Source organism: Pezoporus wallicus, unplaced genomic scaffold (assembly GCF_028554395.1).
Source record: "Pezoporus wallicus isolate ANWC-B61680 ecotype Strahan unplaced genomic scaffold, APGP_CSIRO_Pwel_v1 contig_593, whole genome shotgun sequence".
Lineage (NCBI taxonomy): Eukaryota > Metazoa > Chordata > Aves > Psittaciformes > Psittacidae > Pezoporus > Pezoporus wallicus.
Genome location: NW_026642342.1, coordinates 3,638,402 through 3,866,969, shown reverse-complemented (window position 1 = coordinate 3,866,969; position 228,568 = coordinate 3,638,402). Strand labels below are relative to the sequence as shown.

At 39.2% G+C, this 228,568-nt stretch overlaps 1 protein-coding gene across 7 annotated transcripts; it reads right to left on the bottom strand.

The window, feature by feature from the left end:
- Positions 1–29,367: 29,367 nt before the first annotated feature.
- NTNG1 (netrin G1) lies at positions 29,368–199,443 on the bottom strand. Of its 7 annotated transcripts, XM_057429119.1 has the most exons (10): positions 199,013–199,443; positions 193,208–193,915; positions 131,733–132,373; positions 91,321–91,493; positions 80,920–80,946; positions 70,837–70,902; positions 68,910–68,969; positions 63,036–63,203; positions 57,379–57,516; positions 29,368–30,596 (listed from the first exon to the last, which is right to left on the bottom strand). In XM_057429119.1, exons 2-10 carry the CDS (start codon positions 193,451–193,453, stop codon positions 30,370–30,372), a joined length of 1,746 nt encoding a protein of 581 aa, XP_057285102.1. In that variant the 5' UTR covers positions 193,454–193,915; positions 199,013–199,443; the 3' UTR covers positions 29,368–30,369. The 7 variants fall into 7 exon arrangements, with proteins under 7 accessions (XP_057285102.1, XP_057285096.1, XP_057285099.1 ...); XM_057429113.1 differs by lacking the exons at positions 68,910–68,969; positions 70,837–70,902 and having other exon boundaries at positions 199,013–199,442; XM_057429116.1 differs by lacking the exons at positions 57,379–57,516; positions 63,036–63,203 and having other exon boundaries at positions 199,013–199,441.
- Positions 199,444–228,568: the final 29,125 nt, after the last annotated feature.

Genomic DNA, 228,568 nt, shown 5'->3' with positions numbered 1-228,568 from the left:
CTTGAAACATCAAACTACTTATCATCTTACAAACAGTTTTACACTCACAAAAACGTTCTGAAGGAAATACGTAGTAAACATGAATAGTATTAATGCATATATAATTAGTTGACTGACTACTTTGAGGTCCTGCCTAAATCTTCTACTAAATTGTTTAAAGACGACATCTTAAAAATATGTGGTGATGATGTAGTATTGCTTAAAAAAGCATCCACAAAGTGGAACTATAGGATCCTTTCTTTGTTATCCCAAGTCCTTTTGTGTGAGTGTTTTTTTCATTTAAGCAGCTGACCCTAGAAGTACAACTGAGGACTTTAAAACTCATGACAAGATCAGTTTTAAAATTTTCAATGCTAATATTAAATACCATAAACCTGTTCTGTAAGAGAACATACTAGTGCAAGATGTCACTTCTCATGAACAGAACTGTTTATCTTAACCTCTTGATTGATTCAGATAAACTTTGATGCTTTCAACTGCAAGCTGTCTTTTCATAGTTAGAAAGGAGTTTCTATCACCATCTTTGCTCTTACAAGGTAATGCAAAGGGAACTTTCAGACTTCTTTTTGCCCTTTTGTCTCTTGTTCCCTGCAATGTTAACAGCATTTCAGTGACTGAGTGATCTTGTTACATTCTTAAGAACATCACCAAGGAAAAATATGTCTAGGTTAGCTAGCTTGAAATACCAGGCCTTGTAAAGTAGTGTCTACCCCTTTGGGAGATAGCGTTTTGACATATTTATGCTGAGTCAGGTGCTGTAGTTATAAGCTAAAATAAACACAGGTGAGGTCTTCAGATGTGCAGTTTTGAATATTTGGATAATGTCTGACCTGAATTGAAAAATTCTAAGAAAAATGAAGGTCTTAAATGCATTTAATTTCTAGGGTGTTGACCAATGAAGAATTCATCCTGTCTCACATCCTCTCTTTTGCCTTTCCCCACCGTCTTTTCACATAGGCATCTTGCAATTAGTGTGCATAGACACTGCACAATTTAACACTTGCAATTTTTCCCACTCTACAAGGAACATAATATCCACTATTTGGCCAACAGAGCAGAATCTGCCAGTACATATTTCAGATTCTTATTGTCTGTCCCCTGTGTTCTTTGCTTCTTTCTGGCCTCCGGGCCAACAGGAGGAGCCAAGCACAGCACAAGAATCCCGTTAATTTCTGCCGCCATTTTACCCATTTTCTACACCTAGCATACACTGCTGAGTGACCAGGTGAAGAGAGGATCTTCTAATTACAAATCCTCCGCTTGTGAGATTTAGCTTTGCAGATGAAACTCTGCTGGTGTTCTAACTTTTCAAAGATTTACCTCAAATTTTTGTAAACTGTGAGTGTGTTGAGTACATTACTTGATGGAATAATTGAGAGCATTTGTAAATATGTAGATTATGCATAAAACATATTTTGTAAATTATGTGTATAGCAGTGTAGACTATGGTATACTGTCTTTGATCATGTTTTGCCATGCAGGCTTATTGTCTCTTGCGAGCTTGACCCTAAATTCCTTGAGTAGACAAAGTTGCTTCTTTCTCAGTTTTGCCTGCTCAAGGAGTAGAGGAATAGGCTCTAGGCCTGTGAAGTGTTTAGTGCTTTGTTGTCGTATAGTTCTGGGAAGAGGCAGCTTAATTGAATATGAGCTGAGAAATATATCAGTCATTTTCAACAGCTTGGTTTTGGAATAATTTTGAGTAGTGTCTCCATCCTAAAGTTGCTGTAAAGCTTTTAAGCAGTTCCTGAGTCCAGTAATCAGCCTTTAGGAAGAATGAAAGCCATAGCTAAACTTATTTTCTGGCATAAATCTACATATCATTGTTTGTGTTTAATGCCCTGTATTGATTGAGTTAATGCTGCATCTTAAACTATGTTTTGAGTACCAAAGACTTCCTAAATATTCTGGAGTGTCTCTTTCATGTGCTGCTTTTGCCTGTATGGAGGTTTTGTTGTCATGCACTAATGGAATTACAGTAATTTGTAGTATTTTGTAAATATGTTAAATATAATAAACTGGCTAATTTTTTGTTTAATGATGTGTCAAAATGCGTAGTTGGCTAGTATGAAGTTCATTTGTCTAACCGTCTCATTGTGAGCACATGTTGATAATGTTCTGTTTTGGTTTCCCAGCTTTGTATAATCCTTGTTTAGCTTTAAAACTGAGCTGTCAATATAAATGGAAAGCATAGCTTTCCTTGAGAGCTTTTTATTGTTGGGATAACTTGCCTTCTGCTACATACAGGAAGGTGGTGGGGATTTTTATTGGGGGGGGGGGGGGGGGGGTGTTTTAGTTTGGTTTGGCTGCCTTTTCCTTTTTGTGGTTGGGTTGTTTCGATTCTTTTTGTTTTTTGTTTGTTCCTTTTGTTCTTTTTGGGGTTTGTATATATAGACAACATTGTGGAATCAGTCATATTCTATTGACTTTTGTCTGTCAAAGATGATACCTCTAGTTTTTTGATTTAAAAGTTGTTCTTAACTACTCTTTTATGCACCATGTTTCATAGCAATGTCCTTTCTCTTCCACATTCTGCTTTCTTCCTCTGTCATACGTGAATTAACTTACAAATTCAGGTTGAATTGAGGTCAGATCTGAAAATATACTGTGTCTTAATTTCATGGGCTACTTGATAACCTTTTCATGGTGTTACTCAGTCATGCATTTTTAACAATATTTCATTATTAATATGTTTATAAAAATATTGCTGAAGATTAATTAATTCAGCAAGGTCAGTGATGCTGCAATTGCAATGTGGTTTTATTGTGTTGCTTCTGTTTTTTCAGTAGGAGAGATTATCTTGTGGAACTGTCCTAACAGATAATTATTAACCTTAATGAGGCATTTACACATCTCTACAGATGTAAGGCATAATTCTGTCACCCATGAACATATCACATAGCTAAGTCACACCTAACGTGAGATGCAAAAGTGTGTCTCAGTTAAATTCTCCTGTTAATAATATCATACTCTGTCACAAATGCTCTCCTTCCCCTTATATGTGAGATGGAGATGTGTGTCCTCTGATGGGTTGGAAACTGAGAAAGCACTGTGATTAGGGCATCAGAACCACTTGTGACTGTGTTTTGAATATTTTTTTCAGTTGTAAGGCTTGGAAGCTTATTTGAAAATCTCAGCATGAAGAAAAAGGAAAAAGTCTTAAGTTGAACAATGAACATTATGTCGATGGGTACCTTCCTCCTTTGCCTCACAGGCAAATCCTGGGTGCTCTACAAAGGAGAAGAAAAGGTCAAATATCAATGTTTTAGCAGTTCATAAAGGTGAGAGAGGTGCTGCCTAGGAAAAAGCAGGGCTTGTTTATACAAAATACTCAGCCTCAGACCCAGGTTTTGGTCTGTTGACTTTGATGTTCAGTGCAAAAATATATGTTTCTCTTTCCTGATCAATATTGCAACACTTCAGAAAAAGAACTGCAGTGGCAGATATAATTTATGCACTAGCACTGTCATACAGTTTTACCAACTGTATTGACACAACAGTAAATTAACTCTTGTCTCTTTACTACGAACTGGGCTGCTGAGAGCCTTATATCAGTTTTATCTGAAATTCAAGTTGTTCTGTTCAGAGAGCACTGCTTATTCCATTTGAGTGACAGATGAAGCACTCCCTCCTCCCCATTTTATTGCTGAGCATGACATTATATGACGTGGAGTATTTTTTTGGTTAGTCTGGGGACCTGGTTGTGTCCCCTACCAACTTCTAACCTCTGGGGGGCAGAGCACAGAATGAGAAACGAGGCTAAAACATGAGGGTGTTTGTGTGGTTTTTGTCGCAGATGTAAAACACAGCATTGTAAGAGCTGGTGTGAAGGAAGTTTAACACCATTGTGACCAGGCCTAATACAGCAGGCGTAAAGGTAAAATGACAAGCAGAGATGCTGTGTGTGTATGTAATACATGGTGCTCTAGCAAGCCACAGCAGTATCTGTTCTCATCAAATTCAGGTACAGTCATCACTGGCACACAACTTTGATTCTTGGAATGTGTTAATTTAAGAGAAAGAAGTTAATACATTCCCTAGCCTTTCTTGAAATGTGCCATGCAATTTTAACTCTTACCTAGATGTCCACTATTTTGAGAAGGAGCAGTTTTGAGTAATTTAACTTCATAAAGCTGTGAGATGAGATGTTAATCATACCCTCTTTTTCATAAAATGCTAAAGCATATGATGCATGTATAATTAACTAATAGAAATATAGAAAGGATTAAGCATCAGAAATTGACTGCAGAAGGGTGATTCATTGCATTATCTTAGCAACTTCTTTTTCAAGAGCTAAGAGCCGTTTGTTTTTATAGCAAATGAGATTTGGGCTTCTAATTTAGTTTTATAATTCCTGATCTGCTGTAGTGTATTCTGCCCATTCATTATAAGGATCTCTGCTGCTTACATGACTGTGAAGTTAGATTTTACTTAATAAGCCTCCTGAAATGCTTGAGTGACTGCTGCCTTTGTCTGGGTTACACTGTTTTACCTGGTGGTGTGATTTTCAGAAAATACCTGAGTCAATCTTAAAATATTGCAATCTGACCTTAGGTAAACTCACAGTTACAAGCAGTGGCAGGTTTGGAGGTGGCAGTTTGCCAAGGGGCACGAGGCTGGTTTGCTCTTTCAAAACTATCGTTTTTTTTCATATTAATAGCATAATATGTGGCTTTAGATAGAACAGAAATATAGAAGATCAGAGAACAAGAAGTAAAATGTTGATACCGTACCATATGTGTTAGAAAAAACTGGTGTGTGATATCTTTTCTAAGTGATTGCCCAAAATACTAAATGTCTATTGATAGCATTGGATTGGAAACAGAAAATTCTCTAATGCTTCTGTATGGGAAGACTTTGTTAATGCAGTAGAGGGATCAAGGACCCTTGGACTTGGGCCCAGTTTTACCAGATAACTCTATAAGTCTGTCTTCAGTTAGCTGTAATTTTTCCCCAAAGCAATTAAAAGATTTCCTTAGGAGAAGCAATATTGTTTCTAGGATTCAAATCATTACTCATGCGTAAGGCTAACAGAAATATATATATTCTCTGGTAGTTTTACAGTGTTCCTGTAGATTGTAAGCCATTAATAATGTCAAATGTGCCAGGAGGCCCCCACCCTGCTGAGTTACTGGGTTATGTACAGATACCTTTGGTATCTCTTCTCCCAGATATACGTGCACTTTTTAATCCTGACTTTGTTTTCCCTTCCCCATCTTGTCAAGTGCTACTTAGCTGATACCTCAGAAAGGCCAGTTAGTTAAATACAGGGTGAATGCAGTGGCCTGGAGCTTTTTCTCCTTTGCTTCCATACTGCTTAAGGTAGATTCAGAATGGTGGTAAGGATGGTACAGAGAACTTGTTGATTTAATGCAGGAGAAGGGAATGCTTACCTTCAGAGGAAGTCATAGGCCAGTTTTACTGTCTCAACTTGATATACCTCTGAATATTGCTTCATTAAACTTGTATTGCCTTGTCTTTGTGACAGATGAAAATTAAATACCCTGGAACGTTGGGTTCTGTAACGTTTCGGGTGTGACTTTTTGGTGTCATCTGTTTTGGCTGAAAAACTTGAATGTACTATATGCTGACAGGGAAGCTTGTTTTCATTCATTCCCCCCCCCCCCCCCCCAATCATAAAGACACTTATAAAATTCAACTAAGGTGTGGTGCAACTCAACATGCTCAATCCCATAAGTATATAAATCATCAGGAATATTAATATGGAATGAGGAAAAATATGGGCAAAATATAAAAGCAATCATGCCTAATTTTTGTTTTGGTAATATTCATTTTTATTGTTGAAGTAAGTACAGAACAGGACTTTCATTATCCATTATATCAACTGCTGTGTTCCCAAGAAAAATTCCAAGTAGAGTACACAATAGCAGGTCTTCTAGTCAGTTTTTATTTTAAAAAGAGAGATCTACTGTTTCTACAATTGTGTAGGATTGTAAGCATATCCAGTTGGATTGGGTAAAAAATATTAATTAGAAGATTAAAAGGCAGTTTGCTCTCCAAATCATTATGTCACTGTGACTTTTTCCAGCTACTAAGTTGTGGAAAATCAAGACCCAGCAACCTGAACGAAACCTAGATGCAGCTTTTCAGTCTTTGCAACTTTGATTCACGCTTTGGGGAAACATACTTTCTGTTCTACATTCTCCTGCACATGGATGGGAATGCAGGCTTCATCTTCCTGACACCAAAGGTTGATTACAGTTGCTCAGGGCTCCTCGTCATTTATACAATAAGACCAGATGCACAAAATCCTTTTTATTTTATATCTTCTGGGACATGATAGTAAACATTCACATAAATACAGAAAAGATTTCTCTGGGAAAGTATATCTGATCACATTATTTCCTTTGGCTGCTACCCCAAATAGCTACATGGCTTTAGAATTAACAAGCTTACAAAAGCAATGATTCCCTGCTTGCACATTCTTCACTTGCAAACCTCTGAGGTTACAGTCTCTCTATAGGGAGTTAAGTTTTATACTGTGCTCAGCGATGTCCATTTCAAATATGACCATTCCCTAAGAAACATTATTGACAAACAGTACTTTTTCTTGTCTAGAAGATCTACTTAAAATATTTTCAGGTGATGTCATGCAAGCAGGGGTTGCAAGTGGGCTGGAGGATAGGATTTTACCTCATGCAATACTGACAAATTAGTGATTTAGAAAACAGAACAGAAATAAGAATATCAATGAAATTACATTTACAGGTGGAAAAATTGTCTACAGCAGTTAAGGCTAAGGCTAAGCAGCAGTACTGTATTAAAGGACTGAAGGAGAAAAGTAAAAGTGAATCATGGGCAGAACATAAGCTAACCAGATTTTACTGTGAAGAAGGTAAATACTGTCTTGGTGTATAGTAATGGGTACATGATCTATAACGTGAAGTAATCAGTTTGTTAATTTCTCGTAAGGCTTCAGCTGAAAACCTTTGTCCAGCTTTGGGCACTAAATTTTGTATAAGATACAGTCTCATTGAAAGCACTCTTGCAGAGACTAACAAAGAAGCGTGAAGGAACTGGAGTTGTTAGAACTGAAATACAGCTTAGGCTAAGGAGGGTGGTGGTAATAGTGTCCAAATAAGTGACAGGTTTTATGTAACTTTGAAAGTGACTGAACAGTTCTCTGTAGTCAGCGTAAATAATAGCAGAAAAAAGCAAGCTGGAACTGGAGTAAGGAGACTTAGTCTTTAGGGAATCTTTCTGAATATCAAGCTACCTAGACACAAAGTTGTCTGGGGAAATCGTGGAATCTCGAACACTGGAGGTTTTTAAGATATGGATAACAACGTAAGGATAGTTTATATATAGGTAAAGGTTCCCAAGATACATACCAGGTGTTCTTTTGGAGCTCCTGCTGTACTACATTTCTGTAATTGCTCTTCAGCTGTGTGGCATTTCAACCAACTGATGGTGTTTGCCAAAATCCCATAGAAATGTGAAGAGGAAAAGATACAGGAAAAGTAATAGGGTGAATGTCCGGCACAGAGCTAGCAGGGTGCTAAATACGCAGTTTGAATGTTTATGAATTGAAACAGTTTCTTCAGGAGATGGAGTTGGCTCATACTTAACTCACAGTCATGTAAAAATAAACCACAGTCTTAAGAGGTGGTTCACAATGGGAAGTATGAGCTAAACGGCATTATTACAGTTTCTAAGTTCTAACATATGTAATGTTGTCAAAATCAGAATTTTACTTAAATACACATTGATTTCAGGGAAGGTTGACAAGGAAGGCAGTTCCTTGTCAGATACCATGTTTTCTGCTCGGTTCCAAAGAGATGGCAAATGAAAGAGCTGAGAGAGATGACTTTGCTTCAAGTATCCTTCCCTGAAGTAATCAGAAATGACATTTTTATAAACCAAACCCAGTTCATTTAGTTCTCATGCAGAATTTTCAAAAATACTATAATAATAAAATTTGTCAATAAAAGAGAGTGGCAAACAAATTATCAGCTTGAGTGCAGTTTTTTAAAATGTCAAACGATTGAATACAAATGCTAAGATTAATTTTACCTGGTGTCAGAATGCTTCTTGTTTGACTTTTTTTTATATGAATAACAAATAGCAGTGTTAGCTTTTGGCATGGCATCCTTTCTCTCTGTTCTAATTGTGTATAAAGAGATGCAATGGTTTGTTCTACACAGAGCTGAATTTAGTCTCAATTTTTGTATTGTCATGAGTATTTTGTACTTACTGGTGAAATAACAAGCACAGAAAGCAGCTGTAGTCCAGATAAAAAGCATCTTGTGAGTAAGACTGATAAACAGGTATTTTCTCTTTCTGGCTCTTCATCGGGAATGCACTGTGAAGAGAAATGTTTTATTTGAATGTCACTGCATGAGCAGTTCTAATTACTAATAGAATTCATCAAATCATTTAGTAGTGTAGTGACATTAAGTAATAATTAATAGGCCGTGTGATGTGTGGCTGCATGAAGTGACAATGATTAACCTGTGACATAACAGAATGTGCCTGGAGAACAACTGGCATGAGATGTGATGTATTTGTTCTTCCCTCTGTCACTGGAGTTTGGCCTGTCTGCACTTGTAAAATTAAACTGGGTTCAGAATCCAGAACCTGTGAACATGACTGGTGTTTGGAGCCTATTCATGGTTCACTGCTCATCAGCCTGAGCTTTGATGTGGTGCTTGAACCTCTTGTCATTTTGGCTGCTTATTTTGGAGCTGATATTAACGGGGCCTTGTGTGGTTCCACCCTGCCTACAGAGAGCTGGCAAAATGTCAGGATTTGCTCTACTGATCTATTTGTTTTTTTATTTTTATTTGATTCTACAAACTGTGTTATCTGGATATTGAAGTTACAGCTCTATCTGTTTGATAAGATTGCATTACACAGTGTGCATTCACATGTGCCTGCAGAATAGTCTTCTCAGTCTGTGTCGTTAGCCGGTATTTAGAATCTTGCTGCTTTTAGAAAAAAAATTGAGGTGCAGCCAGTACACTTACAATGAGTATGCAAATTTTTCCATTTTTCAGACCAGGAATCAGGTTTTTTTTTTCCAGAGATTGAGGTTCCTGGTGAATACCTTGTTAAAAATGCTTAGTCAGGCATTAACTTCAGCTTGTTGAAGTATATATCCAAGTAGCTTGGAATACTTTGCATCACAGTAACACAGATGTATTTATATAAATATTAGAAACCCTATGGAATAGAGGTAGTAGCAAATTCAGTGCAAAACACAGACAATCAAGTATAATCAACATTTCCTCTTTATTTGAAAGTGAACATTTCTTGTAGATACTGTATATTTCATTTTTCTTTGGAAAAATATTGACATTGTATATTGAATGTTTTGGTAAGAACGGAATCCAAAATTGAATTGCTGTATCACCTATTTCGGTACATTTGGTGACAGCATTTTCTTAGGTAAGCCCCTATAATGCACTCTGGGTTTGACTTAATTTTAACAGCATTCTGTCAAGTAATAGAACTTTCCACAGATTTTATATTATTTCAAAGTATTTTGTACAGTTGTTCTACTTAAATGATCTGATATGATTGTGCAACAACATAGCTTATTATAATGAGGGGAAAGACTCTAAACTGAATCATCCTTTATATGTATCTGGTTACTCTTGAAGATCATAATTCACTTTTATACTTCCTAGTATAACACTGGAATCGTCTTTTCTTTAAAGCTCCTAAGACGAAAAACATGACTGAAGCACGGACCATGAGGGATGTAGAATATAACCAGCAACCTCAGAAACAGCTCAAGCTTGACCAGATAAGTTTAGTTGTGACTGCGGACCCTTCATTTGCAAAAGGACACAGACTGGTACAAACTGAAGGCATATGGATCAGTCAAGATGCATGTTCTTGAGAATTGTTCAGCTGCATGAGTTTGAGCAGTGATAGTGCCTGAGGCCATGTCTTAGAGTAAGTCTAAGACAGTTCTCTGCCAATCACATGAAATAACTGTCCAGAAAATTATATTCCAGCTGCATCTCAAGCAAAGTGATCTTCAGTGCATAGGGAGGAACATGTCAGATTTCTTGTATCACATGCATGAAAGCTGAGGTTAAAGACATAACCCCAAAGTTGCACAGAGACCTCAACTTCAATTACTGCAGTGGGAGCTAAGCATTCCTAAGCCTGAGCCTAAAAGCTACAGTAATCCTAGTGTCAGAAATAAAGTAGACCAAAAATCATCTATTGCTTTTACCCAGCTCTGACATCCATTAAAGGAAATCCTTTGAGAACAGCTTTTAGGAATTTGAATGCCTGATATTTGTGACAAAGCTCTCTAGGATAAAGAATCTACTAAAAAAAAGCTTGAGAAGCATTAACTGAGACTGCATCCCCCCACTGAGTATTACTTGCTTGGGGTTTCTGATTTCAAGAGTAAATGCAGAACAAACCCAAGTATTTCCACATTTGTTGGATTCAGTTGTGATTTACTCAAGGGGCAACAAAGGCCTATTAGCTGAAGAGCCTGCTCTGTCTCTCTGTTCTTGAATTATTGGGAAATTAATGTAATTCTTCCTAAACATGTTAACGTTATGAATGAAAAAAACAGCCAAACAAAGCAAAACAACAAAAAACCAAAACAACTAAACCATTCCCCAATCTATCTACTTTCATAATAATAGAAGGTGGTCAACAACTATCCTACATGCAGCCAAGTCGGGAGGTTCAAAGTAAGCTTATATCTCAATCCAAACATACTGAAATGAAATGCAGTTACCAGTACTAAAAAGCTGTAGGTCTAGTTGTTGAAATGTTATGCACTAACCAGGTGAACAGAAGTGTGAAACTTGATGATTTTAATCTACAGGTGCTCAGGCAGTTTGCTTACTTGAATGGAACTTGTTTTTTTTATGATACTGCAGTTACTGTAGTTTCGGACAAGATGATGTTCACTTTTAAAGACACAATATATATTGCTGGGAATTTGTAATTTATGGGTATTGCAGAAATGATCAGCAATGATTCTAGGACACTGTTTGAATCCCATAGAGAACAATTGTACTCTCCAGGGTAATTGACTGCGTTTCCTTCCTCTAGTATTAGCAGAAACGGTTAAAGGCAGACTATTATTCTTTCAGTGGCAAAAAACTTATGATTGTTGAGGGCTGCTCCTGGAGTGCCTTGGACCAGTGAGTGCTCATTGGTTAGTAGTTAGATAAGTGCTTTATATTTTTAGGATTCTGCATGTACCTAAGATTAATTTGATAAACATAATCACTTACCATCCAGACAGCTTTCTGTCAAGTTGCCGTTCCTCCATACCTACTATAAGTGCACCTCCTTCAACCTGCTTGTCATGCTTCTTTTGATGCAGCCCAGCACATGGTTCGTTTCTGGGCTGTGAGCACACACTGAAGCTGGCTCATGTGAAGTTTCTCATTGACCAACACCCTCAAGTCATTCTCCACAGAGCTGCTCTGAATCTCTTCTCTGCCCAACCTGTAGCTGTGCCTGGGATTGCTCTGACCCAGGTGTAGGACCTTGCACTTGGCATGGTTAAACTTCATGAGGTTGGCATCAGCCCACCTCACAAGTGTGTCAAGGTCCCTCTGGACGGCATTCCTTCCCTCCAGCGTATGAACCGAACCACACAGCTTGGTGTCATTGGCAAACTTGCTGAGGGTGCACTCAGTCCCACTGTTTGTGTCACCAACAAAGATGTTGAACAGAATGGGTCCTAACACTGAGGGACCCTGAGGGCTGCCACTTGTTACCAGTCTCCACTGGGGCATTGAGCTGTTGACCACAACTTTCTGCATGTGACCATCCAGCCAACTCTTTTTCCACCAGGTTGTTACTTGACAAAGTAGCTTAGTGGTTCCTATGTGCTGATTTGTTTAGCTTGCTTCCTTTGGGGCATGCTGACATGTTGCACTGGAGTCGGTGTCTGTTTACAGACACCATTTGCAGTAATTGAATCCCTTGTAAACAGGCAATACTTTTGCCTGGTTTTGCATACAAATCAATAGTCCTTTTGCAGTTGAGCAGATCATGTAATTTCTAATATACCTGAAAAAGCAGCAGCATGAGGATATTATTGCCTAAAAACAGGTGCTAGAATTAAACAAATGGTTTTACTGATTCTCTTAGGTTTAATTAAAATTTCAGAAAATCCCCATCCTGTCTCTTCCTTTGGCCCTGTGAATTATCAATACAGTGACAGGCATGGTTTCCTTACTAGTTTCTGGTACTTCTAGAATGAGTAACATCGTGCTTAGACTTAAGGGTATATTCTGCAATGTTTATACATGGGAAAAGTAGATACTTGTAGTGAAAAGGTTAGTATCTTAAGGCTTTTTTTTTTTTTTTAAAGGTCTTTCACTTCATAATAATATTGGAAATTGATTGATTTAGAGAATTCAAGAACTCTGTTGCTGAAAAAACCCATAATATTGTGAGGGATGGATTGTGAGGACTGTGTGTGAACAAGACAAATGATCTATGGGAGTAACAGCGGTAAAGCAATGGGCCTGAATGACAGAGTATTTTGATGGCTAGTTAAAATGGAAAGGGATATTTTAAGTTCACTTTTAGGAAATTGCCAAACTTTCCAACAAGAGTTGATCAGTAAGGTGATGTGTAGTCAATGGGCTCTGGAAAGCAGCTCAAATGATATATCCATCACCCATTTGTCCCACAGGCAGCATGAGGATCTTCTGGCTTGTTCAGCAGTGATTAAGTGGCCAGCATAAAAAGAATAGTCTCAAAGTCTGGATTGCCCAGTTCTATGGATACATGGGCAAAGTCTGCTCATGATTTATAGCCATTGTTCCTTAGAGGGAGGCTGGTGCATTTGAATGCAGAAAATCAGACGCTGCTGTGTTTTAAATGCATACTGGAAGATGTTTAAGACTGTTAATTTAATTGTTATGCTTAGTGCAGTCCTACAGAGATGGGATTCAGGGGAAGCTTTTGATCAATATTCTAATCATTGCTGTGGTGGAAAAACTGCTATCCAGAGAGGCAGAGATCTCTGCTAGGACTGGAGAGGGAAGAGATTAGTTCAGGGGCACCCTACAGGGTACAGCCTGAACTTGTACTGGAAGGAAAGAGACATTTTAAGAGAATGACATATAATTCTAGCACACACTGTCCCCATAGGAAACACAAGTCAAGTGCACCAATAAATGAAAGAGGAAAATGCCATGGAAGGCAGTAAATCAAAAAGTAATTGATTGGAATATTTAGAGACCTTAATTTCAATTACTGAAAGTGAAATGATGGCATACTGTAAAAGTCTGAGGTTCGGAAGGAGAGAATTGCAGTACTCGCTGTTCAGCCCTCTTCCTCTTCCCAGAAGGGGTGGGCTGGAGGAGCACAGCAGTTGACCCTGGGGGACATGGTCTTATTCCTCGTTTTGGTACACTGTATAGCTTCAGTTTTTCAATAGCATAACAATTTAAATTGGTTTATAGCTGAAGAATTAGGCCATTAAAGACTACATTTGGTGGGAATGGAAACTCCCTAGGAGGACTGCTGCTCTCTAGTTAGCATTGAAGCTCACTGGGCACCTAGGGTACCCTACGCTCAAAGTGCTGTAACTACCATTTCCATTTGCTTTTGTGGCTTGTACTGCAAGGCTTATTAGAACTAAATTAAGGTCAGTCAAGCTGCTGATAATTCCAGCAAAGTTATACACTTCTGTCAACTCCTACATTTTTCACTAATAATTTCATGTTTGATTTCAGTTATATTTCAACATTTTCACTGAATTGGCAATTACTCTGTCATAACCCAGCCATTACACTTGTCAAAAAGACATATGATGCATTAGCTTAAGGGCAATTGCTAATAACTATGTAGGTGACATTTGGTTACAGAGGATGGGCAAGCCTACATGTATCTTTGTCAAGTGGCCAGGGTTTTCACACCCTGTAGTTTACACTATTTAGGAGCACTGCCGAACTAATCGTGAAACCAAACCAAAGCAAATTTCACTTTGGGTTTGATACCATTTTGCTGTAATTAACATCTGCTCTTTCCTGGGTTCACTGAAGCCTTTTTATGTTGTGTTTTATAATTGCAACTGAAATGAGCTTGCTGAAGGGAGTGAAAAAAAGGGGAAGCATTTGGTTGCCATGTAGTCTCTGTAAGCCTCTGTGATGAGAAAGCTTTCTGCTTACTTGGAGGAAAGAAACAAATGATATTTTCTTACACTGTTTCAGCTTGTGCAAGATAGCCTTTGCTTTGCCCAAATGCTACTATCCTGCTCGCATTATGTTTGTTTCCACTTGCTACCTCTCAAGAATGCTTTGGAACATGATAAAACATTGTGTCGTGTTTCATTGCTTGTGGACCTGGGGCCAGATTTTAGAGTATTCAGGTGCACTTGGGAATCCCATGTCATATCTGCATCTTTGTAACTTTAAAAGTCAGGTTCCACTAATATACCTGAAAAAGGCCCAGGTGCTTTCTCTGTTGTAACAAGGAGAGTGGGAGTTTGCATCAGCTGTGCATGAGGGAGGGGAATAAGGTACTGCGCTGGTATGATGCAAATGTATTTTATTTCCCTAAGAAAAGAAAAATTCTCATGGCAAATATGTTTTATTTATGTATTTTAAGACTGAGAGTATGCGGTGTTCCACACATGCTAACACACTGCCAGGCCTCATCTTCCTCACAATCTGTTGTCAGCATTCACCCAGTCTTACTGTGTTGATATAGTGTAGTACCACATCTTGTCTCTTTAGGGATAGGTAAAGATCATGCCACCTTCTCAAATTGTGTATTTCTTATTGACCAGTTCCTGCAATTTCTTGCCTTCTAAAAGCTGTATTTGTCGTTTGTGCCCTTAGTTACCTAAGGTAATCTAGCTAATCTGGGACCTAGACATTCAAAATGTCCCTTTTGGGGAGTAGCAGCTTTCAGATGATAAGCAGAGCCCTTCAGCTGTCATCAACATTATTTTCCAAGTGATCATCCACATGGAAAAGGCTGGTCCTCAGATGCATACACTGAGAACCTAGTGGCGAAAAATCCTCGTGGACAGCACTGTGGGTATACAGGATGATTTTTTTCCCCAGCTGTTACTGCAGTGCTTCCACCAGCAGGTTTCCACCCCAGATCACCTTTAATTTGCGTCAAGAAAGCATAAATCCTTCATGAAGGAATCCTACATGTGTCTGTCTTTTGCAACAAGACAGTTGTGAACAGAAGTTTTGAAGACAAACTGGCTACAAAATTTGTGCAGGTACTGAGTTCCTATAAATGCAAAAGTACGTAACCTTATAATTTCCTTCTTAATCAGATACAAAGTGGTAGTAAACTTTTCCTTTCTGCATCTTATAGGAAACCTCTCACTTGCAAGCAGAGTAATTAGAACAGACCCCAAAGCTCCACGGCTATGGCAACATTTCTGTCACTATTAAGAGGCTGGGTTTTTTAAAATAAATTAACAGGAGATGATTTAGGAATTTTGGAGTTGTTGTAATGCAGCCATTTGAAAGCTGGGGGTCTGACTTTCCAGCCAGTCCTTGCCCTGGGGGAGTTTGTCTGAACTCATGACTTGTTTTTTCCTGGGAACACTCACGTCCATCTGACACCGTCTTTGAGGTTTATTCAGTCACCGGTACATTAATGAGATTCGTCTTTGTCATTGCCACTTCCTGAGATCTGTGGTCATTAAAACTTAATTAACAAATAAGTAACAGCTTTTAGCTGCTGCAATTCTTTATAAAATTATTTGTCATTCGAATCTGCTTGAAATCACAAAGAAAGAAAACCCAGAGTTAGTCAGTGAATGGCTGCAGTGCCTTATGGTGCCAGTGAGAAAATGAAATGAAAATCGTAGGCTGAAAGAGGTGAAAGTGCAAGTCTGTAACAGTAGTCAAAATTTTTCCAGCAACCTTTTCTGGCTCTCTTTGAAGACAATAAGCACGGTGATGCCTTAGCTTCAATGGGAACAGGCGCAGCCTCTCAAAGAAGGGTGATGAGACCCGTAATGTAAACCCCACTGCTAATAGCTCTGCTAAATGGCTTTGGTGTTGACTACAGATGTGCCAGCTGCGCACACTATTGGCTGGAGAAAGAGTCAGGGAGATGTGAATATATGTGGGAACATCTGGTGCGGAAACTAATCAAACTGCACAAATTATCTTCTCTGTGTTATTGTTTGATTATTCTTGTCTGTGCCAAAAAGGAGAACAGGAGGCGAGTGTTGGACTCTTCAGACACTGCAGCAAATCCTCCTTATGGGAAAAATCTTTTTATTCCTCTGAGATTCAAATTATTTTTCTTGAAAATGAATCAGTAGAACAACTTTTTTAGGAAAAGAAAAAACAGCTACTTTTCATAGGGTGGTTGCTTCCCTTCCCCCCCCCCCCCCCCCCCCCACCACATACATACCTGTGCTATGCCTGCATTTATAAGCAAAACACTCTTTTAGTCACTTATCTTCCTGTCCAAGAAGACATTTATTTTCCCCATGTAGTCTGCTGCACCAAAGTTCTGCTCTTGCAGCAGGAGTGGTTTGGTTACTGTGACCAAACCCAAAGTTATATTTAGCATAGCAATATCAGAACAAAAATTGCAGGTAGCCTGGAAGTTCTTATTTCAGAAGAGATAACAATGTGAAATACTACCTGCAAAATATTACCTGCCTTAGGCCAGTTGACCAAAGCTCTGCATTATTTGTAACTGTGGTTTGTCTTTACAATTCCATGCCAGCTGGTCTTATCAGAACATGATGCTGACAACACATCATATCTAATTAAGTGAAATAATTGTCCTGCATTGCTCAAGAGCTGTTTTGTATTTGCCTAAATTTTACAGGTACTAGTATGCTTATCCGGGTGGTATTCAGATGTTTGGTTAAACTGGGTGCAGCCACAAGATGTCAGGCTACTCTGAGTAAGGAGCAGTGCTTCGGCGTTAGGGCACGGTGTGCGCCTAAGCTTATATATTTATGGGTATCTGTGTGCGTGTATATAGAAGTAAAAGCAATGATCAAGATAATGATTAATATTTGATTTTTAAAGGTATATAAGGAAGCCAGACAATCAGTTCTTTCTAAAGCCCAAAGACTTGGATACTCACTTTCCTTAGAATGATTTAAAACTCTCAGCCCTTCCTCTTTTGTGCTAGGACACAACAGACAGAAAGCCTGCATAGTGCTGAGTTCTACACACTGAATGCAATGATTCTGAGTTTGGCCTGTTGTTCTTTGAGTCAGTGGCCCCAGTGACTTCAGTTGGGAGCGGAGGTATGTGAATAATGAGTCTGAAAATGTAATCAATGCTTGGTTCTAAGAAGGATTTTCAAACACACCCCACCCCTCCTTCATCCCCCACTTGCTCAGCACTGTTGTGAGAAGCTTAGAAAGTTTTAAGGTGTACTAGAAACAAGCTGTGGTTTTTCAATATTGTATGGGGGGAGAGGGGGGAGGGTGGCAGTTCTTTTTTTTTCTTTGTCTTTTTTTTTTTTTTTTTTTTTTTTTTTAGATTTCGTAAGACTTGCTCCATGGCCCTTCTAATTTAGCAGAGAAACATTAAGCAGTCAGGAATCACCAATCAGCACCTGACCTGCTCTCAGGCAGAATGAGTGCTGCAAAGATATTTAACTGGGGGCTAAACTAAGTATTTTTTAGATTAGTCGATGATGCTTGTGATGTTTTCAAAAAGTATAACTGTTCCCCCTAGACTGGCCAATAGCCATTATTTCTGCTGCCCACATTACAGACCCTTTTCGCTCGCTCCGCCTTGCTCCAGACTGCTGGCGGACATCCCTGTGGTCCGTGGCTGAAAGGTGGTGCAGTTGCTCCTCTGTACTATACAGGATTGGCCTCTGAGGATCGCAGCTTTGGTTGCACAGATCAGCACTCCTTTCTTTCTCTGTTTTAATTAACATGGGTAGATAGAGTCAAGGCACAGGCTCAGAGTGACAGAGACATCAGTTCATGAAGCTGTTAAAGACCATGGGTATACACTCAGGTTTTACATAGAATTTCATCTTATGCTTGCTGCCATCCTACCTTTATATGCTGCTGCTACCATTTTGTGTGAAAAAGGGTATTTGGTGACTCTTGTATTTAATATTCCCAGGGTGCATTGCTTTTTTGCTGCAAAGGGCAATACAGATGAAGCAGATTCTGTTGATGAGGGACTGTAGAAGGTGTCTCAATCTTCTATACCAAGAAGCAGATAGTGGGCAGGAAAACATCCTTTAGCTGAGAAAAAGTACAGCAGATAAGGTTATTTAAGTTAGAAAGCAATTTGCAAATGAGCAGGTGGGTAGATACTCAAACACAGTTATTACCTGTGAATGTTCACATAATTTGCAAATACTTTCCTATGTAACATAATTGAAATATTTGGAAAGCCCTGCAAAATCATTGGTTAGCAAATACTGTGAGCACGAATATTCAAGTATATTCACCTACATAATTCCAATGCATGTAAGCATGTATTACTTAAATAATGCACCTACAGTTGGGTCCATCTTTAAAGGTTGCCTTTGTCCTGCTGTGAAAAAGTCTATGCATTCCATTTTTTCCAGTTTTTGTCTTTTTTCTCCTTTGACTTGAGCCTTTTTGCAGAGACTACCCTTTCTGTAGCTGAAAACTTTGAGCCCAGTGTCAGAAGATTCAAGAATATGTCAGTTAACAATAAGAGATGATATGTGCAACGTCTTGAGCTGTGTCACATATTTTGAGGACATGTATGTGTAAAGAATCTTGCACTTTGGGACAAAGATCCTACCAAAATATTGGTAGAAAACCTACAGGTAGGCACACTAAAATTTTTATATATTGATAAAAATACAGACCCTGAATGGAACAGGGTCTTCAAAACTGGCTGCAGGAGTTTGCCTGTCTCAGTCTGGAGCAGAGTAGTGACTTAATGACCCATTGCAACTTTCAGCATCATTCATGAAACACACGGAGGCCTTCAAGTCCTTTTGTAAATGAATATGTGTTTCTGTCACCAAGGATCCAACATGTGGTACTAACTTGTGAAGAGGGAATTTGAGGGTATTTGCTTCTCTGACACTTAGGTAATTTTCATTCATACTATCTCTGTATGTTTGGGTATTGGTTTCCAAATAATACAGTAGCTAGTTTCTATGTAGGCAAAAATAGAGAGAACATATTTGAAAGCTGCCCTTGATTTGAGTCATTTTATGTTGGGTCCATTTTGTTCACTAAGTCAAGGAGTTGTGACAAATTGGGCTGGAAAGGAGAAAGCTTCATATAGCAGCCTAACAACCTGAAATGTCATTATTTTCCTCCTGCTCTCATGAACCCTTGCTGATTTTGTGCTGCTGCATGTGTCTGTCCCTGTTTCTTGTTCTCAGTGGATACCAAAGACATGCTAGGAAGCCTTTTAATAAGTTTTAGATGTTTCTGTGAGAAAAATGATGCAGGTTCAACAGCATGTGCAGGTATTTGTAGAAAAGCGAGTGTGTTTCCCTCTTGGATGTTTAGTTGTCCTTAACAATAATATCATAAATAAATAATGTTTCCGTGAGGGAAGAGAGAAGATGCTTATCAGATAGAATACATGCCAGTTAGGATAACTCTGAACAAAATGCTAACACGAATTAAACAGGAAAACATGCTGCTGGCAAACAAATTGTTGGTGAAAAGAGCTTCAGCTAGGGAGTTCCTTTCTTTGTTGGATAGAAATGGTGCCTGCCATGCAGACCAGCTTTTAAAATTAAGATATTTGTGACCGTAACTGCTGGGTCTGTGGAAACATTCAAATGAGAATAATTTAAGCTGAGATAGAATAATGCATGATAAATAGTACATGGAACTGTACAAATGTTGCAGATTATAGTAGGATCAGAGAGATAATGCCTAAGGGATTACTTTTTCCTTTCCTGAAATTAGTTTTCAATCAAATTTAAAATCTGATTCTATTTTGTTGAAATCAAGGTGAGGCTTTACTTTGCATTTGGTGGATTCTGGAGCAGGTCATTAACAAATGCAATGGAGAATGAATCCTTGTAGTCCACAGAATAGATAGCATCATGTACGCTGAAGTTCTATGTTTTCTAATACTGTTTTGTCAATCTATTTTCTCCTTCTCTGAGGCCTGGCTTTGAGAGATGCAAGGCTAGTTCAAATCCATTCCACTTCCATTTGGCTGTTTTTGCCAAGATTGACAGCTGGGGAAAAAACACTGATAGCTTTTTTGTGCACATCTCCATTAGCAGCTGTACTGAGACTGCCAACTAATTGCCGCACAAGAATTACCACTTGGGAACTTAAGTCAGCAGAAATAATGTCAAAACCATGACTGTCTTTGCTGGTTTGTTTGATTTTGTTGTTTTGGTTTTTCAAGTTGTAGAGGGCTGGATGGCTAGCATAAAAGTCAAGTGATACTGCCTCAGAACCGTCCTACCTCTTCTTAGCCATTGCAAGCCGTTTGAGGAAAATAAAGTAGGCTTTATATATTAGGGTGAAAAAATATTAGAAAGAGGTCTTCAGTGTTATTAAAGTACTTGCTTCAAGTTCAGCAAGTGCTTACACTTCTTTTTAATACGGCTGCCATCCTGAACTGACTTCTAATTTAGTCTTTGACATCTGTTACAGGAATTTTACATTTGTAGTTTTCCTCTCTTTTAGAGACAATTTTTGCTTGAGAATTGGCACATTTTAGATATCAGTAAATGGCCTTAATAAATAATGTGAAAATGGAAAGCATGTAAAAAATTCTTATGACAGAATCAAACTGATTAATCTGTGATTATCTGGTTATTGCTTATTTATGTACTTCACCAGCCCACTGCACTTGGTTCAAAACACAGGAAAAATCTAGTTTTTACTAGAAAGTATGCTTATTGGTTAGAGTGGGCATATTTGAAGGATGGGAAGAGAGGAAAAAGTGGCAAGACAGTGTCTGAAATCAGCAGAGGAAAATGCAAAGACATTAGTGATAGCTGGATTATGAAGGTAAATACATTCAATCAGTTGCTCTCTATTAGCTTGAGGGTAATCTCTGCCATATTACAGTGTACTGATTTATGGACTAATTAGTTGCACAAAACAAAAATATTTATAGAAAATACTTCTCTCAAGCAGCCACCAACCCAACCAAACAATACAAAAGTGGATTTTGTGTATTAAAAGATTAAATTCAATATATATTTATGAGCCCATTCAAAATGTAGAGTCTTTCTGCTGCCAGATTTCCAGTAAGCAGAAATATCTATCTATCAAAACCTAATTGTGTCAGTATCTAGACATTTATGGAAGAAATGAAGTTCCTAAGCTATATGTATTTCAAGCTATAAAAGATTTTATATATTAATTTATAAAGTCATATTATTATTATTATATGAGTTTTAATATATCTAATAAAGAAAAAAACAGACAAGGAGGGGGGAAAAAACTGCCATAGCCATCTCATTATTTTGGAAGAGTATTTTAGTGTTTTACTGTTTTCTTTTCTGTATGTATGTCTTTTAATTTCTTAAGCTGTTAAGATGCTTTCAGGCGAGGACAGTGTTTTGGGAGGTGCAATATAAAATAGATTTGGATAAGATAATTTGAAGTAAGTGGGTGGCAAATACATGCAGATGGAAGACTATGTAACTTCAGATTTGTATAATTTGGATGGAATAGGGAACTGTAGGTCTTAGTACTTAATGCAGTGGATGAGCTGTCAGAATTAATCTCTCTTTCTGTAATTGACTTTGTAAATCTCTCAACATCTTCAAGCTTCAGCCCCCATGAATAAAATGGAAACAGCATGCCTCGCTGCTTTGCAGTAGTGTCATGAGGTTGACCTCAGTAAAGGGTGATACTCAGATGCTAGATATTGTCAGTAAATGAGAAACCTGTCAAAAAAATTGTTCGCCACTAAATCTACATAGTTTAGTCATCGTTCCTTACATCCTACTCAATGAGAGATTGTAAAAGCAGTTGTGACACTCTACCAGTTCTAAGGAGGCAAAAGTGCACTGCCAAGACTAATTCATAGGTACCAGTCCACCTACTTTTTGTTCGTGGGAGATCTCTAAAGGAAATTAATAAATATATTTTATGAGGGCATAGAAAAAACTCTGACATGAAGGAAGAAAGCAAGCTGTAGCATGGCAAAAGAAAGCAGTATAATAAATGTAATTACCAGAGTGCTCTACATGCTGGTTCTCCCATCCTACCAAGCAACAGTAATTAGAGGTAAGAGGTGTTAACAAGAAATGCATTGAATGAGTCAGTGTAGCCATTTAGTCCTTTGCTGAATATGGTGACAAAAGATGCCAATAGAAGGCCTAGGGGGAAGATGTTCTCTTCTGAATAAATTGCATCTGCTATGTCCTTATAAGAATTACATTTAATGATTTATGAGGTGTGTGGTGAAGAGCAGATATAACTGCTGGCCCTACACAGATCTTGGCAGTGTGGTTCTTCCCACACTAAGCTTGCTGTGCTTTGGCCTGAGGGAAGCCTGTGAGGTGGTTTCTCAAAAGGTGTTGAAAAGCACTAGATCTGGACTAGATGGCCAGGCTGGTGCTGCTAAATTCACAGCTAGAGCCAAAGACAAAACAGAAGTGGTGCTGACAAAAGTAGGCTCTTTCAGCAGGTAAGTGAGGTGGATACTCAAGCAGAGAGTGTCCTGTCTGTGCGAGGCTCAAGTCCTGCAGTTTCCAAATCAGAGATTATAATGCCAAGTTCTGTGTCTATGCGTATAGTATCTAGATGGGCTTTTTCCCTGAGATCCTGGTGTATTTTTAGCCTGGCAGCGCCTTATGTCTTCTTTCGTTTCACTCTTACACTGCTGGGTTTTCCCCAAATATTATAACTCTTGAGAAAAGTGGATTTTTTCCTTTTTTTGCTTTGTATCCATTTGGATTCCAGTGCCTTTCATGTATATTTTTTGGGACTGAGGTAAAATTTGAGTCTGATTGGTAGTGAGAACAGAATTGTCAATTCCACTTTGTCTTGTTCTTGCTGGTCTATGTTTTCTGTTCTTACAAGGTGGACTCCAACCTTCATTTTTGTATTTAACCTTGAAGTTTCTACACTGTGAAGCTGAAGACTTTGTCTTGGTACTTGAATTCCATCCTGTGAATGCTTTTTAGCTTCATTAGGTGACCAAATCTCAACTTATAAATGTGATTGGTTTTATACATTAACTGACTGTTTTTTGGCATATGTGTCTGTTTTGAGATGGGCATGTATTTAGCAGGCCTATTTTGCAGGAAGAATTTAATAGACCTATTATCCATAAAGTCAGTAAAACTAGTAAAATGTAAATAATAAGTTAGTACTTGTGGTCCAAATTTATTAGTGCATTTTTGTAAATAGATTAAATTCTCCTGTCATTCAAATGCCTTCTGTTAATCCTTAGAAAATAATTTATGTGATACCATGATATTTAAAAACATGATTACTATCTTTAACTTAACATCTTCTATGTTAATAATTCTCATTTAAAAAAAATGTAGAAAAAAAAACTTCTTTATGACCTTGTTGTTCATAATCCTTGATGAAGTGTCATAGTTACCTATTCAGGCAAGGTATAATTAGACATCATTTCAGATACATGTATTTGTTCTGCATAACACTTGTAAGAACACATATTGGTTTGATTCCCATTCTAAAATAAGGAGGTGTGAAGTAGTATTTTGTAAATAGTTACATACATTCTGCATAATAATATTACATGTTATATAGTCCTGATACTATATACAGTACTATATATAGTACTATATATAGCACTTTTATAAATATTGTTCTGTTGGGATCACTTAGAAAACTCTTTGATTTTCATCCTCTGGTGATTGATTGTATGTCAGGTTTTATCACAAGTGGGTAAAAAACCCCTTTTTAACCTATTAAATACAAAAAATTTGCTGAGATGCTTTGTATAGTGATAGTAACATTATCCCAGCTGAAACCAGCAAAATTGTTTGAAGGGATTTTATACTAATTTTTGTCAATTTTGTTTTGAAGATATTAATGGAAATATTATATATATATATGAACATATATTAGTATTTATTTACTTGGTTTTGTGGTTTGTTAATGTTCCCTTCTGCGACATAGCTAAGAATATTTTGGTTTGGACAATACATCGAAGAACTTGAAAATACTAAAATTTCTGTAGAATAAATGAGGGATCTAGGTTTGAATGCCACTGAAAATGGAGGTGATGAAAGACAAAAGATATCACTTGTGTTAAGATTTGAGTTGTGGTTTACTTCTTCACTGAGGAAGAACAAAGATGTATAAGACAAGTAGACATGGCACTTAGGGACATGGTTTTAATGGTGAACCTAATCATGTTAGGTTAACGGTTGGACTCGATGATCTTAAACTGGTTTTTCAACGTACATGATTCTATGATTCTGTGTAGAGGACAATGTTAACCTTTCCTCTCCATTATCTAATCAATATTATAATCTAAAAACTCTTATGGCATTGTCATGAGGGTCTGATTATAGATTAAGTAAAAATCATGATTTTAAAGGTTATACAATGATTTCTGGAGTAACCAGTGCTCCCAGAAATGGTATTTTGGAATACACATTACTAGACAGCTAAAGACGACAATTTGAGAATTTAAAAAGCCTCACTGTAATTACAGAGACTCAGAGTTTGTTGACCAGTAATCAAAATTCTCAAAGCTTCTTGGATTTATAGAGGTTCTTGCCAACTTACAGTTAAGCATGCCTGTTAGATCAGGAGTAATCCTAGTACCTCCAGATGTAGGCTGCAGTGATGATGTTGGGATTCACTTCTTTATTAGATGTAACTTGTGAGCCTGCTATATTTCTTCTGGAGAACAAATTTAAACTTAAACTGCTTTCTGAGTTCTGACTTCAGGTTGCAGCTGTGGGCTCTGTAAATTACATCACTTGGATTAAGTTAGTAATGAAAAAAAACTTGTTATTTAATTATGAGTTTCCCAAAAAATAGAAGCAACTTTTTTTTTCATAACATGATGTTTGAAGAATATTACACTCGAGATTTCTACCATAAACTTTGCATAACTCTTCTATCCACTAATTTCATAGGTTATCACATACGTTGCTTTGCAAAATACAGTATGATGTAGAAAGACTTTTATTTCCTCTTCCACTAGGCCAGGCGAATCCACTTCACTGTATATTTGTTGTAATGGTAAGGCACAGCCTCTGGGAGTTGTGAACATGGAGTATTTGTGAAAATCGGGCAGTTTCTCTCAGAATGATAAGCATCCAAGTTAGAGATTTTGGCTTCAGTGTTGGGCTGTGTGTATATATATAAATTTAACTTTCTTACACTTATATGTAGGACTTCTAAAGTCCCTTTCACCCCTAGCAAGGCCTCTAATAGTTCTTCTGTTTGAGGAAGAGTATGCCATCCTGAGCCTATCTGGCTGTCTTGAACTGTAAAGACTGCTGGTATATAGGATTGAACTGGCATCATTATTCTTGAGAGGTCTTGTTCAGTCATATAAATGTCAGTTTAACTTATTAGTAATTGGTTTCTCAGGTGTCACAAAGACCTGCACAGAGTAATTGAGTGAGAATTGCTCTATGTGAGAGAAAGAAAATGCTCATTCAAAACTAGTCTTCTTTTCTCAAAACAAACAAGCAGTAGCTCCCAAACCCACTCCTGACCCTCTTCACCCATAGTATAGTGTTATTACTTCCAGTTCTCAACAGTGGTTCACTTCTAGTACAAAAGTTGTATTGCCAGTGACAACGGTACACTTGAACATGTGTACAGAAACTCCATTAAGCAGGATTGTGTATAGTCTTGTCAACTGTAACTAGAATGTGCACACAATAGTTTTGCTGGGGGAGTGATGCCTAGGAACGTCTCCAGGTGAGATGTGGTTACCCCTGCTGACAAGAGCAGGACTAACACTGTCCTGTTCTGCTTTCTGTAACTAGACAGTCACTTTTGGTTCTACTGACTGCTGTGAAAATGATTCAGTGCATCTCCATGACATGCACGATTATCAGAAACTAGTATTAGCTAGCAATCTATGCAGGAGTTTAACCCTGAAGCGTTTACGAGCTATTTAGGTCTACAGATTGCAAAAGTTAGTCTTCTCTGTTCCTTGAGGCTGTGAAATTTCATCATGTATATGTTTGGGTCTGTACAGATGATGGCCAGAAAAACGAGGAAGGGAAACATACGCTTTGTACTGGAATTATATCTACTGCATATTGTGGTAAAAATGGTGTGTTGGTGAACATACTGTACTGATGATGAGCTTTCATTTCATTAAATTAAATGCACCATATGGTGCAAAATGCTGCTGTTCTGCTTGTTTGTTATGCGTGTACTTCTTACATCCTTTTCTTTCTGATACTCCATGATGATGGGAAAGGTATTAAGTTAGCTGATATAAAATTTCTGATTTGTATCACCAGATCTGTGTTTGGTGGATAAATGCTTGCAACCATAAATGATTAAGCTTACAGTTTTTGTTAGGAATGAATTGATGATGTGTTAATATTTACATCTGTAACTTTGCATTTGCAAGTACAAACATGAAGGCTGGTCTGGAGGTTGGCTGAAAATCTGGTCTTGCATATTCTATGAAAAATATTATTCAAATTTCTCACAGGTGAATAAACCTCATGCATGGATGAATCTAGTTAATTCAATGGTTTAATAAATCTAGAATCCCAATGAGGCTATAACAAATCCCCCTGGTATCTTAGAGTTATTAGAGGGATGTATAAAATAATATGCAAGCATAAGAGCTCCTTCTAAATTTGAGTCGTCTTTTGCTCATTATTTTTTTGTTCTGTTCAGTACATGAAATAACTTATCTGTGTCTCAGTCATGATAAAGTATTAGATCAATTATTATTTGAGGGCAATATCTGGGGTCAATTTGTGTCTGACTAGATTTTTTTTCCTTTGGATAGTTTGTTTTTGAAACAGTTTTGCAGCGCTAAGACTGATGCCTTTCCATTAATGTTCCTTTGAAAAAGATGGATAGCTTGAAGTGGAAATTTCTGTAAACCCCTTGTCAGGGAGAAGCACCTTGTCATAAGGTGCTCCATTTTCAGACATTAAACACGTGAATCCTGGATCAGAACCAGTTCTCTATTTAGAAACATAGGAATTAGAAGCTGACAAGGACTGACTGAATTAGCAAAACAACTGGAACTAATAGGACTGCATAAGTTTAATTGAGTGCTAGGTTTAAGGTCATTGTACTCAGCTATAATTTGGACAACTAAGCAATGTAATGCCTGGTCAGATTTGGATGTTAAACCTTCCAGGAAAGAAATATCATACAGGAAATAATAATTCTGCAGTAGGTTCCTTTTGCGATGTTTTGATACAAACCAAAGTCCTAGGTTAGCAGTCGTGGTGCTTTTGTAAATTTTTCAGTATCACGTGTTACCTATTTTACAGGCATTCACAGGGACAGGATACCCACTCCAAGAGCCCTAGAATACATTGGAAGGGGTATATATTTTCAGGTGAAAAATAAAATAGATATTGCAACTATCTGTTATTATGGAAAGATCCTGCCATATCTTCAGGAAAAGGAATCTGTTGTTCTTCACAGCTCCTGAAATGGGGAACAGGATCTGCCTTCATTTTCCACTGAATTAAATAAGAAAGCACGTAAAGCAGTGCTGACTGATGTAAATCTCCTCACTCTAAGATGCACATATAATTTTACAAATATACTTGGAACAGAGTAACAGGAACTTATATTCAAAATTTTCAACTAGTGAAGTTATGTGGAGTTCAGAGGAAAAAATAATGAAGCTGAAGAAAAGGATGATAGATAAGAAAACTTTCCACTGAATGTACTCCGCTATAAAATTGTAATTTTATTAATAGGTGAGGGAGAATTAAAATGCATGAAATGGTAGCTAAATACAAGGAAAGTCATATACTCTGCCCTGGTTTAGAAGATCATAAGTTTATGAAATTGGAATGCAGCTGAATTGATTGAGATCTGATATTCATTATACTTCAGCACTGCTGGCAGAATCCCTTCTAACCAGACGTGCATGACATGTTTTCTTAGAACTTTCACAAAGCCCAGAGTTTATAATGACAATTAAATTGCATCTTTTCCCAATAATTCCACAATCTGAATTTGGTCTGTGCTAATAACTTTTAAAAAAACTTAAATACCACATTTTAATATTAGAAATCCATTTAATTATAGGAAATCTCTGGCTCTGCTTGTCACCTGTATTAACATTTATATTTCTTATTGAGTCTGCAATATAATTTCTGGGTTTTGTCATGGACATCCTTCTTATATATATCCAAAGCCTCATGTAGGACATGTCTGACAACCAAACTCCTAATTTATCTTTGCCTTATCTTATTTTGTCCACTGAGATTGGCAGTATGAGCAGCAAACATCCTATGTGAAGGGCCAAGATAACAACTTGAACAAGCACCAGCCTATTGTTCTCTTCAACACTGGATTCTTTTAGGAACGAAGACTTGATCTGCATACCTGTATCTGTAGGCTGGGTCCTGTCCTGCAAAACTTGCTTCCTCAGCAAAAAAAGCTTATCTGAAAAAGCAGTGCCCTAAATTCTGTTCACCATTTGGAAGAGGCAGCCAGGTGGGATTTATTTCTCCCAGGAACTTTTCTTTTGCTCATTAATTGTTTTCCACACCAGGCTATTATGTTGGTAAAATATTTATAACCATTATGATGAAAATTGCCAGAAAGTGAATTTACATTCTCTACCTTTTGACTTTATATTTTTTTCTCATGGCTTTGAAACATTGCTGTGGTTTTGGCTTGCCTCTCTGTTCTTGCTACCCCTTTCTGTCGCACTCAGTAATTGGCCTAAGAAAAGGCAGAAACAAGAATTTATTACACCTTGGGCAATACTTGAAACAAACTTTATTTGCTGGAGCAGCACTTTTTATCTACTTGCTGCTGTATATTTTGACATTCTTCTAAATATCAAATTTGACTTTTTAATAAAGTTAAATCTTGGCTTTTTTTTTTTTTGTAATTGCTGCTGGTTTTGCAGTTTCTTAGGCAGACTTGTACATATATAAACATATTTTAATGAAGCTTTGAAGCTTTTGGAAAAACAATATAAGCTGTGACTATATCTACTTCATTACTGCCAGAACCCACAAAAATGGAATGAATTAAAGACTAGCTTCTGTAATACACTGTAAATTAGACTTGGAATAATTTCTGCAATGAATTGAGAGAACAAAGGTGAGAACTATTCAACTTTTCATATGTTTTCCAAGCTTGGGACTTGACAAAATATTCCTCTAACAAATGACTCTCTTTACCTTTAAAATTGTTTGCAAAAATAATGACAGTAGTAAAAACGAAACCAGGTTAGAATGCTAAGATAGAATTTCCACTGTTGAATCTATTTTTTAGGTGGAAAAAGGATCAAAATGTTTTTGTTTGCTAAAAAGGCCTTAAGAAATAGCAATACATCATCCTGGAACTGTTTATGCAGGAATTTTTATTCTTTGAAATCTTCCAGTGTTAAAGCAACAAGAAAACATTTAGAATGTCCTTTGGTGGAATCTTATTACACTTGATATATATGTAAACTGATATTCTTTGATGCCAGCACGTTGCCCATACAGAGAAATCTCTGCGCAATTAAATGAAAGGAAAAAGAAAAGGACTAAATAAAAAGTAATATTTTTCTCTTATCTGAGTAGAATTAAATACATTAACAAATTGTCTGGTAACACAAATAGGCAATAATACAAAAAATCTACATTGTACATTATTTCAAGAAAAATAACTTCATTTGAATACAAAAGGATAAATACACTTTTTGTCCTATAGTCACTCTTGTACAGTATGTGAACACAGCATCTTACTGATGCAGTGCTGCTAAGGTATACAAGGATATGACTGGCTTGAATTTTATTGAGGGGGCTGTTACACATGTGCATCACTAACATCAGACAAAGAAATCTTTCAACCAACAAGGTTACAGAGCAACGTTCACTAAAGCACAGGTTGGAAAGGTTTCGGGGGTTGAAGCAGGCCAATATGGCAGCTTTTACAGATTTCCTTATACCCACAATGCACTGACAGCAAAGAATGCCTTTATTTGGTCGGTCCACACACTGGGCAGAGGTACAGTCGTGCACCATATAGGAGTAGCAAATGTTTTTTAGCTCCGATTCCCATCCTGGGGGCTGTCAAAGATGTCTCACTCCTGTGTAAGCTTTGCAGCTGGCATTGATTTGACAGAATAGGCAGCCACCAACTTGTCTCGAGTCAGAGGTGAACAGTCTTGACTCAGAGCCCTGTCTGTAACTGATTAATATGGCTTAGTTCAGTTAGGCCTTCTTAGTTTGTATGTGGTTGTTTTTTCCTCTTTTTTTTCCTTTTTAAATTTCAGTAGCAAACGCTTGGATTTTGTTTTGTTTTCATGTGGCACATTCATTTGGAGTAGTCTGAATGTGATGCCATCAACCACACGGAGTCTAGCATATGCAAAGCCCAGTTACACCTAGTAGAGCAGTCAGCAGTAATAGAGGCCTGTGTGATATTGCCTCCTGTCCGGAGTTTTGGCTGCAGCCTCCTGGATCCCTTTCGCACTTCAACTTCTCGCATAAAATGCCAGTGTAAGCTGGAGGGCACTGGCATCGCACATTGTTGATGCATGTTCCTCCGTTCTGGCAATGCAGTAGCTCATTGTCACATACATTTGCTGCAAAGATAGCAGGGGAGGGAGGGAAAGAAAAGTAGAATAAATATAAGTCCATCTGCAGGAGAGACACTGCACTAAAACCATGAAATCACTGCCGCTTCTTCTCATGCCGAGACGTGAAAACAAGGGATGTGTTTTTTTTTTTAAGCATTTCAAGTATGAATTTTTTTATTTTATATGCATTTTCTCATATCCCCACCCCCCCCCTTGTTTTTTTTTTTTTCCTTTAAGCTGTAGTATTGGAGAACCATATAATTGACTTTGGACCACTGACTATGATAATGAATTAATGTGAATTATGATTAATAATGAAAGAATATGAATATTAATACCTGCCTTGTGCCACTGTCTGCTTTTTTATAGGCATTACTGTACTTGAACTAAAGGTGGGTGTGTCATTATTTGAAGGGGGCAAGGTATCTAGAGCTTTTGAAAAGCATGAACGGTGGTTAAAAGTGCAATGTAATTTTGCTGAAGTGAAAAGATCTGTGTGAGGAAGTGGGTTTTATAATTGAGAACTGCATGTATTAATGATCTGAAAAAATTATGCAAAAAAGAAGGCAAGCACAGGCAGGAAATTCAGCATGCTATTTGATGGGGATTATATGTTATATACATATGAAAATAAAAGAGAATGTTATTTCCATTACAGATCAAATATTGCTTCTTAATTAGATTTGCTACTTTGGTAACTGTCACCTTAAACTATCTTATATTTTAACCTGATATAGCAACTTCAGAAGTCAGATTTGACAAAAGAGAAAACAAGGCAGGCAAAAGTTTTATTGTATTTGAAAAACTGGCAGCTGTACTTTGTATTACTTAGTATCAATTGAAATATTTCACTAGGTAAATATGTAGACATATGAGGAACATACTACTTAAATGTGTCAATCTGTGTTTTATTCCATACAATATCACTAGTAGAATATATGCTAGATTCCAGCCCTGTCTTCCATAGGAAAAGCAATCACCATAATGAACTAGCACCTACTATCTAGGCAGAATGTAACAGTAAAGATTTTCATGCAGAACATTAGGGAAATTTTATTTGGTTTAGAAGCAGACTCAACATTATATGCTGTTTATGCATACCTTAGCCTAGAAATACCCTAAATAATTCAGAATAGGGAAAATATTAATTTTGCTTTAAACATTGCTATTTATTGCTAAACAGAAGTACAATTTCATAAATCTTAATTTAATTATTTTTAAAAGCAACCCATATAATCTGAGAACTAAAATTGAAACAGTCCAAGTTCTGAAGTGACGTATTTCTATATAAATCTGTACAAATTTTTGCACCAGCAACCTTCCTGATTATCTTACCTGTTCTGGCTTGCTTTTAGAAAAATAATTTTCTCACTCTAGGATTCTCTAACAACTGCTTTCTAATGTTCTGTATGCACATGGGCCAAATAACAACTCGTACTAGAAACTGATAGGTGCAGTTGGGAGAAAACAGTTAAATGATCTTTTTCAGTGATTCCTTTAGCAATTGAAGGTTTTTACAAAGAGCTATGGATTTAACATTGTCCAGTTGCTGAATTGTAATATGAATGTTAAGGTACAATGAACCACATATTATTGATGACAGGCTCAATGTCTGAATTCTAAAGTTTCATAAGTTACAAAGCATAGTGTTTATATTATATACGAGGAATCGTAAATCACCATAAAAAAAAAAAGAAAAACGACCCAGAAAAATATAATGTTAACAGGCTGAAAAAAACCCCTCTATTTTTGAAGTCAATATTTGAGTTAGATCTCTTAATAACTGAAGCTATGTATCCTTGAAGCTGACTTTATTCATATTGTATATATTTAGCCCTATCAATGTGCAAAATCTGATGGTACAGCTACTGAATCTACTTGTCCTAGGCTGCTTATTGCTGGGATGCTTCCTGCAGTTCAGGCAATGAAAATGTGAAATATCTGTCCCATCAATACTGACTATTGTTTGCCTTGAATAATGGAGTGGAATTCAATGGCTAATTAAATACCACTTCTTAAACAGCAGATGGGATATTTCACTTCGTGTTTGTCCTGGAATACATTATCAAAATTTTCTCAAGTATTCAGCAAACCAATTTTATTTTCCAATAGCCTTCCCGTATTTAAAATTATTCTGAGAACTAAAGCCTGTTATTTTCAGAGGCCCTCAGCCCAGGCGCTGATCTGTAGTTACAGAGTGCTGGAGATGGGTGGCTGAGGTGGTGTTTCGCCACACGCTAGCTGTTCTGCCTGACACACTTATGCAGGTTGTTATCAAATACTTCCAATTATTTCTGTCTACAAAATTCTGGATACGGTGTTATAGATGCTGATTTTTAAATCAGTCCATTTATTTCTCATTAGAAAGCTTTGTAAATGTACTTGGAGAAGGGAATGATCAAAAGCTTCTCTCCTTCATTATTCTTGCATGATTTTAAAGGTTTGCCAAAGAAAGGCATTAAAGTAAAACCAGGTAGATCTTAATGTTCTCAGCAAACTACTATGCAGCTGAAAATTCTTGAATTTTCAATCTTGTATTTTCACAGCCTCCTTTTCCTTAGTTTCATCCTTGCACGCACACATGTACACACATATACTATCATGTTGATAGCAACTGCAGTGATTTGGATGTTAAATGAAACAATCCGAAAATGTTCTGAAATCCTATTATTTATTTTTGCCAATTTTGTTTTATTTTTATTCTGAGCAACTCTAAAACCATTTCCACCTTCCTGAAAGCATCATTAAGATTACTTTTAAAACTCGTATTAATTAATTATGTTTATTGAGTTTAGGAACTGGATTAGCTATATCTAACAAGTGTAGCACATCAGCAGCATAAAGAAAAGCACTTTGACTGGAATTTAAACCAAAGTTTATGCCTTAAACCAAAGTAGTGGACATGGTGCCAAGATCAAAGCAAGACAAGTATATTAAATGTTACAAAAATTAACAATGTTTCTAATGTTAACACAGTATTTTTTTGGGGTTATGTGGTATATTGTATTTCATAATTGGCTCTAGGCTTTACTCGGTGAAGGCAGTGACCTGGGAGCTGTTGAGCAGGGGACAAAGGGCAAAGACCTTGCCGACCCCTTGCTCTGCTTTGAAGCCCAAAGAGAGCTGCTGGTGCTGGTGGGTGCAGATGGGGCTGGTGGACCCCCAGCCTGTGCTTGGCCCTTGACCTTTTCATTTCCCCAAGGAGCAGGAGCAGTGAGGTTTACAAAACAGGGCTTTCTTAACCATTGCACCCCTCTTACCTTCTACTGCCTGACATGCCCTTACCCCTTCTTATACTCCAAGAAGTGAAGCGTTGCCTCCACTGCTGAGAGGTGTTAAACAAGGTCTGCTTTATCTTCATCATTAAAAGTAACAATAATGAAAAATTAGTTTGAATTAATCTGAAAGGCATCAGGTATCAAGATCTGATCAAAGAATGAAACAGAAGTAATGCAAGTGAAAGCACTAATTCTGAAGTAATCACACATGACTGTTAAGACTCGTGTGGATGAACTAGCTGTGAGTTTGGTGGTGAATCTTCATTATTAGAAGACAGGACATAAACCTGATCATTAAGAAGCAAAACAAGGATATCTGATTTGCCTTGGAGGACTTTGTAGGCCTTTTGGGGGGATGTTTTTTGGGCACAGTCTCCAGATCTGTGCTACTGTGGGAAATGAAAGATGAGTGAAAGTAAAATAAAGGAATTTTTTTAATGTTATTTTCATAATTCATCAATTTACAATCTAAGCTATGGTCTAATTATGGGATCCTTAAAACACTCTACAAAGGAGACAGGAAAAGCCACATGTCAAAATGGATAGCTATTTGAAGCTTTTCTGTCCTTGGGGTGACCACTGCTCCTCACCCTCAAACCAACAACCCTATGCAATTAGTAAGAGATACTATTATTTTTAATTAAAATGTAATCATCTTTTCCAAGGTAATTATTAATAAAATACTGAAGCCTTTTTCTTAGGGTAATACCATTATGAGTGATGAAAGATGTCTTGCCATAAGTAATAAAATATTCTTGATTTGTAATTCCAATGTTATTACATTTGGAAAAGGAATAAAAAAGGAAAATAAGAGAGAAATATCCACTTTTTCAACCAGCTCAAGCAGTTAAAGGGGTAAGTGATGTGCTAGTGTTTCATAGAATTTATATTGGATGTTAGATGAAATGTATTGAGACTAGCACAGTTGTCTGACAAATGCCTCCTTACCTCTTAAATGCTCAAACCTGAATAATACATGAAAATTTCTGAGGCTGATCAAAACTCAATTTTAATACCTTTGCAGCTTCTTGAAAGAAAAGAGATAGATAGCTGTGGTTGGTTTTATTCTAAAGCGGCAACATAGACACAGTAATGCAAGTGGAAGTCTCGTTCTCTTCGATCTGGTGGGCCACCTCAGGCACAGCATTGTGCTGCTGGCTTTTGTTCTTTCCTGTTACTGTGTCTGGGCAGCTTCAGAGCACATGCCCAGGGCTTTTGGTCTGCCTGGTGCTCAGACAGAAAAACAGTACTCTATCTGACTTAAATAAAATTTCTTTTGCCTTTGTCTTTCACAAAGCCGTCCAAGAGGGGCGAAACTAAATCCTGTACCATCCTTTGTGCTGCCTTAATTTTTGTGCAGCTTGCCTACAGTAGCATCTTATTCAGGTGGGTCAGCCGCATGAAGATGAGAAAGGACAGGCTATTGACTTAAGGAAAGAGAAATGAATGTATTCAAAAGGACATCTTTTTTGATCTGGGATAGATGGTGTTCTCTTTCTTCATCAAAACCTGGGTTTATTATGAAATTTTCATTGTTTGTGGGAACAGCATAAAGACCATTAATGATAAAGTCACAGAAAGAAAACTTTTTATTAGATGTCCTTGCTTGCTTTCTTAAATTCTGAAGTCTTTCATTTCAAGCAATGTTTTGTGTGATCTCTTCCATTGCTGTTTTTCTTCAGTGTGCTCTTTTTTGCAGGATCATTTGTTACAGCCTTCCCTCTCCCTCTCTCTCTTTTAAAAAACATTTCTTCACTTTTCTCCTTTTTGTCTCCCAGATCATGAGTATTATAGTCCCTGGACAGGTTGGTGAGTTGACAGCTCTGAATATATTATACAACATTTTGGTCTATTCTAAAGCACTGATGCAAGCTTTGACCCTACTTCTACTGCAGTGAATTTCCCATGCTGTTCATCAGTAGTTTGTAAGAATGGTACTACTGAAATCGTAAGAAGCTTTTGACCTTGGATTCCACCACTGTTCAGAACTTTGAAAAGATGCAGGTTTAGTGGCTAAAGAAATTATTCTTGACATTTTTTTTTGTCCCCTCTAATGCATCTGTTTCCTTGGTACTTTTTATTTTGTAAAATATTGTTATTTGAATTTACCTATGATTAAGTTTTCAACACACATGATAACAGAATATTCTGCCTTGGCATAATAAAAAGGTAAAAAAACAAGTTTAGTGAAACCTATGTTTTCAGTAATGATGTTTATAGGTAGCTTCAATATATGCAATGGTTGTCTATATATAGAGAGCTGCAAACAGCACTTTGAAATACCATGAAAAAATTAGGAAGTTTCATCTCACTACATAAATAAGCTCAGTAAATTGAGGCGGAGCACAAGTGATTTCTTGTCAAATACAGAATTAGTTCCTATGAATACTATAAAGATTCTGTAGCTAACATGCATTATTCTCTAAATATGTGATCATTTAATCAATAAATGGTAGGACTAATAAGAAAATATAAAGGATATTGGAACAAATGAGGAAGATAGTGTGTATGCCTAACAAGAATACAGACATTTACACATACATATAGCCAACATGCACAAGAAAAGCTCTGCAATCATGAAGGTATTTGTAATATTTTTCCCATGATTTTTCAGATAGACGCTAATGGAAGCGGGGAATGCAAACCACCTAGTCTGATTCAAATGCAAAGGTTTAAAATTGTTTCCAATTATACCAGAATATGAGTGACCACAATCAATATATTATTTTCAAATTGCCAGGTTTAACAACAAGAAATCATTTTCATTATTTGAAAACAATCCTAAAAATGCAATATTTACTTGCTATGTGTCAAAGATCTATATGTGGAGCTCCATTGACACATGAGATTTCAGCCACTAAATATTAGGAATAAGGATGTAAGGACATGGGAAAAGCTTATAAGTAGTCAGAGTTCTTCAGAAAGGTTCCAACTATTGCTGTTAAAAATTAGTGTTGCACAGCACATGACAAAGCCTCAAATTTTTATAACTTATCTTATTCATTTAAATAACCAGTGGTTAATAACTGAATTGGAAGCTTTGTTACTTAGATTTCTCCCCATGTTTGTCTTCCAACTAGATCTACGGTTAGACTATTATTAGAATTTCATTTATTCTTACAGTTACTGCCAAATGGTTTTTAAATGTTTCCCTGCCGTGAATACATGTGCCACTGTTGATCAGACTTTGGACGATTTAAGCCACAGACATATCTTATATGAAAAACAGCTATTGATCTTTTAAATAAGATATTCATAATGTTTTTTTTTTAAGTGACCCTAATTCAACATGTGCTGTAGTGAGTTCAGTAAAACTATCTTAAGATACTGTCAGATTGAGATAAGGTAGATGCTTTGATAGCATGAAAAGAAAACTGGTTTGTTCTTATCTATCAAGGCACATTCTGAAGTTAAGACAAAATAAATCAGTGTAGACAAGTTACAAGCCTAAAACATATCTTATTGTGTCAAAATTACAGTCATAAAATGACAAACGTTACTACAAAGGTCCCTGGTGCAAAGTTGAAACAATGTTGTGATTAATTATATTGCCAAGAATGCAAGGGAATAAACATCGACCAAGTGAGAGCAGTTTGTAAAGGCAGACATCTCCATCTTGACTTGTCTTAGAAATGCCTGTTAGAGGCACAATTGAAATGATGCTTGAGTTTTTAAAGTTTTTTTTTTTTATTTTTTATCAAACCAGTTTTATTAAGTCACCAGAGGGTAAATCCCTGGGTGGGCAATGGATGTGCTGTGCTGACAGTTTTTTGGTAGAATTTTTAGATTTTTTTTTTTGCCTGTTTTGTATTTTTTTTTTCTGCGCAATTCTCACTTCAAAACTAAGGCAGTTCTAATCAAAGTGCAGGAAAAGTCTTCAGTTTCTACAAGAAGATGTATCTACTATGCAGTTCTCCCCAGCACACAGCCACAGAATGTGTGGTGATTCTTCTCTCCTGTAAATAGGTACCAATTTATCCTAGCATCCACATGGGTGAGCTTAGGTGATTATGTTGTACTACTGAATGTGCAAAATCCTCTACAGAGCAGATTTTATTTTAACCATGGTGTAAGGATAGCAGAGATAGAAAGTTACTCAATTTCATGGGTTTTGTCTATGCTTTCTCATTTTCCTTTTCTATCCTTAATCTAAAATCCTTGGATTTGACTAATAAATGATAATGAGAAGCAATAAGTCTGTCAAAAAGACAAGGAGAACTGAATTTTGGAATTGATACTCTTGCATGATAGAGAAGCCACGGCAGCTTTGGTAGAAACGGCACAAGACTGCTTGTTAAAACGTCTGGAAACAAATCTAGGTTTAGTTATCTAAGATTTATGGTTGAGAGAATTACTTCCAATCTTTATGTGTTTCAGGAAGTGATTGATTAACCTTTCTGTTTTCTGATTTTGATGGTTCCATTTTGATACTTCTCCGAAAGAGGATGATTCCCAAAATGGGGGAAAAAAGATTCCCCATGCTCTACCACTTTGCTTTTGGAGGAACACCACTGAATTGGTATGACTCTTATCATATTTTAACATAATCTCAGGAGAGCAATAAACTACATGATAGCTTTAGTTGCTCAAAAGGGACTACATACCCCTATCATTCATATTCCACTTAGAAAGTTGTGAGCTGCAGTGCCATTATTCCTATCTTCTTAGAGATAAATGAACATTCTTATCTGATCTGTCATCTCTTTCCTTACCAAGGAAGAGAAGCAATTGAAACTACAGGGCTTTTTTTGTTTAATGCCAACAGCAAGGTCAGGGTTTGGATGTAACCACTATCAATAAAAACTGGCTAAGCACAAAAACTGCTCAGATGCAGAAGATGAAGTGGTCATTAAAAGGCCCTGTGAACACTTGGATGGTAGGATTTGGTTCCCTAAATACAAGCAGCTACTGCCATTACAGGTGCCAGAAGGCATTTCAGACATTTACATGAAACTGGCAGGCCTGTCTGAAGACCTATGAGAGATTTAGTCTTGTGGGACTGGTGGTAGGAGGCCTGCCGCGGGATGCCTCAGGCAGCTCCTGTTGCCCTGTGTGTGCTGGCAGTCTCTGGCTGCTGTGGCCAGTCTTCCTGCCTGCAGGCTCCCCACCCGGCACATATTGCCCCTGCCTGTGTTCGACACTGGCTCTCATCCAGTGGAGCTGTGCAACACTGGACATGGTTTTTGTGGAAAACCCTAAGCAAGGGCTGTGGAAAGCCTCACTGGAGGCTTCCACTCCAGCACCCTCTGCCCACCAGCCCAGGAGTGCATTTGGACTCTGTTTCCCGACTTGGTCCTTGCCTGAGTGACCTGGTGGGCTCAGCCCATCCTGGCCTTGCACCTTCTGGAGAGACTCCAGAGCTGCCTTGCTACTAGAGGTTGGTCTAGCACTCTGCAGGCTGTGACCGACCCTGTTACTGCTCTGCTCACCTGGCTGGGGAGCTCCCTGTTCTGCTACTCCCCATCCACTGCCCACCAGTTCTTTCCTGATCCTGTTCTGCTGTCTCCTCATGGAACCACCAACTTCCATTGTTCAGTGCACTAGACACTTATGGTTAAGCAGCTCAGTTCTATCCAAAAAGCTAGCAGGAGGTCCTTGCCTGAACAGCAATATTTTGAGCTTCATGCATGACAACGGTATTCTCCTTAAAGTTCTCAAGAACTATAACAGACCTACAGCAAGTATTGCTTTTACAGAGCAAAAAAAGGCAGACAAAAGCCTGCAGAGCAAACAGAAGCAGGAGCAAGCAATGGTCAGCAATTCAAATACCTGATTATGCATTACATAACAGGCTAAATGTTCCTGCATCCTTAGCTTCTAGGGTTTTGGACTTACAATAATGTTTTGGGCACAAAAGAACACAATTAATTTCTCTTTTTGTTTACAAAGGCAAAAGTTTCTCTTCCTGCCATTTTTCCCAATGAATGCTGCATTGAAGACTTTCAAAACCAATGAAATAGTTCCTCACGCTTATTACTTTATTGGGCAGCAAAACCAGAGAATATGATCACAATTAGAAATATTTCCTAATGACTTTCGGAATTATAATTATTCTAATAATTATATATATATATATTTTTTTTTTAGGAAGTGGAGAAAGAGGATGTATTGGTGGCTTCTGGTAACAATGACATTACTCCCACAATAGTACTAATCTGAGGACAAATATTGGATCATTGAGGTAACACCTGCATGGCCCTGGATCCTAGAGTTCTTTATAGGCAAAACTTACAATTCCTTCATAGAGCTGCTGAGTGAGAACCTTAAGATTGAATCGTAATCTCATGTTATTTAATGACAGTGTTTTTAAACAATCTCTCCTAAATTTGTGCTTCCAAAATACGATGCATCTGTGCACGTACGTACTCTGGCAATTTGTGCGAAAGCCTTCATACTGTGTTGTTAAAGAGGAGGAGTCTAATGAGCTAATGTGCTAGTTTAATGTATGACCTTATTTGGGTGTTAATAAAAGGCTAAATTTTTAATAATAATTTTAATTATTTTTAATAATCAGTTTACTATCACTCAGATGGAGTTAGGATTGTTTTGCAAATTTTATTTTACAATACTTACTTCTTATAACAAATACTGTGTTGAAAAATACTTTGAATTAAAAATAGCAGCTTTGTAATGGCTATGCAAACTTACTTGTATTTATTGTTTACACAGAATACGTTATATCCATGTCATGTTAGACTTTGAACACTGCTTTTCTAAAGTTATTTGTGATAATAATTTGAATGTTGCAAACTTTCTTCTTGCTACTTTGGCTTACAGCCAATTGCATGGAGCATTTTGAAAACTAGTAACAAAATCTACTGGAAATGTATGTTATGATCAAGTTCTAAATTACATAAAGTAGTGTTAGTAATGGAAACATCAGCAATCTTGAATTACGCTATGACAAATGTCAAAGATATTAAAATGGAATGGGTATGTAACTAGAAAAAGGGAGTCAGACTTATGTAAGTGTGACTCATAAATAGCTATGTTACAGTGACCATAGGTAAAGCCAAGTTTATATTTATCATTATGTTTTCCTCTTGTGTGCATTTTTCAAGATAGAGAGATTTAAAATACCAGGAGAATACTCCACTATAGGAGACCACAACACCAATATGCAAAATAAATGGCATAGCTTCCTCAGGAGATGCACATTCAGTTTGCGTGAACTTCAGTTACAATGCAAAGGTAAAGGTAAAACATTTATATAGTTCTTACAAAACATATGAAATGTGATATATATATATATATATATATATATATATATATATATATATATATATATATATATATAAGCAAAGCAACAGCGCTGGGAATCAGATCTTCTGAACCTAAATTGATTTATTGTTTTGAATGTGGAGGAAGTGCTTCAGAGTGCTTTTGTTTAGCTAGCTCTTGAATAGGGATAAAAACACTGCCCTGTCGGTGTCTCAAAGCTCTTGAGAGAAAAAATTGTTACTGCCAGTGAACAATGGAGAAGTTGATGCCAAGGAAAGTCAAATGCTCTGCCTACGCTAACTAAAGAAGGGAATTATCACAGGTCCTGTGAATTCCAGTTCTGTTTACTAGATTGTACTGTTAGATAAATGCAGCAGCAGAGTTAATTACTGTTTCCAAGGGAGTTTAGAGATTCTTAGCTACAAAAAGGCTTATAAACTATCAATTTTAAAAAAGGAATATGCATTCTTGTCCATTTATGTGTCATAAGCAATTGTATAACATATTTAAATATTCTGACAATTAGAAATACTGGTATCGTGTGGTACCTCCTTCTAACGTTACTTGTCAGAACTTTTGCAGCTTCATCTTCATATACTGGGAACATGGTAAAGATTTCAAATGTTTTTTTCCCCTGTTTTATCTTGGTCTTTAAAAATATGTCTGCTATTGTGTATTTGTAATTATAACAGTAAAAATAAAAGTTATGCTTAACAGCCAGATTCTTATCTCATCATTCCTTTCTGAGATACACTGGATGATAATAAGCTTTCCAGTAAGTAGGGTTTTAAATGGTGTAATGCTTTACTTTCCTACTCTTTTCATCGGAACGTCAATAAGATGACTCAAACAGCTGGCACGTAGCACTAAGCAAAAATGAGAACTAATAAATTCATGTATCAAATAATTATAATTAAAGTTACTAGCTGCTTCATGATAGTTTTCAACAATAATATTTATTGTTACACACAGACTTGCCCTAGGTGTCATTCTGCATTAATCTTTATGACAGAACAGCCCCTAGACGGAAAACACAGGTAATAGATGCTCGCTTTCCAGCAGAATTCTTTTCAAGCACTCTAGTTTTTCTGCAATGTGCTGCACAGGTTTAAGTAATGTGATAGACTTTGCCAGTGAAAACACATTTTAAACTGATTTGTAATACCACATCATTCAGCAAAAATACAAAATATGTTCACACCAAAATACAAAGTAACTCTCTTTATCTAATTATATTGCCCCTTAACAGCATTTCCAAGGCTCTGATTATTTATTTGTCTTTTCAGAAGGAATGCTTTGATAAGGACACAGTTAGAATTCATAATTCATTATTGTACATTGACCAATACAGATGAAAACTGCATATAGGCAACCTAAATATTTTTCACAATATTATTATTCAGACTACTACTAGAAAGTTATTGCAATGATAACAGGATTGCACTAATCTCATTTAATCAAATCTACAGTTTTGCTACAATGTCGAAAACATCTGAATAACAAAAGAACGGGCTTAGACTTAGAAAGAGAGCACTCAATGTGTTTATTTTGGTTAATGTCTGAAAAGTTCTTTCTACATGCATATGAACTAAAAATGATGCATCTAAACATGGTTGTTGATAGTACTTACTATGACAAAATGTTAATTAAATCAGGGTATTAAAAGTCCAGTATTAAAAGACTCTCATGAGTAAGTTTCCTTCTGTGCTTGATATGGTTCTTGCATTACTTTTGACATGCGGATTAACATATTTCTGTTTATCTATCCTAATGCACAAAGGTGTTAATGAAGACTGAAATAATCTGATATCCTCAAGGAATAGGTAATTACGAAGTATGATTACACTTCAATGTACTTATTTTATCTTGCTTAAAATGTTTTTCTTCAAGTTTTAGATTGCCAAGCCATGCCAGAGTTGAAAAATAACAAAGATATGGCCCTTAATGCAGAGAAAAAACCCTTTTAACCAGTGTGTTATATATTCCTAAAGATACTTTGTATAATACCCTTAAATTTCATGATGAAAAGAAGTAATTATATTACTCAAAAGTCTTCCACTTGCACTTAAGGCAGAAAAGCCAAGACCTTGGTAATTTTCTCATACTCCTGAGAAGTTGTTTATGTAACATTGTTACAAACTCATATACTCACCTTTAATTTAGAGAAGAATCACACAAGAAATGCTCAATTTTTATTAAAATGTACTTCTAGAATGCTGCGTATTCTTTTAAAACATAATCTCTGTCTATACTTTAAAACACAACGTCTGTTTCTTAGTAGCACTCTCAAGAGAAAATGGAAAGAGATTCCTGCTAAATGAAATTTAGATGAAGCTGTTCTTCCTGATAAGTTTATCTCCTTGGGTTCAGTCCTGTCTTCTGTTCCCAGCCATCCCCCATACTTATCCCTGCCTTAGATAACCTGAACCCCCACAACTCCAGTAACTTGCATGTCCTTCCCTTTCAGTGGCCTCAGTAACAATGGAAATGGAAATCTTACTCCTTTGACCACAACTCCTCCAAAACTGTTTGTGTTCCCTTACATTCCTCTTATGGTGGGAGCTAGTGTTCGCTGAATGTCTGTGTAGAGTGCCAGCTGATAGGTGCACTTGGTATTGGAGGATGAAAAAAAGCTGTAATTCCAGGTAGGACGACTTTATGTGGGATTGGTCTATGCCAGGACCTTTGAGGGGGGGTCAAACACTGAGACCAAGCACTAAGCCTTCTCCTGCTCTATAAGGTCACACAGCGAGCATGGCTAGGCAGCACGTAAGGCAAGTCCCCCGACAGATATGCCACCTTGGGCAGCAGTGGCTCCTGCTCAGGTTTGAAACACAGGCACAGTGAAATGAGAGCATGAGAGGAGTGTGAAATGCAAAGGTTTTATGTTGCCTGTGTGAGACAGCATTTTTAAAGTGGTAACATGGCAGATCTGAGTGGGATGATGGTTTTCTGAAGACTCTAAGAAAGCTACAGAATAAGTAGCTGTTAAGCTAAAAGAGAAAGATGAGTGCTAAAGGGAGGTGGTTGGAACTGGAACAGAGGGGTTTGGGCCAAAGCCAGGGTGAGTGGGAGGAGGTGAGGAGGTGCTTAACACATCTTAGCTGGCTCACTGTTTTGTATTTGCAAAACAGTCAAGGTCTTCTAGTGGTGTAGAGCAGCGTGGGCTGCAGCGTCATCATTGAGTTGTCATGTTGCCACTGAATAAGAGAGAAGATGTAACTGGAGTACACTAAGCATCTCATTGTGTTTTGAATCGGTAATGGTTTTGCATGAACTAGCAAGGCTCTAAGGTTGTTGCAGAAAAATTATAGCAGTATATGGCTTTATTTTGATATGTGGTGCGATCTTGACCCAAATTTTCAAACCTTTGTAGAAGGTATGCTGTGTACATGCAGCCTTTCATGCTTCTCCCCAGTTGTGTACCAAATGTTATGTGTGCATACGTAATTTGAGGCTATTCAAAACATCTGGCTCAATTTGTAATACACTATTGTAATCTGTCTGTAAATATATGCAGAATAGGATGCTTTTTTGAGAACTGAAGTCTCCTTGCAAAGAGCTGTGCTTTGCTGCATAATGTCAACATAATAGGGTTGATTTGAGGATGCTGTGTTTTGATTTCAGTATGAACATCCTTGCACTAACAGCCCCAGTTAAAATCTCATTGTCAGATAGTCTTGTTCTTGAAATCAGTAGGAAGTGAGCCAGGTTTTTGAACCTTGTGAAAGTAACTTGTTCTCCTTGGACACTAGTCAGTGCTTATTGCCTTGCTATCAAAATGCAGCTTCAGCTCTTTCTTTAAAGAGCTACATGTGGTGAAACTCTCTTTACTCTCCTTGGAAATTAAATTCTAAACTCTTCAAAGTAAGAGTCCTATTTCAAGTAGCTTCTGACTTAAAAGGGAAGTTTATTTCCCATTTAAAGAATGTGTAACATTCTTTAGTGATGCAGCATCTCATTAACAGAACACCCTGCTGAATTGTCTCCTGGGGACAGCTCTTTCTATACTGAGGATACTGGAGGTGTTTGTTCCTTCTGCACCTGTCAACGTAAATAGGCACAGGTTAGTGTATGTGGGTAACAAAGCTGCTAGCTCTTTTTGATTATAGCACTTGTGTATCCCTGACCTACAGCTGCTTGGTGCTATTTCTTAAGGCTAGCTTACATAATTATTCCAGGAGAATTCCTTCTCTAAAGAGATCATGTCTGAGCTCCTTATAACTTAGCAGTTTTGATGTATAAGAATAGATTCTTGGGTCCATTAGAAAAGCCTTAAAAATTAAGCAAGAAATACAGTAAGAACATAAGAGAGCACATCGGTGTCAGAGAAAGGTAAAGGTGTCTTTGGCTGTTCAGATAATCAATATATGGCTTGGCCATTGGCTTCATAAACTGGAGCAATATTTTGGTCTATCCACAGTGAGATTTTGTTACACTTAGTTCTACATACATCTAAAGAATACACATGGTTTCATAAATGTCTGAAAAGTGTGAAAGACTACAAAAGTTACTCGATCTCAAAAAAAAAAAAGAAGTAGGTAAATTGATCTGCTAACAGAAATACAAATTAGAACATTGTGTCTAGATTCAGCCAGTGGCATCAGTCTAATATCTATGACATGGTTTTCCACTTCCATCTGAACAAAGAGATACAGTCATTGGAAAGAAACAAAATACCATATAAAGAAGTACTTGGCCAAGCTGTGGCTATAAAAAACATAAAATAGTTTTGGGCATAATGCTTTAATCATTGTAAACCCCAGGTGTACATTGAAATCAGTGGTTAATGAACACAGTCTCTTTAATATAATTATTTCAAGTTGATGTCAGTTATAAGTAATCTTCTATAGAAATTAATTACCAACAACTACATTATAATCACTCTTTCTTTCCCCTTCCCTGTAGAAATCTTTAAACTTCCAGCACTGTCACATCTTTCTTTTCTTACCTGATGATTAAAGGTAAAAGTTTTATTAACAATTTAATTATTCTCTTTTAAAAGCCAAGATAATTATAATGGGCTTGACTTGGCTTCCATTAGAAGTCTCTTTTAATGATTTTGCCATTGACTGCAGTTCAATGTGAAAGAACACTAGTTGGTTATCAACAAAATAATTTCTTAAAATTGTGCAGGGATGAAAGAAATTGAAAGAACAGAACCATTAGTATTTTACAGAATATCAAGGTACTTTTGTATGAGCTATCACTCCCCTCTAAATATATACTGTCTGAATCCTGTAAAGCTGCATTCACTTTCCTAGTTGTTATTCGTATGAATAGCTTGACTAAAATTTGTGCCATAAAGGGTAGTAGTCAAAGGTCTGACAAAAAGCTGGATTGACACTTAGAAGATGAATCTTTAGTTCCTGATTTTGACACACCCATGTTCCTTGTAGAAATATTTACTTGCATGCTTAATTTTAAGATGAATTTGAAGTTCCTGGAAGGGTTAGTACATGTCTCAGGGGTATGGATCTAGAGGAAGAGATGATGATCATGTAAGCACTTACCAGAAAGAAATGCAAGGAGAAGCTAAAGAAGCAGATGATTTGTTGAGCTGGTCATATTAGAGATACAGAGTGAAGTGAGTATCAAAAAAAAAAAAAAAAAAAAGGAAAAAAGGACCACTATTTTAAAGGACTTTTATAAAAATTGCATTGTCAGCAGCAGAGCAAAAGAAAACTTTTATAAAGAAATACATTTAAAATAATAAATATATTGAGAAAAAAAGTTGAAATTATGGCAAAATGAAGGGAAAAAGCACACAGTTCCAAGAGTTTAGGTACAAGAACATGCTAAAGTTTCAGGAAGACCAGAAATGATTGAGTACTGTACTGAAGTCATAAATACTGTGTTTTTTGTTTTTGTTTTTTTTTTTTTTTGGTCTAAGCAGAAACTTTTGTCAGAAGCAGAAACTTTCTAAGAAGTTCTTAGAGCAAATGGATGGTGTGAAATGTAGAAGGGAAAAATTTATGCAGTATTAACTATGGGAGAGGTTTACGAGGTTACCAGGTGACTGTCTCTGTTGGTGGGGACAGATGTGTCTCAAAGTTTATACAAAGCAGTCTTTAGAAAATGGAACGTAGTTGTATCAGATCACCAGCAGTCAGTAATATTGATCCAAGAATTTTTAAAAAATACAGAAACTGATTTCTGTTACCTGTGACTTTACTAACTTAATTGCCAAGACAGGTTTGATTAACTACAAGCAGGGACTCTGGCAGATGGGATTTCTATAAAGAGCTCCAAGGAGACTGACAGTAACTAAAGGCTAGCAAGTAAAGCTTCTGCAGCAAGCAAGTTCATGGAAATTGTAACAAAGAATAGAATTAGCAGGTAGATGAATGAGCATGATAAGCACAGAACTTAATGTATCCGAACCTCCAAAAAGTATTTCACAAGATCCCACAGCAGGGGTTATCAAAGAAACCAAGAACAGAGGTTTTTTTTGGTAGTTCTCTCCTCCACCCCTTACACCCATGGAATAATCATGGATTCAATAGTAGGAAAAATGTTAAGAAACTGGTACTCAGTGCTGTAAGAACTGTGTTGGGACTTACGCAGAATTGTGATACAGAACTGAGTGAACAGTAGCGTAATAAAGTTTGCTTATGTTACAAAATTATTGTGGATGTAAAGGCCTTCAGAAGAATTTCTAGGGTGCTGGGTGACAGCACAGTAAATGGTAGATGAAATCCAGTGCACAAGAGTAATGTACCTCTAGATACTTGGCTTTTGCCACTTAGGAACGGGATCTTAAGGGTAGTTTGAGGGTTTTTTTGAAAATATTGACTTAATGATCATAATCTCTCAAAAAAGCAAATTGATTTTTTTTTTTAGAACAGGAAAAAAAGAATGAACTGGAAAACACCATAATGTTGCCATATAACTTCCTGATGTGCCCATCTCTTTAACACTGCATGAAGTCCTGTATGTTGAAAAGGTACTACCAAGAAAAATAGAATAGAGAGCAATCATAGACATAAGCAGTTCCTGTAAAAGTACAGATTAAACTGATTAGGCTTCTTCAGCACAAAGAAGAGAAGATAGACTGAAGGAAAATAAAATAGACTTTATAAAATCACAAATGTTACGGAAAAGGCGAACTGTAAATGATTATTCATTTATTTTTATTACCACTTTCAACTAAGAACTAGGAAGTACCAAATGAAATTGCCAGCCATCCCATTAAAAAAAATAAATTATTATAATAATAATTACTATTATCATCATCATAATTGTAAACTTGTGCTCAGGACATTTGGAAAACAAAAGTATAAATATCTCAAGAAGTGATTAGGCAAATCAGTGCACGAAAGGCTCATTGAGACCAACTAAATATGAACATACTGATGAACTCTTTAGCTAAGAATATCTGTAAGCTGTGGCTTCCTAGTGTTTGGATGCTTATGCCGAATAAAATACCACTCAAGCCCATTACTGTGAGACAGAGGACACTGGGGTAAATTGATCCCTGGTCAAATTCAGTAGAGGCTTTCTCATTTTCTATGTAAGATATTCTACTGTCTATAAGCATACAGTTATGAAGATAAATACATGACTCAGAGCAGTGATATACTTTGAAGACTACCTCTAAAACTGTCTAGGTAAGATAGTCAGAAAACAATAGGGTGAAATGGGAATTGAGAAATGTAAAAAGGCACTTCTAGTAAGTGTTTTAGTTAAGAGCTCAGATCTTGAAATGTCTTCATTGTTTTCAGAAATTCATTGCTGAAGTACTCAACTTAGTGATGCTAAGTAATAACTCCTTTACTTCAAGTAAATGTCTTTACAACCTTCAGTCTGAGATTTATTTTTTTTTCCACCTCTATATATTACTCATAACAAATACTCTCAATGAGGAAAGAATCATAAAATCACAGAATAGGGTTGGAAAGGACTTTAAGATCACCTAGTTCCAACCCTCCCTGGCATGAGAAGGGACACCACACACTAAACCATATCACCCAAGACTCCATCCAGCCTGGCCTTGAACACTGCCAGGGATTGAGCATTCACATCAGGACCTCGAATAGTAGTAGTAGTTAATTAAAAGCTTTAAGTTTATTAGCTGTTAGGTACTACAGTACTCAGCTGTGTAGAAATACAAACTTGAAGTTAGAAATGATGGTTACTTACGGATTATATCCTTTCAGCATGTTCAAATTCAGGGCAGAAACACACTTTTTACGTCAGATGTGCCCCAATGTACCTAGAATAACTCTGAAATCCATTAAAAGTGGAAGCTAGTCTTTTGTAATCTAAATTTACATGTACGCTGAATCTTGGCATACCTAGTTCCATGGTATCCACTTATTAACACATAATATTAAAAGGGTTGGTTTTTTTTTTTTTTTACTTTAAATAACATTGGCAAAGCTTACCTTCTGCTAGGGGAGGCAGTCAGCAACTTGCAAGTTAAAACCTATCAGCTCCTTCTAAACTAAACTTTAGGTTTCACATCTCTTGGGAGAGCTGTATTTGCACATGTGTAAAGAAGTTAATAACTACTAAAGTTTTAATAATCAGCATGTGCTGGTGTCAGCAGTGCCATCAGCTGCATTAGTGTCAAGATAGGAAGTGTTGACTCTTTAATTGCCTCAGGTCAGTAGTTTTCATCTGCAGTTAAATAGGATAAAGATTACTTATTTGTAAATGATCCTTTTAAGGTCCCTTCATAAAACCATCTCATCTAGGCCTGTCTGTGGTGCTACTGATCTCTTTATTTCTGTCCTCATAAAAGGCAGTAAGCAGGCAAATCACATAGAAGTTATGGCCACTGAGCAGGGTTGAAAGTGTGACAGAATTTTGAGAGGAAAAGCAGTCCTGCTCCTCATTGTTCAAATGAACATTTAATAATTTATAACAACTGAGTTATAAGTTTCCCCTTCAATACATTTACAAACATGAACAGATTAAATGGTAATTGCTATCAGGCTTTATGTTCTATTTCATGTACCTAATAAAAGTTTATCTAGTGGAACTAACTTGTATGTTTTTGATCTACTCCTAACTGACAGCAATATACTATATTAAAATATCATTGTGCTATCAAATATTAACCATTTTTAAATTATCTGACTGAAGAAAACAAATAATGTTACTTGTTTAACTTTTCATGAATTCCTTATATTTAGTTGTTCAGAACCCTCCTGTGATACAGCACCAAAAATACTGAAGACCCTGGAAATTGCATTCAGTCATTTTAAATTGGGCTGTTTTGAAATGCACTCTGCTCACATCCATCACCACTGTTCATTTTGGCTCTGCATGCAGAATTCTAGTTTTGCTGTCTGTAGAATTTTTGATTCTGCTTCAGTACAAGAGAATATTAGAGAGCTGATTCTTCTTCTGTAGGTTAGTGGGTTTTGTAACTATTTTTGGGAGAGTTTAGAACTCTTTTCCTTCCTACCCCCTGGAAAAAAGTTCTTAGGAAGTTTCCCTAATTATCCACTTGCTCATCCATCTGAAATTATGTGGCTTTGTCTGGTACTCAATACCAGCAACTTGCTAAACTAAAAAGTGAATGATCTAACAATGGAAAGGGGAGAATACTGATCCTACAGATGTGCTACAGCTGTATGGCAGCCTAGTCCAGCCTAAGTGCCGGCTACCAAGGGTTACGCTACTCCCCATCTGAGTGGCTTATGCTCTCCCAGGGTGCTCCTGCTTGCTCAACCCGTTGCTGATTCATATCACAGAACTAACACAACAGAAAACTAATCTATTTTTTTTTGTTAGTATCCTGCTGAGTTAGATCTGAAATGGTTCAATGAAAGGTCAAACAAGTGCCTGAGAGATTGCTAGGGGTGTGGGACTAAATAGCAGGGAATTGAGAGAAGAGGGATTGCAGCACTTACAGTTAGGGCAGTTTAGACAGCCATGGAATAGCAGCTTTGAAGTTGACACCTGGGCAAGATCAAGAGCAGAGCAACCTCTTTGCTCCAGTCCAATCCTTCACCTTGCTGGGGAAAAATTCTTCCATTAAAGGTCAGGTGTATAAATGTTGCTACTGAACCGTTTCTTTTCACTTTGGAGAAAGCAAGTCCGATTACCAGGTTATCAGAGTAAATCTTTCACAGAACTGCAGATCTTTTCACAGAACTGCAGATCTTTTAACTGCAGTTAAAAGCCTGGTGCCTCTTAATAAGATGTTAACTGTGCTAACTAGCCCCATTTTCTATGCCTCATTCTCTGGCTGTTTTATGATCTGTTATTTTCTTTGGCTTCTCCCACTTATCCCCCCAGGTGTTACCTGATTCACCATCTCCATCCTGTTCATACAAGCCTTCCATCATAGAGATGCTGCAACCTTGTCCTTAAGGTCTCACCAACACCCCTCTAGTCCTTTCCTTTTGCAGGTTCTTCCATTGCCCCAATATTCTACACATTTTGTAGGTAGCAGTACTAAAAGCAGCTTGAAACTTGATCCCCAACCTAGCATACTATAGCAACTATGTAAATCTGTGAATAACTATGCAGAGAAAGCATTCCATGTTTTTGTGTTCTCTGTGCTCTTTGCAGAGAAAAGATACTTCATTTAAAAATGGTATTTAACAAAAACTGTGTTCTGACATGTTTATTCTGACTAAAGTCTCTCCCCAGACAGGTATCAACCTTTTTCTCCTACTTTTCTCCAGTGTCTCCAGTATATAATTTTTGCATTATAAAATAATACCATTTCATCAGATGCATACTTTGTTGAACAATTTTCTAGGTATCCCTGTATCTGTATGGTTATTCTGTGGGTCATGTATTTTGTAAGAAATGCTTTAATATGCACGTTCATGTTGTCTTTTCTCAGTTTTAAAACTCATAGGATATCAATATGGCATTACACATGTAAGTAGTCAGCATGCTTCCCCTGAGGTGAGTGCAATGTGTCTTTTGCATTGTCTGAGAATCACGAACCCATAACACTGTAATTTTATTTGTCATCTTGCCTTACATCTGTAAAACATAATTTGCCTTGAGTTGCAGCAGTGGGATTCTGGATTAATTTAAGGACAATTATTCTGGATTTAAATTGGGAGTCATTAGAAGCAAAGTCTGTTCCTCTTCCATTCAAGCCCCTGTACACACACAATTTTTTTATTCTGCATAACAATCATGTGAGATAGGTACTGTGAAAGCAGTATTTCATGTATGAAGATCAGAGACAGATTGCTCCTTGTGGACAGCAATGTTCACACTTTATCCTTTTCAATAAATTCTATTTTTTACTTCCTCCAGCTCCGAGCATGGCAGTGCACTTACTAGCACCAGTCCTGATACCAAAACACACCAGAACTGAAAGCACATACACAGACACTGTAATCCTGACCAGGTGAAAGCATTAAAACTGCTACTGGTAGAAAGATTTTAATAATATAAAAAGCTATAGATGGATTGTCTGTGGCTCCCCACACAGGCAGTTGCAGAAGTGAACTGGAAGGCAGGGCACAACTTCAGTGTGTAGGTACTGAGGATTCGCAGGGTACATTTGTATATAAACATGCATTAAAGATCACTAACCTTCTGTGGGGGGGATTGTATTTAATATTTAAATAAATATTAAAAAATATTTAAATATTTATTCTCCTCCCCCCAAGGAAAGATTTATTTATTTATTTAATTTAGAAATGGATGGCAACACGTCTTTTCTTGCTGTACTGTAAACACAAACTTCCAAAAGCAAACGTTAATATAAGTTTCAGAGTTACAATTTCAGGTTTGATTTTCTTTGGCAATCCAACCTGCATGACGATTTTGATCAAATGCCTCAGCTTCTAACACTTGTAATAGATAATAAGATCCACGCAACCCCCCTTATATTTAAATAATCATATAAGAAATTGAATTTACAATGTGATGGAATATGAATTATCTAACAGGCTACAGAATAATACAAGTTCAGTCTGGTAGACAGATACCAGTACTGAGTGCAGCTTAAGCATTGAAGATAAGAGTGTAGTTATTTGCCTGCTTTAATAAAATCTATTTAAAATGAATGAACTAGGGTAAAAAAAAAGTAAACTATTCAGAGCTTGACTTAAGGCATCCGTCTGAAAACGAATTCACTAATTGTTTAAGATTTGCACCATTGAACAAAGATTATTTGATACAGTGATTCACAACAAATAACACGCTGAATTTAATTTGGGTACAAGCTACCGTTGGGAAGTCTTGTACTTGGTCTAGGCTTTTGTGCGGCTGCAGCTTCGATGTCTTTATTTGCTTATTGACAATATGAAGAGAGAGAGTGAATAATATTAAACATTGGACCTTCCCTCACCTTTCCTTCTGTGTGGGCTGATCATGCCTAATGAAAGTTCAAGCTGTGCTCATAAATGGAGACTGACAAAAGAGTCACTTTTTCTCTTCTTGACTGGATAAATTTGCAGCTGGTTTTGGAATTGATTCTTGCATGCATGAAATTAAAATGTGTTATTTTTAAATGCTCCAGAATATATGCAAAAGAATTTAGTCACCTGAAATGTCATGGCCCAGAAATAAGAAATATGCTAGGCTATGAGCAGTACACTTAGAAAATCAAATTACTGTTCCTCTTAATATCTTGCCTTCATTCAGTTTTTAGAAACTCTGGCAGTTCTTCTGTGTATAAATGTTTCTACCCTTTCTTACAGGTTCCTGTTATCACAAAGCACTGTCTTCAGTTTAAGACTGGCCCAAAACAGCTAGAGTTGCTGGTTAAATTTCTTGCCAGGTCTGGAGCTTTTTCTTCTGTTTTTATTTTCATTTTTAACAGAAATAATTTATAAATTATATTTTTTTCTATTTATAAAATAGAAAAATGGAACATATAGCTATGAATTTTCTCATGTTTTTGCAATTCTGCAGAATTCTCATGTTTCTGCAAAAGGTTTTAGGAACAGACTGCTCTGTTCTTAATTCATTCCTTGTGCTTTGATCTATGTATGCATGCTGGTGAGAAAACCATTGTCAGTATACGGGAGGGAGGCAGACAGCTAAAGCCCAGCAGCTTCCCCAATTGCACAATGCCTGCAGCATGAATGGTTCTGGGGAGGGCTTAGAAGTAGCACAAGGCACAGTTGCATCTATTGTGCCTCTTTTTCTGAGGGCAGCAAACCTTCCTGTACCAACCAGACCCTGCTGACTGCTATGTCTACACAGCATAAACCCTGAATTCAATAAGATAGCCGTGCTTTTTATCTGGGAGGCGAAGTCTAAAATTGCATCTGACCTCTATATGCACAGAGATGCCAAATGATGAGTGCTCTGCCTAGATCCTTGGAGGTTTTAGATGAATCAGTACCTAAATGAATACTTCTGAGGATAATAGCTTTTGTGTCTTTTGCCCATGTGTGGTACAAGGTAGATTCTGAACAGTAATTTATCAAATGGTAGATTGTGAGTCTTAGAAAACACAATGAGGTTTGAACATTGGTTTTTCCCAAAGATGACTGGTCATGTACAAAACTAAGTCAATCCCTGTACTAATAAACTTGTACAACTGATTAAACTACCTATGGTACAGGTTTATTTGTAGGTCAAGCTTCTGGTTGCCCTAGGTCAACGATTTTTAGCAACAAACAACCATAAGACTAGATTTTCTTAATAATGCCAGCTGTCTATGCATAACAAAAGGTAAAGAAACATATTGGTCTGTTGAGTCTGTGTGTGCATCCATCTTTGCATGTATACATTTCTGTACAGCACAAGCTCAGCAAAACAGATCAAACCCACATGCTACATGTCCAGACAAATAATCTTTTTGAGCTTTGTTAAAGCAGCAGAATGAGTTCTCATTTTAATTCTATATTGGGGGTTGCTTGCTTGCCCAGTCATTTGTTTAGATTTCAATGGGAAAATAACAAACAAAGCTAAAATGCCACACTACAAAATTAAATGAATTGGAATTCTGTTCTTCCATGAAAAGACTTGAAATGAGATTTAAATCAGTGCGTGCTTGGTAAAACATAGCAATTTGATATCTGTTCCATAAAACTGACAACTGCATCTAGTTGTTTTTCTTCTCAATTTGATCAGATAATTTGATCATAAAATCCTGGAGTAAATTGGGTGGGAAGGGACCTTAGAGATCACTCAGCTCCAACCCCTCCTGCCAAGGGCAGGGACACCTTCCATTAGACCAGATTGTTCAAAGCCCTGTTCAACCTGGCCTTGAACACTTCCAGGGATTGGGCAATCACAGCTTCTCTGGGCAACCTGTGCCAGTGCCTCACCACCCTCATAGTGAAACTTGGAGAGTATCAAACAGTTACACAGTCAGACTAAGATTTGTTCAGCAAATTACAACAGTGAAGGAAACTTAGTTTTGTCAGCAAATATAAAGGCACTAGCTTGCATTTCCAGAAACTATCTAAAGCTTTTAAAAATAGGCTGATTCAGCTAAAATCGGCCTAATTATATGTTTGGCTCAAAAAAAAACCTCATTAAAAGAACACTATTTGGGTTATAATGTCCAAACCTGAAAAGATAGCAAATACTGCAATTAATAAGTAATTGGACTGACAAGCTAGTATATAGATTATTATATTAATTACATGACTGTAAAATTTGTTCCACAGACCTCCAGGCCTGTTCAATATCTCAGCTACTTAATATCTATTTTAGACCCACTGTGTGGATGTGGTGTTTACTGTACTTGATTCAAACTCCACTTCAGAGAATCACTTTGATTTCCTTTTCTGTTTTTGTTTTCTTGTGGTTCCTTTCACTACAACCAGTATCTCAGCGCTTCACAAATTCTAATGCTTATTTTGCCGGCACCCAGGGTAAGGTTACAGTGGTGGTGACAACCTCCTTCTGCCTAAGGGTTGGAATGCAAAGGGAGATCTTATGATTTCTGAGTGCCTTGTTTTTGAGATATCGATGATCTGATTTTTTGAAATATTAACAATTTGAAACACTACTTTGCTTACTTTCTGCTGCAACTGTAAGTACTCAATAATCTTGTGACTCAAAACTCAAGTGTAGTCATCCAGAAAATGAGAATACAGTTAGCAACCACATGTGAAAAGTATAGTTTAAATAACCTGCTAAATATAAACAGGAGCTTTCTGGCAGAAGCTGAGGAAGTCCAATTTTCTCGGGTAACGTTTAACTGCATTGCTTATGCAAACTTCCTTTCTCTTCATACACTATTTTAATGCTAATTGGGTAATTATCACAATCTTTCCTGAAATTCTTTATTGCTTTTCTTTCCATATACATTTGCGGAATTATCACAAACCTTGATTTTCTACTTCAGAGGTATCATCCCTTCAACAGTCAGCAGTAACGTCTAGCTTTATTCTTTGTTTTAACATTTATGATATAAGGTTCATGTTTTTTTAGAGTATTTAGAGCATTTGTGTGGCTATATGGACAATTCTAAAAGATCTGTCTAATCAGTGTTAGCAATTACATTCTGTCTTGTGTTTCTCAGTCTTAAAAATCAAAAGCAAGCTCTTGTAGAACTCTGTCGTTAATGTGCGTGCGAGAATGTAGAGAGGCAAGGAGAAAAGGTGGAAGAAAAACATGAGAGGAGTCTCCAGAGTTTCTGGAAGTAGTTGATCAAAACACTTATGAAGAATAAATCTTAAGAAGTTACTACAAAAGAAATTTGCAATAAAAGAGTAATCCTGTATATACCAATGTGGTACTTCTACTCACTTGTTCACAAGACCTGTTAACCAGAAGAGAAAGCTAAATATGCAGCTAAGCATTGAAACAACATCTGCTGTAGTAATATTTACACAAAATTTCAACTCCTGTTTTTAAGGACTTTAAGTATACCTCCATTTTTTATTTATTTTTTTTCTTTAGCTTTTTTCTCATTTTCACTAATTAGAACAGGTAATGAGCCAGTGTTTCGCAATTTTATTGTCCATGGACAGAGTTTTAAGCTTTGAAAGCATGGTTAAATTACTCAAGAAGTTGAAGTTTACTACAGAAAAAGTGAACATGCAGAGAAATCACCTTTTGTCTTTTAGTAGGAATTTTAAATTTGGAGTTAATATACTGATGCTTTAGTACACAAAACTTATTTCACAGGTGGGAAAACATGCATATTTATATATTTCAGTGACAGCTTCTCCAGGAGTTAGCAAGAGAGAGGACACTGAAGGCATAATGAAATAAATGGACGGCACAGCCAATGTCTTCATCTGGGAGTCTCTGAAAAGGTTCAGACACTATGGCATTCTTACAGCTCGTAGAATGTTTTGCTCATTTTCTGCTCTTAAGTAGCTGCACGTGATAACATACAGACACAGAGGCAGCAAAGCTGCAGAAGAGGGGCGACTCTCAGAGTTACTTACGTTGACAGCCCAAGCTGTGCCAGATATATCCCGGCAGACATTTATCACATTTAGGCCCTGATGTTCCCTCCTTACACTCACAAAATCCTCTGTCATTACAGCGATCATGGACTGAACCAAAAGGGTTACAATAACAGTCTGCAGAAACAAGACAACACATACACACTGGATTCAGGTCTACATACGGTGATAATTCATTCAATACCAATTAAGGGTGCATTTCCAGTGCTAAAGGTAAAGGAAGACTGTCTATTAAGGATATCTGAAGTAGTGAATATAACTACTATAAGCCCATTTATTGGTTTGCGTATGTCATTTCAGGAAGAGACCTTTTATGATGTAAAAAGTAAACAGAAGAGATATAAAAGCAGAAGATACCATGGACTTTGAGGAGAAGTGATTGTAGCAGATTCTCTTTTGGTAAGATATTTTCAACAATTTAATGAAGATTAGAATAGCTTTGCATAGTATGGATATATCAATGTGCCATCAGGGTGAAATGTTTCGCATTATTAAAATAGGCTTATCTGTATTATTCAATATTTTCAGAAGTGCTGAATGTCTTTACAGGGGTATATAAATGCACTTTACAAATTTCCAAGATAGTCTTCCTTTATAGTTTTGAGCAGCATAATTTGTGTGGATATTTGCCATTAAATTGATGAGATTGCATTTATCAGTGACATTAATAAACCTTTTCCTTATTCCACAATGAAAACCTTGAGGTGAGCACCAATGTAATGCAAAACTTATCAGAACTAGCTTAACACTGCCGTTTTAATTTCTCTCACGTCCCAGTGGGCAGATGGAAAATGCGATGAGACTCATTGTCTGCTGTATATTTTCTACGTGTGTTCAACTAATTAAAGAATGACTAGGGTAACCCACTTCCTCCCACAACACTTACTGTGTTGTTCATTCACAGTCCTTTTCTTTAATGTGATTACAATATCCCTGTTCAGCTTTTGGCTAGCTGAACAAAGACAAAAGACTGTAGCAGGCAGAGCTTATTTTTGACACTCCTGTTTTTCAGTTTATTTATATATATATGTGCGTATATATATATGTATTCTAATGAAGGGTTATATCTTATTTGTATGTAGACCCATGTAGACCCAGAGTAACTCCACTGTCAACTGAGACCACAGACACTTTTTGGCAGCATCTGATCTCTGCTGCTAGTGAAGGCAAAAGATACACAAATCGATTCCTGAATCTGGGCGACCTGCTGGGAGTCTGGCTTTGTATGTCTCTGAATCAGTGCTACTTTGATGACTGCCTTTGGCAGTTGTGCCCCAGCATGAGGTTAAACCTGAGCAGTATTGTAAATAACAAAATGGAGTTTAATTGGGAAGTAAAAAATATATTTATATAAAAAAAAGTCCAATGGAAAAACTGCAACAGGAAAAAATTACCAGGAATACATTTGTCATCTGTTGTCTCAGTGTTTATTAATTATAAATTACAGATGGCACTTTGAACATTTGGTATGCTGAAGAATAGTTACCTTTGGCAAACAGAGTTCCACAATAGTAATATAGTCAATTAGCTAGCACCATTCATTAATGAAGTTGGAAACTGACACGCCAAAAATACTGTGCAAGACTGAGCAGAAATATTGGACATTGAGTGCCATTTGAAAAGCTGGCATTTCTGATGTTAATCAGATGTATGAAGCGTTTATGTAAACAGGCATAGAACTGAGATACATATTGAATGCAGGAAGTAAAATTTGCTTCAAAAATGTTTATAGAAAATCTTGAAAGACAAAAAGTTTGGAATTATATTATAAAGAGGGCCCGGTTCTTGTAAACTAAAAATAGCTTGGTTAGACATAATGGAGTTACAGTGATTTAAAAAAGTGTGAAACAAATGTATGGCCTATGATCTGAATATTACAGGTACATAACGGTATATTTTCCAGAGAACAAGAACCTGATCCTGAATCAGTGAAAGCTTTCCTACTGAACTCAATCACATAAATACATAAAGAGTACCAGGCCCACATTGTGCTGTTTAAGGGAAAGTAGACAGTGGAAACAAAACTTTAAGCTAGGACTTTTATAAAAGTAGTAGATCAAATCAGAACACTAAACAGACCCAGTAACCTTTAGCAACTGAATCTATTCTCCACCTTGCACAGTACACAATTGATACCACAGATATATAAACTACAGAGGTCCACTGAAGATCCAAGCTCATTGTCAAACACAATATTATGGGCTGTGGAACACTTCCTAAGACCTGCCAAATACTTAAGATATTAAAAAGCTCAAAAGCCAAAATTCCAATGTGCCACAGGAAAGCAGTATCTTCAACGCCCTTACAACAAAAGGGCATTTAGTAGCATTAAATTAACATTCCCAGATCATCCTGATAAGCACACCATACACCAGGTTCCAGGGTGGGGGAAAAAACCCTGAACTGGGAAGGAATTTTCTTCCTAACCTCCATCTGGTGATTGACTGTTTGAAATATGGGAAGATGACAGTAGTAGTCATCTGTTCGCTGAGATTCACAATATTAATGTGATGTTGCCAACAAAACACAATGAAAATAAGTGAAAAAGCAGGTTGGGAAAATGGGCTGAAGCTTGCATGCGTGCTCCTTATCAGTCTGGGTTGACAGTGGTTACAAGACAACCCTCAGCATTCACTTAACTATATATCCTTGGGATATATAGTTTAGGGTTTCTAAAGGTCTCATAGGTGTTAATTGAAGCTTAAGCCTAAATGACTGTAAGGCTGGCTTTCATGTAGGTGTGATGATAATTACCATTTCAGTGTTTATGTTGTAGGGTAAAGGAAACATTTTATTACTCTGGGTCTACTTGGTGGTTTCCATGCTATCCATGCTTGCTAGCGTGAGTATTCACTGTAATGAGGGTTATTAGAGGACTTTATCAAGACCTTGTAAAAATAAAAAAGCTTGAGTTATTAGATTCTTTTTCACTATAAGCATGTCAAGCGAATGATTTTTAGAAACTGGAGTTGCCCGTAAGAGGTAATTTTGCAATTAACTGGCAAATCCACAAATTTTTGGTATTTCATTTTATGAAATACAATTTATTTTGCTTCTAAAGAAATTAAGGGCATAATGAAATTAGATTTAAACCCACTGTATAATGTGTTGCATTTGGTTCACTGGTAAAAACCTTCCCAGGATTTATATTTTTTGTAATTTGTCAGTTAGCATCATCTATGATTCACAGATTTGTTAGCCATATACTTACCATATATATATTTATGAAAATTATGTAAGTAGTTTTGATAAATCAGAGCCAAAGCACTGTTAGTTGCCATTAAATTAGCTTATTCAAACATTTTTCACTTTTCTACATACATTGCTGAAGAGGAAAGAATTAGCCTGGAAAAAATGACTTTTGTATGGGAATAAGACTTGCATATGTCACTGGAAATCTGCTTATTTAAAATATTCATGCCAACATTTCAGTCATACTTAAACCCCAAAATGCTGCTTTTAAACTCAGAGAAAAGAGAAATGAGCATTTCCAATAGAGCAAGACTCTTTGTGCTTGACCTAGAAGGATGGTGAATCCATCAACTCTCTCAGAGGTGAAAATAGTCTACATTTTGCCTGATTAAATCCTAGGAGCCCCAGTTCAGGAAAGCACTTTAAGCAAACCCTCTGTTTTCTGAAAAGTGCTTAGTTATCTGCTTCAATTCACTGACTTTAAGCTAGTAGTAGTATAAAAGTCTCCTTGAGGTGGCAAATCAGCTAGGATACTATATTTTGTATGCAGTATGATCACCATGATCCTGAAAACTGTCTTAATCCAACCAGAATATTATTTATTTAAAACGAATTACCTAATATGTAACAAACCAGGGTTTGATAATATAGTTATCCCACATAGTATAGTTCTTGTGGGAGCCCAAGAAAATTCTGCTTGCATTAAGGTAGGAAAGTCAGCAAATACATTATGTTAGGGGTTTTTTTGGTTTTTTTTTTTTAATAAAAAAAGACTCCTGTTAATGAAATGTTTTTTCATTTTATTTCTCCAGAGGCTGGGCAATTTTGAGGTACACGGTTGTTTTACTAAGACATTCTGAATATATCACCTCAAAATTAAAGTGTACTTATTTTTGATTTTTGGATTATTGACTTCCTTGCCTTACGTAGCTACAGCTACTGTCTTAACATTTCAGTGTACATGGGAAAACAACTTACTGAATGAGCTGATGAAAGGTCCCAAATAGAGTAATTTAGTGTCATATTCATTAGGCCTGTTTAGGTAACTAAAATTATGCAGCCCTGATGACAATACCAGTGATGTCCTTCATCTACAGCCAACAAATATGAGGGACAGCAGATTTTTTCCAAGAAAATTTGATTGGGTTAATCTCCTCAGCACAGTCATACAAAATCATGACTTGCCTGCTAAAGTTCTTATTAACTCAGACTAATTAATGTCAAAGGAGATAATGCATTTTCTGAATGTGCTGCCAAGCAAAGTTAAAAGAAGGACACATAAAATGCAGTGTGTGGATAGATCTGTGGGTTTATCACAAAATAAAATGTAAATCTATCAAGCTGCAGACTGAAACAAATAATAGCAACCTATATAGTTTCTGGCTTGAATCTCAGCAATGGATTATAAACAATATTGAAATATAATTTATTCACCCATAGTCTATTTTGGCATGAAAACATCTTATAAATACTCTTTGGTTTTGCTTCCTGGAAATGGAAAGAAAAAGAAATTCACAATGAAAATCCAGAACAGATTCTACTGATTCTTATGTCTCTAAGAGACATTACCTCTGTTATTAGAGCAGTGTCTTTTGTGCTGCCTGTTAACTACTGCTCGTTGTGTGAGGCTTCCTTTATTGACTATTTTCAGACCTCGCCTAGTGTCCTAATTTTTACTGTCTGTGGTGACATGAGAACAATGCATATTCTTCTACTATGATAAGGATCTTTTTCTAATATTCTTTTTTTGCTGCATTTTGACATTTTCTTTAATTCTGCATTTTGGGTATTTATAACAGATGTTAGGTCTAAAGCACTGTTTTCACCTAGGAATCCCTTTTCTAAACTGACATCATGTCAAACTGCTTTGGCTAATTCTGCTCCTAACCACATGGACATAATTTCAGTTTCTTCTGTAAGGAAAGGGGAGGTAACACTGCATTTACAGGCCTGTGCCTGGGAGCAGAACTAGCTGCAACCTGTTTTTATGAAGTGAATGAAAGGGATTCATATGCACAGCTTCCCATGTGCTGTTGCTGCAGCTGGCAACTTTTTTAGGTCTCCAAGCAAGTAATCAAGAGTCTGCACTAATTATTCCAAAAATTAAACTGGGAACAGGTATTTTTGACTCAACCCTTCAGTTTTCACATGTGCAACTCCAGCAAGGTTCCCTTCTGCTGAAGGACAGCAGAGTTTCTTGGGGTCTTCTGGGTAAAGTCTTCCCAGGACCTTTAGTCAGAGGGCTCACTGTTGTATACAGATTCATAATACCTCCTTGAGGCACTAAAGAAGCAACAGAAATGACGTGAAAAGTCTACACAGATGTTCTTATCCATTGAAAAAGCTCATTCTGGCTCAACTGGCAAGTAAGCAGCAGCGATCCCTAGCAGTTGCCAGTAGTTGAAAATGCACAGAAGAAAAGCCGCAATCATCCCGGGACTGACCTATGCACACATTTTCATCGTCCAGCTCTGCAGAAGCATTTCTGAAGTAGCCCAGCCTGCATAACTCACAGTGCTGACCTCTAGTGTTGTGCTTACAGCTCACGCAAATGACCGTATTGAGCAGCTCGATGTAACTGCACCGGTTGGAGTGCCCGAAGCATTCACAGTCTTTCAAGGAAGAACAGAAATGTATACAAAATGTATACAGCAGCAGAGTAATAGCACATTACATGCTTAGTAAAAATGAATCATGAATAGAAGTATGAATGAATGCACATACATGTTAATCAATGTAACATGGACAACAGCAGATGTGTATCTGCAATGGAAGCGAAGTTTGTTTCAGGCAGGTTAGCGTGAACCAGCAACCATGGCATGACATCGAAGGTTGGCTGTTGTTGGCAGACCTGATGGAACTGAAGCATTTGCAGTTGTAAACCTTTCAGGGGTACTGAAGTCTCAGTTCCCACTGACAGAAATGCATGTCTTTTTGGACATTTGAGATGAGTATAAATCAAGACCTGGGAAAAAACTTCCTTGTATTAAAAATATCAAATACAGTGGACAAACCTGTCAAACTTCATCATGCTTAAATCCACAAATGTAAGTAAAATGAAAGTTTTGTTCTGACATGAATGGCGATTATTAGAAAATACTCCTGAATTCGGGATACTGTAACTGGTAGGCACTTTGGGAACCTAACTGTTTCAAGACCAAACAAATCTCTAGTTTGACAATTTTGCCAGCACTTGCTAAAACAATTATCAGAGAAGAAAGTTAAGGAAGAGAGGTGTTACTTAAGAGCTGCTTCTGCTGTGCTTCTGAGGTAAGTATTAACCCATTTTTTATATTCTGAGATGAAAAAGAGTTGGGCCAGAAAAGATCTCAAAAATTCTGAAATGTGTACTGAATAGAAAGCGTGCTTACTTCAGCCATATGAAATGCAGTTGGCATAACAGCTGCTTTTTAAAAATCCCTTCATTAAACATAGAATGCTGGTGCCTTTTAATCTTTATTCACAAGCAGTGATTGGTTTTATGCAGAAAGAAGGAGAAATTAGAAATGTATCAATAACATTACAAAAGGCACAGCTATGCTTTGTGTAGAAAGCCTGTCTAAATCTGATCACTCAACTCAGATTACAAGACCAGAATGAATGCAGGAAAGGCTATTAGGATGATCAGAGAAGTAGAGAGCCTATTTAAAACGTGAACGCTATGATAATTTGGCTTATTTAGTCTAGGAAGCTGAAGACAGGGGCTATCACTGGGCTATAAATACATCAAGGAGATAGCCTTCTGCCATTCTAAGTGAATATCTGTGGTAATGGACAACACTGGCACAAGAACAAATGGGTGTTAACTGCCCATTGAGAAATTTCAACTGGAAATTAGGAGATGGTATCTAGCCATTACTGAGATTCTTGAACACTCTTCCAATTTGCAGCAAAAAACCTGATGCTTTAGAGATGTAGTTTATTAACAGATGAAAGAGATTATGATATGTTTCCTTCAGTAACTTCATACTAGATGCAATGACTTAGAATGGCTTCAAGGTCTTGAAGTTAACTCTAGCCTGTAATTAGATAAAGCTGTAGCAGAGGGTGTAAAATGTTTCCATATATGAAAGGGGCCAAGTCTCCTCTGCTGCCTTTCGTATGGTATGCTGCTGATCATGTTGGGGTACCTGGTGAGCTCAATGATTGTGACATAGGCCATCAGAGCAAATATTTGTGCTTGGCTGTATTTTTATGATGCAGTAACAATACTGGTACATGTTTATGAGTATGTTATGCACACTTAATACATATGTATTTCCTTGGCCATTGTCTGACATAGCGTACTGTAAATAGATTGCGACTTTTCCTATACGGTGCAACACTTAGCACAACACAGGTTTCAATCTTGAGAGCTGTCTTTCTGCTACCAGAAAACATTAATTCAATTTACATTTAGTTAACATATATACATTCTTGTTCTTTTCAATGTTATACTGCTACACCAATGTTTTGTAGTTCATGCTAACCTGATCATTTTGATGCCTATAAGCTGCTGGAGCACAATAAAAACATTTGATGTATTGGTCTCAGTATGTTACCACTTGACATAATTGAGTGGGGAGGAAAAAAGTGTTAATGTTTTGTTGTCTTTTGCAGCTGGTCAGTGTGATTCAGTATCTCAGCCAGCAGCTGAGTGGGTGGCTTTCTCCCCTAGTATATCCATCTTGCTTGAGTAAGAACTGCCTGTGTGGGTCAGAGGCAACAGATCTAAAAGTGGAAACTAGCACTGGCAAGCAGGAGTCAACAGGGAAAATTGTTGCAAGTTTTTATGTGTTTCATTTTTAAAATAAGAAGGACTGGTTAGTGACAAGCAATCTGATCCTTCTGAATCTCAAATTCAGAAGCAGGGTTCTCTTAGTATCTATATCTGACAAAGGACCTGTCTTCTGCAACCATTAGACATTTTTATGTTTCAAAAATATGTAGACTATAAAGAAGGGCTACTAAATCAGACTATGCTACATCACCTTTTGTGTTTAAGTAGCAGAAAGAAATTGAGACTATTCTCTGAACGAATGACTGTGCTATTTCCACTCTGAAAGTGCAATATGACCTTTAATAATATTACTACTACACATAATTAGCCATTACAAAAGGACAAGAAACAAAGCTGCACATTAAGTAATTCACTCTCTAATAAGCCTTGCTCCCAGCCATGATTTATGAAAAGCTCAACATGAACCAGCAATGTGCGCTTGCAGCCCAGAAAGGCAACCGCATGCTGGGCTGCATTAAAAGAAGTGTGGCCAGCAAGTTGAAGGAGGTGATTCTCCCCCTCCACTCTTGTGAGACCCCACCTTAAGTGCTGCATCCAGCTTTGGGGGCCCCAATATAAGAAGGATGTGGACCTGCTCGAGTGAGTTCAGAGGAGGCCATGAGGATGATCAGAGGGCTGGAGCACCTCTCCTATGAAGACAAGCTGAGAGAATTGGGGTTGTTCAGTCTGGAGAAGAGAAGATTTGGGTGATTCCTTATAACAGTCTTCCAATACCTAAAGGCATCTATAACATATCTGGAGAGGAACTTTTTACAAGGGCATGTGGAGATAGAACAGGGGAGAATGGCCTTAAACTGAAAGAGGGGAGATTTAGATTAGGTATTAGAAACAAATTCTTTACAATGAGGGTGGTGAGGCACTGGAACAGGTTGCCCAGAGAAGCTATGGCTACCCCATCCCTGGCAGTGTTCGAGGCCAGGGGTTTTCGGCAACCTGGTCTAGCGGGAGGCGCCCCTGCCTGTGGAAGGGGGTTGGAACTAAACGAGCTTTAAGGTCCCTTCCAATTCAAACCATTCTATGATTCTATGATTTGGGATGAAGAAACTTCTAATAATTTTGAAGGACTTAGTTTGATGTACACACATGCCCATAAACATATGCAGAACTACTACCCAAGTTCAGACATGGCTTATCAATATTAAAGGTAAACCCTACAACCAATTCTTATACTTGGTTGCATTCCTATGGGTACTGCTGTTTTTTAACAACTATACTGTGTGAAAGAAAGCCTTTGTCTCAGTTAACTTATACTAAGATATAGGAAATCCCTAGGAATCTTGATCACCACACTAGCACATGGTGTAGAAAAAACCCAGTTAACTCAAAACCAGCTGAACATCTGTTCAAAGATTATCAATGGTGCAAAAGAAAAAAAAAGACACAGCAAGTAAAGATTAAATAATTTTTTTTTTTATAATTTTAACCTTCTCCCCACCAGTATCCCCATTTTGCAAGAGCAATGGTATGAACTTATTTTGCTTACTGCTATTGGCCTAATCAGTGAATCTTTTTCACATCCCTCTGTGTTTATATAAAAAATTAGGTAAAGGGTACTCATATGAATGGAATTATTTTCTCCACTGGTTACATGAGGTGCTGCTTTACACCAGTCAATGTACATACATGAGTCAAATCTACATAGCATGTAGAATTGCTTTCAGCATTGTGCCAGCTGGGAAGCTAACAGCTATCAATGCTGTATGGCCCTTCTATCTTATCATGTGGTTCACCTTAACCAGCACACCAAGACCACAAAGTAGCCTGTTAATTAGAATTGTTAGACGCATATCTTAAGGCCTCTGGCTATCAGCCCAATCACTTTCATGTACCGCAAACTCATCCAATCACTGAGAGAGATGGGGCAAAATATCAAAATCAGGCTGCAAACGGTTTATTAACAATAAAATGACAAGAGCTTATGGTGCTAAAAAATGATACTTTCAGTTTTGAGTACCACATGTCAGAAGAGACACAGATAAACTGGAAACAGTTGAAAGCTGAATTACAATAAGGAGTAAGTGGTTTGTAAAAAAAAAAAAACAAACCCCCCAAAAACCCGAAGAGAAGAGTTAAAGACAGCTAGACAGTTTTAATGTGAAGGAAAAAGGGAGAAGAGATAGCCACATTAGATTTGATAATTGTTTTTGGATGATTCAGGAATGGCCTAATCCCTTGCCAACTCACAGAAGAATTATCTGTATCAGCATTTAAAGACCAGATCCAACACAATGATTCTATTGCAACCATCTTGATCCTGTTGTAGAAAGCATGATAAAATTACCCATTGAAGGAAGCTCATAAAGAGGTGCATCATTTAATTGTTTTGTTTCTATAAATTGAATACTTTTTTCCCCATTACAATGCCATGCATTTACATCTTTGAGATGATGTACTATTGTGCTGTGGGATCAAGGTTCAGCTGAAGCCTCAGCTGCGACCAATAAAACATGAAACGTCATCACACGAAACAATGGCAAACACACACGGAAAGGAAGCATAATTAAACTAAGACAGCTAATGCATGAGATAGCTACGAGTATCATTTTCTAATTAAAAGCACGGAGAGTATTTCAAGAAAAGTGCATTCAGAAATAATCAAAATATTTTTTCTTTTTGACTTTCCAGTAACTCTGTGCTCCTCCTTTATACAGTAACAAAAAACAACAAAGGAGATTTCATTGTAACCTTAAGGTTCATAAGAAACAGTATGGCTCATTATCATGGTCACGTTAAATGGGTCAAACTAAATTCAAACACTTGTTAATACCCCTATTGCTTGTTAATATCTATTTCATGAATAATGAGATATTCACAATAGCTACAGAAAGACAAAACTTCTTCATACATACTCTTGACAGAAAAATTGATGAAGAAAAACAATGAGAAGATCTCAGGATTCAGAATGTGAATGACAGATATGCAAATGAAACAGGTTGCCTGTAAGTCAGACAGAATATTAGTGTCCTTCATTATGCCCACATAATTCCATTATTTTGATAAAGCACTGAAACATCATATCCAAATGTAATGCCTACACTCTGAATTTGTGCACTGTTACAGTAAAATGAAGATGTAAGGCACACTTACAATGCATTAAAAGACATATCTATGAATTACACTCCATGGCGTTTACAGATACTTCTTGAGGATACGGACAATTGACATTTAATGTTTTGTTTACCCTCAACTAATCTGCTTATGTATCCTCTTTTACAATTTATGTATATCACTAAAGAAAACAGGAGTCTAGCGAACATTTGCTTTATAGGTGATGATCTGAATGGTCATATTCATACATTTAATTTCTTTAAAAACAAATGCCATGTCACTTCATATGCCAGCAGTGACTGTCTAAGCAGCACATTTATTTTCTTTGTATGGCTTATGTTTATGCAACTTAATGCTTCTGTTGTTGTCAATGAAGATGTCTCACCAGTAAGCTGATGGGTACACTTCACAGTATTCCAGATTCATACAGCGCAATGTTTTCACAACATAGAGCACTATGGAATCACTGTATGAATCCAAGAATTCCTACCTCTCTTGTGGTTTGCAACTTGAACAGAAGAAACAGTTGACATAGCTAATTTGGGAGCAACTGGATAGGTAATAAAATGAACAGTAAATTAGAAAAGGTATCATGTAGGAACAAATCTAAATATTAAAATAAACTTACTTTTAAACTAACTTAACAATGGTTATTGTTTTGTAAGGAAAGGGTGAAAGTTAGGGAAAATTAGTTATGTACTATCAACTCCAATCATTTCACCTGTAATACCCAAGGTAAAGAAAGGAAATGTAATTCACTCCTACACACTTTGGCAGCTTTGTGTTTGAGTTTATTTGCTGATTTCTCCCAGTCCATGGCCAATGAGTATATGATAATCAGAGTGGTTGCCAAAGGGTTTTATTAAAGTCATATGTATATTCATTCTGGCCTAATAGCATCAACAAGGAAAACACAATAAAATATTATTAGGTATAGGCAGATTTCTGTAATTATTCTCTTCATACACTATCCTTGACTGAAGGATTTATTCTACAATAAACATTAAACACTAACAATACGCTGCAAACACAAAAGCTTCTAAGTTTGTGTTTTGTGCTCACTAACAAAACATCAAAACTAAGTTTATTAAAACCTCTTATTTTCACAGAAGAAGCACTAAGCAATTTTGTTCTGTTCAAGACATATTTTGCAACAGTGTTAAGTCTTAGATCAGAAGAACAATAATTAAGCTGTGAAATCCTTTAGATATGCTAAATATAATTTCTTTGGGCATATTTTGATTTAAAATTTCTGTGGATAATGTAGGCTAATCTTCATAGAGAACAGAGGAGCAGAGATCAATCTGTTTTTTTGTTTGTTTGTTTGTTTAAGGACCACGTGTAAAAGCTTGGAAAACATAACATGGTCTAAATGAAGTTATTGGAATGCTAAGTATCATCAGGGTTATTTAATTCAAAATATATGTGAATAAAGCAAACTAAAATACTTCGCTAATACTTATAGAAAGCACAGATCAATTAGTATTTTCTATTTTGCTGGGCACATAAACTCCCACATATAACATGGTAGATTTTAAATACATGTGCATATGTTTTGATTTGGCCATTGTGAACAATGGATTTAACTACAGCCCTTCCAATACAATTCTCCAACAGATTCCCAATGCATCTTGTCCAGTCTAGTAGCTATTTTCTAGATCACCTTTTCATTAATTTTATTCTTTATCTGTATGTGTTATAGTATAGAAAGGACCCCCCTTGAACAGTCAAAGCAAGCCATAGGCCAGATTTCTGAAGGGATTATTTTGGGCCTATGGGCAGTAAATGAGAACATTATTTTTTATAATGAACAATCATTTTGAAATGTGAAGTATAGCTGAATGCAACTTCAAATAACAAAGACTTACTTTGATTAATCACCATAAAAAGTTGTTCTATCTCATTCAGTGCTAATCATCATGCCATAGTCTGAATGATTTTTTTGTGTGGCACTCCTTGTAGAGAACTGAGTCTATCCTGCAGAGAACTTGCTTGTATTGTGGATGGCACATAAGCTGAGAATGCTCCTCAGTTCACTTGGGAATAGAAGACATTAAAACTGGGTTTGATGAAGACAATGACAATCTTTCTCATGCAAAAATCTCAAAACTTACTCAAAATATAGATTGTGCTGTCTGAACAAGTCTAACATTATCTAGGGCTTTCTGTATGTCAGTTTCTGGAATCTGTGTGTCTGCTTTCCCAGACTTTGGCAGTAATGTGCATAATCTGAGTGCTGAAAGACTCGTTTTTCAGGTGAGGTTTGGTTTATGTTTTTTTTTCTCACAGGATAGCATTACTTAGCAATAGAAGAAAAATGAGTTGGATTATCATTGTTACTACTTTTGCCAACGTGTGGGACTCCTTGAAAGCAATTTCAGTAATCTTAGACCACTCGGAATTTTACAGCTTCCTACCTTGGTTTGGTTTAGAAACCTCAAGGGAAGAAATATTCGGCCATATCCTATCAAACTTGGGAGGATCTGCATGCATCAGGAAAAATCAGGTTTTGTTATTTACATCTGTGATATTGTTCTAAACAGGCAAGCACATGGACAAAGACATAGATTACAAACATCCATTACTGGACTAGTCTAGGTTGCACTTGAACAGTACATGACTCCACAGTGAACGAGAAAACAAGCAATTGATGATTCCCAAAACACCAAATGTACATAAAATACTTTGCATAACAATTTATTCCCTGTGGTAAAAAATACATTTTTTTTCATGATAAGAAGATATCCTAGACCAATATATATGGTTCTAACACTAGGAACAAAACAAGAATATATTCTGTTAAATCTGCTCTACAGAGATAAAATGACAGTATCAGACAAATATGGATTTCTTACCAAAGAGACATATCTTACCGTAACATCCTGTCTTAGTACTCTTTTGAGTGAATTATATTTCTGTTATCAGAGGAATATATTTACCAGTAGAGTGGGCTTTTTCTTTTGCTCTCATGCTTTCTTGTGTTGCATCTATTAACTGTCACCTCTGCTAACATTTTACAGCTTGATTTTGTAAGAACATGAAATGTCTACATTTCTTAAAAGCCCAACATAATGTTACTTTTATCTCTCAGAGAAGGAATTAGCTGTGACTTTTTACAGCTTCATCTCCTTTGGTCAATGTTTTTTGGGGCTGGGGTAGTGGGGAGTGATAGTCCTTAGCAGAATGCTGCTGGGTGTTGGAGCTGAGAGTAAATTAAGGGTACGTGGGCTGTGGGGGAAGGAAAGAAAACTTTCCTCTGAGCCCAGATCTGGGAAATGGTATTTATATTCTCTGTATTTCTCTGTCATAATCTTTTTTCTGTTTCCATCTGCCTAGCTTTGAACATCAGATTTCGACCACATGTTCTGTGAGTACTGCAGTGTTTGGGTTCTTTCTGAGCTGAAAAGAATTTCTCTAATGGTCATATCAGCATACATAGTGGTGATATTAGTGGGGAGAGAGCTATTTCTTCATGTCTACCTACAAGGAATTCAGCTGACTATTGAGTAGATTACATTTGTCACAACTTGGTCAGCATCAAGGGTCTTTCTGAAGAAGGTGTGTTTCACTGTTAAGTCCATCTTAGTGGAAGGCCTGCAGGGAAGTGATGACAAAAAGATTGGGACTTTAAAAATTTGATGTGGAAGGAGGACATCCCATAATATCTTCTGACCCATTTGTCAAGGGTGAAGAGAAACTGTTCGGGTTGGACTGTCTGTTCCAGAAGTTTTTCCACATAGAGAACAATTCAAGGAAACAGTCATGACCTGCACTGTGTCATTTAGTGTTAGATAGCCTTCTGCAATTGAATCTGCAAAGCTGTGATATAATTGCATCATATTCTTGATTTTTTTTTGCTTTTTTCTTATCAATCAAGAAAATGGAAGAGCTGAGTCAATCTGGCAGATTCTCCAACAGCCTATGTATTGATTAAAAATAATACGCCTCTACTGGTCAGATCCACCAATTCACACACATAGGAAGTGCAAACACAGTAGTCTGAATGTACAACAAAATGTATCTAAAAGCTGTACTTAGTGATCTGGCATGATAACGGTAGCCCACTGAAAGACTAATTCCATACACGTGAGATATGGACTTCCTCCTCCTTCTCCTGCTGTAACACTGGTTATGTTAAAAAGTTTCAAGTACACACAGACAATTACTCACACAGTGAATTCACTGTTAAAATTTTGGTCAAATTAGGATCAATTAGACTTGACTTAAATATTTTAAAGGGGTTGGACATTAGAGAAGGCATATAAAAATCAGTAGGTATAAAAGGAAAAACAGTATTGATCACATTGTCCTGCTTTCCCCTGAGCCTTTTTCTCTTTTAGCCATTGTGCAACATCAGGGTTGTTGCCGAAAACCTGTTGTAAATACCGTGTGAACTCTACTACAAAAAATCACATGCATAATTATCTATTATTACCATAATTACCAGAAGTAAAAGAAATAGTGTCAAACATTATAATGCCTTAGAACTAACCCTCTGGAATATTCTGTCATTTAATAAACTGTAGGTCCTATATATGAAATTGGATTTTTTACATAATCTGATTCATATATTAATATAATCATATATTCATATATAATATAATCATTACTATTTAATATATAATCTTATTCTGATGACTTCCCCAATTAATCTCTTGTCCAAATAAAGTAATTCCTTGTACGACAGAAAAATCAGAGTTGTATATTTCTTAGTAATCCTATAAATGCTATAGATCGGTGCTCGTTTTAGCAAACTTACTTAAAATTGAGGTTGTGACTTACTGCAAAATCATTAAAAATTCCCTGACATGTTAAATTTGATCATATTGAGCTGAGTTTTTAATGGGCACCCAAAACAAGAAAAAGCATTTTTATAATGCCTAAAGATTACCAATTGAGTATTATTACTAGTGATTTTTGCTAGCTATTAGTGATAGTTATAACCATCTTAAAGGGACTTGTGGTGGTCATTTGTCTCCTCCCTTTGTGCATAACAGGATCAACTTTGAAGTTAGATGAGGTTGTTCAGGGTCATACCCAGCTGAGACCAGCTGCTGTCTTCAGTGTTTCTGGGCTGCTTGGTAATGTGGTTAATGCTCCCAGAGACTTATGGCATCTATTGTGGGCCTCTTTTTTAAATCTTTGGTAAAGACATAGTTTTTTCTTATATCCTTATTCATGGAATGTATTATCACCATTATAATAAGAGTTATAAACAAGACTACAGGAAGTTTCATGAGAAAGACCTTCCTTCTTATCTTTGTAAATTTTTTGTTTGTTTGTTTGTTTTTAATGGAGATTAATTTAAATGCTTTATCTTAAAAGTTACATAGGAGGTCCAAGTCAAAGAATATTGCCTATCATTCCCACAAGTATATTGGAGCAGATGAGTCATCCTTTGAACAGGCCCTGGGAAGATTCATTTACCAGCTAGTTATTCTTTTATAGCAACTTGTGAAAATATTTCTAGTCCTCAGTGATTACCTCTAAGGGTTTTATTTATAGAGACTAGATAAAGATTTTAAAGCTTTTCCAGAACAGTTCTACGTCTGGACACTGTATTCTGTAATTAAAGTAATTATTTACCTGAATAATTAAGGAATTTTGGTGTAGGTGTTCTCTAAGATATGCTAAGATCTAGTGTAATATATTCTGGGCAAACAAGGCTACAGAAATGTGAAGAAGAGTTTCTAAAATTATGTTCTAGTGTTATTTAAAAGCGAAGCTACTGTAGACACCTTTTAAGTGTAGAGGTGTGTGAGCTATATGACTGAGCAGAAAATCAGATATGACATTTTACATTTGCATTGTAAATGCATGCATTTTTAGTTACTATTGTTGCAAAGCCGATTATACTCAGAAAGTAACTACTGAAAAAAAAAAAAATCTTACTTTGATGAAGTATGGAGAAACTGATTGCATTATATTTATTAAATGCATGACAATTTTAAATTATTTTTTTTTTCTCTCCTCCCAATCCTTTTTTTGGATATACAGTGTCAGAATTACCTCTGATATTGAACAAAGGAAGTCTGTCTCAAATGTTCATTGGAACTGCAGTCTGCACCATGGGCTACATCATGGTTTCAAACTGGGGATTTAATGCAAATGAATGGGTAGTTTCAGCCTGGTTCCAACAAGACAGCTGCACATGAAAAAAACCTGTCATGATGTTGGCAGAAATTAATCAGCACTTTGTTGGTTTCTCACTCCAACCAAGTACTGAACTGGCAGTAAAATTAAAATGTATTTCCACTGAGAGGGGCTATTCTTCCTCAGGGATGAAGAACGCAGGTGATGGAGCACATGAAGAATACATTGCTGCCTGGGCATCTGTGCTCTATGGCAGATTAGTGTATTTTCATCTCCTAAACTGTTTCTCCTGACCCAGTCCACAAACAGGGCATTTGCTAAAAATTACTAATAATGAATCAGTAAGTCTTAAATAATGCTCTCTTGAAGGGCAGACAGGGAGTGCTTGTGTTGGCAACTATCATTACTTATTTAATTTATAATAACAACAAGGAACCCTAAATGAGAGACTCCAATGATGTTTTTTAACCTTCCTCCACCTTCTGTTTAAAACACAAAAAACATTACAAAAATTGTCAATGTAAGCTTAATGATTATAGTAGAAATCCATGATTCTAGTAATAGAAAACTGGACTTTCCACTGCCTATTGTAAACCAAGAGTAGTTGAGAGTAAATATCTATTCTAAAATATGGATGTCTGCTAAGCACAATGGAATTATGACAGTGGTTTTAGGTTTTAATATTAGAGAAAAAAAAATTAGGAAGAATTAAAAATAATGCTCTCTGAAATCAATGTCAGATTAAGTAACTGCTGGAATAATCGAGCATGTTTTTATTGGATCATACTCCATCACTTCTTGCAAACATCACACTATCATTATTACAGCATTTCTATATCTTTAGGTCCATTTCAATGGAAATCATGATAACCTATCTCACAGAAAAGTTGCCTTTCAGCACTTTTGTAACACTACAAAATCTAACTCATCAAAAGAGATGAAATGCTGAAAAGTTTGTTGTTTTTTTTTTTAAAATCATCCCTTTATTTTTTTTTTAGTTACAAAGAAAGTATTTGGCCAAGGTTAGGCAATCTTTTTTGGAGCAACGTAGGAAGTTTCATACCTGTTCCTTTGAAGAAAGGAGAATTCTGCATAAATGTGAAGATGTGGTTGTTTTATGGCAGCTCCTCAGCCATAACAGCTTTTATAACTGTTGGAAGAATTTAAATGCAATTAGTCCTTTACGTGTCCACTTGTCTTAGAGGAAAAGAAAGTGATCTTTTTAGAGGCTTAAAAATAAATAGATAAATAAAATGATCCAGCTCTGGAAGCTTTTAGATATCAGAAAAAAAAAAAAAAATTCCACGGATTTTGACAAATGTGTTGGCTAATTCTCAGACTAATGCGGTATGAGAGATTATTCTTCAATTTCAAGTATTTTCACTAAAATAGTTGCATAAGTGCACAATAAATTCTAATATTTTGGAAGGAAATATTTAGGTACTTTCTCAGGGCAAAAAAAGTAAATTATTCTGTTGATAGTTTGTAAGTGTTTTTTCTTTCTACTTTGATTGGTTGCTTTTTCCTACAAATATGCTGAAATTGGCTGCTTGACGAGGACTACTGTACAGTAATTCTCAACTGATGAAGAACAGTAAATCAAGAGCCTTTTTAAAGAATCAGGATGCTGATTTGGAAACCTTATTCTTCCCTTATACTCTATGAAATAAACTGACTACATATCTGAGGGACAGAAAGAAAAACAAGAGAGGGAAAAATATAGCAGTGCTTTTTTTCCCAGCTATTTCTCTCCAACCTTGATAATTAGATTTTTAAGTATCTTTGTGAATCGTATCTGCTCTCTATAAACTTTCTTGAGTAACTGCAGCTAAACTTGCATATTGGAAGTGCAATGTGTTCTGCATGGGTACCGTGGTATATATGGAAATGTTGCTATCTCATTTTCTCTAGTGTGCTATCACTTGATTGTTTATTACTGGTTAAAACAAAGGTAACTGTTAACTAAGTAATTTCACATATATTACAGCAAATCATAAAAGTGTTGAAAAGACTATTTGATCGATACACTGTTTTTAACTAAACCAAGATGGTGAAGGTAAACTAGGATGAAGAATGAGAAACAATACTCAACTTCCAGTGACCTTGTCTACTAGACTGGTGAGAATGGCTCTTCTTATCTGTTCAAATTGGTGGATCTGGCAAAACAAAAAGTGAAACAAAGGCTCCCCCAAATGCCACCCCAAGAACCTGCCAGTGCTCCCTGGAACAGTGCTGGTAGTTTTTGACCCTACACTAGAAATCACTTGGCAAAGAGACAGTTTCTGTTCAGGGCTGGGGATCGGCATAGGCACTCTGCTTGCTGAACTTCAAGGGTGAAATTCTAGTTATACAGAAGAAAACTGGCTTTGTTGTGACTCCTACCTGGTAAATAAACTATTCATAAAGTCTTTTATTTGGAGTGATAAATTTCTTTCAGATCTAGCGTTCAAATGTATGCATTACATCACATAGGCTACCAGTAGTTTCTTCTAGCCCAATAATGTTTTAATATAATGGAAAATCTAATTGTTAAAGTGAAAAATTCCTAGTCCTTCAAAGTATTTAAATAAAAGAGGGGAAATAAATACTGTTACTGGTTGGTATTATAATCAGTGACTTAGATAAGGTGATCACCATAGATTATGAGCCTGATTAACAGTATTATTTATTAAAAATTCAAATTTAGAAAAAAATGAATTAAAATGAGAACATTTTGCTATTATGTCCAAAATAATATATATAGTCTGAAGACAATATTTAAATGTTTTAAGGAGTTAAATATCTTAATGGTCTCTCAACAGCACAGCTCTCTTTGTAAAACTTGACCTCAGATAATAATAGAAAAATAACATACAGCCTAGTTATGCATGTTTATATCCTGCTGGCATATGTGAGTGTTGTGTATAAACTGTAGTCCAGACCTTGGCACTGTAATGGCTTTGATCCCATGACTGTAAATTTAATGAGACAACTTCTCAGCTACTGCAAGGGGGCAAAATTAGGTCCAAAAAAGAGGGGGAAAAAAAAATCCACTTGCATTTGCTCTCACAATCTTTTAAGATATATATTTACCACATTAAAATTTCATAACAAGTACATAAAACAAATAAAGCTACACTCATCCTGACATTATTTTAATTCCAGAAAAATACCTACTAGATCTCTCAAGGTTAAGAAAACAATCAAGGAGTGCCCATTCAGTATTTTTTTTTTTTTTACTTTTGCGTCTTGCACTTATTATCATAAAAAAAAGGTTCTCTTAATTTGAAATTGGCTATAAAGAAGAACAAAACCATACAGAACAAAGCAGAATATACCATTTAATGATCATGACTGCATCTTGCACTTGGGTGCAGGGTCTGTCTCTAAACTCTGACTCATCTGCCACCAGCAGGCATTAAGGTGATAATCACCCACACAGAGTTATTTGCACATCATGTCTATCCTATCCTGTATCTAATTATAACCCTTTATAACAAACTGTTTAGCATAATTAGTGGAGTTATGCTTTACAGGGAAAAAGACAGAAGTTATAGTTTAGAAGAGGCAACTTTTTGAAGGCATACATGTACAGATTAGTAACTTTCGTATTTGGTCACAATAATGGACATTTTGATGCATTGGTCTATGTAAAATCATACAATCATTATTTTAGCAAGTAAAATAATGTAGTTTTCAGGATATTTACATACTGTATGTAAGCATTGATTAAAATTATGACATGGTTTTGGGACTCATTAATTGTTAAAACTTTCACCAGTATTTTTCCAGACATGGCTGAAAAATGTTGAAAGGGCCAGCACTGGGATCAAGAATGCTGGAAATGATCAGAGAATCTACTTTTCAACTGATAGACAACAGCAGGTACAAATGACCTTAATGGGAAAGCTCTGATTTTTTTTTCTACTAGATGATCAGAAAGGATGTTTACTTAATGACCACTGTTACTTTGTTTAAATTTTAATAAAGAGCTGCTTTAATACAAGATCCTTTGAGACAGGAATCTCGAAAAGGAATGGAGAATGATACATATATGTGCACATAGGTAAATCTATTTTATTTTTCTTTCTTGCTTTCATTGCAGTTTTAAAAGTGTTGAGTAAATGTTACTTGCAGAGGAATCTTCATATGCTGGCAGTGTTGCCTTCATAACCCCATGCCCCAACCCCATCCTCATTATATACTAGGAAGAGCTTGGAGCACACAAAAGCCAATACCCCCTCCTCCCATTAGTGTTTGCTGCCAGGCAAAATAAACCCCAAACTATATTTCCTGAGAGTAGCTCCCCGTCCCCATATGGGGAAAAATTCTACTGATACGAACACAAACATTGTATTAGCATAGACAAAAGAAGAAATCATGCAGATTCATTAAAGCAGCCACAAGTAATTAATCTTGTTTGTTTTTAATGTGTTAATTGTACTTCTGTTAAATTCTCTTAGAGACCAGTATAAATTTATGGGTTCTATCCTTGCTTTACATTCATTTTGCTATTTCTGTCTTATAGGAAAGATGTTCAGAACATTGAGCAAGTAGAGCTATTTTCCCCCTGAGCTATTTTGGAAAAAAAACATGAGAATACCAAGCAGAATATCAGTATTTACTTGTGCTCATCAGGAAGAGATGCTCATACTTCATCCTTTCCAGGTAGGCAAAGAAATCTGTTGAATTCTACCACGTATTATTCCAAGACATTTACAGTCGATTAAAAAGAAAGCATATATTTCCTATGGAATGTTAAATAGACTTTTTCTCCATTTGTAATAGACAAACTGTACTAATCACCCCAGTGTAAAATACGAAGAGGTCAACAATGCATCCTTTCAGGTCACCGTTGTTTAAAATGTATTGAGTTTCCCTATTAAGTTTTCAAAGGCCAACATCTGCTGATGCTCAGAAATGGTAGATGTGGTGACAAAGGCTGTATGGAGCGTGAAGTGAAAACACGACCATATAGTTCATGCAACACAGTACTAAGAAAGTATAGCACAATAAAACTCCAAAGAGCTATTTTCCCATTCATCCAATTTCTGTTATTAATGGCAGGAATATTCCTGAGAACAGTGACATAAATGTCTTCTCTTTCATTTAGTTTATTATTGTCATTAATAATAATAATTTATAAACACAAGGTTTTGAAAATAGCATATCACAATGCATTTGTAGTCATGCAAATACCAAAGACAACACTACAGCAGGGAAATTACATTATTAAGATGGAAGGCTTTCATTTGCACATTATTGTCATTGATGCTGTTTCGCTATTTAAAGCTGCAAAACAGATGCCATGGCATTCAGCTGTTAACACTGCTCTCTTTTGTAAGGAGGCTAGTTTTGGTGCCATTGAACTTGCTGTCTAGAGCTTAACAAATCAGCACCATTCATAAGCTCAAGTAAACCGAGCTGATTTATAAATTCACAGACCTGACCCTGCATCATAAGAAGTGAGACAATTTTATCCAAATTAACAGAAGCTTTTCAGTTTGGTATCAGGTCTGGCAAATTGCATTTTACTTCTGTGATATTTTTATCATTGTGATATCCCCATATCACGCCAGTTGTGTCTAAAGCCTCTGCAGAGCTGAGGCTGCAGGGAATATTCTTTCAGTTAGCCACAGCAGGATCCATTTTTACCTCCCTGCTTTATTTGTAATTAACTAACGTGGTATGACTGTGTGCACTTCTCTGTTATGGAACTCATCTGAGACTCGCAGCTGAGTTATTGTGTACTTAGTCCTTTCAAGTGTTTTATTTACTTAATCATCTCTTTCACCGATATAGTAGTTCTTTAGGTAATGGTGTTACGGTTTTGTTGTAGCTTAAGTATCATATTTTGGTGCTTTAATTGCATATAAGAGAGCGGATTTTGGTGAAGGAACACAATTCTGTTTATTTTGTGGAGTAAAGCCCAATTTAAAGGCTGCTTGCAGTAATGCAAAGATTCCATCAGATACACTGTATTTGGTAAGCTACTTCATAAAAATGAAAACTCTTCCATATTCTCTTTGAATTTACACACACATGCGTGAAAATTAACAGTCTTGTACTTCTCTGTTATTAGCAAACACTTTTTTTTCCTCCCCCACCCCGAGAAGTTGCTCAACAAATATTTTCTGTGGAATGCTGTTTTAATTTTCTGCATAACTTAGTTTTATAGCACTTGGTTTTCACCTGCTGATCAGAACTGATCAGAAAATTCGTGGTTGAAGGCAGATGTGTTATCTGGAGTGATGGTCTCTCTGACCACGTAATACAGTTACATGTCAATACAACAAAGGCCAATACATAGCATCTGCACCATAGAGCCCATTTTCAGAGAAACATTATCTACAACAGAAAGGGATGTTGGGAAATTAGATCCAAGAAGCTGAATGACAATGCAAAACAAGACTGGTTTTATTACTTACTACCAATACTGGAAATACTGGGTATACCTGTAGAGAAAGAAAACACAAAAAAAGTATAGTTAGAAATTTACTGCAGTTGGCTAAGCTATTGCATCTAAGATTCTAAACCCAATTTTCTCCTCATTTTCAGAATGTTCTGTCAATACATAGTTAAACCCAACTAACTGCTAAAATGTACCCAGCTCTTTACAAATGCAGTCTTTAGATTTTTCAGTATGAGGCTGCAGAGACCACTAAAATGCATTGACAGATGGGTATTTCTGGGACCTACACCAGCTCCCTGAACTTCATGAATTTGTTCAGAACAGTTTTATATTACAACTAACCAGCCATTAGGTTTAATGCTCTAGATAAAAATATCAGTCATGCATGTGTTACGCAGATCTAGGAGAAGAATTTAACCAAGGGATAGATGCACTGCTAACTGCTTTGGCCAGCTGCTTAAAATCAGTTGATACCTTCTGTTGCATTAACTGTATATAGCTGTTTCTTCCACTTTTACCTGACAGTTATCTAAATTAAGCTATGGAAAAGTAATGTAATAGAACAAAACAATCTAATGCATTAGGTTGGCAATATTGGCTAAGCCACTCAATGATTTTTAAAAGCTTTGTATTTGTTTATTCTCTCCCCTTCATTTCAATTCCTAAGCTGAATTAATGCAAGGAAACTATTGCAGAGGCAGGTGAGATTTACCAGAAAAGGTGGGGCTGCTGAGGAGTAAAACTCTGCTGGATTAGGAATGTGGGATCTCATGTTGCATGATGCAGTCCCAACATGTAGCTTGTTGTCAGATCTGCCCTGAAAGGTGTGTAGCACAAAAATATGGAACTGAAATCTCTCCTGAAAAGCCATTTTCTGTAGATTAAATGGCATTGCTAATGGCACTATTACTAGTCTCTTGGGTTGCAGTTACAAATTGCAGATCAGTATTTAAATCCTGGGTATTTGCATTCTCTCAGTTAAATACAGTCTCTCTTTTGTAAGTTTTATTGACTTTTGACGGCATGCATTTTACTGCAGAAATCTGTCTGTTTCTCCATTAAACATCTGCTGTACTTCTTTCAACATCTATCTTGAAGTTCTGTCTTACTCAGAGATGGCATGGACCTCATTCTGCAATTAAGCAAACTAGAGTGAAGGGATGTCTTGGGGATAAATGATATTCACTGTAAGCAAGGTTGTGAAGTCAAGTTAGGAACATTTGTGACTTGTGGTATGGCCAAGACAATGTCTAAGTAATTGCATTTTCAGAATGACTACAATAAATAGATCTTTTGTGCTTCACCGTATCAGTTCTGAGGCTCATGTCAGAACTGCAGCTCTCTGATTTCATATTCTGCGGAACCTGTGGTTGGGCAGATCACTGGGCACCGCACTGGAGAAAGCACTTGCTGCTAACTGAGCCCTGCACTCAGATGTTGCTTTCAATTCTAATTATTTCTAATTCTGCTGAGATTAACATGTATTTTAAAAAATATTAGAATCATGAGGTATTAAAAGCTAAATAAGGATATCCTTATAACAGAACAATGCTATTATAATTTCAAAAGTGTTTTTTATTTTCAGTTGGGATGATGTAAGAGAATTCTATCCCTTTGTCTTAAATGTCAAAAAGGCAATCAATTTTCAAATATTTTTCCCTGAAGTTTTAATAGCAGCTTCTTTACATTTTTGCAAGTCATTGTAGAAGTTTTAAATTAGCAGGATTCACTTTCCTTTATACACTGATGGAACCAGCACAAATATTAGAGAAAATACAGATACTGTGTTCTCGCACTCATGCTTCCACTGTGAAATGCTATTTGTATTTCCTCTGGGTATGCTCCCCCGCCACAAACCTCCTTCTCTCCTACACACACATACAAATATCCTTCCCCTTCTCTCCTGAGCAGATTGTAGCAAAGGGAGAGGTTTTCCTGAAAGTCTGCTCTCCTCATTTTACTGTATTTAAAATTTTTCAATGAATTCATAGTGATAAATAATTCCTGGGCAGAGAATAATGAAAACAAGATGCCTGTTAGCCTGAAGGGCTCTGTATTAACCTTGCAAAGTCGTCTTTCAGGTTCTCTACAAAAAGCTCTTTTGCTATTTCTGCACAGAGTTTCTGGGTTGGTCTGACATTCTGTAATCAGCTTGATTTCTGTAATACCAGGTATCCCTGTGTATGATCATGGGCCTTGATGGTACACTATTTTATTTCCTTTCTGCTGGAGTGAGAACAGCACTTAGGAGTTTGTCTGGAAAAGAGCTGGTTATGTAGGGCCATGAAGCAGGATCCATTAATACTGTGTGAAAACCACACATATGATGGAAAATTATTCTTAGTACAAGTGTTTTTGTGAGATCTGGAGCTACATATTGAGGCTAGCTCTTGAATTCAGCTAGGCTGTATTTGGTGCAAGTCCTTAGGTAAGGAGGCACAGGAGGTGTGATTCTGTTAGCGTGGAGGCACGTGGGGTCTGACCACACAGCCCCCAGCGGCAGTGCCAGTGGGGACACCCAACAGGCTGCTGGGAATCATCCCACCACTGCCAGCATTTTGGATGGAAACTGGTACGTTATATGTGATACGGATTGTTTCCAGTAAACCTGGTATTGAAATCTCTTGAGTATTTTGCAGCAGTGAAATTATGTGAGCAGGTTATAGAGAGAGATGAAGAATCAGGCCCATTACCTCCCTTGATGCACAACTCTATTCCTCTAGACATAAAGAGTAAATAAACCCAAGTGATTGCATTTATGTCTATTCAGTTGTTAAACCAAAGCAGTGTTCAGTCTGAATTATCTTCCAGTTGAAATCACTGGGATGGTTATTAATGGTAATAGTTTTACAGTAAGAAAACAGCAAATGAAGTCTGCAAAGAAAGTTCAGGGGTAGCTACTGCCCCCAAAATGGCAAACATTGCAGAAGAAAGTCTCTAATACTATTTATTAATTTTTATTTGACCTGAGGGTAGTGGTTTGGTATATTACATGTTCACTGCAAGTGCATCTAAATATACATGTGTTAACTTGAGAGAAAAAAAATCTGGTGTTTTCATTTCATATGATCTTCTGCATCTGCCTTGTAATTTTCTCATTTCCCCTTTTACCAGAAAGGGGTTGTTTTAGCTTTTAGCTATTAGCTACCATGTAGCTGACTATTGAGAATGGAGAAAAAAGCAAATCATATGCTAGCAAAGAAAGCAAGTTTTTTATTTCTTCTATTGCTTGTGTCAGTGTTAAATCCATGAAACAAAGAAAAAGCATTTAGCTTTTTGTGAGAAGAACCACACTGCCACTTCCAGTCTCACTTCCAGAGCAGCTGCGGTCCCCCTGACCACCATCCTCAGTGCTTGTGTGTGCTTCCTGTCAGAAGTGCATTTAATGCAGCCAGGCTACATCTCTTCCTGGGGAGGGACTACACGTGGGATGAAAGAATTATTCTGTCAGCTTGGTCTTGGGTACCATATTTCCCACAGACTTTTCTATCTCTTCTCCATCACAAGCTGAATGTGAACCCATTGTACAACAGGGATCTGGGGACAGCTTCCTGCTGCTATCAGAACACTATACCCACCCAGCTCGTAACTCATATTCAGGGAAGGAGTGTCACCAAGAGCTCAGTTGAATTATCCAGGTGAGGTGAATGCAGCACAGAGACTGAGAATTAGGTATCTCTTCCTATGAAGACATGCCAGGATATGATGATAAATTATGCAGTGCAAGTTTGGATTCATATTAATTGCTGATCAGAGCTGTGTGAGATCTTTTCTGACAAAAGAGACATCCTTATAATTGCACTCTATACCACACATTTTAACTCTTAATCAGGAACAAAATGTAGAGCTTTCCAAGGCAAAGAGTCAGAGCAGGGCTGTTAATGTCACCTCTGATCTTTTGCTAGAATAGCTGTGCTGCATCATGACAGCACTCCCTGTATTAAGTCTTTTTTCCCTTTGCAGCTCCTCCACTGAGGCATGATTGCAGTATCAGATCCTCAGCAGCAATTCCCAAAGTTTTGAATTCTCTAGTCATTTAAAGCCCTGAGAAGCTGGAGGAACCTAGCATCTTGTAATCCCTTAAAAGGAGTGATTGTTATGATCATAGGAATAAACTTTCATTTATTGTCTAACCTGTATTCAGCCAAAGGACCAGACACAGTGGAAGACACAGCTCTTAGGAAATTTCACTTGTATTTCATTGCAACAGCCCTGGAACTCCTGCTTTTGTTAATTTAGCAGCTGCTTGCTCTGTAAAGATTGAAAAGTTTTCAATTTTTAGAGGAAGACCTGCTTAGATGAAGCCTGTTATCCTTTACCTCTGCCTTCCTATGCAATATTGCCACAAATAATGGGACAGAGAAAATATTTAGTTACTGGTTTATTGGGTAACACCTTTAAAAACGTGGATGACTTTTAATGACTCCAAACCAGTATTGAATACTCTTTGTTGAGGAAACTACCACTGAGACCAAAGTATTTTTTCAAGTAATCCTAATTTATTGACAGAATATTGGATATTAAAAACTTCAAAATCCCAAACCAGACCATTTTTGGAACTTTGAGTATCCTAGAACAGACATTTTGCCTTTCCACACTGCTGCTTAAGGCTTAGAACCCTCTTTAATTGCTTCTCTTCACTGTATACAGCAAAAATAGAGTTGTTTGAAACCAGTGATGGATGGCAGTAATTAATTTCCCAGCAACAGATGCCACCATACCCAGCCCAAACAACCAGCTCAGCAGGGGTCACACAAGCAGGTAGAATGCTGCAGAAAGATTTTTCAAGTTCTTTTGAAAAAAAAACCCACCAAAAATGGCACATTATTTGTAGCATGTTGGCTTTTAGATATGTATTTGCAATGTTTTGTTGGCCACTCCACAGGATACCAAGTTGGAGAGAAGTTATTTTATCATTTGCAGGTGTCTCTGACACTTCTGCCTTCCTGAATCTCTTGATACATTATAGTTTTGCCCTCACCACCAAGTCTCCTAGCCTGACATAGCTTTTGTGTAACATCTCCCTGTGGCTTTACATCCTCTATAAGCTTCATGAGCCCCAGACTAATGTGCAATATAAAATAGGAACAATAACAAGCTTTGCTGTTTTGTAACATTGCATTCATATCTTTCTTTATGAAAGTTCAAAAATCTTCAAGGATCAAAAATTTACATTTTATGTGTCCCATTTCTTCAAATTGAGATCATGTGGGATCACCTCCTCTGCCTCAGTCCTGAAGTAGGTACTGCAAAGCTCCTTCCAGTTTTTAGGGAGGACACCTGGAAAACGGGACACTATATACTTTATGAGTCTGCTTTGATGGGACAGCAGAACGTGTGATCTTTTCAGTTACAGGGATCCTTACTACTTGGATTTCTGAACAGAAAGCCTGTCCATCCCACAACCTCTTTACCAATTTAATTTACACAGGTCCTTCAAGATGGCTTTTTGTTAGCAAATATTCATGGGGGAAACTACAAACATGGATGAGGGCAATCAGTGCAATACTTCAAGTGCCATACTTTTTTTGTCAGAAGCTGTTTACGTGGCAGGTATGTTGCAGTGATGCCTTGTAAGTCTTTTCCCATCCAGGGAGGATTAAGGCTGTGTGGCTAAGACAAAGACTCTACTTCCAGATGTGGGGGACGGAGATGTGCAGGGGGACACGACCCCCTGCAGGAGAAATTCAGTGAACTGATTGGGACTATCTGCCTAACTGTTGACTGAAAAGAACTACCAATGTTCCCTGTGTCCTGCTCAATTCTTTGTGTTGCGTTGAACTATGAATTAGAAAAGCCATGTAACAGCTAGGAGGAGGTTTTCACTGAGTGTCAAGCAGTTCTCATACAGGTTATTGGTTGTAGAGGGACAAACAAAAAGCTAGCAGGCTTTGATGGATGGAAGCCCAGCACAGTCTTAGACAACTCTGTCTGATGGAGAAAAGAACATAAGTGTCAAAGATGATCTAAACAACAGGAGGAAGAAAAGGGCTAGTGCTTTCAGACACATATGACTGCTGAGGAGAAAAGCTGTCTTGTAATACCAAGTATAGAGAAATTCAATAAGTTCACTTTGAGTGTCAAAACATATTGCAGAAAAAAACTATCCATGGAATGTGGCAGCACAAGGGAAGAAATGTCATCACAAAATAGTCAATAAGATAGAGTGGAAATATAAAATAAACGCTATGCAGTAGACAAATGTGGATATATTTTTAGTACCAGTAAACAACAGAGTACTAGGTGTCTTTCACAAGCAAAGCAAAGCAAAAATGTTTTGTGTTCTCCTGAAAAACTCAGGAGAGTTGACTTAAAATGAGAAGGATACAAAAACCAGTTTTATATCAAGGTTTAGGCTGCGCTTGAAGTATAATCTAGAATGGTATTTCATGATCTGTAGCTTGAAATGGTGTAATAAAGTCTTATAGGCCAAAAAAAAAAAAAAGGTAGAAGCAGAACAATGGAAACAACGTAAGTTCCAGTTGGGAAAGATAAACCAACCAAACCTCCAAAAACCTTCCAAGTGTTTCATTTATACAACTATTTTTAGCTATATCTTTTTTAAGCACACTCATATATAAAAAAAAAACAAACTTCAAATCCCTTTAAAATTTAAATATTTTGGTCTCCTGTGGAAAAGACAGACTGAAAATTGGATGAAAGAAGAGTATCAAAGGGACACTATATTATACAAAACATCCCCAGGGAATTAAGTAATATACCAAGGGAAATTTAGGGTCAAAACAGAGAAGCCAATTCTATCAACAAGTTCCAGCAGCTATTTACAGAATTCACTCCTGACTAGGGAGAGTATAATGCTGCATTGCTAACCACACGGTAGAGATGGTGACGTAAACACAGCAGGGTAAGTGAAATTACATTGGATGTGTAGAGTTTATATAATAATGCAAAAATTCATATTCTCCAACATATGCAGCACTAGATCAGGAAATGACAAAAGAAATGAAGCTTTTACATACCATAAATGACTGCTGCTGCTAGCAAGCAATCAGACAGCCCACAAGAAGAGAACCTAATTTAGTTCTGACTAGTATGTAGGACCTGATTCAAGAAGTAGTTAGTAGAGAACTACTTCTGGACTGAAAGTCAACATAGTTGTCCAGAAGGAACAGGATGAAAAAATCCACTGTAGTAATATTGAGAATGAGCAGATAAAAATGACTTAGTTAAAAGAAAAAAAGAATAGTTAAAAAGATTTAATGGCAACAGCATGGAGGCAGACAAAATGTATGAAAGAGTGAGAATCATAACATATAACCCATCTTTATTTTTTTTTAAATTATAAAAATCAACTATCTTATGAACAACAATAACAAAACACCAACCAACCAACAAAAAAAAACTAAACCAAAAAAAAGAAAAAAACCCCAGTCATACAAAACCAACGCCCAATCCAAAACACCAGAATGAAGATTTTGGAAAGTGTTAAGTCATCTCAGTATCTCAGTGAAGAAAGATAGGGAGAAAAAACCCCCATAAAATCTGTCAAGTTAAATGTAAAACACAGTCTTTTGAGAATCAACTTGCTACAGATTTAAAAGTTAATTATACCTTTTTGTTAAAATAGCCAGTCAAGAAGCAGGAGGCCTCTCAGAGAGATGACTGGGTAGAAAGGCAATCAAGTTATTGGAGTACTGAATACTAAATTAATCGTTTTCACTGATGTTCACAACAAAGAATGTTAGAGAGATTCTCACAATCTGAGGGCATTTCTCACTGTTTATCATAATCTAAAGGTATTTTAGTAGATGTAAATAATACCAAACTATAAGAATTGCCATAGGTGATGTTCACCCAGGAAGTGTTTTAAAGGAACAAAAATATGACATTCTAAACTAACTATTGTAACCTATAACCTATCATTTTTGTCAGCCTCAGTGCCAGAAGAAGTGTTGCAATTGTGGCACCGTATTTAAAAAGGACTCAAGAGCTGATGACTGTAATAACAAAATAGAAAACGGACATTTTTATGTATTGTAAAAAATTCAATTATACTGAATTGTAAAAAATTCATGTTGTTCTTATTTCTAGAATATTGTGTAGTTTTAGCCTCACCAAATTAAAAAATGACATTAGAGAACCATCACAGATGACCAGAGATGTGGCATGGTTTCATATATGCTTAGATTAAATAGATTAGGAGTCATCATTCAGAAAACAGGCTGGAGGAGTGGGCATTGCAAGTCTGTATAATCATAAACAGTATAACGGACATAAATAGGGATACATTACTCTGTTTCTCCCTATCTAAGGAGATACAGGCTTAATGATATAAAAACATTTAAAGCAAACAAAAGGAAATACCTTTCACTCACTGTGTCTTTAAAATGTGAAATGTATTGCCATAAAATGTCACTGAGTTAAAGCTTATGACAGTTGGGTCTCTGCTCGGCAGCTAGTAAACAATAAGATGTGTGTGACTAAGTTGGAGGATCCAGCTCAAAAAGACATTTTATTGCCGGCAATTGGGATGGCAAAGAAGAAAACCTTTATACTTCTTCCTGTTTGACATGAATTCCTGCTGCTGATCACTGCTGAAGTCAGGATTTGAGGGTGTGTGGAGTATTCATCAGCTCAAACACGTTTACATTTTCGTGATGATATCATAATAATAGTAAAACCTCGGGAAGACTGCCTATTAGTTGCAAAAAGTTTTGATTATTGATGGAGTTGTACATCTGATGGAATTCAATAAAGTTGAAATTTGTTTTAACAAGCTTCAGGCATCCTTTTGGTGGGTGCTAATTCCACAGTTCTGTCTGGTGTGTGTTCAACTGATTGGAAATGATGTAACTGACAGAGCAAGCTGCATTTAGACAGATCCCTGATGTTCAGATGTATCTTGCCACTAGTTTAGATGATTGCTGGGGTAGCAACTGAATTTTATATATTTATATATATACACATACACACACATATATACGTAGAAAGAAATATATATGTGTGCATACATATGTATGTATGTGTGTATATGTATATATAAAATATATGAATAAAACCAACTTGGTAAATCTCATCACTTTTTCTGAACATAGCTTTAAAGTATTTATTCTGTGATCCACACTCACTTTTTATAACATGTGAGAAAGTGAATACTCTTACAAAATGTTTTTCCCCCGCTTTTTGGAAGTTCATTTTTTTTCTGCTCAGTAAAATTTTTATCATAATTTCATGCTCCCACACTTCATGGTTTGTTACTTGGTCTACTACTCTCACATGTAACTAGATAAGGTCCTGCTTCCTATGATATTAATTTCTGAGTTTTGATTCCTCACAGCGGCTGCTTTGAAGTCTTAGATAACATTCTGAGCATTGCACATTGCTCCTGGTATTAAACTTTTCATTCAATTGCAGTACATATCTCTGTTTCTCCCAAATAACTTTTCAGTAAATTGTTATATACTAATCTTTTAAAATGAATGTTTTGCTTTTAATCAGGACAAAACTGTGGACTATTCTTAAGCTAGTAACTTCTGTTAAAAGATTTGGTGATTTATTTTCATCTTCAAGCCTTTCTTCAAAGGAATTTAAGTCTGCTATTCAGAAGCATTCTAAACTATTGTGTATTTCATACATGCATGAAAGGAAGAACTGGTGCTTGTACTTGTCTTTGTGACCTCTCTTTCAGCAGCTTGTTCTTTTCAACCCAATCCTGTCCAGGACCAGGAAATGCATCTGTCAATAACTTCCTTTGGGTAATATGTGTGCTGAAGTGGTGTGCACACGTGTTGTTGAATGGTTATTAGCTGGAAACAAGCAGATACAAAAACTCTGGGCTTGAGCTCCCCTTCCCCCTTCAACAGAATGATTTAAAAGAATGCATGTGAATCTGGACTGCAAGTCAACATCAGGTAAAAATTTCCTTTACCAGCCACTAGATCTTTAGCTATTAGTTGAAAAAACTTGTTCTGAGAATACTTAACTTCCTTAAATGGGCAAAAAAAATGAGCAAGGGCCTCATCTCACATGTTGAGCTGAGGCTGTTTTGACACTCGAGTCAGGAAGGACGTATGAATGGAGGTGGGCACTGTGGCTGGAGCAGTATTGCAGATATTCCCATGCATTTCTCTCCTCTGTATATAATATTTATGTGAAGGGCCTAATTCTTCCATTCGTTAGCCCTTTCTGTGCACTGTCACAGGATTTGTCTGTGGATACAAATATGCAGTTCTCACGCAATTTATTTACAACTATGTGAGTGCATAGATATGTACACTATGACAACATAATTTGCAGACAATATGTAGACACTTAAAACAATTTGACACCTTGTCCAGTTATATGCACTGAGTCATACAGACATGACAAACTTTTGCCAGTATTAATCTTCCTTCAGAGTCATAACATGGGGCAGAATTCTAATGATGAAATAACCTTGTTATATAGAACTACTTACAGATATTAGCAGTGCCCTTAGGTATAGGCAGGTAAGAACCAGGACTCCATGGTCGGCCCTGATAATTCTTCTTGCATTTTCCACAGTCTGGGCCAGTTGTGTTATGCTCACATTCGCAAAGTAGTCTTTTGTTTTCTTCTTTACAGCCAGTAGCATGAAGGTTGCACTTACACCTATTTTTAAAAGGCAAAAATAAAAAAAAAAAATTGATATTATTTAAAGGTGAGTTTACATTTAGGTTAAGTCTTAGTAAGCCATTGGAACTATTCTATTTCTGTGTGTTGTGTCTGTATTATTGTTTTAGCATGGTTTACAAGACATCACTCAAATAGCATGTTATAATATCTTCAGCTCTCACAGATCTAAAAGCAGTAATTTCACCAAGACTCCAAGATGCTGAATCTTTTCTTATTTTCACTAACACAGCTCTACTGAAATCAACTGAATTATTCATAATTTTCACTACAGATAGATCTATAATGTTGCAGAAATTCAAGAGTTACTACTCCCAGGAACAAAACAAGACTTCAGCTCATGTCCTTAGAGAATCTGGCCCAAATTAGGATCCAAGTTAGGCCCCTGGAGTCTGAGAAAACAGACTTCAATTAAACATTCTCTGCAACGCCACACTTCAATAGAAGGGAAGCTCACTATCGTGGTGTTCTGCCATTCTTGTTCAGCGAGTACTTTATTGCTCAGAAAGCAATTTTTTTTCCTACTTTAATTTGACGTAGTTCTAGGAGCTGAAGGTCAGAGGAAATATTATGGTAGGCACATTTAGTTTTACTTAGTAAAGAACACCTAACCAAACCTTGCAACAAAACCATTAGCTAAACCAGATTCTGTATCTGGTCTTAGAACAATCTTGTGTTCCTTAAACTCCACTCTTTCTGTGAAACTAGGACACTTACAGCATGGGATGCTGGTTTCATGAACAGTAAGGTGTTGTCACGTCTTTCCATCCCTTTCTGATAGATGTCAAACCCAGCTAAAATCTGTTTCTGTTTGGGTCTGGGCAGAAAATTAATATATTCAACAGCCCTGTCTGTTTGTTTTCCTAATGATTGTACATTTAGTGAGGTAAAGGGTTCTCATGTAGTCATCTGTCACCTGTTCTATATAGTGACCAATAATTAAAGCAAAACAACACATGGAATGGCCAAGTGGAAATTAACAGCTGTCAAACTGACTTCCATTTGGCAGGAAAATGACCTGAAGTAACTGGCCACATACATATATATCCCCAGGGTAAAACAAGCTTGCAGTTGTCATAAGTGGCTGCTGGAGAAAATCCACAAGAATCTGTAATACAGAAGATGATGGAGCATTCTCCTCAGTGCTAGAAATGAGACAGATAAAAATGCCATTATTTGAGCATTGCTCATTCTAAAGAAAAAGAGGTTCAGCTCCTTTTAAACGAAAATTAACAAAATGTATTCAATATGCTAGACAAAAAGTGTGATCATTTCCAAAATATTGATGCTCAAACACTACATCAATTGTAAAGTAAATTTTCAATGACTAGCTACTGCAGAATGAAAGATGCCTGTTTGCGTATTAGTAGATGAGATGTGCTTATTCATGTACAGATAGAAGATTCTGGTGAATGGCACTGCTGTTAAAAAATGAGAGATGTGTGGTTTTACTGTCCACAAGAATATGAAAATGGAAGACTCCCAAACAGGAGAGATACATAATAATGACAAGACCAAACAAGCAGATAGAGAATCAGAAGAGAAAAAAGCTGGAAAGACTGTGGACATCATGGAGTCACTAGAATGAAAGAGAGAGGAACTGACAGAATTTCTTTCAAGGGGAGATTTGTGTTTTATTGGAGGGACTCATCAGTGTCAGAGGCAGCAAGTGTTCTGACGAAAAGCTGTAGTTCCTAGGGCTCTGAAAGGATGCTGCAGGCTAGAACTGGAACTGAGGTGAGAAAAATAAGTGTAGGGTATATCTGCTAATTGCTGTAACTGTGCACAGCTCTCTTAATAAGCACCTGAAAATAGAGAACTGTGTCAAGAAAAAGATTGTGTCAGAAAACCTTGTGCTAAGTCTGTTTGCACTTCTTGGATGCTGTACTTGCCATATGTTCCTGAAGAGATAGACTGACCCTTCCTCAATTTTGCTTGCACGGTTAAAAGTCTTGGGCAGACTCTGGCCTTATACATGTTCCTCTGCTTCCACCCCCTGTCCCATCCCTCTTCATACATATACAAAAAAATATGCATGTGTTTCTAGGTATGGATGCATATGCACATGCACAAACAATTCCCACAAAAACTCACGCATATTAGTTTCCTTTTATTTCCCCCCATTCCCTAATTCCACTGTGATTCATCTCTTCATAGGCTGCCTCCTCCTTCTCCTTATTTCCCAGGCAAGAGAGCATGGACAGCATGGAATAGATCTATTGATGGTTCTGGTGCCCAGATTTTTAATTTCTTAGGCCAAGATTGCTGCAGAGGAAGGACTTCTTAGCCCAGAGCTATGGCATCGTGCCATGGTATCTGTTCTGCGGTCCACATGGCAGGGCCCATGCAGTACCACAACAGACATGGTTTTTGCACAATGCAGCTTCTGTGATTTTAGCAACCAAGATCCAACAGAAAAAGGAAAACTACGTATTTTGGAGTTCTGTGTTTGTACCAAATACAGGCAGGTTTTCACGAAACCAGCAAAACGCATTTTCTTGTGGAAGTAGCTGGTTACCTTCTGTGAAATTTTAAAATGCTATTTACAGATCTGAAACAATCAGCCCTCATACAGGCATTCAGAACAAACACACACAAAACAGATAACGTAGGGACATCTTGGTCACTTAGCTTCTTAAATGGAGGAGTTGTTAAATGGCTCTTTCTGCTCTAAACCAGTAAAATAATCACAGATTCATTCAATCAATGCCTTTTTGCAAATCCCCAAAATGATGCATCCTGCCATAAAAGAAAATTCCAAATAATATTATTTTAAGAGAAACAAGAGCAAACTCCCTCCAATTAAAAAACAAAATCCCCCAGAAGTAAACAGCCTCCCCCCCCAAAACCACCAACAAAACCCCCCAGCAATGGGGAGAAAAGTGTAGCTTCTTGGAGTATGATTTAAATTGAATGAGAGAAAACAACAAATTTGATCACTGCAAAAAAGAAGACTGATCAGATCTTATGATCAGACATAAAGGACTGATCTAACACCTTTGTAAGTAGAGGATAGTCAAAACCTAACATTAACATCCAAGCAAAAAAAGAACTGACAATGCTGAATAATCCTAAAACCCATGAGAATAATTAGATATTGCTGTGTGTAATTTCCCAGGAGAAGAAAGTAAGGAAAAATGGGGTCGCTGTGGTGTTCTAAAAGATTAGCTAAAGATCAAGGTAAAAAAATACATTTATATTAAAAATGTCAAATGTAGAGTTAATGAGAGTGTTCTGGTTTAAGTCCAGCCAGTAATTCAGAACCACACACCCGCTTGCTCCCTCCCTCCCTTCTTCCTCCCCTGCTCCCAGAGGGATGGGGAGGAGAATCAAAAGAATCCAACTCCCACGGGTTACTCCAGTCTGGTAACTAAGGTATAACACAAACCACTGCTGCTACGACCAATAATAATAATGATAAGGGAAATAACAAGGGAAGAGAATACAACCACTCACCACCCGCTGACTGATACCCAGCCCGACCTGAGCAGTGATCTAGCCCTTCTAGGTAACTCTCCCCAGTTTATATACTGGGCATGACGTGCTGTGGTATGGAATACGCTTTTGGCTAGTTTGAGTCAAGCGTCCTCCTGGCTTCCCCTCCTCCCTGGCAGAGTATGAGACTCAGAAAGTCCTTGGTCAGAGTAAACATTACTGAGCAACAGCTAAAAACATTGCTGTTATCAGCGTTGTTCCCACGCTGAAAGTCAAAAACAGAGCATTGCACCAGCTACTAAGAAGGAGAAAAATGACTGCTATTGCTGAACCCAGAACAGTATCCACCCCTTATTCCATACCATTCACATCATGCTCAGATCCCACATTTTTCAATATACCATCACTCTTATATATACACACATACACACACACATAAAGAGCTGCTGAGTTCATCCGGTCCATGATGTCAGGCTCCATCTCTTGTGACACTCTTTCAGAGCAGGAGATAGAGTGTGCAGTGTTGGACTGCTGCCTGCTGATGGCACCACGGAACTCGTCCAATCACTGCGGAGCTCGTCTGGTTTTGTCAAGTTCATTCTTTGTTGGAATGATGGTCAGAGGGAAGTCAGGGCCAGTTGCTGGTGACCTGAAGACATCTAGTTGGCGGGCTATAAAAGTGCTACATAGCAGGCAACAGCATACAATTGAGTTCATTGGCTGTTTTCCCCTAAAATCAAATCCCCTTGAGGTAAGCATCGGACTTCCCCATCTTCCCGCATTACCCACCAAGCATATCCGGGTCCTGAGCAAAAGCAATCCCACAAGTGGGTTTCATAGAATCATAGAATAGTTAGGGTTGGAAAGGACCTTAAGATCACCAAGTTCCAACCTCCCTGCCATGGGCAGGGACATCTCACACTAAACCATATCACCCAAGGCTCTGTCCAACCTGGCCTTGAACACCGCCAGGGATGGAGCATTCACAACTTCCTTGTGCTACCCATTCCAGTGTCTCACCACCCTAACAGTAAAGAGCTTTTTCCTTTTATCCAATCTAAACTTCCCCTGTTTAAGTTCTAACCTGTTACCCCTTGTCCTATCACTACAGTCCCTAATGAAGAGTCATAGAATCATAGAATAATTAAGGTTGGAAAGGACCTTAAGATCATTTAGTTCCAACCCCCCTGCTGTGGGCAGGGACACCTTACGCTAAACCATATCACCCAAGGCCTCGTCCAACCTGGTCTTGAACACTGCCAGGGATGGAGAATTCACAACCTCCCTGGGCAACCCATTCCAGTGCCTCACCACCCTAACAGGAAAGAATTTCTTCCTTATATCCAATCTAAACTTCCCCTGTTTAAGTTTTAACCTGTTACCCCTTGTCCTATCACTACAGTCTCTAATGAAGAGTCCCTCCCCAGCATTCCTATAGGCCCCCTTCAGATACTGGAAGGCTGCTATGAGGTGTTCACACAGCCTTCTCTTCTCCAGGCTGAACAGCCCCAACTTCCTCAGCCTATCTTCATACGGGAGATGTTCCAGTCCCGTGATCACCCTCGTGGCCCTCCTCTGGACTTGTTCCAACAGTTCCATGTCCTTTTTATGTTGAGGACACCAGAACTGCACACAATACTCCAGGTGAGGTCTCACAAGAGCAGAGTAGAGGGGCAGGATCACCTCCTTTGACCTGCTGGTCACGCTCCTTTTGATGCAGCCCAGGATACGCTTGGCTTTCTGGGCTGCAAGCGCACACTGCCGGCTCGTGTTAAGTTTCTCATCGACCAACACCCCCAAGTCCTTCTCTGCAGGGCTGCTCTGAATCTCTTCTCTGCCCAACCTGTAGCTGTGCCTGGGATTGCTCCGACCCAGGTGTAGGACCTTGCACTTGTCATGGTTAAACTTCATAAGGTTGGCATCTGCCCACCTCACAAGCATGTCAAGGCTCCTCTGAATGGCATTCCTTCCCTCCAGTGTATCAACTGAACCACACAGCTTGGTGTCATCCTTTGCCTTTACCTGAAGAAGGAATAACCCAGACTGTCTTCCCCAGCAAATTCTTTATGTGCACCAGAGGAACTTTATCCCCTTCTACAATATGTAAAAGTTCTGACTGGGCTGGGCCAGCCTTGTTGGCAGATCCTCTGATGTTGACCAACTAGGTGGCTTTTGGTAAATGTGTATCCCGATGTTTGAAATTCCCACCACCCATTGCTCTCAGTGTAGTTTTTAACAGCCCATTGTACCGTTCAGTTTTCCCAGAGGCTAGTGCATGGATGTACCATTACCCACTCAATGCCATGCTCTTTGGCCCAAGTGTCTATACGATTGTTCTGGAAATGAGTCCTATTGTCTGACTCAGTTCTCTCTGGGGTGCTGTGTCGCCACAAAATCTGTTTCTCAAGGCCCCGGATAGTGTTCCGGGCAGTGGCATGGGGCACAGTGTATGTTTCCAGACACCCGGTGGTTGCTTCCACCATGGTAAGCACATGGCACTTGCCTGGCAGGTTGGTGGGAGTGTGATATAGTCAATCTGCCAGGCCACCCCTTATTTGTACTTCAGCCATCGTCCTCCTTACCAAAGAGGCTTTAATTGCTTGGCACATGTTTCACAGTTGTGAATAAACTGGGCTATAAGTGTCCATTGTTAAATCCACCCCTCGATCACGAGCCCATCTGTATGTTGCATGATACAGCCCATCTGTATGTTTGCAAAGATGTTGCAAATCTTTGTCCTCTGGCCAGTCCATGATGACTTCTAGAATTCCTGGATAACTGGGATTTCCTATTTGAGCTTACTGTATAATTAGTGCAGCCCACTTACTCCATGTAGCATCGGTTGCACGATGTGTAGAGGAGACCCTGCCTTTGAACATCCAGCCCAGCACGGGCGACCAGGGTGCCAGGAGGAGCTGTGCTTCAGTGCCAATCACTTCTGAAGCAGCTCAAAAGCCTTCATAGGCTGCCAGTATCTCTTTTTCAGTTGGGGTATAGCTGGCCTCAGGTCCTCTATATCCCTGACTCCAAAAGCCAAAGGGTTGACCTCAAGTCTCCCCTGGAGCTTTCTACCAGAGGCTCCAGGTAGGACCGTTGTCCCCAGCTGGGGTATAGAGCACATTCTTCACATGTGGCCTGGTCCAGACTGGTCCAAGGGCTACTGCATGAACTATCTCTTGTTTAATTTGCTCAAAGGCTTGTTGTTGCTCAGGGCCTCATTTAAAATCATTCTTCTTCTGGGTCACATGATAGAGACGGCTTACAATTGAACTGTAATTTGGGATGTGCATTCTTCAGAACCCCACAACACCCAAGAAAGCTTGTGTTTCTTTCTTATTAGTTGGTGGAGACATTGCTGTTATCTTGTTGATCACATCTGTGGGGATCTGGTGAAAACCATCTTGCTATTTTATTCCCAAAAATTGAATCTCCTGTGCAGGTCCCTTGACCTTACTCCGTTTTATGGCAAAACTGGCTTTCAGCAGAATTTGGATTATTTTCCTCCCTTTCGCAAAGACTTCTTCCGCTGTATTGCCCCACACAATAATGCCATCAATGTATTGCAGGTGTTCTGGAGCTTGCCCCTTTTCCAGTGCAGTCTGGGTCAGTCCATGGCAAATGGTAGTGCTGTGTTTCCACCCTTGGGGCAGTTGGTTCCAAGTGTACTGGATGCCCCCCCAAGTAAAAGCAAACTGTGGCCTGCACTCTGCTGCCAAAGGAATGGAGAAAAATGCATTGGCAATATCAATCGTGACATACCACTTGGCTGCCTTTGACTCTAGTTCATACTGAAGTTCTAGCATGTCCAGTACGGCAGCACTCAAGGGTGGTGTGACTTCATTCAGGCCGCGATAGTCTACTGTTAGTCACCACTCTCCGTTAGACTTTCGCATGGCCATATGGGGCTATTAAAGGGCGAGTGGGTCCTGCTGATCACTCCCTGACTCTCCAGTCTGTGGATCAGCTTATGGATGGGAATCAGGGGGCTCGGTGCAATATTGCCGCTGGTGCACTGTTGTGGTTGCGATTGGCACTTGTTGTTCTTCGACCTTCAGCAACTCCACAATAGAAGGACCCTCTGAGAGATCAGGCAAGGTGGACAGCTGCTCAATTTCCTCAGTCTCCAAAGCAGCAATACCAAAAGCCCATCGGTACCTGTGGTGGTAGCGATTGGCACTTGTTGTTCTTCGACCTTCAGCAACTCCACAATAGAAGGATCCTCCTGAGAGATCAGGCAAGGTGAACAGCTGCTCAATTTCCTCAGTCTCCAAAGCAGCAATACCAAAAGCCCATCGGTACCCTTTTGGGTCTTTGAAGTGCCCTCTCCTGAGGTAGTCTATGCCAAGGATGCATGGAGCCTCTGGACCATTCACAATCAGGTGCTTATGCCACTTCCTCCCAGTCAGGCTGATTTCAGCCTCCAGTACAGTCAACTCTTGGGATCCTCCTGTCACTCCAGAAATATAGATGGGTTCCACCCCTTGACAGCTTGGTGGCGTCAGGGTACACTGTGCACTGGTATCTAGTAGAGCCTTATACTTCTGTGGAACTGATGTGCCAGGCTGTCTGATCCACACAGTCCAGTAAATCCAATTGTCCCCTACCTCCACCTGGCTGGAGGCAGAGCCCCTCTAATAGTGATCACAATATTGGTCACTTATGTCTGGTAGACAGATTAGTCTTCGTTATCACAGGAGCTGGACTAAAATCAGCTCTTCCACTCCATCTAGGAACCTGTTCATCAGAGACTGAAGCTGCAGCTTTCATGGGATGATCAGCCTTGACCTTTGTTCCCGTCTTCAATTCACACACCCATTCCTCCAGAGCTGAGGTAGGTTTTCCATCCCACTTTCTCATGTCTTTTCTGTGATCCTGCAGGTAAAACCTGGTGGCCCGTGGTGTATAACTTCTATATCTTCTCTCTTGAGCAGTAGGACGCCTTTTGTTAATAGCTGTGTGTTGGTACACGTGGGGAGCTGGATAGATCATAGTTCATCTCTTAATTGTTTGAACTCCTGGGACAGATTTTCCACAGCTGAAATGATGAAAGGGGTGAGATTGTCCTCAAACTCTCAGAGTTGATGAATCATTTCATCCACTGTTGGTGGTACTATGTCATTCCAGGTTATTGCTGCCAATAAGTGGGCATAAGATGATGGTGCACTCCATGTAAATTTCAGCCACATGGGTGGTATACATTTGACTTCATCTGGATCTACAGATGCATTTCCAGCATTCGGCCTGCAATAGATCATCTCTACAATGGCTGACTCCCTCAGAGACTGGATGCCTTTCTCTAGCATGGTCCAATTGGCCGAATGACTCATAACACTGTCCTTGTATGGAAACCTTTCGTTCACAGCTGCCAAGAGATGCCTCCAAAGGCTGAGGGGCTGTATCTTTTGCAATTGCTTTGTCAATTCCCCCTTCCCTAGCAAGTGATCCCAGATTCTTGGCTTCTCTACCTTCTAGTTCATGACCATTGGCCCCACTGTCCCAGCACCAGAGCAACCAGGTGATGATGTGCTCCCCTGGTTGACAGGTAAAATCTTTTTGCATATTCTGTAGCTCAGTTGAGGTCCGGGGTCAAGAAGTCACCTCTTCTTCTTCCTCTTCCTTTGATCTACATAATAACTCTTGTTCAGATGCTGTCCTGTGTAGTAAGTGCGTTGGTTCTTCATCTTTCTTCACAGTACAGGTTGCTTTTTGTGCCTCTTTTTTGCTTTTCCCCTTGCGTACGGGGGCAACCAATAGTGGCATGAATTGGTCCTCTGGTTTAGCTGCAGTGATCATCACTGTGGTTGGAATGGCTGCAGTATCTGTTGTCATGGTTGGTACAGCCGCTGTGCTTGCGGATTGAGTAGCACCAGCAGCTACCCTGTCTGTTTCTGTCGGAGTTTGAGTAGCTGCTGTACTTGTCGCTGGGGTTGCTGTCGCTGCTGTGCTTGGAGTTGGAGTAGCTGCGTTGCCTGTTGTAGTCAGAGCTCGAGTAGCTGCTGTACTTGTCACTGGGGCTGCTGTAGTTGCTGTGCTTGGAGTTGGAGTAGCTGTGTTGTCTGTTGTAGCCAGAGCTCGAGTAGCTACTGTACTTGTCGCTGGGGTTGCTGTCGTTGCTGTGCTTGAAGTTGGAGTAGCTGCGTTGTCTGTTGTAGTCAGAGCTCGAGTAGCTACTGTACTTGTCACTGGGGTTGCTGTCGTTGCTGTGCTTGAAGTTGGAGTAGCTGCGTTGTCTGTTGTAGTCAGAGCTCGAGTAGCTGCTGTACTTGTCACTGGGGCTGCTGTAGTTGCTGTGCTTGGAGTTGGAGTAGCTGCGTTGCCTGTTGTAGTCAGAGCTCGAGTAGCTACTGTACTTGTCACTGGGGTTGCTGTAGTTGCTGTGCTTGGAGTTGGAGTAGTTGTGTTGTCTGTTGCAGTTGGAGTTTGAGTAGCTACTGTATTTGTCACTGGGGTTGGTGTAGCTGCTGTATTTGGAGTTAGAGTAGCTGTGTTGTCTGTTGTTTTGCCATCAGATCCAGAGACATTTTCTTCCCTTTGAAGGTGCTGGATAGTCTTGAACAGGACTCTGTAAGCATAGGCCAAGCCCCAGAACGTTGACATGATTTGCTCCTCTCTGGTATGACCAGGATGACAACACATCTCATTTACATGTTTTACTAGTTTTTCTGGATTTTGCAGTTTTCAGTGGTGAAGTTCCAAAGCACTGGAGGGGCCCACTGGCCTTGATACTTGCCCATACTGTCCCACACACCCTGCCACTGATGACTGTCCAGCTTCGCGGGAAATCTCTTGATCCTCCTGTTTCATCATTTAACCCTAGACAAGACCCAAACCCAATTCTGCTTAACTTTCAAGATTTCAGATGAAATGGTCGTGGGTAAAACACACTCTGCGTGCCAACATGGTGATCCCCATCACAATCAGCAGGAAGGTCTCAAAGGTACTCAAAGGCCATTCAAAACCTTCAGAACTCTCAAATGATGCTGTAAATAGGCTGGTGAGGGGGCTGGGAACATAAGGGAATGCCTCCTTCACACGTTGACCACCCGAGGAGGGGAAAAAAAAAATTATGTAATCGCTAAACATTATATACTTCCCAAAGTATAGAGGTGATGACCACACTGGGAACACAAGCCAGATCAGGTTCATAATCAATGAGTCTATCATATTACAAGTCATTACCATAAAGTACAGCGAAACAAGAACCTTAGCCCAAGCCCCCCAGCCGATAAACACTAAAACAGCAAATACCAGCTGTAAGTAAGGTATGACATGCTGAAACTCTGAGATCAAGAGCAACAACATTGAGAGCCAATAAATCAGCATTGTGATGAATGACTATTAATCCAAAACAGTGAATGCTTATCACAAATATGATTAGACACACTCTGGTCAGATCTGTCATTATCTTAAACCTTCAAGCCCCACGTTGGGTGCCACAAAGAACTGCCATGGTTTAAACCCAGCCAGTAATTCAGAACCATGCAGCTGTTCGCTCCCTCCCTCCCCTTCTTCTTTCCCCCGTGTCCGGAGGGAGGGTGAGGAAAATCGAAAGAATGTAACTCCCACGGGTTGAGATAAGAACAGTCCAATAACTAAGGTATAACACATGCCACTATTGCTACCACCAATTATAATAATGATAAGGGAAATAACAAGGGAAGAGAATAAAACTGCTCACCATCTGCCGACCGATATCCAGACAAACCCGAGCAGCGATCTAGCCCTTCTTGGTAACTCCCCCAGTTTATATACTGGGCATGACGTGCTGTGGTATGGAATACCCCTTTGGTTAGTTTGGGTCAGGTGTCCTGTCTCTGCTTCCTCCCAGCTTCCCCTCCTCCCTGGCAGAGCATGAGATTCAGAATGCCCTTGGTTGGAGTAAACATTACTGAGCAACAACTAAAAACATTGGCGTTATCAGTGCTGTTCCCAGGCTGAAAGTCAAAACCACAGCACTGCATCAGCTACTAAGAAGGAGAAAAATGACTGATACTGCTGAACCCAGGACAGAGAGCTAGTTCAAGTGAGCATGAAAAGAAATGTTAAACATACCCCAACAAACAAACACAAAAGGTCAGATAATGTGTGGCAAGACATTACCTTTGCTGTCTTAGTGTATAGGCAATATAAAAGTTGGGTTTGGTTTATGATCATTAGTGTTACATAAGTATAAAAAAATTTATGGATTAATAAAATCTGAAGAGATTAAACTGGAGTTGTTGTTGATGTTAGTAACTATGCATAGGGAGCAAAAGAGCAGAAGCATAAGAAAAAAAGACATTCAGAGGAGTGAACCAGAGGTTCTGATTCTCCTCTTGCACCAAGTTTTTGTGAGGTCACTTCACAGATCTTGGAGAGATTAATCATGTTTCACAGCAAATGAAGGACATAGCTGAATACTGAACTGAGTGTAAACTGCAGACAGTGCTAAAACTTAAAGAGAAGAAAAAGCATCTGTGGAAAGCAAATTGAACATAAGCTGGAGGGTACTGTGTCTGGGGAAAACTAAGCTGATAACCACATTCCGTGCTGTATGTGGAGGGGCATTTTTACTGGAACAGGGAAATGATATTTTGTGTATGTCTGGTTTTCTAGGGAGGCTGCACTTGGAATTGGGCAATCTGTCCCAGGGACCTCATGAGAATGTATGTATGGACAATCTCAGAGACTTCTGCAAAGAAGAGAAATGCCTGTTGTGCTCAAGGGATAATACCTGTTGTGCTCTGGATGAATAAGAGGTAAATGTGCATAGTGGGGCTGAGAGATGACTACAGTACAATAAAAGGTACTTCTTTTTGCAGGATAAGCAGTAAGAAAAATTGAAATATTTAAGGTTGCAGAAAGACTATTTACCTAAAAGTACCATCCAGATATGCCATGAGAGAACCACTCTTGTGATGAGATATACTGGCCTGTGAGCAGTGCAAAACCAAAGGAGCACAGGATGGACCATAGGCATTTCTGGTAGCTGAGAATCAGCTGAGAACCACTGACCTGGTAGTTGACTTGGGCTCTTGTCATATCACTGTTGGGATGTGGACATCAGCTTCCTATGGAAGACTGCCCAAGTTCAGAGTCCTTCATCTGTCTCATCTCTTTTTCTAAGGAAAATTACCCTTCTTCTCTGCTCCAGAGGTAATGTTTTGTTAACTTATGTGAATATATAATCACAGAATCATAGAATAATTAGGGTTGGAAAGGACATTAAGATCATCTTGTTCCAGCCTCCCTAGTTAGGGTTGGAAAGGACATTAAGATCATCTTGTTCCAGCCCCCCTGCCATGGGCAGGGACACCTCACACTAAACCATGCCACCCAAGGCTCTGTCCAACCTGGTCTTGAACACCGCCAGGGATGGAGTATTCACAACTTCCCTGGGCAACCCATTGCAGCACCTCACCACCCTTACAGTAAAGAACTTCTTCCTTATATCCAATCTAAACTTTCCCTGTTTAGGTTTTAACCCGTTACCCCTTGTCCTATCACTATAGTCCCTAATGAATAGTCCCTCCCCAGCATCCTTATAGGCTCCCTTCAGATACTGGAAGACTGCTATGAGGTGTTTACACAGCCTTCTCTTCTCCAGGCTGAACAGCCCCAACTTTCTCAGCCTGTCTTCATATAGGAGGTGCTCCAGTCCCCTGATCATCCTCGTGGCCCTCCTCTGGACTTGTTCCAACAGTTCCATGTCCTTTTTATAATGATAAATTACTACTGAAAATCCTAGTAAAATTTGTAATTCCTTTAGACACTTGCTTGGAAGGGCTGTTCCTAGCTGTTCCTGGTTTAAACCTGAGAGAGTAACAAAAGCCTTAATTAGATTTACATAAAAAGCACATTGAACACAAAATGTCATATAGTCTTTGTAGATGTTCCCATTAGGAGAACATGGTCACTTAGGCTGCATGTATAATAACGGAGAAGTTCTGAAAACCTAAAAGACTGCTTCCATAGCCTGTGTACTGAGTTCCAGATGACAGTACTTCATGCCTGTATGGTTTCTTGAAATCCAAAGAAAAAAGTCAAAGTATTTTACAAGGTAAAATTCTGTACATATGGCCAGAAATGCAATTACTCGGTAGCAGTGGGTGCATAGCAGCTGCCTGGCACATCAAGAGGCAATTGAGGAAACTGTAATAAATACAGCAGTATAGAGAATACAGGTTAAATTATGGTAAATGTCAGGATGTATGCTGCAGCTTTTGCACTGCATTGTCAAAGAGCTTAAGGGCAAAAAAAGGGATAAAGCAAATGTTAAGGGCAAGGTGCAGTTCTGAGATACAGTGTACACTCACCATAAATGGCATTGCTGAGGTGTAATGTTTCATACATCTTTACAATGAATGCCTGAAGACCATGATTACAAATATCAACAACTCCCTGAGCAATTACAGGGAGATGCAGGCCTTGAAACAGCTTTCTACCTGAAGGGAACAGTTGTCTGCCTGGTTTATCTGGTGACAGTTTCTCCAGACTTTCCTGTGTTGATTGTTGTAGGAGTGGCTCTGTCAGTGTCAAGCTCATGGAAGCAAACACCATGTACACACAATACTTGTCTGCATTTGGAAACTTCCATCCTGATGTTTCCACAGCTCAGCTGATATCCACCTTTCCAGTTCAACTCTTTTTGCTACGCAGGCTGGTTATAGCGCATGCAAGAACACACTTCCCTCTAACGTGGAAATTCAATTTTGAACCACTGGAGATTGATATTGCTGTCCAACACTATAAACTCTAATTGTGTGGGAGAACAAATTTGTTTTTCTGACCACTCATCTTTGACAGACTCATTATCTTGTCATAAAGCAATTGAAATGATATTTTTGGCAGTTACATAAGGTGCAGGAAGCACTCTGGTGTGTTGAACGAGCAGTGCTGTTGTAGTGGGAGCAGGAGCCCCAGGCGTGCTGCATTCCTCACAGACTCTATTTACATACAGACAAGTGACATTAAAATGCTGTAAATATCACTAAGGTAATTGCTAATAGTGTGCTGATGCTCTTACATGTGAGTGCCAACCAACAGACTGGGTGTCACATGAGGGGTTCATTTATGTTTAAGAGATCATTCATGAGAAAGAAAGACAAGAGAAGCTCTTTGATGCATATATAACAACTAGCCATATGTTCCTCACTTAGATACATCTTTGGATCATTCTAGGTCATCACCAAAGTTTACAAAATCAACTTAAAAACAACTTGTAAGCCCTCTGCACAGACTCTTCACTTTTACATGCCACAAGTCAGCTCTTTGCTGTCAGGTAAGTAAAGCCTGAACTTGCAGAGGAGTTGGCATGTTTGCCCTTCACATTACTGCCCACACAACTTAAAATACCACTCCCACACGCTTTTAATTAGGCATTTTAAAACTCTATTAGCAATGTTAGGAGCCTTAGTCAGCTCCCCAGTGCTAGCAACTGCTTCCAGCACCTTGTTACACTTGTCCTAAAGGACTTGGCTGTGTTTAGCATGACATCAAATATGTTAAGGTTGTCATTACATTATGCTTCTCAAGTTTACTAATGAACTTGAAACAGCTTCACCAGTGGGATTTAGTTTTCTAATATAATGTAGACAAGATAATAATTCCATATTGCAAATACATTGTGATACCTTAGCCATGAAGGTTGAGGAGATATAGGTTGAGAAAGTGAAAATTAAAACATAACCCCCTTTAAAATATGCCATGAAATCTTTGGTCTAAAACCAGCTTTGCATCTGAACCATTAATTTTTCTTCAGGTTTTATGGTTTTTTTTAGTTTTTTTTTTTGACACTTTATGAGACAAATTCATCATAACTGGAGAAACTGTACTGGTAAGTGACAAAACTCTTGCACCGATGAGTATACAAAGTAAGTATAGACTCATAGAATCAGCTCTGTTGGAAAAGACCTTTAAGATCAAGTCCAAGCATTTCCCCAGGACTGCCAAGCCCACCACTAAACCATGTCACTAAGGGCAAACTATCTCTACTCAAGATGTTCCCTTATGGCTGCCCCTCATGATCTCCACTTGCAGCCACCTCTCATATGCTCCCCATAGTGGTCCACACTGTATAGCTGAATCCCCCCATTGCTGCTCCTCACACCTCATGGCTGCTCCTGCTCTCCCCACATGATCTTTCCTCAGGATCTCTCCTCATGGCCACACCTCACATCCCATGGCTGCCCTTGCTCTCCCCTCATAATCTCCTCTCATGACCGCCCCTTCTTTTTCCTCATGATCTCCCCTCATGATCTCCCCTCATGGCTGCCCCTTCTCTTTCCTCATGATCTCCCCTCATGGCTGCCTCTCCTCTCCCCTCACATTCTCCACTCATGGCCGCCCTTCCTCTCTCCACATGATCTCCCATCATGGCCACCCGTCCTCTCCCCTCATGATCTCCCCTTATGGCTACACCTCACATCCCATGGCTGCCCCTCCTCTCCCCTCACATTCTCCGCTCATGGCTGCCCCTCCTTTCCCCACACAATTTCTCCTCATGATGACCCCTCATCCCTCATGATCTCCCCTCATGGCCACCCTCACTCTCTCTTCATGATCTCCCCTCATGGACGGCCCTCCTCTCCCCTCATGATCTCCCCTCATGGCTGCCCCTTCTTTTTCCCTCAAGATTTCCCCTTATGGCTGCCCCTTCTTTCCCTCCATGGTCTCACCTTATGGCCTCCCCTCTTCTCCCCTTATGATCTCCCCTCATGGCTGCTTCTCATCTCCCCTCATGGCCTCCCCTTCTTTTTCCCTCACAATCTCCCTTCATGGCTGCCACTCCTCTCGCCTTATGATCTCCCCTTATGACCACCCCATCTCTCCCCTCACAATCTTCCCTCGTGGCCACCCCTCCTTTCACCTCATGATCTCCCCTCATGGCCTCCACTCCTCTGCCTTCATGTTCTCCCCTCATGGCCACTCCTTCTATCCCCTCATGATCTCCCCTCATGGCCACTCTTTTCCCCTCAAGATCTCCCCTCATGGCTGCTCCCTCATGATCTCTCCTCATAGCTACGCCTCCTCTCCCCTCATGATCTGTCCTCCTGGCTGCCACTCCTCCTTTCCCCTCACGATCTCCCATCATGGCTGCTTCTCATCTCTCCTCATGGCTGCCCCTTCTTTTTCCCTCAAGATCTCCTTTTATGGCTGCCCCTTCTTTCTCTTCATGACCTCCACTCATGGCCTACCCTCCTCTTCCCTTATGATCTCCCCTTATGGCTGCTCCTCATGTCCCCTCATTACCATCCCTTCTTTTTCCCTCAAGATCTCTTCTTTTGGCTGCCCCTCTTCTCCCCTCATGATCTTCCTTCATGGCTGCTCCTCCTCTCCCCTCAAGATCTCCCCTCATGACTGCTCTTCTTCTGCCCTCACGATCTCTCATGGCTGCCTCTTGCTTCCCCTCATGGTCACCCCTTTCTTCCTCTCATTATCTTCCCTCATGGTCGCCCCTTCCTTCCCCTCAAGGTCTCCCCTCATAGGTCTTCCTTCTTTCCCCTCATGATTCTCTCTCATTGCTGATCCTCCTCCCCTTATGATCTTCCCTCATGGCCATCCCTCCTCCCCTCTCACTGTCTTCCCTCACGACCGCCATTCACACCTCATGGTCACTTCTCCCATGATCTCCCTTCATCGCCACCCCTCGTCTTCCCTCATAAACTTCCTTATGGCCACCCCTCCCTCCCCTCATGATCTCCACCCCTCCCTCCTCTTATTATCTCCCCTCATGACTGCTGCTCTCGCTCATGCCCTCTCCTCTCTCCTTACCTCTTTCTCTCCCTCTTGCTCTGACTGACGTACCGGATGTGCTCCTTGCGTGGCCCTTTGCATTTCTAATGGAAAAGAACAGGACGCACTAGCTCCTACGTTCTCCACCTGTATGGGACAACTTGAGACCCAAATTCCTCTGTTCCAAGCCCAGGTTCACAGCTGAGCAGGGAAGTTGCCCTAGAATTGCTCCACGTCACGGATTTCATAATGAAAATACTTAGACAAGTCTGTTTTTCTTTTAAATCTCTCTAACAAATGGAACATCTTTTCAGAGAAGCTCACAGTCCCAGAAACACCATGTCTGCTGAATATTACTATTCATTATATCATAGGATTTTTCCATGTTACGTCAAAAACACACGCTGGTCCTTATCTTAATTTGCAAAGCTTCATAGATGTCTATACAGCTTTACTATTGAAGGAGATTTTGTGAGGATGAAAACAAATATAAAAGACACTGTTGTGAAGAAATAAAATGATTGCCAGCCAATTTATTTATTTGGGGATGGAACAGACAATGATAACACACACATAAAAAAGGTAACGAGATAATTACTGCAATCCAGGCTACCAGTGCTCACTCCAGGGACTACCTATCTGAAGAAGTTCTGAGCTAAAAGGGTTGGAAAAACTAAGGACAGCTGGCAATCACAAAATGACATGGATTGCTGGCTGCAAGTAGGTCTGCTGAACAAATGTTGCAGCTCACATGAAGTAGGAACGTCAATTCTGCTTTTTATTCAGTATTTTTTCAGCCATATCTTAGGTCCATGTTGCTCCTGGACCCAAGTCCAAAAAAGGCACTACATATTTTTCTGGAAGTTATGAATAATACCCCTGTGGTCTGCTGGTAAAATGTAGACATTGTAGTGAGGATAATGAAATATGAGTCTTTTCTTTCATCTGTTTATTTCTGGAAATACATTTGGTCACCAGTCTTTTTCCCTGTCCCTTTCTCTGAATTTATCTAGTACATCATAATCTCCCACAAAAAAAAAAAAAAAAAAGATTCCTTTGTGGAATGAGGCTACATCAATAATAAAGGATAATAATAAATATAACTTTGTATAGGTAGATACATTATTCTTTCATTTGCAAAGCAAGGACTAATGTTGGATCAGGTTTTTAAGCCTCTTAAATCTGTAAGTAGCTTTGTGGCTAGAAAAGAAGTTTAACCTGCACTCAGTAATCCCGCTGCACCTTAGTACCTTAGAATCCAGAGATTTACAGAAGCCTCTTCAACTTTATTCTTTACTGTTTAGTTTTTGCTGCTAAATTTGTGAGGAAATTGAATTAGATTCCCACAGGCAGTATGGAAAATTGGGGGAAATAGCTTCCTATTCTCCCTCTGCTGAATATAATATAGCTAGTGGGGAACAGCAAAATCCAGGCACAGAGAGCATGTTTGCTTTGATTTTTCAGTGGCCTACTTCCAAGCAGTTTGGAGAGCTTGAAATTTAAAAAGAAAAAGAAGTCCAAAAGGTCAGCACAATTCCGCTTCCCACAGGAGCAAGGAATCCCCAGGACTCACAGAAAGCATGCAGGGCATTGCCAACTGTTTGCACTAAGCCAGCCCAACAATATAAGTACATAAGTGCTAAATTTAAATTTTAACACCTTTATAAGATTTATTTTGTTCACATGCTAGTAAACGTCTCTATATAGTCTGATTATTTAAATGGGGACTACTGTCAAGATAAACACTGGTCAATAGGAACAAGAACTACATGATCACTGCTGATTGATTTATATCTCAACTTGTCTTTGATTAGTACACTGTCTGATTGAACCCTACTGTCTTTTTTTTTGAAGCCAAATGTTAGGGGGGCAGGTCCTTTGGGCTTCACTGCTCCTTTTCCCCTACCCCTTTCAGACAGAGGGCCACAATCTACCTTACCCTGCCAAATAAACTATGTTTCTGAAATGTAGTGGTTTACTAGATGACATTCTTCAAAACAAACTGAACATGTGTACAGACTTGAACAGCAACACCTAGAACTCAAACTTAGAAAGGAGTATACAGAAACCTATCAAACCTTTTAAAAACACTTCAGTATTTAAGCATTGGAAACTGTTCTGATTTCTTGGCTAGATAAAAATGTTACAGACCAACAGATATGAAAATACTCAGACTTACTTCAGTCTCCTATGTCCAAAAATAATCTAGTGATGCTTATGCCTAGTAGAGCAGAACAGCTAATACCGAGTCTGAGTTGTTTCAGTTCACCACATAAAAAAATGCCTACCCTTAATATTAAATACTTAGATACACCTAGCCAAATGGAATGGCCAAATGCATTTTCTGATTTGCATTTCACATTCTGTAAGTGTTAAAACTGAAATAAATGTCTGAAAATATAGCTGCTGTTAGCTGCTGTAGAGAACTAACTTCCACCCTCTTCCCAAATACTCACTTTTTGCTTTTTGTTCAGATATTAGTTTTCATGGGAATGTGTTGAAAAGAGAGTGGCTATAAAATCTGCTGGAGTTTGCCAGCAGCATTTTCTGCAAATAATTTCACCTCTGAACACAGTTTGCCAGTTTCTTAGCTGATGTAAATCCATCTGTCTCCAGTAGAATCAATGAATTTATGTTAGTTCACATTGTCTGAAATGTTGCCTAATTTGCTTCCAGCTTTCATTCATATTATCCTAGGCTCGGTGGCTGCATTTTTAGATAATGGCAGATAATATTTTTATCATTTTGAATGGCAGGCCCAAGATCTTGAATAAGCATGGGGTGGAAACAGAGCTAGTGAAGGATATGAAGTCCAGCTGTGATGCACTTTTAGGGACACAACTACTGTGAAGGTAGGAGGCTGCTATTTTACATTGTTTCCATGCATCCGTTTTGCTCTAATCTTTTAACCTCAGAAATAGGAAACTTTTCTTATCTACGTGAAGGATGTGGAACACAGCAGCCATGTCTCTCCCAGAGAGGAAGCAAATTTTCTTGTGAAGATGAAGATCACTAATGACCGTTTCTTCCAGTGCTACCAACTGACCATTTATTGATATAATTTGATATATTTGATATAATTTGATTATTATTGTAGCTTCCCCAGCTAACACTGAAGAGAAAAAAAGCAGTGGATGTAAACTCCAAGTACATTCGTGTTACAATTAGTTTTTCTTTTTCCTTCTCTCCCACTTGAAAATTTCCTTCTTTCCTTGGAATCCCTTTGGTCTCACCTACGAAGTTGTACTTCACACAGCAATCAATGTCTTGATACATAGATGGGATGGAATTGGCAGGGTGGGAAGCACATCTGTTGCTGAACACAGCTTAGGTCTTCTGAGTTGTCACAATATGTCACGTGGGTTTAACTGTTTTGTTCTAAACATTAAGAAAAACCAGGAAATGTTAAAAACCTGAATATCCTCAGCTACCCATAATACTGTGCATCGGAGAAATAAGGGCTACTGGGACAAAATGCAGGGCTCTCTCCATCAGCTGGAATAATGCAAGCCACTTGGCAGTACCCAGTTATTATCTGTCTGATGGTGCAATGCTGGCAGAGATTTGAATACTGCTCATTGTCCTCAGGATAACAAAGTTTTTTGTTATTTTAATTTTTTTTTTGCTGCTGTCTAATGTCCTACTTAGCCAGCTTTAGTTTGCCATCCATCCGTTGGGCAGTAAGTTATTATCAACAAGTCGATACATACCAAGAGAAACCCTAGACACATCTTCTATTTTAATTACTACAATACCACCAGGCAGAATTTAACTACACTGTTGCAGCAGCTGTAAAAGTCTGCACCAAAAACTGCTAGATTGTTAAGAAAGTGACAACACAAACCTCAGATGAAAGGTGCAGCAATATATCTCTGCAAAGTTTGCTAGCTTACAGATGTAAAAATTAAATTTTAAAAGTCTTTTGGAGTGTTTCTTTTATCTTAATACAAACGTGAACATTAGATTTTAAATTCCTATTATTGCGTTAATGCGCATCACCACTTTTAAGTTTATTAAGAGACCAGTTTTTCTGGGTTTAATTTAATTAATACCAGTCTTACACCTGTTCAGTAGCAATCCCAAGAACGCTGCTCTCAGATGCTAGCGATTACATCAAACTTCCTGTCTTTATTTGTAAGTAGTATTTCTCAGTATCAGCTACAAGCTAGTACCCTGAATTCTTTTTCCCAGCACAACACTGAAAAGGGAAAATTTGTTGTCTGCGAAGTCTAGAATTGTGATCATTAAATTACCATCCAAGTGAACATGCTTACAATGCCATTCAAAAATGTTACTTAACTCTCTGCAACAGGATAAATCTTATTCACACATGCAGTGATACCCTAATTGAGCTGTTACAAATTTGTGTTTGTGACTAATGTTGGACAGACCTGGCCAAAGCAGAAATATCTTTACTTTAAGCTTACAGAAAGACTCAGGGTGTAGCACCTATTGTGTCACAGTAGGGAACAAAGTCTTTTCATGAGCTATTGTCAGGGAAGTGGTGTTTCTGCTACATGAGAAACAAGCAAGGTTAATTTAATACTGATTTCAATAACTTTTTGTGGGGTATAATAGAGAAAAGCAGCATAAAAATATCCATGGTGTGCACAGAATTCGACACCAGGGAAAACAGCTCTGAGAAGCGGTACATCTGCTGCTCTTTTCAAAAGATTTTAAAGCATTTCTGTTTAAGAGACCTCCTATAGACTCATTTAAAGGCTCAAACATGTCCCTAGGAGTTACTGCTTCAGGGACAGTATATATGGAAGACCGGCATGTGTGCTGTAATGGGTTGCCTTCAAGTGAGAGAAAATATACCTTGTGCTACTCTAAGCAATACTCCTGGGAGGAGCAGTCAATGTAAGTAAGCCCTAATTCAGTGCAGAGGCACATTGCCACAGCTGTCCTTGCTGGGTGTCCCTTTGCACCCAGTGAGGACTGGTTTTCCTTGAAGCTGCAGCAGCTGTTAGGGTGGTATCCCTCTCCATTGACACAGAAGAGGTGCAGAGTAGCCCACCCCACATGCGTCTGTGCTTGGACACCAGGTTTCACTTGAAAAGCTGTTTGAAAACTTTAATGCAATGAACAGCTCAGTCCTATTTGTCCTATTCTTGCTGCAGTCAGTAATATGCAAGTCTTTTCTGTGGGTCCTGGTATCAGGATTTAGTAAGGAACCTTCTCCGCTGCTTATTCTCTGATACGCACCTGCTGTGACCAGCTCTGCTTTTAAGCTCTTGTTTATGTCTGCAGGTGAGAGGATTTTACAGATCAAACAAAGCTCTGAGATGACTTCCAACTCCCTTCCAAACATACACAGAAGCCAGGAAAAGATTTGTTTCGAAGAAGAACATGAGTTGTAATTCAGAGAAAAGCAAATGCAAAGCAGAAGTGTCTGTGGAGGTTTTCTAACCTTGCCAGAGTATCTGGTTCAACCCAACACATGGTGGCTCCTATGAAATGCCCAGCTGGGCAGGCTCCTGCAGTGACAAGAGCCACGCAGGATGCGCCAGAGAAGCAGAGTGGCAAGGGATAGAGACAGCAGGAAAGCTTCAAGCAGTGTATCAGGATACCCCACTTACCTCTCTGGAAACTGCCAGAAAGAAAGCCAGACTTTTTTCCAAAGAGAAAACGACTACTGAACTTATCTTTGGGGTTTGTTTCTACATATTTTAGCCACCTTTTCCTCCAAGTGTACCATCAATATGTGCAACCAACAATAAAATATGCATTAAAGATCAAAGACTGAGCTCTTGTTCCAGCTAAGTTCTGTTAACAAATATAGTTTGCATCACTTAACAGTCCCTGAGAAGCCCAGGACTTAAGTGCTTTAAAAAGGTATGTACATCCGAATCAGATTTCCTTTTTTGTATCTTGTTTTACAGGATATATGGGGGAGTGTAGGGGTTGGAATGTATCAAAACTGTCGGAGACCATGGGAAGGAGAAACTACAGCTGGCAATTAAGAGTGACTATGGGAAGGAGGAACTACAGCAGGCAATTAAGAGTGACCTGTCCCTGACTGGTACTTGGAAGATGTTGGAACTGGCAAGGAACAAGGACGTCGGAACTGGAAAGAGGATGTCGATAGGAAAATCAGATAGACCTTTCACCTGATGTAACCGCAAGGCAAACACGCTAATTGCTTGGAAGCATATAAATATCGTGTAACCTTTGCAATAAATGATCCAGCTTGCACTCTACCTCTGGGTCCGTGCCTCCATCCTCACAGGGGAGAAAGGTAAAGAACTGTTGATAAAAGCACACTTAAATTTTCAATATCAACAAGAGATGTCTATGTGGTGACTGGACATGTAGGAAAACCACCAGGATAAGCAAGGGTATAGCAGCAATGTAATTCCGGCTGTTCTCTTTTGAGAATCCAGACATGAAAACTTTTGGCATATGTTTTAGTGGCCTGTCCTCTTGGTAGATATTTTTAAATGATAAATATGTAAAATATTTTTGAATTATGAATACACAGCCTAGACCCAAACTAACACTTGATTCTGAGAACTAGCTTAATATCTCTCTTTTCAGAATTGTATTATATATTATTAGCATATATTATATATAATAAAAAAAGCATATTATATTATATTACAGGATTCTTCACTGCTGAAGAATCATTGCTGCAACCACTCTAAAGAGCACCTTTTTACACAGGTGAACTGCGTCCTGCTCTTCACAGAGTTTTGATGTTCTGCTTATTATTACTTATATTACTTCTAGGTGTCAACTGAGTTTGAGGACTCTCAATCGCCTCTCTTCCTCTGCAGGGCTCATTACAGGAGAGAACCTCTGTGCAGGCTGCTGTGTCTGCGAGCACCTGTGTCCCAGCCACGGTTCTTTGCTGGGTCCTGATGGTGTCTCTATTTGATGCTTCTCATTCAGACTAAGGAGAAGAATGCACTTGCTATGAGGGCAGGTTAGCTGATCTCTTTTTGAAAAATCACAAAGCTGAACTTGAACTTTAAGCATAATTATAAGGCACAAAGCAGCTATATTCATCTCTGGACTGCGTTCTGTGGTATTCATGATTAAACTATCAAAGTCAAGGGTGCATAATGAACTGTTCAGAGCAAACAAAGCTGACAAAGTAATTCAAAAGTGGTTCTCTTCTTGTGTTTTTTGCATTTCATTAAGGTTGACTTTCAAAATGCTCAGGTATTACGGTGACATCTAAAATAATTGGGAATTGGCTGCTTCCCATTGCCAAAAATACACTCTAAGTCCACTTTAAAATATACAGTCCACTATAAAACATATAGTTGTGGGTTTTTTGTTTTTTTTTTTGTTTTTTTTTTTTAACTTTTCTCTCAGTTTTTCATTGTGTCTGGAGGTCATAATTTGAAAGAGAAAAGTGAGAAAACTGACCAAAACATTTCTTGTTGTTTATCATGCTAGCCTCAATTTTTTTAACTTTTAAATTCTATACAATATAAACTCCTTGTCACAGAATAATTCCCTCTGGAATTATTATGAGAAGAATTATTTGCCAGTAGAGCAGTGCGAATAATTGATTTTTCAGTTCAGTGACTGAACTGAAAAAAAAACTGTGGGAAAAAAAATCTTTGTGTCAAATGAAATGAATAGTTTTATTTTCAGGTTTAAATTCCTTTTTAGAAATTATTTTTGACATTTTTTCTTTTTGAACAAAAATCTTTCCAAAGGAAAAATCATGCCTTTTTTGAGTTTTCAAATAAATAAATAAATAGTCAAAACTATATATTAATGTAGATTGAATTCAAAAGATAGATACTTTTAGCCATCCCTGACAGAAGTTTCTCCTGTGAGTAATTTAAACTTCAAAAATACCAATGAAAACGGAGTAGTCTGTTTCTGTGCACAGTGTCTGAAGTATGCCAAAAGTAACTTAACATCCTATAGCTAACTTCGATACTGAAAAAGAGCTTTTAGATCATCTCATCTCTAGTCTTGTTAGTATAACAACACAACAGAATGAAATTATTTGCTGGGACTAATTTTAAATGGTTCAGGAAATAAAGTTCTAGCTGTATCTTTTTAATTTGGGAAAACAATTATTCTTTCACCTCCTGTATTTCAGTTGCTGACTTCATGAAGAGAAAGCTTGTTTTCTTTTTAAAAAATACTGTATAACTACTGTTTAATTAGAGACACTACTCACTGTTATCTTAAAGCCATTAAACTGGCTGGATTCTGCAAACATTTTATTATGTTTTATTAAAGTCAGTTCAATTATAAAAAGATTCAAAAATTACAAATGTTCTTTAGTATTAGAAAGCTTGAGACAGATGATATCATGGGTCAAATTTACCAGCTTTTTAACAAAGAAAAATCTGAATGTAGCAAATTAATAGATGATGTGTGGGTATGACTCCTAATGGATGATCTGATCTTCACACTTGCAGGTGTGAAGACCATGTGTGTCGGAGCTAGGCAGTCTTATTCGCTTATCAGATGTAGCTGAAAAGGATCCCTCAGTTAAGGAAAGGAGACCTGGCTTCTGGCATTGGCCTTGGAGCAATGAGGAGACGGATATGGACATGTACTGCTTGTCACAGTACCACCAATGCTGAAGGTTTTCCCCAAGTGCCAAAACAGATTTGCCACTGTGTTTAATACTTGCTCTAACCCCAAACTCATGTGACATAGGACAAGAGAGTTTGTGTATGTGTTTGTGAAATGGGGTTGCTGATATTGCTTTGATATTATTGTATTAACTTCAGTGATACAGGACTAGTAGTTTCAAAGCAAAGTCTTCAGACACTGACATAATGTCAGACTAGAATAAAGCAGTGATCACTTTTGGCATTCAAGTGCATTGAAATATTTATTATTCATGTTTGTTTCTTAACAAATACTGGGCATATCAAAGCATGCTCAGAGGCTAGAGCTGAGCTGTACTGTCCACTGTGAGGTCATGAACATATTTTTTTGTTTATGGAAACAGACACTGTGGGAGGTCAAATTTGATCCAGTGGCTATAATATTCCATGTACCAGAAGAATGAAACAACTTCATTTATATTTCAAATGTTTCAAATCAATACTTCCTTTCATATTCTGTGACCCCCACCAGGAAACTCTTACAACTGAAAATTTAAGGAATAGATTGCAAGTTATGAATAATGTAAGGCTGTCATAGGGGAAAGCAAATTGTGAAATACTGCTGACAAAAACAATCGGTATATGTTTATACTGAAGAACAAACCTTTGCAATTCCATGTTGCATAACATAGCATTTAAAATCCTATACAAACTTTTCAGCTCTCCCTGAAATGTCAAGCAGGCTTCCTCACCTCCAAACTCCAATGGAAAAAGTACAGGGTGTTTCTGCTCACAAAGAATGTTTGATAATCTGGAAGCAAAATGTATGCGCATCTATATATAAAATATAATAGCTCTATGAACAATACTAGAGAACTAATAGATGTAGGTAAAGAAAGAAGCTAGATCTGAAAAAAAAAGTCATTATTACAGTAATGTCTAGCAGTATCTATTTCTCAAGCAGCACTTTATTAAAAGGAATAGATCTATCAAGATTGTATAGGATCCTGTTTGGGGCACAGTCAGACAGGATGCTTCCTTGCCTTAAAGCATTCTTCAAGGCACAGAGTTAAGGAGACCACTGTTAAAAATTAACTGGCTTTTGTTTGCACACTGACAAAGAAGTACCATTGATTGAAAAGAAACTCTTCTTCTTTTCTATGGATAGGAATTTGTCATGAATACCTGACAAGTAGGAAGAGATATAGTGATGGTGCCTTCAGAGGATCCTAACAAGAACTCTTGCATGACACTGAACTTTATCATTAAAGAACTTGGACATAATTATGAGAAATCTTCCAAATTATGTAAATAAAAAACCCCACCCAACCAACAAAACAAGAAAAACAGAATAATGGCCTCTTTTTTTGGGAAATATTTTCATTTGTAATACTTCTGGAGATGAAGGAGTTAATGTAAGATATGTTTTAGTCTCTATTCTCTCTCTCAGACACTGAGATTGTTGCAGAGGAGAAGGAAGGAGACAGTTCCACTGGGATTTAGGATGGTGCCCACAGCAGTCATGACTTCCTGTCCCCATCATTAATGCTCATCATCTTTCCTCATCTCTTCTCATGCCTGTTGACCTACAAAAGCCGGGAGGGGAGCATTACACAGGGCTCAGAAGTGCCCCAATATCTTCTTAAAGCTGTTCTCTGCTTCCACATTGGGCAGAAAAGCTCAGGAGAGGAAAAGGACAGAACTTTGTGGATTTTCTGCTATATACAGATTTATCATGATATATAGTAAGTTGACTGAATCAAATGTCTTAGTGGCCATATCACAAAGGGAACAAGCTTCTGGCACCTGTCCAAGTTTTTTCAAACTGAAGTTGAATGTAGCTTTCAGAATACATTTTTATTCCTTTTGGTTTTGTTTTTTTTAATATGCAAATCACTCCTGTGTTTTGCTTTAGTTTTACTCCTTCATGGCAATCTCTGGATTTTCAGACGCTGACCTACATCTGAAGATAAAGAACTTGATATAATAAGGATAAAAAGGCCTTTTTAATAGGCTTCTCTTGAGATGCACGCACTGCAGACTGTGAACTCCAGTAACACCCGTGACAAAACAGCTACCCCCTCACCCCCCAGTGTGTTTGGCACCTGCTTCTGCAGCTGCAAGGCAGGATGAGTGCCTTGGGCTGCTGCCTACAAGTCTTTCAGGATGAAATCTCCCCTATGCCTTCATGGCAATTCTTTCCCTTTCCTGTTTGCCTGATGTAGTTACAGCAGCTGAATTTTCAAACCTGGTGTCTTTTAAAATGTGCTAAGATTATGAGGGCATTAAAAAAGTACACATTTAGTGTGTCAGGAATTAGGGGGAAGCTCCTGAATATAGGGCATTGTGACTAGACTTTATATTCCATTAATAGCGTTTGCATTGCAGCAATGCTTGCACAACACTCCCAAAGACCTCCCTCTTGTTACAGCATACATTCAGCCCATTTTAAATTGCAGAACCTTTTCTTTGGGAGTAAACACTTCTTTTGGTGGTCCTAATACATGCAAGAGATTTTTCAAAAGTTCTATTATAACAAAACACTCAAAATTTACAAAATCCCCATTTTTTTCCAGAACCCAGCACTAAATTACCTTTAGGTGGTTTCCTTTTAAATGCCAAATGTTTCTAAAAATCTAACATCATGCTCTTTGTATGAAGCCTTTAGAGCATATGTATGTCCTGTTCACAATTCACAGGCAGGCTGAATGTCAGCTACACACTAATTGTGCATTTTTTAGTCAAAACCTGGCTATGACTATACAGTGAGGAAACCAATGAACTACATTGTAAGTGTATACTTCACCTGCTTTTGGAATCAACACATAAACCTTTGTCATTCTGGTGGTACTGCTCTCCGGCATCTCTCCTATTTAAAGCATGCATATTTTAGGAAACATTAACAAACAAACAAACATAGAGACCACAAAACCCAAAGTCTGCATTAGTCTCCAAAAGTAGCCACTGGAATGAAGAGAGCTTTCAGAATCTGATCTCTCAATAAAATGACTCTGTATCTGTAGAAAACCCGACTGTATTTTGAGACATCAAGTCTAAAACTTGAGATATTTGTACATGTCAGAACTGAGGCTATTGCCATCATCCACCTGACAGGATGCATCTTGGAAAGAGTCACCATATTGAGGGTTACTTCTGCAGTGACTAACTGATCTACCTGATGGGACGTTAAGATAATGCAGATTGGTTTGAGTGTGTAAGGATTCTACACTGTTGACACTTTCTTTTGAGATATATACAATAGAGGAGAAATTAAATGTTATTTTACTTTTCCCTATTCCTCTCATTCAACTGTTTCTCTAGTCCCCATTCACCATTCGGAAAAAAAAAAAAAAAAAGAAAAGCACTGGGGGAATTAAACCCTTTTGGGGTTTTGTTTTTGGGGTTTTTGTTTGGTTTTTGTTTGTTTATTTATTTGTTTGGGTGTTTTTCCCCCAGATCTAGCTTTTGGATTGGGTTAAACATTTTCAGAATAATAGCAGTTAATGACACACAGATTGTTTGATCTTTAGCTCATTAATAACTGTAACACACCATTCTGGAACCACAGCTTCCCATCTTTTAATTCCCTTTCTTGCAGAGGCGAAGGAGCTGCCCTTGCTGGCAGAGTAGCATTCCTATGGGACACAAGTGATTAAAAATGTAACTGGCTCCTTGTTGTTTCGCTGTCCTGCTGGAAGGATTATTTCAGGGGCATTCAAAAGAAGGGAGACATAAGCACAGTATCTTTAATGAAGCTTGTTAAATGATAAGCGATTTTCTGCATTGACAAAAGTATAATAGGTTTACTTTTTCATTGTAAATTGAGATGTTCTATTCCTTCCTTGAGCCACAAAGGCCATGACTCTCCATGCGATACAACTGAAGGAGTGATGATCACCAAAAAGAGAAGCAAGACAATGAGAAATGAACAGCTGGAGGTATGCAAGGTGTGGGAGGAGGGAAGGAGGATTTCCCAAAGTGGGTCACTGACAAAACAGATGCCTTCTCATATTGCAGTTTTGTCCCCTGTCCCACCTGCCATTGCTGTACCTTGCTCCTGGTGACTCTCTTCCCCCAGCGGTGCAGAAGGTCACTGGACATGCTATGCTCTAACTGGGTGACAGGAATGGTAATTTATTGAAATGTTTGAGTTTTTTTAAGCCAACTGCTGGTTGTGCTTATTTAGTGAAAACAACATCCCTAGCTCTAAGTAAGGAAGAAGCATCTCACAGTTCAATAAATAAAATGGAAAGATCTAGAGACAATTAAAAAGTGATGAGGCTATAAAAATACAGCCAAGGTAAGTAAGGGTAAAAAGACCCCAAACCTGTCAAATGACCCTTCCTCTCCCCCAAAAACAATGGATGGGAAGCATTCAATTGCCAGGACGTTTGTGTCACAGTGAACACTAGCAGCATACATCATATAAAATCTAAAGGATCAGCTACTGAGGGAATGAATTTCATGTTCCTTCTCCTCCTGCACAAAAGGGCTACCAGAGGTTCCTGGACTCCAGTTCATGTGTCTTGGCCTGGCTTTTCTGAACAGCCCTAAACAAAAACACTACAGAAGCATTACCAAATCAAGGAAGTTGAAATTACTATGTCTATAACAACTTCAGTAAAAAACATCCCAAAGTCTAAAGATTCATAATGCATGAGAGAGTTAAATGGGAAAATGAGTAAAATCAGTTTCCCAAATATAAAAGTCAGAAGCAATAACAGTCCTGCAACTGTTCTGTCTCTGGTAACTTGCATTAAAATATATATAAAGTGTTCTGGGAACCGAAGCAATGCTTCAGTTCAATAAATCTAATGCAATTAAAGAGAAAGAATCCTGTTTTTCCCCTGCTTGCAGTTTCAAATGAGAGCTTCCTAAAACTTGTCTCCATTGCTGGAATCCAATTCAGGACCCTGGCTTATCAAATTCCCAGCTCTGGCACCATGCCTTTGAGGTAATATAAAGTGCTGCTCATCACATCAGCTCTGCCTATAAATGCTCCAGGTAACTTTAAAATGCAGACACCCCATTTTGAAACAGGCAAGTGCTCTCTGTGAATCAAAATGGTGTCACTAAACATGTGCAGCCTTCAGCCAGTGCTTCTTTTCTTTCAAGGTAACAAAGGAAAATGTGTTAGCACAAAAATGTCTCACTGTAAGGCTTTTTTAAACTTGGAAAGCTTTGCCGGACAGCACACCTCCACAGAGCCGCAGGTTTCTTAGACCCTGTAGAGCAAGCATCTTATTCTGCAATTCATCCCGGGGCTGAGAAACTGCCAGGCTAATGAGATCTCCTGCAGCCTTTTCCCCTGCAGGTGCTTCCCTGGAAGCACAATCTTATATCAGACAGCACCATGCCAGATGTAACCCCCCAAACAAACACCAACCCCTCCCTCTCAACATGGCTTAAGGAAGCCACAGCAGCACAAGCATCTGACTTTGATGAAATCACATACTTTTCCATTCAGACAGTGTGAGCTGAATTAATTCCTCAGCTGCTTTAACACTGAGAGCCATGTCTTGAGAATTCAGTACAGGAACATATTAATCTCTCTGATGGGTGATCATGCAATATATTACTCATACGAGAGGTAGCACATCAGCCCTGTGACAGTGACCCCGACCAGCAGATGACTGAATGTTTAAGGAGAGAAGGTGCTGCTCTCTTGAAGGCACAGCCTCAACTTTGGCAGGCAGTCCTTCACTCCTGTCTCACTACTAATTTTCCAATGCATTATTTTGTCACTAGGGTATCCAGAAGTGCTCATTGCAAAGGTATGTGACAGCCCCTGGTAACACATCTGTGGCAAAGTAATTGATCCCTCTTTGCAGTGGCGATCTTTAATGCTCATAGGGCATGGTAGATTATTAGATGGAAGGCACCCTCTGATGGTCTCTACCATAATACATTACCAGACAGCAATATGCCAACTATCTATCAGTTGCAAAATAATGTCATCACTGAAAAAGGGCTTGGCAGCAAGGGCTAGGGGAGAAAGAGAGTTTAATGATATTTGTGGATGTCAAGATATCCTGAGAGGAGTGGGCGGCCTGATTATTTATTGGCTGTTCAAAAGCAGTCAACACAATCGAAGAAGATCAGGCTCTGAGATACGATGGTTCACACTGCTGTTACAGACTGTAGCCTTGAAGTCAAGTTCATCCTGAAGAACAAAATTACCTCTTACAGTATGTGGTTTACTTCTGAAAATGAAAAGGGTAAAAGACGTATTAGCAATGTCGTTAGTGGAGGCAGCTGTTTTTAGATATTTGGTATTTCAGGGATGTGAGTTCAGCATCGTTATTAGAAGTACAGCTTACTATATTCCTCTGCTAACTTTCTAACAGTGAGCAGATGGTTACCCTATTACCAACCATTTGCATTTAACATATTGTAGTGATTTATATACCACATGTCACCGAGCAAAGCAAAAACACTTGACGGCAACTAATTAGTTGAGTGTGAGGATGCATATCTCAATGTATATATCCTTATTGTAATCAAATTTTATCTTTTCGGCTGTTAACAGGTTTAATGTGCAGTTTAACAGAAATACTGATGGCAGTTAAATGTGAACCACCATATCCCTCTGTCACTGGGACAGCATCACTATCATTAACATTTGTACCAGTATTCTTGTCACATGCCTGTTTTATGAACGATGGGGCAGGGAGGATAGATTATAACAATCCATTGTGCTTCTCTATCAGTCTTTCTTAAGTGTATTTCAATGTACTTTATAAATCTTAATATACCAGATACTGGCTCATATTACAGGCCAACACACATCTACAGAGGGTCTAAGTAGGGATACTGCATGGCAGAGAGGAAAGACACTCTGCATAGCTTTATTCCCATAAAGACAAAAGTGGATTTGTGAAAATTAAATGAATCACAAGGTCCTCCAGCGAGTTTAGAACAAAGAAGCAGACAACTACTGACATCTGCACAAACATCATAATCAGAGGATAGACTCAAGGTTTCAAACAAAGAGCATAATTTTAGAAAACTGCCTTCCAGCACTGGGATATGGGCATGTGTATGTACGATATGTATTGCAGTACCCATAGTATGTCCCAAGGCCTGATCAGCCTTAACCTAGAGCATGGAGCTGTAGGTTATCAGACTCTTCCAAACTTTATTTGGTTTTAGGCTTATTTTAATAAGTGCTCTCTGCTTATAAAAACAGAAATGTTAAAATAATCACCAGTGAAGTACAGCTATGTTACTACAGAGTATGGAAGCATTTCCAGCATAAAAGTCATATCAATCATTACTTTCCATTAATTGCTACTTGCTTAGAAGTCTGAATGTGAGAAGTATTGTTATGTGAGAACCAGATGCTGTTGACAGACAGACTCTAAGGCTCCAAGAACTTGGTGTGCTGCAGAATTAAAGGTGGTCATGTACAGCAGTGGTAGTATGACATGATGCTCTCCAGTTCCTGCTCCCTCCTAATGCTCCCTCTTGCCATTCAGCATCCTCTCATTTCTACCATGTCCCATGAATCTACCAAGGACACACACTATTCTCCTGCAAAGGGCTGCAGCTAATATTATGCTTTCCTGAATGCGTCAGCAGCCTGACTTTCTCTTAGGAATGCTACCTGCAGCATAACCCCTTGTCTCCTTTTCCCCGACTGTATTGCTGCCTGCTAAATTCACAGGATTGCAAATTCTTTCTGTAGAGATTATATTCTATAAACAGAATTACATCATTGTTGAAACTTTCCCTGTTGTTCAGCCCAGTTAACAAGATGTTTCGCCTGTGTTTTATGGAGGAGTTTTGCTGCTGACTCACACTACGGCCCCCTGCAATCAAGTAGGGTTCATGATGATTTCCTTTGTGCATGGGTCACTAGTACTGCTGAGGCCCATTAATCCCAGAGACAGACTCAACAATGAAGGAGAGGAAGGCTTCTCACACACCCCACGTAATGAGACTATTAGACCATGACTAATTCACTTTCCAGTTTTCTGAATAGGTGTCTGGGTGTGATTGTATCATTGGTTTTAGCAGAATTGTCCTGATTTATTTACATCAGCCTTATTATACAAGATGAGAGAGGGTGAAAAGACTCAGAGGTGTGGTTTTTTTGCTTATTTCTTTTAAACAGAAGCCGGGACAACCTCCTTACTTCTATCCTACCTCCCTCCTTTCTTTCCTTCCTTCTGTCCTCACTTCCTCTCCATCACTTGTTTTCCCTCACTCCTCCTACATAAAAGCATTTGAATCTCATTGATCTAATACAGGTAACTTTACTGAAATTACTCCTGATTTACAGGATGGCATGTGAAACCATTATCAGGTCTGGTCTCTCAATACCTAACTTCTCACAACATATAGGGAGTGATACAGAGCATTTACTATAGCATTGTATGAGAGGGAAATAGGAAGAAAGGCAACAAAATTCTCTCGGTTTCAAGTATTTCCCTAAATCAAAGCTGAATTATGGATCATTTATTACAACTAACAAAAAAGATTAACATCACCTGTGTAAAAAGCACATGGATATATAGAAAAAGCACCTGAATATTCAGGGATCATCTACTACCTTCTGGGACACTTCACATGCTGAGGAGTATACAGGAAAAATCAGTTCCTAAGCACATGCAATTAGGTACTGAGGTTGATAAAACTAAAAACAGGCAATCTTACCATGATGGCACCCATGGAAGGGATCGGTGTTAAATTTAAAAAACAACAGAAAAAAAAACCCATCTACAAGTTGGTAGTTCCTATTACTTGTGAAATAGTTGGAAATTTTAAAACATTTAACTTGATAAATGTGATATCACTCCAGCTTTAACTTCATCCTGAAGGACATCCATGTGCCAGGAATCATTTTTATATGTGGAAGTGTTCAAGGCCAGGTTGGATGAGGCTTTGAGAAACCTTGTCTAGTGGAAGGTGCCGCTGCCCACTGTAGTGGGGTTGAAAGTGGATGAGCTTTGAGATCCCTTCCAACCCAAACCATTTTATGATTCTATGGGATCCAGGAGATCTTTAAGCTTATTTCAGTGTTTGCATTAAATTGAGCTCTTCTGAAATGAAAAGCTTAAAGGAAAGTAAGTTTCTGGAAGATATTGGAACCACTGAATTTATTCAGGAAGACTCTTTGGATAGCTTTTCAGCATACAAAGCAATATAAAAAGAAAAATGCTCATTTCTTTCATCAGGAGTTTTATCTTTACTCCTTTAATGTTCAATGGCAAAAAGAATTATACTACAAAAAGGCTTGGTGCCTCTCCTCAGACACCCTGATCCCACACAATACTGAGCTTCTTTGAAAGACAGCTGGGGGAGATCAGTATGGAAATACTTAACATCTTGCAAAACAGGCCAAGAAGAGATGATCAAATGCTAATGAGAAAAAGTGGTGAGTGAAAACTGGTGATTTAAATTCACTAACTTCAAAAGTATATAGTAGAATTAGAGACCTAGTCAGCTGTCCAGACTCTACTGCTCTGCTCCCCTTCCAGCCACTGTAAGACTGAGACCACTGAGAGCTGATGGATGGGACTTGTGTCAGAAGGATGGACAGTGTAAGCCAGTATTATGTGAACATGGGCAGGAGTAAATCCCACACAGGACACCTGTAGCAAGGAAACCATTGGAGACTGCTCATGCGTAAATAAACACAGTAACTATTTCATTATGTCAATTCCTCACGATCCTAGATTTGTCTCTACAGAAAACAAAGGGCCATTTTCCTTAGTGACATATTACAGTAAATATAGCAAAAAAGCTAATCGCACTTGGGAGTTAAAGATAAATTGACATGCTCTTAAATACATGTTTCTTTTCCTTTCCTGTTCTCTAATGAGTTCATAATTTAATTGGAGAAACTGCTAGATTCCCCCTAGTGACTAGTGGAAATCTCAAAGGAGAACAAGCAGTTTATGCAAGTATTCTTGTAAAACAAAGTGTATTCAAGTATGGTAAATAAATACTAGAAACAAGAATGATTGTCAGTTGCCTCTTTAAAAGCTTAAAGCCTACATATCTTCATATTGATGGTCTGTTTTGGAGCTGAACATTAATGAAAACATTTTCTATTATAAATAAAACTAAACCATTTCTATGTATTAGTGCTTCCCCAAGGCAAAATTTTGCTTTGGGTGAATTGTAGAGTGATATTATTGCAGCATTGTCAAGTGTATGCCAGAGTAACATACAGATTTAATCTAATTAATCCATCCATAGAATGGATCTGTAGAATAAGACAGAGGATGAAAAATGGACACCCCAGCCTTCACGCTGTGACTGTCTGCTGAAGGTTGCAGTGTGAGCTCCCAGCTCAGGGCAGCACATCAGCCTTTTTTAAGAGGAAGGCCACTCACCTACCCCAAATCCACCACAGCAGGGGCAGGGTCACAGCTGGCAGGAGGGGCAAGCTGACTAAAAAGACAAAAAAGCCCCAGCCCTCTAAGCACATATGCTTTCTTTCAGACTAATTTATTCAGATGCTGAGGTGGATTTAAATTTAGAAGAGATAATGTGAGAGCAAGAAACTGTTAAAACTGAGGATAGTTTCCACTTGTGTATTGTGAGTTAAGAGATTTCTATTGCTGCTGGAACTGCAATCTTAGCTGAGACAGGGTCAGAAAACCCTGGGGCTTAAATAGAGAAGCTTCAAGGCAAGAAAGGTATAAAAATAAATTTCAAAGGGCTTAATAACATTGTGCAGAGGCTGGATATTCTGAAGTCAGAAGGAAACTGGTGGCTCTTAGATCAAAACCTAATCACCTCAAAACAATAAGCTCCTTTGTTTTAGCCAGCTAGTCATTCTGTCACTGGGGAATTAAAAAAACTGCTAGTTTTTTTTACTAGCATCCCAAATTACAGTTAATTTACAGTGTATAAATGTACACATCACTGACAATATAACAGTTAAAGCAAAAATACATTGGAATAAACATGGTTAAACCTTTAGCAGCCTGATCCAAAATCTGCTAGGAACCTTTTGCTTGACTTCAAATAATCATTATCAGCATTCTAATGACATTCTGTTAAAATAAAAAAAAAAACAAAACTAAAAAAGGGAGCTGTACCTCACAGCTTACTGCCAGGACTGTCTTTCACGTGGAATCAAAGACAGGCAGAGCCCGCAGACAGTCCAGGCAACGAAGTGAAAGAAACCTTCTAGAGGTTACCACACAGGACACCCTCTGATTCTCTGCAGCAAGGCGAGACAAGGGGAACAATGTCTGCTCTTTCTTAGTTTCCCTTCCCAGAAGACTTTATTTATGCATTCGTCGACCTTTCTAGCCATTAGGACCATCTTGCTTCAGCAGTTAATTAACACAAGTGCCATAATTTAATACAGTTAATGCTACTTTATGCCCTTTAATGTACCTTCCATTAGTGATATTATTGTAGTATTACCCTGTAAATTAAAATGAGATCAAGACTAAGAGAGGCTCTCTTTAATTAAGGTACTGGCACACTACATCGTCCATTATTCACTAGGAAAAAAAATCACCCTGATTTAGTGAGGCAGACCATCAGTAAGTCAGAATTCGTTCATGTGGATTATTAGGTTTCTTGAATAATGTGAACACAATGGGGTTGCTGAAATTGCTAACAGCCACATTTCCTTTTTCTCATCACCTTAATAAATACGCAATGGAAGTGGTAAATTGAAGATGAATAAACAGGTAGTAATAGAGGAGGTAAAGCATTCATTGAGAGTAGACAGGTTTTCACCTCTAATGCAACATATATCAGGCTTATTTCACACCAAAATGCAAAGCAATGACAAAACAAACCCCATATTAAGTGGTCAAATCTCCTATCTATAATTCATTGTGAAGTACTGACCACTCTAGCACCCTGTATATTAAACATGGCGGCTTTAAAGCAGATGTCTTTCATTGTCATTAATCTTTAAAATACAGCATGAAACAACATTTTACGCTGCCTTTAGAAATATGTTATTATGAGCTTTTGTGTTTTTAACTACATTTAACCTACAGGTTATTTTTTTTCAGTAAAAGGACTAGCTTCAGTATGTGTCTGCTAGCATCACCCATCTACCACATGTCAAGCTCCTGGGTAATGTCCCTTTTTATGGAGTAATGGAATAATCTAGTCTAGCTTTCTATCTGGATACAAATATCTAGGTCTCAAAGCCCAGAATATGAAACACCACAGCAAGAAAAAAAAAATATTTTTGCTTAACATTCTAAATATAGTGCTAATGGGGTGCTATAAGGTTTCCAGGAGGAGACTAAAAATACTTAAAACTGGGTGACAGTGTGCTTTCTGCAAGTTACATTTGGTTTGACTAAATAATCAAGGACTGTGTACTGCAACCCCACAGCTACTTAACAGCAAACAAGTTCGTAAAGTGTTTAACAAGGAGGGGTCCCTACCTATTGAAGGAAAGGCCACCAAATCCCTAAAGAGCTGTTCTCATTAGCAGAAGAGTGATAAGAATTTACATGAATCTAATCTAGTGAGGCACTATTACACAGCAGATATTTCCTTTAAAGCATGTGACCAATTACTGCAGCATTTAGACAACAAGCATTCTCATCACATAACTCCTCCGTACAGTCACGCTTCATTTCTGTAATTTTTCACAAGATTGCCATGCCCCAGATGTGCTTGAAAGGTTTCTGTTTCTCATTTGCATGCAACGCACTCTTTTTTAATCCTCCACATGTTTTGATAAAGTACTGATAGTCTAATTGAAGTCAAACTAAGTTCCAAATGGGTTTTTGGATGGGGAGCAGCTTTTTCTTAAGGAGCGAGGATCTTTAGAGCCTGAGCTTGATATGATGCTTCTGTAGAGCTAACCTATGTGGAGCACAGTGGAGAAATGATGCGCATTAAGCAGAACATATTTGTTGTTATTGTTATATATATTTGGCTAATCTTACCAAACTATTTAAAACAGTACCTTAAGCTGTCCGTGATCCACTCAGCCTTCTCAAGAGACTTCTGGAAAATAATTTACCATGTAACTAATGAGGGTTACAATAAGAATTCTTAAACCAGCACCGTTCGTCTTCCAGTTTCACACGTTCAACTACTGACTCTGTATCTATCCCTATGTATTTGGTGTGGACACAGAAGACTGCAACTACATACTGTGTAAACCTATGGTCCTAACAAATGCTTCTGATATCATATAAAAACATATCGCCACTGCAAAAGCACTCATGCATTCAAATCTGTATATGGCATATATTCTTCATTTATATAAAAAACATGTTTTATATAAAAAGTATTTATTTACATAAAATTATTCCTTTATTGAAAAATAATATTTTTCAATAATTACACCACAGTAATTTGATTATATTTTGATTTTATGTATCAGTTTTTGCAATACGGAAATGCTTATGAACATGAAAGACTTGTACAAAAGAAGCAGAAAATGGCAAACTAACTACAGCAGTAATAAAAATATAGTCATCACTGTTTCATATAATCACTGTCTCTATTCTTTTTTGCCCTCAGTCCTGTCTGCAAAAAATGCCCTGACCTTCCAACATACATTAGCTTAAAAGTTCATTTTGATACTTAGCTTCTCTCTCTCTCAAAAAAAAAGAGATGGGTTTAGAAAGGAAAATTTGAACTCTCTATAGAAGAAACAGAGGAGAAGGAAAAAGTACATTAGAGAGGTGAGTGAATTGCTAATAAAGAAGGTCCCATTTATATCTTTAGAACAAATTGGCATCCAAGATACACATAAAGGGTATCACACTCTTGCCTGAGGTCATTAGTCAGTTGCTAGTTTGAGTTTGGAAGAAAATTTCCAAATAGGAATGTCAATGCACAGTTATTATTTCTGGGACTATAGCACCTGACACCAGCCACTGCTTGCCCTAGAGGGACTGTTTGTCTCAAACCCAGCTCAGTAATCATCTTTGTTAGGTTCAAATCAGTCTCTATAAAACAGTGTTGTATTTTGTGGTGGGTTTTGGTTGTGGTTTTTTTTTTTTTTTTTTTTTTGTTTGGTTTTGTTTTTTGTTTGCTTTTTGTTTGTTTTTCTTATTGATTTTATTCTTCATTTTACTTCAGCTTCATTGTATTTCAGAACTAATTTAAGTGAAAGTAATGGACTCTAATCTCTGCTGCCTGCCTTGTTCACAGGCAGTTCTTAGTCAGACCTAGTGGGAAGGGTCTGCAGAAGAGCTGCAGTATCAAACATTAAAGGCCTGAAAAAGTCGAATGCTAAAACAGAATCTCTCTTTTCAGTTAACTACCGTCAGATCAGGCTCCACCTATATAAAAGCAGAAAGTGTCCTGATGCCAGGGTGAATTCCTGAGCCTACATAAGAAACTGTTAATACTATCCTGCTCGTGAGAGCTAGGGCTCAAGATCCCAGGCCAGTGCCAGTGAACACCCAGGACTTTGTGTCACTGAGTGAGAAACTTCTACCATGAAAAGTAACAGACTTCAACTGAGCCATATTTCCAATGAACATATCTTGGCAGAAAATGTCGTGTTTGGGAAATAAAGGGTTTTGAATAACCCCTAAAAGCAAACACACGTGACTGTTTCTAAAAGTATATATTCTCTTACCTTCCGTATACCCTTATGTCTGAAATTGCATAAAAGTAGCGTGCCAGGTGTTGCTCATCTACATATATTTCTCCAGTTGCTGGCCTGAGCAGTCTTATTCTCAGATCTGTGATGGTAAAGAAATCTCTTAACTTCTTGGTTGTGTCAAGCTGGCCATAAAGAGAAGCCATATTATGAAGCCGAGGTCCAGCAAAAAAAGCAAATCTATCTTTGATTTCAAAGTGGATTATTTTACTATTTGTCATGTACCCCGTAGAATATTCTTCTGTGCAAATGATTTCTAGGACCGTGTGCTGTGATAAATCCCTCACTGATTTTGGATCCATGTGGAAAGCATCTAAGCAGTCTGTGGCATAATATTGGTAGGGCTGCCATGTTCGTCCATAGTCAAGTGATTTCTCCAGGATCATTTGGTCTGGACGGCCAGATTCAAAAGTGATAACTATGTTATCTGTAAGCTCAATGGTTTTGTTCCAGGAGAGCGTAATATTCACATGAAGAGGCTTTGGATAATCCTTCCAAGTTGTGGACTGCCAAAATGTGGAGGGATGTCTTCCCTCGAGATCGAACATCAGTTCTGGAGGATGAGCCAGTTCTTGGGTACTCGCATCACATTCGTTATTGCACATGTAGGGATTCCCCTGGAAAAGAGCAAAGCAGTGTTATGAGAGGCACAGTATAGGTGGCTGTGATATATAAAGATGTTCCCTATCTGGCACATGAGAACTGCTGCTTTTTCTCCAGGACTGAAACCAAGAAAGAAAAAACAAATATTTGCAAGGAATACCTCTATGTTAGCTATATTTACCCTGGCTGTTTTACCTGTTAATGTACAAACACACACATACACAGTACCTTTGCTTCTGTAACATAAACTTTTTCTTAGTATGTTTTAGAGAAAGAAAAGAGTTTATCTACCCTGAATGACTTGCACCAGTGTTTGAGTCACAGAAGGCTGAGCAAGTCTCTAATAGCTCAATAACTCCAACTCTTCTTAGAAAGATGCAGCAGCCAAAGAGAATTTATGTTTTAAAACAAATATGTTCCTCAAGAGCTTTGCTCACAGAAGAAGTAATTTTCAGGGCAAGTGTTTTGAGGTAAGCAGTGCAGCCTGTATGTACTCAGTATGAACCACTACCTAGTACACCTTCTAGTTTCCTTTCACTTGGGTGTGAAATTCATCATGCTTAACTGTACTTCCAGTTTAGCACTGGCTTGCCTTAAAACATTTACACTTGCTACCAAAAGCCATTAAGAAAACAGCACTCTGCCAGCTCTGGGGCTTGATTCAGACATCTGCCATCTTATTACAGGGTAGCAAAGTACTTCAGGAAAGACTTTTCACGAGGCACCAGCTCCAATTTGTCAGGACAAGATAATCCAGCACTTGATTAGGTCGGAGATGTCAGCAGCTCTAGCTGGAATGCTGCCGAGGTGGCTAGAGCTCTGAACTGGAGGTTGGGTTAAAAACAGCAACAAAAAAGCTTGCCGATAGTGCACAGCTTTTACGGCTGCTTGTCCTCTGCAGCAAGGTGAAAGTGAATTATTCTCTTCCTGGCCTTTTGATACATTAACTTGCATACTACATTCTTGGGCTTCTTCACAAAGGCTATTTTGTCTGCAGATTGGGTATATCTTGAAGCAGTTGCCAAGGTATCAGGTCACATAGGCTGCACTGAATCACATTTTTCTAATTCTGCCTTTCAAGAGTACATAGATATTTTGCTACTTGTTCATTCTATGTTTGTTTCAGAAAGCGACTGCTGCTCTGTATCATTCCCTCCACCTTACACACAGATTGTCGAAGAAACCATGTGTCTTTCGATTGATGGTCAGCACTGCTGGGGAAAAAGCTGCACACACCTATACCTAACAGTGCTCAATAGAGGCATAAGTGTAGCTGTTGTTATTAATAAGTGTAGTTGTCATTAATCAGAGTTCACCTCACCTAGCCTGAAAACAGAACAAGCCCTGATATGATAATCAACCTTTTCTTATAATTACAGTTATGCTTCTCTCCATCTCAAAGGCCCAGGGCAATGAAGTAATTCAATGCTATCCAGTGTGAGAAATGGGCTTCAAATATGAGTTTCCACCTTGGCTGCTGTTCTGCTCCTTGACATACTCCCATGAAACACAAGTAAAGGGACTTCTGCACTCACTTTGACCTTCCCACTAGCAACTTCCTCTTACATAGGCAGTGAAATACTATTTTCTTTCTCTCTCTCTTTCCCATTAATACAGCTGAATGCTAAACCTGACGATTCACTGGGACTCAAAGTTAAAAAACTATAAGATGACAAAAAGGGTTATTTGGGAAGCAGCACACTGCTTGTTACACTGACAGCATCAAAGCATACAGCTGTAACTGGAAATATTCTGCAAAACGTGTCTATAATAAGCCCCTGTTATAGCTTTGATTTCAAGCTCATGGTTACTATTTCTATGTCTTCCTTTTGAATAAAACAGTGAAAATCAAAAAATAAGTCAAGCAGAATAAAGTAAACACCAGATTTTTTGATTATTTAAGCTCCATTTAATGCACTAGACACAAACGCCAGAATTTACTAACTTAGTTAAGCCTTTTCTTTTCCTTAGGGAAAATATACGTATTGTGAAATCTCTAAGGTACCAGACCCTTTGACTATCTGTAAGTATCAGTTTTGCAGAAAATGCTCATAATTTCATAAATCATACCTTTCTGTGGTTTACTAGAAAAATCTGGTCGCTTCTGTACCTGTCACCATGAAGCTGCTTGTGTACTTATAATGTATATACTTCTGTTATTACTTTGGTAAAACCAACCTCAATGGGAGGTCATGGTTATAGAAACCCAGCAAATAAATGTTTCTGGGTAGCCAGACAGGTGCATTAAGCACTGCTGAGGGATGGCCTTGGTTTCCTGCTTCACAAGCAATCACTGAGTCTGTTGTGATTCTTCATGTTAAAAACTAAAGCTGTTCTGATCCGCTAGTCCCTGGGTGCTAGAGGAGGCATGTTTTATGGCTTCCAGTGAGTACCCTGGATTGTGTGGGATATATTGTTTCTTTCTGTATATGAGTTGATTTCTTTAGCTCCTTTTTTCTTTCACCTTTTCCTTTTAAGCAAAAGCTAAGGTGCCAATATAATCAGAAAATGCTGGGAAACAGGGCTCTATCAAAACAGAAGCTAGTGTGAATGCAGCCAGATCATAAGAACCGGTGGTAAGAAGATACCCGAAAGAATGGTGCTGTGAATGCTTCAGTAGCCTTAGTTTGCTACTGAACGGTAGTCTACATCTCTGTGCGCACAAAAGTTTTTGGGACAGATGAGGCTATTCCAATTAATGGCAGAGCATAGTGAGAAATGGATCAGAGTCACAGTGCTGTCCCTGCACCAGAAATTCTTATCAGCAGTAATATCAGTGGCACAACCTATCACAGGAACCTTGGGGTAAGGATGTCATCAAAAATGAAAATTGTAAGAAAAACCTTCAGGCATATCCTCCCCAATAAATGGAATTATTCTTTTAATTTTACAGCACAAAATTCTCTCTTAAGAGGTGAATGATTTGATGACACCAAAATAATCTGTAGGGTGTTTAGTATTCTAGCGAGGAGATTAGGACAAAAAAAAAAATCTAAGCCGATATAAGCCAATAAAATAAATGTCCCGAATTCTGACACAGCGAAATGATGAGCTTAGGTGAGTTCCCCTCTGCTTACTGACATGACAGTCCCTGATGTGATTTTGAAATATTTAACGTAATTATTGCCTCAGAGGCTTGGAGTCAGATTCTAGTTTGGCTTTTTTGTTGTTTTTGTTTTTTTTTTCTACCAGCAACTTGGCTTTAAACTGCCTATGCTTCACCTTAAATGTAATTTGCATGTTAAGTCATACTTACACGACCAAAACAGTGTAAAGGTGTCTTACCCTACACAAATATCCCTTAGTACATGTCAGTACGAAAACAATTAATTTGCGATTAGTTATGTATTTTAATGTCTTGATCTCTGTGATAATCCTCTTTAAGACCTCTATCTTGGTAAAATGAATACAGCAAAGGAAAACTTTCCCCAGTTTGTGAAAACTAAGCCCATTCCATGTTGGGCACAATTACAGGACTGGAGCATTAGCAGTTGTAAGTAATTTTTGACCAGCAGGCAGCCTTAAATAGCTCTCCATTTAAGCCTTCCAAGCAGCAGGTCTTCAGCTGGACAAGGTGGAAAATAAGTATAACTTTTCAAAACAATATTTAAGCCATTAGGAGATTTCTAAATAATTAAACACTAATAAATACTTCTAAACATTTAGTGCCAATTAATGTAAGAGGTAACTGAGGCTTTCCCAACACCATGACCATCTAAAAGAAACCCACTATTTTCCTGTGCAGTAATTGCAGACTAAATAGCTCCTTGCAGGCAGGCAAATTAAGTTGCTATTTATTCTGTTTTAGGCTGCTTATGGAATTAAGAATATTACCAAAACTAGTGACATAGTCAAAAAGTTTTGGCTTTACAAAGGGGTACCCATTTTGCATGCATGGTGAGGGCACGTGGCTGTATCACATGGTTTGATCATGCTCAGCCCCAGCTGTAAAAAGCAGAGCTACCTGGTAAGCTGCTGACTAGGGCTGACTGGTCCCAGTAGGGTTTCCTCTTAATTAGCTGGATTTAGTTTGTTTTAGCACACAGTGACATCTGTTTGTACCAGCCAGCTTGAACTTTTATAGTGGTGTCTGAGGTGTTCTGCAAGTATCCCTGTCTGGGGTGGGGCTCTGGGGCTGGCCTTGCTCCCGCTGGGCAGGAGCATGTCTTACCACACGCACCTTCAGGACTGGCCTGGTGAATGGGTGGAAGGATGGGACAGTGACCCTAGAATGAAGATTTTGGTTGAAAACAGGGGTCCAGCAGTAGTATGAATGTCAGGGGAGCCAGCAGCACTTTTGCAGCTGCTGTTAAAGGGTTAAAATCTGAGTGCTGCCACTCAGGTGAAACCTGTCCATCCAGACTGCTCCTCAGTGATATCTGTCTAACAGCCTTCCTCAATCTGCTTCCTGTCTACACTAACACCTCATGGACCTTTTTAGTCAGGAACACAGAGAGGCTTAAACCTTCTGCAGCACGAACATTGGAAACTGTATGGCAGATTACATGCTGTAATAGACACCTGCCTGAATCCCTACAGAGAATTATAACTTGCGTTTTCAAACTGGTGAAGGCTGCTGAGGTCAAGCAGGCCAAGATTTTAAGAAGAAGCAAAATAAATTTTCAAGAAGTGAGTCACGGCAACTGATTTCTATACTGCTGCCTCAAGGTAGTTAGCTTGGATGCACAAGAAATAAATACAGCCTGTCTCACATTTGGAGTGAGGTGGTGCAGTAAATTATTGCATTCAAGTTACACTTTTGGAAGTAATAGAGTATTTCTGTTTTCCTTTCCAAAGATCCTTACCAACAGTTCACTTGGTACAGTGCTGTACATTGTACTAATTAGACAGTAATAGCTAATAGCAGCAATTGCCCTAATGCTTACATTTTGCATGTGGTTTCTAACCAGGAATTACTTGCTTACCATGACAGCCAGTTATGAACCCATTAACTGGGAGATACTGCTCATTTAGCCATTGTCATACTAAAGGCAAACAGTCAGGGTGGTGGAGCATTGGCAAGGCACAGAATCTGTTGCATGATAATGGATCCTATCAAAGTCACTACATCCATTAGCTGCTTTGAGAGCATCTCGGTCAATGTCTGCAGAATTGTGATGAAGACAGGGATGGCTGTAGACAAGAACATTTTACCACTGCAGTGACAGCATTTTAAGTTAAAGTGATTTAAGTTAAGAAAGAAAAAGTGCTAAAACCTCAGCAGAAGATTTGATGCTCTTTCACAAAGCTCCCAGGTGAGAGGCATCTGGACGGCTAGAGAAGTACTTTGAACTGCGAGCTGCAGGCTGAACAATATACATTATCCAAAACCAGCAAAAAAATAAAAGCATGTTTAAATCAATGACGTCTGGGGAGACTTAAAAAGATTAAACCGGGGAGGATCCGACTAGCCAAAAATAAATAATAAAGCTTAACAACTTCATGCACTTGAAGCTTGAAAGTACATTGCAGCTTATGGCCCTGATCTTGCAACAAAATTGGTGCAAGCAGGCCCTTAAAATCCAAATTTTAAAAAGATACTTAAATATTTAAATATCTGGCACTTTGCTTTGTGGAACATAGACCTAGCTAATTAATCTACATGACAATACCCCCGTAAGAGATGGGATCCCATCCCAAATTTACATATAGATGCAGAATTAGAGAGAAATGCTTTTGAATGATGAACCCTGTAATTCCTGATTACATTGTACTATTTCTTCCAAAGTGTTTTGGTAGATCATGTGAAGACATTTTTGGCTCTTAGAGTAGCTCTCAGATGATCAGAGCCTCTTTCCAATACTACAAACTGAAAATGTATAATAGGAAAACAATTTTATATTTGCAGCACTAAAGGTATTGGTGCATTTGGCAAAGGCACTTAACTCCTAGCAGAACATTTTCTCTTTTCAGTTAGGTTAGTTACTTTTTGGAAATGCTTTTCAATTTACTTTATGAGGCAAATGGAGTTTTGTTTACTCTGAAATATCTCTACGCAATTTTTCTGGGGAAAGACTACGCATTCCTAGTTGGTAATTTTATGCTTCTGAGGCTACCTTTGATTTGGCAGCCTTGCTGATGTTAGTTTGACCACTTGATCCTTCTGGCATAACAGTACCTAAAGGCAGATCTACGGGCACTGACCCAAGTGTGGTTTTGTTATTTCAGAAGTTCAATATTGGTGTTTTCCTCTTGTATCAGCAGGTATTTGGCAATATAATCACTTTCCTACTTACAGATTTTGCAACATCAGGAGGTGCATAACATTGGGACCCCATCGTGCTGATCTCTGGCTGAAAAATATGTCAAATGTTCCAAGAAAACCTGTTTCTTTATACACTGGGTGCATATCTGGGTTTGAGAGACTGAAATCCCAGGGAACACAGTACCCCCTTTCTCTTGCATATTGCCACTTATCCTGGGGAAGCCAGCCCAGCCATGACAGCACTCCTTGGACAAGAAAATAGAGGGTATCAATCTCCAATATCATGCTCAGCTCACATCAGTATGTTTTTGTCTGAGCCACTTTTTCAGTGGCTCTACTTTTCTAGCATCCTGATGGAGCTCCAGCAAGGAAGTTGTGCGAGAAATATGCCAGGTCCTCTCAACTGGGGATAGCTTCTACCATCAGTAACAACAACCTTGGATGTCTCTACCTTATATTTTGTGGTCTACGTGTTCATTCTGTGGTTATTTTGGACTATCCATGGATTTAGAATGGGAGCCATTGAGGGGGTAGAAAAAAAGAGATGTCTAAACCACTGCAGTTGAAAGGTACCATCCCTGAGCAATGGATAGCCGGTGCAAAGGCAAGTTGGTCCATTACAGACAGTCTCAGTTGTCACAGTGATCACAGAAGGAATGTGAGCATCAAAAAACCTCAGAAATCGAATGACCTTGGTGGTGACAGGGGGGATCAGGGTGCTGTAAACACTTAAAAAAATACATTTTTTTTTCCTTTTTTTTTTATTTTACATTACTGCAATCAGATTTTTGGTTCTTAAAGGAAATCTGTGGACAACAAAAGATCTGAGAAACACATCAGAACAAGAAGGGCCCCAGCTGGCCTTAACAACCCTGACCAGCCCCACCTAGGCAGCAGGTTATAATGACTTTGACCAGCCCCACTTGTGTTCCAGGCCCAGATCCTATTTAAGCTCAAGTTGGGCTATCTATTTAGCTCTTTCTTCTAGGTGGGTTTTAGGTCTGTGATGTAGTTCTGTTTCCTGTTGCTCAGGATGAGGTTGTCTTGTTGACCCTGCTTTGCCCAGTCTTTGTGCCTGGGGATGCTGAGGGACCATCTGTGTTTACTGACTGTGCTCAGGCTGTGTGTGATTGCACCTGTTGGTGGAGGCATGGCTGGGGTGTGCCTGACTCTGCTCCTGCTGTTCTTTGGCATTGCTGAGGGATATGCAATGAGTGAGGAGATGGACATAATAGACATGCAAAACTCCACAGCTTGCCCAAGGCAACAGTGGAGCTGATATATATTAGCTGAGTATGACATCTGATCATAGGATATGAAATCATGGGAGCATGGGAATTCTGTATTGGGAAAATTTCAGGAGACTTGTGGTGTGAGATAACTGAAGCATAACAATCTAGGTGGCCCTCCATACCATGCTGCTGAGGGTGGACCACCAAGCCTTCCTATGCAGGGCAGGGTTATCACTGGAAGCCATGTGTGGCTGGTGCTTCCTCTCATTGAGTGAGATGTATGCAAGTAGCAAGAGCTTCTTTTTTACAGCCAATACAATTCAATAAGTAAATAAATGTAGCTAGTTCTCTGTTATGGTTGCCTGTAGACACAGTGAAGAAATATGCCTTGCAGCAGTGGTGGAGGCAGGTGGGATGTGATGGTTTCTGCAAAACGTTGCTCTTAGCTTTCTAACTGGCTCCCAGGGAAGCTCCATTTTCTGCCCTGTGGCCCCTACTCCTACAGTAAGGGTTTCCTTGTTCTCCTGGAGGACAGCTTTTGAGCAGTATCTGTGGAGGCTCCTGCAAAGTATTGATGCTGTAAGTCCTGGCAATAGAGTGTTTCCAGATGCAGGCCAAAAACTTTCAACCTGATTCCTGTGTCAATCAAGTGAAGCGAGCAGAAGAGAGCACCCATGTGGTGTTTAACTGATGAGCGTTCAGTGCAACTCTATCCTGTGCTAATTTCAGTAAAAGCATCTTTGTTGGACAACTTTTTATGTAGACCTTTCATTGCAGCCCTAAAAACTGTCCGTCATGCCCATATTCCCGTGTGAAGCTAGAAATGAGCAGTGTAGAAACACAGAAATTTTAAAGACACTTAAAGACAAATGTACAGTTTTGTAATGACTCGGGCAAAAACTACATGGGTCTGGATCTCTCCATTAAAGACCAGAATTATTGTGATTTCTGCATTTATATTGTAAGGGGAGTTACAGTGAAAACTGTTTTCCACCAAGCTATTACTGGTTAGTTAGATCTTATTATATATCAGGATGGGCTTACACTGCAGTTTGAAAATCTTCTGTCCTTAATGCATTTGGACTAAAACTTTGTCATCAAATCACAGCTTAAATAGCTTAATGATAATGTTTCATATATTTACTTACTACTTTTTTTTCCTCTTATCCATGGTAATTTTCAATCGGCAGGTTTTTAAAACATTATGTAGCTCATTGACATAGTTTCAAGAATTATCTGACTGTTCACCAAAGCAGGATGTCATAGATTTTTAATAGCACACAGTTGTTCTACAGTCTCCAAACATTTGGAGTGGAACTGAAGACTCCTGTATTTGATTTAAATGTCAAGTGTTTTATGTAAGCAAAAATGTACAGTGCAAAATAACCTATTCCTAAACAAGCAAACAAACCTTTTTTGTCTATTCCTACTGAATTTAAGTGCAGAGTAGTAAGAGAAGTTCACACCAGTACAGGTGGTTACTATGAAGCAAATAATCCAAAGAAAAAACATCTTAAAAATTACATCCACTTAAACCTCTGTATTATTTGCTTCTTTGCTGGTTCAAACTAGGTAGTGGAAGTTTGAAACGCTAAGTCCTACCAGGAGGATGTAAAAACAACTTCAGTGCTTATGCATGTGTTCATACAATAGTTCAAGTTAGATGTTAGCCTTGGCTGACTGAACATAATATGTAATATTCTTTACAACTAATGCTAAATAACTTGGGAATTTCCAGATTTGGTGAAGCTCAAGTTACAGTTACGGAGCAGCATCAGATAGTTTCAAATTAGCAGGTTGAAGGCACATTTTTAAGAGTGAGTTTAAGGCTGCATGTATGCAGATGTGCACAGAGGTTTCCCATCCTGCCATGGCTTTGCAGCTGGCTTGTTCGCTTGTCATCTTTTCCTCGTATCACAGCAAAACAGGCTAAGGGCTTCCAGTCACTAAAGCTAATTTTACCCAAAATTAGAATGAAGTGACTCTTTAAAATGGCACTAATTCAACTTTTCTGGATTTGGAGGGGGCCTTGAAAAAATTGGGGAAAAAAAATAAAGAAGTGAAAAAAAAAAAGTGCCACTTTTCCAGACTAGCAACTTCCAGTGGATTCACCAGGAAAATCTTTCCTTCAGACCGGCACCCTTGCTTGCTGTGAGCTCAGCCTTACCTCAAGCAACCATCAGACATTCTAGCAGTGTGTTGCTTGCTTACACCTCTCCCTGCTTGCCTCCCCTGGTACTCCTGTTGGGGAGCTGATGGGCGCTGAGCTGGCGGCTTCTCTTTAAGGACAAGTTTCCTGCAAACTTTGGACGTCCCACCTATGTGTCTGGCTATGATGCTGCTGTGTGGTGAGCTGGATAAGAGGGCTCATGTGTCTGGAAAGAAAATATGTTTTTCCCCAGTCTTAGTCTTCCACTGAATCAAGTCTCTGATCCGATGTACTGCTTGGCCAGATGAATGCAGATTCCGCAGAAAGGATGCAATATCTGGGGATGGAAGTGAAACAGTTGCAGATAGATTGACTGTCTTAAGGGCAACATGAAAATGGACCCTAAACTGTGAACTAAGAGCTAAATTATGCTGTCATGCTTATCTGTTAAAAGGTCATTTAGGTATTCAAATAGCTATTTGAATGTGCAAGTGTTATTTATGCTGCAAAACGCTATTCTGGGGGTGTAAATGTGTAATGGACTTGCGCGCAACCAGTTACGTTCCAACAAATGGGCTTTGACTACATATGTCACCTCATTATGATTTAATTCTTATGAAGGGCAGCAGGATTTAGGACAATAAATTCAGATTATTCCCTTTCCTACAGATATACACATACTACCTGTAAATGCTGCTGGGGTCTGTACTGATGGTATTGCCATTGACATTTTTAAAATCTAAATTCAGGCATGAATAATAGTGTTTTTTTCTACAGGCAGTATGTTCGGTTTTTTTCCCTCTCTATATGTATGTATGTGTGAGCATGCTTCAGATGTTCTTTGCTTCATCTGGAAATTTAATTTTTTGATGAAGTGGAAGTGTAGAATACACAACACCTGCAGACAGCTGAATTTGATGGAAAGTTCGTCATATCATTGTGATTGTAGGTTTTGCATTTTCCTCTGAATACATGCAAACTGTCATGATGAAGATTGAGATACCAAAAGGGACTGTATCAAGCTATTTTAAGTGGCACAAAGTTTATACAAAATTATTTTCATGCACCAAAACACACAACTGCAGTGCTAGGAATTTAAAAGGGAAAATAACAAAAGCAAACCCCAAACTTAACTGGCTTTGTAAAGACAGAAATCTTATTTAAGTATTCACCTTCAGGAAACAGATCTGCCCTTTATTTCTTGCTTATGATTTCCACCAACTTAAAAGATGATATCTGCTCGCCTAAATGGGCAGCTACAGGAGACAATCATTCTATATACATATACATATATATATTCATACTGAGTATGAATTATGGCAAGGCAATGAGCAGAAGGATACCAAGTCCTCCATGTTATTAGTTAATAGTTGCCTGTGTCAGCTTTAATAGTTTTTCTAGAGTCATTCTTGCTTCCATTATGGAGACTTTTAAGACTGCTAGAGAGGATTCCTAAGTAGTAGCAATAGTTAAATAACTTTTGTCAAATGTGCTGCAAAACATAGTTAGAAAAAAAAATTTTCAGTTTTGCTTTGTTTCCCCCAAAATAAAGTCATCATCTTAGAAGAGATGGTCTAATCAAATAATTATACATGCTACACTGAGCAATGTGTATATTCATGAGAGCATGACCAAAATAATAAATTGATGTTTTACTAGTCATCAAGATGAGACAGACACTGAATGCAATTCAAGAAACAGTTAATTCTCTAAATCTGAACATCTTTTACTTTGTTATCATCGAAAGTAGACAGCTTTGATAAACCAAGGTAGGTTGTCTTCCCAACTATGGTAGTCCCTTTTTTTGCATACTATCACACCAGTTTTAAGAGGCTACTCATGTAACAGGATGCAGTAATGTAGTGTATTGCTATGAATTGAGGATAGCAAAGCTGTGTCACTTAAGAAAACTTTATCAACTCATGTTTATGTAAATTTGCACGTTTATGTAATTTTGCATGTTTATGTAATGTTTTACATGTTACCTTTTAGCTCTAAATTTCCAGATGACTTGCAAAGTACAGCTGTCTGCAAAGTTACAGCTGGGGGAGATCAGACAGAGAAGTAATTAGTGCTCAGACAAGTAGTGGCTGAGCCAGGAATAGACCCTTCTCCTTTGGCCCATAGGGCTTTTTTTTCAAAGAGAATTTTTTGGCCTTTGTATTAATTCCATGGCTTATGCCATAGAGAAAAGAAACTGCAGAGGCAGACAACAAATAAAAGGGACTGAAGAGATGGAAGGAATTCTTTTCTTGTTGGGGATGTTTCAGCTGCTCTTCTGGGACTATCTGTATCTGTAGGCACTGTTCATCCCACTTGAGTGTTATTGATTTGTGCCTGTGGATTTCATGCAAAATTGTATTTCTACAATACCCATAGTTTTATTTCTAATTCTTAATGTCAGTATTGTTTTTGACAATGCCTGACCTGCTTCTGTATTGCCAGTGTGTCTACTGCCATTTTTAATAAGCTTTAGAGCCGTTGGATTAACACTGAATGTCAAACACCACAATTAGAATTGCTGATGTTATGCAGAAACACTGCTTTAATATATATAAAAAAATCTGTCTTATTATTGCCACAGAATCTACACTCATTTCAGTTGTATTTGATCATTTTTTGTTACAGAATTCCCAGGCTCAGAGGACCCTTGTGTGTATGTGAACCACTTAAAGGAAGACTGAAAAGGAACATAAAAGAAATGACAATTGTAAGTGAAATCCAATTTCACCTCATTTCTCTTAAAAGGTGTGCTACATTGTTTTCCCCTCATTTGTGTTTCTCAGGATGATAAGTTAAATATTTTTAATGAAACACAGTATATATGTACATAATGTGGAAATGTTATAGAAACAAATTTGAATGTTGAGTTTTATTATACAGTGAAGGGATGACTTATTAGTATTCACAATGAATAGTGTGATGTCTCTGAACATTCAGATTATAGCGCCTGGTGCTCTGAAAGAGAATGAAGACACTCATCAAATCCACATTAGGATACTGCACCAATAGAAGTAATTCAATCAAAAAAAGCCATACAGTATCTTTTGAGGAAGGGTTGCAAACTTTGATAAACTGGCAGTTTGTTCAGTTCTGTGCTGGAGATTGTCATGTAATTTCCTTTATTACATATATCCATAATAAAAAATAACTGTACAGCTCTGAAGAATATACATGCATTTCCTAAAATAATTTGCATTAAGGCTTATCTGCAAATTTACAGTTCAGTTACGGCATGTGCTTCCTCTTTTTCCTAACACCCTGTCATTTCCAAAACTTATTTCATATACCATATTGAGATATGGAGAATCCCAACTGGCTGGATAGTAGGGCAAGAGGAAGTAAAGCCTCTGCTCTTCTGTCCCATGCAGAGAGCAGGGGCATAAAGCCCGCATGGTTCCTACTGATGCCTCTCAGGTTCTGCTGCCTCAGGTGAGAGACTCAGAGCAATGCAAAAGTGGGATAAAACCAGTCCCCAGAAATATTTCATGGCCTCAGTTAACATCCCAAATGACACAGAGTACCTCCCAAGTCTGAATGAGAATTTTCTAAGTGAAATAAAACAAGATCATCTCTAAGTGCAAGAAAGGCTCATGATAACACATGCAGTACTTTCAGTTAACACAGTTAACACATCAGATGTGTGACGTGCAAACAAGTCCTTTGAACTGACCCCAGCTTACTGAGTTGATTGTGAAGTAAATCAAATCTGGAGATGAAGAAGCTTCATTCACCATAGAGCTGTGGTAAGATCGCTGCAATATGAGGCTTCACTGTGAACCTCTTCATCCTTCCACTGTAACGGGCCAGATTAACGGGCACATTAACTGGGCCAGATCAAGCAACCCCATTAGTAAGACCAAGGCAGTCTGGGCTGTGTAGTGGTGCTCAGCATTTCAATGCTGTTTGCCTGCATGGATGTTGTGCTGCCAATTTTTTATCTGTGCTGTTGACTCTCTACCAAGATTAAGCTTGGGTGTGTATGCCAGGGGAAGACAATGGTAATGAACATTGTAGAATGAATGTACCCTAAAATATTTAACTTTTGGTAAGCACTAGAAGGGGAAGTTTCTCACAAGGAAAGATGGAATGTAATTTTTCTATAGTGGAAAAAATAGACTTTCTACAATTGCCTGCTAGGATGCCTGAAGGTAAAGTTTAAGGACAGGGATTCCTTCTATTCTAACACATTTCAGTCTATTACAGAGTAAGTTGATAAAAGAAGCTCTAAGTATGCTCATTTTCTACTGCGCCACCCTGGCAAATAATAAATTACAGCATATTATGTTCCCCATCAGGTCTACCCATCAGACTTGTCTTACAGATGTGATAGAGAAACACCTTGGTAAAGTAATGCAATTAACTGCTGCCATTTGAAATCTGAAAAATTACATTTTCTTATCCCAGCCTGTCTAGGTGTTCAACCATTTTTGAACTAAATTGCTGATTAATGATATGCCAGTAGACTGTAGGACTACTTTTCAACAGACTCTGCTTCTTGTGGTGTTATAGGAAGGTCAAAACCTTGCACAAACCTCCAATATCCTGCCTTTGTAGCCCAGAGGTCAGTGATGCTCAGGGGCTGGAGTGTACCAAGAGAGCCTAGTTTCACCTTCAGCTGCCTCACTGATGGACACAATGGCAACATCACCTCCCTAACACTTGGATGCACTTCTGATATAAGCCATCCTGTAGCTGGGTAAGGAGGCACACAAAGCCAGAACATGATGAAGTTGTCTTTCCATAATGACAGGTATGCTTCTGTGTATTCTTACAGTTACTCTGTAATTTAAACAACCTAGTCCTGTTAAGCATTTTTCTTTAAAAGGAGTTTTAGATCCCAGGTTGTACTATGGGAGGTATATGAAATGCACTTAATAGAATGAAAAATATCTGTTTATAAAATAAGTCACTATTTGTAAGGGCATAAAAATAAAAGACCTTGGAGAAGGTGAGGCATACTTTCCTCCAGCACAGAATTTAGGCCTGTGCTATGCTACAAACCAAAGCCATATGCCTCATTGAAGGTATGCAGCATTTAGATCTTTCATACAGAAACACTGCATACACCATCAGAGTATTTTCAGGCCCTAATAAAGTGTTATAAGGATGAAAAGTGGCATAGCTTTGCTTATATCAATGTCTGTAGATAGTATACAAAATCACCCTGTTCAACATGGTCATGTGTGACATGTTAATGCAAAAATAAAAATAAATGAAAAAGCAACTTTGAAAGATAGATGCCCTTAGATCTTTTACTTTTTCCTAGTTTTTGAGTTGCATTTACTGAAAGTGCTGCAGTGAAATCAATGGGAAAATAACTCTAAATTTTAGCTGATAAGTCAACATAGGGCTCTAAATAATCTGACATGGATATAAGATTGTTTTATAACATTTGAATACATTAGTTAAATAATGCTTCCTGTGGGTGCTTGCAAATTCAAAAAGGTGTCCAACAATTAAAAGGTACATAAGAAAGCAAGCCTGTTGAAGTTATTTTTGATTTTAATCGGTGACATACTAAGGTTATTTTAAATGAGGTGCTAATGCAATTTACTTGACAAGCAAGCTCAGAGGTACTTGTCTTTCTCATTGAAGCTATTTACAAAAGCAGTATCTTCTGTTTATCTCTTGCCTCCTTGCAAACATTCATGGCTCTCACTATCTGTATTTCTCTACTTAAATGTATATATTTTGTAACACAGTGCTGACTAGCTTTATATTGTAAAATAAATTCCATCATCTGACACTATGCCCAGTAGAGTTCCTTCCTAAAGCCCCAATATTTCTTAGACTGCTTTTATAGACTTAATTTGATAAACCTTATTTTGCAGATGTAAGAGTTGGAAACTTATAATTCCAACTATATATATATATATGTGTAAAGGTTTACAAAGAGCTTTAATTGCAAATATATATATATATATGTAAAAGTTTGCAAACAGCTTTAACTCTGACTCGGCATTTTCTTGTAAGGTCCTGTATTCTCCAAACCTGGAGAAACTGCCTGCATTTGTGTGGATGACTGGAAACTTGGCTGATGCCAAAATATTGGATATGCTGCTCAGAAATAGAAAATTCTGATTTATTTTTTTTTTATTCTGCAAGCAAATAAGAAGAAAGCCATTTTAAACGGTGAGTATGCTGAATATGTGAAGAGATATTTAAATATTTATTATATTATAAAATAACCTTATGCCACATAAAATATTTTATTAGGACTTCAAGGTTTTAGTTAAATTCTCTGAAGTTTCCTTCAATGAGGCAAATCCGATCCTGAGATTCAATTAATTTCTAGTCAAGAATTCACTGAAACCAACAGATGTTATCACTGAATGAAACCTGACTAGCAGTTGAATAAAAGCTCCACGAGGTATCCCGGTACTTACGAGGTCCCAGATCATCCTGTCATTTCCAAGCAGCTTTTAGCTTTGCACACATGCTTCTCTGAAGCTGGCCTGGTTTGGCATCAGCTGTTCTTCCCCAGTGTCAGTGGAGGAAAGTGATTTGCACTAGTTTTTGAGTGAGGAAAACTAAAAGCTACTACTCTGCTGCTGCAGCTTAGAGATGGGGCAGAGCTGAGGACTCTGTGGTGCTGTGCGGCTATGGGATCAGGGCAGTTGCCATAGCCCCACCTGAAGACAGATAAAAAGGCAGTAAAACAACTGAATGATTTGAGTAAATCTGAAGGCTATTGTGTTTCTCTGGGTGTAAGGCAAGTGTTTTTTTGTAGCCATGCTTGCCTTCTCAGGTACCACCTTTTGTTAAAGAAATGCTTTATAATAGAGTAGCTGTCACAGATGATATTAACTGCTATCACCTTGATATCTTAATTAAATTAAACCAAGGGCTATAAGTCCTTCAGTGCACCTTCACTTAAGGTGCTTGATGTTTGTCACCATCATGAATGGGATTTTGTGGTTTGGTTTTGTTTTTTTTAATATCACCTACAAAATGCATGGCTTTATTAGGTGAGTCTAGGCTAGCAGGGTAAAGTCAGGCATGGGCTGATGTAACTACAAGAGATAAACAGGCTGAACAGGCAGATTTGTTGAGGTTCTTGCTAGTTTTCATACAATAATGCTTATCATCCTGCAGAACAGTTTAACATAAATTATGTCATAATGGTGCTCAAATTCTGGTTTTTGTACTGGAGAGCCCATATTTGCCATTAAAAGCATTTTATGTCAAAGATTATTCTAAACTCAATGTTTCTCATCCTGCTACTCATTCCTATTTGCAGCTGAAGAGACTGCCAGCACATTTTCAGCTTACCTTGTGGTCCAAGACACAACTGTGTTGAAAACCATAGGTTTATGTAAAATGTTTATAGTTCAGTTACATTAATAAGATTAATATCATGATCTAAGCTAAACAGAGAAAGAAAAAAATCAAACCAAAATCAACTTTCTGCTGGCTGCCAAATGTATTAATTATTGTTATTTGTTTACACATTGGCATTTCAGTAGCATGTCACTGAGTGGCTCGAGCCCACAGCCTGCTGAAGGGCACTGCCCAAACAGGGACAAAGACAACCTCTGCCTGGAGGCATCTGCCATCTTGACAACATTTTGATACATTTGATTGTCAGTTTTATTATTTAGTTGATGGCCAGCTGCTCTTTTGTCACCATTACAATGACATGCTGTCTGGAATGCATTGGTCTTAAGCTTGGGTGTTTGCTTGTTGCACTGCTTTGGAGAAGGGGATGCAGACCAGCCACATCCTACACTCCTAAATCCTGAGCAGGAAAACTTCAGGAAGCAGTGCAAAGAATAACAAGAAGGTGAGGCCTTAAATGCTTTTGGTGCTGCTACTCTGGCATTTGGGATGGACAGGTTTTCACATGCCCCTCCTAGTTTCCTCTAAAGACTGCAATTCTTTGCACGAATTTAAACTGAAGCAGATTGAGACACTGAATTATATCAACAGTAGCAAGAGTCTGTAGGATGAAATTCTCTCATAAGAAATGGGAAGAAAACTAATGAAGGGACACATTGTGTTCAGAGGGGGATACCGTGAATAAATCAATCTCTTAATGATGAATAATTGTAAAGGCTAGAAGAATGACATTATTGCGATAAGTGAGGTACCCCTCCAGTCATTTCAAATGAGGACTTCTATCCCACTGTGTTTTATTGTTTGGAATTATTTTATTATTGGACTTCATGTAAAATTAATTATTCCTTATTATATCTGCATTAAAAAAACACACCAATTATGAAGTATGACATTTAAAATAATTCACCAACTGAGTTTAATTAAATTACAAACAGAGAGAATGTTCTGCAAATAGAACTGCTGCTCTGAGAGCAGGCTGCAGCACACTACAAGCATGGCATTAGTGGAAAAGTCAGTAATGAGATGTGTACACTAAGCTTTGGAAACAAAACTTTTTGGAACTGGAGCAATACCAATAATAATAATGAAATGCAAGCATGATCTTGTAGGACAATATAGCATTCATCCGTAACAGCAGCACCCCAGACTGCAGTCTCCTTAGTGGTTTCACTCTTTGTATTTTCAGAAGGGCAGCTGCAGTGTAAGTCTGATCAATGATGAGAAGGCTGCATGATGGATTTATTTTGGGTTTTGAATCTTTAGCAGGGCAGATGAGTAAGAAGGGCTGAGGAAGGCTTACTTAATTTTGCAATCATCCAAGATAAACAAAGTACTTGCAAGGACAATACAATTCCCTTCTTTTGATATAGTTGCCTTTTCAGTGTTAGAGGAAACTCATGTTTTTTTCACTCTTGAGTGACATAGTGCAGAAGTCAGGAAGCGGATTCTGTGCTATATCCTTAAACTACTCCAGAGCTTGAGGGGAGATCATCTTTAGCTGCCTGGATGGTATCAATAGTTGCTGAATAAAAGCTCAGGAAAAAGATGTATTTGCTTTTTACTGCTGTGAAAATCTAGTTAAAATCTGGACTATATTGCTTACATTCTCGTCTTTAATGAAACGTTATGGGAAATCTGTGTAAGTCAGGATAAAGTAGGAATAACTTTTGTGACTTTGTTAAAGCTGCAGTAGACAAAAAAAATTAGGAAATGAAATTCTCAAACATGTATTAGATTTTCCTGCAGTGGCCTTAATTAAAATCAATTTTTTCTGAAAAATGCATTAAGACTTCAGAAGCTGAAGATTTTGATGCTTATATGTGCAAACTAAATTACATAGTGGTTCCCTGACCAATCACAACTGATGCTGGTACCATTATTGGGATTTTACTTGTCAAAGTGCCACAGAACAGTTTACCGCTTCAGAAGGGGAAAGTGTCAGGGACAGAGGAGCACCACTCAGGCAACGCTTTTCATGGGAAGCATTTACTAACACATGCTGTTGCAAACCTTCTGTCCAGAGAATAAAATGTGAATTCTTTACTCACAGCTGAGAGCCTTTACTCCCCAAAGTAGCCTTCCTGAAGTCACTTCAACTATAATTGAAAGTTGATTGCGTGGACCACATGTGATGCTGCATAAATGGGATCAGTGATGGGAGCGTCGTGGAGTGCTTGCTTACAGGAATCAAGTTCTAAGGCATGGCAGTCCATACTGCTGCATTTCTACAGGTAAGCTTTGGGGTGCGCTCTTGGTCAAGAAAGTAGCCTGAAAAGGAAGTCACTGGGGAGAATAAAAAAGAGAGTACAACTAAAATTTGAAACAAGTAGTGACAACTGTCGGCAACACCTGATAAAGCTGAAATAGAGATGTGATAAGGGTATGAAATGGAAAAGGAGGAGTGTGAAGAACTGAGGTCATCAGAAATAAAAGGCAAAAAACAATTGAAGTTTAAAAAAGGCAACTTCTTTTTGCTTTTCCTCATCCTTAATCCTCGATTATTTCACATGATTCCTTTGACTATAAAAGCCAGGAAGCCACAGCCAGGTCTTTATTTCATAAATGGTAAGGTGATACAGTCCTGCTGACTCTTGAAAATGACAATGCGGAAGGTATGCTGTTAATACTGTCCTACTTATTTGTTAGGAGTATGAAGAAGGTCCTACTTACTTACCAGGTATTATGAGCAAACTTCCTAGAGGCAGTTTACTCACTGGACCAAGTATCTTTCCAGGCAAGGTCCTGGCTAAAAACTATTTTTTCTCCTCCCTTTGATCCCTGTTCCTGTTTTTCTCAAGTATTTGGCTATGGCTCCTTTCCTTTTCCTAGAACATATTTTAGCAAAAAGTACTTGTTTCTATCTCTCCTCATAACTCTGTTTCTGACCAATCATGCCCACAGTCACTATTTTAGTTATGGTCCTGATTTCTTTATTTTAGGGCAACCATTTTAATAAGCAGCACAATGCACAGCATTTCACCCATCCTTAATCCTAGTACAGTGGATGTGCTCACACGGGAAAATCAGGAAATAACTAAAATAGAAAAATGCTCATCTATGCCAGTGGGACTCTATCTTGTGTTGGTACCATGAACACTGAAAGTGCAAGGTAAGAGGATCACACATGACTTGGAAGTTTCCAGAGGTCTTGGCTCATCATTCCTACATTTTTTAAATATGTGCTAACACAGTCCAAACAGCACAACTTTAATCAAGTACATAAATCACACCTTCATTTTGCTGGGTGTGAGGCAAAGAATGGAGTGTCAGGTCTGAGGGCAGCAGCCTATCTACAGTGAGGAATTTTGCACACAAGAAAAACTTAAGAAACTAAAAGGTCTCTCTCTTAAGAAGGGTAAAGAAAATGGGATAGAAAAGTGCTAGATTACAAAAAAAAAGTGAATTAAATCTTTTTCCTATTGCTTAATTTCCTCTCATTCCTCCAGCTTAGTGGACACCATGCTAAGTCACAATACAAGTGGTAAGGACCAAGACAAGAACTTGTCATGCAGAACAGCTGGAAGTGCTACTTTGCAAGTCCTCTTTTTATCTCCCCTCTTTTCCCCAAAAGTCTAAAGATGCTGTCATAAAGAGTATATGCTTATGAAGCAGAAGTGAGCTCATAATGGAACTTGACCATAATTCATATTTATCATTCACAATGTTAAGTAATTTTACTTAACATGCCATTTTTAAAACTAAACGCATAAGAATATGAAGGAGGAAAACTATATGAGATATGGCAAATGCACTATGGAAGATTTACAAGTTTCCACTGAAAAATAAGCTGGTGCTGTGGTTCACTGACACTATTTTTCCAGCATTGGGCAGCTCTAGCAGGTAAGTGTCCTACAGAGTTTGACAAATAAGTCTACCTGGTGCATCTAAAATATATTTTTTGAATGAAGGAAAGATCTCAAGAGTTTAATATCAACCTACTGGATGGGCCAGCTTGTGGGCATGCACTAATCATTGCATTGAGACTGGTATCACTGCACAGAATTTTGTTTGGATGCAAAGATTTAGTGGTAGATCAAAACTGGTTTATATTAACTCTCTTTGTGGAGCTATTGTGTCATATCCACCACCACCACATTTAGTACCCTCTACTTGACAGTTTATCTCAGCCTAACTGCTAGAATGAAAAGGGTTCTCATATATATAACCTTAAATATTTAGAGCAATTACGATTGCTATGTTTCATTAGTTTTACCTTCTTTTTTTGTCAACTTTTCAGGACCTCATACTTTTGTTGTCATAAACTGTTGTTTATGATCTTATGTTTGGACAAAAAAAAGATGAAGAACAGGTCAGGAAACATGGACTGAGAGTCTATCTGGTTAATTAACATATTTCAGTACTACAGATGAAAGAAAATCTAGTGGTTCACATTTGCCTTTATTCTTCACCAGGTCCAAGCATGTCCCCTAATTTAACTTATACTTGAATTTATTCTTACATTCCTTTAAAGGATATACCGTTAAAACTTCCAGATACTAACTGAAATATTGTGGGGTTTTTTTTTCCCAAAGGAAGCCTCACGTTCCCACTTTTGCCTCAAACCAGCCAGTTTCTAGGAGAAACACCAAGTAATTCACTGCATTCGCCTGCAAAGCCTAGGTCACTCTGTTGTCAAAGATTGACAAGATTCAAGGCATGGAAGCCTGGATTTTTGCAATTTGCATGACAGGTACAGCAAGGATTCAGGTGGGCTCTTTTGTAAGTCATCTGCCTCACCTATGCAAATCTGCCAACTGGCATTTTTATGGATGCTTTTTAATTTCTTTTCCATTATTGTAATTACAAGAGGTACATCAGTGCCTAAGGCTACATTACCTTCTTTAGACTCAGGCACTTTGAAACAAATGTCTGATTTACGCATTTTCTATTTTCTAGCTTGGTATTAATGCAGTTGTATGTCATGGCTTCTCAACGTGGCAGGTGTAGGTATCCTCACTCCTCAGGGGCCCTGCCTGGTCTCAGTATACTTGAAAATGTTGAAACCTAAAGGATGTTTTCCCCACAGAAACCACAAGGTAAATGTAACAAGTAATCAATCTTCTGAACAGCAATCAGGAAACCTCTTAACGAACATCCTACACAAACACAATAATTAATCTAAGCTATGACCTGCATGGCAATTAATATAATCAGCTTCAAATGGTGTGCCTACTGTACTCAGTTTTTACTGTCACAGTTCAGATGTTATATGCAATATAAACATATCGGTTTGTTTTGAAGAATACTAATTTCAGGAGAGAAAGGTGACACCAATGTTTTATGCAGATCAGGGTATTTGTTCCTACGTGTTCAGACTAAAGCAAAACACAATGGCAATGTCAAAGCAGAACAAAAAGGATATATGTACTCAGAAACAAACAAACAAAAACCCCAAGCCATCAAACCTAACACAAAACACCCAGCCACTGCAGTCCTCTAACCACAAAGCCTCAGACTAGTGATTGTGGTCTGTGAACATTAAGTGGTGGAGAAAGAGATGTGTTTGGGCACAGGTTCAATTTAGGCAGTGTAAACTTAGCTCTCATTTATTAATTAGGAGGACATGTCAGTTTGAAAACCGCAGGCTGATCCTTGGCTAGTGGAAGTCAGCCTAGTGTTTTTACTCAGGCCAGTTGAATATAGGTAACACAATTTTTTTGAGACAATACCTTTGCCTTTCTGAATTACTTTAAAATTTTACTAAGTGAATGAATTTTGAAAGTCTCACTCACTTTTCATTTATGTGGGTCAATACAAGTGGGCAGAAAGGTTTCGTTCTCCAGTGGGCAGGCTGGGGGAAACTGTGCACAGTAACTTTTCTATCATAGCACTGCAGAGGTGTGTTTAAACAGGTGCAAAAGTATTTTCCCTGAGGATTAAAACAATGCACCTATCTTCCAGAAACACTTCTAACAATCTTTTCTTTTACACATACCTTCTTTTTACAAATCCTAACTACTAAAATGAGTGCCAGAAGTGTCTAAAGAAATTTGGCCACAAATAAGCTTCTCCTTGGACAAATACAGGTGACTCTTACTGACTTTTAGTATCAGATATGCTTAAGGATGGGATTTACTTCATACTTTTTATTTATTTCCCTTGGCTGTCATATCAAAGTGATGGGGGGGGGGGAAGAAATTCCTTGTCTTTTCCCCAGTGGTAGCTCAAAGTAGTTGAGATTGGGCAGATGTTCCCCAGGGACTGTCAAGAAATGCTCATCATGGCATTTCTCTCAATGACACTAAAATTGTCTTGTGAATCATTAGATCCATCACTTAAATTTAACTCTGCATTATGCACATTATGCCAGGTATGTGAAAATGTAGCGCTGGCCAAAGGATGGACAAATCTGTCAGGTTATTGTTGAATAGTTAATTGTCAAGAGAGAAGTCAATTTTTAATAATAACCTTGCTACTCACAAAGAAAGAGGATGAGAAGCAATGGAAGAAGAATGGGGAAAAAAAAAGAAAAATGAATAGGGCTGGAGTGGAACACGAGAACAGGGATGTGCTAACAGAGATTCAAGAAACACCCTAGCACAACTAATAAAACTTAACTTTTATTGAAGATTTTTCCTCTTCTATAATTATTTTCAGCTATTCTCCTCAGTGTCTCCGGACAGCTTGCTTTCACTTCCTCTACCATGGTTCAACACATTGATGTTTGACTTCTCCATACAGAGTGTAAGTAAAAAATATTTTCTGAATTTCTCAGCAGCTGAAAGAGCACCTGTTGCCATTTCCACAGTGGCCTACACTTTCCCTTTGCCAAAGGAGGAATCAGCAACTCCAAAATTCAATTTATTTTTTTTTTGGTCCCCAATGCCACAGAAGATTCAATTTGTAGAAAGCAAACCTCCCCCCTCCTTCCCTCTGTTTCCCCATCTCACAGTGCCTGGCCATTTCCTTCGCGTTCCTTCATAGCTGCTCTAATTTGCTAGCACCAGCAAGAGCACAGACACAGCTCACATCCAGGTCCTGCTGCCCTAAGGAGCCCAGCAGCCGCACTGTCCTCAGACAGCCTCCAGGATCTTCTCCTCTGTGCTCAGAGGCATAAGGCAGGCAGATGGGCTCTCAGATGGTGACAGGGACAGCAAGGCACAGGATGTGCAGAAGCATCCCTTGTAAAGAGTGAACAGGAACAGACTGTGAAAGGGGGGTCAGGCAGTTTCCAGTAGTGCTTTGAAGAAGACAGAAATTGTAGTTCATGAAGGAGTTTAAGATTTCAAAGCGTGGGATCAGGACATCAAACTGAAAAGTTTAAAATTTTACTTGAAAGAAAACTTCCACTAAGAATACAAATAATAATTTCTGCACCTGCCATATAAACTGTCAAGCACCTTTACACAAAGCATTTTTTTTGGGGGGGGGGGAGGTGGGGTGTGTTTAAATAAAAGGAAAATAAAATGTGATGCACAGAAGGGAGGAATGCAGCAGCACTGGGCAGATGGCAACTTTTATTTGTGGCAAAATGAATCTGAATTTTTATTTTAATAGGTAACATTATCTATTAATAAATAAACAAAAAAGAAAGAAGCACCCTCCCCCACCCCCCCAAGATCTACTGACTATCTCTAACCAATTCAGTTGCTATGCTATAAATAAGTAGATTAAGCATGTTAAGGGCATCCCTGCTGAAATGTAAAATGCAAGAGCTGAGAAGCTAGCCAAGCTGTATGAAAGCATACCAGCTGGGCTGGGACAGGAAAGGAGGAAGGTCAGGAACTCTGAAAAGAAAGAGGATCAATATAAAAGTCTCGAGAGGAATGAATTCAAGTCCTATGGAGAAACAGAAAACTACCTTAGGTGAACAGTCAGATGCAGCTGCCTGTTCTAAAAATAATAGTGCTTGCTCTTTTCCTCAAGTTTCTTTTTCCTTTTATTTTTTCTTCTAATTTCCTTCTCTGCTTTCTCTTGATTGATAACAAAAAATGCATGTTGGTTTGTTTATTGGTTGGGCTTTTTGGTTGTTTTGGGTTTTTTTTTGCTACTGCAAAACTGCTGAAATGTGGCAAGAGCAAAAAGGCTCGAAAAACAAAAGATTTAAAACGTTGAAGTATATTCAACAGCGGGGGAGCTGACCCAATGCTTCAGGTAACAAGTTCATGCAGGTGTCACCTTAAAGTACAGATGGATCAACATTTCAAGTGAATTTTCTTCAAGGTCTTTAGAGTGAAAGGTAAGAAAGAAGGCAGTAAAACTGCAAGAAAGCTTTCAAGCTTCCTTTGGGCATGTAGACTGCTGTGCATCTGGGCTTGGCTGGAAGAGCTATGCAAACAGTTTGTATTTTTTAATTTCTGCAACTTTCTCAATTAAAAATGATTTATTAATTAAGGGAAATGAGTGAGAAGCCCCACTAACTAATAGTCTTCCCCTCTGAGGAATGGGTTGTTTTCTCTAGATTTTGGCATCAAGAGAGCTCCAGTATCAATGCTGGGGTAGGTACAAGGTGCAGAGGGAAGGAGAGGAAGTGCAAAGCTCACCCCATCTTTATCCCTTGCTCTCCCATCTCTCTGACCTTCCTGAAGCTTAGATTTTGTCTAAATGCTTTGATAACCCTTACCATGGTGGGGCCTGGATCACTGGGACCCTTCCTGAAGCATTCTAATGTTGATAAAGAAAGTGGGAGCAAACCTGTGCTAATTCTGCTAAAGACACTGATGTTAGTCTGGATTTAACTTGTGCAAATTAGGGCAGAGGGCAGACTTGAGCAGCTGGAGAACAGTAATTTTTGTAGGAAAGGCAGTGTCGTGTAAACCTAAGATCTATGAAGTCTTTTCATTCAAATCCTTAGCTCTAAGGAACCTTTGTTGCAGCTATGGTGCACAACGAGATATGATGCATGCTAAAGACCTCAGCTATCAATTAGTAATAGGCAGGAATGAAAGATGAATATCTAATGCATGACTGATAGGGTCTCCAGTGAGAATGGCTGGGTATTTTAAGCTCATGCCTGTGTTTCTGGGGAAGACACAGTGAGCTGCTTGATGCCCACAGCAGCTGGCACTGAACAGTTGGCAGCTTCTTCATTTCCCTCTCAGGAGAGTGCCCGCTTTACACCAGGGTTTAGTTTCATGTTTAAATCTCACACACAACCTGCCATGGAGAATGACACTCTGGCTGGGGAAATGACATTCAGCAAAGGCATCCATGTCAGATGCGGAGAGAAAGAAATGTTGCCTGTGCGGCTCAAGTCCCTGCTAGATACAGGTTAAACGTCTTGCGCTATGGCCACCCATGGATTCAGTGGGGCTTGTGGGGGCACAGGTGCTGGCAGGGCAAGGGGAGTCTGTCCCCAGCCTCTGCACAGAAGCACAAGCTGGCAGGGGAATTGTGAGGGGGGCTGCTCTCCCACCTCCCCACACTTTTCTACCAAGTACCTCTGTTCAGAGATAATGTTATTATCTAAGGGGGCTTAAATGCTCTGAACATGGGAACCCAAGTACATGTCATAGACCTGTTGATAATCAAAATCCTTAGGTAGATAGATATCCTTTTAAGTAAATATCTCACATAACGTTTAAACACCTGAAATGGAGACCAATAAAGCTTTTCTATTAAGAATTGTTTTTGAGAAACACTTCATTACAAAAAGCCAAAAGCCAAAAAGATTGTGTTCTGTATATGTGTATCAGCAGCTAACACATGCAGTACAAATATATCTATTATTTACAAGCCACCTAAAGCTCTATCAGCACCAGCAGCAAACCAGACAATCTTATCAGCAAAACTGCTTTGACACCTAGCTGCTTTTCTCATAGATAAAGTTTTCCTGGATTCCGACAGGCTCTGCAATGAGAACTGGAGAAACGTGCAGGATGACATACAAGCTCTCCACAAACAAGCGCACAGAAGCAGTCTGTGCTAATCATGGGAGCTGCTGGCACACTCTTAACCTTGTCACCAACAGCTGTGAAATTATTCTTTCTTTTCAGATCTGGAAAAAAAAAAAAAAGAACCACAGATTTATTTTTTTCCCCACAAACTTCCAGAAACAATAGTATGTTTGGGGGAATGGTATAGCAAATGGGGAGATAATGGGTCCTTTGAAACAATGGATCAATGGGGGGAATGGAAACAGAATTCGTCAGTGAAAACTTCTCTCACATAATCCATCACCCTGATAAAATTTGTGCTTGCTCTGTTACAGAATAAATTGCTTATCATTCTGTGGCAGGAGAGTGGCACCAGCGTGCACTGCAGTATTTAATGGGGACACACAACTTGAGATATTTTGAGCTCAGCAATTTATATAAGTGAAGAGCCCAATCCTGGGCATGACAGACTCTGGAGCAACGGCAAAAGTAGAAGGAATCACCTAACTTCCATGTGTCCTCATGCCTCCTGTGTGGAAAAGAAACTAATGAAAGATAAACTGGCTGCACATGCCACCAGCCAGCCAGCTGGCATGGTGGCCTTGGTGGGGCACTGCCACCTGGGTTTTCGGTTTGCTGGTCAAGTTAAAGACCCTGACGGCTGTGAAGAAGAAAACCTGCTTTTGCTCTTCTCTGACAGTCTAACGTACCTTTTCAAAGATGTTTTGGAAACTGTATCACAACTGTATCACATAGTTGAGGGGTTTTAAGCATGGTAAGTCGATTTTGATGGCAATTAACAAAAACACCAAAGGTAACCAGAGCTGGATTAATGTAGAGTATCTTGGATTGCAGACATGAGTCATACAATTGTGCTAAAACCTGAAGAGTTAAACTTGTAGAATACCTAAATATTATAGGTACAGAGCCTGAGCAGTAAAAGCATTATTTGAGTGGTGGAACAGTCTGAACCTCAACAACAAGGATGTAGCAAACACACATCTTGGTGAAGCACCAACTCCAAAGCCATTGCTCTGCCTTTTTAATTCTGAGCAACCCAAGCTCAGGACAAAACACTGCCAGAGCCTGCTTTCACCCAGCAAAGCAGCTGCAACCCCACCACCAGGTTTGACATCCCTGTTATCTTTGGGTCATAAGGGGGCTGTTCCTATTACCCTTTTGGTGCTGAGATTACTTGGGAAAGAAGTTCTATTAAGATGTAGATACATTATTATCAAAGGATTCAGTTAAAACCCTTTGTCCTACCCTGGCTGTGGCTTATCCTCTTAATCTAGAGATGAACACAGCTGAGAGTATTCTACTTAATGTTCCACCTTACATGAAAAGAGATTCCCCAGTCCCAAGGGAGCGTTGCCTTTTATTTCAGTATTGTCCAGATCACTGTTTCTCTTGAATGGATGCAATTTCCATACAGCTAATTGTGGTTACTCTTATTCATGATTTCTGGTTTTGTGCTGGGAAGTCTCAGTTGAGAGTGAAGCGTTATTATTTCAGACACTGCCTGGATTCATTTAGCACTGCAGAGACAGAGCCATAAAGCAACCACGAGAAACCCACCAGAGGCACTTATAACAGGGAGATGGGGGAATAATCCACAGTTTGCTGATAGCAGCTTGCAATCTAGCAAGAAACAGAAAAAAAAAGAATTTTCCAGACACCCAATTCAGCACCCAGTTCTGCAATTCAGTTGCGAGGTTGAAGTCTCAAGAAATCTTAAATTAATGAGAAGCAAGCTATTACCTGAATCTCTCATCTTGTGAACTGCTAACTTCTCTGCAACGATTATATTCTACATGGTGAGGTTTCTGCTTGTTTTTGATAGTTTTGTTTGTTTGGGTTTTTTGTTTATTTTGTCACAGCCATTCGCTCATTAAATATTACTTAGAAAATTAATATTCATTAGAAAATGCACAAAACTAGAAAGTACGTTTCTGGTTTTGAATACATGTATTTAACCATTATCTTGATTTCTTTAAGCAACTGAGGTGTAATATTACTGTAATGACAGTGATGAATTACAGTGTGATATTATCTGGTAGTTAAGTAAATCTAAATACAAAGCTTGAGAAAATCCAATACGTAAATAGGAGGAAAAGTATTTGATTCTGGAAAAGGGCTAGTAAGGTTTCAAATCTTCCCATACCTATATAGGCTATTAAATTAAAAAAGCCTACTATTAAAAAAGCCTATTAAAGCCTATTAAAAGCATATTAAAAAAGCCAACCAGAAGGAAGTGCAGCAGGAGGGCCAGGAGACCTCCATGGATGGATGAGGAGCTGCTGAGGAAAATTCAAATGAAAAAAGACGCTTATAATAAGTGGAAGCAAGGACAGGCGGCCTGGGAAGAATACAGGGATGTTGTCTGGGAAGCTAGGGACCAGGTTAGGAAAGCTAAGGCTCAGTTAGAATTAAACTTGGCTAGGGATGTTAAAGATAACAGGAAGGGATTCTACAGGTGCATAGCAAATAAAAAACAGACAAGGGAGAACGTAGGCCGCCTCAGGAAGCTCTCAGGAGAACTGGCTACACAGGATTTGCAGAAGGCTGAGGTTCTGAATGACTTCTTTGCCTCGGTCTTCACTGTCAAAGGCTCTGACTGCACCACCCAAGTCTTGGAAGGCAGACGCAGGGACTGTGAGAATGACGACCTTGGGCCCACTGTAAGAGAGGAACTGGTTCGAGACCATCTTAAAAATCTGAAAGTGCACAGTTCCATGGGAAGTGATGAGATCCATCCGCGGGTCCTGAAGGAGCTGGCAAATGAAGTTGTGAAGCCGCTGGCCATCATATTTCAGAAATCATGGCAGTCAGGTGAAGTTCCTGATGACTGGAAAAAGGGAAATATAACCCCCATTTTCAAGAAAGGGAAAATGGATGACCCAGGGAATTACAGAGCAGTCAGTCTCGCCTCTGTGCCTGGCAAAATCTTGGAGCAGATTCTCCTGGAAGGCATGCTAAGGCACATGAAAATCAACAAGGTGCTTGGTGACAGCCAGCATGGCTTCACTAAGGGGAAATCCTGCCTGACCAATTTGGAGGCCTTCTATGATGGGGCTACAGAACTGATGGACTGGGGTAGAGCAGTTGATGTCATCTACCTGGACTTGTGCAAAGCGTTTGACACTGTCCCAGACGACATCCTTGTCTCTAAATTGGAGAGACATCAATTTGATGGATGGACCACTCCGTGGATAAAGAACTGGCTGGATGGCCGCACACAAAGAGTTGTGGTCAATGGCTCAATGTCCAGATGGAGACCAGTAACGAGTGGTGTCCCTCAGGGATCAGTGTTGGGACCGGTCTGGTTTAACATCTTCGTCGCTGACATGGACAGTGGGATTGAGTGCACCCTCAGCACGTTTGCCGATGACACCAAGCTGTGTGGTTCGGTTGATACGCTGGAGGGAAGGAATGCCATCCAGAGGGACCTCAGCACGCTTGCGAGGTGGGCTGATGCCAACCTCATGAGGTTTAACCATGACAAGTGCAAGGTCCTACACCTGGGTCGGAGCAATCCCAGGCACAGCTACAGGTTGGGCAAAGAAGAGATTCAGAGCAGCCCTGTGGAGAAGGACTTGGGGGTGCTGGTTGATCAGAAAATGAACACGAGCCGGCAGTGTGCACTTGCAGCCCAGAAAGCCAACCATATCCTGGGATTCATCAAAAGGAGCACGACCAGCAGGTCAAAGGAGGTGATCCTGCTCCTCTACTCTGCTCTCGTGAGACCTCACCTGGAGTATTGTGTGCAGTTCTGGTGTTCTCAACATAAAAAGGACATGGAACTGTTGGAACAAGTCCAGAGGAGGGCCACCAGGATGATCAGGGGACTGGAGCACCTCCCGTATGAAGACAGGCTGAGGAAGTTGGGGCTGTTCAGCCTGGAGAAGAGAAGGCTGCGTGGAGACCTCATAACAGCCTTCCAGTATCTGAAGGGGGCCTATAGGGATGCTGGGGAGGGACTCTTCATTAGGGACTGTAGTTATAGGACAAGGGGTAATGGGTTAAAACTTAAACAGCGGAAGTTTAGGTTGGATATAAGGAGTAAATTCTTTCCTGTTAGGGTGGTGAGGCACTGGAATGGGTTGCCCAGGGAGGTTGTGAATGCTCCGTCCCTGGCAGTGTTCAAGACCAGGTTGGACGAGGCCTTGGGTGAGATGGTTTAGTGTGAGGTGTCCCTGCCCATGGGAACTTGATGATCTTAAGGTCCTTTCCAACCCTAAGTATTCTATGATTCTATGATCCTATGAAATATAGGCGTATGTCCACATGAATTAAATACAGTGTAGTGCACTTGATTATTATGGTGAGTATAGTAAATTAAAGAATTCTTTTCCAATCTCAAAATAAAAAGATGCATCTGCTAAAAATTATTAGAGCCCACACTAATATAAAGTCTTCTGTACAATCTCATAGCTGTCAACTTCCAGCAAAGCCAGAGTCCTATGGGAATCAGAAATACTTCATGCTTTGAAAATCTTTATGAATCCACTGTGAAAAGAAATCAGTGCCCTGGTTTTTCTTTGGTCTGTATGGTGACACGATAAAACAAATATGCAAACCATCTCTCAGATTTATCTGTGCTTGGTTAGCCCAGTGAGTTTTTATCACTTATTGCTATAGATAAAACCCCCAAATTACTATGAAAGGATTAGGGGATTTTTTTCGCTTTTCCCCCCCCCCCCCCCCCTTGTCATGTACACAGAGCAGTACTTTGGACATAACTCATTTCACTGTTGCCAGTGCAGGTCTGCCTGCTGGTTAGTCAGGCTGCTTTTCTGGCACAGAGGATCAGAAACAAACATGAGAAAATGAACACAGGGAAAAAAGCATTTTAAAGTCATGGAAATTGCTGAGAGGATTAGGCAGGCACCATAGCCAAAACCACTTTTGCCTTTTTAAAAAGATAATGTTTCAATTTGATACTGTCACTTCAAAACAAATAAAGCAAGCTAAGATTTCCTTGAAGAATACAGTAATTTCTTAAAATATTAGCCTTAGAGTTTATTTAGATGTTGCTTTTTCAGAACTGGAATAATTCATAGTAGACAGATAATGTGTTGAAAGGTTCATGGTTAGTGGTAAATACAATCTTGCTCTCCCCACTCTGCCATTTATATAGTGAAGCTGGCTGGGCTTCCAGATCTTCTGTCCAAGAATACATTAGCAATTCATCAAAAGAGAAAATGTCATTATACACGGAAGCCCAGGGAATTATTTTGCATTTGATGTCCAGCTCTGATAGCATTATTATTGATTTAAATATTCTCCAGGATAATATGGGCTAGACACAAAAGATCACTGTATTTTTGAACTTACAATCATAGTAATCCTGAGTTGCCCAAATACTGACGGCTTTAATAAAATTGAATATACAAACCCCTCAGGTCAGATTTCTAGCCTGTTAACTAATGAACTTCATCAGAAGCTCCCAGACTAAAGTGTAATTTCTGAAATATCTAAGAATGGAATTCTAAAATAGCTGTACCCATATAGTGTACACCAAAAAAGCCAGGAATCCTTTACGGCAAAAATCTGGTTTAGGTAAAAGTAGTGAAAATGAGGAAGGAAAACTTCCTTGTGTTACCCACCTCAAGTTAAGAAAGCACACTGAGGTCAGCACAGAGAGGTCATGCACAATCGCAGCTCAGCCTCCCTGAGAGAATGAGACCAGGTCTCTCTCAGAATGCAAACAGCTACTGCCTCCATTAAAAACTTCCATTTTATGAGAACAAACAGGAGAAGATCAAACAGGGAGAGAAGAAACAGGATAATTTTGGCTTCAGGTGAAAGGCTTTTTACTCTACTCCTTTAAAAAGCAAGTTTGTGTTTTATTTAAAGCACAAAAACTATCTGGCTTAAGTGCCGGGTGTACGGATGGAAGTTACCCAAGTGCTTGGGCTCCTGGGCCATAATAAAGGTCTGAATGACAGACATGTGTCTCAGACCCAACCTGACATGACCTGCGGTGGAGGGTGCTTGTGGCACATGGTCACAGAATCTTTGGAGACTGGTTGCTGTTGGTTTGGTGGTCTGGATGCACAAGAGTTACTGTTGATATGAATGATCTAGAAGAAGGAGTAAGTTGCAAGTGCACAAAATTGGCATCCCAAGCTGCTTCAGGAAGCTTATAGTGTTGCAGAAAATAAGTAATCATGGATGGCTATTGTCCTCTCACAGAATAAACAGCATAAGTCATTGCCTGAATGTGAAAGAGACTTGGCAGAAGACTGAGCCACAAAACAGTTTACTGACAGCAGTTAGCAAGATGTCCAGAAGAAAGATGGGGAATTGCTTCTGCAGCTAGTGAGACACTATATTCTGCCATGGGTGGGACAGGTAGGGCTACAGCTGACAGCAATTTAAGGCTGCACATGGAGCTAAATCAACACAGCTGCTGAAGGAATCAGGGAAAGGAAACAAAAAGATTTTATGGTTTCAAGTGGGCATATCAGAGAGGGGCAGCTGGGATGTTTCCACAAGGTCGAGATATAACAAGTGAGGGTGAGGGCCTGGTATGAGAATACACAAGTTTACTATTCCATGATTAGTCTGTTTATAAATAGTACTGGATAAAGGGGAAAACCAATGCTGAAGGAGTTTGATCTCTCACTCTGCAAAAGCCAAAACAAGAAGCAAACAAAAAGAAAAAAACACAAATAAACCAAACAAAGAAGGAGCTTTGTTTAGATAAATGCACCCATCCAAAACCAACAGAAATTAAAGTCCTGCCAAGCCAGACACAATGACCCTTCCACATCATGAAAGACTTTGACACCTACTTCCTGGTGACTCTGGCTAGTGAGATGTAAGTCACTGGAGGTCAGACACCCATAGCAGAGTTGGCACATCAGGCTTCATTGCAAAATTCATCAGCTTAGCTGACCACACTGGCAGCTGCATTTAAGCTAAGCCAGGGGACCTCAGGCTAAAGCAGTGGGTGAGTCCTCTCTGTGGCCTCTGCTGAGGGGAAATGGGCAGTAACCACAGCAAGGATGGAGAGAAGGAGACAGCAGCAAAAGACATGGTATCCTGAACCATGTAGTGAGCACATGAAGATTGTAAAGACATTTGATTCATCAGGTTCAGAGGAACAAGAAAACCTTCAGAGGTGATGGCCAGTAGAGAGGACAATAGCAAAAAATACTCTTAAGATTGCCACCTCTCCTCCAGATGTTTCACCAGATCAACTATTGCTTTATTGGAATGCATGTCTAGCTTCAGCATTCATGGAAGTGATGGAGCCTATCTCACCTTTGCCAGCGATGAAGGAGGACTGTGGTCCCAAGAGAAGAGAAGATAGGACATGAAGTGCAGACTACTGCTGTTTTCCAGTCCCTGATGGCATAGCTCAGCTTTGTTGCATGTAGCTGTTGACAGGTTACAATTATTTTCTGTTTTCTTTTATTCTCACTTACAGTGGACAAGTTTTATTATAAGAACTAACTTGTTTCTGCCACACTGGTAATTATATACGTAACTGCCCACATGCTATATAAAAATTCAGTGAGCCTATACCTAGAAAAACACATATGTGTGGGCTAGGGAGTGGGCTGAGGACAGGTACAAATAGCATGATTTACTTTGCTTGTCTGAATGTTAAGCTTTGATGTGTTATTCTAAGATACCTATTTATTTACCGGTTTGGATTCTTACCATAAAAAATACGTACTTTTAAACAAAATTGAAGTATTATCTACTGAGAAAGCATCAAAAATCCCACTCCAGATATCCAAGGATGACAGTGGATTTTTTCTGCTTGATTTATTTCTTCCAGTTTTATCCACCTACATCTTTATTAGGTGTTGCAATTCTGCTTCTAGTTTCACATTTTAAAGGGAGTATTATCCCTCCAAGAAGAGGCAATCTTCAAGTCCTAAGTAATCTCAACACTATATTGTTACTTCTAAAAATGTAATGCAGAAATATATTTTTCACTGTATAAAATCATACTACTGATAGAAGGTTCAATTTCTGAATAACTAAAATGTGAGTATCATAAAATCACTCAGTTTCTTAAGTTCACTTCTTTTGAGAGTCATCATACAAGCTTCTTTACCCTATGGACCCAGCTTTCAGGAATGAGGTAATAATTACGTGTGGATGATTATTCTGTTTGAGACTCTCCACAGATTTACATAATTAAGGTCAATGATGGTGATTGTTAACTACAAGCTTAAGTGAGCACATCATGACAAGTCTGAGGATGTTTCTGAAGATTTGGAAGGCTAGGATGGCTTCTGGTCACTTCTGAGCAAGGTAGATTTCTAGTGGTTTGAATAGGATTTGGATGTGTTTTTACTCTCCTAGAAGTTTGTAAGTGTTAATTTATAGGTAGCTGTCCTGGGTTCAGCAGTAGCAGTCATTTTTCCCCTTCTTGGTAGCTGGTGTAGTGCAGTGTTTTGACTTTCAGCTCGGGAACAGAGCTGATAGCGATGTTTTGGTTTGGCCAAGGACTTTGTGAGCCTCATGCTCTGCCAGGGGGAAGGGGAAGCCAGGAGGAAGCAGAGACAGGACACCTGACCCAAACTGACCAAAGAGGTATTCCATACCACAGCACGTCATGCCGAGGATGTAACTGGGAGTTAGCCGGAAGGGCTGGGAGACTGCAGGGTTGGAGGAGGTATTGGTCGGAGCTTGGTTGGGCTTCGGGGGCAAGTTATCGGTCAGCGGGTGGTGAGGTGTTGTATTCTCTTCCCTTGTTATTTCCTTTATCATTATTATCATTGGTGGTAGCAGTAGTGATTTGTGTTATACCTTAGTTACTAAACTGTTCTTATCTCAACCCGTGGGAGTTGCATTCTTTTGATTCTCCTCTCCGTCCCTCCGAGAGCAGGGGGAGGGCAAGAAAGGGGGGGAAGTGAGCGAACAAATTACCTGACTGGGTTTAAACCACGACAGTAGCATTTGATGGGTAGCCAGCCTATTTATTTCTTACCTTCTGGTGAACTGTAGAAATTATTGTATGTTAACCTCTGTTGTGTGCATTGGTGTGTATGTTGCTGGAAGCGCTTTCAGCAAGTGGTGATGTAGGAGGCCAGAGGAAAAAGTTGGTGAGGGAGAAATTGCTTGTTTGGTGTTGTTTTGTTGCTGCAGCTGGTACTAAAGTCATGGGTCTGTTCTGGATGTGTTTTGACTCAGTTATCGAGTAACTGTTGGTTCTCAAGCTCTCAGAGCTGAAGGTTCATGAGGTTGCGTGCTATGCTCCCTTAGCTCACTGGAGGAGGCTGCAGTGCATTGTCAGATACTAAGCCAAAGATCAAGCCTGGTGTGCAGAGCTGCTGCAGCACCAGCAGCATGCCCAAAGTGCTACAGTATCAGAATTTCTCTAATCTAACATTTGATGTGTACTACAGAAGAAAAATGCTAACGATATGTGTTTTCATAATGCCCTAATGCGATACTTAAACTTATTTTTAAGTAATAAAGCGTTCCAAATCAATTAAAAGTTGCCCTACTCCATAAAGCAATCTAAGAGGCTGTACTTAACATGAAATGCTCTATAACCACCTGGGTGCCATACCAAGTGCTTTCCAAGTTGTTACAAGCACACATCCCCTCCACTTAAGCAATGTAAAGTAACAATTGGCAAAGTTTTCTGAGAAAAGCTTCTCAGATAAATTTGAGACTATCCATATTGTATTGCACTTAAAACTCATTTCTAAGTGCCTCTGCTTAAGCTTTGAGGAGGTCAGTGCCTACTAAACCATTTTTGAAATATTTTCTGTGGTAAACCAAAGCCGTTTCAAATTAATAAAAGTACTACAGAGACAGCACAAAACATATGCTGCAGAAACTCTCATGGGGAAAAAAATACAGTATTAGGATTCAAAAAGGATAGGATAGAAACACTGGAAATCTTGAGATGTCATTCCATAAATCATTGTTGTACCCTCTCTTTTGCTTAATTCACCTGCCATAGGATGTAGCAGAAACAGAAAAGACTCAAAATCAGGTGATGGAAATGATTAGATGTCTGGGTTGACTTCTACTGTAGTAAAAATGAGAGCTTGGTGGTTCTTAGGGAGAAATACAACAGCATGGTGTGACTTGCACAAAAGTACTAAGTGAAGTGCTCTATTTGCTCTGTTGCATAATGAAATGAGACAAATCAGTGAAACAGAAAGGTAGTCTATTAAAAGCTTATTACTGATGGAACTTACTCCTGTGATGTTTAACAGAAAGCTTGTGCATTGCAAAAAATATGACAAAGGTGCGAAGCAGAAATGGAAGACAGCATCATTTAGGTCAAGGCAGATTCTGGATTTATATTGGTTGTTGCAGAAGGCAGAATTTAGTACTGAAGAGTATAAAATGGCTATTTAAAACTTGAAAAGAAAAAAAGAGAAAAGTAACAGCTCTTTTTCAAAACCCGTTTTCAACACTCAGAAGGTCAAATTCAGCCCCAGAACAGCAGGTACAAAGTACACGCAAGCTGAAATTGGTTCTAGAAGTGTATGACTTTATCCTTCATCTTCAAGGTTTTACTGATCATTTTTTTTAAGGCTTGGACTGAGGAGTTATTCTCAGCACAGTCCCATATGCTTTAATGTGACTATCATATTTTATTTGTGCATTTTAGTCAAATGCATTAGTCATGTATCAGAGATGACCTTGTACAGGATAACTTTTAAAGTGGATAATATTACAATATTATGAAAGGAAATCTCATTAAAATGATATAAATTTAATAAAGACAGAGCATTAAGTAAAACCCAAGAAAAACATATGCTCAGGGAGGGCACCAGCTCTGAATAGAAGTATGTAGTGAATATTGTCATTCTGAATTATTTTTTGCTCCAAGTATGACGTTTGCAGCTGAATACAGGTAGGATGTTCCACTTTGTCAAATACAGCACAACCTATTTACATTGTCTCCTATTATAGCAGCGTTAATAAATTAAAAAATGTCCATTAGGAAATAGCAATCACTACTGATCACCAAATACAAACCAACTGAAATAGGAAATAAAATCAGAAATTGATACTTTTCCTAATTAAGAAAGCACGGTGGACTTGATTATCCATTTACATCAGCACTACCAGACTGCCAGAGACATGTAACACACTAAAATGTAGAAAAGGCACAACTTGCTATAAAATGCATGTTCTAGCTCATTCTCTTGGATTTGGGAGCATGTTCTAGCTCATTCTCTTGGATTTGGGATGGAAAACAGCTTTCATGTGACAGCAATGATATTGGAGGTGCAGAGCACCTGTGACTATTCAGAATGCTGAGCAGAGCTATTGGGAGCACAGTTGGCTTGGCTCTTCCACAAGCCCTGTGTGAGGAGCCATGGCATCACTGTTTTGTCTCAGGAGAACAAGAGGCTTGCTGTCCCCTCTGTACAAGCTGATGTAACCAGGCTGGCCCTGCCCTTGGCACCAAAGACATGTGCTGCCATGTCTTAGCCCAGAGTACCATGGATGCTGTGACCCCCCATTCCTCCCCTTGCTACAGGGTTGTATATGCATGACACACAGCAGAGACAAAGAGGTTGAGCTTATGGTAGTAGAAACCCCAAAAGAAAAGTGAAAAGGCATACTTGTATCCAACGCAGAGAAACAAAATGTGCCAAATTCTGGCTCCTAACTTGCACGGAACACTTGGAAAATGCCATCATTACAGCTCTATGTACAATATTGCCTGGGGATGTGACCACGGCAATTTACACATTCTCAGGAACATTAGTGATTATTTCAACACAGTCAGGAGACAAACTCCTAGAAAAATAGAAACAGAATGGAAAAAAAACCTGTAACAGAAACAGCACCAACACATGAATCCGATTAAATGCTGCCCTCATTGAGGAGAACTGAGCTTTACATGCAGAAGCTGTGCCATGCCTTGAATAAACACTCAAGCTATTTAAATCACATATGGTGTAACTGAAAATTGCATTATCCCCTTTTTAGCCTAAATTACGGGCAGACCATGGCATACAAAGACTGACTTTGGAAATGTGCCGGATGCATGTCACTGCCTCTGTGCAGCAATGATGTGATTTTGATTAGCATACAGGAGTACAGGGGGGATTCTGATTGTAAAGAGCAATCCCATCACCTGAATATAGTTCTGCGATGAAATCTCTTACACAGATAAAAGGGGGAAGGGCAATAACTCATCAGAAAAAGCAGAACTGTCTGCTTAATTACTTGAAAAATGTCTCAGCCACTACCTTTTATGACACCTGGTGGGTATAAACATGTCTGCAGTTTTAATTAATTTTGCCTCTTCTTTCATTGCATCTGTATAGCCTGGAGAAATGGAATTCTAATAAAATTACAATCAAGCATTTCTACTGGAGTTTGAAACATACTTTGACAATAACGAAAAAAGGAGGCATTTCCAAGGGTTTAATTAGGGAGAGAGAGTATACTTGGAAAAATACTTCTTTACAATAGTAATTATTCCAAATCAAGCCACAGTGTAAACTCTTTTCTCTTAATTCATATAACATTGCTTTTCAGTGTCCATTTTAATATAAAAAGATAATGGAGTGGGCTTTTCCCTGGGGAGAAATGGAGTTATGGTGAAAATCCCTCTTGGCATTTTCAAAGCAGCAACAGCATAAGCTCATACCTTTGACCTTGCAGTCCTGCAACTCTAATTTAAAACTGATGGGTGAAAGCCTTGAATTTATTCTGCTGAAAACAACACTTTTTATAGTGACGCATATAAACATGCCACTAATTGTCCAGCATCCTAAAGTGCCAGCTCTGCAGAAAAATGAAAGGAGCAGAGGCCTTTCTCACCCTTTTTTTGGGATGGGGGAGGGAATCAGGCTCGCTTGTATTCTTTAGGGACACTAGGTAGGAGCTGCTGTCTTGTCAAACGCAGCCTGACTTTGTGCCAAAGCTGAAGAATGTTCCCTTGCATGTTCCCTCTCCCTTATCGCTCTAGATAAGAGTCACACTCACACTCATCTAAAGCAGATAAAATGGAGATAAAACCCTAAATACAAATTTTAGATAGAAATCTAATGTTCTCTAACTCTCTCAATAGTCAGTCGCTACAAGTAACCCTTCTGCAGCTGAAAGCTCTTTCACGCTTTTCTTATATTAGTCTGTGAAGCTGTTGTGCATCTTAGACAGAAAGCAAGTGCTTTAGGGGGTTGAAATCCATGTGGATGAAATTAGGAGAAACAAAGGAAATGGGATAAATACTGGGGGAAACAGAATCCAAAATGTGTATTTATACTGCAGTTACAGCAAACCTCATGCTATCAAAACTCATGCTCCATTACTTGGGAATTTGGGTTGGTGTAGGACTAGCCCACAGGCACCAGCCAGTATTTCCAGTGTTCCACAGCACTGCTGGTGAATACAGTGCAGACTTCTGGCTTGGCTAATGCTAACCAGAACATTTTCCATGGGCCCCATCTGTGAAAACATGAACCTTCTGAGCTGGCAAGGAATGGTTTGAAGCTAGCTACTAAATTTTACTTTTTTCTCAGTCATTAAACCTCTCATTCTGTGGACAGATACTGACTATTAAATGTAGCTTTACTTTCTTGTAAACTCATTGACTATTACTGTTTAGCAAGTTTATACAGGCATTTAGATTAGTCTTATTTTATACAATCAAGCACATTACACTTGTAATTTTTTGCTTCTAAGACTTAACATTTGGAAGTTACAGAATTAACAACTTGGTGAAAATGTCATCCCAAGTATATAAAATACTTTAAAAGATAACATACTAACCTGGCCATTCAGAATAAAATCAATATAATGATGGCAGCCAGATGCAAAGTACAGCACCAAGAATTTCCAGGGTTTTTGTCACGATTTTAGGAAGATTTTGGATTCCATGTTCTTCTTATTCAGATTCCCTATATTTATCAATTAGCATAAGTGGAAAGCTCTCAAACAGTCTCATGCATATAAAATTCTTTCTCATAAATACACTGAATGGTTTTGGCCTATGATATTAAGTGAGGAAAGTGAGTTGGAGGGTGGCCTGGGACTGAAAAATGACTCCAAGACAGGCATGTCTCAGAATGACTAGTACATGCTTTGGAAAGTAGGTATCTGAAACGCTCATACATTCAATGAAAGCCGTGGAAAAACCTGCCTTGTGGAGACAAGAAAGATCACAGTATGTTTCTTGTCAGAAATAATGCAAAAAAATGGATCCGAAAGATACATCTATTCCTTTGAGTATGTCTCTCCTCCCACTGCATATCATTGCTGACCAACCATTTTTTATCATGACAAAACAGTGTTCCTCAGTGAGATCAAGTAGAACTTGACCCTCAGTTTTAAACATGAGGTACTGGAGGAGGAAAAAGGGTTACTGTAGGGCACTTATCTGCAATAGGAGAGAGGGTGTACATGACGGAAATTGAAAACTGAGTCAAAAGCAGAACTGCAAGTGAAGAAGGAAAACCAGAACTGCATGAAACATTCTGCTAAGAGTGACTTAGAGCAAGCAGGATTTGCTGTACCTTCTGCCTGTCAGGTGGATTAATTTGGAAAGTCACACTTAGGCTAAATATGTTTACACTGTATTTAGTTACACGGAGCAGAGATCTGAGCTAGCTATAAATCTGTTGTTTAGCTGTTCCTGTGATAGTTACAAACCTGATAGCTTGGGTAGCAGCAGCCTAGCTTTGGCAGCACAGTGCTCATCATGGGCTAATTGACCTTGCTGAGAGTGCACTGGCTCTACCAGATGATTTATGGCTTCCGCACTACATCACTATCGTATCTCTATGATATGGTCTTTCCTATCCATCTTCCCACTCAAACTCTCATTCAGCCTCTTGCCATACAGTGTCTTGATTACAGCAACAACCTTTTCTCTGGCCTTGACAAATGCAATCTTGCCCTGTTGATAACCATCCAGAATGCTGCTGCAAAGGTAATTTTTCTAGCTCATTGCTTCAGCCACCACATACTTCCATTGCACTCCAGCACCAGCTCCCCCTTCATCTCATCAGCTATCAGCTCTTTGCCTTTGCTTTCAAAACCCTTCACAGCCTATTCCCACCCCACTCATTATCTCTGGTTTGATATCAGGAAACCAACTCTTCCCTTGTATCCGTTGTGGTAAGATGGTTCACTCCTTACCTGTTTGACTTTTATTCACTTACTTATTACACACACAACCTGTACGTTCTCTCACACTGCTTTTCACACCTGGGAAGAGTTCTCCAGAATAAACACCAGTGAAATGAGATCATGAATCTCCTTAAGTTGATCTCCTTAAAACCCTCCCTTTTGCAGTGATGACTAGTGGAAATGTGATACTAAATATTATGAACTGTATTACAACCATCATGCTGACTAGTCTTAACCCCTTTCTACTTTGTGCTCAAGAACACGTCCATACCTGTTATCTCCTTAAAACAAGAGCTTGAGTCTGGGGCAAAGGATCACCCATATGTTTGGACAGCACCTAGCTAGAACAAGAAGGGCTCCTAAATGCCTAAATAATGCCGTTGTGTAAGTAGTTTTTATAGCAGCACTAAAGCAACTGCTCATTCAGGAATCAACCAGTTAAACCCCCTTATTCGCTAAGTTTATGGAACTGATGTATCATTACTTGCCGATGCAGAGTGCAATATTGCCCTCTGCCTCACTTCCCCTGCAGACTCCTGCAACTTTTTAGACGTTGTTGCTGCTGGTTATTCTCACACTGTTTTGACGTTCAGAGAACTCTGATTCCCTTGTGACAAAAAAAAAAAAAAGAAAAAAAAAGAAAAGAAGAATGAGAGGCATGGAAAGACTTTTTAGACAAAGAGAATCTGAAAAGGTTGGACTCCTTAGATGAACAAGAAGACGTGTGAGAAATGATAAGAAATACGAAGACACACAGGGAATATATTAAGTTGGTTGTTATAACAGCATCATCAACTTTTTTAACTTCTTGGAATGCCTGAGTTGTAACAGTAATCTTTTAGATTTAGCTGGCATTGCAAACACAAGAGCTATTCCTTGAAAGCTACTGCCCTGACTGACTTTTGAGAATTCTGTACAACAGCAGGAACTTTCATGCTCTGAGACACTGAGTGTGGACTTTGAAGCTCTAAGAAAAATACTTAATTCTTTTGAAGGTATCTAAAATGAACAGTGAGGCAGTAAAGGAAATAGTGATTATAGTTTCCCATCATTTTCTTACATTAATTTTCCTCTGGGAGAATCCTGAATCACAGTGTTCATTAGGAGCTTGAATGCCAACACGTTTAGAAGCAATGTGGTACCGTGGGAAGTTGCCAGCTCATGTGTGGAAATGGTGCGAGATGAGGTGCAGGCGTTTGCTCCTGTTCATTGCGCATTCCTTAAACTACAGGGATTGTCAGAGGCACTTCAGATAAACTGAAAAGATTATGGTATAAGTCACGTTCTTTGAGTCAGAGGTCTTCAAGTTTTAGAGAGTACCCCTACTATGGATTTAATTCACTACACAAATACTAAGTGCAGTGAAAGTCATCAGAGACTGAATATCTGCATTTCTCAGAAATGGTCTTCCAGCTTTGCTCTATGCTTTAGCTCATGGTAAGAAACTGTAGCATGATCAGCTATCACTGCACATCTTTTTCTGGCCCTTGCCATTTAGATTGGTTCATGCATCCATAGGATTTCTAGTTACATGTGAGTCACTGCTCTGGAGAAGGGACCAATTCCATGCACTTGCAGTTCTCCACATTTATGACAGCAGAACACCTACAAATACTTAGGTCTGCTCTGAAGGGCAAGAAGCAGCACAGATTTCCATGCTATGAACTGAAAAGGAACATCAGAAAGGAGTATTTTAAACTGAAGATAATGTTATTCTTAGCTGGCAAGGCTTTTGGTTTTGATCCTTCTTGGATACATAGCCAATACTGGCTACATGAATCCCCCTGCTTTTCTTCTCTCAGTTAAATCTGTGATTCAAATGCACGCTCTGGTACTTGGGAACAGTATGCGTATTTGCAAAACTTTCTGAAAGACTTCCTGTCCATTAGCCATTGGCTGCCTTACAAAAAGGCATAAAGATAGCATTTTCCTCTCGTAGCAGATGTAATCTCCTTGCAGTGTTGTTCGTATTGTTTGAAGGAAAGCGATATTCCTTTTCTCTCAGTTTCACTGAAATAGTAGCATCTTTTGGCATAAACTGAAAATACATTTGGAACTTAATTTGATTCAGCTTTCAGAATTTCAAACGTGAGGGATGAACACATGAGGACTGGTTTTCTGTAATTAGCAAGTCATGTTTGAGGGACTGGATCCTGTAAGGTCATCTGTGCAGCAAACGATTGTGTTTTCACAGTGCCAGGAAGCACCTAAGATCATCTCTTGGCATGACCTACTGTCTAGCTTTATTTCAGCTGTCACTTTGAAGCTTTATATAAAACAGCTTCACATTTTTAATTTAGGAATATATTGTAGAAATTGTTACTCAGATTGTGGAGCAAATTCACATATTCTGGTTTCCAGTTTATGCTCATCACAAATGAAGAGGGAGAAAAGTAGTCCTAAAAAGCATTCCATCCTGATTAAGTCTTGGAACAACTCTGGGCATAATTCAGAGCATGATAAAAGCTGTGACACCTCATACTGGTTTCACAAGTCCCAGCATACTGGCTGCACTGACAGTCTGGACTGTTTTGTCTCAGGTCCGCTCTACATCCTGTGTGGTGGCGCGGTCCATCTCCTGAATGTGCTACTGACATGGGGAGGATCGAAGAGCAGATGGCACTAAGCTGGCTTTGCCAGTCCTTTGCCACCAGAGGAATTTTTCTGTGCCAGTAAAATTCTCTGCTTCATCCTCAAGCCTACTTTTTGGCTACTTTGCATAGCAAAGGCAGCATGGAATGTACAAACCAGGGTCTAGGTGCTTCCACAGTGACTTCAATGGACTTACTCCAAACTGCTGCATGTGGCTAAGGGTGCAGAAAAGCCTATGGCAGACAAAGTAGGTGGTTTGCAATGAATGAGGCAGATCAGGGCAGTAAATTCATCAGGGATACTGTGGTAAGCCCCAAAAGAGGCAGAGGTCTAATATCCATTGAAAAGTGAAGATAAAAATAAATGTTGAACAGCTGCTCTCCTCGCTTTGCACTAGACAAGGACATTTTGAAGGGTAAATATTGTTTAGAATAATCCATTGTGCAGAAGCCTTTGGATTATCCACTGCTTCAATAACATGCTTCAGAATAGCTACCCTGAGTTGTATCATAGGACTGTCCACAACCCTGTTCCTAAGAAAATCATTCGGAAACTCACTATATTTCAAAATCTGAGCCAAGTACTTTAACAAACTTCACAGTGGAGTGGGAGCAAGCTGCTGGGTGAGTGGTGACAAGGTGTTTCATAACTGAGGATCTGCAAACCCTTGCTGACAGCAAGATCAGCACAGCGGGACCAGTGTTCAAGGAAAGATATTTTAAGTCTGGCAGAAATTTTATGGCTCTTCTACAACCTGAATCATCACAGAATTGGTTAAGGCAATTTTTATATCTGAAGGGCAGCATCCGGCCTACTTGGCACACTTAAAAATTTCAAATACGTATTTTTCAAAGCAAAGAGCATAACAAAACCATACAACTCAAACTGACAGACCCCTATACTTTGGATGACATTTTGTAGTTAATAACAATTTAACATAGCATGAATTCTCCTGCTGCTGCGCTTTAGGCTGTTACAACCTAGAAAAGCATCGCACAGCTCAGAAGAGAAATGCAAAAGGATGTCTTAAAAGTAGTGGTACTACCAGGCTCTGCTGTCTTTATAGGAGCAGTAGCTCCTGCAGTGTTGTTAGTAACAGGTTTTAGCGTTTGATATTTATTGTAAATGGATGAGATGCTGAAATTGTAAGGCAGTGTAATTGTGAGGGACAACATCTTAGTTACAGCACTGCAAACTATTCTATAGTTTTGCCTGTTCCCAAATAAGAAAATAAAAAAGCTTTACAAACCATAGAAGACTTGTACAAAATTCACTGCAATTAGAGGAAATTTGACTCTGGGTCCCATTCATACGAAAAGCCCTCCCTGGGGCTTAACTTGACCCGACTTTGTATAGGACTGTCTCCTGCTTCATTCATCCCTTGTGTTACCCCCTGGTTTGCATTCAGTAGCACTTACACTTTCTTTCCCTTTCATAAACTGCCCAAACATAGTCCTGGCATGTCTCAGAGAACTAAGCTATGACTAAGCAATGTTACCTAGCACCAGCTGCCTTTCTGTGTCCTCAAGTACCACGATACTCCTCCTCTCAGCATGTTCTGGAAAAATCTGGTGGCCCGCGCACCATACCTGGGAATGGCCAGACCCCAGGACATGTACAGACACCACAGGCTGGAGGAAAGCCAGATTGGCTAATTCCTCGTTTGTGTCGATGTATTTAAGCTTCTTCTTAACAATATATTGACCTAGGTAGAGAAGAGGAGCCATATGGCACCTTCCACCCCTGACAACAACTGCTGTTAGTGCAATCAGTGCATTACTAGGTGATTTGTTTAGATCCAGCTGTGTCACTAACTTGTGGCAAACTCAATTATAATTAAGCTGTGTATTAGCCAGGGTCCTAGTATAAGCTGGTTTCACTTTCACGTGCCATTTTTTCCTGCCATAATGCTGCTTATAGATGAAGTGTCCTGAACAGCTGCTGCTCAGGGCCATTGCCTTTCCCACCTTCTAATCTAAGCCCAATGTAAATTGGTCTAGCATGGCACCCGCAGAAATCAGACAGCTACAGCTTCAGCCATAAAGCCATCCTGTAAGTACAATGAAAAATAGAAATAATGCACAATCATCAGCCTTAGCACTTCACCTTGCTAAAGTCATCCTTCAGATCCCCACTTTTTCACTACTTTTTACATTTGTATTTAATTTACACTGTAAGCTATTTGAAATGGGGACGATGACTTCTCTTATTTTTGTAAAATATCCAGCCCAGTGAAGCACCAAACTTAACTGAGGGCTTTGAGAGTCACAATAAGCCACCATTTGTTTTCCTAGGAGGTAAATGACGTGTCAGGGAATGGCTCTGGGTTTCAGCAGTGTTTTCTATGGTATTTACTGTGTATTTTTCTCAAAAAGCGTAAATGAAATGATATCTGTCTTCTAGAATTCCTAGTGCCGCTCTGCCCACCACCCAATTAAGCAGTGCACCCATATGCACTGCAGACAGAACAGTGATATCCCCGCCTTTTTATAGGATAGATTTCTGAATCAAATATTAATGCTAAACACAATGTAAATTGCTTCATAAAGCATACAAAAGAACAAAACAGTGTTGAAAGTTATCTAGGGTTATTCTATTTCTCAACTTTACTGTGTTAACATGTTACTTAACAGAAGGCATACAGTTCTTAACAGCTTACTGCTTAAGAATACTGAACAGTAAAAAAAAAAATGTAGATAGTGTCAGATCACACATAAAAGCTTGTAAAGCAGCTGCATTGATTGCTTTTGAACCATAACCTCAGAACAACAGTGAAAAAGATCATCATAATCTAATCACAAATAATGACCAAGTTAGAATTATGGTTTTGATAAAAAAATACTTTTAAAATTGCAATGATAAACAAATTAGTGCTGTTTTACTATGCAGTAAATAGCTACAGTTCATTATAAAAAGAACCAAAGGATGTAATTTCTGTAGGTTTTTAAGATAAGTGCGAGACAAAATATGGGGCAGCAGACAATGGTGACTTAAACCTAAATGAACACTATTAATATCATGAAAATTTAGTAATTCTGCAAATTTTATACATCCTCTGCCTGGAAATGGAGACAACCAAAATGAGATGCAAATCAGTTCCTTTATCTAATGAATAATGCAAATGAGTGCTCCTCTTATGGCATGGCGGTCTGCAGGAATCCTCTCTGCCTCACCTTGCATTTCTTGTGGCTTTAAGCACCATGTGTCAGAAGAAATTAGAGAATGGAATTACCAAGAAATGACAAAGCCTTGGAGCTCCATAAGTGCAGACAGCAAAGTACATTAAGATGCACAGTACAGAGGAGGAGACAGGAGGCATCTCATTAAAATGAAAATGTTGCTGTTTTTCCTTCACCTAGTTAATGGAGCTGTACGACATTGTAATCTGCAATTATTTGTGTGGCTACTAGTTAGAACCATCCTCTAAAATGATATCAAGGTGGGATCTCAAAAACTCTAAGATTTTTCAGGGTTTTTTTAATGCTGGTACTATTTTATCTCTGATACTAGTTAACTGCATCAGCATTTTTCTCATAGCATCACAGAGAATATTGCATCTATCCATTTGTCACAAGACCTGTTGTAACTTTCCCTTAGCATTTAACATTACCCTCCAAAAACATTCACAGGGAAACCAATTCAAACGTATGCAAGCCCTGAAAATTAACTCTTTTTTATCTCTGTAACCATTATTTTGCCTGAATACATTTGTGATTCAGAATCCAGGACAGAATTCATTTGCTCCATTAAAACCTTTTAGCATGTGGAACAGTTGTGCTGCTGCAACCATCATCAGGTCCCTCCTCTTTGTCACTGCATCAGGTCCCCAACCTGGAGATTTGCAAAACTTAATGCTTTTCTGACAGATATTCTCTTCAAATACAGAGCAGGTAGGTGCAATATAACAAATCTTAGTTAATCAGATACAGAGTGGTGAAGGAGCAGCCCAACTAGGAAAGGGATCTCTGAAGTGTTTGGGATGCCCGGAGGGGATCCCTTATTATTATTCACGGGGGATACACAGGGACTACAGGTCTGAACATGTAATCTGGTCAGGCAGTGGTTCAGGCAAGCACATTTTGGGATGGAGGGAAATTGCCTCTCCCTTGAAAAGGGAAAGGCACCTCAAAGTCCTGAACTGTAAAGACAAGAACTTCATGCAATCACTTAGCTTTGGGGTGCCAATCACATACAACGCAACCTTAAGGCCATGTTCCTGTTGCTCATCGAGCTAGGCTGCGAACCAGCAAGAAAGAAATCTGTGTTTTGATTCTGTAACCATCCAGATAAATTCATGTACTAAGCAAAAGAAGAGATTAGCGATGTCTTACTATATGTCCTTTCAGGAAATGTGGGGGGGGGAAACCCCAACAAAACAACCCATTTTTCTTACAAGCTGACAAAGACATCATTGTTATTTATAGTTGTGCTTCAGTTCATCAGTTGGAGGCACACTGCAGAAGATGCTAAAGCACTAGCAACATTGCTACTAAATTAAGAGCTTACAGTTTCCTTTTAATAGTTGAAAGCAAAGCCATTTCTCTATTTGGCAGCTTGTTGCAAACTTCATAACAGTAGGGAAAAAAAAGCGTATTATTTTGGATGGATTTTCTCTCAGCTCAATCCTAGTGAATCAAGGGGGAATTGTCTGGGATGCAGGTCTATAAGGAATTTGGTGTGAACTCCATAAAAATGTGACTTGCAATCAATATAGCATTTTCACTCTCTTAAATTAGAGGGACATGGATAGGCTCTCTGCTCCTGTTCCTGTTAGCAGTTTCCATGCCAGAAATATACAGGGAGTTTAGGTTTCTTATAGCAAGGGCAACGATAACTAGAGAAAAAAACCCTACTGTTAAAGCAAACTAAGCAGTTGATTTGAAGCAGGGAGACAATTAAAGCACAGCATTTCTGAAACAGTAATAAAAATGTCACTGCAAATGACGGATTGTTACAAGTCCTTGGCTTCTTCCTAGTAGTGCAATAGAATATGGTGTTAAACCAGTTCCAAGAGATTATTAGTGGTATATGTTATTTTCACAAACTCAAGGAATTGAGTATCATTTCATAAATCAACTGCAGGTTAAAATTAGATTTACTTTTTTTTTTTACAACTTTATTTCTGTGACCTTTACACATAAAATTAAGGAAAAGAAAATTATATAGAAAAAAATGAGTAAATTGGAGCCTGACTGAAGCTGAAAAAAGTTAAAAGCATTACACTAAAACCAAATCAGAAAATAGCTCTTTTCTATGGCTGTGGAACTGCTTAACACCTGTGAGATTCACTGCAGAATAAGATGTTGAGCTGCAGATACTGTAGAAATAGACTGTCATTTCTCATTAGCTTGGGGCTCTGTGAATTACCTGTAAAATGTGCCCACATTTTGGGTTACATGTTTACTTTTCATATTGTTTCTCTGCAGAAAGCATTAAGAAACCCAGGTCAGAAAACTGAATTACTAAGCCCAACAATAACTGAACCCAACTACCTGTAAATCTTCCTTTGGGGTACTGGAAAGAACTGGCCTGGCAAGAGGAGGATGCTGACAGTTGCACTGGCATAGGTGACCTTGAGGATGGGAACTGAAAAAACCCCTGAGGCTAAGGTTAAAATTCATTGAGGCCCTGGCTAATTTTTGTTTCTGATCTTTTTCACAATTTCATCATTTCAAATCTATCACTTGCCAATAGAAGGCCCCTGACAAGCTAAAATCACCAAAATGACATTTACTCCAAATTCTCAGTCAGATTATTATTGATTGGGAGAGTTGAATGCTGCCTGTAAAACTGCTGTGCCTGCCTTCCCTGCACTTCTGCAATGTATTTAATATCTTGGAAAATGCACCTAGGAAAAGCAGCACATTGAGGGGTTCCTCAGAAAGGAATCCATGTTTCAGTGTGTGCTTCTCCCATCCTACTGCTGAACTCTTTAACCTTAAGACTTCAAGAGGATTTCAAAATCATTTCACCCGTCTATGGTACGCAACTGAGGTCTGTTTGGGTCTGTACCTCCTTAAAAGAGACTGTTGCTCAAAAAGGGGGTAGCAGAAGTGGAAGTTAGAACAAACCGCTCAGCTTTGATGGCTTCGCAAGCCCCAGAGTCCTTAAAGTGTGATAAGACAGAGATCCAGCAGGAGGAAGGCAAGCTCTTGTGTTCTTTGAAGCAAATACCCGTTTCTCGCTTCAGCTTTCTCCAACCTTTTCAAGAACCTCCATTACAACAAGGCTGGAGAGTAGGGCAGGCCTCCAGGAGGGGAGCAGGGAAGGCACAAGTGCCAGATGTACGGGAGCCACATGCTTCATTGTTGTTGCACCATCCCATTTAATGCACATTCACCACTTTACGCAAGCTGAAGACTTGCAGAAACAACTTGTAGAAGGAGGCAAAACAAATGAGTATGTGGCTTCAAAAACAAACCACCCCCCTGCGAATGCCAGGCATCGACCATTTGTCCATTGTTTAACATTTAAAAATGGCATACTCTCTATTATGGCTTAAAATTTTACAAAATATTATTCTGAGAACCTCATATTTTCTGATTAACAGGAAAAAAAAAAGGAAACTTTTTTTTGGAGCCTTGCTTTTAAACCTATAAAACCTGAAGTTCATAAATGATGATGCTTAGCTAATGTTGAGTGCTGCAACCGATGGCGGTGCAATTATGGAGAACTATGGGAGGATTATTCAATAATAATCTTCTGTCCTTTTTAATTATTTACACATAAGCCATGAGATGCATAAAGCTAAAATACTACATTTTAATATGCAAACCCCGATATGTATTCTAGCTGGCACTTTCCAGCTAGAAGGTCTAAAAAATGCTTTCAGTGCATTCTTGCATGCCCCCACATTGCAAAAAACTGAAACTGAGATAAAAAGGTATCCCATTTACCAAATCCTGTCCTGTCCTTAGAGACAATCAACCTTGCACTGCAGCTCACAAGGATGAAGTACTCCAAACCCCAGCATGAGTATGAATAAAAAAATTTTATAATAGAAAAAAGTTGGAAATAAATGAACTTTAGAGAAATTGCTTCTGGCAAGAAAAAGATGAAAAGATAAAGGCATACTGTTAATTTTGGTTTTATTTAAGATGGTTTTAAAGTTTCCAGTTGAGAATTTCAAACTGGGTACAATCCAGAGGATAATATACGCTACTAAGGAAGCAGTATTTGGGCACACAACCCATTGCTGTCAGCAGAAGTTCTGTTGACTTAAACAGGGAACATTAATTTCAGTGGAAGATCATATTTTAAGTCCTGTTTATGGGAAGTCTGACACTAAGGTATAAAATACACATCATGATTCACATCTACCTGCTCTTTCGTTACAAAAGAATATGTTTTGTTAAAAATCAAAGCCAGTGCTTCAGATAACAAAAAGATTGTATGTTCTTAACCTTTTATTTTCTAAAGCTTATCTAGCTTCTATTTCAGAAAAAAAGGGGGATTTGGGTGCAAATTGCTGACAAAAACCTACCCCAGAATTTTAGTGAGAAATGCTGCAGTGCTTAAACCCCTGAAACCCATTACTTAACGTTTCTGTAAATTTGAGCAAACTCATGCAAAGCAAGACACCTTGCTAGGATATTTCTGCAGGCTATCCCTACAGTATTCATACTGTTTGGCAGATCCATATGGTCAAGGAAGCCAAGAGGCATGTCAGAGTCTGCAAGTCTGCGATAAAAATAGATGGGGAAAATATCACATGCAAAAAGTTGAAAAGTTCTTTTAGCAGTCAGAAGATTACATCCTGTACTTTTTTCTATAGCTATGCACATTGTTGTTTTTAGAAGATGAGGGCTCTTTGTGTAGTTGCCTGCTATTCCCCCCACAAGTCATTTGTAAATGTCATCCACAAGTAGCTCTTTCTAGTTTCCACTGGAGGAAAGAGCCTTATGAGCAGGTGTAGATGGTAAAAAGCAAATTGATGAGTTAAAATGATGGCTCCTGACAGTTTTACAGATAAAAATCGAAAATGCACCAGGATGTTGGAAAGACACAGTTATGCACATGTAAGGGAACGCTCCTCCCATCATAACGGTGTCCTCTTTTAAAGGTTTTACAACTACTTAGGTACCAAAATTCTCTCTGGGCTGAAGCCCAATATGAAACATCTCATTGCTACAATTTCTTGCTTGCAATAAATATAACTAAAATTCATTTGTGCCGTTTTCTTTCCTCTCCTTTTCTATTCCTAAATTTTCTATAAACAATCTGCCTAAAGAACTAGAAAAAAAAGAAAGAAAGCCATTTTACAGAAAATAAAATACAGCAAACATCAAAGCTACATGAAATTACTTAGCTGCATTGCCATGCCAGCTCAGTGTCAGGGATTTTTGTGTCCCTAGCTATATTTTTATTTGTAAATCAAGATGGTGCCACTGCAAGTGACCTGTGAAAACATCAACTTCCATACCCAAAACATGCATCCACAGCCATTGTTTCTACAAGTAAATCAGCTACAGAACTACTTCCTATTTTTTGAGTAGTGAGATTATTTTTGAGTATCTAGATAGTGCTTACAGGCCTAAGAAAAGAAGTTAAATATTTGGTTTAACAGATCTCCTACCTGGTTCTACCAGGAGGTATGTGGGGTTTTTATGTATTGGAAATTGCAGCTTTGGCAAAACAGTATCAGTTTAAAACAAACCAAACAGCAACAACAAAAAAAACAAAGCCCCAAAACCCAGCAGCGGTACTCATACTAAAGTTCAGCAGCTCTCACAAATTTAGCCCTTTCTAAACTCTGTGGATAAAAACAAATGACAGGCTTTCACCTCCCTATAAGGAGATGGGTAATTTCTATACTTTGTCAACAGGGACTGCTAATGCTTGCCTGGATTTCTCCCCCTCTGCTCCAGGGCAGAAGGAATGAAAGCCTGATTATCACCTCAGTACATTTTTTTTTTTTCTTGAATGCCTCAGCAGAATACTGTGGATGTAAACGTTTGCAGTGGGTGACTTGGGCTGTATATAGGACATAAAGACCTAAATGTTAAAATCATTATTGGGAAGTCATCTTATTGACATCTGCGTTCTCGAAGGACTCCAGGGGAGCCTGCTAACCAGAACAGTTGTCCTGATGTACACGGGGTTTCCAGAACTCTCGGCTGAGTTCACTTGGCTTTGTTTCAACTAAGATGCTTACCAATCTAAATTTTAGTATATGGAAGTGCCTCAGGAACCCGCATTTGGTTTTCAGTGATTCTTAGCTGTTAAAAAGTACAAGCCCTGCAAGAAAGAAAAATGAATCTTTGGTGTTTAGAGACATACAGTTAGTAAATGAAAGAGGAAAAATATGTTTGTCCAGAAAATTTGGACAAACCTCAGCAGCATAAAACTAGCTCTGCTCAGCTCTGCCAAGTAAATTCAAAGTTTGCACTTTGAGACTTGCCCATCACAGTGGGAGGAAATATAATATCACACTCCTTGTACACTGTCCTTAAAATGAGAGAGCAGTGTGGAAAGCCTAATGCTGCACAGCTCACTTGGGACCACAAGGCATGGAGCTTGTGACTGAAACATGTGAAAGTAAACCAGCTGCTCCCCTTGAGGGGTCGATCCTGCACCACCTCTCCTCCAGGCTGACTGCATGACACCGCTGGGTTAGAAAGCAAAGGTCACTCTGCTGAAAGGAGGACTTACCTCTGCTGGGAAAATATCTCAGTTCAGGGTTTCTAGCAGAGAAGGCAGAGGGTCACCTGCTGCTGCCTCCTCTCAGCCTGGGAAGGTGGGGTGGGATGCACTGTCCTACCCAAATGAGGAGTGCTGGTCGAGATGTTGCTTTACTGCATTGTTTCTTTGCATCCCAACAAATCTTATTACAAGAGCCTCCCTGCAGTGAGCCACAGTCTCGAGATCTCCTCTGCCTTACCACAAGAGGTTCAAATTACAATACATTGCTGCTGAAGATTTTATTTATAAGGCAGTGTTATTTTACTGAGAAAGACGGCAAAGGTGCTTTTGAGTGAGACATTTGTGGTCCAGCCGCATTGGCAGCAATCCATTCAGATTCCCTGTGAATGTCAGAGTATCCATTTTACAGCAGAAGCTGCTTACTTCCTTATAAAATTGCTGTTTCCACACCCAAACAAGACCAAAAGCCTGAGTTCTGGCAGAGTACTTGGGTAGCTTCACACAGATACCCTCCTCTGCTAGTGCAGGAAGGTGCTTTGCGGAGTCCAAGGTGCTGAGAGCAGCAGGGAGGGACAGCAGCTGAGGTATTTGAGAACCACATCAGCAGAGCCTCCATCTCCCCCCAGTAAGCCCTTCTTTTGTAAGATCAACTATTATTCCAATAAATTGATCAATGTGTTAGCTACAAATGTCCTGTATTTCCAGCTAACTTCAGGGAAAAGAAAAATAATAGGAGATCACGTACCAAATGGAACAAAGGTGGTGTTAAACACAGCTGTTAAGCAGTCTCTATGACGTGTGTTTATAAAATACACATCTTGTTAAAAGGATGCATTTGTATACATAGTAGTTATATGTGCCTTAAAACTCTGCAACTGAGAATAAGTAGAAGCCCTTGACTTCGCTTAGGAACCCTGTTTTACCCCAAAATATTTTTAACAACTTAAGTACTTTGTGGGCGTGCTTTTGCTTTGTTTAAGGTTTGAAACCATTCCAGCAGCCAAAGTGTAACTGAGGAGAAAAAAACAACTGGATGGGGTTTTGTTAATGATTTACTGGGCAATCTTCATGTGTGATAATGAATAAAATGCAAATCTCTTTCAGTGGCAATTATCAGTTTTGATTTATGAGAAAATATTAATTTTTAGATTGCTTCCACTTGGAAGAAAACTTACCAAACAAATTTATTTTCCTTTTTTTTATTATTCCTACTCTCATTAAGTATACCCATTTTTTTCTTTTTTATGAAACTAAGAACTCCTTTCCCTGGAGGTCCAATGAACGAGATGCCTTTGAAGTGTCTGCAAGCAGGCTGCTACTGAAGGCACAGGTAAGCTGTTGCCTCTGTGTTGACCAGTGGGAGGGAGCAGGGGGAGCAGCAGAGGAAAAGGGCATCGTATGAGCTTCTCACATTCCTTTTGTCCTGATAGCTGTTCCAGTCTGAGGCTGGAAATTAAGGACCAAAGTGGTGCTTTGATGGGAACAGTCATGTGGTGGTGTAGATGTCCTGTCCTACGCAGGGGAGAGGAGAAAGGGTAGGGGAGCTGTAGCTCATCTTATAGGTTTTGCAGTATAGAAATGAAATGAAATATCAAGTAACTTACAAGGAAATAGCAAAATAAGAACTCTGTTCCCTGAAAAATAAGGTTATTTCCAACAATGACAAAGCAACACTTCTATTAATAAAATGTGCTCAAAAAAGTCCAAAACTGATGAATGCAGGTATTGTAAATAAAATCTGCAATAATTTTGAGCTGCATATACTTTTAAAATATACAACTATGATTTCAAATGTCTTGCCCAACAGTGCATGTACGCATGCCAAAATGCTTCCAAAAATACATTTTTATTTCTCATTTTTGATTTATATGTTACTCAGAAGAATATCTGATCATTTATTTATTTCAGTAAACATAATAATGGTATCACCAACTACACTATGGAGCATTTTCCTTCTTTTAAGCAATATGAGCCTATTTGTAATTAAGCATATATTAATGATTCTGAAAGTCTTGGAGGGAAGAATTTAATGTCCACCTCATAATATTATGCAAGAATTACATGCACAGAAGACTTTTTAATAATCTTTATTTCTTAATTTAGTTTTGATTTGGCTATGAAATACAGAGTAGCACTCAAGGGCTCAAATTTCTATTGTCATCAGCATTTCTGCTCTATAAATTGTACAAATGCAAAGGACTCCTGTCTGTAGGCTGCTTTTTGAGCTTCTATTTAACCTAGAAGAAAATTAGCTGCAGGCAATGGATAATTAACGATAATTTCACCATTTTTTATCCACTGGGATGTGGAATGGTGTTATGATAGCTGGTCTAAACATGAGCAGAAAATTGTATTTTTACGTAGCTGTTTTAGCCACAAACACAGCTTGGTAAGGTAAATTCATCTCAGTTTGCCAATTACAGCAATAGCCACTAGGAGTCTCCTGGTTAACTTGGTGGTGAATTTTTACAGTAATCCTGGCTAAGGTTTGGATGCAAACCCTATGCTAAGCCTGGATTTCAGCACAGGGGCCAGCGCATGCAAGGGCGACTTTGGGGTGGTAGGATTGCTATGTTTTAGAAATAAAGAAGTCAGAAGTCACCTATGCACTGTTCTTCAAGGGCACAAGATAGTGGCAGTCTTTAAAAGTCAGACTTATTTCATTCTATAACTGGACAGAGTTTTGTGAAATTGTAACAAGTGCTTACAAAGAGGGAAGTAGAAGATATCACTGTTAGTTACTCCCTGGGATTTAAGGCAGATATGTTTTGTAAACTGAAATGCTGCAGGCCGTAAGAACCAGCATCCCTAGGGTACTGAAAAATTTGCTTACACTATCTCTGTAAAGTGAATTCTGCAGTTTGGAAAACATTAAGTAGCTTCTTTCTCTTCTCTCTTCTCCTTCCCCTTCCTTCTCCTCCCAGGCCAACTAAGTGTAAGCATATGGTGCCAGATACGCTCTTACACTGCCAAATGCTTAAAGTTCATGAATTACAAACTCACAGGAATGGTCATGCTGGCTCAAATGCCGTGATCATCCAGTCCAACTCTGGGACAGCCAAATTTCCTTGAAGAAATGCCACAGAAAGCAGACATGCATTTTCTGCCGGTGTGTATGCCTCACTCTATGTAGCTAGGGACTGCTTTAAAACATACAGGGAACCCAGAGATGACCAGTCAAGCCCCTCTGTCAGGGGCTGGTTATTCCACAGGCAGTAGTACTACCTGTTGGGGAAGGATGCTGTCATGTCCTCCTTACAGACGTGAGCAACTCCATGGCCAGAAACTGCTATGCTGACTGCTCTAAGACACTCATTTGCTTATATGTTTCTTCCCTGCATCTCTCCTCTCAAGCTAGATCCTTTACCAAGCCCTAAAAAGCCTGAGTGACTTCTAAAATGATGATGAGATTTTAAACGCAAAATAATTTGGAGGGCTACTTATTTGGCTTTTGGAGTTTCTTGGTTTCATTTCAAACTTTTCTCTGCAACCGGAAGGACTAAGATGATGCTTAAATGAAAGCTGAAACTCTCACATAATTGTAGGTTTCCAGGGGTTTGAGATTTCAGAATAATCTCATGAGTTCAATATTGAATGTCACCAGAAACTATGTTATATTCAGAATAGATTGCATAGAAGCTATTGTTGGATAGTTTTCCAGCTACATGTTCCCTGTAATACCTATGGATGCTGTCCTGGAAGGATGACCCAAAGGTACTTACAAGTGGTGAGCTGCCACATGCTAGGTTTAACTACCACTAGAATAGTGTTGCTTTTTGCAACAAATCTGAATGTACAAAACTTCATTATCTGGTCTGTCAACTAAACAAGCTCACGGAGTAAAATATTCATAATGGACTCATAAGAACATTTAATTCCATAGGGAATATACAGAAGTAAGTAGGAGGCAAATTTTACTGCCCATCTCATCTCTACTGTATGCATGTACGCATTGCAATGCATGATTACATTGTGCGTTATTCCAAACTATTACCATCACCTTCTCACAGACTGCTTTAGATTTTACCATAATCTCCCAGCAGGACTTGGGACTCTCATTCTCTTTGTGTTTCAGGGGTATATTCTACACTACACTAATAGCTGACACAAATTCAACAGCTAGTATCTTAGTCCACATAGTAGTAGTGGACAGAAAATTACCATGCCTGATGAAAGGCTGTGTCAACCTCCTCCTCCTCTTCCTGCAGAAGCAGTCTCAGCTCTTTGGTACCTTATTGTTATGATATCTGAAAGGGCCCTGATCTTGTTAACCTGATTTCAATAACAAAACACTGGTACACATGTTTAGCATGAAAAAATCCAATACTCACAACAATAAACTCAAGCATTTATATAAGTCAGTTCAGTACTTTGTCATGCTGAGAAGAAACCTTTGGATCTCTGTCATTTAATCCTGGGATTTTTTTATAGTGCAAGAACATGCCTAACAGGAATGCACTCTTTTTCACTGCCCAGCTTCTCCAAGTATGTCGTTGCTATCTTCTTAACTAAATGTCTAAAGATAAAAATAAGCACAAAAATAAAAGATCTCACTAGGAAATGCCAAAGGCTCTTCCCTAAAAATATGTAAAACCTCATTTGGAAGGAAAAATGTAATTTCTACACACAGAAGTAGAGATAGACATAAAGCATTTTTAGGAATGAGAGTGCTCTGCCGCTGTGCAGTACTTCAGGAACATCAAGCATTTCTGTCACTTTCCTAATTACCGATTTCCTAATTAACAATGCATATCTGAATATAGTGTTTATGCACAATATACATCTATACTTAAAGCAAATACAACAGCTTATCATGTAGGAGTTAATCACTCTACATTCACATCACTAAATACAGATACTCATGAGCACTGTCCTTCTCCCCAGTTCTTCCGCTTTCTCTAGTTCTTGTGTCAGGATTCTGGTGGCCTTCTGCATCTTAAGGGCTTAAGCAGCAAGCCAGGTACAGCTGTAACCTCAGGTCATTTCATGCAAATTTCCATCCCCCATCACAGCATTAGGGACCTTGCTAGGTCAAACATTTTCAGGGGAGGTCTGACACCATTTTATTTGGTTTTTAAAATGCCTTTTGTTTAAAATCATTATTCTGACTAGAGACAAGGCTGATAACCAAGGCCTTCAGAAACTTAAAAAATTACTGCTTCAGTGTTTATCTGCGCTAAAAGGAAGAAAAAAATTTTGCTGGTTTCTTTTGCACTAAGAACAACTTTTCTTATTCAGTACATGATGAGTTACTAAACATCACTGGTTGAGGGCTAAATCACAGCTGTTGCTATTCTGAGGGAGAAAATACAGTCCAAGATACAGAAAAAAGACCATATTACATGGGGTACGTTGCTTTTATTTGTTTTTAAACAGTGGCTGCTTGAAGCTGCTCTGAGGTTTAGAGTGTCAAAGCCACGTCAGCAGAGATGGATTACAGAGCAGAGAGCAAGTGGTGCTGTCAAAGGTTCACAGTGAATATAATTTATTCACGTGGCTCCACAATTTATCACGTGGCTATTAATGTTCGTGGGAAGCAGCTGCATGCATGCACATAATGCCCTAAATGTATGTGTGGTCAGACCTGAACTCCTTACAGAAGAGTAGTGGTTAAAAATGATGCCATAAGGCATTTAAAAGCCAATTTCCTTCCTGTGGGGATGCTGTCACACAGCAATGATGATTCGTACGCAGGCAAATTAATGTCTTGTAGCCTCTTCTCAATTATGGTAACTTCACTTAACAGAACTCGCTGGGTTTTCAATTCCAAATTATGTAGGTAATGTGATGTAAGCTTCCAGTACTTTATTAGTAGGTCTAAGTACATATGTTAAGCACCTCAAACACAAATTTTCTAGTTAAAGGATACTGTATTTTCCACTCAGTATTTCGCAGAAACATTCCATGGCAAAGAAAATAATTTCTCTATATTAGTGAGAAGAAACAAGTTATGAACATGTTGAAGATTTTAACTTCAATGACCTCTTACAGCACAATCTTGCGAGCAGCACAGCTTTAAAAGATTGATATATACAATGTCTGCCTGATTTCTCATACCTGTACAATTATTTACCAAGCCCAACATTTCCAAACCTGTTCTTTAATTTTAGGAGCATGTAAATTAAGTACCTTGGCTTTGTTTATTTAGTTGTCTTGAACGCTTACATTTTGAGTTAAAGAAGAAAGCTGTGAGTAGCTGGCAGAGCTGGACCCTGCCTGAAGGTGTTTCTTGGTGCAGTGTCCATACAAGCAGGTATGGATCTGCTGGTACACACCTGCTGTGTGCAGTAGCAATGCTCCAGCAGTGCTGCCCGTGGCTGCATGGGCTTGCTGGAAAAGTTTCACCAGACCAGTTCCCGTCACCACTATTTAAGCTTCTGTAGTTTGAGTTTCTAACAGTTTGGAAATTATGCTGAATATTACACCACATTATAATGCTTTAAGGTGATTTGTATTAGAACCAATTCAAGTCTTTTGTGGTCCAATCAAACGCACCCCAGTTATAGGTTAGCGCACTAGGAGTTTTATGCTGCTTGCTTTCGAGTTATTAAAAGTTGGCCTAAAGAGATATCAAATTTAGATGAAGTCAAGTTAGGTCCCCATAAGTAGAACACCTCATTGCCCAGCTTAATGTACTGCTCTGCGTTTTGCTCAGCAGAACCTTTCACATTCGGAACGCGATGTAGATTTTCTTGGATAATTACATGTGCACTCTAGGGCTTCCGTTTTGAAGCCATCTATCACAAATATATACCCACTAATTAAGCAAAATTAAAAGAATGCCTTACCATTGCACAGAAAGTCTCAGGAGGATCTCCACATGTTATGTCTGGGGGATCCAGAGTCACTTTTACGTATTTGATCATGTCCCTGGCTTCCGGCTGGCAGGCCATGTAATCCCATACTTTTCCTTCTTCTGTGTAAATCTGAGTCTTACACACGTCATAGTGTCCCCACACGGAAGGGTAGTGCTGCATCACGGAGGATACGGTAACCCAGAGGGCGTGAAGTGACAGGAATCTTGACAAATACATTTCTAAATCCTTTTAGGTCACCTTCGTAAGGATGTTCAGTACTGGTGTCTGTGCAGTCTACAGATGATACATACGTTTACATATACATGTATATATTTTATAAAATAGGTTCCAACTCAAGTGTGAAGCATTAGGATCGGGTGTTTGCTTCGCTAAGTTGAAGACTTTGGTAGGAGCCACCCAGACCGCGATGACAACCTTTCGCAGCAATGCAGTGATTGTCCTTTGTCTTATAACTTATCTGTCAGGGCTTCTTGTAAAAGATGTCCAATAGCAGATAATAATTTGTGAAGCTGCAGGTCTTCCGCTACACTGTCGATAACCCTGAGTGATCCTCCGTGTTCAGGGCTTGCAGGGGATGCCCAGACACACTGATAAATCAGTATCTGAAGAAAAAGGATGAGTGTCTGCAGGCTGGTGTCTGTTTCCCATCAATCATTCTTTTTTTCTGGCACCAGCACCCTTTTAGAAACAATAAAAATTAGAGTTATTGTCCAAGAATCAATGCATTACAAAATATATGATATGTTGACATTTTGGAGGTTTGATGCAATATAAAGCAAATTGCTGTAATATGGATAACCTTTACCATAGGTGTTGCGCTAGCATGAACGAGCTACCAGAATGATTCACAGTGAAAAGTATTTTGACATGAAGGATTTAACTATTCTTTAACAAAGACAGATTTATAATGTTCCAGGTGAGTTACTAGTTTCTGCTTCCAAAACTGTATTTTCAACATAGCAAAACCAGAGAGCAATGTACTGAACTCAGACTATTGCCCAGATCATGTAGGCAGGCAGGCAGAGGAGCATGCAGCCCAGTGCTGCGGGGCAGCAGCAGGAAGGCTCTTTTATTAAAGTGACACAGAGATGGGTATCAGGACTACCAGGTACAGATGGTGTCTTGGCAAGAGGACCTCAGTGAGCTCCAAAAGAGCTTTTGGAAAAGTAACAAAGATATTGTAAGCACACACTTCTGTTTCCTTGAAGTTTCTCATTAGCATTGGAAGCGCTTTGCACTTCTTTTTTCCCCTTTGAACTGTGATTTACTGATCACAGTGGGGACAAACTACTGCTAAAGATAATGGTTTATTTGTAGCTTATTATAAGGATGCTTACCACTCCTGCATCTTAGTTTCCTAGGTTTTGGGGTGCGGGTACCTGCAAATTCAGCATTTATTTTACAGCAGATCTATCCCCTTCCCTCTCTTCAGCAAAACAAATAGAAATTCTCTTGGTCTGTACCACCTAAATTATATTATTACATGTACAAAACCTAGGCTCTTATGACTTAAAATATGCATATCCTAAAAAATACAGGCAAAATATAAACTATGAATGAGGGAAACTGCAAAGCCGGGGTAAGTACCCTAATCACAGAAAGGGGAAACAAGGGCTAGGAACTCCAACTCATTTCTCTCAGCCTGTGCCTGGTGTCAGCCCATGCCATCTGAAGATGGGGAGCCTGGGTGCTGGGCTCTCTGCGGGAGTAGGATTTCAGCCAGCTGCTGCAGCACGTCTGAATTCTTTTTGTCTGGATGACAAAATCTAAGCAAACCCATCAGACAGATGTTAAGAAACAACTGTAAGTTACCACTCTCTGCAGCCCCCTTTGCTTGTCCCTAGTTTTTTTAATTATGCTCAGTGCTATGAACCCTTCTATACCTCAAAACCATGGGAAGTGGTATGTGACCTGGTGAGCTCCTTAGCTATTTGCAAGCAGCCTCCCCATATATTTAAATAATGCTTCATCTTAAGCTGAGTTAAACTACAGACACTATGAAATGCCAACAGATGGCTGAATTGTGTTTCCATAGCGAAGTAATTTACAATAATTGCCGTATGGATGTAAATGCAATTTTCCATTATATTCATTTTATCAAGTGTTACCATACAACTCTCATATTTTATCAGAATAGGCAGAGAATATCTGTATTTCCATGCAATAGCAATTCTCAATTAGTTCACACATCTTTAAGTTTAAATCTGAATTTTCTGCACAAAAGCAGAAATATCTAAATTAAATCTTTCTAAGAAGCGCACTGTGTAGTACCACTGGTTTTATAGTGACCTTACATTCTTTTTTTTTTGTTTTCAGTGGGAATGTTTACTTATTGTCTTGGAATTCAGGAATTCAGAGAACACTTTACATGTCATCCTAAAGACACCTCATAGTCTTTCCTATTAGTCCTGTCCAATGTATTTTACTATTTCGCAGGGGAGAAAAAAGCCAGAGTCAACCAAACAAAACCCCATAGCTTAGAACAATTATTATACAAAAGAGAAACAACTACTCTGAAAAAAAAAAAAAGAGAGAAATTATTTTAAATTTGTGACAAATCAAAACACACTCTATATTGGAGAATGTTAGGTCATAGCTGGAATAAACAGTAGGTGAATATCATGTTTCTGTGTACAAATAAGAAGTTACTGACTTTAATTATCCTTAGACTACAAGCCTGTATATTCAGGAAAAAACAGATTTGTTTTCTTTCAACATCCTCCTTGCTAGCTCTTCAGTTACCTGTAACTAACCTTTTATAACTGCTGAGACTAAGAACCACTAACAAACAGGACTGCATGGAACTAAAATAATGTGAAGCAAGCCACCACCTTAACACACTGCACTGAAATACTTCCCATATAACGAATTCTCATTAAAGTAAGCCAGTCATAATGATGGTCGTTACACAGAATTATAGACTATAACATCGACCGAATTTAGTGCACTGACAAAGAAAAAGTGCAGAGGAGTGCAAGACATCTGAGCATTAGGCAGGTGTAGCAGTGTACAACAGACATTCCTGACAAGAAGCAGCCAATTATAGCTTAAATTTCTGGCATATAACCAGTTCTGATTAATAGTTTTCCATTACATTACAGACATATTATTAATGTATTAAAAATGTCAAGCTTTGGCAAGAACTAATACAGCATGGCTCAGTTAGTCTGCAGTATCTTCTTTTAATGAGCTTACATTGATACAGGGAAAGATATTGACCAAAGCACATTAAGGATCCTGTTCTGTTTTTTTTTTTCTGATGGAGCTATATGATTTCTCTTGCTTATATTTATTCCTGCAGAGTCACTCACGATATGCATTCTACATTCGTGTGCTCTATTGCTAAGGACACATCTATTTGAATGGCTCTGTAAAAAAAAAAAAAATGCTTAGAATAACACTACTGAAGTATACAGCTGTATCAGTTATGTAGCTCTAAGCTGCTATCTGTGGGCAACACTAAGAGATGTTTTCCTTCCCGGTAATGCCTGTGTGTTTGGCCTTATGAAAAAGCAATCCAACAAACTGGGGATAACTAATGTCCAGTGCTCCGACCCCCTGCACCTCATGGTGCTCTGCTAGTCATACACCATGGGTTTTGGTGGCCCATGGGGATAGCAAACAGGGAGCAGTGTTCTTACTGACTGAGGGCAAAGGCTGGCAGGACATTAGCTAATGTATGAAAAGCTTTCAAAGCCCACTCCTCTTTTGTGGAGCAACAGTGGTATGAACTACAGGGTGTTTTGGGCACTGGACATTCCTATGGGTCATAGCCTCTGCAATATAGAAAACACTGGGAGGTACTGGAGAGGAAAAAGTGCTGAAAGCACTTCTGCTTTCCCTGCCTTTCCCCAAAGAACCTCTCCATCTGCAAAGTGCTGGGCATACGAGCCACAGAGTGTATGTTATAGCTGCTTGAGAGGAGTTGCACGCAGCTGACCTCCAAACTCAAACCAGCTGTGAAGGCAGTGCTGAGCACCCACATCCCTTTCCAGGTGGGTTAAGTCACACCTCACACTGCATTTTAATTCAGCAGCCTGAGCAGGTACCCCCTTTACAGACCAGATAAAACATGTCTCAGCAGAATCGGTGCCACTGAAGAACTTCAGATCTCATCAGGGGTTGTTAGCAAACACTCCTCCTCTGCCTCCTTCCACCATAGTGAGAATCCACCCCCTTTCCAAATAACTCCCTCTGCGCAAACTGGGTTGGCTAGATACCCTGCCCGAGCTCCCTGCTGGGAAGCCGCTGTGCAAACCATAAAGGGGGCTCCCGGCCTCCCTCTTGGCCAAAACAGCAGGTAAGCGAAGGAAGTAATAAAATAACAAGCAATCACAGACCATGCATTGGAGAAAGCGTAGCTGCCACCACACACCAGTAAGAACAAGAGCCAAAACCAGTTGTTATAATGCATGGCAGTCTGACGAGAATCGGCTAAACGCACAAAGCACGGCAAGGCACTCTGGCTGTCATCTCCCAACACCCGCGCCTGCAGAACAGTTTCTCCCAAAGGAAACATGTTTCAAGTTTGTATCCCTAAGGCCTTCAGCAGCTGAGCGTATCTAATCAAACCCAAGCGAAAGAGCCTTTGTGTCTGCTCCCAGCTATTAATTATTTAAGTCTGTTTAGAACATACAAAATAATGTGTATTGCAAAACAGAACTAATCCTCATACCTGCAACTTACATCTAATAACTTCTCAATGTTTTATACCTTGCTATACACACAGACAACTTGAGAACCTGGTACATACAAAGCTCCTATATTTTAAAAAACAACTACTCAACCCCTTTTATAAGTGCAAAATTATCCATCAATGCAAACAAGAAGTGAACCTATATTCAATAATTTTCTATATGCTTTCTGTCAATACTTGTATGAAATACAGTATATTACAAACAATTTCTGTGGTGCCTTTGGACTCTGAACAAAGTTTAGGTTCTATTTTTATCTAGCTTACTTAATTATTTAGCAAAAAAAGATTTCTTTGGCTCAGGAGGAACGTAAAATGTCGATACCTATCGGCTGAAGAAAATAAAATATAGCATTCTGCTACCAAAATACTGGGATTCGGCACTACACTTAAAATATTTCTGGTTTTCCCACATCATTCTTTGCTGAATGACACCTCATGCTACTGCTGCCATTACTTGCCGGCTAGCATCAGCTGTCAGCGTATGGAGTAAAAGCACTTCAGCAATTTAAATTTTAGAGCCTTTGTACAGAGCTGCTTTATGTTTTTCCTCTAGACTCTTTATAATTGTGGTTTATTGCCTTAAATAGCTCTGTACCTAGCATCAATCTGTTCTGCCAGTTCTTCCACTCAGAATGCAAGTTAGCAGCTGGGGCAGCCGCAGGTTTTTTGGTCATTACTTTTCTCCTCATTACAGTAATACCTGTTCCTCAGGCAATATATCCAGTGTACAGGACTACTAAGCTTTCAAGTTGTGGTGCGAGCTGACGACTTTCTAACTGCAAGTTCTTAGCCTCAGAACTCAATGAAGACGAATGCCTACCAGACCCTGAATTTGTTCTGTGCTATTGCCAGGTTTTACATACGTAGCTAGAAAGTTGGGGCCACTTCTCATCAGTGTCACAGGGCTGACGGTTGATGGCAAAGTCCAGGACTCTATGAGGATATTCCCAGTAAATGCTGGAAACTCTCTGGTAAACATCCTTTAAAGCTCCAGAAATATGCCAGAAATCAACCTTTGTTTTTTGTCCAATTAAAAAAAAACACAACAAAACAAAACCCTCACACACCAAAAAAAAAACCAAGCCAGGGAAAGTTCTACTGTGGTTTTCTTCCCCTCGACGGGCTGCCCAGGCCACAGCTTCTCAACCTCAACCGCATCATCCTTAGGCAAGAGAGTGATTTATTCCCTCTTTAAAAGCATTTCCACCGTTTGTTTCACTCACTGTCTCTGCTAACAACTCTGCAGAAGTGAGACTGGCTCCTAGCACATCCGATCCGGAATAGTGAAAAGTTGATTGCAGAACAACAAAAGTATATTCAGCAGAAGTCCAAAACGCACATGCACCAAGTTTGAGAATACAAAAGCATCAGTTTTATCAGGTTTGGCCGATCTGCGCTGCTCCCCACCGCGTGGGGTTTCCTTAGGGGTTCGGGTTATGTGGGGTGTGCGTGTCAGCGTCTAGTAAAGCCGCCCGCAATTTCCGATGCAACGAGGGAACTGTTTCCAGGTTGAGTACCAACGACCTGACCGCTGCTCCTCGGCCGGCGGGGCTGTTCCCACCACCCCGCCCGCTGTCAAATGGGACTTTGGATCTTCCTCGCTCCTCCCCCGCGGAAAAATCCGCGCTGCGGGGCGGGAGCGGCCGTGAGGAACGCCCTCTCCTCGCACTTCACTGCTCTTCCACCGGCCGCTCGCCGCGGCCCGGCTAGAGTTCCATCTCCGGCGGAGGAGACAGCCGCGCAGGTACTGCCCCGCCCGGGCCCGGCCGCGCCGCGCTACGCGCGGGCGGCAGGGGGCGCGCGGCCCGCGCCAATCCGCCCTCGGTCCGCGCCTCCGCGAGGGAGAACGGTACCCTCACGCGCTCCGCACACGCGTATCCCCCGCTCCGCACCGCGCGGCCCCACTCGTCCCGTCCCGGGGTACGCGGAGTTGCGGGCGGTACTCACCGCGCGGAGCCGGGACGCGCTGGGGGTCCCTCGGCGGCGGCGGCATGAGACGCCGCGGGTCGAGCGAGGGAGCTGCTTCCCCCGGGAAAAGTTGCCGGAGGGGCGCAGGGTCTCAGCGGGGGCCGCCGCCGTCCCTAGGCACTTGTCGGCGTCGAAGTTTGGCGGTGCGAGAGCGGCGGGCAGTGCGCGGCGGTGCAGGCGGGCGTCTGGGCGGGCGGGCTGCAGCTCTCCTTCGGCGCACGGCGAGGCGGCGGACGGTATGCGGGCGAGCAGCTCATCGCCGCGGAAGCGGGAACGGCGCAGGTGCTCCCCGCCCGCAACCACAGCCGCTCAGGGCGAGGGTGGCCCCGCTCGGGGCGCCGGCGGCAGCGGCATGAGGCGCGGGGAGAGCGGCGGTTCGCGCCCCTGTCCGGGGCTGCGGCACGGAGGTCTCCGGCGGCGCGGCCAAACTTCGGGCGGCGGCGGCGCCTCCTCCTCACTTCGGAGCGGTCTCCCCGCGACTGGCGGCGAGCGGGGCGGCGGCAGCTACCCCACCTCCGGGCCCGCGCCACGCGCGGCCCTAGCGCCGCCGCCGCGCCCGCCCCCCCGCCGCCGTGCTCCCCGCCCCGCCACCCCCGCCGTGCGGACCGCCGGCGCCGCCTGCCCCAGAGGGAGGGTGAGGTTCTCCGCCTCCCTCTCGGCAGCAGCCCCGGCAGGGATGGGAGCTGCAGCGGCCCAGCCCTGGCAGTCTTTGGTTGGTCCCTTCCCGGGGGAGAGGCCTTTTATTTCCTTCTCGTTTTCGGCTTCAGCCTGGTAACACACTCGCGGAGATCGCTCTGAGGGCCTTTGCTCGCTGAGCCCGGCGGCGCTTGGACGCGCGGCTAGGGCAGCGTCCCGCTTGGGTCGCAAGAGGGTCCTGGCGCAGGGCTGGGCGCGGATCCTTCCTCAGCCCATACCACCAGAATGCCACCGAAGCAGGGAGAAAGCGTTACTTGTACTGTTGCGGTGGTGGTGTTATCGCCCTCCTCGTTCCAGTCCCTCTGGGCTCCAGAGCGATGCAGATAACTCCGGCCATGCATTCTGCTTTCCCTGCTCGGTTCCATCCTGCGCCCACCCGCTCCACTTCTGTTGCTTAAATGAGACGTACACAGTTTTCCCCTTCAGACTTTTCCAGGCTATAAAACAGTATCTAGAACTAATAATGCTTAGTGAGTCCCGTGTAGGAATCGTGCTCACTCCCGGGAACTACCTGGTTACTGAATTTCCCCAACTCCAGGTGCCATCTCTGGCAGTCAGACACTGGCCGAATTGTGAAGACTCAGGAGCCGTGTTTATCGTTTGTTTGCGTGTTTTGCATGTTAAGAGGCGTTAAACGTGTTTATGTAGACAACAGTGCTATTGCATTTGGTTGACAAGATTTGGCAATTTCCAGTGCCAGTACATAACCGGATGAAATGCAAAGGATTTCTGGTAGAGTGAGAGACTTGTTCTCCATTTGGGCCGTGGAATTTGATAGGCTGTGTAAATAACTGGCAGGAGCCATCAAGAAGGGCATTTTGCTTCTTTCCCTTATGGCTAGCTAAACCAGAAAAGTAAAAAGACGCCTTCTAGTTCCTCACAGCTTTTGTTTCCCTGTGTGGGCAGCGGTGTTGCTTTGCTCTTTCTACTTTTTCTCTGGCATCTCTGTGGTTGCGTCAGTGCAGGTACCTCATACGTGGAAAAGCCATTTGTGTGGGAAGCCAGAAATGATCAAAGGGGTGGAAAAATTAAGCTTCAGGGTTTTTCAGCCCCCAAAGCAGTTCTTGCTCTGTTTGCAGCCTCCTAGTGAAGGGAAATTGTCCCTGAGCTGGTACAAAAAGATAGAAGGTGAAAATGAGTAATTTTTTCTTTCCACTTGAACTGGGAATATGTCAGGTATCAAGGCTCCATAGAGCCTTTTGTAAAGGAGAAGGGCAGTTTGACTGCAGGTAGAAGAAATGAGCTGGTTCTCTAAATACAAGACGGATGGCTGTAAAGCAAAGTGCAAGACACCATATGCACTGAGCCAAGTCGTTGCAGCAGCACGTGTCAATGGACCAGCCCTGCTGCCCCTCAGCTATTGGGGACCTTTGCCTCCAAGGCTCTCCAGGTGTGGTGGCTTTGTCCAGCTGCGGGCACGTCTGGATCAGCTTTTTGCAGATGCTGCAAGGTGAGTGGTTTGGGAGCGCTCAAGGATGGCTCTTTTGCTTTAGACTCAAATTGGGAGAGGAAGCCTTCTTCCCATGTGCAGACAGCATAGCTCTTTACATCATGATAATCACTTTGTGTGGTTCAGATAGCGTGCCCTAAAGCTCAGCTATGGGGCTGTGTTGGAAGATTTCTGTCCTTCACACCGAGTCTGTGTCGTGCCTGCTGAGACCATTGCTTGCCTGGTGGGACTGGCTGGCCACAGAGATTAAAGGCAGGATGAAGTCATTTGATATGTCAAACATCATTAAGTTTTTCTGCTAATGTTATCAGCTTCTTCTGTATCAAAGCTGGAGCAGCTGGTTTGAGTACAGTGGCACCAAGTCTGAGATTAGATGTGCTGTCCTGGTAGAAATAATGGCTAAAAATCAAATCCAGTCTGAGAATGTAGCCAAACTTCAAATTTTAAGCTCAACAGAAAAAAGGGATCTGATTTAAATTCTTTGTCAAAGGCTGTTTCAAGGATGGAAAAGCAGATGGAATTCAGCAGCTAGAAGAAACTTGCCTGTGTTGGTTTTGTTTTTGTTAGAGTCATAAGCTGGAGTAAAATGGGGAAGGATGATGATACCTTTATAATCAAACTGAAAATACTGTGAGAATGCCTGTATTGAATTTCTGACAGCTCCTTCAGTAGTGAGTGACAATTGTTCACATGTAAATAGACTGAGGAACTCACTGTCACAGCACCTTGAGACTGGACTTTAGTAGGATTACTAAGATTTGATATTTAGACAGAAAATAAGATTAATGACAGTTTGAATGGAATATTTAAATATATACAGACTACAGCAAGTCCCACTACCTGCCTTACTGGGTTAGAAAATTGATAAAATGAAGATTTAGCCAGTCATAAAATACCAAAGGATGGAAAGTCACAACCCTGGGAATGTGTTATCTTGAAAGTGCCTCCAGCATTATTTCTTATGTCTTCTCAGTAATAGCTGGTATTGGTTCCTAACGGAATCAGGGAAAGGGATTAATTTTTGATTACTGGCCTGAGCGTGGGAGCATCTATGCCTATTAAGATACTCCTTGCTACAAGGCATAACTTGTAGCCTGAATTGCTGGTGCAGAAGTAGTATGGCTGATTGCAAGCTTTTCTGTGGAACACCAACTGAACTGTGAGTTTTTAACCGAGTCCTAAACCTAATCAAGCTTTGCATGACTTCAAGTTGTGGTTGGATATTTAGTGCATCCCCTCATGTGCCACTATGAATCTTTTATTACCTGTTCCAGTCCGAGCTGACCTCTAATGATACAGCAGAGTAGTTTTAACAATGCATTTGCCTGCAGCAGAGAACACTGCACGGGGCAGTAGCGGAGTTCCTGGCTTTGCCTGAAGTAGCAGGTGTCCCTAGAAAAGTAGCCAAAGGCATGGGGAGCTTCCCTGCCTGAATCTCAGTGTTTCAGCGTAGCGATATCTGAGGCTTTAAGAGAAATACGCAGATGTGACATGATGCAGTGGCTGAGGGCTGACCTCAAAACAGAGGCTGATCATCGCAGGGCTGGTGTCAGGTGGGGAAGCGGGGAGCAGGCAACAGTTGAGCAGTGTCAGGGTACTGCTGTGCAGAGAGTGGTTCAGTGCCACTGTGCATCTCTGTGCGGTGGAGCTGCTGCCTGCTCCATGTGCCTGCTCTGCTCCTCCAGTGCACATAACACAGTGCACTGTGTTACGTTTCTGACCTCTTTCCCTGACAGCTGAAGTAGGTTTTGTGACGCAGGAGGCAAAAGGTGTGGGAGGCAAGAGCAGGATGAGTGCTAATTTGCCCCTACCTTCCTCTGCTGAGCTGAGGCAGGAGTAGAAATAGACAGGAAACTGCAAACTTTCCCAGAGGCAGAGCCTGTCTGTCCACTTTATTGCTGCTTTGCCCACAGTAGTTTACAGTCCCGTAAAGTCAATTGGTTGGTGAGGATTTGAATGTTGGTCTGGACTTGCACCTTTAGTACCTTCAGCAGTGTAATTTCCAGAATGACTGGAAAACTATATTGAGATAAATGACAAAATCAAATGATTTCTGCATTTGTGCAGGCAGGGGGACAAATCCTGACTGTTCATCAAAGAAGCAAAACCACAGACATCCCCAAGCAGCATTTTGCCACTGCTTGAGCTTCAGCACAGTTCAAGGGCTGGGGAGACTACTGAAAAAAAATGTCATCTCTTGCTCTGAAACCTCCATCACAGTACAGTTAGTAAGAGGTTTTCTCTGAGCAGGATGGATGGCAGAACAGAAGAACGCTGACAGCTACAAGTGCCTTGTCTATACCAGGGCTTCCATCATAGCACTCTGCCCAGAGCAGACCCAGCTATCAGTGCTGTGAAGTTCTAATGGAAAAGGCCAGTGGAGGCACACAGAGCTCTCACAGGCCCTCCAGCCCGAGTAAGGTAATCTGGGCCAGCTGGGAGTATGATATTGCACTGATGCACACTGCATAAAGAGATATGCGAGTTTGACATCCTACTCCTGCCTCTAGTCCCATACAGCTTGATAATGACTTTTTTGCCATAGAGGGTAGGGAGATTTTTTTTCCAATCATGTTTCAGGGCTGAGAGCTTCTCTGAACAAAACATCTTGGTCTGAGATCTTGAAATTGGGTTTGTATGAAATCTGCGAGAGAGACTACCTCATCAGCAGGTTTTTCATTTGACTGGGATTGTTTCCCACTGGCGGGACATGGAACCCCATTACTCATTCCTCAGGTCTCAGGTGGAAAACGAGCCACTTCAGGTCTCCTGAGAGAAGCATGTTTTTAATTCCCCTGCAGTTCCCTGTGGAATGTGAGCAAAGGGGTTCCACAAGGTGTGCCCTCAGAAGGCAAAGTCAGTTATTTGATGTACAAAGGGTTATTCTTAAGAATCAGACCTGTTGATTCAGAGATGCACAAAAATTACAGCCTGGACTTCTGCTTGCAGGAGGCAAAATGCTTTGTTCTAATAATAAATACTGAATCTCTGCTGCTTCCATTTACATAACACACATGACACAATGTGTAAATCCTTGACAATATTTTTTCAGAATTTAGCAGCTTGTTTTTCTGCAAACATAAACATTTATTTTTGGTGTTAATAATTAATAATATGCCACATGCCTATAATAAATGCAAAATCTAATCTTGTATAGACATAAATGTGTCTGCCAAAGTGGTCTTTCTGTGCTGTAAATGACTTTCACAAAGTGGTAGCATACATTTTATTTTCAATCACTGGTGATTTGTTTTGTGAACAGATATGTCATTAAACCAAATGTTTTCCTTTGAAAACAAGAAATACTTCACACTTTTTTTTTTTTTTCCCCACAAAAGGAAAATAGTTGATAATTATTAAAAAAATGGAAGTGGCTAATATAAAAATCTTTGCAGCTGTTCCCAAAGAAAACATAGACAGCAATGTGGAAATTCCCAGCAATGGAGAGAGGAGAACATGAGATATGAGAGCATCGATCCTCATCCCTGCAGTGGAAAGAAGGAAGCAACCTCCTTAGGGTCAAAGTCACTCCAGCAGTTGGGCAGAGAATGACTCTTTGCAGTGCAGAACAAGATACCCGAGTGGTGCAGGGTAGCAGATCTAGGTACACCTTTCTCTCACCTATTGATTCCTCCCTTCAAAGCTCAGTATCTTTAGGTTTCATCTTTTCCTAGAAAACAGCAGTAGTTGAGAAACCTCCTGAAAAAGCCTTTGGGTTGTATTGCTCTTAATGGCTGTCCCACCTGGCAGCTTGCAGTATGCCTGCTCTCGGTTACAGCGTGACTGCGCCTCCTGACTGTGTTAGCACAGCCAGCAGCAGCCATTGGGCTGAAAGCTGTAGCTGTGCTTATGAACTCTGCTTAGCAAATTGCATCATATTTTAACGCTGATTTCTGGTACAAGACGGGATGTAGTTTGTCTCATTACCAAAGAAGCCACATGTTACTGTGTTCACTGAACTGCACTGGAAATGTCTGTCTTTCCAGAGGAAGCCGAGTTGACTTTTTTGGAAAGGTAGTGATATGCTGACACCAGAGGAGTAATAAAACATGTGATGTTTTGTTAGTCTGTTTTGTAAAAAACTTCCTAGTTTCTGTATTTGTTCTGCTTTGATTTATACTATTCCAAACAACTGGTAACTGTCTTTAGAGAACTCTCATCTTTGTTGAAGGTTTAACTCTTTGGTTTACTGGTTGTGGTTAGCAGTGTGGATGACATAAGGTTCTCAGAAACTGGTTAAACCTTCTGGAAAATGTAATCGTTAGTGTCCCAGCATGAAATAAGAGAGGAGATGAAAGAGATTTATCTGAACCATTTTCACACTATCATTTTGCATACAGTAGAAGACAAAGATTATCAAAGTCCAGTTGCTATTCAGGGGCCAACACTAATTAATCAATTGAAAATAGGGTGCTTTAAAAAAGATGGGTTCAGAGTAACCAGGCTCAGCTGACTTAGCCACTTTTACAGTGGCAAACTCCCTGAATGGTATTGTCCAAGGTGCTTTGGAGGCAAGTTTTCAAAATTCTCCATTTTCGGAATTTCTCTCTGCCCAGTTCACCTTCTGCTTACGGCACCCTCTCTGCTGGAAACCCACAGACACCTAGAGATTCAGGGAGGATCACGTTGCTGTAACTGAGCCAAGTCCTGGAGAGCCTACTCGCATGCATGGGTGACCATAGAGTACAGCTATCAATACAATTGATCAAAAATGTGCACAGCGAAGGGTTTTTTTTTGCTTTTGCAAAAAGGCTTTTAAGATTGAAATGGTCTATGGAAATGGACAGCAGCATTGCAAGCTTCAGCCATTTTTCAAACATAATAGTAAGCATAGTATATTATAAAAAGGAATAGATTATTTGCCCAGAAATATTGAACCTATTTTTGAAATGGAGGTTTTAATTCTATACCTTGAAAGTATTTCATGTCCTTGTGTTTTTTTAGCAGATATACTTGTGAGGTCTTGGAGTCAGGGACTGCTTCTTACATTTGCGTACAGAGCCTAACACTGCTCTAATCCTAGTTATGCATCTAAGGTCGGACATGCTACATATGTGCAGTAATTAACAGTAATTCATCTGTTGTCAGATATCTCACAGCTGTTAATACTACCCTAAATGTATTTCCTTTTCAAAAATAGCTTTTTAGAGATGTGTAGCTCTCACAGTATGCATGTGATAGCTAGCTGAGACAACCAGCCACTCTGAATTTGGTTCCCAATTGAGCTTAATGTTTGGGTAAAATGACAATTACATTTTCTGTGTTTAAGAACCAGCTATATTCTGTTCCCTCAGCAGGGCAAAAGGTACATACTGAGAACTACCAGTTATTTACCCAATCACATACGTGTTCCTACACAAATATGACATTGCTTAGTAGGAATTTTAATTGGCCCAATATTTTAACGTTGAATGGAAACCCTCCAGGGATGCTTTTCATTGTTCTATTGTTGATGAATTTCTTTCATGGAGCAAAAGCATAAGTTAACATTCAGGAGTGAATTACAGTAGTGCTTTGACATGGGATAAAACCACAAGAACAGTGGACAGAGGTAGTATTTGAGAACAGATTATATTCCTCCTGTTGAAAAGGAGAAATAAGTATATAAAAGCATTTACTCCTTGAAAACCTGCATTATGAAGAGGCTTTTTGGGGTGTTCATTTGATAAGAGTGTGGAACTGTGCTCTTGGAGAGCAAAGCAGGGAGAACTCAGCTAGTTTTCATGTGACTGAACCACACTTTTGTCAGGTAACCATTAGTTTTGATTTGTGGTATACCATTATGAACCAGTGAAGGGCAGCACTAACCAACAGTTTTAGGTAACTAGAAAGATCACTAATTATGCTTTCAAGTTTAAAATGATGTAAACATTAATTGTTTCACTGGATTTGCTACGAAATAGGTTGTGTTGCTGTATTAGTGCAAAAGCCTAACTTCAAGAGCATTCTGTAATCATCAGAGCAGAATTCTGCAGACACAAATTAACAGCGTGTGACGGATTGTAAGAAATGAAATGGCATTTCGTTTCTCGAAAAGCTGAATGTCTTCCTAAGAGTAGATGTTTTTGTAGTTCAAAACACTGGAGGCTTTTCTACACAAACTGGTAGATAAAATTAGTTAATTTATTTCTGAAGTTTCCTTCAGCTTTTTTTTTTTGTTGTTTTTTTTTTTTTTTTTTGAATTAATGCTCTCAATGTCTGGTAAACTTATATTTATAGTCAATATAGCAGGATATCAGAAAGAACTTTCACTGGCAATTGTATTTTTTTCCTCATGTCTGAAAATTTAGCTGTAAGCTTGTACAAAGACCGTCTTATTGACCATGGTGTTTGTGAGGAGATATGTTAAAAGGTGCTGTATTATTCGGTCTCATTTTAAATGTCCTATACCCACGTGCACATTAAAAATGACTTACCCCTCTTACCCCTTCAAAAAAAATCTTGACTTTCCATAGGAAGCTATGTTATACTAGAAATTCAAAGCAATAGTTCATCTATTTACTTGTAAAAAACCCCCAAAAGCTGTACATCCTTCTGAACCTGAAGTGTTTGTCATGGCTGTGAAAAACAGATGAATCAGTCCTGTTAGATGATTAACTGAATACCCTGTAAATAAAGATCTTCACTGTCATTTTGTAATAGAGAAAGACCTCTCCGTGCACATTCAAATAGCTACCAACAATTTTAATTTGCAACATTGTTCTTTTTTCCAGAGAAAATAATTATTCTAATACTAGGAGTATTTTAGTGCTAAAGAGAACACGTCTTGACTCATTACATAAATGCAAGCCTGCACGCATTTAAGCTTTACTGTGTCCTTCACATCCACACTGCCTGCCATAGCCTCTAGCCACCCAGCCAGGCTGCAGTGGGGTTGCACAGACCCAGGACAGTCCCTAGGGCTAAGGAGTGATGGATAAATGTGTCTCCACAGAGAGAATGGGGTCTCCAGGAGCAGCTTAGTGGAGTGACTCCTGCTGACCCTTTGGGTGATACATTGCTGATTAACTTCTTAGACACATGATAAGTATTAGTGTAAAGACCAGCCATTGGGCAAGGCCTTGCCTATTAATCTAAAGGCGTCTGCTTTCACCTCAGGCATTTTGGTGTGTGAAATATGTACCAGTAATCATTGCATTTTCCTCTACTGTAAGCCAAAAGGAAGTTTGTGAGAAAAGTTTTAAACTTACTAAACAGAATGCCTTGCTTTATCTAGAATCACTTCAGTTGTTCTTTTATCCACTCTGAATATTTGAATTACTAGCATGAATTCAGGTTATGCCACTTAATGTGTACTTGTAATGTTTTGCGTGATGTGAATGCTTTAGTTTTTTAAAGGATGTCTTTACACAAGTCTGTCTGGCACACAGCTGGCCTTCCTGCCAAAAGGTCCAAGTGGTGAAGAGTAGCAAAGGCACCTGTGGCACTTCAGGTACAGAAAAGTAGGCGTTTGGTCCAAGTGAGTTACCTTGGCTCGCTAGTGAGAGGGGGTGAGATAGGCAAAGATTCATCCCATGTAAAAGATCTCAATTAGGGAGGATTAATAACAGAGGACCCAACTGCGAGCCTTAAGGCTTTGGGGTAGGCTCTAGGCGAGTGATCCCCTGGGAGCTGTCTCTGCAGCCCTAGGATGGCTCTGCTGAACTGCTTTTGAGAGAGATGCTGGGTCTATTTCCTCGCTCTCTTTCACACGGGTGTGCCATTCCTTCAGACTTGTGGTAGCGAAGGGGCCATGTCGGGGCCAAGATAACTCTAGTTGTTTTCTTTCTCTAACAGACTCGTGTACTAACTCAACATAAATATAAGGATTTTCACATTCCTATAGTCAACATTTATTTATATTTTAAATTTCACCTGCATTGCAAGACACTGATTACTATATTTAATGTGCAATGACATTTATTGCTATATTAATGTCCAATTAGTGCATGAAAAATTCTCCTTTTCCTTTTAAGGGATTAAAATAATATTTTATAGGATGTGTCTGGGACCATGGTTACAAATTAAAATGGTGACATTTGCTGCAGTAATGGTTTTTATGTTGGAGAACCAGACCAATAGATCAGATTCTAGAAAAGACAAATGAAACAACCGATGAATTAAATTATTAAAAGCTTAAAATGGCACTGAAATTTATGTTTACTCTGATATGTAAAACATCTATTGATCTGAAGTTTGATCAGTAAAATTTACAAATTTATTCTTATATACATCATTATTATTGCATTCACATATATTAATAGTATGCTAGGTTATCTGGGTAGGCGCCTGGCACTCCTGAACACTGATTGGCCAAGGTGCTGCAGAAGCTCTGCTTTCCATGCACTGCTGGGGCTTCCACCTAAAAACTGAAAGAGCTGTAAGGAAAAACGTCACACGGTTGTGACCTTGATGCTGCTGGGGATGGGCACATGTGTTCCCTCCCCTCCTCTTTTTGTTCAGACTTTTTGAGGAGTCCAAGAACAGATTTCAGGACCTGAGAGGATGGGTACTCACTGTACCATGCTCCAGAAAGTCATATACAGGGAGTAAATGGTGTGAATCTGGAGATTTCTCTTACAAAAGAGAGCTTGAAATGGACTGCTTACAATAAACAAGTAATTCTAGAAAAGCAAAACTGAATCAGGCTGAACCCACAGTTTGTTAAGAGTGGGAAAGCTGGGCAATGGACGCATTCTGCTGGTAAAAGAGAAAGTACAAAGGATCTCCATAGACAAATAGTTTAACAAAATGATTTTTTTTTCCACACTTACACATAAACACAGAAAAAGGATTAGGAAGAAAAGTTTCTAAAAACAGAAGTTAAATGTTAAGAGCATGCATGTAGCATCCATCTGTAGTAGATGCTAAAACTATAGCTGCTTTCAACAGGTGCAGGGCTCAGATTTGCTTCTTTTGAAGAAGCTTCTTTTGCTTTCTTGTGTCCTTCAGGCCACCTACCCTGTTTGACTCTTTGATTTCAGCAGCTTTGTTTGCAGATCTGGGGCTGGGTTCAGAGAGACTAAGAACTGGGAGAGTGTGTTTTGATATTAGCATCTGCCACACTGGGGAATCTGGCAGCTGGCTTCCAGTCCTGCCCAGCATTTCACACAGATCAGAATCAACATTAGCTAAAGCTGTAACTTTAAGTATTGGCCATGTGTATCCTGCTGACTCCCCAGTTTGCAGTGCTCATCTGTACTTTTTCCTAAACAGAAAAATGGTAATTAAAATCATATGGGGAATATAAAATTGGATGTTGAATCAGTAGAGCACAATTGCATAGCCAACATATGTAAGAACGTAAACTAAAATCCGTGTTCTCATTTTTCATATTCTTTACTTGATGGCTGAAATCACAGATTATATCCATAATGAGAAGCATTATGCGCTTGACTAACATGTATCACAACATTTAAAAATGCATTATAGAAAGTCATAAATATATTATTTTTTTTTATTTGTAGATATTTAGTGGCATGGGTCTAAACGCTATTTTCATAGGAAATATAAACATGCTGCTATGATTGGAATCTGAAGTTACCCTGCTGGAACATCACATAACAGGCACCACCAGCAGGCAAAATGGGGCGGGGGAGCTAGCAAAAAGAGTGTTCTAAATACTCTTATGAGGGTAGAGGCAGTACAGATTATAACTGCAGATGCTGAGTCTTGTAGGTAACTGCTTCAGGGAATAATTTCATATTAGTTCTTAAGGGTTCTTTGTTTCTGTAATTGTATTCTCTTGTAAATAAATATGCAGGGTATCTTACCAAACAAAAACCACAAAGTCTTTTACGGTAGGGAATTGGAATATTTAGAGTCAAGTCATGTCACACTCATTTACTTCTGAGAAACATCATCCAGCTACCCTCAAATCGCTGCTTACTCCATTCAGATTCTTATTGTTTAAATTTTCTATTAAAATAGGGATCTGATCTAGGTTTGTGGGGTGTTTTCTTAAGACCCTGATTTGTTCAGTCCAGCTATCTGACCACCATAGAAAGTGTGGTTAGTCTCATAATGAATAATAAATAATGTGCAGCTGGAACTGCAGGGAGAAAGCACATGCATGACTGCAATAGCAGTCTCATGGGGTAATTGTGGGTGTAAGGTGCTCTCCCCTCCCCCAAGTGCAGAAATGAGCATCTAGCAGCAAAAAGGCTACTACAGAGTAGTAGTACAGACTGCCAAAAGAGTATGGAAAGTCAACTGGAGTGCATGTCAGAAATGATGACATTAATATGGAAAGTCTATTCCCTTGTCTTGGTGCTTTCTAGGATAACCTGTGTCTGGTTGTCTCACTGCAGCTGTGGTCTTGTCATTATTCACCATCAGGTGCATCCACTTGCTTTTTTTCTGCATCCTTTTATTTACAGTGGATGAAAACCTGGAAGTCCATTTCAGCTGTATGTGTGTTCTCCCTTCAATCCAATTTGTTTTCTCCTGCAGATAGGTTTCTTCACTCCCATCTCTGAAGTGTTGTGGGTTAAGCAACATTGCTACATCAGCTGAGAGAGGTATTTACTGTGAAACAGATAAAGAACTTTTCTTTTTTGAAGGAACAGCAGTTTTGAATTAATTAATTAATTAATTCAGTCAGCCATTCATGTAGCTTTATGGCTCCTTGGCAGCTTCCTGAGAAGGTGGGAATCCTTGGATATTGTAATGACACCAATAGCACCATAATGGCATAATATTTGTGACAACATCCTCTGCCACAGTGGTTGCTAGCAGGACAATGGATTTCTGGGGAAGCTATTCTAGTTTTGTTCTGGCAGATACTGAAAATAATAAGGGTATCAGTAGGATGAAACTGGTTTTAGTGCCATCTTTGTTCCACCCTATATTGTATGTTAACCATACCTCAGCCGTCTTTCTATATCTGCACTTCTCAATCCTATTACCAATTACTGGCACCAGCCACTCTCCATATGTGTTTTAGAAATTAGTCTCTGATTATTAAATCATGACTGCATGTTAACACCCATTATTTTTATAAACCCACTGCAGACTCCCATGCATTATAAATAAATTGTATTAATTCCAATTCATATGAAATATTTATAAATATTATGGAAAGGGCTCACTTTCTGTGCATAGTTATTAGACATTATAGAAGATTGCAAATGGTCAATTATGTAAAATTATGAGAATAAAGACTTAAAACTAGGCTCATAATCCTACGACAAGAGAGATGCAGAAAACCAAGATTCCAACTGGGTTCAAGAAGAGTGACATGCTTTATGTTTCTTAATTATCTTTATTTCCCGGTAGTATTGCTATTGCCAGAGCTCAATTTACCAATGAAAGGGTAATAAGTTGCAGAGGCACTCCTTTCACTCTCCTGTGTTGTCAGAACATAAAATCATAGAGGACAGATGATTTTAGCTCTATTGTGTTTGAATTGAACAAATTTTGAGTCTGGGCAAAATTCAGCTGTGCAGTAAATGGTTCTTACCAGAAACCCTGCTGGTGATGTCACTGACTGTTAAGCAGCTAGTAGGAATTGCAAATCTAAATAGTTTTGTAAATCTAGGTCATAACTCCTAACTGAGTCTTTGAAAATATCCCCTAGTGTGGTAATAAAAACCAGAAGCCAGAGCACGAGTACTGAGGCTGCTGGTTTGCAGTCCTCTGGTTTATAGATTAGGGAAGGGCATGGCTGAGTGACAGGAAAAGGCTTTTTAAAATATTCATTCAGGTTCCACTGAATCCAAAGGAAAGCATCTTTGCTTCTCTGGGACAACCTGAGGAGGCCAGTGACAAATACCTCCGGAACCCTCAGCCACGTGGTCCAAGCTGGCCTGTTGTACAGCTGCCCATTACTTTGCCCACCAGGGACTAGAAGCTTTTGAGAAGCTTTACCTTTTTCTTTTGCTAAGGAAGCTCTTCTAAGAGGACTTGGTATGGCCTTTTACATAAACATGATAAACCTGTTTTCCCAACCTCCTCTCATCCACAGCTTTCTTATAACTAAATCTAGGTTATGTCCCTAGTTAGAAAATTTAATTAATAAATAAGTTAAATGTTTGTACAGCACCTTGAAGCTGTAAAGTGCTGTCTAAATCCCAAGTACTAGCAAGACTCTCAGTTATGATACAGCACGTTTATACAAGTTTGTTTGATGTCCTCAGAACACTTGGACTAAGTGAAGCATATTTCCTGTTGAGAATAGATATTGCTGGTTGAAAGCCATGCCTTGTGAAACGGAGACTGATGCCACAGCATCCAGTTCAGGAAAATAACAACATAAAGAAACATAATTTGCAGCATTAAACCCACATTTTCTAAATATTTGGAAGCAGGAGTAAAAGATTTCAAAGGATACCCTTTTCCATATTTAGTCGGAATTGTGTTGCTTTGCTGACTATAGGAGCACTTGCAAGTTTCATTATAGTGGTATTTCATTTGACTGTAGTTAATGGTCTGACCATTTTCATTATGTATTTTTATGAGTTTATCATTTGGACATTTTAAAATAGAAACACAATGAAAATCACAATAGAATTAGGAAGCTTTTCTCTAGAAAAGCAATTTTCTCGATAGGCTGCTTGTAGCAGTACCATTTTTCTCATTGTAGTTAAGCAGAGGAGGGTTTCATCTCTGAGAACACCAGGACTAGCTGCAAAGTCCAGGACTGCCATCAGGGAGAAGACTTGCTCTAAACCGGTCTTCTGTCACTGTTGTTGCAGGAGAGATGTAATAAGATGCATGAGAAGACTAAGAGAAAATGTAACCTGAGCCCTCTTCTATTTTTGCACTTAAGACAATGACTTCTCCCTCTATATACCAGGCTGTACTTTATTACCATACAGTTTTCTTTGACTTAAAATATCTTTAGCATTCTGATTCTCACGTGTTGAAGCTGTCAGGCAGTGCCTCAGCAAGCAGAATCTATTTTTTTCCAGGAAAATATTTCACTTCATTACAATGCATTTCAACCCCAGCTAAGGATAGTTTATGAAGTACAATGTCACTGCTAATGCCAGTAAAGAGGTCAAATTTTTCTGTGATGGAGAAGAAAAATTGTGCCTAAGGACACCAGAGAACACATGTACGGTTTGGGTAAAGAGCTGTTAGACTTCTAACAGAAGTCAGAATTCATATGCTTGTAATTGAAAACTGGTACTCGATAATTAAGCCATGCCAACAGATAGCCTCAGAGATATGCTGCCAAGGATACAGCATGCTATTCATGCCATTAAAAAGCTTTAAGGTTGAAAACCCTGAATTGCTCACCATTAGACTGGCTCTGCTGCCACTGAAGTCAAAAGTAGAATTCCTGTCAGCCTCCATGGGAACCATGCTGCACTACTGACATGTACGTCAGATGATTTCATCATTAATTGCATGACCAAATATCTCAGTTGTAAATCTGACTCAGCCTTACTCATCAGTAACGTATTAGAAGTATAAATGGACAAAGAACAACTCTTCTTGTAATGACTATTAAGCCTTCCATGTTATGGTGTGGGTTTTTTTCAGATGAAATTAAAGTTGAGATAGAGAAAACCCCATTCAGAATAGTGGTCTGATAAGAAATAGCTGCTTACGTGGCGATTAGGAAGTCACCTAAGGGACGGTTAAGAGAATAATTCAATGAACTTGGGCACAAGCCTATGTGTTGCTCTCCCTTCACTCCCTGGGAACCACTGTACTTTATCAGAAGTAATCAATTTCCAAGAACTCCAACAGCATCCTGGCCTGTACCAGTAATAGTGTGGCCAGCAGGACCAGGGCAGTGGTCCTCTTCCTGTACTGGGCACTGTTGAAGCTGCACCTTAAATACTGTGTTCAGTTCTGGGCCCCTCACTACAAGAAAGACATTGAGGTGTTGAAGGGGGTCCAGAAAAAGGCAAGAAAGCTGGTGAAGGGTCTGGAGAGTAAGTCTTATGAGGAACAGCTGAGGGAATTGGGGTTGTTTAGTCTTGAGAAGAGAAGGCTCAGGGGGGAGCTTATCACCCTCTACAACTACCTGAAAGGAGGCTGTAGTGAGGTGGGAGTAGATCTCTCCTCCCAAGTAACAAGGGATAGGATAAGAGGTAATGGCTTCAAGCTGCACCAGGGGAGGTTTAGATTGGAAATTAGGAAAAATTTCTTCACAGAGAGGGTAATCAGGTATTGGAACAGGCTTCCCAGGGCAGCGGTAGAATCACTGTCCCTGGAAGTGTTCAAAAACCATGTAGATGAGACTCTTACTGATATAGTTTAATGGTGATATTGGCAGTCCTGGGATAATGATTGGACTTGGTGATCTTAAAGGTCTTTTCCATCCTGGATGATTCTATGATCACGGCAGGCAGGGCTGCAAAAGGCTGCCGTGGTTCCCAGCCTGTGCCCTCCGTCCTGCTGGCACCCTCGGTGCCTTGCTACATCGCACCTCACCAGTGGCTGGATGCAGGGCAGCATGCATACTGCATGACTGCTTGCACTGGCAAAAACTAATAAGCTTAAAACTCTTTTCACAGCTTCATGATCTCTTGTCATGCTCCTTTCTGAGAACATGATTAGCGCCCATCTTTTATGTCAGCTATTACCCTGAAAAGCATTTCTGAATGGTGCTCATGTCCCTAGGATCTTTCCCCTTCCAAGCTACAACCATTCATGTCTTGCAGTTGCTCTTCATAAGCCAAAGGCATTTTTTCCTGCTGTTCTTGCTTTTAGTTCGATGTTCTCTGATATTTTCTATCCTGTGGAAATCAGATGACAGGCAGCACTACAGATGGAATTAAACTGAGTAATCATCAGATATATTATTCCAGACTTCTACCTATATTTTGCATATCTGAAAGCTGGTAATGATTTTTCTGTGGATAACTTATTATTGGTGCAACATTTTCTTGTCTCATCTTTTCCCTTATCTTAACAACTGAGACCAACTCCGTAGATCAAGAATAGAAACATCCTCTACTTCTCTGCCTAATGCTGTATTGAGACCTGCTGGTTTTTCTGCCTGTGATCCCACAGCTGCAGCACACTCTGTATTGCCAGATTTCCCTTAACTATCTCATGGTTTTTGTATTAAATACATGAGATGATATTGCAGACAAGTTGAGCTGTTTGCTGTATGTTTTTTGCTCCCATAACACAGAGGCCATGGGAATGGACTGCTGTACTTTAGCCTACCCCTGCTAATCTGGATGCCCAGTACTCTGCCACAGCTTCACCAGCATGCAGGACTTCCATTTACCCAAACATATGTTCGTCCCATACCTGCTTAATTGCCTAATCTCTGATTTCCTGTTTGCTTTAACTCTTCTTTTGCAGATGAATTTTTTGATGTGTCATTTTGGTGTAGAAACTTCTCTTGTTTTCCTTTGATGTCTTTCACTTGAGCTAGCCCACCAATGTAGGCTCCTTGGTCCTGTGTGACCTCAAAAGGACTTCTCATCCACAGGAAATTCAAGTTGCTATTTAAGCTGATTAGTAAAGAGCATTTACTATAGATACTAAAATCCCACACTCTTAAGAGATCTTCACACTGCATAAGCTGTTATGTAGCATCTACAGCTTTTTTCTTTTTTTTCTTTAATGAGATAATCATAGAAGGCTTATAATTTCACTTCTCACCATAAGCAATTTCCAATGTTGGCCATATGTTTTCTGGTGATTCCCAAAGCTTCCTGGCTGTCACCTTGTATAGGAACCAATGTGTATTCAATTTCCTTCTTGAGAATGATCAGGAATCCTAACACCAAGATGGCAGATTACTGTGTTTTGTTCCCAAGCACTGAGCTTCTTCACCCTCCAGGTCATCTGACTGGCAAGGTTGCAGGTAGTATCTAAACCTTGTTTTGCTTGATGGGGAAGTGATGGATGATCACAGTGTGGTTCCTTTTCTTCTTTCTTCATTAGAGAATAAACCTGAGTGAAATCCTGCACTCATTTACAGGAATGTAATAGTACTAATGTCCATTGGATTATATTGTTAAAACTGAGCAGAATTTAATTTATTGAATTTTGTCTAGGTAAATGCAATTTCTAATTAAAAAGTAGCAGTTCCTATGATACTCTGCATTCTTTGTAGCACATGTGCATTTGAAAGAAATGTACAATATATATTGAGATTATACTAACTGGCATGAGGGTTTCCAGAGCAATTGCTTTAACTGAATTCTACAGTAAATAGAAGAATAAAACCCAAGGTAAATATTGGTAGCTTTATAGCTCCCCATAGCACAACAGGGAATGCTACAGGAAAGCAGTCAATTTCTAGACAGGCTTTGTTTTTCAGCGCTGTTTTTCCAGTGGCTATAGCAATCTGGAATTGAAAATGCACAAAAATAGTTGCTTTCACACAAGCAAAATGCTTTCTCCTGGACTTTTGTCCAAACACCAAGCTACAGCTCTATTAGCCGGGCCAAGGTGAGGACCCTTTGTCATGTCTGTGTAAGGCTGCAGTGTGAGGCCTCCCCGACCCATCCCAGCCAAGCTGGTGTGTCCACAGCATGAGGTGAGCTGGATCCCTGTGCAATGTGGAGGGGGCCAAGGAGTGCATCTCAGGCTCTTGTGGAGCTAAACACTGCCTCTTTTCTTGCCCTTTTGAGTTGTCCCATCTAATGAATCTTCATAACCATCCTTCATGTGGTTCCAGTTCTAGCCCTCCAGCTTTATTTTTCTGGTACTATGAAACATATTTAATATAAAATATTAATCAACAAATATTGAGAATGGTACTTCATAGTACTTATCAACATGTTATCTGGATGTGACTTCATTAGAAGTTACAGTGCAAATGTGCACTAAAATACACGAATGATGTAGCTGGTGAAATACTCTTAATATCCTTTTCACTGATGAGTGCAAGAAAGGAATCAAGCATGGGAGAGTGAAATTCTTTTGTTTTGATGAGAAGTATGAATTGCACTTTCTTAAACCAGAATGCGGCCCAGTTCCCCACCCCCCTCTGAAATTTGGAGTGCAGGGCCAGGAGGAGCTTGGGAGTGGCCAGTCAGACGTTCTCTTTCTGTTAGACCATTCAGTTTTTCACTGTTTGCTAGCAGGCTCAGTAACTCACTGAATTTATAATTAAAAATATGTTCTTAATTTTCAGTTTGAATTAATCTGCCTGCAGCTTTCAGTCCTTGCTTCTTGTTATGCTTTTACCTGCTAGATTAAAGATCACTTTAGTGCCCGGTATTTTCTGCCCAAGAGGTGCTTATCTGTTGTTATCAACTCACCACTCAATCTTCTTCCTGATAAGATAAACAGATTGAGCTGTTCGGGTCTGTCACTGTAAGGTATTTCCTCTAGCCTAAAATAAAATAATGTATGTGAGCCTCTTCTGTACATTCTTCAATTTTTTTTTTAACATCTGCTGCCTTACACAGCTGCTCATGTCTAAAAGGAGCAATCTACCACAAAAATTGCTTCCCTCCTTCCCTCCCTCCAAGGAACAATCATCATACAATGACCCTATGCAAGCCTCAAAATAACAAGAACTGGATTTCTTTTGACAGCATTCATTTATTAGGCAGAGAGGCCAGCTGAATGTATCTGAATCTTGCTGCTCCACTTTTGCGTGAACCAGATTGCAGTAAAGTCCTCTGATTCATTGAAGGGGAAGGTGAACAGTGGCTCATGTCCCCAGGAGAGGCCACCTAGCCATGTCACAACTGCTGGCATGTTGGACACAAACCTAGAAGCTTTGTGGAGGGGATAGGAATTGTGCCCAACTAGGGATTATGCCATGGCCAGTCCTGCTAGGCCAGCCCTAGGAGCATGCTAATACCATGTTGATTTGGTGATTTTAAATGTATGTGATATCTGCAGTAGCAAATATATTGTGGGTGTGGAGTACTCTGGAGAGAAGGCCAAGTCAGATGAGTACTGCTGGTACTGCAGCCTTTGGTGGGGAAAAGGGAAGGTTTATCCTGGCTGTGCAGGGGAGGACTGAGGGCAGATGGAAACTGCTTCCCCACTTGAAAATGTCACTCAGACCCTTTGTTTGCTACTCTTGTGACACTCACTGGTACTGTTGGTATCAATGTGGTCTAAGAATGAAATTTTATTAGGCATTGTAAGTTTAAAAAAATTGTAATTTACCCAAATTTGGGAATTACCTTACTTTAAAATACAGAGTAAGTTGTGAATAATTAAAAAGGCAGTTATAGGGCTGGTAAAGAGTAGAAGAATAAAAGACATGCTAATTAATTTTCTGTCTGATCTTTATACCTGGAGGAATCAAGCTGCCTTTTAGAAGTCAAAGTGAATTACAGGCAAGTTCATCCTCATGTTGTCTTACAATCACTGGCTTTTCTCCTGTCTGTACCCACAAACCTCCATGTGAGTGCAGGAGAACTGCCCACAGAGACTTCACTATGGGGCCAGGGTCTAAACAACTACAAATTCCTGCACTGTTCCACAGGAATGCTATATATGCTAAAACACTTGGCATTCAGGCGTTCAGCTGCCGAAGGACTGGGGAGATGATGCGTTGGAATTTCGATAGTCGTCTATGACCGAACAGTCATGGTTCAATAGTTTTTCCATGCTGTTTTAAAGAAGCTATTTATGAAATTGCTAATACCTCATCTAAAACCTTGATCCTTGTGATGTGATGACAGGGGGTCAAGCTTGGAGGCGGTGTCACAAACAGAAAGATATAAATGTGCAGCATATAGAAGTATTCATTAATGACTCACAAGCAAGAGTGCCTGGCTACTAATTGGGGATTTGTGCAGAAGAACTGTATTTATGTTACTCCATGCAATCTAACTTATTTTCATTCCGCTGCTTGTGAGGCTATCTTTTTGGCAGGAAGAACTCACTAATCAAAATCTTTCCTTATGTAAATGACAAGGTATTGGGAGGGTGGGGAGAGAGGAGGGCAGGTAGAACATGCATCTGAAATGCCAGAAAGAGGCTGAGCTGATAAAGCTCAAACCGCCAAGTAGTAAAAAGGGTGTCAGAAAAGAGGAAAACCTCTATTCTAGTGCTTCTTGTGTCAGTGCATCATTGATGAAACCCAGCTCTACTGTGTGTGAAATCTAAAGTTACACTGTAATGATCCTTTTATATCTGTTTATTTTTTTTTTTAAGCAATACAGCTAAAATCCAGTCTGCTTACAAAGTATTGAAATTAACATTTTATGTTCTCGACTGATGCAATTTTATCATTGTCTTGGGGTTCTTGTTGAAGTTGGAGTTTATTGGGGAGCTGTGGTTTTTGGTCAAGGAGCCTGATCCTGCTCCCCCCTGGGGAAGGGGCACCCCATTCCTACCCATGTGTGGTGGTTGTTCTCCACCTACCAGAGGCAGTGCAGCCTGGAGAGCAGGCTGTGGACAGCCGGTGGAGTGGACAGGGTACCTAGAAATAGAAAGCCACTACAAATGTGCTTAATCTGCAAGGGAAGCCAGCATATACGTCCTTGGCTTGCTTCCCCTCAAGCTAAGGTGTCTGCTGTTTTCACATTTTATTGTTCTTGAGCAAGAAACAAATATAATTTAAACAGGTAAAAAAGATCTCTCTACCCTTTCAAAGGACTGAATTATGCATTCTCTGAAACAGTTTCCTTGGCACGGAAGACTTGGTATTTAAGCTTATTTTTTTTGCTTACTCTGCTGACAGATAGGGATTTCACATGTTTCTACTGACAGAACCACCTTTTATACAGTTCTTTCAAGGCCATATTGATCTATTTTTTAAGATAATAAATACATCATTGACCCTGTCTGTCAGTATACTTTAAGAATTCATTAACACTTTCCTATGTTGTATATTTTACTGTCCTATACATCTATGCAAAGAGCTCCAGCCATTGAACTGTAAATCACTAATACACAGACTGAGAGCAGTGGCTGTTAATGAGATAGCTCATCTACCGCTTACCCGTCAGAGATGTTATTAAAAGCAGTATGACGTCCACAGCCTTGATGGAGGCTGACTTTGTGTCTGTAATAGATGTAGGAAAGATGGGCAGGATGGCTTGCCACACACCTGAGCAGACTGCCTGCGATGCCAGCACTTTGCAAAGAACATTAGAGAAATTAACTCAGATGTCCTTCTGATTAACCAGCTTTTCCAAGTCTAGCATAAGCTCTTTACCCTTTGGAAGGAAATACTTTCAAAGAAGGATAGAGAATTGTTTTTAATGGAGGTAATCTTCTAATACATTACTTCTGGCCAAGGGGATACTTGGAAGGGCAAGGTAATCCTAGAGTAAAGTTGATTTAACTTCTCCATTATCCTCAGGAAGGCTCTGGGATTGGAGCTTTGAGGAGCTATATGTGACATTTTTAAAAGGTTTCTGCTGAGGCTTAAACTCCTGTAATGTTTAACGTATTTTCTGAAGTGATGAGATTCTTATAGCAGGAGCAAGACATGAGCAACATTTTTGTGTGTGCACTAAAGCAGATGATGTTGGCTTTTGACAAGGTTACAAGATGCAAAAATACATTTTTTTTTTTTCTTATTGCTTTGCCAGTTAGGAAGAAGCAGGTGGTTTATATTTTTCTCCAGAATTTGCCTGTATGTGCATAGGGAACTTGTGCTTTTGGTTTAGTTCCTAGTGGGCATGACTGTACATCAAAATTGTGCCTGATGCAACCTCTGCCTGCACGCTTTAGGTCTGGCAGGGGATGTTGGCACGGCTTATAGTGTAGCTATGGCGAGGCTCATAGTGTAGCTAGCTGCTCTCACTGGCCTATGCATAAAGTGAATATGACTCTGCAAGTCTTGAGAACAGGCACCTTTTTCATTCGGGTACAAGAAGGAAACCTGAAATTGTCATTTTTCGACAGGACATACTGATCTGCCTTACAAGGCTGGGAAGAAAACATGTATTTCATCTGCTCTGACAGTTGGCCTTCTGAATTACACTTATCAGCCATATTAGCCCTGCGCCCTTTGGCAGAAGTGGAGCAGGGGTTAGTAGTGTTGTTCTTGCCGATCAGGGACAATGCATGGCTCCAGATTTCTGCATTCTTTCTGGCACTTTGGTGGCATTTATAAATGTGACAGCTGTGAATTAGCTCAGCTATTTACAGGCTAGATTGCACATGGCTCACTGACAGGGAAGGTGCAATAGATTTTTTTTCTTCCCTTCACTTAGCGTTGATATCGACCAGGGAAGCTGTGGCAGCCAAATATAATAACGGTCCCAAGCCTCGATAAGCTTCTGCTGATCTATTTGCCTTGCTAATTTCTGTAGACAGTTATGTTTGCATCTGTGGTCGGCCTCAGCAGGAGGATCTTCCTTTTACAATTCTATGTGGTTGTGTTATGCGATAATGAAGATAAAGGAGGCTGTGCACCTGAATTTCTGCCCTCGAAGAGGACTGTGCCTCACCCTTGTTAGTTGTCGTTTGGGTGCTAATGGTGCTTCTACCTTTCATGTGGCATGTTTGATTGGTGTTCCCTGCTGGATGGGGCTGTGTAATGAACAGTAGTGCATGGTGAGAAGTTCACATTGCCCCTGAACCACTACTTTGTCTTCCTTAGTAGGAGTAAAGGAAAAAAAAATCCCACAACTACTCAAATTTAATTTTCAGAAATTTCTCTTTATATTCAGCTTAGCTTGAAAGTTTAAAATGTTTCTGAATTTCTTTGCTGTAGTAAACAGCTTTTCCATGGCCTGTACTGGCATGTCTGTACATGAGGGTGTGCAGAAAGTTCCTGGTGGGGTGGGAGGAGAGGTAAGGAGAGCTCAGCTGGAAAAGCAGTGGGGCAGAGAGCAGCCACAGTCTCAGATCCACCTGGGATGGGGGAGAGAGGAGGCCACTAAAGTCCTGTTTCCCCTTGCAGTAGGATGTGTGCTGGCAGCATTGAGGCTGGGCATTCATCTAAACAGGGCCACCCTCTGAGTGGCCATCAGGCCCCTGTCTGCGCACCACCAAGGGATTAAACAGGGGAGACACTTTTCTTCCTCCAGACCCTAAGAAGTCTCACTGCTGCCTTCTATATCAGGCACAGGAATCTCCATTTCCTTGTTGATGCTGGTGATGTCCTCCCATGTATCACAGTGTGTAAGAGTCTTAAAACAGGGAGATGCTTACCCCCTTGAGCTACAGGGGAAACCTGATCTTGTCAGACCTCACCTCAGCAGCACCTTTGCAATGCCTTTTTCTTTAAACTTAATCATATGTCTCTCTGGTTTGTGGCATAGTGTAGAGGATTGGTGTGGAAGTCTTGTTTTCTGTCGTAAGAGTTATTTCTGTGATGAATGCATGTTTCACATGCGTGACACGTGTGACACACATACCCCTTCAGACCATTAGAGAGTGATCTCTTTTAATCTCTTCAGTGCCTCCTGTACAATTCTGCATATTCACCCAGTTATCATGGAAAAATCATGGAAAATCCTTCCCCTTCTGCGCCCTCACATTGCTAAAATCCAATTTTAGCTTGGAAAAAAACAATTTACAGGATTCATATGGGCAGGGTGAATTTTGTGACAGACTGGTCCAGAGCTCCATTCTGGAAGCAGTCCTGCTTGTCAGCTGAGCCATTGCAATATTTGTAATTTTTATGTATTAGTGATCTGGCACCTTTCTCTGGCATCTTATGCCATACAGAATTAGCCCAGCATATGGGTGGTGTAAATTGGAGGACATAGGTTTGAGTAATGAACAAACTGTGACTATGCTAATTGGCTTCATGGTCACAGAGTGCGGCGTCTGCAGAGTAAAATCACCTCAGCTGTTTTACAATAAATAAATAATAAAAATGAGAGTACCCGATTTGGGGATTTTTGTTGTCTTTTTTTTGTCAATGGCAAATATTTCAGCCTTCTACTTACTGTGATTAGAGTTGGCGTGGAGCCCAATTCTCTGCACATTGTAATGAATGGCTCTTACAAACAGGTGAGCCAACATTATTTTCCTTTGAGAGTACAATGTAGCTGCGGTTGACAATAAAGATCAATGCACCTGAAGGTGTTCATCATATTCTAACATCGAAACAGTAAGAAAAGCAGGAATTGCTGTGCTCATAAGAGCTGTAAATATCTCGCCAGACTGAATATCAATTTTCAAAAAATAAAGCTTGCTATAAAAATAAAACCTCAGAAAGCTATATTTTACAATGAGATTTATTTTACAAATTTCTGCTGACCATAGTGGTTTCCAGGCTTGCTAGGATGATTCTTTATTTTTGTTAGCTGAAAGTGTTCTAATGACCCTCATTCCTCCTCTGCTTGATCCTAATTCTGGAGCCCATGGTCACTGCTGGCTTCTATGCCGGAGTGACCTACTGCACTGACAAACGCTAAGTCAGCAGCAGCACCAACTCCCTTGCCCAGCCCTGTTCCTAAATCTGGCTGGCAGAAGCACCCAACTGCCTGCTGCAGGGCTCAGCACGTTCTTTGTTCTTCCAAAAGCCATGAGCCTTGCTGGGTGGAGAAGGCAGAATGGGCACAGACTGGGAAGCTGGTATGCATTTGGGAAGTTGTTTGCTGCTGTTTAGGTCCCTGTTCTCAGTACAGTTCTTGCTAAACACTGGTGATGGGATTTAGTGCTTTTACTCTTTGTTACTTTCATACGGCCTGAACCTGTGCAAACCGAATGCAAGCCATTTCAGTTATCCTCTCACTATAAAATAAAAAGGGTGGGGAAAAGAGAAAAGGAAAGAAAACAGATGTCTTTGCTTGGCAAAAGCTAGTTCCCCCTGAGCAGGTATGCTTTTTCATCAATACTGCACAAATGCACCTCAGTCCTCACATTAAATTTTATCATCTGTGTTTTGGGGATCATAGGAAATGATCGTCCAAATGGGGTATTTTGGCTTTTGGCTGTGGCTTTTGGAGGTTACGGAGGTATTCATAAATTGAGAAGTGGAATCTAAGTGCAGTCTACAAAGAACTTCTTAGGCTGCCTTCATTCCATGGGCTGGTTTTGAACCAAGTACCTGCTTTTTAGATGATGTTCCTGTAGCTGTAACTGTGAACAAATGAAGGAATTTGGTACTTTTATCTGTCCTGTATGAGAGTAAGCTGCTGTAGCTCCAAGCCCTAGATGGTCATGAATCTTAATTCATAAGGAGAGATCATTATTCATGGTAAATGAGCTAGCAAAATTCTTCTTTCTGTCATGCCCCTCCCTGATAACGTGATGATCATTAATATGCTGAAAAAGTTAAGAAATATCCTAAGCAAGACGCTTATCAATGCAAGTCTTTATAATGGGAATATAAGAACCTCGTAAGTGTTATTGTAGTGCTGATGTTATGAGAATTTAAATGGGCAAGCTTTTTGGAAGGATAATGTCTTTTATTAGATAACCAGTTGTAGTTGGAAAACACAAATTTGACTCTCTGCGCTCTATCCATGTTGCGACAATACTGCCTCTTCAATGCAATGCTCACACTCTCTTTGCCTGTTGTTATTTATGCTGCTGTTTGTGTTCCCCCTGTAATTATGAACAATTAAAAGCACATTTTTATTGCTTCAAACTGCACCCCTGTGTAATTCTGTGTGGGAATAAAGTCCTGATAGTGGCCCCTTTAGCCAGAGGCATGCTCACAGTACATGTTGCTTAGAGATTTCCTGTTTATGGCTGTCCACAATTCTCCATGGTTATTTTTCAGACATACTGCTCTTTTCTTAAAATTGGATTGCAGAGTACTCCTCATCTCACAACTCATGCAATAGCATTGGGACAGCAGAAAATGCTGCAATTCCTAGCCAGTCTTTTATATTACTAGCTGATCTGCTCTTTCATAGAGGAGTGTCTGTGATTGTGCATGAACCTCCATTGGTGAGCGATGAGTTCATCTGCTGGAAATGTGAGTAACCTAATTTCGAGCAACTTTTAGAAGAGTCATGACTATAGCCTCCTTTTTGCTTTGATATGTGCAAGATTTTATGAAGAAAAGGAGCTAGGACTGCACTTTGCATATGCTGATTTGGGTCTTGAAAACAACCTGAGGAATGCCACAAGCACCATCAGGGGGCTGAAACACCTCCTGTATGAAGATAGGCTGAGAAAGTTGGGGCTGTTCAGCCTAGAGAATAAAAGGCTGCGTGGAGACCTCATAGCAGCCTTCCAGTATCTGAAGGGGGCCTATGAGGATGCTGGGGAGGGACTCTTCATTAGGGACTGTAGTGATAGGACAAGGGGTAATGGGTTAAAACTTAAACAGGGGAAGTTTAGATTGGATATAAGGAACAAGTTCTTTATTGTGAGGGTGGTGAGGTGCTGGAATGGGTTTCCCAGGGAAGTTGTGAATGCTCCACCCCCTGGTGTTCAAGGCCATGCTGGACAGAGCCTTGGATGGTATGGTTTAGTGTGAGGTGTCCCTGCCTATGGCAGGGGGTTTGGAACTTGGTGATCTTAAGGTCCTTTCCAGCTCTAACTATTCTATGATTCTATGATTTGAGCAGAATGAGATGGATGATGAAATGGTAACGAAAAGTTTATCTCAACATGAGCACAGACTTTAAAAGCAAAAATTAATGATCTACACTTGTTGTTTTGGCTCTCACATAGTTTAAAGGAATTCTTATAGTCAGCACATGTAACAGTAATGTGTTCTTGATACTCTGATAGAGGACTATGAGAACAGCCCCTAATTCTGAAACTGGAGCATCAAACACTCACCCTTCGTAGTATGTAATTTTTAATTCTTTCCTAACAAAGCAGCGCAATTCAGGCAGTGCGAAGCTTGGCAGGTAGCATGATGATGAAGATTGGACAACTTAATTGTATTCTAGATAGAAAGTGCCAAAAGGAATCAATGATGCAGGAGCCAATAAGAAGCACAACTCAGGCAGTCACACTGTTTCTCACTTTACATCAGAGAATAGGCTGGTTAGTAATGTAGAATTCCTGCATCATATATTTTAACTTTTAATTCCATAGAGGTGTTCGTAAGGGAAATTCACAAGCCTTTACGAATATTTAAATTAAGATTCATGTTCCCTTCATTATTATTCCATTTTTTATGGGTATATCAAGTGAAGCACTAGGGTTTGGGTTTTTTTGTGTTTTTGTTTTGCGTTTGCTTGGTTGTTGTTGTTGTTTTTGTTTTGTTTTAAGATGATCAGACTGGTCCACTGCATAAAATATATCTGAAATGCCTCATTCAGTTCAATAGTTGGCCATATATTCTAAAAGAAAATAAATAAAACAAACTAATGTTTTATCTGCTTTGTTTTACATAGGGAAATTAAGCTCACACATTGTAAGTATGTTTAATAACATAATATCTGGGTATTTCATGTGGACACTAAGGAAGTAGCTTTTAAAATAAATACAAGCATACCCTTTGTGTTATCTGTTCAATGTGACCAGCTGAATGCCAAGGGTTACAGTGATAAATCTACAAGAAAAGAAATAGTAATAAAGACAAAAATTCTTGAACAGCAGAGATACAAGTTTCCAGGTGGAGAATAACCTCTCTTCAGCTGCTTTTAGAATATAATGCATTTAGTCATCCCAGAGCTGAGCTGATGGTAACCCCCCACAAGTTCCGTTAGAAATAATCGACTGTACTATAACAGCACTTTAGTCTTACACGTTATTGCTTTAATTGCATACAAAATAGAGTGAGTAGATACTACTTCAATTGTATACAAAACAGAGTGAATAGCACTACTTCAAT

Bases quoted from the DNA above. Each gene is read 5' to 3' on its own strand.
- NTNG1 (XM_057429119.1), bottom strand. From the start codon at position 193,453: ATGTATTTGTCAAGATTCCTGTCACTTCACGCCCTCTGGGTTACCGTA. The intron at 132,374-193,207 runs GTAAGGCATTCT...GCTCTTTTCCAG, and splicing joins CTGAGACTTTCTGTGCAATG to GGGAATCCCTACATGTGCAA. The intron at 57,517-63,035 runs GTCAGTCCCGGG...TTGTTTCTGCAG, and splicing joins CGATGAAAATGTGTGCATAG to ACTGTTATTGTAACCCTTTT.